The 263,356-nt window shown below is 63.9% G+C and overlaps 17 protein-coding genes across 38 annotated transcripts in view; 12 read left to right on the top strand and 5 right to left on the bottom strand.

The window, feature by feature from the left end:
* Positions 1-3,528, top strand: part of CUNH3orf18 (chromosome unknown C3orf18 homolog) — a 7,747-nt gene extending 4,219 nt beyond the window's left edge. For both annotated transcript variants that reach the window (XM_070390996.1, XM_070390997.1), the window contains exons 3-5: positions 113-138; positions 823-955; positions 2,300-3,528. In XM_070390996.1, coding sequence (XP_070247097.1) covers positions 113-138; positions 823-955; positions 2,300-2,380 — 240 coding nt within the window. In that variant the 3' untranslated portion in view covers positions 2,381-3,528. The remainder of the gene's footprint in view (positions 1-112; positions 139-822; positions 956-2,299) is intronic.
* A 36,778-nt stretch (positions 3,529-40,306) lies between these two features.
* On the top strand, positions 40,307-152,327 carry CACNA2D2 (calcium voltage-gated channel auxiliary subunit alpha2delta 2). 7 transcript variants are annotated; one of them, XM_070391336.1, is made up of 39 exons: positions 40,307-40,626; positions 60,175-60,256; positions 95,105-95,221; positions 124,994-125,053; positions 129,668-129,712; positions 132,849-132,990; positions 135,709-135,839; positions 135,981-136,039; positions 136,731-136,781; positions 136,906-137,005; positions 137,087-137,245; positions 137,464-137,571; positions 137,796-137,874; positions 138,439-138,488; positions 138,662-138,751; positions 138,931-139,002; positions 139,173-139,247; positions 140,348-140,422; positions 140,507-140,578; positions 140,660-140,731; positions 140,827-140,888; positions 141,662-141,738; positions 142,690-142,710; positions 145,132-145,192; positions 147,000-147,097; positions 147,278-147,368; positions 147,459-147,521; positions 147,667-147,770; positions 148,015-148,113; positions 148,215-148,303; positions 148,468-148,515; positions 148,715-148,786; positions 148,888-149,040; positions 149,174-149,226; positions 149,323-149,378; positions 149,626-149,752; positions 149,949-150,058; positions 150,164-150,246; positions 150,360-152,327. In XM_070391336.1, exons 1-39 carry the CDS (start codon positions 40,406-40,408, stop codon positions 150,501-150,503), a joined length of 3,471 nt encoding a protein of 1,156 aa, XP_070247437.1. In that variant the 5' UTR covers positions 40,307-40,405; the 3' UTR covers positions 150,504-152,327. The 7 variants fall into 7 exon arrangements, with proteins under 7 accessions (XP_070247437.1, XP_070247436.1, XP_070247435.1 ...); XM_070391335.1 differs by having other exon boundaries at positions 149,949-150,059; positions 150,159-150,246; XM_070391334.1 differs by having other exon boundaries at positions 148,465-148,515; positions 149,949-150,059; positions 150,159-150,246.
* Positions 152,328-155,407: 3,080 nt separating this feature from the next.
* On the top strand, positions 155,408-160,039 carry TMEM115 (transmembrane protein 115). The gene is made up of 2 exons (XM_070391333.1): positions 155,408-156,804; positions 159,290-160,039. The coding sequence occupies exons 1-2, from the start codon at positions 155,954-155,956 to the stop codon at positions 159,492-159,494; spliced, it is 1,056 nt and encodes a 351-aa protein (XP_070247434.1). The 5' UTR covers positions 155,408-155,953; the 3' UTR covers positions 159,495-160,039.
* A 464-nt stretch (positions 160,040-160,503) lies between these two features.
* CYB561D2 (cytochrome b561 family member D2) lies at positions 160,504-163,278 on the bottom strand. 3 transcript variants are annotated; one of them, XM_070391330.1, is made up of 4 exons: positions 163,173-163,278; positions 162,612-162,763; positions 162,137-162,174; positions 160,504-161,468 (listed from the first exon to the last, which is right to left on the bottom strand). In XM_070391330.1, exons 2-4 carry the CDS (start codon positions 162,736-162,738, stop codon positions 160,965-160,967), a joined length of 669 nt encoding a protein of 222 aa, XP_070247431.1. In that variant the 5' UTR covers positions 162,739-162,763; positions 163,173-163,278; the 3' UTR covers positions 160,504-160,964. The 3 variants fall into 3 exon arrangements, with proteins under 3 accessions (XP_070247431.1, XP_070247433.1, XP_070247432.1); XM_070391332.1 differs by having other exon boundaries at positions 163,096-163,183; XM_070391331.1 differs by lacking the exon at positions 163,173-163,278 and having other exon boundaries at positions 162,612-163,018.
* A 103-nt stretch (positions 163,279-163,381) lies between these two features.
* NPRL2 (NPR2 like, GATOR1 complex subunit) lies at positions 163,382-168,806 on the top strand. Of its 3 annotated transcripts, none has more exons than XM_070391327.1 (11): positions 163,382-163,531; positions 166,287-166,378; positions 166,468-166,636; positions 166,779-166,887; positions 167,252-167,388; positions 167,477-167,574; positions 167,677-167,713; positions 167,832-167,925; positions 168,005-168,122; positions 168,384-168,526; positions 168,605-168,806. In XM_070391327.1, the coding sequence occupies exons 1-11, from the start codon at positions 163,454-163,456 to the stop codon at positions 168,670-168,672; spliced, it is 1,143 nt and encodes a 380-aa protein (XP_070247428.1). In that variant the 5' UTR covers positions 163,382-163,453; the 3' UTR covers positions 168,673-168,806. The 3 variants fall into 3 exon arrangements, with proteins under 3 accessions (XP_070247428.1, XP_070247430.1, XP_070247429.1); XM_070391328.1 differs by lacking the exon at positions 163,382-163,531 and adding an exon at positions 163,560-164,978; XM_070391329.1 differs by lacking the exon at positions 163,382-163,531 and having other exon boundaries at positions 163,559-166,378; positions 166,473-166,636.
* Positions 168,807-169,821: 1,015 nt separating this feature from the next.
* ZMYND10 (zinc finger MYND-type containing 10) lies at positions 169,822-173,506 on the top strand. Of its 2 annotated transcripts, none has more exons than XM_070391324.1 (12): positions 169,822-170,082; positions 170,330-170,438; positions 171,212-171,328; positions 171,423-171,476; positions 171,591-171,725; positions 171,798-171,886; positions 171,972-172,072; positions 172,365-172,537; positions 172,772-172,897; positions 172,975-173,096; positions 173,212-173,337; positions 173,422-173,506. In XM_070391324.1, exons 1-12 carry the CDS (start codon positions 169,991-169,993, stop codon positions 173,495-173,497), a joined length of 1,320 nt encoding a protein of 439 aa, XP_070247425.1. In that variant the 5' UTR covers positions 169,822-169,990; the 3' UTR covers positions 173,498-173,506. The 2 variants fall into 2 exon arrangements, with proteins under 2 accessions (XP_070247425.1, XP_070247426.1); XM_070391325.1 differs by having other exon boundaries at positions 173,426-173,492.
* Positions 173,453-182,379, top strand: RASSF1 (Ras association domain family member 1). Of its 3 annotated transcripts, none has more exons than XM_070391323.1 (6): positions 173,453-173,542; positions 176,206-176,312; positions 180,023-180,127; positions 180,329-180,626; positions 180,731-180,846; positions 181,489-182,379. In XM_070391323.1, exons 1-6 carry the CDS (start codon positions 173,527-173,529, stop codon positions 181,633-181,635), a joined length of 789 nt encoding a protein of 262 aa, XP_070247424.1. In that variant the 5' UTR covers positions 173,453-173,526; the 3' UTR covers positions 181,636-182,379. The 3 variants fall into 3 exon arrangements, with proteins under 3 accessions (XP_070247424.1, XP_070247422.1, XP_070247423.1); XM_070391321.1 differs by lacking the exon at positions 173,453-173,542 and adding an exon at positions 173,697-174,313; XM_070391322.1 differs by lacking the exons at positions 173,453-173,542; positions 176,206-176,312 and adding an exon at positions 176,331-177,008.
* A 778-nt stretch (positions 182,380-183,157) lies between these two features.
* On the top strand, positions 183,158-186,191 carry TUSC2 (tumor suppressor 2, mitochondrial calcium regulator). Of its 2 annotated transcripts, none has more exons than XM_070390995.1 (3): positions 183,158-183,409; positions 184,494-184,614; positions 185,975-186,191. In XM_070390995.1, exons 1-3 carry the CDS (start codon positions 183,264-183,266, stop codon positions 186,008-186,010), a joined length of 303 nt encoding a protein of 100 aa, XP_070247096.1. In that variant the 5' UTR covers positions 183,158-183,263; the 3' UTR covers positions 186,011-186,191. The 2 variants fall into 2 exon arrangements, with proteins under 2 accessions (XP_070247096.1, XP_070247095.1); XM_070390994.1 differs by having other exon boundaries at positions 184,783-185,987.
* Positions 186,192-188,028: 1,837 nt separating this feature from the next.
* HYAL2 (hyaluronidase 2) lies at positions 188,029-192,821 on the top strand. Of its 2 annotated transcripts, none has more exons than XM_070390992.1 (4): positions 188,029-188,109; positions 190,138-191,125; positions 191,625-191,714; positions 192,114-192,821. In XM_070390992.1, exons 2-4 carry the CDS (start codon positions 190,187-190,189, stop codon positions 192,522-192,524), a joined length of 1,440 nt encoding a protein of 479 aa, XP_070247093.1. In that variant the 5' UTR covers positions 188,029-188,109; positions 190,138-190,186; the 3' UTR covers positions 192,525-192,821. The 2 variants fall into 2 exon arrangements, with proteins under 2 accessions (XP_070247093.1, XP_070247094.1); XM_070390993.1 differs by lacking the exon at positions 188,029-188,109 and adding an exon at positions 189,298-189,391.
* A 3,906-nt stretch (positions 192,822-196,727) lies between these two features.
* HYAL1 (hyaluronidase 1) lies at positions 196,728-199,626 on the top strand. The gene is made up of 4 exons (XM_070391316.1): positions 196,728-196,934; positions 197,351-198,274; positions 198,598-198,687; positions 198,852-199,626. The coding sequence occupies exons 1-4, from the start codon at positions 196,908-196,910 to the stop codon at positions 199,167-199,169; spliced, it is 1,359 nt and encodes a 452-aa protein (XP_070247417.1). The 5' UTR covers positions 196,728-196,907; the 3' UTR covers positions 199,170-199,626.
* Positions 199,577-203,974, top strand: NAA80 (N-alpha-acetyltransferase 80, NatH catalytic subunit). The gene is made up of 4 exons (XM_070391441.1): positions 199,577-199,658; positions 199,734-199,891; positions 200,213-200,311; positions 202,504-203,974. The coding sequence occupies exons 1-4, from the start codon at positions 199,577-199,579 to the stop codon at positions 203,389-203,391; spliced, it is 1,227 nt and encodes a 408-aa protein (XP_070247542.1). The 3' UTR covers positions 203,392-203,974.
* HYAL3 (hyaluronidase 3) lies at positions 200,234-206,426 on the top strand. 2 transcript variants are annotated; one of them, XM_070391319.1, is made up of 4 exons: positions 200,234-200,311; positions 204,234-205,142; positions 205,521-205,610; positions 205,727-206,426. In XM_070391319.1, exons 2-4 carry the CDS (start codon positions 204,255-204,257, stop codon positions 206,000-206,002), a joined length of 1,254 nt encoding a protein of 417 aa, XP_070247420.1. In that variant the 5' UTR covers positions 200,234-200,311; positions 204,234-204,254; the 3' UTR covers positions 206,003-206,426. The 2 variants fall into 2 exon arrangements, with proteins under 2 accessions (XP_070247420.1, XP_070247419.1); XM_070391318.1 differs by lacking the exon at positions 200,234-200,311 and having other exon boundaries at positions 204,044-205,142.
* Positions 206,427-206,812: 386 nt separating this feature from the next.
* On the top strand, positions 206,813-211,652 carry IFRD2 (interferon related developmental regulator 2). Its single transcript, XM_070391317.1, has 12 exons — positions 206,813-207,018; positions 208,802-208,921; positions 209,007-209,091; positions 209,199-209,323; positions 209,402-209,559; positions 209,711-209,761; positions 209,845-210,014; positions 210,101-210,206; positions 210,506-210,643; positions 210,730-210,858; positions 210,934-211,029; positions 211,167-211,652. Exons 1-12 carry the CDS (start codon positions 206,961-206,963, stop codon positions 211,245-211,247), a joined length of 1,317 nt encoding a protein of 438 aa, XP_070247418.1. The 5' UTR covers positions 206,813-206,960; the 3' UTR covers positions 211,248-211,652.
* Positions 211,171-214,826, bottom strand: LSMEM2 (leucine rich single-pass membrane protein 2). Its single transcript, XM_070391320.1, has 4 exons — positions 214,805-214,826; positions 212,720-212,836; positions 212,486-212,641; positions 211,171-212,274 (listed from the first exon to the last, which is right to left on the bottom strand). The coding sequence occupies exons 1-4, from the start codon at positions 214,824-214,826 to the stop codon at positions 212,141-212,143; spliced, it is 429 nt and encodes a 142-aa protein (XP_070247421.1). The 3' UTR covers positions 211,171-212,140.
* A 1,477-nt stretch (positions 214,827-216,303) lies between these two features.
* Positions 216,304-227,347, bottom strand: SEMA3B (semaphorin 3B). Of its 5 annotated transcripts, XM_070391311.1 has the most exons (19): positions 227,051-227,136; positions 226,841-226,910; positions 223,073-223,268; positions 222,329-222,486; positions 222,106-222,168; positions 221,578-221,697; positions 221,411-221,504; positions 221,134-221,253; positions 220,009-220,154; positions 219,809-219,920; positions 219,624-219,693; positions 219,404-219,548; positions 218,846-219,065; positions 218,600-218,691; positions 218,483-218,524; positions 218,112-218,269; positions 217,967-218,022; positions 217,741-217,880; positions 216,304-217,083 (listed from the first exon to the last, which is right to left on the bottom strand). In XM_070391311.1, exons 3-19 carry the CDS (start codon positions 223,155-223,157, stop codon positions 216,694-216,696), a joined length of 2,211 nt encoding a protein of 736 aa, XP_070247412.1. In that variant the 5' UTR covers positions 223,158-223,268; positions 226,841-226,910; positions 227,051-227,136; the 3' UTR covers positions 216,304-216,693. The 5 variants fall into 5 exon arrangements, with proteins under 5 accessions (XP_070247412.1, XP_070247415.1, XP_070247411.1 ...); XM_070391314.1 differs by lacking the exons at positions 226,841-226,910; positions 227,051-227,136 and adding an exon at positions 227,296-227,347; XM_070391310.1 differs by lacking the exon at positions 226,841-226,910 and having other exon boundaries at positions 227,051-227,157.
* A 3,660-nt stretch (positions 227,348-231,007) lies between these two features.
* On the bottom strand, positions 231,008-249,325 carry GNAI2 (G protein subunit alpha i2). The gene is made up of 9 exons (XM_070391309.1): positions 249,071-249,325; positions 236,705-236,747; positions 236,333-236,474; positions 236,008-236,168; positions 233,857-233,985; positions 233,362-233,491; positions 233,127-233,280; positions 232,617-232,830; positions 231,008-231,937 (listed from the first exon to the last, which is right to left on the bottom strand). Exons 1-8 carry the CDS (start codon positions 249,186-249,188, stop codon positions 232,640-232,642), a joined length of 1,068 nt encoding a protein of 355 aa, XP_070247410.1. The 5' UTR covers positions 249,189-249,325; the 3' UTR covers positions 231,008-231,937; positions 232,617-232,639.
* An 11,046-nt stretch (positions 249,326-260,371) lies between these two features.
* Positions 260,372-263,356, bottom strand: part of SLC38A3 (solute carrier family 38 member 3) — a 13,183-nt gene continuing 10,198 nt past the window's right edge. The window contains exons 11-16 of the mRNA XM_070391305.1: positions 263,321-263,356; positions 262,948-263,048; positions 262,659-262,783; positions 262,435-262,579; positions 261,317-261,420; positions 260,372-261,228 (exon numbers count right to left, since the gene is read on the bottom strand). The exon at positions 263,321-263,356 is cut by the window's right edge and continues 44 nt beyond it. Coding sequence (XP_070247406.1) covers positions 261,124-261,228; positions 261,317-261,420; positions 262,435-262,579; positions 262,659-262,783; positions 262,948-263,048; positions 263,321-263,356 — 616 coding nt within the window. The 3' untranslated portion in view covers positions 260,372-261,123. The remainder of the gene's footprint in view (positions 261,229-261,316; positions 261,421-262,434; positions 262,580-262,658; positions 262,784-262,947; positions 263,049-263,320) is intronic.

Below are 263,356 nucleotides of genomic sequence, written 5' to 3'. Positions count from 1 at the left end.
TGTGTCCTGGGGTGGGGTCCTGAGGACTTGGGGACCCACGGTCTCCCGTTCGCCAGCCTCAGCATGTCCCCTGCCCCGAGGCCACTGCTAATCAGGGCCCCTTCTCTTGCAGGTCCTGTACATCAGGAAGAAGAGGAGGTAACTCCTCCCCGCCTCCCAGCACTCCAGCCCATGGCGGTGCGGGCGGCTGCAGGGCATGTGGGTGGGAAAGGGGAGCCCTCACCAGGGGACCCCCCCCCCAACCCCCCCACCCCCCCCACCCCCCACCCCCCCCACCCCCCCCCCCACCCCCCCCACCCCCCCACCCCCCCCACCCCCCCCCACCCCCCCCCCCCCCGCCATCAGCGCCGGCGCTCCCTGGTCAGGGAGTCAGGGCAAGGGTAGAGAGGGGAGAGGGAGGCCACTTTCTCCGCAGGAAGGTGGAGCCCTCTCCCTGGGATCTCACACTGGCCAGGCAGGTGTGACCCTGGGATGGGGGCAGGGGGGGGGGGGGGAGAGAAACGGGGAGGTGGGGATTACCTCCAGCCAACTGCCCAGCCACCCGTGCCAGGCCCCGTGCCCGGCTGCTCTGAGCTAACTGCCACGGGCCCTCCCCCACCCGCCGCCCAGCAGCTGTGGGTGGCACAGGCCGGGCCTAGGCAGTCCCCCGGGACCCACAGGTGACGCTCTGACACGGTGCCTCCCAGGCTGGCGCAGGGGAAATGGCGGGCTCCTCGCGTGGCTGTGAGCTGTGGCTCAGCTGGCCAGCCGGCAGGGCCTGCGGTGGGAGGGGAGGGCCTGCCGTGTCCCAAGCAGCCTCTCCCCCTCCCCGCCTCCCCCCAGGCTGGAGAAGCTACGCCACCAGCTCATGCCCATGTACAACTTCGACCCCACGGAGGAGCAAGATGAGCTGGAGCAGGAGCTGCTGGAGCACGGCCGGGACGCCGCCGCCGCCGCGCAGGCCCCGCAGGGCAAGGTGGGCGCTGCCCGGCTCCCCAGCCCGCGCCCGTCCATGACCCCCCCTCCCCGCCCCCACCTCCCTCTTCCTTCCTCGTGCACCTTCCAGCACCTGCCAGGAGGCTGGAGGCAGCTGTTCGGGGAGGCGGGGGGGGGGGGGGGGGGGGACGTTGTCAGGTTTGTTGAGAAATCGGCAGAATTGCTCCGTGGCCCACACCCCTCCGTGCAAGGCCAGGCCGGGGCAGCCCGGGGACCCGCCAGGCCCTGCAAGGAGCCCCCTGGCCACTCAGAACCCAGTCTGCTCCTCTGGGAATGCGAATCTCCGCTCCTTCCCCTGTGCCAGGGGCAGCTGGCAGAGCAGGAGGGGCCCGGGGCAGATGCTGGGGACGGGCCTGGCCCCTCTGCTCCCGGAGAGCCGAGGTCCTAAGTGGGGGCGGTTGGGTCCCCGGGGGCAGCGCAGCTCTGAGTAGACTGATGGGTCCCTAGTAACGGACAGACCCCAGGCCGGTGGGTCTCGCCTCCTACGTCCACAGGGCGGGGCCTGTGTGGTCTTCCTGCCAAGTCATGGGCTGCCCGGCCGCTTGCCCTCAGGCCCCAAACCCCAAGGCCACAGCAGCAGGAGGAGGCCTGGTCCCCCCATGGAGGCCCTTTGCATCCCTCCTCCCTGACCCACAGGCTGCGGGGAGGGTCTGGCCCTACCAGAGGCAGAATTAGGGGACTGGACCCAGGCAAAGCCCGGCTGGGGGTCCAGAGGCGCCCGGGTTTGGCCACCAGTCCCGGTCACCGCGCTCAGGACACGTTGCCCTGGGGATCGTCAAGAAATGGGGCTGAGATCGCAGTCGCCGGCCCATGGGACTCCTGAGCTGTGACAGCTGTTTTCTTTTTTTCTTTTCTTTTTTTAAAATATTTTTACTGATTTCAGAGAGGAAGGGAGAGAGAGAGAGAGAGAGAGAGAGAGAAGCATCAAAGATCGGCTGCCTCCTGCATGCCCCCCACTGGGGATCGAGCCCACAGCCTGGGCATGTGCCCTGACCAGGAATGGAGCCGTGACCTCCTGGTTCCTAGGTTGACGCTCAGGCACTGCGCCAGCTGCTTTCTGTGCAGCCGCCACTGGGCCTGCGCTGGGCTGGGCTGTGAGGTGAGCCCTGCTCCCAGGAGCCGTGGCTCATGCATCATTAACCAGCCCCGGCCCGGGTGCTGCTGCCAGGCCACTGGGCATGGCCTGGGGAGGGGCCATCTGCGCCAGGCCTGGTTTCTAGGCTGAGCTGGCAGGGAGGCCTGGGCAGTGGCGGGGAGTGGGGCTGCCGGGCCAGAGAGCGCGTGGCCTTGGCCGAGGCCCCTGATGCCCTGACTCTCTCCGCAGACCACCCTCCCGGCCCAGGGCCCGGTGCAGAGGCCCAGCCGGCTGGTCTTCACCGACGTAGCCAACGCCATCCACGCGTGAGCGATCCGGGGACGGGCCTGGAACCTGCTGCCACCGGCCTCAGCACCCACAGAGCTGCCTGCGCTCAGACCTGCCCGCCAAAGGCCCAGCCGCGAGGCTCCACCTGCTGACTCCAGGCTGGGCACCTGGCCTCCGCCGTCCCCTGATGGGAGGCCCAGCGCCCTCTGTCAGGAAGGCCGAGAGCCACTGCCGGCTCCTGTGTTTTGCCCAGACCCCTCACACCTGGTCTGCTGCTCTCCGTGGAGGAAGTGGGGAGACGGGGAGAGGAGGGGAGAAGGGAGGGGAGAGGTGACCGCCCCGGTGTGGGGACAGTGTGGGTGGCACCCAGGGACGGAGCTGACACTGCCCCGCGGGCGAGGGAGCCAGGAGGGCCGCTCCCGCCCACAGTAGGTCCCTGTCGCAGAGCGTCCAGGAGCCGGCCAAACGGACGAAGCTGAAGGGGAGGGGAGGTGGGGGCATAGGCGGGGCCAGACCTGCTGGAAGGCCTCGTGCAGGTGCAGGAACGTGCCTATGCCAGGGGCCAGAGGCAGACCCGCTGTTTGGCTCCACCCTCAGGCTGCCCAGCCCCCCAGGGTGTGGGGAGCGCAGGGCACGCCACCTCTGCCCTCCACGCTCAGGGCTGAAGGAAGGGGGGGAGCAGGGCAAGGGGTTAGCGGCCCCCATCTCTTCACTGGGCGCTGAGGACGGCCCTGCCTGTGGTGTGCGGGGCCTGGGGCTGGGCATCTGTTGGTCCTAGAGCCGCGGTCACGGCTGCGGCCAGTGGGGGGTTCTGACCGCCTGAAGGGGGGTGGGGTCATGCCCCCCCCCACCCATGGTCCACCTCAGGGATTCTACCAGGCAAGCCAGACTCCAGGGGCCGGGCACGCACAGGCCTGGGCACACACAGCAGCCGCCCGTGCCCGCCTCGCCCACTGCCTGCCTCGCCTCCACGTCATTGTCCTCCGCTGGCTGGAGGGGCGCGGGGGCGGCGTACAGATCTGTCGGGCAAATTGCACGTGTCAGGATTGTGGGGGCCTGGGGGGCCTGTGGGGACGATTCGGGAAGGAGCCCCCCAGACGCTATAAATAGGGTGTCACTTGCGCTCGAGGCTGGAATTGGCCTCATCTTCCCGCGAGAGCATTAAAGACGCTGCAGGACGTTTCCTTGGAGAGTGAGCCTGTGACTCGGGGTGACCCCGGGAAGGGGGGCTGGGGGTGGGATAGACGCGTGGACCCGGGCTACGGGGCATCAGGGTGTTTTCCTCCATCTGCCTGAGGAGAGGCCCTGGCCCTGCGTCCGGGGCTGCCCTGGGCCTCACGCGTCCGCTGTGGACGGTGCCACGCCGCCAGCGCCAGAGGAGGGAGGGCTGCGTCCGGGGCCAGGGCGGGTGTGGGCCTCAGGACACCAAGGGAGCAAGAGCACGCACTTCCCTGAGCGAGGGCGGCGGGGAGCCAGGCGGGGGGGAGGGGGCTCGCCTGCAGGGCCAGAGGGTTTGGGGGAGAAGGACACAGGTGACCAGCCACGCCGGCGTCCTCAGGACGGTCCCACTTTTACCATTTAGGTCCCACCACCCGGAGCCCAGTGACCCGAGCCTCCCGGGGACACTGAGCCTTCAGGCTGCCGGGAATGGAACTCAGGGGGGAGCCCCGGTTCCAGGGCGGAGGCCTGGGCTGGAGGGGGGTCTCCAGGGGAGGGGGAGAGGGAGGGCCCCCAGCACCCCGGGGCCACCCCACTGGGCAGACAGCTGGCCTGTCCGTGACAGCCATGGTCTAGGGAGGGCTCTGCCTCAGCAGACCGCGGGGGGCGCCTCGGTCCCAGCATGTGAAGCTGCAGGGCCCCATGTGGGGGGGACCCTGAAAGGAGCCTGCTGAGCAAGATGGCACCAGGGCCGGGCTGGGGCTCCAGGACCCCCTCCCCTGCTCCCCTGCCCGCCTGACACCTCCTTCCCGGGGCGACGGACCTTCCTCGTCCTTGTCCCTCCCAGTCACCTCCTCTTTCCAGCTCTCCCAGCCCCGGAGGAAACCAAGTCCCCAGAATGCCATGGAGGGAGGGGAGCAGCAGGCACCACGGGTTCATAATAACCGGTATCCGCATTATTAACCGGTAAAGGGTCAACCGCATTATTAACTGGTACACCTAGTAACTGGCCGCCTTTGCAGGCAGCCCCTATGTGCTGGCAGGGCCTGGGGGAGGGCGGGCCTCACCCTCAGAGTGGACTCCCCACCTCCGGCCTCCAGGCGCTGCCCCTCCCAGAGCGAGCGAGAGCGAATGTCTCTATTCCAGGCCAGGCCAGGCCAGCAGCAGGGAAGTGTCCTGAGCAGGCGGATCAGGATTAATCACCAAATTAATCCTGGCAGCTGGGAGGGAGGCTCCGCCCGCCAGGGGCCGGGCCCCCCGGTGGGATGGGAGGAACCCTGGCCCAGGCGGGGCAGGAGGTTGGCCTGGGCCGGTGTGAAATGGTCCAGCCTGGGCCCAGGGCCGCAGCTCGTGTGGCACAGCCGGGCCTTGCCATGGAGTCTCTCAGGACCGCCACCTGCCCAGCCCCCACTTCCCGTCTCCGGCTCCCCTTAGCCTGGCAGGAGGCTGGGCATGTCCCTAGACCCTGTGCCAAGGCCCCCCTGGGGAAAGGGTGACGGATTCAGCCCGGCCCCCTAAAGCCAGGGAGGGCTGGCTCTCCTGTGGGCTCGGTGGCAGGGGTCTGTGCCCCCTGGGTCCTGGCCCCTACCCTCCAGGGGCATGTGTGGCGTTGAGGGCAGGACCCAGGGCCTCCTTGCCAGCCCTCTGCTCTGATGCTCGGTCTCGGCCAGCATCTCCCGCCCGGGCTGCCCGGGCCCCACAGGCCACTGCCAAGGGGCACCCAGCCACCCAGCCTCTCACCACTAGCCCAGCTCCTGCCTCCTGGTGTGGGTGGATGGGGGCACCGTGGACGGATGTGCCCACCTGCGGGGCTTCCCCAAGGTCCCCCAGTGCATCCGGCCCGAGGCCCAGCCAGGCCCGCAGCTTCTGTGCCCGGTGCTGTGGGTCTGGCCGCGAGAATGTAGCGGGAAGACAACCGCAGATGCCCGAGCCCCAGGCCGCCGGCTCCTGCCCTCGGGCCGCCGGTCAGACAGCAGAGGAGGCTGTGCTCCCTGCCCCGCCACCTGCCCAGCCCTTAGCACCCCTGAGCCTGTTTGTGTGTGTGTGTGTGTGTGCGCACAGGGGGTGTGTGTCTACTTCCTGGGGCGCAGCAAGAGATAAAGGGGCTCCGGGCAATAACAGAGCCAATCAAACCCGCGTCATAATGATGAGGTGTGAGCTACTGGGCTCATCCATGTGCCAGACACGATGGACCAGCTCATGGAGGGGGGCCAGGCCCGTGTGCCACTGCCCACCCAAGGGCTGCTCACTTCTCAGGTGCCCACGGCTCAACAGAGCCCCGAAGGGCCTTGGGCTCCCTCAAGGGCCAGGAGCTGGTCCTAGTAACACCCACCCTCGATTGGCTCCATCCTGGCCCAGTCTCCCCCTCCCCCCCGGTCTCCCCCTCCCCCAGTCTCTCCCTCCCCCACTCTCCCCCTCCCCAGGTCTCCCCCCCAGTCTCCCTCTCCCCTGGTCTCCCTCTCCCCCAGTCTCCCCCTCCCCCGGTCTCCCCTTCCCAGGTCTCCCTCTCCCCCAGTCTCCCCCTCCCCCGGTCTCCCCTTCCCAGGTCTCCCTCTCCCCCAGTCTCCCCCTCCCCCAGTCACACCCTCCCCCGGTCTCCCTCTCCCCCAGTCTCCCCCTCCCCCTCCCCCAGCCTCCCCTTCCCCCAGTCTCCCCCTTCCCCCAGTCTCCCCCTCCCCCAGGTCTTACCCTCCCCCAGTCTCACTCTATCTGCAGTGCCCTTCGCAAGGGCAAACTGTCACCCATGTTAAAGAGAGATTTAAAAAACCATAAATAAATAAAATAAAAAAGAAGGAAAAAAGAAAAAAGAAGACTCCAGCCCCCAGACACCTGGCCGTCAGGCCTAGAGCCAGGGACTCGGCTCTTCTGTCTGTTCCCGGGGGAGGGTCAGACAAGCCCTAGAAACAGGGCACCGGCCTGAGGGTGGGGGCACGGCTTCCCCACCTTCCCGCCTCCAATGCCATCCTGTGCTGCCACCTGCTGGATCCCACAGGCACTGCAGGGAGCCCTCCTGCCCCACCCCCACCCCTTAAGCCAGGTCACCGGTCTGGTGGCCCCATCCTTGAACCCCCCAGCACTCAGCCTCTCCCCCATGTGACCTGGCGAGCAGCCCTCACACCCGAGGCCCCGAGGGGAGTGGGGGGGCTCATCTGGTAGAACAGGACCCGGACTAGGGGGAGGTGCTGGGGTGCTGGGGTGTATGTGTGTTGGGGAGAGAGGGGGTCTTTAAGAATCCCCAGGCCAACGGTGCTGCTGGGTGACTCCCAGAGACCACGCCCATCTCCCCTCCCTCCAGAGGGACCCAGGAGGTCTGTTCCCACCCACAAGTGGTGACTCCCCAAACCTGTGGATGGATGGACCCCATTTGCCTTAGCAGTGGTTCTCAACCTTCCTAATGCCGCGACCCTTTCATACAGTTCCTCATGTTGTGGTGACCCCCAACCATAAAATTATTTTCGTTGCTACTTCATAACTGTGATTTTGCTACTGTTATGAATCGTCATGTAAATATCTGATATGCAGGACGTATTTTCGTTGTTACAAATTGAACATCATTAAAGCATAGTGATTAATCACAAAAACAATATGTCATTATATATGTGTTTTCCGATGATCTTAGGCGACCCCTGTGAAAGGGTCGTTCGACCCCCAAAGGGGTCGCGACCCACAGGTTGAGAACCGCAGCGGCTTAGAGGGAGGAAAGGCACTGTGTTTGGAGCCCTTCCCAATGTGCCCACCAGGTGGCAGTGCAGGCCGGGGCATGGGGCGGGGGTGGGGGCGTGAGGCCGGCCGTCCTGGGAGGGGCTGCGGGTCCGGCTGGGGCAGCTTGTCCAATGGAGGATTAGCGCGTGGGTCTCGCCTCGTGGGAATAAGTGAGTTCGTGTATGAAAAGCACATGGAGAGACTTCACTGAACGGCAGGTTCCTGTCCTGTAGCGAGTAGATGGTTCTTCCACGCAGCGTCCTGGGACCCAGACCCCCTCCCAGCTGGGAACACAGGCCTCCCAGCCCAGCCCCGCAGCCCTGGGGCGCTTGGGGGCGGGACAGGTCTGCGCTGAGCCCTGGGGGTGGCACAGGACCTGGCACCTCGGCCTTACCAGGGGCTCCCACAGGGCACGGAGAGCCACCCCTCTCCTGCCCCGACAGGCTGCCCCTGGCAGGCTCCGTGGGCAGAGGCTGGGGACATGTTCTTGGTGGCACGGCCCGAGCTCACAGCGTCTGCAGATCCCTCCTCCTGGAACCCTCTCGCTGCCACCGGTGCCGGCCCTGGGACTGTCCCCTCCACCTCAGCCCTCGCTCCTCCCAGGGTGCACCAGGGCACCGTGCAGCCATCAGCGCCTCTGTCCTCCCCCCACGGACACTTCTCTCCACCGAGCTCTCCTGAGGCCACTCAGCTGTGCCCCTGCCGGAGGTCAAGGTTGAGGGACTTGTCTTAGGTCACACGGGGCTGGGACCCGGCTCGGTGGGACTCCTGGCCAGGCTGAGCGGGTCTGGTCCTCCCGGCATCGCTCAGGGCGCGTCCAGCGCTGGGCCTGGGCTCGGGGTGGGCCCCTGGGTATGTCACGGGGCGTCCCCCTTCTCTAGCCCCTGCATCCCTGCAGGGAACAGGTGCGATAGGACAGTGGCTGCCCGCAGCAGCCAGGCCCCGGCCGGCCCGGGAGCTGCACCGCCTCCTCCCCATTCATCATCTCCAACCAGGCAGAGCAGGGAACACGCAGCTCCCGCCGGTGATCACTGGTGTTGGGCTGCAGCCTGGCTCCCGACGTGGGGGGGCAACTGCCTGCCCTTTCCCAGCGGCCAGGCGTCGGCCCCGCCTTCCACACAGCCCGGGACCTGGGCCCGCGGGACTCCCCTGAGAGCCCCTTGCTGCCCGACCCGGCGGGTCTGGGCCCAGGCGAGTCTGAAGCCCTCCTCCCACTTTCCCCGCGTGCACAGTGGGCAGGTTCTTCCTACTGAGAGGACCGAGCTCAGGGAGGGCCTGGAACGGTGCCTGACACGCGGGAACACCAGGTGAGTGTTCGCTAATCAGTAACACGCTCACCACCCAAAAGGGGGCCCCCGAGGGAGTGGGAGCTCGCGTCACAGGTGGGCTCAGTGTCCGGCAGCCCTGGCCACAGGTCACCGGCCCAGGCCAACCTCCTGCCCCGCCTGGGCCAGGGTTCCTCCCAGCCGCCAGGCAATTACCCAAGTGATTAATTTGGTGATTAATCCTGATCCGCCTGCTCAGGGCACTTCCGTGCTGCTGGCCTGGCCTGGAATAGAGACGTGCGCGCTCGCTCTGCTCCTCCTTCTCCGGGAGGGGCAGCGCCTGGAGGCCGGAGGTGGGGAGTCCACTCTGAGGGTGAGGCCCGCCCTCCCCCAGGCCCTGCCGGGCACATAGGGGCTGCTTGCAAAGGCGGCCAGTTACTAGGTGTACGGGTTAATAATGCAGATACCGGTTAATACTGCGGATTGACTATTAACCGGTTAATAATGTGGATTGGCCCTTTACCGGTTAATAATGCGGATTGACTATTAACCGGTTAATAATTCGGATTGACTCTTTACCGGTTAATAATGCGGATTGACTATTAACCGGTTAATAATTCGGATTGACCCTTTACCGGTTAATAATGCGGATTGACCATTAACCGGTTAATAATGCGGATTGACCATTTGCCGGTTAAAAATGCAGATTTTGTCATCAAAGAAAACACGATAATTTCAAGAGAAACATCAAAAGTGCTTTATTCAAAGTAATGTCCATCGCTAGCTAGACATTCCCCCATCTTTCAGGTGATTTGTGGATCCATCCCAAAAGAACTTTTCTTGTTTTGAGGCAAACCATTCTGAGACCCAGTTTCCCACTTCTTCGTACGTTGTGAAGTGCTGCTCAGAACGTGCGTGTGCCATCGATCGGAACAAGTGGTCATCTGAAGGAGCGAGGTCTGGTGAACACGGCGGGTGGGTTCATACTTCCCAGGCAAGATCTTTTAACGTGTCTTTAACTGGTTTGAAGTGTGTGATGGTGCGTCATCATGAAGCAAAATTACTTTGCCGTGTCTTCTGGCACATTCTGGTGGTTTTATGATCAAAGCGTGGTTCAAATTGATTATTTGTTGTCGGTAGCAATCAGTATTAACGGTTTCACCTGGTTTTAGAAGCTCATAATACACCACACCTTCCTGCTCCCACCAAACGCAGAGCATTGTCTTCTTTCTGAAGCGATTTGGCCTTGCAGTCGATGTTGATGGTTGACCTGGATCAACCCAAGATTCTGTGCGTTTGGGATTCTCAAAATAAATCCACTTTTCATCGCCAGTCACAATTCAATGCAAAAAAGTCTTTCTTTCTTGCCGTTGAAACAACATTTTACTGATGACTTTTCGGTTTTCCATTTGTCTTTCATTCAGTTGGTGTGGCACCCACTTTCCTTCCTTTAAAATCTTTCCCATTGCTGTAAACGATCGGAAATTGTTTGCTGAGCAACGTTTCATCTTTCTGCAAGTTGTTTTTGAGTTTGACACGCATCTTCATCCAATAATGCTTGTCATTGTTGGTCTTGAAACTTTTCTGGTTGACCTGGATGTTCTCTGACTTTTACATAGAAATCATCACTTTTATTTATTTTTGTTTTAAAATATATTTTATTGATTTTTTTACAGAGAGGAAGGGAGAGCAATAGAGAGTTAGAAACATGGATGAGAGAGAAACATCGATCAGCCGCCTCCTGCACACCCCCTACTGGGGATGTGCCTGCAACCAAGGTACATGCCCTTGACTGGAATCGAACCTGGGACCCTTCAGTCCGCAGGCCGATGCTTTATCCACTGAGCCAAACCAGTTAGGGCAGAAATCATCACTTTTAAAGCGTTTAAACCAGTGTTCACAAGGATCTTGAGATGGAGCATGTTCACCATAAGCTTCCTGAAGTATACAATCACTTTCAACAGCACTTTTCTTCAAAATAAAGTAATGAATTAAAACTTCCCGCAAATGCTCTTTTTTTTGGCATGAAATTCGACATTTTTAAGCATAAAAATATCTATGATGTTAACACCTTCAGAAAACTTGACATATGAAGTTTTGAAGCTTGTTGTCAATACAACAAAACAGCAGACATATCAAATCGCATATATATCAACATACGTGTAACTCCATCTATTGAAAAATCTGCATTATTAACCGGTACACCTAGTATTATCATTATTTAAATATATTTGTATTGATTTCGGAGAGGAAGGCAGAGGGAGGGAGAGATAAAAACATCAATGATGAGAGAGAATCATGGATCGGCTGCCTCTTGCACGCCCCCTACTGAGGATGGAGCCCACAACCCGGGTGTGTGCCCTGACTGGGAATCGAACTGTGACCTCCTGGTTCATGGGTCGACGTTCAACCACTGAACCATGCTGGCTGGGCCAGGTGGCCAATTATTTAGCAGAGAGAGAGAGAGAGAGGGAGAGCGAGAGCGCCAGCGCCAGCTTGGGCCTCTGGGGAGACCCCAGGGGCACCCTAGGATGCAGGCTCCCAGCCTGTCTCAGCCAGGACGGCGCTGCCCCAGCTCAGCATCAGGGAACTCACGCCGGTGGGGTTCGAGGCAGGGCCGACCCGGTGGCCGTGGCCTTCCCATGGGCTCCCGGGTGGCGCCACCAGGCGTGTGCCCTGCGGGTCAGCTCCCAGATGCTGCCCCCGGCCAGGGTCCCGCGGAGGCAGCCCCGTGGCATTGATGGAAATGCCCCCCATGCCAGCGAGGGCTTTGAAAAGAAATGTATAATGATCCCTAATTGGCACCCTCATTAGGTGCCAATTAAACACTTAAGTATTTCCTACAAGTTTCACACATTAATAAGGCAGCTCATTACATGGTAACGCGATTTATTTCTCATATTTATTACATTGTTTCACCGCCGCTGACAGCGAGCGGAGCTCTTCTTAAAACCTGGCTTCCTACAGATTGCACAGCCTTCCTGCAGCCGGTCCCACCCGGGCTCCCCCGCCTCCCGCCTTGGTGGCCAGCCCCCCGGGTCCCCCTCCCTTCCACAGCCTGGAGGGCCAGCACCCGGCCTGCTCCAGAGCAGACTCGGAGCCCTGAGGGGCCTCTCCCTGTGGCCACGGCCACGCTGCCTTCCAGGGCCTAGGTGGGGGCAGGGACGGCAGCGGGGCTGAGGCTGTGAGGGGGGAGCGCAGCAGCCAGGGCAGCAGGAGGTCCTGGGGGGCTGCCCCGGGCAGGAGGGGGCTGCAGGCAGAGGGAGCTGGCTGGGCGCAGAGGCGGGCGCAGCGTGTGTGTCTAACCCGCTGGGGGGTCCCCTGTAGGACCAATTCCTGGAAGCTCACAGCCAGGTCAGAGGGTCCGGGCGTCTTCCGTTTCGATAGCGAGTCCTAAATGGCTTTCGTGGAGGCCGCGCATTGTACATGCGAGCAGCATGGGGGTTTCTGCAAGTTCCTGCTTCCCCGGGCGGGGCGCACCGAGGGGCCCGGGCCCCGCATTCCCTTCCTGAGAGGGAAGGACTGAGGGTGGCTTCCGTGGCTGAGCCGCTGTTCACCTCCTCGTGGCTTCCGTGGCTGAGCCGCCCGGCCCCCTTCCCTGAGCCGCTGTTCACCTCCTCGCCGTCCTCAGGCGCTGCTGGCCTCTCCGTCAGGTTTATGGGAGCCCTTTCCACGTTATGAAATGTGCGATTTTTCTCTCGGCTTCGTGTTTGTCTTTAAACTTTTATTTTTCTTCATGTGGAAATGTTCTATGCGTATGTAGTCAGACATATCTACTCTTTTCTCCCTCGGCTTTTCCGTTTCTTTTTAAAAAATATATATTTTTATTGATTTCAGAGAGGAAGGGAGAGAGAGAGAGAGATAGAAATATCAATGATGAGATAGAATCATTGATCGGCTGCCTCCTGCATGCCCCACACTGGGGATTGAGCCTGCAACCAGGGCATGTGCCCTGACCAGGAATCAAACCTGGGACCCTTGAGTCTGCAGGCCAATGCTCTATCCACCCAGCCACACCAGCTAGGGCAGCTCCCCGCCCCCCCCCTTTTTTTTGTTTGTTTAAGGCAGTTTTTCTGGGGTTTTTTTGTTGTTTTTGTTGTTGTTTTTTTGTTATCCGTAGAAAAGTTAAACCTATGCAAACCCCCCGGTTCTCTTCTAGGAATTTGTTCTTCCTTCTTAGTCCCTCCGGCTTTGATCTGACTGGAATGGCTGGTCTGCTTCAAGGTGTGAGGTAGGGATCCAAGTGAGTTCCTCACCCCACCCTCCAGATGACCACCCAGTGACTCCAACACCTCGTTCCTCGGAGGTTATTCTTGACAGGACGATGGGGACTCCGGGGCATGTCCCCTGGGGAATAGCGTGTCCTGTGAGAAGACCAGCCCAGTGGGACGGGGGGCAGCATGGGGATGCCCCCTGGAGGTTGAGACAAGGGGGAGGAAGCCCACTCGAGGGGCCGCACTTGGTTTTGGTCTTGAGCTCCAGGAGTGGACACTCCTGGTGCCCAGTTTGAACTTTGCTGCCACATCACAATCCCTTCCTGCGACCGTGACCTGGCCCTGGATGCAGGCTGAGAGGTGGGGCGTCGGGGGGCAGCAGGAGAGAAACCCGTCCCTCCTGAGGCCCCTCTGCTGGGGCCAGGTGGCCAAAGCGTGGGGGTCCTGAGCGCCCCCGATTCTGGAGCAAGGAGGGGGGCTTATTACAACACAAGTGGGGGCTGTGGGGGGCTGTGGGGGGCTGCATATGTTAGACAAGGAGGGGACAGGCAGGCTTGGCAGGGCTGCACCCACCTCCTTGCCCCCCCCACTCCCCCTTCTTCCTCTTCCCTCCAGGCTCCGTCCCCCCCCCCCCCCCCGCTTCTCTGCCTCAGATGCACTAAGTGTGTCCCTGGTGTCCTCAGGTCTCAGTCCCTCCCTTAAGACAGTGAAGGCCAGACCGTCCGTCTCTGATGCCAGACCTCCTTTGACGGCATTCTGGAAGGTTCTGTGGGCACATGTCTCATGGCAGCTCGGAGTCCGGGCAAGTGAAGGAAAGCCCAGGTTTCTGTCCAGCACCCAAGGGGGGCCTATGGGGGTACATGTCCTACCTACCTGTGCCTTTGTCCCCAAACCTGAGGGGGGGGGGGGGGGCGGTGTCCTTCTGGGAGTTGGAATAGCAGGTGCTTTGCCTCTTATAGCCACCAGATGGCAGCAGTGAGACCATCTTTTCCCTAATTCCCTCCTGTTCTCATGGGAGCTGCGGACTTGACCTCCAGAGAGACCCTGAGGTCATCTGGTAGCCCTGGACCTCCAAAGAGCTGACAAAAGAGGGTCCACCTCCCACCCAGGGCACAGCACCCCCTTCCCTCTCAGAGGAATGAGGGAATGAGGAGCCTATGGCCCTGGCTGTTTTCCCAGCAAACCCCCCCCCCCCCCCCCATCTGTAGGGGCAGTCGCCGGGGGCGGGGGGGGGGGGGTGGATCTCAGGAGCTCGGCCCACAGCCACACTGCAATCAGGGCCACTGGCTCCCAGGCGGTAACCAGAAGGGACCCTTCCTGAAGCCCAAGGACGCTGGGAGGGGAGGGGAGAGAGCGGGGGGGGGGGGGGGGGGTGCGGGGAGCCAGGACTGTTGGGAGGATTCCACTGCCCCCTGGCTGCTCCCTGGCCCAGAATTCAGCACCAGGATGGCAGGACACGCTCTGGCACTGCCCTTCTGTGGGCTGAGGCTGAACTGAGCCTGGAGCCAGCTCCCCGCCCCCCACCTGTGAGCACAGCTCCCGCCTCCACGGAGGGCAGGGCCCTGCAGGTGTGTGGCTGCTCCCCATCTCCTCGCCCACCGCCTGGCCCTCCCCCAAACCCGTGTCGCTCAGGCTGCACCAGGCTCCTTGTCAACCGCTGGCCCCAGACACCTCCCATTTATCTCTGTCACATTGGGGGGGGGGGGGCAGATGTAGTGTCAGCCTCTCCATGCACCCCCTTGGGCTCCAGCACTTGGAAACCCTGGATGTGTGGGGTCCTGGGAGCCTGGCCATCCGGCGCCGCTCCGGCAGCCTGGATCCAAAGCCGTCAGCCTTCACATGGGCCCAGCCCTCAGGGACCGGCAGCCCATCGCCCTGGCAACCGCCCCTTGTTCCTGGTCCATGAACAGGTCCTGTCTCACACTGACCAGGGCCGGGGGCCTGGGCGCTCAGGGGCCAGGAGGGGAAGCAGCTGGGACCCCGGTGGCCAGGGGGCCTTGGGGAGGCACCTCCTCCTTGGGCTCCCGATGCCTGGGAGACAGGTGATGAGCAGCGAGCCAACCAACAAGCCATTTCAGGCTCTGAAAGAGCAAACTCGGACTGCATGGAGGGACGGATGGGGAGGGGACGGCTTCAGGGACCGGAGGGCTGCGGTCCTGGCTTTTCATTGATTGAGGGAGAGCCCTGAGCCCAGGGGACTGTCCCCGCCGCCCTGTCCCCTATCCCTCCTGGCCCTGCTCAGGGCCAGAAACCTGGGCCCGTGGACACGAGTCACTGGGCAGCTCAGGGAGGGTGGGGGTGGGGCCTTCCTCATCGCTCCCAAGGGCACAGGGGTCCCCTGAAGTGGGATCTCTCTTCTCTCGCCTCCTTCCTTCCCTAGTTTCCACCCACAGGCCCAGGACAGGCCCCGGAGCCCCTAATCCCTGCGCTGCCATCAGCCGCCCGCCTTTCTTCCCAACCTTATCTGCCTCCTGCAGCCACGGCTGGCTCCCCCGTGGCCACTCCCCTCCCTGCAGCCTCGCTGCTGGGCAAGTGGGCGTGTCCTCCCCCTCCCCTCCCTCCTCCTCTCCTCCCTTCACCTCGGCCCTCCTCCCCTCTCTCCCCCTCTGCCCCTCCTCCCCTCCCCTCCTCCCTCCCCCACCCCCAGATGAAGCAGAGACTCAATCACTGGGAGCCCGCCTCCCACCTCTGCTGTCCTGCGCAGGCCTGGGGACAGGAGCCAGGACCAGTCGGGAGGGAGGGAGGGACGGGAGGCTCCCAGGGGCGGGTCCACAGGCTCAGGGAGTGAGGGGGTGAGGGGGTGAGCGGGTGAGGGAGCTCAGGGGCGGTGCCAAACCCCCAGACTGGGCGGCAAAAGGTGTCTGAGGTGAAGGGGGCGTCCCAGCCCAACAAGAGAAGAGGCGAGTGGCCAGCCTGGGGCAGGACCCGAGACCCCAGGAGGCAAGGCGGGGCCCAGGCTTGGTCTCCTCTGTCCTGAGAGATGGGGCGCCCCTGGGGCTCCCGGGGAGGGGCAGGAGGCCCAAGCCCGACCCGAACCAAAGCTCCCCCCAGCTCACCCCACCCAGCGGCTAAAAATAAAAGCAAGGATAATTTCCCTAAATGAAACCTCCACTTAAACACTTAAAAAGCAATAAAAACTCAATTTTCTTTCTCTCAATTATTTTACTTATTTCATTTTCCAAAAGGTTCACCCTGTTATGAAGATGTATTTTTCCCCGTCAGCGGCAGCGTTCCCCGCCATTACTCAGTGACTCAGCCCCTCTCCGCCAGGAGGGCCCCGTCTCCCGGCAACCAGGTGCCCGCGGGCCTGGGGCTGCGCCACCTCTGCCTGTGGTGGGGACACCGAGGGGACCTATCTGCCGCCCTCTAGCTCGGGCCTCAGTCTCCCCGGCCCCCCGGCCCCCCGGCCCCCCGGCCCCCCGGCCCCCCAGGAGGTGCCCGGAGGAAGAGCAGCAGGGCCGCTGGCTCAGGGCAGCAGCCCATGCTCCATCACGCGGCCCTGACATTGTGAAAATGTGGTTCCGATGTCATTAGTGCTTCGTGATTGGCTCCATTTGTATCGAGCCTGCCCCGTGGCCTCCTCTCTGCTAATTGTTTCCACTCACTCTTTCCGTTTCTAAACTGCTGTCGCGTTGGCTTTTAATTTTTAATTATTGCTGCGTCCCCTTCCTTCCTAATTGGCCAGGCTCCCTGCGCCGGGGCTGCCGCGGGCTCCCTCTGGGCCGAGGTCTGCCCGCTCCCGCCTCCGTCAGCCCCGGGTCACATCCTGCCCCAGAGGCCGCACACCTGGCTCCGGGCCGTGCAGGCTCCGGTCCGTCCCCGGACACACTGGGCACCGCCTGTAGAGAGAGGGCTGTGGGCAGAGATCCTGGGGGTGTGAGGGACCCCCCTCCCCGGAACAGCCTTCGTCTTGTGGGAGGGCTGCCTGTGGTCAGCAGGGGTGTGGAAACACTTCCTCTCCCCCCCGCCCCCCCAACGTCACCACTGGCCCGGCTTCCTCATGACCCTGGGCCCCTGCGGTTTATAGCAAGAGGGTTCCACTGCCCAGTGGCCAGAGGTCAGAGGTCACTCTCCGCTCGCCTCGGGGTCTTTGCTCCCAGACCTCCTGCCGGGGAGGCCCCCCTCCTCTGGGCCCTGCTGGGGCCGCTCAGTGCGCCCTGAATCTGCTCCCGGTCTGTCCGTTTGTCTGCCCGTCTGCTCGGCGTCCGCCATCTCTCTGCAGGGTCCTCTCTCCCTCTGTCTGCCGAGCCGCCGTGGGCCTCCTGGTCTGAGGTGCTGCCTCCCTCTGCATCGGCCCTAGCGGGGTCCCCCCTGAGTCTGCCCCCCGCCCAGAGGCCCTGGCTGTCCCTTCTCCCCGGGGAACAACTCCCCGAGGCCCCTCCTGCATTTCACTTGGTCGCAAACCAGCCAGAGCCCAGTTCCTGGGAAGGTTCAACGTTGAACCTGCCCTCCCTTCCCCAGCCTGTGTTCCCGTGTTCCTGCCTCCGGCCTTCGCTCCGGCGGCCTCCTGCCAGGTGTGCCCGCTCCTCCCCAGCCCCTCCAGTGGCCACAGACCCGCCACCCCAGGGCCAGGACGGCTGGGCCCTGCTGGAGGTCGCCTCTCGCGCTGTGTGACTTGGCCGAGATCCTTCCCTTCTCTGAGCTCCCACTTTTCTCATCTGTAAAATGGAAACAAACTACAGTTTCTTTTTTTAAAATATATTTTTTATTGATTTCAGAGAAGAAGGGAGAGAGAAATAGACACATCAATGATGAGAAAGAATCATCCAGCCGCTGCCTCCTGCACGCCCCCTACTGGGGATCAGCCCACAACCTGGGCACGTGCCCTTGACTGGGAATCAAACCGTGACCTCCTGGTTCACAGGTGGAAGTTCAACCCCTGAGCCATGCGGGCGAGAGAGAACTAACTGAGCAGCTACACGGGGCGGCGATGCCAGGCGAGGCCACACCTGACCCCGGAGCCGCCAGTCCGGAGGAGCTGTCATCACCCCGTGGCCCAAGCGCAGCCTGGGGCTCCCGGGAGCGGGCGGTGACCTGCGGGGGGGGGGGGGGGGGCGGCTGCGGGCATCGCGCTCCTCCCACCTCCCCCAGCTGCTGCGGGAACGGGCGGGGCGTGGGGTGTGAGGAGGAGCCCGCGCAGCCCCTGCGAGGAGAAGGCCGTGGGCCTGTGGTCGGCGCCCTGGAGCGGCTGCGTCCCCTGTCCCGCGCCCCGCGCCCCGCCCAGCCCCCCGCCCAGCCCGCAGCACCGGCCCGCGCAGCCCTGAGCAGGGGCTCTGGCGCCGGGTCCCTCCACCCGGAGCGAAGGGGGGGCCCGCCCACCTGCCATGCTGAGTGCGAGGGCAGGAGCCCCTGGCCTGCGAGGAGGCGCTGGAGGCGCGGAGAGGTGAGGAGGCTCCGGGAGGCGGGAGGGGAGCGGGAGGGGGAGGAGGCGCGGAGAGGTGAGGGGGCTCCGGGAGGCGGGAGGGGAGCGGGAGGCGGGGCAGGGGGCCTCCCGGCGCCCCGCTCGCTGGCAGCCGTCTTAGCGGCCCAGACGCCCCGGGCTCCTGGCCCCCACCCGTCCCTGTCCCCGACGTCGGTAACCCGCGGGCACCGGGCACTGTGCCCGCCCCGACGACGGGCGCACATGCTCCGGACGGAGAAAAGCAAACAGACCGGCCGGTTTCTGCGCTGTTAGCGCGCGGGAGGGGGTCGACGTGTGTAAATGGGAAAAGGGAGCCGTTCAGGGACGCCGTCTGCTCCCGGCCCGGCGCCTGTAAACAGCACAGGCCATTGCCGAGCGCGCGGCGCGGCCCATAAACTCCGCCAGCGGCCGCGCTAATGGGCCCGGCGCCCCGACAGCCCGTGGCTCCGGCTCCGGCTCCGGCTCCGGCTGAGGGCGGGGGCGGCCCGCCTGGTCCTTTGAAGCCAGGGCCCGGCACCTTGCGTGGCCGCTGCTCCCCTCACCCCTCCAAGGTCCCCATGCCGCTGGCATCTGAGCTGCAGGGCCGGCGCGGCGAGGGGTGAGGGGCGAGGGGCGAGGGGCAGCCCCTCCTCATGGCTCGGCCACCCCGCCGCCCGGGACTGGCTGTTCCCCGGAGTGTGAGGGCCGCTTCCTGGAGGAAGGGCGGTGAACTGGGCCCCGACTCCTTAGGGATGGGGATAGGGTTAGGGATAGGGTTACGGATAGGGTTAGGGTTAGGGTTAAGGTTAGGGATGGGGATAGGGTTAGGGATAGGGATAGGGATAGGGATAGGGTTAGGGTTAGGGATAGGGATAGGGTTAGGGTTAGGGTTAGGGTTAGGGTTAGGGATGGGGATAGGGTTAGGGATAGGGATAGGGATAGGGATAGGGTTAGGGATAGGGATAGAGATAGGGATAGGGTTAGGGATAGGGATAGGGATAGAGATAGGGATAGGGTTAGGGATAGGGATAGAGATAGGGTTAGGGATAGGGATAGGGTTAGGGATAGGGATAGGATAGGGATAGGGTTAGGGATAGGGATAGGGATATGGTTAGGGTTAGGGATAGGGATAGAGATAGGGATAGGGTTAGGGATAGGGTTAGGGATAGGGTTAGGGATGGGGATAGGGATAGGGTTAGGGATAGGGATGGGGATACGGATAGGGTTAGGGTTAGGGATAGGGATAGGGATAGAGATAGGGATAGGGATAGGGTTAGGGATAGGGATAGAGATAGGGTTAGGGATAGGGATAGAGATAGGGTTAGGGTTAGGGTTAGGGATAGGGATAGGGATAGGGATAGGGATAGAGATAGGGTTAGGGATAGGGATAGAGATAGGGTTAGGGATAGGGATAGAGATAGGGTTAGGGATAGGGATAGGGTTAGGGATAGGGATAGGGATAGGGTTAGGGATAGGGATAGGGATAGGGATAGGGATAGAGATAGGGATAGGGATAGGGTTAGGGATAGGGATAGGGATAGGGATAGGGTTAGGGATAGGGTTAGGGATAGGGATAGGGATAGGGATAGGAATAGGGATAGGGTTAGGGATAGGGATAGGGATAGAGATAGGGATAGAGATAGGGATAGGGATAGGGATAGGGATATGGATAGGGATAGGGATAGGGTTAGGGATAGGGATAGGGTTAGGGATAGGGATAGGGTTAGGGATAGGGATAGAGATACAGATAGGGATAGGGATAGGGATAGGGATAGGGATAGGGATAGGGTTAGGGATAGGGATAGGTTTAGGGATAGGGATAGGGTTAGGGATAGGGATAGGGATAGGGTTAGGGATAGGGTTAGGGATAGGGATAGAGATACAGATAGGGATAGGGATAGGGATAGGGATAGGGATAGGGATAGGGATAGGGTTAGGGATAGGGATAGGGTTAGGGATAGGGTTAGGGTTAGGGATAGAATTAGAGTTGGGGTAAGGTAGCCTTAATGTTAGGGATTTGAACGGGGTTAGGGATAGGGTTAGGTGTGGAGGAGTTCTTCTGGTAATAAGGGGAGGAATGGCAACCTGAGGTGGGGAAGTTTATGCAAAGGTGGGGGTTCAGGCGCTAAGGGGATCGAGTGCCGGCAGGGCTGGGGGACTTGTTTCAGAGGGGTGGCTGAGGTAGGGGAGAGGCTGGGGTGGAGAGGTGGAATTGAAGAGTGGCTGGTGTTGGAGACACCTCAGCTCACCCCCCTCCCCGTCCCAAAAGGACCAGGAAATAAAATACAGCCTCAGAGAGGGCTGTTGAGGCCTGAGGGCTGCCGATGGGAGGCTGAAGTCAGTGTTCCCCGCTCTGGACCCCAAGGCGGCTGGACTGTTGGAACCCACTCGTGGGATGGCTGGGATGGTGCCCCCCTCTGCCCCCACTGCACCTGGTGCCTGGGCGGCCCTTTGTTACAGAGCATGGCCGAGGGACGGAGCCTTTGTCCTCTCCGTTAACCAGGGAAGCATTGAATTTTAGCTTAAGGTGGATGGCACAGCTCCAGCCAGTTTGGCTCAGTGGTTAGAGTGTCATCCTGCAGACGAAGGGGTCCCAGGTTCGATGCTGGTCAAGGGCAGGTACCTCAGTTGCAGGCTTGATCCCTGGCCCCGGTCGGGTGTGTGTGGGAGGCAATCAATCGATGTTTCTCTCTCTGTGTCTCCCTCTAGCTTCCACTCTCTCTAAACATCAGTGGAGAAATATCCTCGGGTGAGGATTAGCAACAACAAGGAAGATGGATGGCACCGCAGGAGTCTCCTTTACAAATGACTTCTATTCTGTTTACCGTGGGTGTGTGAGCCAGTCCCAGGGGTCAGTGTGACTTAGGGGCATGCTCCCTCGGGTACACACGCATGTGTAGGAGTTTGTGTGTAGAGAAGACGTGGTGCCTGGGGTGCAGGCCTCTCACAAGAAGTTTGATAGAGAAGAAAAGGTCTCCGAGGGTGGGCCAGGGAAGGGGTGCAGGGAAGGAGATCAGGGAAGGGGTGCAGGGGAGGGGTGCATGGGAGGAGTGTAGGGGAGGGGTGCAGGGGTGGGAGCAGGGAAAGGCAGCAGCTCTATTATGGCCGTTGCTGTTACTGTTGTGTGGGTCCAGCACCCTGTTCCCTGCACTGAGTTTTTTCCAGGTGAATCTTCGGCTTCTTGGGAGCAGGTGAGGCTGTGAGGTCAGCTCTGCCATCACCCCATCTGCCGAGGAAATGGAGACTCGGAGAGGGGAGGTGACCTGCCTGAGGCCACAGAGCAGGACCCGGAGCGGGGACCCCAGAACTGGGACTGAGAAGGGGGTGGAGGGCAGGGTGGAGGGACCTGGCGCTGGGATGGCCCAGGGCCGAGCACTGAGCTCTGGCTGCTGTGGGCGGGAAGTGAGCTGGAGGGAGTGTGCCCGCCGAATGGCCCAGCAGAGGGGCTGTCTTCCCATCCGCACAGCAGGGGTGTGGACTGGGCCGGGGAGTGGAGGACTTTGGGGCTTCTCTGGGCTCGGACCTTCTGGGGCTCTGTTGTAGATATGTGCACAAGTATGGGGTTCACTTTTTGGGGGGCAGCGGTGTATGCCCAGAGGGAAGCGCAAGTGCAACATGGGATCCAAAGGGACGCGGCGTGTGCGTGTGTGGGTTCCGTGTGTTCACAGAGAGGAGGGGCCTCCCCAGGGTCTGCTAGGTCAGCTCAGCCCAAGGTGGGGGGGGGGGGGCAGTGAGGGGGGGAGTGAGCAGCCAATTGGGGCAGGTGAGGCCTGCGCTGAGTGCAGGGGTGAGGGCCAGGGGTAGGGCCCGGGCCAGGAAGAGCGGGCCGAGGAGGCCCTGGGGTTTCAGGACTCACAATCCCACCCGCCACCATCCCTGCGCCCACTCCAGCCCGCTGCTCAGGGCAGCACAAAGAAAACAATTTTGCTCCGGCTGAGGCCGCGCAGGAGATGGAGACGGTGATAAGGGGTGATAAGGGAACTGCAAGGTGAAATCAGCCAGCCTGGCCGGGCCGGGCAGGGGAGGGGTCAGAGAGAGGAGGGGCCCCAGGAGCGCCAGGGCGAGGAGGGGGAGGGGAGGGCTGCCCTGGGGGCCAGGCTGCAGGAGGGGAGGACGGGCTCAAGGGCAGACACCGCGATGGATGGATGTGCAACGACCAGGTTGGCCCTGAGGAGGGGCTTTTAGGCCCGGTCCCTGCGGAGCCCTCGGGCGGGCGTCACCCGCCCCGGGCACTTCCCTCGTCCTGGGTTGCCAGCCAGCGGGGCGTCCAGGGCTGCAGGGCATCCAGGGCTGCGGGGCGTCCAGGGCTGCAGGGCATCCAGGGCAGCGGGGCGTCCAGGGCTGCGGGGCGTCCAGGGCAGCGGGGCGTCCAGGGCAGCGGGGCGTCCAGGGCTGCGGGGCGTCCAGGGCAGCGGGGCGTCCAGGGCTGCGGGGCGTCCAGGGCTGCAGGGCAGGGGAGCCCAGCGGCAAGAGGAGGCGGGCTCAGGCTGTGGCCCCGAGTGCCAATGGAACACCAGTGCCAGCCTCAAGGCCACGGAGCAGGAAAGTGGGGGTGGGGGGAGCTGGTGCCAAAGGCTGCTCCCCCCCCCCCCACTTCAGGAAGGCAGGCATCCCTCATCCCAGATGCCTGGCGTCTGGTGGGCGCCTTCACCAGAGATGACCCCAGGCCGAGGTCCGGCTACGGCACCCCTGGGCCCACTTGCCAGTGAGGGAGCAGGTGCTTGCGTGGAGGCCACACCAGGGCTCACCTGGCCAACCCGCCCCAGCGCCCCCACTGCCACACTTTGAGGTCCAACGGGGCTGGGCGGTTGGCCTGGGGAGTGGGAGCAGCCAGGGGGGTGGGCGGGGGCAGGTGAGGATGAGGGCAAAGGCTCCAGCAGGTGCTCCTGGTGATGCGGTGCCTCACCCCCAGGGTGGGCTGGGCGGGGATTCAGATGATCTTCCCACACTCCCCCGCCCCCCATCTCTGGAAGGAGCCAGCTCAGGCCTGTCCAGCTGCCCAGCCCTGGCTGTGGCCAGTTCCTCTGCCTCCCTTGGCCAGCACCCTGCACATGGCCCTTCGGAACAGGGAAGGGAGCCGCAGGCCTCCTCCCGCCATGGCCGTGGCAGGGAGTGAAGGACCCGGAGGTTGTTTCTGGGGGTGGGGTTCCTTTTAGTGCATTTCACTCGTCGCCGAAACAAATGGGCCCCCCAACCGGAAGCCCGGAATCCTCTAGAAAAATAACCGCAGCTTCAGAATTGCCCTGGTCCCCCCCGCCCGCCCCGAGGAGCCCCCGGAGGCCCCGGCACTCAGTGGGGAGGGTGACTTCTGCCACTCCAGCCCTGAGGAGCCAGTCCTTCCAGGCGGCCTGCCTGCGCCCTCAGGCCTGAACCCCGCTCCCACCCTCTGAGTGTTCTCCTGCCCCAACCCAACCCCGCAGGCCTGGGGTGCCGGGTGCTGAGTCCCTGGCCTCACGGCGCCGTGGGGCTGGGGTCTGTGTTCGACCCCAATGAGACATGCTTCTGTGGGAGTGTCGCTGTGGACACGGAACCAGGCGGTCAGGGCCTCGGCCGTCCCGCAGCCGATCTGTCTGTGGCTTCTGCCCTGGCTGCGCGGCCTCCGGGAATCTCCCCGCAGACAGAAGGGGATGAGGAGGGACCAGAAGAGTGCTTGTGGGAAAGGGGACTGGGAACCGAGGGGGTGGGCGAGCTGGGCTCTAAGCGGGCCTCCCTCCAGGGCCCAGACCCAGGACGAGAGGGAGGGGCCTGGGCTCTTCCCGGATGACAGGGCCGGTGGGCCGGCTGCAGCCTCTCTCCTGGCGGCTGGATTCAGCACCGCGGAGAGCTCCCGCAGGACCAGGGCCCGCCTGAGCCCCGCTGCCTCCCTGCCTGAGTCATGGCCTGGGGTTCTTCCCGGTGGGTGCCCTTGGCCAGCTCTGCCTCTGTGTGCCTCAGTTTCCCCATCTGTATACTGTCCTCCCACCCAACACAACTGCACAGAGGGAACCGGGGATCAAACACCGAGTGCAGTGGAGACTCCAGGGTAGGAAGCCCGCGTGTGAGCATCAGTGTAATTGGGGGTCTCTTGGGTCTGTTGTCCCTCAAATGAGTGTGCCCCCCCCCCCATGGTTTGTGCTCCTGGGATCTCGGGACCAGCACGTTCATTGACCAACCGAGTCTCTTCCGCCGGCTCCCTCCGCCAGGCCCCGCCTGCTCTCCGGTCCTGCGGACGATCTTCCCACACTCCCCTTCTCCTCAAAGTTTTAATTTAACCAGCCTGTCCTTTCTTATCCCCGAAGAATCAATATTTCCTCTGTCTTTTGACACTTATTTTATTTTATTTTTACATGCGGCCTCCCAAAGGCTGTAATTTACAGCTAATACCGTACAATCAGACACAATGGCTGGGTGCCTTGAGCAGGAGCAGGCAGGCTCCCTGCCAGGTGCCCCCGGCCCCTCCCCACCCCCTCCCAGGGTGTCCGTGCCTGTGAAGCCCTGGGCGCAAGAGCCACAGGGGGACTGGGGGAGACTCGGGCCATGCCCTCAGCCGTTAGTGGGGGGGCCACAGGAATGGTCCCCGGCTTGGGAGGGCCCAGGAGGAGCCCAGGGCTGTGGGGGCTTCCGCGGGGGGCTGGTCTGAATAGAGGGGCGGGCAGGGTGCTGAGGGGCTCCCTGCTGGGCCGGCCTCAGCGGCAGCCAGTCCCCCCAACTGAGGCGCCAGAGCAGTGCCCGCTGAGCCGCCTGCACCTCCTGTTCCCCCCCCCCGCCCCTCCTCTGCCTCCGCAGAGCTGTTCCCGCGTGGCTCCCGCACTGCAATCTCTGGCGCTGTTACTCTGTCAGTGATTTAAATCCTCTGATGGAGCCAATGACAGCTTAAATGGCTGCCATCGCCTCCCCGTCCCCCCAGGCCCTGGCGAGGCCCCATAAGGGGAAGAGGGTGGGCTGGGCGGGGATTCAGACAGTATTTTCCAAGCCCCAGGGTGGCCGGGCTGCTGGGTTTTGCTCCTCTGGGGGGAGGGAGCCAAGCGTGCCCTCTCCCTCCCCTCGCCGGTGATCAAGGAGGGAAGATAAAACCCTCCATCAGTTCCCCGGGAAATGGAGTGTCTGGAACGCGCACGATTCCACCTGCCCACAGGTGAGAGGCGCAGGGGGGAGGGGGCAGGATGCCCAGCGTCCAACGGTCCTTCTCAGAAGCCTCTGGCCTGTGACTGAGGGAAGCCAGACAGCCCCGTGCAGCAGGCCCAGCCCCCACCTCAGCGGCCACCCCCAATTATACTGATGCTCGCACGCAGGCCCTGTGTCCGGGCCCCGCTTCCCACCCTGGAGTCTCCACTCCACGCAGGTGTTGGATCCTCGGTTCCATCTCTGTGCAGTTGTGTTGGGTGGGAGGACATTATACAGATGGGGAAACTGAGGCATCAGAGGCAGAGCTGGCCAAGGGCACCCAGCAGTCAGTGGCAATGCAAGTCCTGGCCCCCAGCCCTGCCTGGCCCTGGGTTTCTGGGTGGGTAGGGGGGCATCCTGAGAGTGGGGCAGCAGAGCCAGAGCAGGGCACGGCGGGGGGCGGGGGAAGAGGTAGGGGACAGAGCTGAGAGGTCCTGCTGCTGGCTGTGGTCTCTCCACACTGACTCAGAGACTCTACGAGCCCTGGCCGGTTTGGCTCAGTGGATCGAGCATTATTCCTCGGACTGAAGGGTCCCGGGTTTGATTCCGGTCAAGGGCACGTACCTCGTTGCGGTCTTAATCCCTGGCCCCAGTCGGGGCACGTGTGGGAGGTAACCAATCCGTGTGCGACCCATCGATGTTTCTCTCTCTCTGTCTCTCCCCCTCCCTTTCACTCTCTCTAAACAGCAATGGAAGCGTGTCTCTACGTGAGGATTAACAACAACGAGAGAGTCTGATGGCCCGGCATCGGCTGGTCCTCTGGCTCCGGGCTCAGACCCTCCGTGCAGCCCCGGGAGGAATGGCCTGGCCAGTCCGCCAGCTCCAGGCCGGGCAGGGCGGGCCGCACGCGGAGGACGGGCAGGAGGCCTCAGCTCCGCTGGCGGGTGTCGGGGACAGGACCTGGCCTCCTGGAGCCCACGCCTTGTGGGGACAGAGGAGCCCCGGTCGGGCACGGGGTGTGAGAGGAAGCAGCCCCGGGCGACGGGACCACCCAGAGCCCCTTCCGGGCTTGGGGATGCGGTGAAGTCAGAGTCCTGACCGGCCATAGGAGGGCGGTGGGTTCACAGGGGAGGGGGAGGGGAGGGGGAGGGGGAGAGGGGGAGGGGGAGGAAGGGGAGGGGAGGCACTCCAGGCAGAGGGGGCAGCGTGGAAAGCAGCCCTTGAGGGAGGAGCCAGGACTTGCCCTGGGTGGCAGAGGGACAGACACAGACGGGAGGGGAAACTGAGGCGCAGCAGGGTCAGCGGGTTTGCTCAAGGTCACCCGTTGGCCTGTGGTTGAGCCGTGGCTGGAGCCCGGGCCCTGTTGCTGCCACTCGGCTCCCACCCGGGCCAGGACTCAGCTCGCGGGGCTTGTAGCTCGGCCGCAGGTAAGCCCTGCAAATCCCTCCCGGGAGTAGGAAGTGTCAGGGGAGCAATTAAACGCCCGAGTGAGCAGGGCAGCCACCGGAACGAGCGGCCACGCCAGGTGTCCTTCCCAGGGGGGCTCCAGGGCCTGAGCGGGCGGGAGGGGTGCTCCCCGCCGGGGTGGAGTCCGGGGGACTCGGCCCTGTGCGGACCACACAGGAAGTGGGCGCAGGGCTCCCAGAGGGACCCCCGCGGCCACCGCCCTGTCCTTTGGTGCTGAGCCGGGAGGGACAGAGGCTGGTGGCATGGGGGGGCGGCTGCAGGGCTGGGGCAGGGGCTGAGGCCTCGGGATCCCCGTTCCCCTTGGGCGGGCCCCTGGGACGGAGCTGGCCTCGGAGCGAGACAGACTGCAGAGCCCCCCTTGCCTGCCACCTCCCCCCAGACCCACACCCTGACTCAGCAGCTCTGCCCGCTCCCCGCACGTCCCACCCCAACCTCTTTAATGACTTTTTAATAAATTGAAAAATTGTTTCAATACCAAATGCGATCCCGGGACATTGTTCGTGACTGTATTGAGCTGAAGTCAAACGCTTTGCATTAAATCCGGCTGATTAATAATTACGAGGAGCAAGTCTGTCTTTACTGTAATGTGTTTAGGAAAACTGATGGATTTAATTTTTTTATCGGCCAAAGTAAGAAAATGTAATCTTTCTCAAAGTATCTAATACAACAATGCACCATAATTAGTTTCTCTGGAAACAGGCGTAATGGACTGGAATAATAAATCTCTCCTTCCGTCCTTCCCTCCGATGGAGGAGAGATTGCCCCTCCGCGGGGCTGGGAACAGGACAGGGACCAGAACTGGGGACCGGGGTGGCCATGGCTCCTCCCTGCGGAGTCAGTGGCCCTGGGGTCAGCCCCGCCCTCCACTCCGGGCCAGAGGCCAAGCCTCGGTCAGGAGCTGGGGCCCAGGTTCCAGAGTGGGGGTGTTCACGCTCCTCCCCCCTCTCGGTGCCCCCACCAGCCAGACCCATGGCCACGGCCTCAGACAGTCCTGGGCAGTGGTGACAGGTCACTTTGGCGGAGTGTTTAGGGCCCCAGGGATGTGGAGACAGAGGTGGAAAGGCGGGCACCGGAGGGCCCTTCCCCTGGGGCGGGGGCTACTCACCATGACCACCTTCCTGCTGAGTCCCCTTCCCCGAACGGGGCGCCCAGGGAGAGAGGCACCAGGCGGAGGACAGTGATAGGGACAGCGATGGGGACAGTGATGGGGATGGCGATGGGGACGGCGATGGGGACACAGTGATGGGGACAGTGATGGGGACAGTGATGGGGACAGTGATGGCGACTGCAACACTGGGCCCCTGAGCAGCGCTGACGCTGATGCTGGTGCTTGCGGTGGGAGGCGGACAGCTGGTGCGCTCCTGGCAGCCTGGCCCCGGCCCTCTCCCCCCGGGCACAGGCAGCAGCGGCCGCAGTGCGGACGGAGGCCTGGGATGCTGGTGAATGACCTCCGCGGGGTGGCTTATTGTTGGCCGATCTCTGCTCATCCAGCCCGGCCTGCCCGGCCCGGGGAGCCCTCCGGAGAGCACGCCGGGTCGGGCAGAGGGTCCCCAGATCCGCCAGCGCCAGGCCGCTCCCCTCCCATCACCTGAGCGAGGAGCAAGGCCTGCGGGCTGGGCGCCGGCCGGGCAGCTGTACCCGCGTCAGATGGTGTTTCCTGACTCCCGATGAACACAATATGGAGTCGCCATGTGTCAGGGCTGTGCCGGGGTGCAGGGCTGCGGACTCAGGGGGGTGGCTAACGAGTCTTCCTTCTCCCAGACGCCCCATCAGCAAACCGCGCCCCTTCCATGCAGGGCCCAGTGCTGGCCACTGGGGGCGCCACCGACCCAGCCATGGTTCCGCCGGCTGGCCCTGGGGAGGCCCAGTCTGGCTGCCGGACGGGCAGGTCTGGGTGCCGACACCCCCAGTGACGAGGTGACAGGGGGACCTGGGTGAGGGCCAGGGCACAGCGGCTCTGATCGGAAGAACCTAAACTCTAGCCGCCCTCCCTCCTGGTGCCGAAGGGCAAGCTGAGGGCAGGAATGGGTGAGGTGGGTCCAGGCACAGGGAGACCTGGGGGTGCACGGGCCATGTGCCTGCCTCGGGGCCGGGCCCCTCACACCCCCCCAGCGCCTCACGCTCAGCCGGTTGTGGCCGGAAGGCACAGATGAAGACTTTTAATTCCCCCGTTTTGTTTCCGCTGAGTCGGGCTTCTCCACCCCAGTGTGAGGGGCTCGGCTTGTGTGCGAGGGGGAAATGCCTTCATTTAAAAGCAGAACTAAGAGAAAGGCATCCAGGGCCGATTTCACTGCGCAGACGTGATGCGCCAACCGCGGTCGTTAACATGATAAAAGTCACTTTGTCTGGGTGTAAAATTCATTCTCCCCATTTGGCACATGGCGCGTTCGCACCCGCCGCAGCTCCCGGGCGGCGCCTCCTCCCGGCGGCCCTGAAAGTGTTCCCATTCCCCGGGCAGGGTCCCGGGACCTGGGCCTGGTGAGGGCGGGGCCGCAGCGCCGGGAGGGGCCATGGCTCAGGTGCCCCGAGGGGGATCTTGAGGCCCCATAATCCTTGGCCAAACCTGGAGGGGACTTGGCAGGGTGGGTGAGTGGGGCATCGGGGACCCCGAGGCGCCCCCATTGGCCCAGTCTTTGCCCTGGCTCTGCCACAGAAGGCCGCCTGCCCAGCAGCTTGCCCCTGTGCCTCCCTCCCTCCCCCCTTAGCCCCAGGAGTCCTGCTTCAGGGCTAGGGCCTCACGGGGTTCCTGGCTCCTGCGAGAGGAGGAACCGGAGCCACGGAGGCGGGGCTCACTCCATCCCACCATCCTCACCTGTGCCAGGCCCACCAGCGTCCAATGCCAGGGCTGAGGCCGCCAGCCTGGTCCGCCCACCGCCCTGTCTGAGAACACAGTCTCGGAGCTTCCCCTTCCCAGGACTCAGCTTCCTCAGCCATCGGGGCAGGTTCCATGGGCCAGGCGCTGCGGTCGCTGAAGGGTGTTCACATGTTGTCTGTTGTTTAACCTGAGCCTCGAGGCGGGCCTGGCACCATAGGGCCTCACCTGGCACCACAGGGGCCATTGGACAGAGAGGTAAGAAAGCAGAGCCCTCTGCCCCCACCCCCCACCCCCGCCCGCCCCAGCAGGCTAAAGGGGACCCACGGCCTCCCTGAACTCCCGTCCCCGGCTCCTCCCACAGAGCCTGGGGGGCTGCAGGAGGAGGTGGCATCAGGCCAGGCCCGGCGCGCTGGCCACCAGCAGGGGCTGCGGAGGAGACAGCGACAGTGGGAGCTCTGAGAGTGGGAGCTGAGAGCCCCTCCTCCAGGGCCCTGCGGGCTGGGCAGCCCCGAGGGAAGAGGGAGCAAGGACAGGAGCCCGGCCCCACCCCCAGCTTGGAGCTGCCCACTGTGGTGGGCAAAGAAATAGAGAGAGAGAGAGACCCCTCTGGCGGGAAGGGGCACAGTGGGCTGGGGGGGGGGGGGGGCGGGAGGAGGCTCCAAGGGGTTGGCAATTGGCCCCAAGAAAAAGGAGGAGGGCCCTCAGGTAAAATGCTCACCCGGCCCCCGGATGGGCCTGGGCAGAGCAGCTCAGAAAAAGCCAGGAGCCAGGGGGAGTCCGGGCGCCACCCTGCCCCCGTGACCAGGAAGCCGCGGAGAGGCTGGGGAGGCTTGGGGATGGCGGGCGGTCCCGTCACAGTGGGGGCCGCGTCCGGGCCAAGGGGCAGCAGGGCGGGCTGGCGGCCCTGAGAGGTGACCTTGGCCTCCCTGGGAAAGGCAGGGCCCCAGCGAGGCCTGGGTCCAGCGGCGGTGGGAGCCCAAGCTGCCCCTCCTCCAGGCCAGGGCAAGGGGTGCCATGCCCCACACCCTACCGCTCACCTCCTGCCTGCCAGCCAGAGCGGAATCCGGGGACTCGGGGTGCCTGCGGAGGGAGTGAGCCTCCCCCCGCCCCCCTGCAGAGGGTGCGGGAGGCGCAGTGCGCATGGCGGGCGGGGCCCAGCGACAGCTGTTCACTTACTGAAGCTATTTTATAATATTGCCAGAGCTTTTAAAATAATCCCATTTCTGCAGAATATTCCCAGCTAATTGGAGCTGTCTCTTTCTTATTAAACAGAAAGGTTATAAAAATGTGTGTTGAGGGTTTAAGAGCAATACCTCTCTGCTGCTCTGACTGTTATGACAGGGATAGCGTGCCGGAAGCCGTGCGTGGCGGGCTAGACAGGGCGGGCACCGGCGGCGGGGCGGGCCAGGGGCAGGGGCCGGGGCCGGGGTCTGGGCAGGGAGGCCAGGCTGGCTCTGCCCGCGGTGCCCGCACAGCCCAGGCTTGAGGAATGGCAGCCTTCCCCAGAACAATTGCTCTCCAAACACTTAGGCTGCTGTGACAGGGCTGTCCATCACCGGCCTCTGACTGGGGATTCGCATCACTTACTGAGGCAGAGGCGGGGGGGGGCGATTCCAATTAGCCGAGCCAGGAGGCAGCCGAGTTCGCCCAGACCTCAGCGGTCGCAGGCGGGGGAAGTGACTAAATACCCCCTGTCCGAGATGGGGGGCCCGGGAGAGAGTTCCAGCAGCGGAGGGAAGCAGCTAAAGGCCCCCACTCCTCCGGCGGAGGGAGCCCAGGCCCCCGGCTGCAGGAGGCCTTCCCAAGGTTGTCCAAGGAGGGTCGGAACTAGAGCAGACCTTGTTCAGAGCTGGGGCCTGTGCCCACCTCTGGCAGGGAGGGCGCCTGCTGAGTCTGTTCCGGGAGCCTCCGGACACCCCTGGACCCTCCATCAGAGCCCCCCTCTTCCATCTGTCAAGTGAGGGGGATCGGCATCAAATTGAGTGTAAAATGAATTCCCTGTCGCTTAGAGACAGTTGGGAACCCAGTGTTCTGGAAGAGGCGAGCGGGATCCCATGGGCCCTCCCCGCTGGGCGCTGCCCCCACCTGACCAATTTAACGGCAGATCTGTCTAGTCCCGGATCCTTCTGGAACCGCTCTCACGGAAGCTTCCAGACTGAGCTGGGCACGTGCCTCCTCTCGCTATTTGTCACCTTCCCCACAGGCCACCCTCCCCGCCGTGCACCTCAGCAGCTCCAGCGAGGCCTCTGCACCTGCCCAGCCTCTCTGACCGGCCCCTGGAATGGGTGCCGGCCCCGTCCTGCCCCCGGCTGGGGGCTCAGGGCCAAGCCCTCGGGGCAGCCTGGGCGTGTGCGGCAGCCGGGCCTGGCTCCCGGCACAGCTGAGAGGTGAGACAGTGGGTGCCAGGCACCCCGTGCACCCCTTCCACGCATGCTGATGACTCGGCAAAGGACAGAGCCCCCAGGCTTCCGGCAGCTGAGAGGAAGAGGAGGGGCTGATGGAACCCGTTTACCTGCAAGGAGACTGAGGTGCAGGGACCGAGGGTAAGGAGCTCAAAGTCACCCGGCCCAGTGGGTGTCGGCCGTGCATCAGGCCAAGGCGCCGGACGACTGTCCTTTCCACCCTGTGCTCCTGGGACATTTCTCCGGTGATTTGCGGCCACAGCTGCGTCAGCCGACAGCCGCCGGGTGCCCTGGCCGGCCTGCTCCAGCGCCCCGCGCGCTTTCATCACGGAACCGCCTCGCTGCTCGAGACAGAGCAGACCTTCCCCGCCTCGCTGGCTCTCCGGGAGCAGATCCCCCCTCGCACCTGTGCCCGGCCCCCCAGCGCTGCCCTCATCTGGGTCAGCCTCTCCTCTGCCTCCAGGAAGCCTTCCTATATTCCCACAGCAGAAAGCAGTCCCGTCCTCGGATCCCAAAGTGCCCACAGTCAACGCTCCTGGTCCGGGGGCCCCCGGAGGGGAGGGGGTGGAGGAGGAGTGAGGGGCCTGGCCTTACCTGGGGGACCGAGGCCTGCTCCCTGGGCCTGTGGGGACAAATCCCCAGCGGCTTCCTAAAGCCCAGCCTGGAAGTGGGGGCGGGGGGGCAGGCAGAGCAGAGGGGCTTCGTTCCAGCAGGAGAGAGGGGCCTCCTGCTAGATGTCGTCAGACCCAGAGGCTGCGGCACTGCCTGCCACCCTGGGAGCAGACAGGAAGTGCTCATTTGCATGTCATGTGCCTAGTTTTGCATATTGAAATAAGATGGGCTTATTCACAATTTTTTTTCTAAGATTACAACACGCTCCTCATGCCTTGACCCAGGAGGAGCTGCACTGGGAGCCAGGCCCCATTTGCTGCTTCCCAGCCGGACCCAGCAACTCGCTCGAACGCCTGGGCCTCGGTTTCCTCATCCGCTCAATGGGGCTGACGCTCTCCACCTGGAACCCCACTGAGAATTAGGCGTCTCCCGCCCAGGCCCGTGTGTGGCGGGGAGGGAGGGGAGGAGGAGTGGTGATGGTTGGGATCCTCATTCATGTTCAGGAGGAAACGTTAGGAGTTCTCGCTTGGAAATCTCGGGAGAGCCGGGAGGTGGGTAGCAGGGGGGGACCCGGCCGAGCCCTTCTCTGCTGCACAGTGAAGAGGGGGGTGGGGTGGGTCACTCCAGAGCGGGGCTGAGCCTCCAAAGCTCCCAGTTACCCAGCAGCTGCAGCGAGACCCCCGGGGAGGCCACAGTGTGGTCCCCAGGCTCCGCCAAGAGCAGGCCTGGAGGGCGAGGGGTCTGCAGGGCCTGCGGGAAGAGGCTGCAGACTGTGCGACTCTGCACAGGAGCCTCCCGCGCATGTGGGGGGACTGAGTGGCGGCCTGATGCGGAGCCCCAGTCCCATCAGACACGTGTAGCTGGCCAAGAGCAGCACGGGGACCAGGGAGGAGTTCCGAGGGCCGGGGCCCCCTCCCTCCCAGGGACTGACCTGCAGGACTGGCCGGGGTCAGCACAGGGTGGACCTGACCCCGGGCCCCGGCTGATGGTGGTGATGGAGTATTCTGTAGTCAGTCAGTCAATCATCAGCACTGGATACGCCCTGCCCTCCGGGGGTCCTGAGCCTGCCTGGCACACAGGCCTGCACCCTGGTCCGGGCTCCATCCCCCACGCTGGCGGCGCCTGACTCATCGCCAGCCTCCTGTCCACGGCCCGCTCCCGCCGCCCACCCTGGCAGCTGGCCGGGATCCTCGGCAGGACCTGCAAACTGCTGAGTCCACGTCCTGAGGCTCCCTGAGGTCTCTGTCTCTCCGCCTGTCTCTCCGCCCGCCTCTGCCTCTCCGAAGCTCCTCCTCGCTCATTTAGAAATTAAGACCTCAGCAAGATGGTGCTCGGAGCTGCCAGCCTGGGCTCCGGGAGGCCTGGCGGCAGGCGGGCGGGGAGCCCTTCCAGCCGATGGGCACAGACGCAGGCAGGAGCCTCCTCGCCCTCCTCCGACGCTCAGGGGCCGGCACAGGTGCAGCCCCCACGCACCCCGCCTGCCGGCCTGAGCCCAGCACGGCTCTGGCGGCCTCCTCTGCAGGGAAGGGCTCGGCTCTGCCTGGAGGCTCCCGGCTTCCAGGTCTGTCTCTGGGCCCCGAGGGGCCCTCTGCTGTTTGCATCTGTCCGGGCACCTGCCTGGCTCTGCCGGCCACAGCACTGGCCCGTAATCGGCAAGTGGAAAACAGACACCCACGATGGGGCCGTGGGCCAGATGTGTCCACGAGAGGGCTCCAGGGATGGCCCCACGCAAGGACCCAGGGTCCTGGGGTCTGGTTTCAGGTGCCACTTCACCGGGTGACTGTGAGCCCAGCCCAGAGCACCTCTGAGGCTGGGTTTGGCCGTTCACGGAACGGAGCAGGGGCCGCACAGGGCCTGCTGCCCTTGAGAGTCACCAGGGCGCCATCATCTCCGGACACAGGTGCTTCCTCCCTGCCCAGACCCCGATGGGGTCCAAAACCCTTGCAAGCCGTGGTCCGCTCTGGCTCTTGTGCCCTGGACCACCTCCCCGTCCCCACCCACCCCTTCTGGGCAGCGGTGCCCTCCCTCAGCTGGCCCGCCCGGGGACCACGCCCCGGCCAGCCTCTGTCCTGCCTGTTTCTGGCCACACTGCATCGCCGGTGCCTCCTGTCAGGACCACACGAGCCCTTCCTTTGCCTCACCTGGTGCTCCTTCAGGCAGAGGAGCGAGAGGAGCGCGTTCCCACCCGGCCCAGGGGGAGGGCAGCCCCTGTGATGCCCCTTTGTGGCCTGAGGAGCTGGAGCCCCCGGCCTCTGCCTGCCCAGCCTGGCCCACCTGTCTTGCGTGTTTCCGGGGCTTCCCCGCCAGCAGAGTAGCCTCCAGCCCGGCGGGACCGCTCTCAGCAGACCCTGATGCCCGCCCCCCCCCCCCTTCTCTCCCCTCCATCCCCCCCTTCCCCTGGGCCAGTGCCGCTGAAGACCTCGCAGGGAGGGGACTGGCTGGAAACCTCCTTGGAAGGAGCCGGGGTAGCTGCTGAATCATAAGTGCACGCGGTTCCGCCTTCAGCTAATGGCCTGGCTTCTTCGACCACAGACCAGGCTGAGAGGGGCCCCTCGGGATCTCTCTCCCCAGGCCTCTCCGACTGACCAACCAACCAACCGGGGTGAGTCCCTGCTCCTTCCTCCCCGCTCCCTGCCCCCCCCCCCCCCCCCCCCCCACCACCACAGGCCGGCCCGGGAGAGGAGCCAGGGCTGCAGATAGAGACCCGGACCCAGCACCAACGGGAAAACGGACAGGTTCTTGGCAGAAGGCCTCCCGCTCCTCCCTGCCTGGTGCCCCCAGAACCCTGGGGAGGCCCAGAGTGCCAGCACCAGCACTGGCACGGGCCGGGCAGCCTCTCTGGGGCCAGCCACTCCCGCCGCTTCTCCTCCTGGCTCCGCAGCCTCCCCTGGCAGCTGCCTCTCAGGAATCCAAGAGCACCTGGCCCATCCGTCTTCCAGGCTCCGCAAATGAAGTGCTAACTGCCCCTCGCAGGAGCCCAGCCATCGGTTAGATGAAGTGATGGCGAGTCCCGGCCTGCCCAACCCTAACCGCGCCGCCTGGGCTGAGCCACCAAAGGGGGACGGGCAAAAGCCAAAGAGGCTTTGAGCAGAGGACGCCTTTGCTCAGGGAGTTTCCCAGCCTCTTGCTCCGGGAGCTGAGACCAGTGGCTGGATCTCCGGGTTCGGCCTGGATCTCTGGGGCCACATCATGCCCATGGGTGAGGCAATGGCCTCCTCCAGGAGCCACGTCGCTGGCCTGCTGGGTTTAATCAAGTCGCCAAAGCCCCCTGTGCCTCAGTTTCCTCATTTGCAAAATGAGCAAGAGAGGGACAGCTTGTTTCCAGAATTACCGACAGCTGGATCCCCGAGACAGGCAGGGATGGGAACTGGTCCGAGCCCTTCCCAGGCATTGGGGGGGTGGGCGGGGGGGAGGAGGCCTGTGCCCGCTACTCCTCTCCTCTCTCTCCGGCCGGGAGCGGCGATCAGAGGAGGCAATTTGCCGTGGCCGTCTGGCTGACGGGGCGTTAGGCGTGATGGAAGGCGGCTTCGCGGCGCCCGACTTTGAGCCGCCCTGACACCGTTCCTTCCACCTGGAGGCAGGCAGCGTGTCTGCGGAGAGTGAGCGTGCTGTCAGCTCCCGCCCGGCTCCGGGAGACTTTTATTTATTCGGAAGCTGAGCAGACACCTAATGCTCCACCGAGGACATGGCTCTCTTTTATTTGTCCTCATCTTCTCTTGCCACCACGGGCCGAGGGCCTCCGGGCGGGGCGGACCCGGCATCTGGCCTGCGTGCCCCTCACACCACCACGTGTGGGACGTGGGGTGGCGCCAAGGGACCCCCAGCAGGTGTTCAGCTCAGGGTCCTCCCAAGAGGGGTGCTGAGGACTCTGAGGGCCGGTGGCTGGGAGGGGCCCAGAGGACAGAACCGAGCCCTGAGCCCTGAGCCCAGAGCCTGGTCTCTTTGTGGTTTGTTTGTTGTTGTCTTTAAATTATATTTTATTGATTTCAGAGAGGAAGGGAGAGGGAGAGAGAGATAGAAACATCCATGATGAGGGAGAATCATTGATTGGCTGCCTCCTGCACGCCCTACACTGGGGACCGAGTCCTCAACCCGGGCATGTGCCCTGATCGGCAATTGAACCTGGGAACTTCTGGTTCCTAGGTCAACCCTCAACCACTGAGGCACACCAGCCAGGCGAGCCTAGTCTCTGCTCACCACCCTCCACCCCTCTGTGGGCCTCCATTTCCTCATCTGTAGGAGCAGGTTGGACCAGACCTCTCCGAGGAAACTCTAGGCCATCCCAGAACAGCTCCTGGTGGGAAGGGCACCATCACAGGGAGGAGAAGGCCCTGTCTGGTTGCACCTGGCGGCCACGCTGCCTCTGTGCCATGCCCAGCCAGGGGAATCTGTGGGACCATCGCACCCCCAGGGGTCCCCAAGGAACGAGAGGGCGAGCTGAGGTGGCCGCTGGCAGGTGCAGCACTGGCTGCCAGCCCATCCATGGAGCGTGTCCCGCTGGGGGCCCTTGGGACCACGGAGTTCAGCCCAAGGGAGGCAGAGAATAGGCACATCAGAGGGGGCCAGCGAGGCGGGGCAGCCTCCTGTTGTACAAGAACAATTGCCAAAGCTGGGCCCCTCTACTGACCCCATGAGGGCAGAGCTGGGCCCATGGGACTCGGGAGGGGGGTTGTGGCTCAGGCCGTGCTCAGCCAGGAGAGGTCCCCCCCCCCCCCCCCCCCCCCGCTTCCTGATATGCCCACCGATCTTGCTCATCTCGGAGGCCAGCCTGGAATCCCTACTCCTTTTCCGGGAGGCCTTCCCTGCTGCCTGTGTGGAGGGCCTGCCCTCCGGCTGCCTGAGTCTCTGTGGTTCCCCTTCCCGAAGCCCTTGCGAGTGCTAAGGCCTGCCTTCGAGGCCTTGGTCTCCAGATCCCCCTGCCGGGTGAGTCCCACGCCTCCCATTATGTGGACAAGAGAACAGGCTCAGAGAGGCAGCGGGGCCTGCCTTCGCCACCTGTGATAGCTGGGGCCTAAGCTGTCACTTCTCACGTCCAGACCAGACCAGACCACACTTCCGGGCACACCCTCGGGCTCCAGAGATGGACTTGAAAGTCCTTATGCCAACACTTCTTGTGCCTCCCCGGCTCTGTGGGGGGGCCTGAGGGGAGGGCGGGGACAAGGGGACTCAGGCCCCAGCTTGACAAGAGTCCAGAGTGAAGGTGTTTCCTGAACCCAGGGCAGAGGCTGCCACACGTGGGTAGGTTAGGGCCGAGGCAGGGACGTGGGGACCAGAATGGGGAGGCCTCGTAGCTGAAGGGGGCTGTCCGGGAAAGCTTCCTGGAATAAGTGGTATCTATGGGTCCGTAGTATCCTGGGTTCAAGTGGTAGCAAAGCCCTAAGAGAATGGAGAGATCAGCCCACTGGCTCGTGTAGCAGCAAAGGGTGAAGGGAGGGAGGCTGGAGGTGAGCAGGCTGAAGTGGGAATCTTTATTTTTTTAATATATTTTTATTGATTTCAAGGAGGAAGGGAGAGAGAGAGAGAGAGAGAAATATCAATGATGTGAATCATGGATCGGCTGCCTCCTGCACGCCCCCTACTGGGGATTGAGCTCGCCACCTGGGCATGTGCCCTGACGGGGAATCAAACTGTGACCTCCTGCTTCATAGGTCGAAGCTCAACCACTGAGCCACACCGGCAGGGCTGAAGTGGGGACCTTGCTGCCCCAGGTGTCCCTATGGGCTTCCTCCTCCTGCACGAGGCATAACCACGCCCAGGACTTGCTGGACACATAGTAGGTTTACCATAAAGACCTCCCAGTCTCTTCTGGGGTGCTGAGCCCACATGCAGAACTGGCCCTGCCAGGCCCCCTGCCAGGACAGGCTTTCCTGCGCCTGCTGCCCTCCCTCCCAGGGGGCACCTCTGGCCAGGTGGGTAGCTCAGGCTTTTGCTGCCAAATACATCATTGTGCCTCTGCCAGGGAAGGCCCCGGCTCCTGGATTTACCCCCCCAAGACCCCCACCGGGGGCTGGAGCCGCCGCCAGGAGACTGAGGGTGCTGTGAGCCTTGGGGTTGCAGTGTGTAACTCTTACTCCCCGTTCCCTCTTAATCGCCTCCCGGCCTTATTCGTCTTCCTTTAACGGCCTGTCAACCCAAATCTCCCGCCGCTCCCTCGGCACCAGCGGCTCAATTAGGTGCACATCTGCGGAGACTGGAGCGACAGCGCCCAACTCCGCCCCTACTCGCCTCCCCCAGCCCAGACTCTCTGGGGGCAGCACCGCCATCCCGGGGTCAAAGGGCAGGGAGGCTGCCCCTGCCCCTTCTCACCCTGCCACGGCCGAGTTTGCCTTGGAAAGGTGCCTCCCTAACCCCCATTGGCAACAGGACGGGTGATGCCCTTTTGCTGGTTCCCTGGAGCCATGGACATGGGCATTTGCCCAGCAAACAGCCGTCGGAGGATGCCGCAGCCTGGACGAGAGAGCACCTGCGGGTGGGGCTGGGAAGCGGCTGGTTGGCCCAGCTTGTTGACTCTTCTATGCAGAACACTTCCCCCCAAATTCTGTCCAGCCTGGGGGACCCCTTGCCCAGAGGTGGGCGGGAGCATCTGGCACAGTCAGGCATCTGGCTCAGTGAGGCCCGCTTGTCCCCCGCAGAGCTGCCGGCTTGGCCTCCCAGGATCCAGCAGCCCCTCCTGTTCACTACACCCCAGGCCTGTCAGGAGTGTGGGGCCCCGGGCACTGCCTTCCTCTGACAATGTTTTGGGGGCCTCGTCCTTTGGGGCCTGAGGACAAACCTCAGTCTCGCCCCTGAGACTCATCAGGCCAGGAGAGGAGGAGGGAAAAGCCCAGGTAGGAGGGGAGCAAGTAGAGGCTGTCTTGAGACCTGGTCCTCCCCTTGCCCCCCCCTCAGTCCAGGGGCCACCCCGCTGGTCTCCTCAACTGCAAATCCTCTTGAGGCCGCTGGGAGTGGGTGAGGGGTCCCTCACCCAGAGAGCATGGGGGTGGTCACCGTCCCTCACTCCTCGTGTTCAGCAGAGTCTGTGGGTAGTTCCCGCTCAGAGGGTCTGGCCCCGTGCCCAGCTGGCATGGAGCATTCTCCCACCCTCTCTGCACCAGGGGCACCTTTGCGGGGACCTCGGGGGTGCTCCCTCTCCCCAGCCATGAGTGCTTGGTTCACTCCCGTTCTCACTTCAGCCTGGAAAAGGGGGTGGGAGCCCACACCGGCAGGCACCAGGAGCGAGCTGGGCTCTGCGGCCCGCGGGCCGGAAAGTAAGGATTGACAGCAGCTTCCCCGCCTTCGAAGGACCGGCGCCTCCAGGCCAGCGGGGCTCTGTGCAGGGGCCTCCGGCCAGCGCTGGACGAGGCGAGGCCGATGCAGAGGCCGAGCACACCGGCGGGGCTGGCGGCGGGCGCAGTGCCCGCTTAGCCCGGGAGCTGAGACGAGTGGCCGAAGAGGCTGCTCCCGCATTCGCAGCCCCTCGCCGGCGCGTGGGACCCGGGCCGGCCTCGGTCTCCCCTCGAGGACCCTGGAAGCGGCTGCAGCCGCGGGGGGTGAGGTGGAGCCGCTGCGCTCGCTGCGTCCGGGCTGCGGGCTGCCCTTCCCGCAGGAACGGCCTCCGGGCCTCCCGCCGGCGGAAGGTCGAGCCCGAAGGAGGCCGCGTAGGCGCCGCGCGGGCAGCGGGCAGCGGGCGGCGGGGACGGGGGCGCGGGCCCGGGCGGGCGCGTGGCCGCGGCGGGGGCGCGCGGGGGCGGGCCGGCGGGAGGAGGGCGGCGCCGGCGGGTTGGCGGCCGCAGCTATTTGAGCGCCGGTCCCGGGCGAGCGCTCAGAGCGCCGGGAGCCCGCGCGGCGGAGACATCGCGGCGCAGCCCGCAGCCCGCAGAGGCGCCGCGGCCCGTGCAGCCCGAGGTCCCGCTCCCGGAGGCGGAGGAGAGGCCGAGAGCGCCCGCCGCCCGCGCCCCCCTCCCCGCGGCGCCGCGTCTTGAATGGAAACATGGCGGTGCCGGCTCGGACCGGCGGCGCCTCCCGGCCCGGCCCCGCGCGGACCGCGCTGTCCCGGCCCCGCCGCGGCCCCCGGCCCGGCCCCGGCGCCCCGCGCCCCGCGTCCGGGCCCCCGCGCCGGCTGCTGCGGCTCCTGCCGCCGCTGCTGCTGCTGCTGCTGCCGCTGCTCGCCGCCCCCGGCGCCTCTGCCTACAGCTTCCCGCAGCAGCACACGTAAGTGGCCTCGGCCGCCCCGCGCCCCCGCCCGCGCCCGCTCCCGCTCCCCGCGCCCCGCAGCCGCGGCGGCACCGAGTCCGCTGCCCGCTGCGCCCGGGGTGGCAGCCCCAAGCCCCGAGGGCGGGCGGCCGCGTCCCGGCGCTGGTGGCTGCGTCGCGAAACTTCCCCGCGGTGCCCCTTCTCCCCCGCCCCACCCCCCGCACCCCGCCGAGCGGAGCGGAGCCAGGGCGCCCCGCCTGGCGTGGGGTGGGGGTCCGAGCTGGCCCGCCGGTTCCCTGGCCGCCGTCCCGGCGAGAGGGAGACCTGCGCTTGGGTGAGGGGCGGCGCGAGCCCTGCCTCCGGGGTGGGAACTGGCGCTCTCGGGCCAGAGGCGCGGGGCACCCACACCTGCCCCCCGTGGCCTTTTCCTTGGAGGGGGGCCGGATGCAGAGAATGTGGGCGCCGGTGGTGGCTCAGGGTCCCCTGTTCTTGGCCGCCCCGCTGCGCCTGGGGGAAGGGTGCCCTGTGAGCCCAATGGGGAGGCGCGGGTTCCCGGTGGGGGCAGAGGGTGTCTGGTGGGGAGGACCCCAGCTGCCCGGCTGCTGCCCCCGCAGGAAAACCGCATCTCCTGGGCCTGACCGCTCCTGGCCCTTTCCCTGGCCCTTCTGAGCCTCTCCCCCCTCCCCCCCCGCCCCCCCCCCCCCAGGAGCCTCAAACTCCGGCTTCCTCCCTCCGGGTGAGCCCATGCCAGATGTGCCTGGGCTAGGAGTGGGCATTCAGGGCATGTGCCCTTTAGGACGGCAGCTGTCTCTGTGGGCACCATGCCCCAGCCTGTGCCAGTGCCCAGACAGCCCTGCCCCTACTGGCTCCGGGTCACAGCAACCACCTTGCTGCCTGTTATCTGTCTCTGCTCCTCCCCCGGGAGCCACCTGTCCCGGCCTCCTTCACCAGGAGCCCGAGGACCTGGAAAATGAGCAGCCCGGCTGGGAGGGGAAGGGTCCGGCCTCAGGGAAGGGGAGAGGCTGGCTGTGCCTCTGAGACAGTCCCACGGAGGAGGGGTTCTGCTCAGAACCTGCGGCCGCCAGCTCCCCGTCTCCCAGACAAGGGCGCGGAGGAAGGCGAGCGAGGGGCGCGAGGGGAGGGCGCTGCTCCAGCCCCTCTTCCTCCCGCTGCTCTCCTCGCTCAGCCTGGCTGTGCTCAGGCGGGTGATCAGTCTGCAAATTACAGGTGCCGCACGGACGGACGTGTCCTCTGACAACTGTCTGGATTTTTCGTGTGTGTGTCGGGGCGGGGGGGGGGGGGGGGGGCGGGCGCAGGGAGAAGAGAATGGCACCAAGTTCAGGGCTGTGGGGTGCGTTTTTGCCTTTCCTTTGCTGGGAGGGAAATGGACTTAAGCCACGATGTTGGGAAAAAGAGCAAAAGCGTGATTTTTCTGTTGTTCTTTCCCCTCAAAGCCGAGCCCTAGCCGTTCCATAGATCCTCCTGTGAAGGCTCACACAGACGCCTTTCCACCTTTCCCCCCTCGCTCCCTCTCCCTCCAGCCTGTGGCGGGTCAGCTGGCTGTGGGGCCTGCAGGGGTCTCCCTGGGAAGGACAGTGTGAGCCCCTGGCAGGAGCGGACACCTGTCCCTCGGTCCCCAGCAAGGAGACGGGGAGGCGGGGGCGATGGCAGCTGGACGCTCTTCCCTTGGCGATGGCGTCGGAGCTAATTTGAGGGTTTGGGACACGTCTTGGGGACCGTCATTAGAGGACGAGGTGGGGGTAGGGTGAGGGCTGTGCGGCTCTGAGGGTCCGGGGGAGGTGACTAACCGTGTGACGACACTCAGGGTTTGACCGTGACAGCCAGCGCCCTTCAGCTGCCCTGGTCCTGCCGATGTGATGCCCATGGATCCTTGGAGGGAGGGAGGGGGGGAGGGGAAGAGGCCCTCCCACCCCCGCCCCCATTCATCGTGGCCACCGTGGCTGGGTGGAGTTGGGGCTCTCGCTGGACTGGCATAGGGCTGAGGCTGCTGGAGGTTGGGGTGTGGGGGTGGCCGCCCCGACCTCTCCAGGGTCAGCGTGGCCAGGCGGGGATGAGATGACACAGGTGGGTCTCTGAGGTGGGAGGTGGGACGCAGCCTCATGGCCCTGGGCGACGACCCTCAGTGGAGAGGCCCCAGATGGGAAGTCACGTCCTCATTAGTGTCTGGCGGTGCGACGGCCCAGCTTCTCAAGCTGCTGGGCTTTGAGCAAGTGCGGGCTCGGGTCTGGTGGCCGTTGTTTCCGTTCTCGCTCCAGCAGGCGGCGTGGCTCCGTGCCCACCGGGCGAAGCGGACCGAGGCTGCCGCCGATGGGGAGGGCAGAGGCGTCAGCGCTGGAGAGGGGACAGGGCTTTGGTTTTGAGGGGCTCTGTCACCCCACTTGGACCTGGATCAGGGTTTCCAACAAGGAGGCGACCACATGGGCACGAGTGCAGGCGTGTACACCCCTGCACGCGTGAGGCTGGGAGTGGGGTGGCCGAGGCGGAATCGGCACACACACGCCGTCACGGCTTCCTCCTGTTCCGTTATGCTCAGCCCAGCGTGGTGGCAGGTGGTGCGAGCGGCGTGAACGGCGCTGCTGGCTGCGGGCGGCCTGGCTGCTTCGCCTCTCCTCATCTCCTTCCTCCCCCGGGCCTGTCGGCCTCCTGCCCTCCCTGCCTCCTCCTCCGGGCCTCTCTCTTTTCTTACCACCCTGCACCTTTTTTGCTGGTCCCTTTCATCTCTCTGCCCACCCTGCCCTGCCCGCCTCTCTTGTTGCCTCTGCTGGACCTCTGTCCCTGTCGCCTGGGTCTCTCTGGCCCCTGCTCCCCGGGGTCCCAGCTGAGAGCTGGGGGAAGCACCCGGCTGAGCTGCCTGCTTGGCCCTGCTCCGCCCCAGGGATGGTGCCAGCCAGCGCCTGCCTTCCTCTGGGTGTGGGTGGGCATGGGTGGGGGGCAGAGAGGAGCCTGGGGGTCTGGACGCCCCAGCAGATGACTGACAGCTCCTCCTCCCGAGTGCCTCGACCGAGCATGCGTCAGTCTAGCTGCGGTTAATGGTGGGTGACGTGTGTCTGTCTGGGCCTCTGCACCTCCCTGTGACTCTCCCGTGGAGGGAGGCGGCGTCACACATCTGGGTCTCCGTCTCCCCAACAAGCTGCCGCAGCTTTTCCAGGAGGAGGGGGGGGCAAGGCGTGGTGGCCGGCCACCACCACGATGTGCAGAGCTGCCAGGGCTCGCATCCCTCCCGGGGTTGAGGGTTTGGGGGGACCCTTGGCTGCTGCCCCCCCTGTGCCCCACCTTTATGGGGGGCCTCTTTTGGCCAGCTGTCCAGGCTAAATAACCCCTGAGAAGGGAGGGAGCCCATTTTAAGATGAGTTCCCTCCTCGTCTGCGGCGAGTCTCACTCTGGGTTCTTAGTCACACTGGTGTGCCCAAGGGGAGACCGAGTCACGTGGAATGAGCGGGTCTGTGCACAGGTGGGCGCTGCCAGCTCCTGGCGCCTCGGAGGCGGGCGGGCGGCCCGGCCAGCGCCCGGGAGGAGGCGGGCGGGGGCATGCGGAGCGTCTGGTGGGCCCTGCGGGCTCATGCTTTGGTCTCCAGAGCTGACCCTCTCCATTGGGATGGCCTTGCCTCAGATTTCCCGACTGAGATAACAGAATTGCTGTAGATGCCGGTGGTGAGAGTTAATGGGAGAGGGTGTGGCCCCTGGTGGGCAGGGCGGGCGCCGAGTGACATTAGCATCAGGCCCTGATGCCACAGCCCGATGGGCCCCCACCCACCAGGATGCCTTGGGCCGTGCCGCTCGCTCAGGCTGTGCCCATCCACATGGGATGCCAGCTCCTCGGGGTGACGAGAGGCGGGCAGGCCACCTTCCTCCCTCTCTTGACTGTGGGGGACATCTCCAGGCCAATGGCGGCCTCCCCTCACTTAGCCCAGGCCAGGCCCCTTAACCTCAGAACCCAGGGTCATGCCCGTCCCCATACGGGGACCTGCCCAGTGCCCACAGCCGCTGGGTGGGGACTGCTCTGGCACTCAGCTGCCCTGCCAGGGGCTGGGCACCTCTGCGCAGTGGGCCCAGGAAGCTGGCAGTGGAAGCTCAAACCTCAGTCTGTGGAAGGGAATGAAGAGGCGTCCGACGCGAGAGGCACACGCAGGCCTCCCAGTGGTGACCTTGCTGCTCTGGCTCTGCCCTCTGAGGGGCCTTCCTCGGCCCAGGGTGGCCCCCAGCCGGGTCCTCATGCCCTGTGTCCGCCTCCGGCCCCTCCCAGGTGTGAGGCGATCGTGGGCCAGGCCTGCCTGGCATGGGCGTGGGAGGCAGAGACTCTGTCTCGAGTGGCCTCGGTGCCACCCCCCCCACCGCCCGGCTCTAGTGTGATGCACAGGGTAGGGGTGGAGCGGCTCATGGAAACCTGGGCCGGATCCTCTAGTCCTGGCGTTTCCATCGGGCCCGAGGGGGCTGCAGAGGTGGGTGGGGTCTCCTCCTTCCCTTCTAGCACCTTCCAGCTGCTCCCCCACCTCCCAGCTGCTCCCCCACCTCCCTGCTGCCCCCCCCTCCCCATCCTGCTGTTCTCTCAGGCCTCCAGGCTCGAGATCTGCCTCTAGAACTGGTGACCTGTGTCTTTAAGTGATGCGCCCGGGCCCTCAGGTCTGGGAGGGCGCCCTGGGGCCCAGGGTACCCTAAAGGCAAGGATGGGGGGCTTTCCCACGGCTGGTCATGGGCCTCCAGGACCTGAGGGCCTCCAGTCTCATGTCAGGTTGAGGTTTTTCGTCTGGAATCTGCAAGAAGCTGAAGAATCGATATTCCTATTCCCAGAGGGAGGTGCACGTGTGGTTTTTGCCGTTTCCCTTCCCTTCCTCTGTTGTCCTGTGTAACCTGAAGAGCCGCGCGCTGCCTGTGGCTGAGAGAGGGGAGTTGGCGGGACAGGTGCAGACCCAGGTGGCCCCGCGGGACTTGCCTGGTCCCCACGAGATCTCTTGGGGCTAAAGGAGTCCAGGATGCTGTCCTTCGAGCCCACAAAGCTGAGCCCGACGCCCTGACCTGCCACTGCGGGGCTCAGGCCATTGGTTTAGGTCCCCGGCCCTGGTCCTGCTCATGGACCACCTAGTCCCCCTCCTACCCCACCTGGGCCCCGCCCCCCTTCTGGGGTCTTGGCCACTGCTGGTGCTGGTGGCTGAGCCTGTGGGGTTGGGGCCTCACAGAGTAGGAGACCTGGTCTTGTTGGGATTGGCGTGGGGTGGGGGGGGTGGATGGGAGCGGAGATCTTCACATGGGGGACCTAAGGGTCCCCACCATGGGCTGGCCTGGTCCTGGGGGTCCTCTGTCAAAGGCAGTCTCAGCCCAGTCCCCTCCCCTGGCTGGGCAGCATGGTGGGGACCTTGACAAGGCCCTGCCCCCAGGCCTCAGCTTCCTCTCCTCTAGGGCCCTGAGAGGACAGGCCCCGGCTCTCCCCGCTCCTCTCCACATGGACCCCCAGCCCAGAGGGGCCTCATCTCCTCCATGTGAGGAGCCCGCACCCCCATCCTGGCCTCTGGCTGCTCTTTGGGTGTCTGGAAGCTGCTTCCTAGCCTGACCCACTTTGAGCTCCGATCGGCTAATTGTTTAGCAGGGAGGGGCACAGGCAGCCTTTCCTGCTGATCATTAAACCGTCTCCCCACCTTGGAAGAGGCTCCTGAAATAAAGGGGGAAGGAGTGGGGGAGCTGCCTGTCTTCCCTGCGTGCACCCTGGGCCCCGTGCTCCTGCCTCGAAGCCTTCCTTCCCTCCTGGCCAGACCTTTCTGAGTGAGCCCCCCTCTGGGCACACACTGAGGCTGGGCGGTGCCTCCCGACAGCTGTGCCATCTCGGGAACTTCCTCAGCCTCTCTGGTCTCGGAGTCTCATCTCTAGCCCAGAATTCCCTTGATGGTGTTGCCTCAGGGTGGGGGTGTGACAGGTCCTGAGGGATGGGCCTGGCCCCAGAGTGGGGTGATGAGGGCACACGGGCCCTGACTGGGTCCAGGAGGGCCCTCAGTCCAGCTGGGCCTGCACCCCGAGTGCCAGCCACCTGTCCCATGGCCCATAGCACCCACCACCCAGCCAGGCCCGAGAAGCACCTGAGACTCAGTTGTGGTTTTTGGGTCTTTTCTCCCGTGTGTGGCTCTTGCCTGGGCCTGTGCGCACATGTCAGCTTGTGTGTGGAAGTGTCTACATGTGTGTGCTCTCATGTTTTGTTCACATGTGTTAGATGTGTTCATGTCTGTACACACATGTACGAGTGGCCCTTTGTATATGAAGACATGCTTGTGTGCCCGTGTGCATGTGTATGAAAGTGCATGCCCGCATGTGCATGCTTGCGTGTTGTTTGTGTATGTGCAGACATGTGTGTTCGTGCATGCTCAGGTGTAGGTGTGTGCACGTGTGTGCATGCTTACGTGTTGTTTGTGTATGTGCAGACATGTGTGTTCGTGCATGCCCAGGTGTAGGTGTGTGCACACGTGTGCATGCTTGCGTGTTGTTTGTGTAGGTGCAGACATGTGTGTTCGTGCATGCCCAGGTGTAGGTGTGTGCACATGTGTGCATGCTTACGTGTTGTTTGTGTGTGTGCAGACATGTGTGTTCGTGCATGCCCAGGTGTAGGTATGTGCACATGTGTGCATATGGATGCGGGTGTGGGTGTGTGCTTATGCGTGTGTGCACATCTGCGTGTGTGGGCAGGTGCACAGTTTATCTCTGCCCCCAGAATGCGCTCCCAGTGCCCGCCTTCTGCACCTGCCTTTGAGGTTAGTGCCAGGGCCTGGCTGGGCAAGTGCTGACAGTGAGCAATGGACCCGCCTGGTTGTTAGGACCAGTGTTTTGCAAACTTTTATGTCAGAAACAGCCTGAGTTATGGCTGAGCTGGGAAGTTTGATCATCTACCAACTGGCTCGCTGACAGTCCGTAAGGAAACACACAGGCTGCGTCCTTGTAATTCAAATTTTTGCAAATTGAATAGTATTTAGATGCTCTAGGAGGCTTGGGACTCAGAAGCTGGGTGAGTTCTTCCTGGAGCAAAGCATCTTTGCAGCAGCCCTTCCCCGTGGGGAACCCGGAGGGTGGGTGCGGGGTCCGGGCTGGCAGTGGGGACCTAGCGGTGTGACCTTGGGCTGGTGTTTTCCCCTCCACGTGGGCGCTTGTCCTCTGCACACAAAGCGAAGGGAGACGGGCACCCCTGGGCATCTGCTGCAGGTGATTTGGGGTACAAAAGCTTCGCTTGATGATCCCCGCATGTCCCTCTATTTGGGGGGGGGGGTCTGGTGAAGACACTTCCTTTCGGGGTGAATTTTTGTCACTGGTTCTTCATGAGCAAGGCTGTGTGAGGGCCTGTGCTGGGCGCTGGCCTTTGAGGCTGCTGCCTGGGCCCAGGACTGAGGGCTTCTGATGTCAGAGGGACTGTTTGCTTTCCTGGCTTCTCATGTGTTGGCGGTGCCGGGAGAGCCCAGAACCTCAAGGCCTTGTGTTGGCGGTGCCGGGAGAGCCCAGAGTCCTCGGCATTTTGGGAGGGGTTTCCGCAAAGGACAGAAGTGGCCGAGAAGGGCTTGGGAGCCTGAGGGCCAGTGAGGGTTCCTGTGGGGGCAGGGAGCAGGGTGGGGCCACCTCCTCGGGCACTGTGGGCCTTGCATGGACCCTGACTTGGGAAGGAAATAGGGGACCCAGATACCTCCATTGTGAGGCAGGGAAACTGAGGCCTGTGGTGGCGGAAAAGAGCCTTCAGGGGTATTACTGCTGCCTGCACGTACTGGGGGTGGGGGGGCAGGACCCAGTCCCCGTGCTCAGTACAGGCTGCTCGAGACGCCATCCTGCTCCGCACCCCTGCACTGGGGCGCACATCTGATTCCCGTGAATAAACGCATCCTGACCCGCGGTGCAGGAGAATTGGGGCGCGGGAGAATCAGCTGCAGGAGAATCGGGGAGCAGGAGAATCGGGGTGCAGGAGAATCGGGGTGTGGGAGAATCGGGGTGCGGGAGCATCGAGACCGCTCTGCAAACCCCGAAGAGCCAGGAGCCGTGCAGTGCGGCCCAGCTCCGGCCGTGCCCTCGTGCGGGTTCCCAGTCACCAGGTTTCGGGCGGCCTGGCAAAGAACAGCTGTGTCGCCGGCTGGGCAGGAGCAGGCCAGCGCCCCCTGAGGTGGGTAGAGGCCTGCTCCTCGGCGTGTTTCCAGGCTGACGTGGCATTTAAGCCTTAATCACTTCGCCTGCAGCCGCGTGCTCCCGGCGCCGCCTGGAATGCTGCGTTTGAGGCCTTAAAGGCCAGGCCTGGTGCTGCCACCCGTTCCAGCCGGCACACAGCGCACAGCCCACCCCGGCCCTGCCCCGGCTTCATCTGTTAGAAAAGAGGAAGGAACTGCAGAACAGCCCAGTGCTGAGGGCGCTCACAGATGGTGTCCCCTTCTCCCCGAGCTCAGGCCTCCCCGGACCCCCACCCGTGCTGCAGTGTCTCCCACAGAGGGTGAGCTGGGACCTTGTCCTGGGCGGAGCCCTGCTTCTCAGCCCGGCACTCTGGCCTCCGGCCACTGGCCCTGGAAATAGCCAGGCCCTGGCTGGGCTGACCACCTGCAGGTCCTAGAGGTGCTCTGGCCTCTGCACCTCCGGCCCTGCTCGCCGGGTCCCTCGCCCAGCCGGCCTGCTCGGCCTGAGGACTGGGGCCGAGCCTCTCCGACAGGCCCTCCTCTGGCGCCCTCACCCCTGGGGGCCTCTCCCAGCCTGTGCTGTGCCTTCCCCACCCCTCCCCCAGTTCGCAGGGGCTTTCCAGGAGTTGGCACTGAGCTCACTGCTGCCCCCTGGAGAGCTGAGTCTGAAGAGTGCGTTTGGCTGCAAGGAAAAGCGCTGCTTCCCTGTGCACCTCGGTGACCGCGGGTGACGATTGTTCACCCTCCGAAGGGGTAGGCGCATGTGCGCTGCCGCGGAGGGACAAGCCCGCACCTGCACTGGCCTGGCTGCCGCACCTGTCGTGTGTCTGTCTGTCCTTGCTGACACCCTCCCGGCAACGAGGTGGCTGCCACAGCTCCAGGCATCACAGGTGCCAGACATTAGGATAAAAGAGGGGATGTTTCCTCTGGGTTCCTCTTAAGAGGAACCTCACCAAGAAGCCTCTAGCCAACTCCCCCTCACACCTCATTGGGTAGCACCGGGTCACATGTCCTCTCAAAACCAGCCACTGAAGGTGCACTGTGATTGGCTCAGGCTAATCAGGGTTTGCCCTTGAGCTAAGGATGGGTCACCTTGGGGCTGGCGTGGCGGTGGGAGATTCTTGCAGACTTGGGTTTCGTTAGCGAGCCTTGCAGGGAGTATGGAGAGGGGCAGGCAGTACCCGTATAGACAAGAGATCTGCGCGTGGGGGTGGGGCCCAGGAAGGAGGTGGGAGGGGAAGGGAGGAGAGGGTGTTCATGCTGGAGGGAAATTGGTACCGAAGTAGCTGTTTTAACCACATCATCAATCAGTGAGCTGGACCCTCACATATGCTGTCCAATGGGATTGGTCCGTTTTTATTCCCGTTTCATAGACAGGAAAATTGAGGCCGCAGGCTGAGTGGTACTGGGATCACACAGCTGGGGAGCGGGGGAGGCGGGATGTACACCCGGCACTGGGATCTGAGCAGCAGCCAGGGCCTCACACAGCCCTTCGCAGCTCGCCTCCTCCAAGCAGCCCCCACCTCCCCCCACCCCCGCCACAGGGCCTCGGGTGCCCCCACCCTCCCGCTTTCCCATCACCCCTGTCCCTCCGCAAGGCTGGGTGCATCAGGCCGAGGTCCGCAGAGTGCGGCTACAGGGGGCTGCTGGCTTTCTCACGGACCTGGGGCACCGGGGCTCCCCAGAGACGCTGACTGAGGGGCTTGTCAGCTGACTACCTTATTCCCACACCTCGCTTAGCTGCGTGCTGGCCGGCTCTGGGGAGCTCGCGGTCTGGGGGCTCCTCGGTGAAGAAGAAATGGAAGTGAGGCTGAGCGAGTCATCGCCATGCATGGCGGGTGCTCCCAGAGGCATCCAAGGGGTGGGGGTGGGGCGGACTCCTCTCCAGCCCCATTTCTGACAGGCACTCTCAGGGTCCCCACCATTTCTGGGGTCCTGGGCCTCCACGCTCGGGGCTGAGGAGGCTCTGGGGAGAGGGTAAGCCACTGAGGGGGGGCGAGGACAAGGGGCAGGGGTGGGGCGGGGGAGAAGCTCCCCGGCCTGATCCAGCCCAGGGTCCCCGAGCTCCAGGCAGGCCCCCTCCCTCTCTTGCTGACAGGCTCCCAAGGCCGCTGCACCCCGGGGCAGTGCCTCCTAGCACCCCGATGCCTTGGGCTGCCCACAGCTCATGACGGGGCCTCCCAGCCTGAGGCCCCCCAGTCCCGAGCTTCCTGGCACAGAGTGGATGGGGAGGGAAGTAGGGGCAATCCCAGGGGCCATTAAGCCGGGTGATTTGCAGGGAGCCAGCCTGGGGCAGTGTATTCCACAGGCGGGTCCAGGCCGGTGGCATTCGGAGGCCATTACTCCAAAACGGAGAAGGTGGGCGCTTCACAGGGCCGTGTAGTGGGACCCGGAGCCGTGGCTCCGTTGGCCGCCCTGTGTCCCCCTGCTGCCCCCAGAGAGCCTGGTCCAGGGGACAGTGATGGAGGAGGGCGGAGCGGGGGTCATACAGAGCGTCTCCTAGGTGACCTTGAGTCGTTTTGTGCCTCCTTTTCCTCATCTTTAAGATGGGACCCTATTTCCCATGCTGTGTAGTTGTGAGGCTGGAGCATCTGGTCATTCAGCCAACATGTTTTGAGCACCTACTGTGCGCCAGGCCCTGTACTCCAGAGATGATGTTTTGGTGACAATATCTATCAAAAATCACCAGGAAAACGGTGAGTGCTTTGCACTTGTGGGCACCTGTGGCTGAGTGGCGGCAGGAGGGTCTTATTGCTGGAGCCCCAGGAGCGGAGGGGGGGGGGGCGGGGGGGCGTAATAACATCACCCTCAGCCTCTAGAGCAGTGGTTCTCAACCTTCTGGCCCTTTAAATACAGTTCCTCATCTTGTGACCCAACCATAACATTATGTTCGTTGCTACTTCATAACTGTAATGCTGCTACTGTTATGAATCGTCATGTAAATATCTGAGATGCAGGATGGTCTTAGGCGACCCCTGTGAAAGGGTTGTTCGACCACCAAAGGGGTCGCGACCCACAGGTTGAGAACCGCTGCTCTAGTGTGTGCTGGGCTGAGGCTCAGAGCTCTCTGCTGCCCCAACCCCGCGTCGGAGCACAGGTACAAAGTCCAGGGGGAGAGTGGCTCTGCACAGGGCTGGTGTGATGGGCCCCGGCTGGCGGCTGTGGAGGGTGAGTGATGGAGACAGGGCACCTCCTCCCTGCCAGGCTGCTCCCCAGCTCGGCAGCGCCCCCTTCACCTGCCAGCCCTGAGGCTGTTCGGGCCCCTCATCTGCATCCCACCCCACAGAGCTCACCGGACTCCCTCTTCCCTCCACTCCTTGGGCCCGGATCAGATCAGACGTCTGCTCTGCTGGAATTCTAAGCTCCTGAGGGCAGGCCCACATCTGCCCTGCTCACCAGGGGCCAGCCTGGAGCCCGGCTCATACCCCAGTGAATGAATGAATGAATGAGTGAATGAATGATGAATGAGGTGGTAGGGAATTTGCAGGAGCTGGGATACACCTGTAGTGTTTTGGCAATGACAAGCCCTGCTGGGTGCGCCTGACTGCCTCTCCTCAAGCCGGCCCTGAGGACAACCCAGGCTCGCCAGGCAGTGGCTCCCATCGGCCTGGCACCTTCCTGGGGCTCGGGAGGAGGTATGGCTGCTGGGACGGCCCCGGCTCCCCTTCCTCCCTGCGGCTATGGGCCCCGCACAGCCACGGAGCACCAGGGGGAACCTGCAATCCCGAGCGATTGGCATGCAGCGGGGCTCCCTCTGGGACGCGGGGCACTGGCAAGATGCAAATCTCAGAGGAAGGGGGCATCCTTTCCCTCCCTGGTCCAGGGTCCCGCGGGGGGGCGGGGGGGTTGGGGGGCTCGTCCCGCACTGCCGAGACATGCCCGCAGCAGCATAGCTCTGAGCGTGTAAGGAAGGACTTCCCAACTGCACCCAGCTTGGCTTGCTTGGGGGGCAGAGGGGACCCTCATGTGGGGCTGGGCCCCGTCTCAAACCTGGGAAATCTCATAAATGAGGGGTGGCCCCTTGCACCCTGTTTCCTCATTTGAATCTTGGCAGTTGGAGTCCACCTTGGAATTGGGAGACTGAATGGTCTAGGCCAGTGGTCGGCAAACTCATCAGTCAACAGAGCCAAATATCAAAGTATGATGATTGAAATTTCTTTTGAGAGCCAATTTTTAAAAAATATATATATTTTATTGATTTTTTACAGAGAGGAAGGGAGAGGGATAGAGAGTTGAAAACATCGATGAGAGAGAAACATCGATCATCTGCCTCCTGCACACTCCCCACTGGGAATGTGCCCGCAACCAAGGTACATGCCCTTGACCGGAATCGAACCTGGGACCCTTCAGTACGCAGGCCGACGCTCTATCCACTGAGCCAAACCAGTCAGGGCAAGAGCCAAATTTTTTAAACTTAAACTATATAGGTAGGTACATTGTTATTAACTTAATTAGGGTACTCCTAAGGCTTAGGAAGAGCCACACTCAAGGGGCCAAAGAGCCGGATGTGGTTCGCAAGCCGCAGTTTGCCAACCACAGGCCTAGGGGACAGCTTTAGGGCTCTGGAGCCATACTTGGTTGGGTTCAAGTCCTGGCTCGGTACAGACCGGCTGTGTGGCCTTGGGTGTGTGGCTTCCTCGCCCCCTCCCCCCCCCCGCCCCCCCGCCCCCCCACCCCCGGACCTCAGAGTCCATCCAGGAAGTGGGCCTGATCGGCCTGCGCCTGGCCCAGGTGCGGTGTGACTTCGGGGGGAACCACATGCCGAGCACACAGTAGGGGCTCTGCCTCACCAGTTCCCTTCCTTGTGCTCTGCCACCTGCTGGATTGGACCCCCTTTCCCAGGCCTGCCCCCCAGTCTCTCTCCCACTGCAGAGGGAGGTGGCAGGGCAGGTACCAGTCGGGTGAGGGGAGGAAGTTTGAATAAATGGAATTCCAAGTGTTTCTGGAAAACTCTTTTCTTGCCAGGCAGCCAGCTAAGCTCTGCAGGGGCTTGGTGACAGAGTAGTCTGCAGCCCCGGGCTAAGGCAAGGGTCAGTTAGTGGGGTGAGGACTGTGGGCTTGAGAGGGGGTGGGAGAAACCCAGGAAGACGTCCTGGTGTAGGTGACTTGACAAGGTAGAGGAGCAAAGCTGACCCTGATGGGTTGAGTTCCGGCCTTTGCTCCACCTCTCCTCGAACCTGGCTGTCCTCAGGTGGCCACCAGCCTCCATGGGGATGGGGAGATGGGTCCCGGCTCTGAGGAGAACCAGAGGAGCCTGCATCCTGAAGGGGAGGGGGGTCTCTGTGCGCCTCGAGGCAGGAGGCTGTGTTGGGGACACACACAGAGGACGGCTATTTGTGGCTCAGCGAGGATTTGACTCACGCTGGGGGCTGGGGAGGATGCGCAGGAGGGGAGATGGGGACGTGTGAGTGACAGAATCTGACCGGAGTGGAGGGGGACATGTGCACAGGGCCTGTCTCGCCACCGCCAGGCAGGGTCCAGCTGCAGGAGCTCCTGGGTCCCCCCGACTCAACCTGGTGGCTGTCACAGGTGCCTCCACCCGACAGTGCCGCCCCAGAGACCAGGCTGGGGCGTGGCTCCATCACAGCACCTGGCGGGCACCCGGGGCCTGTGTCCAGTGGCCACGTCCCGACAGACAGCCTGGCGGAGCCTCTGTGCTGCATGGGCCTGGGCAGGGGTGATGTTTCCATTGTGGCCGACTCCCTGGAAAATGCGTGGGAGAGGAGGAGGCGCTGCGGGCCCCCCAGGTCCCCGATCTGTCTGGGTCAGAGCCTCGGGCAGGAGGCTCGGCCTGGGGAGCAGACGGCGGATCCTGCGCAGAGCGGCTGGCCGGGACCCCGCGTCCCTGGCCTGGATCCCGAGGTCACAAACTCCTCTTGCTCATCCATCGCTAAAGGTGCCAGCGCTGGGGGGACCGTGGGGTGGGCCACTCCTTCCCGCACTTCCTTCTGGCTTCTGGGAGGCAGTGGCTGCTCGGCCCGGCTCTTCTGGGAGCGCCATGAATTATGCACGGGCTCTGGGCAGGCCCATCATAAATGAGCTTTAATAATTCATCCGCGAGGAGCCAGGGAAGGCGAGGGCCTCCTGGACCTGCCCCAGGGCAGCCTCTGCGGCCGCCGGCTTCCACGGCACCGCCCCCCTGCCCTCCTGCTCCTGCTCCTGCTCCTGCCCTCACACAGCGGGGCAGGCTCGTCCAGGCCAGAGAACAGGAGCCTCCTCCTCCCCGGGCTCAGCCTCAGGGAGGAGGCCGCCCTGTGCACCGGGTAACCCATGGGCCCAGGAGGGCGTGCAGAGGTCGGCGCTGCTCGGGGAGAGGCGCAGTTTCATGTGGGGGGGCGAGGCGGACAGGCCAGGGACTGTCCTCACCCAGGAGACTCTCCGTGAAGAGAATACGGGGACACTCATGTGTCCCAGAGAGATGCAGGTGGCCCAGGCCGGGCTGGGGCCGGGAGCTGGTGGGCAGTGGGCGCAGTGTGAAGGCAGGTTCCTGGCCGCCTAAGGCTTTGGCCTGAACAGAGGGAGCTGCCATCAGCTGGGGGCGGGGGGGGGGGGGGGAAGGGGGCGAATGAGGATCCAGAGGGAGGTCAGGGTCTCAATTTGGGGCACATTCCCTTTGAGAGGCCCGTTAGCTATCCCGGTGGCCACCCCCACCTGCCCCACCCAGTGCTGTCCTGCCGTGCGCCCCGTCCCCTTCATACACCCCGTCCCCTTCACCTGCTGTTCCACCCTCGGGGCGGGTGGGGGGGGGGCGCATAGACTGCTCCTAAGCCCCAGTGGAAAGGGGTTTATCCAGGCAGCCTGCCTGGCAGAGGCAGCCTACAGCAGGGCTTCGATGGCAAAACACGCCTCCTTGAGAGAGGTGAGAAGGCCTGCAGTGGCCGAGGTTGGGGGTCCCAAGGCCCTCGCCCCGACCAGGCCCTGGGCCTCCCCTGCCCGCCCCCCCTTCCTCCCCCTCATCCCTTCTGCGGGTCCAGCCGCCCACGCCTCCCCGTGCCCTCTGAGGGTGAACCTGCCGTGTCACCTGTCTCCGGTTTTTTGATTTGTTTAATTATAGATGAGTTTTCTGCATAATTTATTCCAAAAGCCTGGATTATACTGTACAATTAAATCACATTCTGATCAACAACTTCACATATAAAATTAACAACTGGCAGCAGTTTAATCTGTGCTGCTGCATCTGCACGCAGGCTCCCCGTCCCTCTGCCCCTTCTCCCCCACCCCATCTCCTTCCCTCCCCCGTCCTCCTCCTCTCCTGTCTCACCCCCACCACCATGTCCCCCTCCCCTCTGGGTGGGGCCTGTGCAGCTGGCCTCAGAGCTGCAGGCCCCTCACTGGGTGCTCTGTCCCATGGCCAGGGGCCTCCCCAGCCTCCCAGTGGGTCCCCATGGTTCTGCCTGCTAAAGGGGGGCCTCCACCCACACCTGGCCTGAAGGCAACACCCCCTCTTCCCTCACACCTTGGTTCTGACCTTGCCCTGCAGACTAAGGCCTGGGCTCCCGCAATCCCTGGGTCAGCTTCTTCCTGCTGGGCTGCCCTCGCCTGCCCACATCCTGGGCCATGGGAACCTTCGCCCTGTGCCCACTCCTGGCCCCTCGCAGCGAGGGAGCAGGGGGTTGAGGGGAGCTGCTGGGGACTCCTTCCCACTGCACTCTCCCTCCCCAGCTCCTCCCCGAAAGTGCAGGCATTCCTGGAAGATTTCCTGAGTGCCAGGGGTGGGGTAGAGGGGGCTGCCCAGTAACAACACTGCCCCTCACGGTGGCCACTTGGACTTGCCGTCCTTCAGCCGGTCATCAGTCCCCCTGCTCACTGACAGCAAAGCCAGGGTCCGAGGGGCAGAACCCTCCAAGGTCACGCGGCTGGCAGAGGTGGCCCATAGTCCTGATGGCGCCCAGACCACAGGTCTGGCTTCTCTCAGTATCTGGCCCTGCACCCGTCCTTGTCACTGGCCCCAGTGCAGTGCCCGGACCCTCCTGGGTTCAGGCCCGTGGGTGGACATGGTGGTGCTGGGCTCTGCCCAGCCTCCCGTGCCCACAGCAGTCCCCGCGCCGTGCGGCTGCAGCCCGGGCTGCACGTGCCGCCTCCCCTGCGCTCCTCACGGTCATGCTAATTTGGCGCTTAGAGACACTTGCAGATAAGCAGTGTCATCTCAATGAGGAGCCTGGAAAATCACGGATGCGAGGAGCCAGCAGGTGGGGCTGCCACTGGGAGGGTGGCCCGTGGGCCACAGGCTGACCGGGGGGCCCTTGGCGGAGCCAGGCACCTGGGCCCAGGCTGGTGGAAGCCCCGGCAGGATTTGGTCCGTTTGCCTTTGGCCCAGTGGGGCTGTGGATCCTTCCAGAACTCTCCTGCCTTCTGCTGGGCTGAGGACCACGATGCCTGGCCAGGATTAGGCTGTTTGGTGGGTGGTGTCTCCAACTGTGGGGCTAGGACTGGGACGCCAGCCAAACCGGGGACCCACACAGTCACGTCTCTGTGAAGATGAAACGAATGGCCCAGCTGGTGTGGCTTAGCATTGAGCATTGACCCAGGGGCCAAGAGGTCACCGGTTCGATTCTCGATCGGGGTATACTGGGGCTCTATCCCTGGTAGGGGTGCATGCAGGAGGCAGCCAATCAATGATGTTCCTCTCTCATCGATGTTTTTCTCTCTCTTCCTCTCTCTCTAAAAATCAATATAAAACATTTTTTTTTTAAATGAAATGATCTATCATAGACACACAGTGCTTTCCTGGTTGGGTTTGGTGTAGGTGAATCATCAGATAACTTGCGTGCGGTGCATGGAGGTGCTGGGCAGTGCAGCCGGGGCCTAGGGTCTGCCCATCAGGCCCTGCCTGCCAGACCGTGGCTGGAGCTGCCCCGAGAGTCCAGGAGGGGGGTGTCCTGGGTGGGCCAGTTCCTGCAGCCCACAGCAGAGTGCAGAGCTGCTCAGCCTGAGGGAGGGAGTGGGGAGGCTGTGCACGTGTGTGCGGGCACTCGTGTGTGTATGTGTGTGTGCATATGCGTGTTGGGGGGCAGGAAGGGAGAGCGGAATGGAAGGAGGGTGAGTGAGTGTGTGTTTTGGGTAAGAAATGGACTTTATCCTGAGATTTGGCTCTTCTGAAAAACATTTTTAGGGTTGAAAGAGTCTGTCTTGATGAAATGATGGTGATTATAATAATAATACTAATGTGTTGTCTGAACAAAATAAAAACTTGACACCCATGCCCGGTCTTCCAGTTAATTTTCTTTTATCTGTGGGATCCTGGAACCGAAGACCTACAGATGCACTAGGAAGGAGTCAGCGGCCTGGGGATGGACGGACCAGGGCTGTGCTCTCCGGGGGAGGGGTTGGGGACCGTGATTGGCTGCCTTTGCCGATATATAAAATTCTCAAGCTCCCAAGGTGACCCCCCGAAGGCATAGTTGGGTGGAGGTGCACACCCTGGGTGGTGTTCTGTGTCCTCCACTTCCTGGGCGGGTGACCTTGGGCAGGTCACTCGCCGTCTCTGTGCCTCAGTTTCCCCGTCTGTACATTCGGGAAGATGGTGTTTGCTTCTTCCTGAGGATTAAAGCAAGGAAGCCGGCGACATGCTGGCGCCACAGCTTGTCCATCCGAAGGGCTGTCCTTGTACATAATGGTCCCAGGAGGGTTATGATGGGCATTCTGTCCCCTTGACCAGTGAATGGCTGAGGTCAGGGTCAGGGTCAGGGTCAGGGCCAGGGCAGAGCTGATGGTTCCCTTTGGCGATCAGCTCCTTGACCTCCCCGTTCCCGTGCACCTGCCTCGCTGGACACAGGTCATCTCAACACGAGGCCCGCCAGGCTCCGACTCGGGAACACCAAACAGCCACCTGCCACCCTGTCCGCCCACAGCCGGGGCCACGCCAACGCCATCAGTGCCTGGTGGGCAGGAGCCAGGGCCGAGCCGGCCCGCATTCTCCACCAGGCTTTGCCCTGTCGGCAGCCGATGCCTGATCACCCTTCATGCCTGGCCCGCAGCCTGGCCTCTGCCCGGGTGCGGGGTTCGCTTCCCCTGCGGCGGGGCGTGGAGGTGGGCAACACGCTGCCGCTCAGCCGGCAACAAACCGAAGCTAATACCTCTTTCTTTTGATGTTGATTTTTTTTCATCTCGGTCCTGACATTCAGCTTGGCAAATTGCAATTAGTGATCCGCCCGCCTCCTGCTCTGAGTTCCCATGCCAACGGACCCGGGCACACACAATGGCACAGCCCCAGCCCCCAGCCACAGGCCTGAGGAGGGGTGTGGGGCAGAGGCGAGCCCTTCTGACCCCCAGGGCGGGCAGGGTCCTGGCACCACCTGGCACTGGGGGAGGCAGGGAGGATGCAGGCCCCTGGCAGGCGCGGGGGCAGGTGCCGTCTCCCACGTCCTCTGGCTCCTGGGCTGGCCCTCCAGAAGCAGCGGTCTGGCACCCCCTCCCTTGCCCCCCGGGGTGTGCTTGGCCCACGGCGCATGTGCCTTTGGCAGTCCTGGGAGCCCCCGCTGGGAGCCTCGTTCTGCCTGTGGGACTGGGAAGTTGAGATGCCTTTTCAGATGCATCCGGACAAGGGGTCCTGGTCCCCGCGGAGGCGCCTGGGGCCGGGGGGACCATGGCTTGGCAGCCCCTTTGCTCACCGATCGGCACTGCCTGAGCGGGGTCCCAGGTTAGAACCCGAGCCAGGCCTCTCCCCAGATACCACCCTGTTCGTGGGTTTGGGCTGAGAATACAGGGCCACGGGACCGACCGTCTGTCCATCCTGACCCTTCCAAGGCTCCCTGGGCCGCATCCTCATGTGTCCTTCTCACCTCTGAGGTGGCACCTGCTCAGGCCGGTGGCTCAGGTGCGGGACTCAGGGGCTTGCCATGTCCCCAGAAAGGGGCAGATGGTCTGAACTGGCCCTGTGTGTGTGAGTGTGAGTGTGTGTGTGTGGGGGGGGCGGTGTCCTAGGGGACATGTGGCCAGGGGCCGCCGATCAGCAAGCTTACTGGGCGCTGGAAAGGAGAGGGCCGCCGGGCTGGGAGATCTGTGTCCACTGCTCCGAAGAGGCCCAATGACTTGGTGGTGGCCAGTCCCTCATGTCCCTCCCTCCCCCAGACCCCACCAGCCTTGGGGACACGAGGCTCCGAGTCCTGCAGGCACCCCCGGCTCCTCCCTCCCTCCTCCCCAGTGTCCAGTCCCCCTGTTCGGGCAGCAGCAGCAGCCGGGGCTGCTCTTCACCGTGCAGTCTCCCTGCAGGTTCCCAAGCCGCTGGGCTCCCTCAGGGCATCTAAGGGGCAGCCCGCCCTCCTGCCGGCTGCCCGACAGGGCCTGGGCCTCAGGGGCTGCGTTTCAAAGGAATCCGGGGCTCTCTGGTTTTTGAAGGGGTGGCTGCTGCTGGGCACCCCCGGGTGCCGGGCTGGGCGGTTCCAGGCACCAGACGGCCCCCCTGACCCTCTCTCCTCTCTGCACGCAGGGTGCAGCACTGGGCGCGGCGCCTGGAGCAGGAGATCGACGGCGTGATGCGCATCTTCGGGGGCGCCCAGCAGCTCCGGGAGGTAAGCCTGCCGCCGGCTCCCCCTTCTTGGACCTTCTTCCACCTGGGAATGGGGGGGGAGGGACTCCCGAGATGAGGAGCGGGGACGGTTTGGTGGGCCTTGTTGGGGACCCGGATGGTGAAACATGCATGGCTGACCCTCGAGGGCAGGTGGGGGCGTCACTAGAAAAACAGCGACTCCTCCCGGCCCCGGCCTGCCCTTCGCGCCGTCGCTGTGCACAGTGGCCCCCGTCGGCCCTGTGCCAGGCTTTGCAGGTGGTCCGGTGGGTGCGGCTGGTGTGTGAGGCAGCGTCTGGGGCGGGAGTCCCGGCCCTGGAGGGGCCGCGAAGGCAGTCGCGCACGTAAGCCAGAGGAACCGCCCGTGGTGAGTGGGGTGGCCGGTGCCGCCCGCCCAAGGCGCTGCTGGGCAGGCTGAGTTGAGAGCTCCGTGAGAGGAGGATCAGGGGGCGGGAGGGTGATTGATTGGACCGGGCGACCACATCCATCCTGGAGATTATGTTAATGTTTGCAGTGGGGATGTGAAGAGCCGGCCATCCGTCACCCCCAGAAGGCGGCAAATGTGTCGCTGTCAGTCTCCTGAGCCATCGCTTTTTATGGGAAAACGCAGAGGCCCCGGGAGCCGAGCTCCAGGCGGGGCCGGGGCGGGGCCGGGAGGTGCGAGCAGGGCATTGACCGGCATCTCCTGCCGGTGGTCCCCCCGTGGACAGCGGCGTCAAGGGAGCTACTCGGAGCCCAGGCCCGGCTCGGTGAGGAGGTTCTCCACTGTGTCCTGTCGTCCCTCTCGGTCAGGGCCAAGGTCAGGAGGTGGGACCTCCGTGGGGCAGCTGCCGGGGGGTTGTTCCTGGTCGTCCCCGCACTGAGCGCATAGCAGGGGCCGGGAAACGGGGGGCAGACGCGGGCCGTGGACGGAGGACCCCTGTACAGGATGGTGCTCATCGGGGTGTCTAACGAGATGCTCACCTGGGCGGGGAGGGGCTCCAGTCTGGAGGTCGGAGCCACCGTTTGCTGGCTGTCCTCCCCCCAGGGCCCAGCCTCCCTGAACCCCGTCCCCGGTTGCAGTAACCCCAGCCCACTCTCCCTGAACTCCCAGTGACTCAGCCGCGCGGAGGCCGCCGAGCTCTCCGAGGTGCAGAAGCTGCTCTAGGCGGAAGCAGCACGGCCCTCGCGGGGGGCTGACGGGCACGGCCACGTGCAGCACTGGGTTCGGGAAGAAACGGAGTCCCCTGGAGGTGGCCACGCGCCCGTCCAGGCTCCTGCCGGGACCTGGGACGTGTCCCACGTGAGGAGTTAGCCACGCGCCTCGGGTCACCAGTGTCCCGCGCCCCGAATCCCCTTCAGGACGTTGCTGGGAAAGTTGGCCCGGGATTCGGTTCTGTCTGGACCACTGAGCCGCCGGTTTCTGGTCCCTGGCGGGGCTGGGGGTCTCGCTGGGGGATGACGGGAGAGAACAGCAGGGGCAGGCAGACACCCCGTTGTCAGAAGTCAGACTCCCTCGTGGGTCATCTTCACTCCCGGGCGGGTTCTTTCCCACAGCGGTTGGGCCGTTCCAGGTACTTTCATCAATGAGCACGTCCCCCCCCCCCCCCCACTCCAAGTCCCGCAGCCCCGGAGGGGCAGGGCTGGCATGGGGCGGGGCTTCCATCTCCTGTTCCGGGGGCTCCTCTGGCAGTGCCTCCCTCTCGGAAGGGTGGGCCTGGGGCAGTGGGCGCTGGGCTGGAGCCGGGGCCATGCGGGTGTGGCCTTGGCCGTGGCCGTGGCCGTGGTCGTGGCCCGCCTGGCAGCAGGCAGGGAAGTGCTGACCTGGCGCTCCGGCTCTTCCTGGCAGCCTTCTCCTGCCGATGACGCTGCCAGCTCTCCAGCGGCTCTGTCCTGCTCCAGTTTTTCTCACCTGCTTCCTCAGCCTCTTACTTCCCGCTGACAGCTCCGGGGCTGCTGCTTGGCACGGGGCACCCGGCGGAGTGGGCGGCAGGGAGCAGGTGAAAAGTTCCAGAGGGAAAGGGCCGCCCTACACCTGCACCCGGACTGAGCCTCCAGGACTCTCCTCCCTGTGCCGGTGAGGGGCCGGGTGCCCAGCCGTGCCCGGCTCCGATGGGTCCGGAGGAGGCTTGCTGCAGAGCCCGCGGACCCTGGCACCAGCTCTCCCCCTGGGCCGCCCCGCCCAGGCCTCCCTGAGCTGATTCTGAGCTGCCTCGAGCACCCTGCGGCTGGGTGAGCCTGGAGTCTGGGCACCTTGGCCTTCTTCCCCTACAGGGCTGTCTTCCCCCCTGTCCCAGCCTTCGAGGGCCCCACCCCCAGCGGCCGGGCCCTCAGCGCTGGCAGCTGCAGGAGCTCCAAACTGCCGACGGTGGCATTTGGGAGCTTTCCCTTGCCTGGGCACTTTCCTCCTCCCAACCTCACCACAGCCCCGGGGCGGGTGTGACTGGTGCCGACTGTGGCCCATTTCCAAGTTGGAAAGCACAGCACATCGGGGCGGGGGGAGGGGGGGGTCTGTCTGTGAAGACCCCGGTCACACTTCCTCCTCTACCCCCAGGGCCAGAACATAGTAGGAGCTCCTGCTGTGGCCTGGAGCTCGGGTGGCATCCTTCCCCCATGCTTATAGCCAGGCACGATGAGCCATGCCCCCCAGGCACCCAGCCTCACCTCCCGGCCCTGTGGCACCCCTGCAGCCGGCCCTGCCCAGGCCCCTGGAGGCTGAGCGCGGTCTCCCAAGCCGCTTCTCTACCCGCCCCCGTCAGCACCATATTGTCCCCATCCTGGGGGGGAGAGCAGAGAGCATATGCTTGGGCTCTGAGCTCATTTACATAATGAGGCTGATCAGGATGAATAATTCATCAGGTGCCTGGGGGTGCAGGAGGGAGGAGGCGGAGCCGGCCAGTCTCCCCACTCAGAAGCCCACGTCCCTCCCTCCGATGGGTACAGCCAGGGAACCACCCCCTTCTGACCGGGTGTCCAGGGGAGAAGCGGGGCAACTCTGTAGAATAGAAGAGCCTCTATTGGGGGTGGGGGTCGGAGGGGAGGGAAGGCCGCTGGGCAGAGGGGGTGGGAGCAGAGAGCTGGGATGGCCACGTCGGGGACCACAGGCCACCCTCTGGAAGGCTCAAGCCAAGCCTGGGTCTACGAGGCTCTTTCTCAGGCGACATAACTCCCCCGTACCTGGTCTACTGGTCGGGGCAGAAATGGCGGAGAGCCCTGCCCATCTCTCTGACCACCTCAGCCCGCATGAGGCTGTAGCCCGTGGTCCTGACATACAGATGGGGAACCCAAGGTCCTGGCCAACTCTCTCCACCAGCCAGTGCCATCCTGGAGCCCCGCCAGGCCCATCCTGAGTAGTGTGGGGCTGGGCAGAGTCTCAGGGCAGAGGTGCAGGCCCGGGGCCTGCCTGGAGGAGGCCCCCTGGACTGCTGAGCTATGTCCACAGAGAGCAGGACCCCTCCCCGCTGTGTGCTCCTCTGGACAGTCCCGGCGGTTCAGACCGATGGGTGCCTGCACCCCCACTCCTTTGGGTACCAGGGATGGTTCTTCGGAGCCTGTGCTGGCGCCGCCGTCCCCGCCCATCTTGCCTGCCTCTGGCCATCCCGCGCAGTCTGCTCAGTGCTCCCTGGGAATGTGTAATTAATATTTGCAACGCGCCACATCTGGAGCTGGCTCTGGGCAAGGACCAGAGTCTGGCTGCGTCGAGGGCCCCCTTTCCTGCGGGGCTCAGAGAGACTGGATGGGCCCCGTGTGGGTTCCTTAGAGACCAGCCTCCCTCCCCCACCCGCACTGGTGCCACCAACTCTTGGAGCAGGTACGCACTCACGCACCCGCTCAGGGGTGCTGGCCCAGGCTGGCTCAGGGGCGCTGGCCCAGGCTGGCTCAGGGGTGCTGGCCCAGGCTGAGGTTAACACCCCCTCCCATTTGGGGAGGGTCCTGTCTCAGCCCCTGGGCTTCTCAGGCGGGGTTAGCAGGGTCTGAGAGTGCCGGCCAAGGAAGCTCCGAACCCCATCACGGCCCAGGGCTGGGGCAGAAGAAGAGGCAGGAAGCGGGTGGGGGAGGTGCAGGGGGCAGAAGTAGCCCTGGAGGGTCGGGAAAGGGAAGCCAGGTAGGGTGACCCCAGACCCCACAGCTGGTTCATCAGACGCTGTGGTTCCCCTGCGCCCCAGCAGACAGGCCCGCAGCTCCTGGGCCCGGCAGACCCTCACACAGGCCCAGCATGGTTCCAGCTGATGCGCAGAGGCAGGTGGGGGTGAGGGCGCCCCCCCATTCCCCCTCTCACCCCCACCCGTCACAATCCCTCCTCCCCAAAGCTCCCAGAAGCCTCCGCTGTCCTCGGGGGCCGCCTGCCCGCTCCTCCTGCAGCCCCTGCTGCCCGCCACCTCCCAGCGAGACCCAGCGGTGCCCTCGCTCTCCTGGCGAAGACCATCTCGCGATGTGCGCTGTCGGGTGGCAGCGGTGGGGGTGCGGCTGTGAAATATGCTGCTGGGTAGGGATTGCTGCTGCTCGCCTCCCTAAAAACCCACATATATTATTCTTTAATGGAAAGTTAATTGTCTTATTATTCCCTCCATATGGTCCTCCTGCTCAGCACCCAGCGGGGATGCACGGGCCGAGGGGGCTCCTGAGAGGGCGTCTGAGACGCTGTGAGGCCGCCACGTGAGCAGAATTGGATACAACAGGCAGATACACGGGAGCCGGCCGCAGCCCGGCCCAGACCCCCTCTGTGTCCCCCAGCCCAGCCTGCTCCCCTCCGCCTCCCTCCCCAGGCCCCTCTGCCTCAACCCCTCCATCACCGCGTGGGGAGATGGGGGGGGGCGGCGGCTGGTCGTTGCCTGCCCGCCTGCCGCCCCCACGCGCTCCTGTCGCCTGCAGGAGAAAACTCCATTTCTGAGAAGGTTTTTAAAAGCCGATTCAGCCGTGGCAGGAGCTCCTGCCTCAGGGCCAGCGCACTGGCTGGGTCTCCGCTCCCCACCCAGAGAGGGGGTGCGGGAAGTCATTGTGGGGGAGCGCTGCCTCCAGACGCCTGGCCCTGACACCCCGCTCATGTCAGCCACCTCCCATGGCACCGGCCACCTGGACCCCCCCTTGCGGGGCTGCTGAGGGTGAGCCGCATGGTGCCCCGGCCCCTCCCAGGCTGCTCCCCAGCGTCAGGGGTGTTGGTGAGAGAGCGCACAGCCGGCAGCAGAGGCAGCGACAGGAAGGTCCCCAGAGGTGCGAGTGGGTGGTTGCGTCCTGCCAGTTCTGAATCTGGCAGGGGAGGCGGCGCGGGCGTCCTGCGGGGAGGCCTCGGGCTCTGCGGCCCCTCACCAAGGAGCCGCTGCCCCGGTTCCTGGGAGGTGGTGGGTGTGGAGGGGGCAGGTCTGGGGTGGGGGACCGCTGGGTGGGATCAACAGACCCAGGTCTGGTGGTGACCGACACGGGGGAGGGGCCGTCGGCTTCCCACTTGTGCCAAGAGGCCACTGTGGCCACTTGGAGGTCAGTGCGCAGAGGGTGGGCACCGGGGCTCGGAGCGGGAGAGAGGGCTGTGCCTCTGACGGCGGGGCTGCCCGAGGCCCCCGGCTGGGAAGGGGCAGAACTGGGATTTGAACCCGGAGCCCGTGCCTGTGGCAGCCACTGAACGGTGGCCCGTATGGGTGGCCATGGCGGGGCTGGTTCCCGCGCTGGGGACCCGGGGCGTCTGGGGCGTGTGGCCCGCCTTTCTGAGCCTTGGCTCCTGTCTGTGAAATGGGGGTCCGAGCTCCCCGGTGCTCACAGGAGGCGTGAGGGTCTCAGAAGAGCGGGAGCCTGGAGAGGCGGCAGACAGCACCCTGCAACTGTGAGGGGGCCTCTGGGGAGCCCCCCTGGAGCTCGTCACAGCTTCGGGAAGTTCAGATGCCCGGGGTGTCCCCTTTGCTTGTCCGAGCCCGGGAGCAGCACGGCCCCGGTACCTCCTCCCTGCCGCCTCGGTCTGCTCAGGCTCGGGCTCGGGCTCGGGCTCGGCCTGGGTGGCTTATAAACCACAGGGACCATGTGCTCCGGGGACTGGGAGGTCCAAGGGCAAGGCGCCCACAGACCTGGTGTCTGATGGAGGCCACTTCCTGGTTCTTCTGCGGTGTCCTCACATGCAGGGGGGCAAGGATCCCTCTGGGTCGCCTTTGTTGGGGCGCTGCTTCCATTCATGAGGCCGTCCCGAGTGCCTCCCTCCCGGTGGGATCAGGTTTCTCCGTGTGAATCGGGGTAACACCTGCTGATCGGGACACCTTTTGGGGACGGGACCTTAGAGACCATCAGGGCTCGAAGCAACAGGGCCATGAGCCGGGGAAGGAACCCAGGCACCCCTGGGGCGGGCAGGCATGGGGGAGGGGGAGGAGCCCTACACCCCAGAAGTGGCCTGGGATCCGTTTCTCACATCAGTCAACTGGGGGGCTCAGAGGAGGGCTGGGCGCGGCTGGCAGGGGAGTGGGGTGGCAGGAAACCCCCAACTCTGGGCGGGCCCAGGTCCTGGCACTGGGTCAGCTAGTGGAGTGGCCGAGGCCAGGGCTGAGGACCATGGGCCCTGATGGCAGCACCGGGGTCTCTGACGAGGCCCCTCAGTCTAAGAAAGAGTTTCAGGTGCGAGCGGAACCCCAGCCGACGGGCCGCACTGCTCTCTGGAAGTTTCCGTCGACAGCCCGCGGCTTTGCTGCTGGCCCACTCCCTGAAGTGGCCCTCCCCCCCCAGTCCTTCCAGCTTGGGAATCTGGGAGGTTTGTCGGCTTTCCTAAGGCAAGACCTCCCCCAACACACAGCTAGTGGTCATCCTCGAAGGGGACCCCACACTTACAGGTGGTGGAGGAGGGCCCAGTCCGCTCCCCTCCCCCTCCCCCGGCCCCTGCATCCACCTCTGAGAGTGATGGGCTGCAGGTCCTGAGTGGGGGGCAGGTCTGGATGATCCAGGGTGGGAGATGGGGGCTGGGGGTGGCGGCCCCGGGGAGTCTGCATTCCTCCCTCCTCCTCCCATCCTCCCCGGATCGGTGGCCTCCACGGAGACACTTGCATGAGATTCGCGGAGCCCCGAGCGGTTCCGAGTCGGGAAGTAATTGGTTCTGACAGACCACAGCCGGCCCGGGGGCAGCACGAGCAGCATCCACCACGACCCACCGGGCGGGAGACGGAGGCGCAGCCTGGCTCCCTCCACCCACTCCCTGTGAGCAGAGAGCCCCAACCTCCTCTCCCCCACACCTCGCTCTCAGCCCCGAGCCTGCTGCCTCCGCAGGAGGCTGGCCAGCTTGTGCTGGGGAGACCGAGGCAGAGCCCGGACCCTGGACGGCCTCCTCAGGGCTCCTCTCCCATCCTTGGTTCTCATAACCCCGGGTCAGGATGCGGGGTTGGGGCTGGGCCCTCACCGGCGAGGCTGTGCAGCCCACAGGTGCCCGTGGTGTACACGCGTGCATCATGTGCCCGTAGTGTACACGCGTGCACCATGTGCCCGTGGTGTACACACGTGTGCATCATGTGCCCACGGTGTACACGTGTGTGCATCATGTGCCCACCAGGCTGGCGTGGAGGAGGCGCTCAGCTGGTCACCGGTCAGCGAGGGCTGAGGAGGGAGAGCAGGGCTCGGATGTCCATGGGACCATGGGAGCTGTCCAGCCCACGTGGGGGGCAGGCCCGGTGCACCAGGGTGGAGCCTGGGTGCCGCTGGCTGGCCCGGGAGAGATGAGCCTGCATGGGGTCTTCTGGGCTCTGCCCCAGATGGAGGCTCCGGCCGCTCTTTGTGAGGGATGGAGGGTGCAGGGGCCATGGAGAGGGGCTCAGGAGAAGAGGTGCCAGGTGGCTCCTGGGTCCAGGGAGGTTGGGCTGTTCCCAAAGTGCCTCCACGGCCTGGCCCAGGCGTGTGGCCTGGGCGGAGGGAGTGGGGAGCACTGGGCCTCCCAGCCAACCGTCCGTCCCCCCATTAGGTCTCTGAGCTTCCTCCTCACCATCCACTTGCCACCCTCCTCTCACCCCATCCCCTCCAGGCCTCTCCCCAGTTTGAAACCAGCCCACAGCTCCCTCCTCCAGGAAGCCCTCCCGGTCAGTGCTGAGGCCAGTGGTGTCCGAGGTTCCCACTTCCTTCGCTTCTGCATCCTGCGGGGACACATAGAAGGCAAGAGATGCCGGAGTCCTCAGTGGGCCCCGCCCAGTCTCCCAGTTGGACGGGGTCAGGGGACCATGACCAGCGGGGCAGGGCCACGCCCAGGCCTCCCAGGAGTCCCCTGCGCGCGGGCAGTCAGACCGGGAAGGGAGCTGGCAGGTTCTCGGTCCGTGACTCCGTGGGGGGCACAGTCTCTGGCCTGCGGAGGCCACGTGTGGGAGAGAGGAGAGAAGTGTGACGCTGCATGTGGGACTGTGTGTGTGTGTGTGCACATGTAGACGAGAACATGTGAGTGTGTGTGTGCAGGTGGGGGCGTGAGCAGGTGAGCGCTTGCTGGTCTGTGGAAGGGAGAGGTCGGGCCTGCATGAAGTGCTGCATATGTGACCAGACGTGTGTGTGTGTTTGTGTGTGTGTGTGTGTGAGCGTGTGATCCCACAGGCCTGTGCTTCGTGGGGGTGGCCAGGCCTGCATGTGCGTGCATGTGCATGCGGCTGAGTGCAGCTCTCCATGCTGAGAGCAGGTGCGTGCAGGCACCCTTGCGGGCCAGGGTGGGGCTGCGAGGAGGCTGGAGCCAGGAGCTCCGACGCCAGAGCAGGCGAGAGCTACTTAACTGATTAATGAGCGAGGCTGAGAAATCGCAGCTGCGGGTGAGGTGCTCCCGCTCCCGCACACGGCACAGTGCCTGTCCCCACGCGTGGGAAACATCGCCGGGCTCTCTGCCCGGTCTGTGACCCGGCGCCCTGCAGGGGGCGTGGATGTGTCCTCACACCTCTGAGCGTCTGCGCCCTGGGGTGGGGGCTGGACTGAGCGACCTCACTGTGGAGAGCGCAGGCCTTGTCCCCATTTCACAGATGACAGAGCTGTGGCTGGGAAGGGGCACCTGGGCCTCCTGGGGGGGGAGCCGCCCTTCAGGCCCTGGGCTGGGGGACAGCAGAGCTGGAGTCACAGGGAGCTTCCTCCAGCCCAGCACAGGCCACTCCCACTCACCACCCAGGCCTGTCCTCGGCCCAGGGCCCATCCCGCCGGCTGGACGCCTCCCATCCTGTCCCTAGAGAGTGAGGCGGCTGTGCTCCCCGCTCCTGTGGCCCCACGTTTCCTGCTCTGATTCCTCCGGGCGCACGCCGCTCCGGGGGCACCGTGGTCCCCGTGGGCTGCCCTGAGGCCCAGGGTCTCCCAGGGGGCGCGCCGCCCCTTGTCCGCGTGCAGGGAGACCTGCAGCTGGGTCAGGTGGCAGCTGCTTGTCTCTCCATCAGGTGTTGACGGAGGAGCCTGCATTATGCTCCATCTATAGGCGCGGAATAAATTGGTGCGTCGTGAATTTATTCTTTTTAAAGAGGGACTTGCACACTGGGGAAAGCTTTTAAAAAGAACATTTATATAAAAAGCAATTACCGTGCCAGTAATTTTTACGTATTCTCCCCTCCCCTCGCTGCCTTTGTGTTTGAACGTTACCACCTCCCGGGCAGCTGCAACCTGGCCCCTGGCCTCACAGCTACGGCTTCCCGCCCGCCAGACCGCACCTCCTCCTCCGGGAAGGCTCTGGGTGCAGGGCAGCCAGCAGGGGTGCGGGCTGCAGGAGCAGGTTGGGAGGGTTTATGTTAAAAACTTGAGAGCTTTGGCAGTTTCCTCCCGTGGGCCCCTGTCCGAGGCTGCGCCCTCTCCAGGGCTGAGTGGTGCGTCCGGCCCCTCTTGGCAGCAGCCAGGCACTTAAAGGCAGCTGCTTCCCGGCAGCCTCTGGCCGGGTCCGAGGGGGGAGGCGGCGGAGTGGGAGCAGGCGTTTTCCCTCCCCAGGAGCCAGTACGGGCACCCGCTTCCCCAGCCGCCATTGCTCTCACACTCCGCGCGTTATGTAAATTTTCTCTGTTGCTAGTGGTGCAGGAGCTGCTCAGGAGGCCGGGGGTGGGGTGCAGGAGGCTGGCCCAGGAAACCCACTGCTGTGTACCAGGGAGGGCCCCCCCACCAGGGAGGGCCCCCCCACCTCCCAGCTCAGACTAGGACCCCCGGGGCTTGCCCACTGTCTCCCCACCAGACCACAGCTTCGTGAGGGCGGTGGCTGCACCCCACAGCAGACTGGGGGCTCCCAGGAGGCCGGGTGCTCGCCCTCCTTAGGCAGGGCCATCAGGTCGAGCCTTTGCCTCCCGCCTCAGGCTGGCACCCAGGGTAGGACAGGAGCCCGTCCACTGCCCAGGGAGCATGCTCCTCCCGCCCGCCGCGCTGGCACACAGAGCCTCTGTAGAAACCTTGGGCAGAGCTGGCACAGGGCATGTCCGCCCATGGGGCTGGGTGACCCACCACCCGCCCCAGGGGGCCCTGGGGCTCCTTCGACAGCGAGTGCCCAGTGAACTCGGGGTGTAGCAGGGTGAAGTGGGGAGCAGCATCACACCCGGGGGCACCAGGAAGTTCTTGGGTCCCCAGGAGCCGGGGTGAGGCCCGTAGGAGCACGAGGGTTCCTCTGCCTGAGCAAGGCCTGGTGACAGAGGGCCCCCGCCTGGCTTTCCACCCTCCCTGCTGAGACTCAAGGCCTGCTGGGGGGCATAAGACCTGCCAGGGGAACCCAGCCCGCCAGCCCCCCACTTCTCAGGCGCCCCTCCCTCCGCGTCCTTGCCCGGGCCTGGCTGCCTGTGGGTGTGAGCCAGGTGGGCCACCTGACCCGGCACAGGCTGAGCCAGTGGTCGGTGCGAAGGCAGTGAGTGTGTCCATGGCTACATGACAAGACTTGGGGCCTCTCTTTCCCGCCTGGCACTGCCCCCCACTGCCCCCGGGCAGGTGTTCTGCTTTCTGATTGCCCCCAACATTTGGGAAATGTGGGTGTGGGAGCGAGGGGTCACCGGTGCCCAGTGGCTGTCTGGTCTGAGGAGCCCGGTCTGTGGGCTGCGCCCAGCTGATGGGGAAGTGAGAGCTCGGACTGTCTTCACTGCAGTGAGAACAGACAGCGGCGGTGGCCCTGGCACAGGGCACGATGCCAGCTGCTGCCCCGGGGGCCTGTCTCGGAGCCAGAGACCCAGTCGAAGCATCAGCCCCCTGTCCCCGGCGCCTCTGTCTGCGTCTTTCTCTTTCCTTTCTCTCCCCGTCCCCCTCCCCCCTGCCTTCCTCCTTTTCATATTTTTTTCTGACATGTCTAAATGGACTTTAATGCTCCGGTTTTTAAATCGGCGTCGCACACTCGCACGGCGTAGAGTCGTGGTTTCCCCGCGGGTTGTGTTGGGAGCCCAGCAGCCCCCCCTCCCCCGTCCCCAGAGGCTGTCACTTTCCAATCTCAGAGCCCACATCTCGAAATGACATACTTATGTCACCACTTCACGACTGTTCGGTTTTAGCGGGATCTACTGGAGGGGGAGGGGGGCAGGCTGAGCTCTCGGGCCCTCCCCCATGCACAGAGCCATCGCTCTCCCCGCTCCACCCCCCCCCACCCCCCACCCCCCGCCCCGGGGTCTTCACGCTGTGATACCTCCCGGCCGGGACTCAGTGTGGACCTTGTCCTGGCCAGGCCAGTGCTCAGCAGAAGCGTAACCCCTGGCACACACTTTGGGGGCAGTTTTTACATTTTTTTCCTGCAGGTAAACAACCGTCTGGTGTTCGCTGGCGGCGTTTCCTGTGACCTTGACTAATTCTGCCCCCAACTCCCCACCCTTTCCTCTGACCTCCTCTCCTACCTGGGGTTCTGGCAAGTTCGCCGTCCAGGGCAGTCTCACCTGGCGCCTCCGGACTGGCCCCTGTGCCTGTGCCGCCGAGACAGCCTGTCCGCCCCGCCTGCCCGGGGCTCGGCCTGTGCCTGGGACGCCCGCACCTCCCTCCTGGGCCGGAGTCCCCTCTCTCCTGAGAAGAGGGGCGTGGGGGGCAGGCTTCTGAGCTCTCGTGTCTCGAGAGCCTCCCTCTCCCCACGCCTGGCGGAGACTTCCCGTGGGCGTGGACGACCAGGTGGAGACACTCGCCTCGGGATGTGTAAGGCAGCGCCCGCTCCTCCAGCTTCCGGAGGCTCTGGGAGGAGGCCCAGACTCACTCGGATCCCCACCCAGGGCCCAGGGTTCAGGTCCCACGCTGCTAGGCCTCCCCTCCGTTCCTCTTCATGCCTTACCCACCGCGGGCACTTCAGCTCCGGGAAGCTGCCCTCAGTGATTTTCTTGGACTGTTTTCTCCCTTTTCTCTGCCCTCGTCTCTTCCTAGAGCCTTTCTTTTTTTTTCTTTTTTTAAAAATATATTTCTCTATTGATTTCAGAGAGGAAGGAAAGGGAGAGAGAGATAGAAACATCAATGATGAGAGAGAATCACTGATCGGCTGCCTCCTGCACGCCCCCCACTGGGGATCGAGCCCACAACCCAGGTACATGCCCTTGGCCAGAATCGAACCCGGGACCCTTCAGTCTGCAGGCCGACGCTCTATCCACTGAGCCAAACCGGCCAGGGCTTCCTAGAGCCTTTCATCAAGACCCTTTTCCTTGCTTCTCTCTGCTCTTCCCAAGTCCCCATCCCTGTGCCGTTTCATCGGGAGCATTCTCAACGCCGTTGCCATATTTTTCACTCGCGGGATCTCTCTTTTTGGTGCCTTTTCAAAATAACATCTTGCTCTTGTTTCCTTGTTGCTGTAGCCTGTAAGCTCTCTGAGGAGTGTATGATGGCACTTTTTTAAAACTTCATTTAGGAATAATTTTAGACGTGGAGAGGTTGCCAAAATAGTGCAGCGATTCCCTGCTCCCTCGCCCAGCTTCCTCCCAAGTGAGCATCGCATAGCGATCGTACAAACGTCAGAGCGAAGGCGTTGCCGCGGGTGCAGTGCTGCGAACCAGAGTGAAGGCCTGCCTGGGCCTCACCGGCTTTTACACGAATGTCCTTTGTCTACCCCTGGCTCCCCCGTAGCATTTAGTCATCGTGTCTCTTGGTCTCCTCCAACCTGCTGGGGGGAGAGAGAAAGAGAGAAACATCCATGCAAGAGAGACACATCGATGGGTTGCCTCCCGCACACACCACCACGGGGACCAGGGATCAAACCTGCAGCTCAGGTACGTGCCCTTGACCGGGAATCCAACCTGAGGCCCTTCAGTGTGAGGGCTGGCGCTCTAACCACAGGACCACACCGGCCAGGGCTGACCTCAACACTTTTTCTAAAGTACCGGTCAGTTTTTGTGTGTAATGCCCCTCGATTTGGGTTTGTCCGGTGTTTTCCTGTGGTTCGATTGAGGTTCTGCGTTTTTAGGAGGAACACCATAGAAAACGGGGTGTCCTTCGTCTCGGGGGGACATGATGTCAGCCCAGCTTGTTATTTGGTGATGTTACAACCACTTGGTTAAGGTGGTGTCTGCTTGGTGCCTCCACGGTACAGTTGCTGTGTTTTCCTTTGTCCTTCATTTCTTGGGGGCGATACCGTGAGGCTGTGCGACTGCCCTGCTTCTCCTCACTCTCCTCTGCCCGTTGGTTTTAACATCCACGCGGAGCTCGCCCGCAGCACCAGCTACCGTGGGTCTTTCTCATCCCTTATTGGTTGTAGAGGGAGAAGGGAGAGCGCTATTGCCCCACACACACACCCCCAACACCTTCCACACTCAGGTGGGTGACCCAGGTGGGTGACCCAGGTGGGAGGTACCAGCAAGTGGGGTCACTCGGGCTCCCACGACCAGGGCCTGACCCGAGGCCGGGCAGTGGCTGAGGGCTCGTCCCTGTGGGGCAGCTGTGCCAGGGAGTCGAGTCTCCCTTCCGCTCGGCCCTGGGGCTGAGCCTCCCCCGAAGGCTCCGGGAGATGGACAAGCTGACCACCCACCAGAGCCAGTGCAGTCTGTGTCCTAGTTTCGTTCTGCAAAGGACGAGGGAATGAGACGGAGGCAGGTGCCGCGGGACCCCGGGCCGCGTGTTCTAGGGCGGCCCCGAGGGGCACGGCGAAGGGCAGGGGCTGATGGGAGACCCGGTCCCGGTCTTGGCTGTGCCCCCTCCGCTCTCTGCAGGGTGGCCTTGGGCACGTGACCTTCCCCTCCCTGTTTCTGAGTTTTTTTCCTGTAGAGGCAGGTGGGGGGACAGGACACTGCCGTGCTCCTGGTTGGGGGCAGGTGGTATAGAGGAAGGGCAGGGGGCGGAAGGCCCAGAGGCAGGGCTGAGTGAGGAGGGGCAGAGCATGCGAGGCAGGTCTGGGCGGACAGCGGGGTCCTCAGTCCCTCAGGTCATCTTGGCCGATCTCTGGGGAAACTGAGGCCCGAGAGGTCAGGGCCAGGCCCTCGGCCCCACAGCAAGCTGGTGGCAGACCTGGGGCCGGAACGTCGGTGTCCAGACCCCATCCGAGGCCTGGGGGTGAAATGAAGTCACTGCCGTTCCAGCCGCAGCCGGCAAGGCACATCTGCGTGACAGACGCACTCAGCTGCGCTGAGAGCTGGCCTCCCCCCGAGCCTGTGTGGGAGCCCCCCCGCCCCCCACCCCACCATCTCTGTCCCTTCCTGCCGGGGGTATCTCTTGGTTTCTGGGGAGCCAGGCATGGAGCCTCAGACCCGGTGCTCCTTCGAAGCCAGCAGCCTCCTTTCTGCAGAGGCTGAGGAGGCGGCGGGGTCCAGCCGTGGGCAGATGACTCCCCCGCTCCGTGCCTCAGTTTCCCCATCTGTAAAGCGGGGCACACGCACCCTGTTCTGCCCCCCTCCTGGGTGTCACCAGGCTCAGAGGACACATGCCACAAACATCGTTGCTTTCGGGGCTGCAGACACAAGGAGTGGCCTTCCTCCGCTGGTGGCTGGGGCTGCAGGACGCTGCGGGGCCGGTCAGGAGCTGATGATGCTCGGTGCTGGGAACAGTCGGTGCTGGGAAGGAGCCGGGGACGGGGACGGGCGGCGGAGCTGCGGATCGCGGGGGGGAGCTGCGCCCCGGCCGAGTGACTGTTTTGCTGATCGCTCCTTTCGCTTTCAAGGAGATTAAACTATTTTTAGTCCCCGCGCCGCTGCCGCTGAGCCGCGAAGGAAGCCTTTCCGGGCCGAGATTTTCTGGAAGCTGCCAAGTGTGGTCTTCACCTCCATCCCGGAGCCTCCCCGAATGAGGGGGAGGTGGGGGGCCAGGACGGGCGGGGGTGCGTGGCTCCCGGGGCCCTGGCTGCGCTGGGCGGCCCTGGGCTGCGGAGAGCAGTCATCTTACGCGCCTGGTGTTTGTAACGCTGTTTTAAAAAGTAATTTATTTTCTAATCATTCCTTGTCTTGCATAACTGTGCATCGCCCAAGTGTCCTTTAAAGTCTTTCTCTCCGCCCGCCGCAGGGGCAGCTTTGGTGCGAGGAGGGAGGATAAGAGGCCGCGGCGCTCCCTGTAAATACGTTTATTTTTATTAGGATGTCTCTGAGCTGGTGGCCCCCAGAGCCAGCGTTGCGCCGGTCACTGGAGGGTTGCGATGGAGAGGTGCTCGGGGATGAGCCACCAAACTCCTCCGAGCCTGTCTGTGCCCGGGCGGGCAGGGGTCCGAGCGCGGGCCCGGGCTGTGGGGGCGCAGAGGTGTGCAGTGCCGGCTGCATGGTGCTGGGGGGCTGCGGGGGGGGATGGGGGGGATCGCGTGGCCAGGGACTTGAACCGTTTGGTGTGATGGGGAAACGGAGGTCCAGAGCGTCTGCTTTGGAATGGGGTCGGCCTCACTGGCCACGTGGGCAGCGTGCCTGTGGCCTGTCCTGTCCCAGGGCCGGAGCCTTTCTCGTGGCTCGGCCCATCCCAGAGCCTTGAGCAGGGGGCCCCTGGGGTCCTAGCACGCAGAACGGGGCCTTCCTCCCTCTCTGCCCCTCCCTAGGCTGTGGTTCGAGGCTGTTGTAGGGGCTGTGGGCACAGTGGGGGGGTGTACTGCACCCATCCGCCAACCCCCCCGGGGGAGCAGGGACCGGACCTGGCTCCTCCCTCACTAACGGGCTCTTTTGCAACGAAAGAAAAAATATTTTTTTAGCTCACTGAGTCTAAGAGAGAATTTTATGCTGAATTTTAAAATACCTTATATTTTCCAGCCTCTAAACTACTAATCTCCCGGGCTGAGGGATTCTGGGACAAAGGCAAGGCCTCCAAGTGGAAACCTGTGAAATTAGCTCCGCGGCATTCGTGTTTGCAGTTGGAGATTGGAAACTTGCTTCCTGGGTCTGAGCGGAGGCTCCGCTCTCCTGGGGACGAGGCCAGGCCTCGGCAGGGAGGCCAGGAGGCTGGCCTGGCGGCTGAGGACAGGGGCTGGGAGGCTGTCACCCTAAGGGAGCCCCTCCCGGGCCGTGAGCTGGGCCTGCGCTGGGTGTGTCCTCTGCCCCAGCTCTGGGCACACAGCAAGGGCCAGGCAAATGCTGGGGAGCCCAGCTGGGTCCCTTCGCTTCCTCTTTCTGAGCACCCCCCCCCCCCCCGCCCAGTGCTCCCACATAAGGGGGAGAGGGAGGAGGCTTCAGATCCTGACTGAGGGGCCAGTTCTGGTGCCTGAGGGTGCGCCCGCCCGCCCGCCCGCCGTGTGGCCCATCAGGCGGCTTGTGTGCTTGATTGCCTCTGATTGGCTGCAGCTGAATTCAGCAGAAGCTATTATTTGCCCTTGATGAGCCAATCACGCGGCCTCATTGGCCATTCAGAGCAGGCACGGAGCCTGGGGGAGACGGGACCCAGGGAGGCCGAGAAGATGGGATGCTCACCGTGTCCCCTGTGGACACATCCCCTCCGGGAACCAGGACTGGTGGAGTCAGAGAGACTCGAGTTGTGGGGTGGGAAGCTGAGTTCCCCAAGGGGCAGCGGGGAGTGGTGGGGGCGAGACCCCTCCTGCTTCTACCTCGTGGTCCTGAGTGTTCTTGCCTTTTAGGGACTCGGCTCTTGTCATGGTCGTGGATTTAAGGTGCATACTGTGTCCCGGAGGATGGCAAAGATGCCATTGTAATAACCTGATTGTGATTTTATTTACTTACTTATTTTGCTGCAAAGAGCTTTATTGTTTCATTTGGCCCAGTGCATGGGAGAGGGCTTCAGGGGGTGAAAAGAATGGCGAGTAGTTTGGGGGGGGAGACTCAGGTAAAAGCCAGACCCCAGGGGGGTGCAGGGGGCCCCTCATAGGCCTCTGGGCTCCCCAGGCCCCTGGTCGTGCTGGAGGGGGAGCTGGGGCCGCAGCCTGAGGAGGGGGGGCAGGTGTCACCCCTCTTCCTGATGCCTTTCACCTGCTCACCCTGGACGTGGCTCTCCAGGAGCCCAGAGCTCTGTGCGGGCAGAACCGGGGTGGCAGCGCCCACAGGCCTGGCTCAGGCTCCTCTCCGAGGCCTGGGCGGGTCCACAGCCCTGAGTGCTGCCCCCGCACCTGGGGAGGCTGTGGCGCGGCCTGGAGAGAACCGGCCACTCGCTGGTTCGCAGCTTTAAGACGCTCAGCGCCCTCGCTTCTCCTCCAACTCCGGGGAGGGGCACCCCGCCCTCGAGAGCCCCCTCGTCACTGTCCTGCGGGTGGAAATGGGAGCCCAGAGAGAGGTGGGTGCGGAGGCCGCAGAGGCAGGTGGCCAGGCGGTGGGCCGCGGCCTCTACCCGGTGGAATAATCCTGACGAATGTGGGAGCTCATGGTGATCGGCACAGGGAGTTAAGGGAGGGAACCCGGTGTGTTGTCTGGTCTCCGAGGTGGTTCTGAAGGTGGGGACTGGATAAGAGGCAGGAGGTGGCGGAGGCTGGGAGGAGGGCGCCCCTGGGTCTGTTCCGTCCAAACGGTTGAAGCAAAGAGACAGCTCCGGGCCCGCCGAGGGCACTGCCAACCTGACTGCTGTTTAACAGGAAAGGAGGAGAGGGCGGGCTGGACAGTGCAGACCTGGCGTGTGTACAACTTTGCCAAAAGCTGCCTCTAACACCCCAAGCCTGTTCCCTGCGGACGGAGGGGGAGGGACAGACAGAGCCGTTTAGACGCGTCTCGGGCCCAGGGAAGGTCTGAGCGAGGGGAAGGGGCTTGCCCGGCAGTCACACCTGGAAACAGGGGAGTGGCCAGCACAAGCTTGGCCACTGACTATTTAACTCCCCAGCAAAGGACGTTCTCCCTGCCCCTCTCCGGCTCTCCGGTGGCCGGGCTGCGCTCCCCCGAGTGGCTCATGGCCGGGTGGGACCCCACACACAGCCGGATGGACGTTTCTTAGCCTGGGTGCTGACCCACACGAGGTTCAACAGGGAGCAGGGGCGCCGGCCTCTGGCCTTGCTCCTGGCTTCGCTGCCCTCCCGGCTGCCCTCTTTCAGGACGGGCTCAGGGGAAATAGAACATTAAAAACTAAGGCATAAACTCCACGCCAGTACAGTATTCTACCACCTCTCATCCTCCCGTGCGGCTTCTGGAAAGTCCTATTTCAGCAGAGCCCCCAGAACCCCACTCCCCGGACAGTGGAGCACCCCACCGCGGGCCCCTCCGGCGGTGGCGGCGGCGGCAGCACAGGCTGCTGGGTGTTCCTCCAACCTGGGGCTTTGCTGTGCTTTAAAGGGCCTTCCCACCCAAGGGAATTGGAAACATATGTCCACACAGAAACACCTACAGTAATGTCCGTAGCCACGTTATTTGCAATATTTGTAAAAGCGGAAACAAGCCATGCCCGGCCGGTGTTGCTCAGGGGTTGATCGTTGGCCTGTGAACCAGGAGGTCTCGGCTCTATTCCCAGTCAGAGCACGTGCCCGGGTTGCAGACTCAATCCCCAGTGTTGGGGCGTGCGGGAGGCAGCCGATCAATGATTCTCTCTCATCATCGATGTTTCTATCTCTACCTCTTCCTTCCTCTCTGAAATCAATAAAAATATATCTTAAAAAAACAGTGGAACCCAAATGTGCATCAGCTGATGCATTGAACAAAATTTGTGGTATCCACACAACGGGATGTCATTCAGCAATAAGAAGGAAAGTTCTGATGTAGGCAAATGCGAACAAATCTTGAAAACACTGCCCTGGCTGGTGTGGCTCAGCTGGTTGGGTGTCAGTTGTGCACCAAAAAGTTGCCAGTTCTGTTCCTAGTCAGGGCACATGCCTGGGCTGTGGGCTCGATCCCCCGGGGATCCCGCAGGAGGCGGCCAATCAACGTTTCTCTCTCCCTCTCCCTCTCCCTCTCCCTCTCTCTCTCCTCTCTCGCTCTCAAAAAAAAAAAAAATTCAAGAAAAATGTCTTTTTTTTAAAAGGAATGAAACATTATGCCGAGTGAAAGAAGCCAGTTACAAAAGGGCACACGGCATATGATTAGATTTATATGAAACGTCTAGAACGGACAGATCCCGGGAACAGAGAGTAGATTAGTGATTGCAGGGACCGGAGGGAGGCAGGAATGGGGTACAAGTTTTCTCTTGGGGGTAAGAGAGATGTTCTAGTTGAGTGTTGTTGACGGTTGCTCAATGTTGTGAACACAAACGATCGTGGAACTGTGTGGTCGGAAAGGCGAACTTTGGGGCATGTGAGTTAGATCTCAGTACAGCCGAGGAAAAAGGCATCCCCCATTGTCAGGGTGGTGAGGTCCGTGAGGGGGCCAGTGGCTCCTGCGTTCATTTCTTTGTTGTTCATCCTCACCCGAGGATGTTTTTCCATTGATTTTTAAAGAGAGTAGAAGGGAGAGTGGAAGGGAGGGAGGGAGGGAGAAACATTGATGTGAGAGAGACACACCCACTGGTTGCCTCCCACACGCATCCCCACTGGGGCTGGGGATCGAAGCTACGACCCAGGTACATGCCCTTGACTGGGAAACGAACCTTGGTCTTGGGCCGGCTGGGCCCCTTCCGAGGGCTGGACTCCAGATGACTGTGGCGTCTGTTCAGCCGAGTGACCAGAGTTCAGGAGAGTGGCAGCCATCGGGCCTCTTGCCCCTCCTGTCCCTAGTGGAGGGGTGAAGGGATAATGTGGCCCAGCTGGTTTGGCTCGGTGGATAGAGCGTCGGCCTGCAGACTGAAGGGTCCCAGGTTCGATTTCGGTCAAGGGCACATGCCCGGGTTGTGGTCTCAGTCCGCAGTGTGGGGCGTGCAGGAAGCAGCCAGTCAATGATTCTCTCTCATCATTGATGTTTCCATCTCTCTCTCCCTTGCTCTCTGAAGTAAAAAATATATTTAAAAAATAAAAAATGAAGTGATGATGTGGCTGTCCACGCAGGGGACTGAGGGCCATCAGGAGGTGGACGGGGCCATGGTTGGTTGCTTGGGCGAGGCCCCTGCAGGCCAGGTGGTTCTGGGCACATCAGAAACGACTCCTCACTTGCAAGGTGAGGAGATGGCTCCGACGCAGGTCCCACGTCCAAGACCAGCACAGGGTCAGGGACTCTGGGTCCCATTGGCCGAGAACACCCACGACGCCAGCCTCCGTGGCTGGTGTGGCCGTGGCCGTGGCCAGCGAGCAGCCGGCACGCGAGGGGAAGGGAAGGCTCTGAGACGGGCATGCGCGGGGCGGGCGGGCCTCTTTAAACCATCATCAGCCTTAGTGTTCCAACAGCCTCGTTCCCTTTGTAAAAGCCTTTTCTTTCGAAAAATAAAGGAAGATTGGAGGCGAGTACAATATTTGGCTGTGGTGGCTGCTAATTTGGCACTGAATGTCACCTCCGCCTTCCTCTTCCCCGACGCCAGGCTCCTTCCCAGGCTCTGGTGAGGCGGCAGGGCGGGGGGCGGGGGGTGGGGGGGTGAGGATGATGGGTGTGCAGGGCGGGCTCCGGAGCCTCTTAAGATTCGAGATTCATTTCCTTAAACACACATTGTCTCACTCCAATTTCACGTCCCAGCAGTTCTGGAGAGGAATTAGCAGCCCCTGGGAGAGAGCACACAGGGTCTGTTTACACGGGGCCGGGCGGGCGGGGCGGCTGGGGAGGGCTGGGGGGGGGGGGGGGCTGGGGCGGGCTGGGGGTGTTTGGACAGGGAGCCCCGGGTCAGTGGTCCTCTGTCAAAAGAATGTGTAAATCCTGCCCCGTTTTCCATGGCCTGAGGTGGTGGGGGCTGGCCCCCTCCGGTGACAGCGGCTCTTGGAATCTGGAGGCCCTTGCGGTGCTTTGAAAAGTCAGGCTGCCTGGCCCCCCTCCACACGGGCCCTCACTCCACCTGCGTCTCCTCCACGGCCCTTTCATCGGGGGAGAAGCAGCCCCGCTCCGGGATGGCCCCGGGGCCCCAGGCTCAGCTTCCTCCTGGTCCTGGTCAGGCGTGTGTGTGGTGGTGATGGTTAAAGGGGGGCTGAGGAGGGTGACACTTTAACCCCCTCCCCCAGTGGCGCCCTTTCGACAGCGTGACAGCCCCAGGAGCTCAGGCCCCGGCCGGGCTTGTTTAGGGGTGTCCTCCGGGGCCAGGGCTGCCCTGCTCTTCCTCGCTGCCCTCCCCCTGCCCGTACCCATCCTTCAGTCAAGGCACGTGCCCGGGTTGCTGGGCGCCCCGTAGATGCCAAGTCAGGGCCGAGCGGAGGAGGACTTGCGGGGAGGCGCGTCCCCAGCTCTCCTAGGCGGCTGCTCATTCATCACCGCCCAGAGGGGAGACCTCATTTGTCAGCCCATTAGCTGGGCACACGCGGCATATGGACCCGGCCCTGCTGCCCTCTCCCCACCTGTCGGACGGCATCCTCTGGGCTCCCCACGCACAGAGGTCGGGGTTGGGGTCACGGGGCAGAGTCGCCGGAGGCTGAGCCCTTGGGGAGGCAGCCAGGGCTGGAGGGTTCATGCTCCCGGCGTCTGCAACATTCCTGCGTTTGGAGTCGTCACTCCTGCATTTGGAGTCAGCCACGAGGCCTCTCTACCCGTGGGCTGAGGAGGGCCCTGCTTTGAGGAAACTGGGCGTTATTTTTAGTGTTCAGAGAAAGGTAATTTTTTCTCACCCACTATCAGCAAGGAAACCAATTGTTTTCTAGCTCCTCTTGTCTGCGGGGTGGGGGTGGGAGGGAAGGATCGCCTGGTCCCATTGTTACCCCCCCCCACCCCGCCCCCCGCCCACACACACACTCAGCAGGGAGGGAATGTGCGCCCTGGGTTCTCTCTGTTGCAGCCTGGCGTGTAGAAGGCGCCTCCGAGTGTGCGGGGCCAGTGTCTGGAAGGGGCCACCAGCCCGTGTGGCTGCCTGGGTCTGGATGTGGGTCTGGAAGCGGCCTGGAGCCCAGCGCCGGTGACGGGCAGTAGGTAGGGGGCTGGGTCTGTTGGAGGGACCCCAGGCCCGTCACATGCTCATAGATGTTCCCTGAGGCCTACTGTGTGCTGTGCTTGAGCGGAGGGACACAGGGAATTGGGGGGAGCGGGGTACCTAGGGAAGGGGAGAGGCCTGGGGCGTGGAGTTCTGGGCAGATAGGCAGGAGTGGCTGTGCCCCCACGTGTACAGGCAGGAAACCTGTGGGCAGGGGTATGTTCAGAGACCCTCCCCCGGCCAGCGTGGCTCAGTGGTTGAGCCTCAACCTATGAACCAGGAGGTCACGGTTCGGCTCCCAGTGATGGCACATGCCCGGGTTGTGGGCTTGATCCCTGGCGTGGGGTGTGCAGGAGGCAGCCGATCAATGATTCTCTCTTATCATTGATGTTTCTATCTCCCTCTCGCCTCTTCTCTGAAGTCAATACAAATGTGCTTTTTAAAAAAAGAAGACCCTCGAGGAATGATGACTGAGCAGGACGGACCGGGCCCCTTGCCCTGACCCCATCCTCCAGCCCCAGGAAAGGGGCCACTGGGGTCCACCCCCAAGGTCTGCCCAGCACCGGGGACCCGGCCCAGAGACCTGCTCCGGGGACCACTGAGCGGGCTCCCTTCCAGGGTGTCCAGCGGGCCCGGCGAGAGGGGGGGCAGGGACAGATCTGTCCGGTCCTCTCCTTGCCGTGCCGAGGAGGAAGTAGGGCTGCCTTACGTAATTGGGGCAATTTGTTCCGCTCTTGTCCTCCTGGCGCCGTGTCCTCGCCGCCTCCTTGCTCAGGGAGCCCTTGACGGAGCTGGAGGCTCCACCGTCCCCCCTCCCTCTGGAGACCGCTGAGCAGAGGACTCGGGGACCCGCAATGTCATCTCTAAGACCTGTGGGTGCCCAGGCTTGGGGAAAGTGGGGGGCGGGTAGAGGGGGACAAGGTTACACCATGATCCAGGGACCCAGGCCTCCTGTGCCCAGCCTGGCAGGGGACCCCACAGGTCCTCAGAGCGTTCGCACCAGCAGCCCATTGCCAGGCCCAGTAAGTAGCAGGGGACACAGCTGCCTCTGCCCTGCCGCTGGGCACCCCCTGCCCCCCAGCATCTTGCCTCGCAGGCCCTCAGGCCGAGCCGCTCGCTCACCTCCACCTCGGCTGGCTCTTCCCCTGCCAGGGAGCGCTCCCTCTTGGCCCGTCCATTCACAGCCCTCGGCTGGGAGCCTCCCTGACCTCCCCCGCAGAGGAGGTGCCAGCAGCTGGATCCTGGGTCCACTCCTCCCTCTCGGACCTCAGTTTACCCATCTGTACCCCGAGGTCCTGGACTTGCAGCCTTGCAAGGCAGAAGCATGTCCTTGGGGCGTGCCCACCCTCTGGTTGTTCTCCCCACAATCCCACTGGGCACACAGGTTGGCGAGTGAGTCTTCAGGGCCCGGTGGGTTCTTTGGGGGCCGGTGGAGCCCCTGAGCAGAGCAGGGATCCGATTGGCACCACGAGTAGATCGGACAGGTGAGTGAGGGGCAGTTGTCCTGCAGAGGCTGTGCTTTCTGGGAGGAGACGCCCCCAGGTGCCTTTAAGAGATGAGCTCTCCAGGGAGATGCAAAACAGGATGAGGTTTGCAGACACCAACTCCCCGACCCCCCTGAACATCATCGCCCCGGGGTCAAGCAGCCCCCACATGGCTGAGGGGGCAGCCAGGGGGCTTCACAGAGGAGAGTGCCTGGGGCAGGTTGGGGCTAAGGCCGGTTGGTCACAGGATCCCACGGGATGGAGACCAGCTGCTGGAGGTGCGCGGGGCCTGGTCTGGACCGGGTCTGTGTGGAGGTGTGTGGCCAGTCTGTGTGGTCACTGAGTCCCAGCTCCACCGTTACGCTCTGTGCCTCAGTTGCCTCGTCTGTGAATGGGGACGAGGACGGGCTGGTGAGGGTTTGATTCAGTAGATGGCCAGCACGGGGCTCGCTCGGCCCACTGGCATTGGCAGCTCTTCCCGTGGCACTCGGCACCCCGTCCAGCTGGGCAGAGAGAGGGGGCCCAGCAGGGGGGGGAGTCCAGGCGTGCGTCGGCCTCCCCTGAGCACAGCGCACTTACTTCGGAGTTCATGGCTGTTCAGACCGGGCGCTCGCAGTGTTTGCGGTGCAGCCGGCGGTGGGTTCTGTTTGCACAGTTCATTTGCCTGGCAAACACCGTGCGGACGCAGCGAAGGCACACGTCGGGCCCGGTGGCTGCTGGGATTCGGCGTTAAGGAGAGAGGGCCTGGAGCTGGGGGCGCTAGGAATTGTCTCTCTCTCCCCACAGTGAACTGGGGGGGATGGAGATGCAGGGAGGAGCAAGGCCTGCATAGGAGCCCCAGCTCTGGGCGACCTCGTGGGGCGACCACCTGAAGTTGTTGGGTCCAGACTTGGGAGCTTTCCTCCGAGGGCCCAGGAGAGGGGGGTCCCCTCTGGGGGGTCCCTGCTGTGGGCCTGCCCTGAGCACGCCTTCTGCGGTGCAAGGCCCGGGCCTCAGTCCCGTCGGCTGATGTGTTTATGTTTCCGACTTGCTCTCCAGAAGATTTAAGGGCACTTACGAGGCTACATAAAATCCAGGACGAGCCTATAAACTGGGAGAAGGAGAAGGAGAAAAGGAAAACTAAGGGAAGGACCTAGATGGACCTGGGAGGCGCCGGCAGAGGAACGGACAAGCCGGCCCGGCACCGCGGGCTCCCTCTCGCACCCGCTCCCCCCCGGGGCGGCTCCAGCTTGGCTCTGGGGCCCTCGGCTTATCAGCGCCTGACACTCGGGCCTGCTGATCAGGGGAGGGAGCCCGGCCAGGCCTCCCGGGGACCCTGGTCTAGAGGCAGCGGTCGGGCAGGCGGGGCCCTTACCAGGCTGTTAGCCTCCCAGTGCGGGTCCAGCTGGAGGACTGAGGGCCGTGACCTTCAGGTGGCCCCAGCGCCCAGGTCCTCTCTTAAAGCTTTTCAGTGGCCGCAGCTGCCTCCCGAGGTGCACAGAGCCCCCCAGCCGGGGCTGCTGGCACCCAGAGCCAGTGGGCTGGCCGACTGGACGCTGAGCCTCATGTGCGGCCCGGGCAGGATGTGTAAGCGGCCTGCTGGGCACCGGGTGCGGATGTGATGAGGTCGGTGTGTGTGACGCTGTGTGAGGTCGTGCGGAGCGCCACTGAGTGCTCAGGTACCGAGGACCCTGGACGCCAGGGAGGCCCAGCCACCGCCCGCTCACCTCGTCTCTGTCTTCATCCCCCACGAGATGCCCTGGTCTCCTGTTTGCCCACGAGCAGCAGCCCCAGGGCCCCTCAGCCTGGGAAGTGGGGCCCTCGGGACAGCGTGGGGCACGGAGAGCTCTCTAGACCTTGGGAGCAGCTCTTGTGGAGCCAGCAGCACCTTGCCTTGGACCTTTCACCTCCAAGGAATGTCCCAGAAGGCCTGGCTGGGGGCTGCGTGGACGGGGACGGGGAAGGCTATGCGGCCGCATGGCGGGTAACGAGCAGGCCAGGGATCAGCCCCATGGCTTGTCAGCCCTCCCCGCTGAACGCATGTGGGGGGTCGGGGGCCGCGAAGTCTCCCCTTGGACAGGTTCCGACCCTCCTGGCACCCCGTTTTCTCGTGCGTAAGACAGGAAGCCAGCAGCTGCTGAGTCCGACCTGCCCCAGCCCTGAGCAGGTGGCCCACCCCGGCCGGCAGTGCTGGGGTGGGGGGTGCGATGGGGGTGATGCAGCAGAGGAAGCAGATCTTGTCCTTTGCTCTCTGGCCTTCGGAACCGGGCCTCAGCCCAGCCTCGGGTCTGTCTCAGGATGGTATTTCGGGGGGTGAAGTTCTGCCAGCTCTGGGCAGAGGGCCAGGCGTCCCAGGTGAGACCTCAGAATCACCAGTAGCTGCGCTAGGAGGAGGTTTCCACCCTGGCCCGCCAGCGCCGCCCACCCCGGCTCCCAGAGCTGCCCGTCCTGAGAGCCGGAGGCCGAGAGGGCCTCGCAGGCTGGGGAGGTCTCACAAGCTGAAGACAGGGGCTCAGAGGGGGAAGGGCTTGAGGAGGCCAGACAGCAAGACCGGGACCAGGCCCGGGGCATCTCCTTGGGCTGTCGTGTGGGGGACGGGGACTGTGCCGTGCTCCGAGGGCAGGGTCTGTGTCCACGCCACGGGCCAGGGCTGCTGGAGGTGGTGCCCAGGTAAAGGGCAGACCTGATTGGTCAGGGAGGTGGGGTGAGCGATGGGCACCGCGGCCTGGAACGGGCGTCTGAGTCCGTCCGAGAGGCCCAGCACCTCGGCCCCTCGCTCGCTGCATCGCCTCAGGCAGGTTCTCCACCTGCCGGGCCTCGGGCTCCTCGGCTCTGCAGTGCGGCCAGTTCCGTGCCTGCCTCTTGGGATCGTTGTGAGGAAAGTTGGTAGGTTACGGCCCAGCCCCATCTGGCCACACCGAGGGCCTGGTGTCGCTGTCACCGCCACGGCTGCGCTGAGAGCGTCCTGGCAGAAGGAAGGCGGGGCCGTGGGTGGGGAGGCGACGGGAGAGAGCTGAGCCAGGGCGGGTGGCAAGGGGGCCCAGACGCGGCAAAAAACAGTCTGTTTCCCATAAACATGAGCGCCCACACCAGCCGGCCGCCACCCGGCGACTTCTGCGAGTTGGGAAAGTGTGGCTATGTTTACTCGCACTCCCCCGTGCCAGCTGGTATGCTGGGCACAGCTTCCCTCCCAGCTGCCTCGACAGCCGGCGGCTCCCAGCTCAGGGAAGGGGGAGCAGGCAGGGGCCCCCAGATCTTGCCTGCAGTTGGGTTCACCTCGGGCTCAGATCTTCACTCCCGATGCTCTCCTGGACCAACCAAGCGGAGCGGGGCCTGTGGCTCGTGTCCACGCAGCCGGACCCGGTCCCGCTCCCTGCTCTCCAAGATCACCTGACCAGGCAAAGCCCAGGACCGTCTGGGGACCCGTACCTTCAGTTTAGGCAACAGGTACTCCTCTAGTGGGGACCAGTCCCCCTCGCCCCCCACAACCCAGCTGCCATCTCAGTAAGTGCTCCCCCCTGCGGTGTGGACAGCACCCCGGGACCTCAGCACCCCAGAACCAGGGGTGCACACTTCCGGGGCCGGGGTGCCCCACGCCTCGGGCTCTCCGCTCTGCGAACACCTTGTCTGAGCCTCGGCAGCTACAGGAGGCGCACAGTCGCCCTCGCGAGCTCGGGGCAGGGTCTTGGCTGACAAGGCGTCTCCGTGACCCTGCACCACCACCACCAGGCCGGGAGGGCATCGTGGGCTCCAGCGGGGTGAGAACTTGGAGGAAGAGGTTCGGGAAAGGGCTGCTAGCGGCCCGGCTAAAGCTGTAACCTGGGTGACAGAGATGTGGCCCCGGCGCATTTGTTTGAGGTGCACAAGCGTGTGCCCTCTCCCAGCCCCCACGGGCTTGGCCAGTTGGCGTTATCACCCCCGTGGCAGGGCGACCCCTCTGTCAGATTTCTTTCTCACTCCTGCTTGTCCCCAGAATATCCCCGGGGACACCCGGGGAGGATAGAGACCCTCGGCCTTGAGCTTCCCGGAGGCACACAGCCATGGGGATGCTGCTCTCGCCTGGTGGCAGCCTTGAGTCCAGGGACTGTGCAGGGTGACCGCGGCCGCCTCCCTTCTCAGCATCCCTGGCAGCTGGGCTTGCATGCTTCCCGTGATGGGGAGCTCACTCTCTCTCCAGGCAAAGCGCCCAGGATTTGGGAGCCCAAAGTGTGAGAGAGTTCCTCCAGTTTCCCCTGAGCTGGAGTGGGCCCCCTCCTCTCGGAGCCGGGCGGAGGCCATGGCCCCTTGGGGACCGTTCTCTCCGGAAAGGTAACAGGTCTCAGTGCTGGAGGCCTCACTCCACATGAGGGCTGGAACGGTGGATGGAGCGTCGGGGTCGGCATGGATTTGAACTCGGTTTAGTTCCCATCTGTGTCAGAGGAGCCAAGACAGGCCACCCCGGAGGGGCGGCGGGGCCTGAGCTCTTTGGCGGCGGCCGAGCCGTGCAGAGCGGGGTCTGCGGGGGGAAGTGCAGGGAGTTGGCACAGATTGGCCCTTGCTCAACTGGGAGGCTTTGGTTTATTGTTTTGTGTTGGGTGTTGTGTCTTTTGAAAAACAAGAGATTGAGCCTTTTTATGACATAGATTTTACAGCGTAACGAGCCAGCGTAATTTCCCATTCTCGGCAGCAAGTGCACTTTTTACACTAATTGCATAATTAGACATAATGTACTAATTGCGGTAATGGATGACAGTCAACTAAACTTTAACTTTAAAAATGGGGAGGCGTTGCTGGGGGTGGCGGCGGGGGCTTGTGCCCCCTGTGAGTTTTTCAGGGGAATCTGCTGGCGACAGCTCCTAGCAGCTGCCTCTTGGGGGCCAAGGGGCCACAGAGCCACCAGCCACCGGGGCCTTCTCGCCTGTGATCTAGGCCACACCCCCTCCTCCTCCGAGAACCCCCCACTCCTCACCACCTTGGTATCAACCTCCCCTCCCCTCAGCTTCCTTCCTGCCCCCACAAGCCCCTGTGCTCCTCCCCCGGGCAGCCCCCCGGCTTTCCCTGCTCCGGCCCTGCCCCTGCCAGTGCTCCTGCCTGGAGTCCCTTACCCCCCTGCACCCTGAGCCTGGCCGACCCCCACCCAGCCTTCTAGACTCTGCCCAGGTGGCCTCTGCCCTGGAAAGCCACCCCAGTCTTTCCCTGGCCCCTCCCTCCCAGCTATCCCAGCAGGCCCCCCTCCCGGTGCCGGCTGCACACCGCCCCGGTCCACATCTGTGCCCGCAGTCTGAATGGGCGCCTGTCCCCTCTGGATGGCGAGTCCCAGGAGGGCAGGGACAGGTCTGGTCCATCTCTGCTGCCCCAGGCCCCGGAGGGCCCCCACCTGGCTGTGGAGTGCCCGGTGACGATGTAAGGACACGGGGGTGGGACGGGGTGGGAGGAGATGGGGCCCTGCTCCCTCCCTGCCTTCGTGTCCTCCATCGCAGCCCGGGCAGGGCCGAGTGGTCATGGCCCGGGGAGGGGTCTATGAGCCCCTCTAAACAGGAAGTTTATCCCATGAAATCCCTACTCGATAGGAAGGCCAGTTTTTTTTTGTTTTTTTGTTTTTTGTTTTTTTTAATATATTTTATTGATTTTTTACAGAGAGGAAGGGAGAGAGATAGAGAGTTAGAAACATCGATGAGAGAGAAACATCGACCAGCTGCCTCCTGCACATCTCCTACTGGGGATGTGCCCGCAACCCAGGTACATGCCCTTGACCGGAATCGAACCTGGGACCTTTCAGTCCACAGGCCGATGCTCTATCCACTGAGCCAAACCGGTTCCGGCAGGAAGGCCAGTTTTTATAACATGACAACTAGCATCGCAGTGGACAAACCCTGCTTGTGACAGGACACTGCATATATGGCCGACTACGGAGCCGACCCGCCGTGGATGGTGGCAGCACCGCATGGCCACGGGGGACTCCAGCAGCTGGTGAAGCGTGGCCTCGAACCCCTGCCTGGGCACCGACATGAGATCTGAGGGCTCCGGGCCCTTGCCCTTGCCCTGGCCCTACTCTGAGTCCCGCACCAGGGGGGCAGGGAGGCCACGACCCTGCACCAGGGAGCGCTCAGCCAAGGAGTCCAGGGCCCCGAGTGTCCCTGGAGCAGCTGGGTTGGGGTTCTCATGCAGCTGCTGGGGGCAGCCCCTCAGTCCCGCCAGGAGCTGGGCTGTGGGGTCAGGGCTGGTCGGCTCTGCCCCGCGTGTTCTCAGAGGAAGGGGTCCCCAGGTCCCGGCTGCCCCATCCGTCAGTCCTATGGTCTCCAAGGGTGAATAACAACTACGTCAACACCCTGATGTTCCCCACAAAGGCACGAGGCGGGGCAGCAGCATGGCAGGGCCGAGGGCAGGGGCTTGGCCCTGACGGGCTGGGGTCCCTGATATGATCATGTCCAGTCCCCCATCACCCCACCTCCCTCCTGGCCCCACTCAGGGTCCCTGAACCACCACGAGCCCCCTATCTTCTACCCAAGCTGCCCCTAACCCCTGGCACAAGGGTACCCCATTCCAGCACCTGCCTCCATCTGCAGCCCCAGGCCCTGCGGCCTCTGGTGCTTGCCCACAGGCCGGGCTCGGGAGGCCCAGCCCCTGTCTCTGGTCCACTCGCTGCTGTCTCTCTAGACCTGTTGGCACAAGAGCTGGGCAGTTGGATGCCCAGCGCTGCTTTTTTGGGGACCAGGGACCCGACAGCGAGGTGTGGCTAGAGGGGGCTGGCGAACAGGAAATCGACAGGCGCCAGAGCGTGGGCCTCAGCTCCCCCCACCTTCCTGGACCCTCCTGGCACCCTGGGCAGGGGGAAGGGTCCGGGGTGCTGGAGCCCCCAGCTGAACCTGGGCCTCTGAGGAGACAGCCCGCAGCAGGGCCCAGCCTGCATCAAATCTTCCTCGTTCCATTTTCTCTCTGATTTAATTTTCCAGAGATTAGGGCCGTTCACCTTGGCTGCGGAGAGGAGCCGCGCCTGCGTGCCTGTTTCACTCGCAGGGCTGGGCGGTTGGTTAGTTCTCAGGCTGGTTCTGCCAGCCTCCCCTCGCCCCCTCCCAGAACGGCCGCCCGCCGGCCACAGGCCACTGGCCCTCAGCATCGCCCTGGCTCTTCCCCAGGCCCTGTTCGGACCCACCCAACCGCCAGCTTATCTAACTGCATGCCCGTTGCCAGCGGCCTCACCTCTGAGTCTGGGCTGAGTGCTAGGAACGGAGCTGTGGGGTGTGGCCTGAAGCAGGGGCTGTGGGCGGCGGCTCAGGCCTGAGCTCTGCTGTGGCCCTCAGTGTCCTGACTGCCAACGGGGCCTGATCTGAAGGGTCCTCCTCAGGGGTCGTCGGATCTGTGACGTCCAGTGTATGAAGCACCTGCCCAGGGTGGCCGGAGCCTCCACTCGGGGAACAGGCTGTTCCTGTGGCCCCCGCGGTCCCTCCGCCCCTTTCCCCTCCTCGCCCTCCTTTCCTGTCCTCCCCGCCCCCCTTCCTCTGCCTGGGCAGGTGGGTGCTGCTGGCTTTCGGGGCTTTGCCTCTCTGTGTGGTTGGGGCCCGTTCGGGTCACTGGGACCTTGTTTTGGGGTGGCTGTCGTGTCCCGGGCGCCCCTTTCCCGGCCAGGACTGTTGAAGGCCGTGGGGACCGCGCTGGCTCCGTGAGCGTCCAGGTTCCCATCCAAGGTCACGTGCCCCCAGGTGTCCCCTCCAGGCTCACCTCCCTGTATGCAAAGGCGCCGGAAGCAGGCGGCTGGGAGAGGGTCTGGTGCCCCTGAAGCCTGGGCCCCTGACCCGGCCACCCCCAGGCTGCCAGACAAGCTGCTTCACAATTACTGGAGCTGAGAGGAGGGTGGGGGCTGGGCCAGCATGAGTCGGGTTAGGAGATGAGGGGAGAGACGGAGGGACAGGGCTCAATGGCTGCTGCGGGGTGGTCTCAGGGGAGGAGGACGCCCAGGTGAGTGGTGGCCGCAGACTCACAGTCTGGGATGGGGGAGCAGGGACTCCTGGGAGTGGGAAGGTACCGCTGCCTCCTGAATTCTCCCTCCGGGCCTCAGCCCCTGTGCCACTGCCTCTGCCCTCCCGTGTGCCCACCTGGTTCCAGACCGCCTGTCCCCTGGTCTGCTGCCCTGTCCCTCCCTCCCCATCATGGCTGCGGAGCGACAGCCACCTGTAGGCCTGCACCGTCTCTCCGGGTCCAGCGGCCTGTGCAGGTGGGGGACGTGCAGACTGCGCTGCTGGGCCGTGGGGTTTTTCCAGCGAGCTCGCGGCCAAGGACATCCGCGGGCATGCGATCTCGCTGCGGCTGCTGAGCCCTGCACGGTGCGCCCTGGCCTATCTGTTCTGAGCTGGCTCTGGGGCCCGGGCATGAGGCTGGGGCGCAAGGGAGTCCACACTGAGCTTTCCCGTGCTTCCTGCTGGGCCTGCGGGGGGGGACAGCACCTCCCGGGCTGTGTCTCCAGGGTCTTCCGAGACACAGGGCTCAGCTCAGGGCCCACCCAGGGGACAGGGCGACGGGGCAGGGCCAGGAGAGTGTTAGCGAGAGGTGTGAGGCACCGGGGATAGAAGGAAGGGGGTCTGGTGCACCCCAGGGGCGCGTTTGGGATTGGGAGGCAGGCTTGGCTGGTGGCTGGACCAGGCCCTGCAGTTCTAGGATTGTGCCCTCACCTCCCCAGCAATTCCCGGCTCCGTCCCCACCCTTGCCCCTGGGAGGAGTTAGATGGGGGTGGGGGGGTGAGGTGACGGAGGAACCGCGGGGGCTGGGGACCCAGAGGCCGCAGGTGCACGTAGGAGGCGCCACGGAGAAGCAGGGGGGCCTTGGGTAGAGTGGACAGGAAGAAAGCCTGGCAGATTCAGCCCAACCTCCAAGGGTAGCTGAGCTGCAGGCCAGGTGGAGGCGTCAGGCCCGGGTCTGGCGGGCCCCAGAGCTCTGCTCTGGAACCTGGAACTGGGCATAGGCCTTGGCCAAGGGGCCACGCACACAGGCCCGGTGCTGGGGAGAGAGCAGGAGGGGGCTGTGGCGCCCCTGTGTCTGGGCTCCCCTGTTGTCACCTCCAGGACTCAGGCTGAGGTGTCGGAGACAAGGACAAGATGGCTCAGGAGGGACTGCCCGGCGAGGACAGGGAGGAGGGGGTTGGGGGGGGGGCAGACCCCAGGAGACCGAGGCTGTCAGCCCAGGAGTGGAGCCGATGGCTTCGGATCCTCCGAGTGCAGATCTAGCAGGAGAGGGTGGAGCGGGAAGGGGGCCGGTTCCTCCTGCAGGATCCTGGTGCCGTTGACAGTAGCAGCGGCGACCACGGTGCAGGCTCCTGCATCTGGCTGCCTGTGGAGCGGGCTGCTGGCCTCTCGCTCAGTAGATCGGACAGAGGCCCAGAGAGGGGGCGCCTCTCGGCAGGTCCCCGGCTTTCCAGCCTGCGTGCCTTCTGCTGGGCGGTGGGGTGTGACCCTGGCACCTGGAGACCCGCTCTCGCTCTCGTGGCGGCTCCCTAGCCCGGCCCAGCCGCCGTGCGGGCTGCTGGGACACCGGGGCCCGCGGGGAGGGTCCTGCACTCCCCCCACGGGTTGCTAGCAGGTCACGAGGCTCAGCCTCAGGTCTGGGCTGCACGGCTCTGGGCGCCCCGATAGAGGCACCTGGGAATGACCTTGACAGGGGCATCAGGTAGGAGAGCGGCATCCCATGCCCTGAGCAGCCGGGCGGCTGCGCCCCCTGCTGGCTGTGTGGCTGAGACGGGGGTCCAGCCCAGCCAGGCGCAGTGTCTGGGAAAGGTGTGTGTTTGGTTCCTGAGACCTGGGTGGGGGAAGGGGGTGGGAGCAGGGGGACCTGGCGCACCGCTCACAGGCGTGTGTCCTTGGTCCGCCCTTGCCTGTTTCTGAGCCTGTTCCCCCAGCCGTGGGCTCTGGGCCCCGGGCTCCCTGCATTTCCCAGGGGCTCCCAGGCCCTGACCCCTCTTTGACCTGTCTCCACGGGGGACCTCTGTCCCTGAGCAGCCGGGCCTGGGGTCCCCTGGAACTCCGCAGCTCCTGGCTTTATCCCGCCCCGCAAGTCGAAAGTCGCCACTGCTCTGTGGGAAGGAGCAACTTCACCACAAATTATTTTGTTCTAAGAGAAGGACAAAGAGAAAAGAGCAGCCTGGAGGGACAGGGTGGGGGAGGGGAGTGCGAGGCGCTTTGTGCGAGCGTTAACCCTTGGGCTGCCGGGCGCTGGGCGGGCAGGGGCTCTGGAGGCGCCCAGTCCCCCCCGCCCCCCACCGCCCCGTCAGATGCCCGAGCCTTATCTCCCCTCCCCTCTGTCACTCCACCGACCTTATCTCTCCTGCCTTCCTGTCTCTCATTGCCGCCTCTCCGCCTCCTGCCTCCTCCGCCTCACCCCTGGGTCTCTCACCCCCTCCTCTGCACAGCCTGTGGGGGAGCTCAGCTCGGTCACGGTGACTCGGACCTGCCAGGGGCACCGGGATGGACACCTGCACCCAGTCAGGCCCCGGCTTTTGCAGGGGTGTCCAGTGCACACACATGTGCACACACACACACACACACACACACCCCCAAGCCTCCAGCCATGAACCGAAATGCCCACAGATCTGCTTCTCTGACTCTGTGCGAGCCCCCAGGCTCTGTCCCTCCCCCATCTCCCCTCTGCACCCCAGCACCCAGCACCCAGCATGGCACAGGCGGATGTGTGCTGAGCCATAACACGCTCACTCACGCAGATGTGGACTGTCAGAGTTACACGCCCATGTGCACGCCCCCCCAAGGGGGAAGGAAGGGCAGACTCGCTCCCCCCTGTGCCTCTTCCCTGGTTCCTGCCCCCACTCTCTGTGCCCTGAATGACAGAGGATCCCCTGGGGGCACCCAGAGCTCCCGCTACAATTTCTGCAAATGCCCTGGGGCAGCACCAGCAAAAAGGGGTACAGCTGCCTGAGCCCGTGCAGAGGGGTGGCTGTGTGCGATGCCTGTGGGGGTGTGTAGGTGTGTGTACACGCGTGAGCGTGTGGACATCTTGTGTTGGTGTGTGGTGTGCTATGTGTGCTTATGGGCTCCTCCCCCGCATCCTTCCCCCTCGCAGCTCTCAGCCAGGCGGGGGGTGCTGCTCATGGCCCCTGGGGGTAACCCTGAGTTCCAGAGGGGGTGGCGACAGCCACAACCAGTGCCAGCTGCGGAGCCGGTGACTGTGTCCTTCCTCCAAGTCCAAGAGCGCCCTGGGCCCCCCTCCCAGACCCCTGCGCTCTGTCTCCGTGACCAGAGCTGGGGGGGGCGGGCAGGGGCGGGGCGGGCATGGGACTGTGGGACCACCTGGCCTCACCCGGCTCTGCTTCCTTCCAGATCTACAGGGACAACCGGAATCTGTTCGCGGTGCAGGAGAACGAGCCTCAGAAGCTGGTGGAGAAGGTGGCCGGCGACATCGAGGGCCTGCTGGCCAGGAAGGTGCAGGCCCTGAAGGTAGGCGTGAGCGTCGGGAGGGCGGGCGGACCTGTCCTCGCCTCCAAAAACCTGCGGCCCTCCTGGCGCCCTGAATGCAGGCTGGCCGCCACGGGCAGGGCTGTGGCCGTGGGGACGTGGCAGCTGCGGCAGGCGCGAGGCGGTGTGATCTGGGGAAGTCTGCAGCAGGGTGACCTGGGGCCTGGGCGGCCCTGTGTGGGTGTGATGGTGGGGCCCAGGCTGAGTCCGCCTCTCCCTCCTCCTGGTTCTCCCTCCCTCTGCTGTGTCGTAAGTGTCGCTGGGTGAGCACCTGCCAGGATCGTGACCTGCCTGTGACTGGGGCTGGGCTGCTGGCTCTGATGGGGAGGGAGCGTGAAAGCCCCAGGAGAAAGCTGTGGCCACGTGACGCCAGGCGTCAGGGCCTCTGCTTGCCCACGGCTTTGACGGGGCCTCGGTCTCCCCTCTAGACTCAGAGCGGTCGGGTCGGGCCTCTGGGCTCCAAGCACAGCGGTTCTATGAGGTGAGAGCCGGCTGGGCCCCCCTGCCCCTGACCCGCTGTCCAGAGCTGGCCGAGCCCAGGGCAGCAGCTGGGAGGGGCTTCTGGAGCTGCAGGTCACACAGTAAATGAGGAAGGGGTCCAAGTGGCCCCCAGATCAGAGGCACAGCTGCAGCCGCCCCGGCCTGTTCAGAGACCAGTCCAATAAGGAGGAGGGATGTACAGCTCTGGCTGGTGTGCTCAGTGGTTAGAGCATTGGGCCTGAGCACAGAAGGGTCATGGGTTCAATTCCTGGTCAAGGGCACCCACATACCTGGTCTGAGCCACATGTAGGAAGCAGCCAATCTATGTGTCTCTCTCACATTGATGTTTCTCTCACTCTCCCTCCCTTCCACTCTCTCTAAAAAATCAATGGGAAAAATATCCTCGGGTGAGGAGTAACAACAAAACAGGGGAGGGGAGTAGTACTGACACCGAGACACTGGGCACGAACTTGGAAGCATTAAACCAGCAGTTCTCAACCTGTGGGTCTCGACCCCTTTGGCGGACGAACGACCCTTTCACAGGGGTCGCCTAAGACCATCCTGCATCTCAGATATTTACATTATGATTCATAACAGTAGCAACATTACAGTTATGAAGTAGCAACGAAAATAATTTTATGGTTGGGTCACAACATGAGGAGCTGTATTTAAAGGGCCAGAGGGTTGAGAACCGCTGCGCGATTAAACTAAGTGAGAGAAGCCAGTCTCGAAAGACCACCTGGCGTGCGATCCCCTTTCTGTGAAACGCCTGGAACAGGGAATCCGTGGACTCAGAGAGCTCATCAGTGGTTGCCTGGGGCTGGAGGGGCGGGGACAGGGGTGTCTGCTAGTGGGCCCAGGTTTCTTGTTGGGGTGATGGAAATGTTCTAAACTCAGTGTAGTCGTGGTCACAGCTCTCTGAATATGCTAGAAAACCACTTGTGTTGTTTGTGGGTGAATTGTATGGTCTGTGAATTACATATCAATAAAGCTCTTTAAACAAACACACTCAGTGAGCCAGCCCACGCAAGCCGTGCCCAGGCTCGGGCCAGGGTCCTGGCGGGGCCAAGTTCAGGGCTGCCACCCAGCCTGAACCCCACCACATCCCGCCCCAGGAGAAAGCCAGGACCCCTCCTCCCCCAGGAGCTGGGTCCCCTGCCTGCCCCTGTGTGACCTGGATCATGGACCAGGGGGAGCCCCCCACCCACTGCAGACCCACAGGCCCGGCCCCGAGAGGCAGGCCAGGGCTCAGTACCCTTTCCTCTCCCTCCGCAGCCCAGGCCGCGGCCTGTGCAAGTGGCACTAAATGCAGGTGATTCTCAGTGGGGACGGCGATAGGAAAAGACACTCAGTGGTGGGCTGAGTGTCACTGGTCCTCCTCACAGCAACCCCGTGAGGGACGCCCACTTCCCAGAGCGGACCCTGAAACTCGGGGGTGCCGTGCACCGGGTCAGGGTGTGGCAGAGCCAGGACTTGAACCCAGGTCACTAGGACCCTGAGGCAGGCCCTCCACTGCCCACATTCTCCCCGAGATGAGCAGGGAGCCCCCAGCCCTCCCTTCCCAGCCCTCTCCCGGCAGGCGACGTCCCCTGCAGCGCCCCCTGGCGGCTGCCCGTGTCCCAGAGGAAGGGGAGGGCCTCCCTCCTCCCTCCTGGGTCTTCCTTGTTCAAGATGCGCTTCGGCCTTAATGATGTTTGAATTTGCTTTTCCCCAAGGCCTGGCCCTTTTCGCCTTTCCCACGTTTGTTTGTGGCCCGAGTGCACACGGAGGGAGGGGTGTTGGGGGTCTGGGCCCCCGCAGCTCCCCCTCATTGTTCCTCTCTCCCTGGGCCCCATCCAGTCGTCCGTCCGTTGTCAATCCTCTTGCCCTGGTCTGGAATGTTAATGTGGGTCCTGCAGGACAGGAGGTCGTTGTCTCAGCTAATCAGGGACAATCAGCGTTGGTAACGAGCGGCTCCAAGCTGCACAGGTGGTTTATGGGCCACGAGTCGGGCGGGAGGCGGCGGTCAGGGCTTTGCCGCACGGGCAGCCGGCAGCCCCGGGTCTGGGAGACCTGCTGGGGCCTCGGCTTCGGAGACACGAGGGGTCCTCGCTAGGAACCCCTGCCTCCGGGAGATGGGGCCTTTGAGCCCGGGCCCGACTGTTGAGTCCCAGGAGGGGAGAGAGATGTCTGCCTCTTATAGCAGATTGGGAACAGAGTTGGACCCCACTAGAACTCTCCTCTCCTCCCAGCTGGGGCCTTGGCACCCAGCCCCTCTTTCAGGAAGGTCATCGCTTCATGGTTGTAGTCCTCCTCCATTCACTGATGGCCTACTGTGTGCAGGCCGGCGCTGGGGCGCCCTGGTGGAGCTCTCATTCCAGGCCCAGCCCTGGCCTTAGTTTTCCCCTCTGTAAAATGGGGACATGAGACCATCCCTGCCCCGTGCTTCTGGTCCCACAGCTCCAGGAGCCATCATTTCTAAAGGCCACGGTGAGAACAGTGTCCTGAAGGTTGTGCCGCCTTTGGCACCATCCCTGGCACCTCTGCTGCGTGGATGGGATCAGAGGAGAGGCCGTGAGAGAGGCACTGACTTGGATAAGGTGAGGAGTGACCCCAGTGCGGGGCATTCCAGGCTCCTGTGGAGGCCGAGGCCAAGGTCGTGCGGCCCGGTGGGCTTGGTTCGTGGAGAAGGGGACGCCCAGGGCCAGAGCAGGTCTGGGGGACATCGGTGGCCGTGAGAAGTCTGCTCTCGAGGGGGGCTTTCACCTCCAGCCTCAGACAAGCCAGGGGCGGTGGAGAGGACTGGAGACCTCGGCCTTAAGCTCTGCCCTTCCTCCCACGCCCACGTCCCACCTCAGCTCTGCCCGTCGCCCCAGGCCAGGACCTTCCTGAGGCTGTGGCTTTGTACCTTGGCCTCCACGCAGCGTTTGGGACCCGGCTGGAACGCTGGAGCCTCTGAGGAGCTTTTAAACCCAGATGCCCAGGCCCCAGCCCAACCCGCTACATCAGACTCTGCGGGGTGGGGCTGGGCCTCGGTATGTTTCACGCTCCGCAGATGGTTCTGTGTAGATTCAGAGCCTGGGGCGTTCCCCCGAAATGGCAGAATTAATTCCTCCCCGTGATTGCCGGCCTCCGTCGGCGTGCCTGCCACGTGCCCGGCCTGAGCTGAGCTGGAACATGCCAGATCGCCCCTCACCCTCCCTACCAGCCAAGAGCTACTCCTCTTATTCCCATTTTACATCTGAGGAAACTGGGCCCCAGACTGTTCAGCCATTGGCCCAGGTCTCCCAGCACAGCAGGCGTTAGAGCCAGGCAGCTGGGCTCCTGCCCCCGCCCACTCCCCTCCCCCCTTCTCTGCCCTCCTCGGTGCTGCCACCAGTGGCCACATGGCATTTGCTGTCCCCAGGGAGGTGGGGTTCTGGTCTCTCCTGTGATGACCCAGTGACCTTGGGCCCGTCCCTGCCCCCGCAGTTCCTTCCTTGGTCTCACAGCTCCAGGAACCATCAATGGAGACAAGACACTGAGCTCCCCCTCCCTGCGCACCCCCACAAGGCCCCGGTGGACGGGACACGGGGTGCTGCTGCGGCCCTGGTACTGGGGGCGCCAGTGGGCAGTGTTCCCACCGTCAGCGGCCTCTCTGGGGAGCGAGCATCATTTAAAGAGTAAAATTAAAAACCCTTCCGCACGCAGCGCCCTGCTTTTGCCGCTAATGGCCACTTAACCCAATTAAACGGATGCTCTGTTGGCAGCGTGACCGGGTCTGTTCAGGAACTGGCTCTGGGCTGGGTGCTCAGAGGAGCGGGAGTGAGCCAGGGGCCAAGGCTCGGGGGGCGGGCAGTGCCTGTCAGGAGGGGGACGTCTGCCCGCCCCCCACCCCCTCGCTGCTCTCTCTCAGGCTTCGCCTCCCAGGTGTCTCAGTGTTGGTATCGCTGGCATTGGAGCAGGTACGTCCGTGTGCGGCTGCTCGGTGCCGTGTAGGACGTAGGCAGCACCCCACTGGGTGCCAGCAGTGTGCCACGCCCCCGGGTGTAACAGCCAAAAACGTCTCCAGATGTGGCCAGATGTCCCTGCGGGCGATGGCCCCTGGCTGAGAACCACTGGTCTAATGGACGGTGAGGGGCTGACGGGCTGGGGCGGCCCCAGCGGGAGGACGGTCCCTTCAGTCCCAGGGGCAATGGTGAGCTCAGGGCTGCCTGGAGGCGGCGGCAAAGATTTGGGGGGAAAGCTAGGCATTGAGGCAGCTGGCGGCCACCGATGCCTTCGTGATGGGGGTTGGACAAGCAGATCAGGAGGACAAGAGCCATGGTGTCACCCAGCAGGAGCCTCTTAAACGTTACGGTTACACGGTTACACCGAGGCTGCGGCCCTGCGTTCTCGCTCTGAGAGGTACAGCGACGGTGGACAGACGGGCGCCAGCTGCCTCTGCCCACCCGCCTCCGGGCAATTAAAAGGTGTCTCTGTGGGGCTGGCAGTGGCTGCTGCCGCCCTCCATTCTGAACATTGAGAGATCTTGACCTTCCACTTTCCCGCTCGAGACAGGAGGCGCGCACGTGGGGCCAATTAGGCGCTTGTGTGGGCTCGAGGGCCGGCAGCCTGCTCTCCCTGATTGCGGCGTTTCGGCTAATTGTCTCCCCTCACCCAAACAGTGCTGCTCCTGGCGAGGTGCCACTGCCAGGGACGGGGAGGGGGAGTGGGAATTAGTGAGGGGGCCCTGTGAGTGCCTGTGGTGGGGAGCCCTGGGGACCACCCCGCAAGGAGAGGCCAGCAAGTGAGCAAGGAGGGACTTGGGGGGGGGGGTGAGCGCTCAGGAGAGACCCCAGCATGAGGTGCTAGAGCGACCCCCCAGATCGGGGTCGGGGGAGCTAGCTCCTTGGAGGAGGTGGCCGCATGCGTGCAGAAGGGAGGGGAACTGCCGTCCACTCCCCACACACCCGAGGGTCCTGGGCGTCGTGTGAGCTGTAGGCAGACATGCTGCTCCCAGCCACTGGGGACTGAGTGTGGGACCGCCTCCCAGGAGACAAGAGCCCAGGGACCCCTGGAAGGCCTCTAGGCTGTGCTGGCAGGGCAGGGAGCTGGGTCCTGGGAAGGAAGAGGGAGGCAGGGCAGGTGGGTGTGTTGTGTTTAGGGGCGTGGTGTGTGGGGGCCCAGGTGTGGGGGCCCAGGTGTGTGGGCGTGGTTAGTGGGGGGCCCAGGTGTGTGGGCGTGGTTGGTGGGGGCCCAGGTGTGTGGGCGTGGTTGGGGGGGGCCCAGGTGTGTGGGCGTGGTTGGTGGGGGTCCAGGTGTGTGGGCGTGGCTAGGACGCGGGGTGTGGTGTGAAGTGTGGCTAGGGCAGGGGGTGGGCCGAAAGATCCTCAGAAGAAACACGTGATCCCCTCCTCCTCCCCCACCTGCCTGAGCTAGTGGTGCTCAGCGGGGCCTGGCTCTGTCTAGGGGCCTGGGGAAAGGGGGGCCTGGCTGTCTGGGGGCCTGGGGAAAGGCGGGGCTGTGAGTCGGGGCTGGGTCTCTCCTGGCTCCTCCTCGCAGGTGCGGGGCCGCAGGAGGGGTCAGAGGCGCTGTGGTGGCTCCTGAGCTCCCACCGGCCAAAGGAAGGTCTAGGGCAGTGATTCCCAAAGTGGGCGCTACCGCCCCCTGGTGGGCGCTGCAGCGATCCAGGGGGGCGGTGATGGCCACAGGTGCATTTGTTTTAACTTTTTTTGTATTACCTTTCTATTCTGAGTTCAATAAATAGTTTCATAATTTCAAACTTCAATGTTTCTAATTTACACCTTTCTTTACTATATTTTACGAAAAAGGTAGAAACATTAATACATATATCTTTCTGTTTAATTGCTATTAAAATTTAAAAAAAATTAATTTCCAGGGGGCACTGAGTAATATTTTTTCTGGAAAGGGGGCGGTAGGCCAAATAAGTTTGGGAACCCCTGGTCTAGGGGCCTAGGGGCCAATGTCCGTGAGGCCCACAAAGCCTGGGGGGGTTCAGCCCCCCCACCCCCCACCCTGCTGAGTTCTCCCCAGTGGCTGAAGGTCAGGGGAAGGGTCAGGGGGAAGCTCAGCACCCTGCTTGCCCTGACAGCATCGCCCGCCTCGTGGGGGACGGGCACCGGGCTGAAGTGCCCCAGGCCCAGGCCTCACCCCCAGAACGGCCTCTGAGCCTGCTGCCCGTGGTTCTGCTCAGGATGCCAGGTGCCTGCCCTGGCAGTGCCCTCAGTCCCAGCAAACCTCTCCACCGCCCGCCTGCCCTCGTGTGGAGCCAGTCTGCACGCGCTGGGAGGCACAGTCTCACTTGGACGAGGCCGCCCAGCCCCTCCCAGATCGCCCAGGAATCTGGAGGAAGCAGAGCCTGCCGGCTGGGACAGAAGCCAGGGTTGCGTCTGCCAGGAGAGGGCAGCGCACCCGTGAGGCCCCAGGGCAGGACCTCGGGAAGCCACTGGGGACCCTGAAGAGGGTGGCGGGTCAAAGGGGGCGACAGAGGCAGCTGGGAGCCATGGGCCTGCGCTGCCCGCCGCGGGAGGGGGAATCTAGGACATGGGCGAGGGGATCAGCCCAATGGAGACGTGAACGCTGAGCCCGGAGGAGGCGGAGGAGACGCTGGACTCCACTCCCCAGAGAAGCGGGCACCGAGGGAGGCTGTCTCCTTCCTGGGGGTCCTCCCAGCAGTGGGGGCAGGTGCTGGGAGGCCGAGGAAAAGGGCCTGCAGGTGCCACAGGGACAGACCAGCCTAATTTAGGATCAGAGAAGTGAGAAATTTAATTGAATCTTAATAGTGTCTGGCCCTTTGTTCTGAAATCCTCGCGCGTGAGGGCTGGGGGAGGGGGGTGTACCTAAGGTAGGGCCAGCAGGTGGCCTGGCTAGTCCTGTCCTCCAGGACCCCAGACGTCAAGGAGACAGGCTGGGCAGCCATGGGGTCCCACTGCGCAGAGCAGGTGACACGGGAGGGGCAAGTCCAAGGAGCCGGCCTGGAGGAGGTGGTAGAGCTAGCCTGGGAAGGTGGGGGGAATTTCCGAAGGTGGCGAAGGGAGAGAAGGAAGGCACCAAGCCTGAGCCTAGAGCGAGGGTGAGCGGAAGTGACTCGAATGCTGTGGGCTGTGGAGGGGCCCCCGGCAGGTGCCGCCTGTAGGTCCCTGTGTCCCCTGCGTGGGAGAGGGATGCAGAGGGGACAGAGGCCAGGGGCAGGGCTCACCACCTGCGTCCTGGGGAGGCAGCTGCACATCCCCGTGCAGGCAGCCCGGGGGCAGCCAGTCACCCTTCTCACCCCATTTCTGTGGCTTAGAATACACAGCAAGCAAGGCCTCCACTGTTGCTACGGCGCTCGGGGAGCAGCGAGCCCCCGGGGCCGGTGGGAGGGCACAGGGCATGCACCTAGCCTTGGGCAGGGCGCAGGGCGATGGGAAGAGCCCACAGCTGAGGGCCGGCCAGCCCCGGGCGCGGCGCTCACCCAGACGGCCCCGAGTTTCCTGGAGGAGTGGGCCTGGCTCATCGCGGGTACCAGGGGCCACAGGGGCCTGTCCTGCCCTCAGACCGTCTCCTGGCGCCGAGCACCTGGCATGTAAGCCCTGTACCAGGTGAGCAGGTGCAGGGAGCGGGCACAGATCGGGGGGGCCCTGCCGCTGGGGAGTGCAGTCCGCTCAAGGCGATGGGGATGGGACCCACGCCACATGTGGAGCCAGGGTGGGAGCCGGGGATAGTGACCAGGCCTGGGGGGGGAGGGGGTGCGGTGCTTGAGATCTATCCAGGGAGAGGAGAGTGAGCGAGGGAGAGGGCCCAAGGAGTGTCAGCCTGCGTGCCAGCCTGCGGGCCTGCGTGTCTGCCTGCACATGCATGTCAGCCTGTGTGTCAGCCTGTACATGTGTGTCAGCCTGCGTGTCAGCCTGTGTGCCTGCGTGTCTGCCTGTACATGTGTGTCATCCTGCGTGTCTGCCTGTGTGCCTGCGTGTCTGCCTGTACACATGTGTCAGCCTGCGTGTCAGCCTGTGTGCCTGTGTATCTGCCTGCACATGCATGTCAGCCTGTGTGCCTGTGTGTCAGCCTGCACATGCATGTGGTGATGGAGGGGCTTGCCTGCTGGCCTGGCTCTGCCGACGCTGTTCCTTGGAGTCTGAGATCTCGCCTCTGACCACAGTCCTCCCGGTCATGACCTTGTGCTGCCCCCAAAGAACCTCTGGCCATGCATGAGTCGCCTCCGAGAGGAGCACCGTGGCACAGGGTGCCCAGGACCAGGCTCAGAGGAAGAAGATGCCAAGAACTGGGGGCTCACCCACTGCTATGCCGCACCCTCGCTCTGCCCTGGGCCTCAGGTTCCCTTCCTGTGCAGTAGGGACAAGCGTAGCCTCACAGATCTGTCATCAGAGCTTAGCCCAGGCCTGGGAGACCCCCACTCAGGACGGGATGCTGGTGGGGTATCACCGGGGACGGGCCCCGTGGACGAGATGAGCCCCCAAGCCCCACCTGGCGAGTGGGCCAACCCGGGGCTCCTAGGACCTCACGCCAGCCCGCCCCCCTCTGGAGGCCTTGCCGGGGTCCGTGCCCAGCTCCCACCTCTGCGGGCCCCGCTGTCCGGGCCGGGGCGCTTCCTGCCTCTGGCACAGGCGGCGGGCGTGTTGGGAGGCTGGTCACGCCGCGGGCCCTTTGTGCAGCCTTCCTGTGTTTGCCCACTCTCCGCCCGGGCGAATGGGAACCGCAGCGTGTTTGCTGTGTCAACACCAGCTGGAGCCCAGTTATCGAGATAGCGGAGGTGTCAGGCCCCCGCCGCCAGCCGCCGGGTCGGGCAGCTCCAGCCTGTGACCCACCCGTCCACCCACAGGACTGCCAGGCCGGGCTGGGCAGCTGTCTGGAACCAGCCAGGGCAGCCCCCGGCAGGGAGCTGGGTCAGGAGGGTCCACAGTCTCCACTCGGCCCAGCTCGGGAACTTCCGGGCAGAAGCGGCCTTCAGGCCTTTGAAGGCTAAGCTTGGGGCTCCCCCCACCCCCTATGCAGAACCCCTTTGACTCCCGGTCCCAGCCCTGGCCGCCCCCCCCGCCCCCGGCTCCCAGTGTTCGCGGTCATCAAGTCCAGCAGTCCCAGGAGAGGAGCCCGAGTGGTCGGGCAGATGGCCAGGCGGGCAGCAGATGGGGTCAGGGCAGTGGACAGCACTCCAGGGGGACTCACGGGGCCTGAGCCGGCAAGCTGACATCGGGTGTGAGCTGTGCAGGCAGGGGCTGGGGGCGGGGGGCGGGCGGAGCCACAGCCCTCGGAGGGACACAGGTAGCTTTTGCTGGTGGCTGGTGGCTGGTGGCTGGTGGCTGGGTTGAGGGGTGGCTTCACAGACAGATGGGAACAGAGCCAAGCCTGGAGGGAACCCAGGGCCCCACCTTTAGCCAAGGCTGTCCCACCGCTTAGGGACCAGAGCAGTCGTCCGCGTGGCGGGGCCTCTAATCCTGTTTACTCTGGAATGAGACTCCCACCCACTTCATTGGTAGGTTTTCCAGAAATGAGCCTGTGGGGGTGGCTCACCCAGGAGGCAGAGGCCTGGGGCAGGGACCAGGCAACTGGGTCAAGGGACAGAAGGCCAGCTGTGGCTGGTGTTGCTTAGTGGTTAGAGTATTGGCCTGCACACCGAGAGGTCAGGGCACGTGCCTGGGTTGTAGGCTCAATCCCTGCCCTCCCATCTCCCCCTTCCCACCCCCCAGCGCCCACCCCCAGTCAGGCTTGCTCTCTCTCTCTTTCTCTTTCTACCCCCGCCTCCCTCCCGTCCACTCTAAAAATCAGCGGGGAAAAAATCCTCGGGGGAGGATTAACAAGAAAATTAAAATTAAAGCAGAGGCGAAGGCCAGGTGTGGTCTCAGCTCAGCACTGAGACATGAGCGCGGCCTCGCCTGGCGATGTCCTTTCTCCGAGTCTGTTTGTCTGTAAAGTGGGGCCGTGAGCATCCGCCTGGCGGGAGTGCCGGGTTGCCGAGAGGTCGTCCTCGCTGAGACTCGGCCGCTCGTAGACACGCATGTGCCGGGGTTATCGCTGTTGCGAGGCGGGGGCTTGGGAGGGTCCCTGGCACGGACCTCACTTTGGGGTTTCATGGAACGGACCCCAGGGACCGGGAAGCGCGGAGGCTGAGGCTGGAGGGAAGGAATGTGCCTCCCAGAAGGAGCGTGGCCTTTTCCCAGCACCATGTGCACGCCTCGGCTTCCTCCATCAAATATTCTCCTGCTAATCTCATCTCCCTGTGTGACTGCCATGCAATTAGCTCATTTTGCAAAATACTGCATCTGTCATATTCCCCCTCGATTTTTCCTTTTCCCAGGAAAGGGTAGGAGGGGTGGAGTGGAGGGAGATTTCTGGGCATGAGACCACCTCAGGGGTCTGCTCTGGCCCCACCCCGGGCACACGAGGCCTCCCCCATGACCGACACATGCACACATCCCAGCCCAGGGTCTCCTGAGCAGGGGGCGGTCGGGGGGCAGGGCCTGAGGGTGGCAGGAGGAGAGATGGTGCCGACCTGCCCCAGCCCTGCCCCGGGAGTACCTCTGCCCACCTGCACATACCCCGGGACTTAGGCCAAAGCTGGGCTCAGACTAGTGAGCCGGTCAGTGGCATTGCCCCTGGGGCGCATGCGCATGGTCGGCAGGCTGGGGTGAGCAGGCAGGGTGCGGGTGGCCTCTGCTCGGCCCAGGTGGCCGTGCATGATGGGCCGAGCCTATAGCCAGGTGTGCAGCGAACAGCTGGACAGTGGGAACCCCAACGGCCTTCACTGTATCTGCCAATGGATAGGTCTCATAGTGGGTGGGCTGCCCTCCCACCACCCACCTCACACAGGGCCTGGTCCAGCAGTAAAGGGGACAGTGGACTGTGGACAGGGCACATGTGGAGCCCCCCAATGGGTCACATGTGGCCCTGGCCTTGACCCTGACCAAGCACGACAGCTGTAGCCACAGGGCCCCAGGCCTCCTCCTCCTCCCTGGGAGCAGGAGGTGGGGCCGGGCAGAGGGAGCAGCTGAGGGAGCCACACTGCTGAGCACCCCGCTCCCCTCCCACCCATTGCCCGGTTGGGAAAGTAGAGGCTGCCAGGCCCCATCTGCACAGAGAGCCGTCAGAGGCTCAAACCTGCAGCCATGGCCCCTGGAGCTGGAGGGATGGGCTCAGAGCCTTCAGCAGTGCGCCCTTCTTTCCCGGCCCCCCTCACGGCCTCCCTGTCTCCCCGCCTTTTCTTGCTTCACCTCCCTTGAGACGTGAATTCTCTGACTTTGAATTAAAAACGCTCTCCTTCCTCCCTCTGAGGTCTGCTTCCCGGTGACTTTCCTCTTAGAAGGAGGGGGAGGAGGAGGGGCCAGCGGGCAGGAGTGGAGGTCAGGCCTTCCTGGTCTCCTTGGGGGCCCAGAGGAAGCGGGGCCTGGCTGCCCCCTGCACCGTCACCTCCTGGCTTCCTGGCTCTGCTGGGGGGGGGGGGGGGGGGGGGGACACCATCTCTGAGGGCCCCGCCCTGGCTGTCACCACCAGCTTTGAGGAACAGCGCCAGCTCTCTGCGCGCGGGGTCTCCCTGTCCCACAGAACCACTCACAGGGGCCACAGCACGTGCCCCTCGCCTGGTAGGAAGGCCCGGTGTTCCTGGGAGGGGGCTGTCAGCTGCCACAGCCTCGGGGTCACCTGCAGCCACCCGTCTCAGGGTGGGGAGGTGTCCCTCAGGGTCACTTATCAGGGGAGATGCAGCCCAGGCTGTGTCATGGGCCTCAAGGTCACCTCTGGGTCACAGTGCCTCTCACATGTAAAGGGTGTCCCAAAATTCACGCAAGATTTGAATTTTGCGTGAGCATTAACAACAGCAACAGCAAAAAATAAAAGCCTAATTTTACTTGGTTTATTGAATCCGATTCTAATATCTGTTGCCCTTTGATGTCAATCCCTTCAATTTGATAAGCATGACCAAGTACCAATGATGGCCCAGGAGCAGGGACAATGAAGACGAATGAAGACCACGGCTTTGCGTCTGTGCCAGCAAAGCCGTGGAGGCCATTTACCCGATGTGCTATTCCATACATAACCCTATACTGGATACTTTATGAATCAATAAAAAATTTACAATTTTTAATTATAAACCTGTGTTTTCTATCAAAATTACTTCTTGTGTGAATTTTGGGACACCCTTTAGCATTCCGAGCTCGGCTCAGGGACACCAGGTCAGGTGCTGGCTCCTGAGGTCCAGTCCCAGGGACACCCCGCCTCCTGCAGCCCAGAGTCGGAATTGCAGACCGAGGGGCGGCTTTAGGGGAAGAGCCAGCGTGGCAGGGTTCCCTCATTTCATTGAGCCTCAGTTTACCACCAAGAAGGGCACCGTGATTCCCAGGCTGCTGACCACACCAGTCGTCAGGAAGGTGGGAGCGCTGACTCCCCGATGGGAGCTCCTCCGAGGACCCTCTGCTGGGGGCATGAGGGCGCCCCATGGCACACACAGCAGCAGGGCGGACGGCTGCCTTCCCTCTTCCTCCGCCGCCACCCGTCACTTACCCAGTCTCTTCATTTCTAAGTAAAGTGATTTGTTAATTTGAGTGACTGATCGCCACTCGGCCGAGCCTCTCGCAGGGCCCGGAACAGCTTGTGGGCTCCGGGAGCCCCACGCCGCAGCCTGGCGCTGACTGGAAGGGGTTGTTTTCGATTTAAATGTGAATTGAATGAGGAGAAAAATGTTTCTCTTGGCAATTCCATAGGAGCTCGCTCTTCTGACAGATGTTGGCGTTTATTACCCCATCGGGCCGGCGTTGCGTGGAGCAGAATTGCTAATTATTTCCGAGGCCCGGCCGCAGCGAGGAGGGGAGGGTGGTGGCGGCGCGGCTTCGGGCAGCATCTGCCGACAGAAGGGCGCGGGGACCAGGGGCCAGCCCGCTGCACCCCCCTCCCCGGGTCGGGGGCATTTGGGTTTCGCTGGGTGGAGTGGCCTGGCGGGGGCAGGGGGCCTGCTCTTGCTTGCACAGCCTTGACCTTGAGTGAGGACTCTGGAAGGTCACCTGGGGTCTTGGGCGCTGGCCATGGCCTGTGAGTGGCGGCAGGATAAAGGCTCCACAGGGCGGTGTCCTGGCTGGGTGAGGACCAGCCCCAGGCGGGGGCGCGCTGGCTCGGGCCCGTGGCTGCGTGGCTTCCTAACCGTGGGCTTTGTGGGCGAGTGGGGGGTTGACGTGACCTTGTGCTGTGTTTGTGGGTCTACCTGGCGTGACTGGCCGTGTCTACAGTGAGAACTGCTCGGGCCTTCGGGGTACGGCTCTGATTCCAGTCTGTCCTGGGCCTCAGAAGGGGGGGCAAGGCTTTCCAGTGCGCACACCGCCTCGGTGTGGGTCCCCCAAGTTTTGAAGGGCACCGTGGAGAATGGACTGTGGAGTGGGTTCCCTGGTGGGCGTGTGGCCCTGGCAGCCAGACCCCTGTCCTTCGGCCCATCCGGCTCAGGGCCTTCGAGGTGCCTCCGAGCCCCGGCAGGGAGCCCAGCATCCCTTGAGGACGGGGCGAAGGCCTCCGACCCACACAGCCCAGGCCCGACTCCAGGTCACTGACGCTGAGGGACAATTCCTCCTGCAGGGTCCTCTGAGACCCAGCCCCACCGCTGTCCCCTCCTCACCCCGCCTCTCTTTCCTGAGCCAAGACAAGTGGCCAGATACCCCGACCGTCCCAGTCCCGGCCGGCTCAGGATGCAGCTCCTCACTCCCCCATTCTCGGTGTCCCCGCCCTTACGCTTCTCCACCCCCACCAGCTCCGAGCCAACCAAAGCTCAGCTCCCTCGTTTAACACAACGGCGGTGGCAGCATCTGGGCAGGATTTTATGACCCTCAGCAGCACCGATCCCCGGGGTCCGGCTCTAGGATCCAGGCTGAGACCAGCAGAGCGTGGGCAAGGCGGGTGCCCCAGGGCCTGCTCAGAGGGGGTGGCCTCTCAGGCCACAGCAGCTGAGCCCCGGAAGATGGCAGGGAGCCCTGTGGCCCCGGTCTCTCCTGGGCTCGAGCCCTGGGCCCTGGCAGCCATCCTAATGGGGAGGGGTTGGCCAGCGCCCCGGGCTGAGATCCTGCCGGTGCCTCTGACTGACCACGTACCCTCTCTCTCCTCCGGGTAGAGCTCCACCGTGACACCCTCCCATTACACAGGGCATGTTCAGAAGAGAAAATTGCTACTATTTTCCCCCTTTTACTTCACTGTCATCAAAATTGATCCCGGTTCGCATCCTTATTTCAAAGAGTGAGCTAAAAAAATAAAGTAAAACCCCACTCCTCAGAGCAGCAGCTGCATCAAGCTCCCCACTCCCCCACCCCCACCCCCAAAAAGGAAGAAAAAACGTGGCCATTGGAGGGAGGGTGCAACTGCCCACCCTTCCGGCCCCTCCGGCCCTTCCGGCCCTTCCGGGGCTGTTGGAGTGGCGGGCCCTGTGGGAGTGAGGAGGGCGGGGCACGTGTGCGGGCAGGAGGGGCTTTGGATCTGGTGAAATGTGGTAGAAAATGGGGTAATTGGGGGAGGTTAATTTGGATCTAAATGGAGCGATTCGTTATCTCAATAAGAAGCGTCTCGTTTTCCAGGGAGACGGCTGTGCCTGCCAGATGCTGGCCTGCCCATTGGCTGGTGATGGCTCAGAGTAGGGCCTGCCGCCTCCCTCAGACCGTCTAGCCTCACAGAGCAGCGGAGGGACGGGGAGGCGAAGACAGGGGTACAGGAAGGGGGAAACTGAGGCTGGGGAGAGCAACTGGCTTGACACCCCGCAGAGCACTGCGGCCTCCTGGCCTCTGTGCGGTGTTCCTAGACCCGCGGGAGAGGAGAGATGGGGTGGGGTGAGGAGTTCCGTTTCATTTGATTCATTTGATTTATTCCCCGGGTCATTCAGCAAAGTAGTGGGAAGCTCTTCATGTAGTAAAACATAGACTGTGAACAATAGGATGAGACAGAAGGGCCAGGGCACGCCACCTCAGGACCAGGTCCAGTTGAGTCTCCAGGTTGACCCTGGGCCTCCTGGTGGCCAAAGGGAAAAGGGAGAGCCAGTGCTCTGTGCTCTGATCAGAGGAGACGAGACGTGACGAGGAGCAGGGTCTGGGAGCTGGCACTTGGTTCCAGTTCTGAGAATGTCCCTACTCCCAGGCCTCCGATGCCCAGCTGGCCTTCGCCAGGGATGACAGGCAGGAGCTGCCGGCAGCACTGGGCTCGCTGGTCACACGGGTGCAGCCGATTCCAGTCGCGGGGCTGCAGGCCTGGGCTCAGCCGCTGGACAGACGGAGGCGTGGGCCCCGTGTCCTCCTCCCGCCAGGTCTGCGGCCTTGGGTGCTCAGCTGCGTGTTCTGAGCCTCTTCTGGAATGTGGCCAGCAGCACCAGCCTCGCCCCCAAGGTTGTGTTGGTCCCATGGGGACTGTGGGCCCCCAGGGGTGATCCCTGCCATCCTGAAGGCGCCTGTGGGCAGTTCGGGGGGGACCAGTGCACAGATGTCCTGGGTCCAAGTGCGTGTGTAGCTTGGCATTGGCTGTACTGCGACTGCGGGGTGGGTGGGGGGTGAGCATGGAGGAGAGTGGAAGCCCCTCCCTGCACTGTGAGGGGGGCCGGGTCTGACTCATCTTGCGTCCCTGCAGGCAGCACAGGCCGCGAACATGTTTCTTGAGAGAAGAGGGGCCCTGGCCGGCTTGGCTCAGGGGTTAGAGTGTGATCTCTCGCACCGAAGGGTCGCGGGTACAATTCCCGGTTGAGGGCATGGACTTCGGTTGCAGGTTCGATCCCTGGCCCTGGTTGGGGCACATGCAGGAAGCAACCCATCGATGTGTCTCTCTCATATTGATGTCCCTCTCTTTCTCTCTCCCCCTCCCACTCTCTCTAAAAAAAAATTTTTTTTAAATGGAAAAAGTATCCTCGGGTGAGGATTTAAAAAAAAGAAGAAGAAAGAAGAAGAGGGGCCCAGGTCACCGTTTCATTTACTCCGTCGTCTGGTGTAATTGGGTGAGATAACGCACAACAAAGGGGCGGCCTGCAGAGGGAGGGCTGGGAGGGGGCTGAACCGCGAACAAATTGAGGGCTCGTTTGAGGAGGGGACCACTAGGCGGAAATGAGGCAGGTGGTGCCACAGAGGCCACTGGGCCAGGCCTGCGAGGGCAGGTGGTCGGGGCTGCGGGTCCAGGACCCAAGGCCCAGCGAGCGCCCGCCCCAGCAGCTGTAGGGAGCAGCGTGCCCCGCCCGGGCCTGGGGAGCTGAGTTCAGGACACGTAGGTGAGGACCCACCCCCATTTGGAGTGCATCTGAGCACGTGTTAGCAAGCATGTCCATGCACACGTGATCTCATGTTCTCATGCATGTGATTTCTCACGCCTGCAACGTGTTCTCGTGCTCGTGTGTGTACATGAGTCACATTCAAATGCGAATGCACACACGACCTCCTTCTCTAACTCCAAGCCCTCCACCCCCAGGACTGCAGAGCTATGACCACAGAGTCAGATGGAGGAGGCCTCCTCGCCCCCCTCCTTCTACAGCTGAAGACCCCACCAGTTCTGCCTGGCTGCCCCCCTCACTAGTGGCTTAAGAGGCCTCCATCGCAGGGTCCCTGCTGCTCCCCTTTCCTATGGGGGTCTCTGAGGACACCGGGCTCCTGCGTGCTGGGGAGGGAGAGCCCCCATGGCCAGAGCCCGCCCTGGGATGGGCCGGCAGGCCTGGACCAAGCAGAGCAGTGGGCTGAGGCTCAGGGGCCTGGAGGGCCGTGGGGGCTGAGGCTGGGCCAGCACTCGGGCCCCAGAGAGACCTGGCTCTGTGGCTCAGGGAAGGGAAGCAGGCCCACTGCTCACACCCACCCTAGGGGAGTCCCACCTCCTGCCGAGCTGTGGTTTTGCCACCGCTGGCGTGAGAGGAGGACGGCTCATGGAGTTCTGCGTGCTGGGCGGGCGTGGAAGGACGGCCTTGGGGCCCACCCACCCACCCAGCCCAGGACGAGCGGTCTGCTCTTCTGGGGGATGGGCCTGCTCTGACCGTCCGCCCCTCCAGGCCCGCATCTCGGGCAGCAGTCTCGGATCCAGGCAAGCCAAGCGCAGCTGTCCCGCAAGGGCCAGTAGGCTCCACACCGATGAATGCACACCCACAGCAGCGCCCAGGCCCTGCTCTGACGCCATCGGGGTCCCAGGCAGAGCCCGGTGAGCACAGGTGGAGGGGGAGCTCGCTGGGTGACCTTGCTGGGCGGGCGGCTACCCACCCCTCTGGCCTCAGCCTCTGCTCTGGGAAAGGAGCAAGCAGTCCAAGGTCACTAGGACGACAAGTGCAAGGTCACGCGGTAAAGCTGAGGCTTGGCTCAGGCCCACCCAGGTCTCCTGCCCCCTGCGTCCTTCTCCCAGCTCCTTGGTGTTCCCCCTTCCCGTGCTCTCTGCTCCACAGCCAGCCAACGGCCCACTTCCTCCTCAGAAAGGGCTCATGATCACAGGGGGGCCCAGGGACAACCCCCCGCCCGCCCTCAGAGCTGTGAGCCTCAGTTTCCTCATCTGCAAAATGGGTTGGGGGATGGGGCCTGCTTCGGAGGGGCCGCTCAGGGATGAATGAACAGGCTGGGCAGGAGGGAGGCTCAGGGGTGGCCTGTGACAGCAGGTCTGAGTGACCTGGGCTGGGGCCAGTTCCACAGTGCACTTCCCGGGGCAGGACCACGTTGCCCAAAGCCCCCCCGGGCACCTGGCCGAGGGTGTTTCCCGGACAAGGCCTGGCCTCCCTTGCAGTGTGCTCTTCAGGCAGCCCCAGGGCCCACACCCCCACCCCTGGGTGGCCCCCGACTCTCTCAGTGACCCTCCCTGATGAGCCCACGTGGCCAGCACGCCAGGGTTCTGTTTTCTCACTGACGCAGCCGTCCCCCTGGGCACGGGAGGGCAGGGGGCATTTCCCATTTCACCGGGAGGAATGTCGAGGCCAGTAGAGATGAAAGCACCAGTCAGGACAGGTCTGAGTCCCCTGCACGTCCATCACTAGGTTCTCTCCCACCCAAAGCCGGCCCAGGGGGCTTAGCAGCGAGGATTCAGGGGTCCCTTCCCCGGGAAATGGCGCTTTAGAGAACAGACTCCCAGACCCTCGTCCCAGGGGAGAGGGTCAGAGATGGAGGGGGAGGTGGCAGAGATGCCCCCAAATAGTTGGCCATGTGTGACGTGGCTGCTGCCCCACCCTCCCCCGCCGGCACCAAGGCTCTGTGGCCGTTGCGAGGCCTCTGGGAGGCCCAGGTGGCCCTGCCTGTCATGGAGCAGCCGTGCAGCGTGGGGTGGGCACAGGGCCCGGGCAGGAGCCAGGCCGCCTCCTCTCACTTGGCAGCAGCCAGCAGAAGCCATTAGCGCCTGGCAGCCCGTGTCCCACTGACAAACGCCTTACCGCCACCACCAAGGCTCCCGCTGTCCCTCAGCCGCCTTACTCCTCATAACCACCCAGTGCCCGGGCTGATGGCGGCTGCCTCTACTCCTCATAACCACCCAGTGCCCGGGCTGATGGCGGCTGCCTCTACTCCTCATAATCACCCAGTGCCCGGGCTGATGGCGGCCGCCTTACTCCTCATAACCACCCAGTGCCCGGGCTGATGGCGGCCGCCTTACTCCTCATAACCACCCAGTGCCCGGGCTGATGGCGGCCGCCTTACTCCTCATAACCACCCAGTTCCCCAGGCTGATGGCGGCCGCGGGACACAGCCAGGACTCAGAGCGGCTTTCACCCTGGGCGTTCCCACCGCCCCCAGGCCTTTGTCTGCCTGTCGCCCGGCCCCGGGCCCCCAGCTTCGAGTCCGGGCCAGACAGTGCCCCACGTTGTGTCCGGGTTGGTGCCCGTGCTGCTGCCACCAAAGCCCGTGGGCAGCGATGGGTGGAGTCCCCGACATCCACGCCCAGCAGAGTGACACCGAGCGGAACCACCTGGCTCCGCCTCCCGCTCTGAGTGATGGGAAGGGGGGGGGGGGGGCGGGCCCCGCTTCCTCCTGGTTCAGCTCCCCATCTCAGCCTGGGCAGTGGAATGGGAATAGCAATCAGGGCCTCGTGGGGCTCAGAGGGACCGTGTGTGGAGCCAGGTGTGAACCGTGATGTCCCGTGGGAGAGGCTCGGCCACGCGGCCACGCATGGTCCCTCCCACTATGGGCCTTTACCCCCACGCAGCCTCGCGCGGTCAGGACTACCAGAAGCCTCATTTTGTTTATTTTTTTAATTTTTTAAAATATATTTTATTGATTTTTTACAGAGAGGAAGGGAGAGGGATAGAGAGTTAGAAACATCGATGAGAGAGAAACATTGATCAGCCGCCTCCTGCACACTCCCTACTGGGGATGTGCCCGCATCCAAGGTACATGCCCTTGACAGGAATCAAACCTGGGACCTTTCAGTCCAAAAGCTGATGCTCTATCCACTGAGCCAAACCGGTCAGGGCCAGAAGCCTCATTTTAGAGATGAAGTGATCAGGTTCAGAGAGGGGCAAGCACAGTCACCCATGTCACACACGCAGCTCCTGGCTGTGCCCCCTGGGGGCGCTGTGGCCGCTGATCGGGGGAGTAAGCTGAGCCCCACCCTCCCAGGGGCTCTGCCAGAGTGGGTGAGCACCCCTACCCTCTGCTGACCTTGAGGGCTTCCTTCCAGAGACACCCAGTTGCAAGCACAGTGTCCTGGCCAGATTGGGGTGTCGAATATGAGGTCTCCGTGTGTGGGCTCCCCACCTTCTGACGATGCTGGAGGAGGTGGGCAGAGAACGGTAAAGAGCGAGTGGTCTCCACCTGTTCTTCAGGCTTTCCTCGGAGAGGCAGGGGTTATGGGCCGCCAGTGATGGCAGTGACCGTGAGGAGACGCAAGGTGCCAGCACAGGTGTCACAGGGGGCGGGAGTGATGGGGATAGTGGTGAAGGGGGTGGGAGGGAGGGTGGAGGTGGAGCAGTGTTGGCAGTGGTGACGGTGGTGGAGATGGAGTGATGTTGGCAGTGGTGATGGTGGTGGAGGTGGAATGATGTTGGCAGTGGTGACGGTGGTGGAGGTGGAGTGATGTTGGCAGTGGTGATGGTGGTGGAGATGGAATGATGTTGGCAGTGGTGACGGTGGTGGAGGTGGAGTGATGTTGGCAGTGGTGACGGTGGTGGAGGTGGAGTGATGTTGGCAGTGGGGATGGTGGTGGAGGTGGAGTGATGTTGGCAGTGGTGATGGTGGTGGAGGTGGAATGATGTTGGCAGTGGTGACGGTGGTGGAGGTGGAGTGATGTTGGCAGTGGGGATGGTGGTGGAGGTGGAGTGATGTTGGCAGTGGTGATGGTGGTGGAGATGGAATGATGTTGGCAGTGGTGACGGTGGTGGAGGTGGAGTGATGTTGGCAGTGGGGATGGTGGTGGAGGTGGAGTGATGTTGGCAGTGGTGATGGTGGTGGAGGTGGAATGATGTTGGCAGTGGTGACGGTGGTGGAGGTGGAGTGATGTTGGCAGTGGGGATGGTGGTGGAGGTGGAGTGATGTTGGCAGTGGTGATGGTGGTGGAGATGGAATGATGTTGGCAGTGGTGACGGTGGTGGAGGTGGAGTGATGTTGGCAGTGGTGACGGTGGTGGAGGTGGAGTGATGTTGGCAGTGGGGATGGTGGTGGAGGTGGAGTGATGTTGGCAGTGGTGATGGTGGTGGAGGTGGAATGATGTTGGCAGTGGTGACGGTGGTGGAGGTGGAGTGATGTTGGCAGTGGGGATGGTGGTGGAGGTGGAGTGATGTTGGCAGTGGTGATGGTGGTGGAGGTGGAATGATGTTGGCAGTGGTGATGGTGGTGGAGATGGAGCAGTGTTGGCAGTGGTGATGGTGATGGAGATGGAGCAGCGTTGGCAGTGGTGATGGTGGTGGAGATGGAGCAGTGTTGGCAGTGGTGATGGTGATGGAGATGGAGCAGCGTTGGCAGTGGTGATGGTGGTGGAGATGGAGCAGTGTTGGCAGTGGTGATGGTGGTGGAGATGGAGTGATGTTGGCAGTGGTGATGGTGGTGGAGATGGAGCAGTGTTGGCAGTGGTGATGGTGGTGGAGATGGAGTGATGTTGGCAGTGGTGATGGTGGTGGAGATGGAGCAGTGTTGGCAGTGGTGATGGTGGTGGAGATGGAGTGATGTTGGCAGTGGTGATGGTGGTGGAGATGGAGTGATGTTGGCAGTGGTGATGGTGGTGGAGATGGAGTGATGTTGGCAGTGGGGATGGTGGTGGAGATGGAGCAGTGTTGGCAGTGGGGATGGTGGTGGAGATGGAGCAGTGTTGGCAGTGGGGATGGTGGTGGAGATGGAGCAGTGTTGGCAGTGGTGATGGTGGTGGAGATGGAGTGATGTTGGCAGTGGCGATGGTGGTGGAGATGGAGCAGTGTTGGCAGTGGGGATGGTGGTGGAGATGGAGCAGTGTTGGCAGTGGGGATGGTGGTGGAGATGGAGCAGTGTTGGCAGTGGTGATGGAGGTGGAGGTGGAGCAGTGTTGGCAGTGGGGATGGAGGTGGAGATGGAGCAGTGTTGGCAGTGGGGATGGTGGTGGAGATGGAGCAGTGTTGGCAGTGGGGATGGTGGTGGAGATGGAGTGATGTTGGCAGTGGTGATGGTGGTGGAGATGGAGCAGTGTTGGCAGTGGTGACGGTGGTGGAGATGGAGTGATGTTGGCAGTGGGGATGGTGGTGGAGATGGAGCAGTGTTGGCAGTGGGGATGGTGGTGGAGATGGAGCAGTGTTGGCAGTGGTGATGGTGGTAGAGATGGAGCAGTGTTGGCAGTGGGGATGGTGGTGAAGGTGGAGCAGTGTTGGCAGTGGTGATGGAGGTAGAGATGGAGTGATGTTGGCAGTGGGGATGGTGGTGGAGATGGAGTGATGTTGGCAGTGGGGATGGTGGTGGAGGTGGAGTGATGTTGGCAGTGGTGATGGTGGTGGAGATGGAGCAGTGTTGGCAGTGGGGATGGTGGTGGAGGTGGAGCAGTGTTGGCAGTGGGGATGGTGGTGGAGATGGAGCAGTGTTGGCAGTGGGGATGGTGGTGGAGATGGAGCAGTGTTGGCAGTGGGGATGGTGGTGGAGGTGGAGCAGTGTTGGCAGTGGGGATGGTGGTGGAGGTGGAGCAGTGTTGGCAGTGGGGATGGTGGTGGAGGTGGAGCAGTGTTGGCAGTGGTGATGGAGGTAGAGATGGAGTGATGTTGGCAGTGGGGATGGTGGTGGAGGTGGAGCAGTGTTGGCAGTGGTGATGGAGGTGGAGATGGAGTGATGTTGGCAGTGGGGATGGTGGTGGAGATGGAGTGATGTTGGCAGTGGTGATGGTGGTGGAGATGGAGTGATGTTGGCAGTGGTGATGGAGGTAGAGATGGAGCAGTGTTGGCAGTGGGGATGGTGGTGGAGGTGGAGCAGTGTTGGCAGTGGGGATGGTGGTGGAGATGGAGTGATGTTGGCAGTGGTGATGGTGGTGGAGATGGAGTGATGTTGGCAGTGGTGATGGTGGTGGAGATGGAGTGATGTTGGCAGTGGTGATGGAGGTAGAGATGGAGCAGTGTTGGCAGTGGGGATGGTGGTGGAGGTGGAGCAGTGTTGGCAGTGGGGATGGTGGTGGAGATGGAGTGATGTTGGCAGTGGTGATGGAGGTAGAGATGGAGCAGTGTTGGCAGTGGGGATGGTGGTGGAGGTGGAGCAGTGTTGGCAGTGGTGATGGAGGTAGAGATGGAGTGATGTTGGCAGTGGGGATGGTGGTGGAGGTGGAGTGATGTTGGCAGTGGTGATGGAGGTAGAGATGGAGTGATGTTGGCAGTGGGGATGGTGGTGGAGGTGGAGTGATGTTGGCAGTGGGGATGGAGGTAGAGATGGAGTGATGTTGGCAGTGGGGATGGTGGTGGAGGTGGAGTGATGTTGGCAGTGGGGATGGAGGTAGAGATGGAGTGATGTTGGCAGTGGGGATGGAGGTAGAGATGGAGTGATGTTGGCAGTGGGGATGGAGGTAGAGATGGAGTGATGTTGGCAGTGGTGATGGAGGTAGAGATGGAGTGATGTTGGCAGTGGGGATGGTGGTGGAGGTGGAGTGATGTTGGCAGTGGGGATGGAGGTAGAGATGGAGTGATGTTGGCAGTGGGGATGGAGGTAGAGATGGAGTGATGTTGGCAGTGGTGATGGAGGTAGAGATGGAGTGATGTTGGCAGTGGGGATGGTGGTGGAGGTGGAGCAGTGTTGGCAGTGGGGATGGTGGTGGAGGTGGAGCAGTGTTGGCAGTGGGGATGGTGGTGGAGGTGGAGTGATGTTGGCAGTGGTGATGGAGGTAGAGATGGAGTGATGTTGGCAGTGGGGATGGTGGTGGAGGTGGAGCAGTGTTGGCAGTGGTGATGGAGGTAGAGATGGAGTGATGTTGGCAGTGGGGATGGTGGTAGAGATGGAGTGATGTTGGCAGTGGGGATGGTGGTGGAGGTGGAGCAGTGTTGGCAGTGGTGATGGAGGTAGAGATGGAGTGATGTTGGCAGTGGTGATGGTGGTGGAGGTGGAGAAATGTTGGCAGTGGGGATGGGAATATTGGTGGCAGTCATGGGAATGTTGGTGGTTGGGGGATCAGTGATGGCGATGGAGGTGATGGTGGTGATGGGAGTAACATTCTGGTGCTGGTGGGGGCCATGGTGACAGTGGCCATAGGGGGGCAGGGCTCCCTGTGCAGGGAACCTCATGGGGCCGTCCACCAGGCAGCCCTGTCCCACACGTGGGCTCTGCCCTCACTGGAGGCAGGACTCAGTGGGGTTTGCTTTATTCCTTTTTTTGTTTTAACCTCCAGTGAGCACAGCCTTCTGGGTAATGAGATGCAAATTGACAGAAAAGACAATGAGGCAGCCTGCGGCCGGTGGGGCAGCTCTTAGAGTCAGGCTGATTGCCTCCGTGCGATTTGCATGGCATTAGCTGGGCACGTCTCCACCAGCAGCTTGTGCATCTCATCAGAGGTCACCTGGATGGTCGCTTTCAACCAGAGGTGGTGACCCGTGATCCAGACCGGGCCAGGGCAGGGCCACGCTGCCCCTGACCTGAACTGGGCTCCAGGGTGTGGCCCCAAGGAGTCTGCACCTGTGGGAAGGCCCATGGGTGGGCTGAGGGGTGGGGACTTGAGTCAGCCAGGGCTACGGACGGGCCCTGGCTCAGGGTCCCTGCTTGGCAGGCCCAGGATGTCTGCGGAGCCAGCACGAAGCTGCCACCTGAGCATGTGTTGCAAAGATGGCAAACTGGTCTCAGGCAGAAGGGAGGCCTGGCCCTGGCCTGGGAGGCCTCAGCACAGGCCCAGGCTCTGCCCCTAACTGGCACTGTTGCCCGAATGGTCCCTCCAGGTCTCGGCTCCCCCACTGTGCGGTGGGGCCCCAGCCTCATTGAGTCCACAGTTTTCAAGCCAGGCCCTGCCTGCGGTGCAGTCAGTAAGAGTGGCCGGGGCCAGTGCTCCATGTCAGGGTCACACGTTGCATGCCCTGAGCAGGCCAGCCCGGTCACTGTCACCATCACCCAAGGCTCCCCCTGGAGCCCTGCCTGCAGTGGGACCCCGAGGGGCCTGGGCAGTGCAGAACCCAGGTGGATGCCCAGACCGAGCCTCCCGCTCTGTCCATGGTGCTGAAAGTCTGGGCCTGACCTGCCCGGCGTCCCTGCTGCCAGTGCTCCCTGACCCCTGCACCCCATCACCCAGTGCAACCACAGAAAGACCCTGCTCCCCGCCCCCCCCCCCAGGACAGAAGACACTGGGGCCTGGGGCTCTTTCCTTCTGCCCTCCGCCCCAGCGAGCCAGTCCCCCATCGAGCACATCGCAGTGTCCCACTCCCTCTCCCCCCGAGGTTGGGCCTAATCAGAGCTAATCAGAAAATTATGAGCTGCCTGATTACTGATTAGGTTCCTAATGTTAATAGAGTTGAGAAGGACCCGCTCAGGCAGTGTTTTAGGGAAAAGTATAAAAATAACATCACGGGAAGGGGCATGGCGGCCGGAGGGGCTCCGCCGTCCTCGCAGATGGGGGCTCGGCTCTGCTTCCGTGGACATTCATCTCCTGGCGGAGGGGCTCCTCGCAGCACGTGTCCTCCCAGGCAGCTCTCACCACGGCGGCTCCAGCAGCCCCAGCTCAGGGCAGTGGGACCGAATTGCCGTAGGAGCCACCCGGGTATAAAGAAGAGCTCGCTGCCCGGCCGGCGTGGCTCAGGGGTTGAGTGTCGACCTATGAACCAGGAGGTCACGGTTCCATTCCCAGTCAGGGCACATGCCTGGGTTGTGGGCTGGATCCCCAGTGGGGTGCGTGTAGGAGGCAGCCGATCCATGATTCTCTCTCATCATTGATGTCTCTCTCTCTCCCTCTCCCTTCTTCTCTGAAATAACATATATAGAAGGGACCTCGGAGGGCAGGAGGGCAAGGCCGGGTACCGGTTGTGCCCAGGAGGCTCTGGTGTTGGCGGTGCACTTGACAGGAAGGCAAAGCCACTGGCATCTCCATCTCCTGCCACGTGCAAGTCATGGGTCCTGGCAGCACTCGGCCATGCCAATGCCCTTCTCCCCACCCTCGGGGCGCAGCACAATGGGAGATCTGGACAGGAGCTGCCCTCGGGCCGTGGGGAGTGAGGCTGTCCCCCCCAAACTCTGAGCACGTTGAATGCCACGGGTGGTAGCGGTCAAGGTCGCCACCACTCAGGTAGCAGGCCCTGTGCCGGGCACCACCCAGAGGCTACAGGCTGTGCAAGGACAGGGCCGAGTGGGGTTCCCTGGTCCCTGACTCTGGATGGACCTGCTTGGAGCAGGCGGGACAGAGGGACAGATGCCCACTCGGGCCAAGGCCGCAGGAAGGAGAGCCGGCTAGGCCGGGACCCCCACCCGCCTGCCCGCTTGCCCCTGTTGTCGGCCCTGGGGCTCAGGCTCCCTCCTTGCTAAGCTGCATCTTGCTTCATTATTATGCAGATATTTTAATTATGCAGATATGTTTTTAGACAGTTTTAAATATGTATATTATTTACTCATTAGACCATAACAGCTCTGGAAATTGGAAATCTGTATTTAGTATCTATCAGTGCACAGTACAGAGCCAACACAGGGCCCGCGGGCAGGAGGGAAGCAGGGTGGGGCGGCGGCACTTTGGAGCAGGGCAGAGACTGCGGGGCACCCTAGTGCCTACCCCCACCCAGGGTCTGGGCCCAGTGACACCAAGGTTGGGGGACAGCAAAGGAACCACCTAGGGGCAGGTGAGGGGTCCTGCAGCCAGGCCCCTCCCGCCAGGCCTGGTGCTGCCCTGGGCGTTCGCTGTCCAACACGCTGGTCCACCTGCGTGTGCTGCCTCCACTTCCTCCCCAGAGCCGGGCCTGTGGCACCTCACCTGGCAAAGGAGGGGCACAGAGGAACCCACCCCTTAGGGGTCTTGCTAGGGGTGGGGTGGGGAGGTCGAGGAAGAGGCACTGTCTTCCGCCATCATGGGGTTAACTGCGCACTCCCTGCGGGCAGCCCCTGGGGATTGGAACGGGGCTGCCAGGAATCGACCCGCTCTGAGTGGGTCCAGTTTACACACGGACACTGTGGGCAGGAAGCTGCTCACGCAAGTCAGGCAGGATTCGAACCCAGGCCAGTGCTCCAAGGCCCCCGGGTCCAGGCTCTGATCCCCACCCAGGGCTCCCCAGGCCTGCCCATGGGCGGTCCCAGCCCTCCACCCACATCTCATCCTCACGCCTGACCGGACACAGGCAGCCACACTGCCCACCCCAGCGCCATTCCGATGCCCAGCCCTTCCCCCGCACCACCAGGCCTGTGTGTTTAGCAGTTTCCCCGCGTGCGGCGCCCGGGGATGGACTGATTGATCTGTAACACCGAGAAAATAATAATGGCTTGATCGTTACCGAGGATTAAAAGTAATCCTTTCGCTGTGGCTATTGCAACTGTTATTCACGAGTCAGCGGCTGACCCCAGCCTTTGAGCCTGAGGGACTCCGAGAATCCAGGGAGGCTGGGTGCTGGGACCCCCTCCCTGGGGCTCCCCTCCCTGGGCCAGGGAGCCAGAGGGGCTGCAGCCTCATGTCCTGGGGCCTGTGAATCCCGCACAGAGCTGAGCCCTGGGAGGGTCAGGAAGGGGCGGGCAGCACTTGCTCAAGGCGCCCTCCCTCCTTACGCTTCACCCCTCCCCTCCAGGCCAGGTGCTGAGCTGTGTAATAGCTGCTCAGTTAACAGTCACGTGACAAGTGTTGTTAACATGCATGTCACACGCCACAGCAGTGTCCTCTGCAAAAGGGCACCGCGGGCTCGTTCATGAGGGGCCTCGCCTGTCCTGGGCGTACGGTTCGGGAGGAAAGGAGGCCCCGGGATGGAGAGGGAGGGGCAGGAGCTGGGGCCTCAAGGAAGCTTTGTCTCTTTTTGTTCTCATTGATTCTAGAGAGAGAGGAAGGGGGAGGAGAGAGGGAAAGGGAAACATCGCTGTGAGAGAGAAACATCCATCGGTTGCCTCCCATACATGCCCTGACCCGGGATCGAATCTGAGAGCTTTCGGTGCACAGAACGACATGCTAACCACTGAGCCACACCAGCCAGGGCGAAAGCCTTGCCTTTTATATGCAGAACCATTGGGGCTGCTGAGGATTTAGGGGCGGGGCGGCCACATGCTCAGATCCACGTTTTAAAGGCTCCAGGTGCCACGAGGAGATAAATGTCAAAGGGCAGGAGAGGACGCAGGGGCCGGAGGGAGCGCAGAGCCTGGGTGGGGGCACCCTCTGCATAGCTGGTTTGAGTGATCTCGACGGTAGGATGTAGGGGGCAGAGCTCCAAGGTGGCCTCATTCCAGGGGCCATGGTGTGAGCTCCCGTGGGCTGGGCATCACCCCAGGAGGGTGTCCAGGAACTCAGGGGGGACCAGAATTGGAGGCAAGACATGGAGGGACCTGGGAGTAGAGAGGCTGTATGGGGGGGGAGGGGGAGGAGTGGGGCCCACCCAGGCAGAGCCCATCCAGGCAGGGCCCACCCAGGCAGGCACTGCAGTAATAATAGGCGAGCAGAGGACGGAACCTACAAACAAGGCAGGTGAGGTAGCAGGAGAGGTGGATGGAGGCCAGGAGGGGCTCAGCATTGTGAAAGGAAGGGTTTAACTTCAAGAGGGACTTTTCTACTCTGCCCCCAGGACCCCCAGGCTCCCAGCCCTCCCAGCATGCAGTGCTCTTGGCCTGAGGAGGAGGGGAAGCCGGGGGGGGGGGGGGGGGGCGAGGGGGGGGGGGGACGGGTTGGCTCTGGACAGCCCCAGGGAGTGCAGGCTGCACCCCTAAGGAGCCCGCCATGCCTCCACACCCCGTCCATGCTGGGAGGGAGGCGCAGCCGGCTGCCACGTCCTGACCCAGTTCCCCCTCGTGCGCAGCTGCCAGGCGTTATAGCATCTCCCCTCCAGGGCCCGCGTGCCCGGACTGGCAGCTGGGCCGTGCGTCCTGAGCACCGAGAGGCCGTGTGGCCCCCTGAGTCGCTGGAGGCCAGGAGGCGGGACGTCGCTGCTCCCCCCATGGGATGGAACGGGGTCCTGGGGGGGCCAGCGCCCCTCTCCCCACAGAGCCGCCCCGTCCCTCACGGGCTCTGTGGGCCCTATGGAGTGCGCCTGCTGACCTTGGCCATGGGCAGGGCAAAGGCGGTGGTGAGGGTCGGGCTTGGGGCCCCAGCCCCACCCAGACCCACTCTGTGACCTGGGGCCGTCTGCCCACCGTCTTCATGCCTGGCTGGGCATCCTCTTCTGAGGAGGACGTGCCATCACGCTGTGAACAGTGACAGGTGCATGCATGTCGCTGGCCTAGGGGAGGGCTTGGCACGCAGTGGTGATGGGCTCGCGGTGACGGTCGTCAGCAGGACGTCACTTCGCTCCGTGGCGGCCCCGGAGAGCTACCTTCGGGAGCCCTGAGACTTCCTGGGGGCGGGATCCATGGGGGTGCAACAGCAGAACCTCAGGGCAGAGCACCTCCCCCGGGAAGCCTTCCCTGACGCCCCAAGTTCCCACAGCGCTGAGCACCTCAGCTACTCCTGCCCTGGTCGCCCTGCCCGGTGACGTGTCTGTCTGCCCCTCTGGACCGTGAGAGGCAGGGCTGGCGCTGCTGTCTCCCCCTCACGTCTGCACGGGGTGGTGCCAGGAATGCTGGGAAACAAGGGGTGGGACGGGCGGACATCCGGCTGTGCTCACAGGCACAGAGGCCTCGATGGAGGCGGCTGCAGGAGCCAGCCCCACACGACGGGCCAGGCTCCTCTGGACAGAGGCGTGGCGAGCCCGGCTGGCAGGGGCTCAGGAAGCCAGGACAGGGACAGCGGCGGTGGGCCTGGGCGGGCGGAGGTGGGCGATGGGCAGAGGTGCGTGAGTGAGGCGTCTGCCACTCGGGCATCTCACCGGGGCTGGAGAGGGCTTCCTCGGCCTCTGACCTCCCTGTGCTCTGTCCGCAGAGATTGGCCGATGCCGCAGAGACCTTCCAGAAAGCCCACCGCTGGCAGGACAACATCAAGGTGAGAACGGCGCCCTCCCAGCCCAGCACCTGCCCACCCCCGGGCGCCGCTGGAGCCCCGCTCCCTGCACTCCGGTCACAGTCCCTGTGCAGCCCCACAAGGCCGCGTGCTTCTCTGGGCTTCAGGGTCCCCGTGTGACAGGGACTGGCTGGTGCGGCTGCTGCCCGTCAGCTCGGATGTGGTGCATGAAAGGGGCGTCCACCTGTCAAGCCGTTAGGTGCCAAGTCAGTGTCGGGGTGGGTGCAGCTGTGGGCACGGCAGCCCCTGGGCCCTGGGTGCTCCTGTCCTGAGATGAGGCAGGCGTGGGCTCTGGCTGGTCCACTCCCCCAGTGCGGCCTGAGCTGCCCCTCCAGCGGTGGGTGCGGCCACAGGCCCAGCGGGGCCCAGCCTGGTTGCCCGGTGTTCACAGGGCCCCTCCCCGGTCCATCAGCTCTCCTGTCTGTGTGTCCCAGTCTCGGGTGGAGCTGGAGTCACCCCCCCTCCGCAGCAGGGTCAGGTCCTGGTCTCCCCGGCGACCAGGCTGCCAGGCGCCATCAGGCTGATGGCGACCCATTAGCCACCACGCCGCCACCCTCCCGGGGCTGCCAGGGGGACTGGCCGCAGCTGCAGGTGGGGACTGGCCAGGCCGAGGGAGAGGTGGATGCTTGAGGCTGGGGAAGGCACCCCACCCGCTCCTGGCACCATGTCCTTCCCAATGACCTTCAGGAGGCGACAGATAGGAGCCAGGTTCCTCCCCACACTCAGGAGGGGCACTGGCCTGTGCCACAACCCGTGTCAAACTCGGGCCCTTTAGGAAAGCCTGTCCGTGTGCCTGGCTGGGTGCCCCGTGGACAGGTGACCAGGAGCCACTGGGACTCGGTCTTCTCATCTCTGAAATGGGGAGGATGGCACCCTGCAGTTCTGGGCACAGATGCTTGGCCCACGGGGGCCAAACTGGAACCCACTGCATGATCAGCAGCACACAGTAGGTCTGCACGTAGACTTCTGGGACACGGACAGTGGTGACCCCTTACCCACACACACATACACCCTACCAAGCCCAGCCTGGGGACACGGGTCCTGGAGTCTCCAGGGTCAGAGCTGGGACAGGAGAGGGAGGGGGAGATGTCTGGCCAGGAAGCCCCTGCCTAGTCCCAGGTCATGACCGCACACCCCTGGCCATGGCGGGCAGGGAGCCTGTAGTCCCAGCCCGTGGACACCTGAGAAACCGTGGCCTGAGAGCAGGCGGCACCTCCATGGCCCGCAGATGCCAGGCAGCAGGTGCTCTGGTGCCCATAACACTCAGGGTAGAGGACGGCGGCCCGCCTGGCGGACACTGCGCCTGGCGCCAGCACCTGACTGCACCATCATTACCCGCCGTCTACACCGCCAGCAGGAAGGAGCTGGGCCAGGGCAGGGGTGGGGGAGGCAGGGGAGGCCGCCCCCAGGGCCTCAGTGCCGACACCAGGACCCGTGGGAGACCAGCCCTGCCCTGGGAGTGCCATGGAGGAGGCAGGCCTGCCCCAGGGAGTCCGACAGGGGAGGCAGCCGACCTCGGAGAGTCTGATGAGCGAGGCGGTTCCGCAGCCAGGCCCGGCTCGGGGCGCCGGCTGGACGGACAGGTGGCCTCCTGGCCTGAGGTCCGCCCCGCCATCAGGCTGGCTGCCCGCCTTGCCGAGCGGCGACAGACGGCTCTCCCAGAAAACAGTCCCCGTGGCCGTGCTGAGCTGGCGGTGAGCCAGGCAGGGAGACCGGGCGCCCTGGCGGTGAGGCCAGTCGCTGGCCTGGGCCCTGCACGGAGGCCTGGCGGACGGGCGGCAGTCAGGTCTGGCCAGGCCATGGCATCGCCCTCCAGGGCACCACCCTGCATTCCCCAGGCCCTCCATGCTCACATCCTCACCCTACTCCCCCCTACCAACCCCCCGCGGGCCCTCTCTTGGGCTAAGCTCCAGCTCAGGAGTGTGTGTCAGCCGCCCGCACCAGGGCATGTGGGCCCACAGCCCCCCTCAGGTGTCACTGTGTGCAGAATCCACATGGGGGAGTGAGTTCAGAGGAGGGATTCCCTCACCCCTTCCCAGTTTGAGCAAAATGGCCCATTGAACGCCAGGTAACAGAGGGGGCAGGGGGAGCAGTGTGGGCCCCAGACTTTAAAGATGCCCCTTTCACCCCAACCAGAGGGTTTCTAGCACATTCAGGCCCCTCCCAGGGCTGTGAGGTTGCAAACATAAGGGAGGGCCCCTGTGGGTAGGGTTGGCCCTTCCCCCTGGGGAGGCCCAGCTCCCTGACCCCTAAACAGCCTCAGAGGAGGGGGCATCACCCTGATTATAAGTGGGAACCCTGACCCCCAGGTTAGGCCTCACTGAGGCTACAGGATTTAACAGTGAATTGGGGTGACACCGGGGAGTCCTCCTGGGGTCCCTGGGGTCTGCACTCACCGCCCAGGATCCCAGAGCTCACATGTGCAGGTCAAGTTCAAGGCCAGGACCCTGTGTGCCATCACTGGGGGGGCTGCCCCCGTCTCACCCAGAGGTGGGCATTAATGGTGGACACGGCCTTTCCAGGGACCCGACAGCCCCACCCTGCCACACCCCCAGCGCCACGTCCCAGCAGCCACAGCTGTGTTGCCCGTGTATTTGCACACGTGTGGCCTTGCCCGCCACCACCCTCCACCAGGGAAGGGCATGGGCTGGCCTCCACGGGGGGGAGAGCTGGGGAGGGGTCCCGCACACGCACCAGGCCCTGCGCACAGAGCCTGCCGGGGCTGGGGTCCTCCTCTGACACGTTCCCCGGGTCCCTGATCCACCAACATGTGAGCCTCTGCTGCAACCAGGAGTCGAGACAAAGAGAAAAGGGAGCCATTGGAGCAGCTGGAGGGGTGGCCACGTAAATGCCGGGGGCTCCCGGGGCAGAGGGGCCGGCAGGACCCGCCCGGCCTGTGAGGGATCCTGGGATCCTGGGGGCCTGAGAGCGATGGCCCAGCGGCCCTTTCCCATCCCTGCGGACGGTTCCCCCAAAGCCGGTGGGTGAAGCCCCCGCTCACCCGAAGTCCTCCCGCCACACGGCCTGTGCTCACTCTGAAGGAAAGCGCCAGCGCCGTGTGTACGACCCCCTTTAGATAACAAATCACATTTCTTCTCGCCGGCAAGTGTGTTGAATTGATATTTTTCCCCTCGGTTTAATGGGTTTGTGTGTTCAGGAATGATCTTCATCAACCGAAACTCCTTATTGTGTTTGATGTAATGTCAGCTTTCATTACGCGCTCAGGGTCGGAGCGGCGGGGCAGGCGGCATCCTGGAGCTGGTGGGTGGGCGCGGGGGAGGGGTGTTTGGGTGGGGGATGGAGATGTTCGGGAAGGTGGGTTGAACCGGGTTCGGATCCTCTCTGTGTATGGCCGGGTCCCAGGGCCGTTGGGAGGACCCGTGATTCAACATGTGCCAAGCGCTAGGCAGAGCAGACGCCTCAGACTGCAGCCGTCGGGTGCCCGGTCCTCCATGCATCAGAGGCTGTGGTCCTGCCCGAGATGCCAGGCGGGTAGTCAGTGTCCCAGGCACCCGCACTGTGCCTGCGGGTCCAGCCAGTCCCCTGCACCCCCAGACCAGTGGGAAACACCTCACGACTCTTCCCTCCATCCGTGGCCTCAGACCAGCACCTGGGCAGTCACCAAGGCCAAGCCCCTCTGGGAGCATGAGGAGCCTGAGCTCAGAGAGGGAGCAGCGCAGCCCGAGGTCACACAGCACCTGGGCCCAGCCAGGCCGGGCCAGGGGCGGCCACCGCGAAGCAAGTGCTGGCGCTGTGCTTGCTGTGTTACAGCCACACCCTCGGGGTACACTGGGTCATCACCCCACTTTCAGATCACACAGAAACAGGCTCCGGCGACCGAGGGACCGCAGGGCTGAGGAGCAATGGGGAGGTGGCTCGGACACTGGCCTCTCCCAGGTGCTGGCCCTGCTGTCCATCGGGGGGGGGTGGCCGTCCTGCAGGGGTGGCACTTGATGGCACCAGATTCACCTCCTGGCGGCCTCTCCCAGCCACACTCGGTTCTGATTAAAGATCATTAGACATGAAATTAGCCCGTTTGTGTCACGGGCCTCCTGGGTGGCCGGTGATTATGACGTGCAGATGGCCAAGAAGCCGGGCGCCGGGCGGGCGGGCGGGGCGCGCTGGCAGCGGGGCGGGCGCTGGGCCGGGCTGTGTTTCCTCCCTCGCCTGTTGTGTAAACCTCCCTGCGTTTCACAACAAATCACAGATAATTAATAAGTACAGGCCCGTAATGAGCAGGCTTTTTAATAGAAGAATTGGGAGATGCGGGTGGAGCCGTTCTTTTCCTTCAGCCCAGGCTCAGCTGGGTTTCCGTCTTCCTCGCTCCTCCGGGTGGAGCTTCGGCTCCGTCCCCCGGGGGGACAGGGGGGCAGTGGGGCAGCGACCTGGCCCTGGCGTCAGATCTGAGGACCATCCCGTCTCCTGGGGGAAGGGCATTGCCAGCCTGAATCCTCCCCACCCCCCACCTCCCTGGCTGGCAGTTCTGGGTGCAGGAATCTGGGGGGTCGTTCCAGCCTTGGGGTGGGGGCTCCCGGCTGCACCTCGGGAGGCCTCGAGCCGTGTTGTTGAGGCCTCCCCCCCCCCACCCCCAACCAGGAGGAAGACATCGTGTACTACGACGCCAAGGCTGACGCTGAGCTGGTAAGTGCACCCTCTGCTGGGGAGGGGCGGAGCCACACGCCTCTCTGGGCCAGTGGCCTCTGCCGGGAAATGAGGGTGGGACTCAGCACCCTGGGATTCTGAGCTCGAGCCTGAGGGGTGTGGAGGCTCAGCCCCCACCCTGCACCCCAACAAACCCCTGGAGGCCAGGCCCCCCCGGGGCTGTGTCTCTGTGGCCCTTCAGGCACAGCTTCCTGCAGTGTGTGGTGGTCTGGGACCCCGCACGTGGGGTCCTCCCCTGGGTCAGCTCAGGTGCCAGAACTGAGGGGCCTGGAGTGCATTCAGGGAGGGCTTCCCGGAGGAGGCAGACGGGGCTGAGAAGCAGGAGGCAGGGCCTCCCAGGTGCATTCGGGTCAGTGCACCCCTTCCCTGCAGTGAGGGGAACAGCAGCTCGGCGGGCGGGGCACCCCCCAGCCTGGCCCCCTGAGCAGCATTTGGCCCGGAGCTCAGTTCACACCCCAGCTGCAGAGGCAGCCCAGGTCCTGTGCCTGCCCTTCAGATGACGGGCACCTTTGGGTGGGAGGGGCCTACAAAGGAGACAGGAGTGTTAAGGGGGGCCCTCACCGGTTTGGCTCAGTGGATAGAGCGTCAGCCTGCGGACTGATGGGTCCCGGGTTCGATTCCAGTCAAAGGCACGTACCTTGTACCTCAGTTGCAGGCTCGATCCCTGGTCCCAGTCGGGGCGTGTGGGGGAGGCAGCCACGCAGTGGGTCTCTCTCACATCAATGTTTCTCTCTCTCTCTGACTCCCCCTCCCTCCCACTCTCTCTAAAATCAATGGGGAAATAGCCTCAGGTGAGGATTAAAAAAAGAGAGAGAGAGAGTGCTGAGGGCAGAGCACGTGGATTAGACAGTGTTTGGTCGACTGTCAAGGCCGGGCCCATCGCGTGCCCCTGAGAGAACCGTCCCCTCTGGAAATAGGTTCACAGCAGCTCAGTCCCTGGGTCCCCCCTGTGCGGGCTAGGGCAGGAGACCCCAAATCCTGGCTTCCTCTCCCAGGCCTGTTGGCCTGAGGGGTGTCCTTCCGGGAGCAGGAGGTATCCAGTGACACCCAGAGGTGAGAGGCAGGAAGGGGGCCCTGCAGGGGGTCCCTGGTGCCAGGCTGCCCTGGGGGAGCCTTCAGGACAGGCAGGCGGCGGGGGTGGGGGGGCGGAAGAGGGGGGTCGGGCTAAAGCAGGTGTGCTTCCCCCTTGGCTGAGCCTCCGTGGCGCCCAGAGAAGCTGCTAAAATTAAAGCTGGAATCTGAAATTCAAATGAAGAGCGAACCTTTAATTAGACCCTGAATCTAGCTGCGTACCCCCCTTGGCAGCGGGCTGTGATTTTAGCAATCAGTGCATTAGACGGAGACCGGGAGACCGCCGTCGCCCGCCGCACAAGCCGCACAAGCCGCGGGCTGTGGGGGGCACCGTGGGGGGCACCGAGGCGCCCCTCGGCCAGGGCGGAGCCCGCTCCCTGCCAGGACCCCCTGCTCGCCCTGCTTCCAGCCCCAGTGTCTCCAGGACCCCCAGCCCCCGCTCCCCCCCCCCCCCCCGGCGGGGCGGGGCGGGGCTGAGGGCGGGAGCCCGGGAGCTGCCCAGCCGGCCCTGCTATGATATGAATTCCGCACACACACATTTGCCGCTCCCCGGCTCGTGTTGTTTTGTGTGTGTGTTTTTTTCATCTTTGCCAGAGGTACAGTTAGAGATCTTTCTAGACCATTTACTTTTAAATTACCAGCCAGAAGGTGGGGGAGGGGGAGAGAAGGAAGGAAAAAGTTCGCCAGCTGATAGCTTATCAGCACGGAATCCAAATGTCACATTAGTTGGGAAGTTGGGAGATTACATTTCCCGGCGCCCTTCATCTGCGCTGACATTTCGGGGGCTTTCTTCTCCTGAGCCGCCCCCTCCTCCTTGCAGAACGTGAGTGGCTCGCGCCTCCAAGGCGGCTGCTCCCCGCTTTCCCGGCTCCTGGGGCCTGCGGAGGGTCCTGGGGTGTGCAGAGCTGCGGGGGGGGGGGGGGGGGGGGGAGGGCAGCACAGAGTTTGGGTCGTGCATTACAAAACCCGACCCCTAAAGAGATGAAAAGGGGGGTTGCTGCAGGCCCTCCAGGAGGGCACGGCCCCCTTCCCCCAGACAAGGCAGCCTGTGCGACCCCCAGAGGCAGGAGCCGAGGTGCCGTGAGCCCCGGGCCGCTGCCCTGACCACCCGCAGGTGGAGGAGACGACCCGGCCCCTGCCCAGCTGGTCCCGGGCCTGGCGGGGCCGTGGGGAGCATGTGGGGAGCATGTGGCCGGTTCAGCCACTTACACAGCTTCTTCCCGGGGCACAAAGCCCCCCAGCTCTCCCTGCCGCCTTTTTCCTGTCTCCCCTTCTCTCTCCCCACCATCCTCCCTTCCCCCTCACACACCTGCGCCCGTGCCTGCCCGCCCCCTCGGCTGCAGTCAACACTGTCGCTCAGACCCGCTCCTGCCAGCCTGCGGCGGTGGGCGGGGGCGCAGGCGCATGCCCAGCCTGCCCGGGCCGGAGACGTAGTAATTGGCACCTGTCAGAGCTGCAGCTCATTTTAGAAAGTCAACGGGGCCCTGCCGGCCCGCTGCCAGCAGGCTGGGTCTCCGTGCTAGCCTCTGCCCCAGCCCTTCCCCAGGGCTCCCCCAGCTCAGACCTAGTCACCCCGCTGCAGGGTTGCCCCCCCAGATGGCGCCAGGGGTGGGCAGGGCCCGTGTGGGGGTCACAGAGCTCTGGGAAGGGCACCAAGGCCTCCCCAGGGGCTGCACGAGGCGCGTCCCGAGGGCAGAGATCTACAGCGCACATGCGCGCTCCTCACTGATGTCTAGGTTTGCTTCCTTTGCTGGTGACTTGATGATTGGTCTCCAAGGATGTGGAGAAGGGTCGGTTTGGTTTTGGTTTTGGAATTTGGGGGGAGATATGAGTGGGGTGAGCAGGGGCAGGTGAGAGTCACAGGCCGCCCAAGTGAGGGGACCACACCCCGTGTCTCTGCATCGCTCTCTGGCTCTGTCTGCAATCGTCTGATTCTGGGACGTCCCCGCCCCCTGGCCCCTGGTCCTCCCCTGCCTGCAGCCTCTCCGACCCCCCTCCCCATTGCCAGCCCTGACACCGCCGGGGCGGGGGTCCCTTCCTGCAGGACGACCCCGAGATGGAGGATGTGGAAGGGGGGGCCAAGGTCAGCGCCCTGAAGCTGGACTTCGTTGAGGACGCCAACTTCAAGAACAAGGTCAACTACTCGTACACGGCGGTGCAGATCCCCACCGACATCTACAAAGGCTGTGAGTGCAGCGAGGTCGGGGCCGGGCCAAGACCCACTGCCCGCCAGGTCCCAGGGGCCTGGCCAGGGCCAGCCACCGTCAGCCCTCCACCCCAGGTGCTCGCCTCTCAGACTCACCCACACGCAGGCAGCGAGCGAGCCAGGCACAGCCTCGCCGAGGCTGCCGAGCGTGGAGCCTCGGTCCTGTGCGGGGTCCCTCGTGTGCACACTCGCCCAGGATGGCCCCCACACTGGGCCGCCCACCCTCCCTCGTTCCCTGGTCCCATGTAGGAACGATGGAGGGGCTTCCTCATCAGATGGACTCAGGGACCCGGGGGGTCAGGGAGCAACTCCCCACAGGCAGGAGCTCTGTGACAGACACTTCCCTCCTCCTCTGCTGGGGGAGAGGGGCGGGGGGAGGCTGGGCAGAGGGAGGCTGGGGTTCCAGGCTCCAGGGAGGGCAGCTTTGCACAAGGAGGAAACCAGGTCATTACAGCTAGAAGGACTTCAGTCAGACATCAGGAGGAACTTCCTGAAAGTCTTGGGAGCTGGAGGGGGAGGGGGCCAAGAGGGGAACACTAGATGGGGAGCTCTAGCAGCAGGACTCAAGGCTCCGGGGTCTCTTGGTTCTGACTTAAATCGGGGGTCACCTACAGGGCACCTCAGAGTCCAGGGTGCCCACTGGGCAGAGGGTCTGGGGATAGAGGCTGTCTCCAGAACGCAGGGAGCCCTCAGGGTCCGGGCAGCCAGAGGCGGGGTGAAGGGGGGCCATCCCCGCCCCCCGCAAGCCCCCTGCCCGAGCCAGTGGAGGGGCGCTATCGCAGGCAGGCACCCTAATTAAAACAGGAGCCACGCCGCCCTCCCCAGTCACCCCTCGCTACCCACACAAATTACATTTTATATGTTTTTTATTTACTGTGTCACTTTTAATTAAATCTGTAATCGCCCGCCTGAGGGGGCATGGGCCCCGTTTTCCAGCTCAGCATGATCTGAGGGCGTGCAGGGGGAGGTTGTGTGTGGGTGCGGGTGGGGCCCGGGAGCAGGCTCTGTTGGGGGGGGGGGCGGGAGTGTTTGCACACGTGTGTCTGGTGGTGAATGTGTGCACGCGCGTAGTCAGGCAGCTGCGGGGACAGCCCCGCCGGGCCAGGGGTCACCCTCGGCCGGCAGCTAGGCGAGCTCCCAGGACCATCTGCTCTAAGCCTCTCACTGTGCAGATGGGGAAACTGAGGCCCCAGCACGGGGGGGGGGGGGGGGGGGATGCCTGCCAGGGGAACCCTCCCAGACAGACAGGGCTGGGTGAAGCGCCTGACTTTATCTTTTTCCTTAAAGAGAAAAATAGAAACTGTTCAACTCACTAAGTTTCTAAATTAGGAACAAGACCATAACACAGCGTTCAATAGGCACAGCCGACGCTAGAAATGTGTTTTGTTTTCCCATTACGGTCAGTTACGGGAAGCTGCGGCCAGTGGGGGGGGAGGGAGGCGCAGACCAGGCACCGCAGAGGCGCCTCGGGGTGAGCAGGCGCAGGGAGGAGGCCGAGGGGGGTGTGGTGCCGGCTGTGGGCAGAGCCGGGAGCCTGTGTCTCTAACCCCCAGCGCTGCATCTGCTCTCCAGGTGTCTGTCCGTGTTTGGGCTGTGCTCTGAGCAGGGCCTTCCTGGCTTTCCCTGGCGGTGGGTCTCTGACCAGGACCATGGGGGGGGGGCTCCCCTAGGGGAGGGCTGAGTGCCTGACTCCACTGGGTGTTGTAGTCCCACAGGCAGAGACGGGTACCCTGCCCCGTGAGACCATAGGCCACGCACACTGGCACATTGAGGGCTGTCTGAGGGGGGCAGGGGCACTGCTCCGGCGCCTGAGTCCCTGCCCTGGTGGAGGGGTCACAGGCTCTGTGAGTGCACACGGGGTGGGGAGGGGTCTGGCCACAGGGTTGGGGGAAGGAAGGGGGGTAAATATCGTGCGGGCTGTGAGGACAGGACCCACTGGTGTCACCTGTAGGGGCAGAGCGAGTGCAGGGATGAGCATGGGAGCAGGTGGATTGGGGGGTGAGGGGATCCCACCCGTGGCTGGAGTGACAGAGCTTAGGTGCAGGTCTGCCTGGTGGGAGTGCAGGCCCTGTGCGCTTGCACGTGTGTGTGTATGCATGTGTGTGCATGTGTGTGTGTGCGTGTGTATATGTGTGTGTGCATGCGTGTGTGTGCGTGTGTGTGTGCGTGTGAGCATGCGTGCCTGGGCGGGAGCGGGAGCCTGGCGCAGACCCTGCCCCTCCGAGAACCCCGCCCGCCTGCTCCTGGCCCCGCTGATTAATCATGGAGCTGAGTGGCTTCCAGCTTATCAGGCACCTTAATAGCTGAATAATTCCAGCCCCATCATCGCGCCCTTAATTGCTTTCTTGTGGCTGCGGCCCGGAGTGCATGCTGATGGGCGAGCTCCCGGGGGACCGGCCGCCAGCGCGGGCAGCACGCTGGGTCGGGGTCCAGCCCACAGCTCCCCGGGGCCACAGGCCACAGCTCCCCGGCCGGGCTGTGGGGCCGGCCGAAGGGTGGGCTGAGCCGTGGCTCAGGAGGGCGAGGACCAGGAGCTCCTCTTGAGGAGCTGGCGCAGCCCCGTGGTGAGGGAGGGGGAGCCTGGGAGGCAGAGAGGGGGTGAGGCGTCCACGTGGGGGCACGGGCATGGGTGTCGTCGGGTGAGGCTCCGCGGGGGCAGCCCAGGCGCGCCCCACCCCACCCCCCGCTCCCCCCGCAGCCACCGTCATCCTCAACGAGCTCAACTGGACGGAGGCCCTGGAGACCGTGTTCACCGAGAACCGCCGGCGGGACCCCACGCTGCTGTGGCAGGTCTTCGGCAGCGCCACCGGGGTCACCCGCTACTACCCCCGGTGGGTGCCAGCCCACCCCCACCCCGTCCACTCGGCACCGCCCACTCCTGGGCCTGTGGGGTGGGATGGTCCCCCACAACTGCTGCCTGCATGGGCCCAGGCCCTTCCCTGCCAGACCCACTCACCCCTTTCCCCTACAGCCACCCCATGGCGAGCCCCCAAGAAAATCGACCTGTACGACGTCCGAAGGAGACCCTGGTGAGCGAGCAAGGGGGGGCTGGGCAGGGACACCCCCTGGCTCCCCGCCTCCCGCCGCCCCCTCCCGCCCGATATCCAGGCTGCGAGCAGGGCGCAGCCAGCTCTATCCAATTTTCATTTCACACATCGTTGCCACTGGAAAATGGATCCCATCACCCAGGCAGGCCTCCCAGCTGCCTCTGCCCCGTCCACTGCCTGGCATCCCACCCGCTCGGGACTGAGGGATGGGACAGTGCAGGTTCCCGGGGGGCGGGGGGGACGTATCCTCTGTGGGGTCGGCCAGCCCCCCCCCATAGCTGAGCCCTCCCCTCCGCTCTGCCTCTCCCGTCAGTAGGTCAGTAGCCACGACCTTCCCCCTCCTGCCACCTGTTCAGTCCTGCGCACAGCCAGGTCTCTGCCCTTGGGACCCCGTCCTGGGCTGGGAACCGAGAGGCCCCCGAGACCAGGAACCTGCCTCCAGCCCCCTCTCTGGGTCACCTGCTCCCCCTCCTCGAGGTCGCTCACGTGCTGGGGGGCCAGGTCACGCGTGTCATGCGCAAGGGCGGTTTTATGAAACGCAGTATCCTCAGTGCCCAGAGCCCCGTGGAGCCCACGCAGGGCCGCCCAGTGGGGTCGGTGGAGCCGGGTGGGGGTGGGGGGAGGGAGCCGCCTGGTCCCAGCGAGGCTGGCCTCACCGGAGCCTCTCTGGCAGGTACATCCAGGGGGCCTCCTCCCCCAAGGACATGGTCATCATCGTGGACGTGTGAGTGAGCCATGTGGCAGGTGGGGTGGGGGCGGAGCGAGGGCTGGAATCTGCTGCCCGGGGCATCGTGGGGGGGTGGCAGGAGGACCCCTGAGGCCCACCCCGCCCCCCGCGACCTCCCCAGGAGCGGCAGCGTCAGCGGCCTGACCCTGAAGCTCATGAAGACGTCCGTGTGCGAGATGCTGGACACGCTCTCGGACGACGACTATGTGAACGTGGCCTCGGTGGGTGCCGGGGCGGCAGGGGGGCCGGCCGCGGGTCCCCCCCCGCCAGCCGGGCCGTCACCCCCCTCGCTGTCCCTGCAGTTCAACGAGAAGGCGCAGCCCGTGTCCTGCTTCACGCACCTGGTGCAGGCCAACGTGCGCAACAAGAAGGTGTTCAAGGAGGCCGTGCAGGGCATGGTGGCCAAGGGCACCACGGGCTACAAGGCCGGCTTCGAGTACGCCTTCGACCAGCTGCAGAACGTGAGCCCGCGGCCGGGGGCGGGAGGGCCGGGCTCGGTGACACCGGGGAAATCAAGACGAATGGCCTTGTTAGCACCCAACAGGCAGCTCCGGCAGCCGGCACCATCTGCTGTGGGAGCAGGGCCAGCGGGTCAGGCCTGCGGGGGAGGGAGGCCCATCCCCCCCCTCCGCACCAGGAGGGGCCAAGAGCCACCTGACCCCACCCCCCTCCCGCCCAGTCCAACATCACCCGCGCCAACTGCAACAAGATGATCATGATGTTCACGGACGGGGGCGAGGACCGCGTGCAGGACGTCTTTGAGAAGTACAACTGGCCCAACCGCACGGTGAGGCCCGGCCCGGGCGGGGGCGGGGGATCGGGGGCGGGGGCGGGGGCGGGGGCGGGGGCGGGGGTGGGGGCGGGGGCGGGGCCGCGGGATCGGGGCAGGGGCGGGGGTGGGGGCGGGGGCGGGGCAGGGGCGGGGGCGGGGGCGGGGCCGCGGGATCGGGGCAGGGGGCAGGGGCGGGCTGCGCTCTGGCGGCTGCGGCCGTGACCTCGGGTCCCAAACAGGTGCGCGTGTTCACCTTCTCCGTGGGGCAGCACAACTACGACGTCACGCCGCTGCAGTGGATGGCCTGCGCCAACAAAGGTACCTCTGCCGGGCAGCCCTGGTGCCACTGATTTTCCCGGGTGTCGGGCCGGTTGTCCGCCTGTCTGTCCGTAGGTCCAGCGGCTTGTTCATCCGCTGTCTGAGCATCTTCCCACACATGTGACCGTCCACCCGTCTCTCTGTGTGGCCAACCTGTCCATCTGACCGAGCGTCTTTTTGTCCCTCTGTCTGAATGCCCCTCTGTCTGAATGCCCGCCGCCCCTCTGTCTCGCAGCCTGTCTGCTCCTGTGTCTGTTTGCTGGTCCGTCTTTCTCTCCATGCACTGGGGCCTGTCCCCTGGGGGGGCCCTGAGTGTCACTGCCAGCCTAGAACGAGGGACTGCAGGCCTCAGCTCCTCTGTCCCCCCAGCTCCGCTCCCTCGCACCCCTGCACTCACAGCCCCTCCCCGGGCCCGTTGGCAGGGCGCTGGCAGGGAGCACTGACGGGACATGATTCAGGGGAAGTGACACCAGAAAGAGGGAGCCTGAGGGACAAGTCGGGGCTGCAGGCACAGCCCCGTGTGTGGGTCCTGAGCAGCCCCCTCTGCCTCGCCCTCCCTCACAGGTTACTATTTTGAGATCCCTTCCATCGGCGCCATCCGCATCAACACACAGGTGAGCCGCTAGGGCCCCTCCTCCCAGCCCCCTGCTGCCAGGGGGACAGCGCCTGGGATGAGCTGCTGTGGGGTGAGCGCGCCCCCTGGTGGCCTGAGGGTGCACGGGGAGGCGGAACGGGGAAGGGACCGTGGGAGGGACCCAGTGACCCCTGGCCGCCATCCCTTCCGCAGGAATATCTGGACGTGCTGGGCAGGCCCATGGTGCTGGCGGGCAAGGAGGCCAAGCAGGTGCAGTGGACCAACGTGTACGAGGACGCGCTGGTAAGGCTCCAGGTGGGGCGGGTGCCCTTCCCCCGCCAAGGTGCCCGCAGGGTCCTGCCCCTGAGGGCCCCGTGGTGGGGTAAATCCAGCAGAGGAGCGAGAAAGGCCGCTCATTCCTCTGCTCTGAACACGGGGCGGGGCCTGGCTGGCCACAGACCACCCTCCTGCTCTCCCTGCAGGGGCTGGGGCTGGTGGTGACAGGGACCCTCCCCGTGTTCAACCTGACGCAGGATGGCCCTGGGGAGAAGAAGGTGAGGGGCCCCGCGGGGAGGACGAGGCGTGGCGGGAAGGGCTGGCGCGGAGGAGGGGTAGGTAGGCCTATGGGACCGCTGGTGAGAGCTGCTTGGAGCCTTGGGCGTGGGGTGGGCAGGGGGCTCCCCGTGGGGTGGAGCCCGTGACAGACCCCCGCCTCTGCTCCCAGAACCAGCTGATCCTGGGCGTCATGGGTATTGATGTGGCGCTGAATGACATCAAGAGGCTGACTCCCAACTACACGGTGAGTGTCGCCCGCTCTGCCTCCCGTGGGGACACGGCCCGGGCCCGCACGGGAGGCTGGTGGCGATCAGACACCCTGTGGATACCTCTGAGTTCAGGCAGTCAGGGAAGGCTTCCGGAGGAGGTGACCTTGGGCCTAGAGCTGGGGCGGCCAAACTGCCTGTGAAGGGCCAGACTGTGACTGCCTGAGGCCCCGCCAGCCTCAGTGCGCACATTCCCGCTCCATCTGCGGCTCCCTTGGGAACAGGCCCCAGACCAAACAAACGGGCATGGCGTGTTCCAGCGCGATTGGCTGGGAGACACTGACATGTGAGCTCCCGGTAATTTCCGCTTGTCATGAAACAGGAGTGTGCTTTTGATCTTTTCAAGCATTTAAAAATGTCAAAGCCGTTCGCAGCTGACAGCTAGATATGAGCAGGCGGCAGGCGGGTGTGGCCATCGCGTGGCAGGAGTGGCCGCGTGGCCTGGGTAGAAAGGCGGGGAAGGCAGAGGGGATTCTCTGGACAAAGGCCTGGACGTGAAAAACAGAATCCTAAGCCAGGGCAGGGGCAGGAGCAGTGTGGCTGCCCAGGGCCCGTGGGCTGTGAAAGGGGTGGCGGGTGGGGGGGTGTGACCGCATCCTTACACCTGAGCCACACGCAGGCCCCGTGTCATTGGGCTCCAGGTGCACTGAGAAAACTGCCGGGAGGAGAGGGTGGGTCCAGGAGGGAGCCCCAGACCTGTGGGACCCGGGTCCGCTCCTCCCCTGTGCTCTCCTGAGATGGGTACCAGGAGGAGGCAGGAGGGGGTGGGGCCAGTGGAGGTGGAGCCGCTGCTGACTGACAGCTCCATTAGAACCAGGGATGGGGAGAAGCCCAGGCTGCCAGGTGAGTGGTGGTCGCATGGAGCTGGTCAGCCAGGCCAGGGCTGCTTCCAGAGGGGCACCAGCCTGCTGGGCTGGGCTTGAGAAGCAGGCTTGGGGCCCCCTGGCGTGTGGGGGCCCGGCCCAGGCAGGCAGATGGCACCCCTCGGCGGCATGGAAGGCAGATAAGGAAAAGCTCCAGAGCCCAGGGAACCCCTCCCCAGCCTCCAGGCCCTGAGCCCCCCAACTTACACCCCCAGCTTGGAGCCAACGGCTATGTGTTTGCCATTGACTTGAACGGCTACGTGTTGCTGCACCCCAACCTCAAGCCCCAGGTGAGCCATGCGAGTGGCCTAGAGGGGGGGTGGACCCTGTGAGATGGGGCCTCTGACTTCCTGCCCGGCCCCCTCCCCCCCCAGACCACCAACTTCCGGGAGCCCGTGACTCTGGACTTCCTGGATGCAGAGCTGGAAGATGAGAATAAGGAGGAGGTGAGGAAGGAGGGGAGCAGGGGTGCGGCACCCAGAGCGGAGGAAGGCAGGGCCCCGCCCTCACGTCTCCGGCTCTTGCAGATCCGTCGGAGCATGATCGACGGCAACAAGGGCCACAAGCAGATCAGAACATTGGTCAAGTCCCTGGACGAGGTGAGACAGTGGCAGGGCCAGCGGCGGGCGGACATGGTCCTCCCCGACCCCACCCTCCTGCTGGCCCAGGTGCCTGACCCCGCCTCTCCTCCCAGCGGTACATCGATGAGGTGATGCGGAACTACACCTGGGTGCCCATAAGGAGCACCAACTACAGGTGAGTGGGGCCGCGGTGGGGCCGGCAGGGAAGGGCGGGGGGTCCAAGCCCAGCCGGCCCCACACCAGTGTTCAGTGGGCCACCCGCAGCCGGGCGCTCACGTCTCCCCAGCGACGCTCAGTCCCCAAGGGCCTCTCCTGGGAGCACAGGACACACCAGCCGGTGATCCGCCACTTCCCTGCACCCCCTCCCGCCCCTCCCGCCCGGATGGTACCCTGGGTGTCTGCACCCCATGTCTCCCTCAGCACATTCATGGGCCTGCGGGCCCGACCAGGTCCCTGTGGCTCAGGCCCAGGCAGTGTCCTTGCCTCATTCACACCCCATCTCGGCCTGAGCTGCCCCCCATGGTAGTGCCAGCCCTGCTTTCAGCGGCTCTCGGTGGCCTGAGTCTCTGGGGGCTGCAGACCCTCCTCCCCCTGCAGCGCCCCAGCCTAGCTCACTGACAGTGTTCTGCCCCTGGTGAGCTTGCTGCTGGCCAGATGGAGGAGGCTGGCGGGGCAGTTGGTATGTTGGGGGAGGCCGCTGGGCGTGAAGGGTGGGGTGGAGATTTGCTTTGGGGCTGGAAGTTCTGAGGCCTCGAGGAGAAGATGGGGAGTGGAGGGTCCAGGCCCCAAGGCCGTGGCTCTCCCACCACTAAACAGGGGAAGACATCTCTGGGGTCAGGGGAGGGGAGGCCACAGCCTGGGTCTCCACCCAGCTCCAAGGCCATGGGGAGGGGGTGCCCAGGTGCCCGCCTCTCCCCAGCAGTGACCTGCGCCCCTCCCTCCCCCCAGCCTAGGGCTCGTGCTCCCTCCCTACAGCACCTTCTACCTCCAAGCCAATCTCAGCGACCAGATCCTGCAGGTCAAGTGTAAGTGGCCAGCCCCTGCCTGTGCCCTGCGCCCCCGTCTCCGCCCCGCACCCTGGCACCCTGGCACCTGGCCGGCCTCGGGCAGCATAGCCAGCTGCCTGCAGCCAGGAGGCCCCTCCCGCCCCGTCTGCCTGTCCCCAGGCGCCCGCAGGCTGGGCACCAGCCCGGAAAGTCTGTGGACTCTGCATGCTTGCCTTTGCTCAGATTCGGTTCCAGAGCATTCTCTCATGGCTTCCGTTGAGGTTCTGTTTTTGGTTTCTCCTACTCCGTGTCTTCCCTCCTTGGCCTGCCCCCTCCCCCACGCACCCCTGGGGTGCATTCCTGGAGAACACGTTCCTCTCACCCACTTCTTCTCCCTGCAGCTCTCACCCCCCGGGCGCCAACCCCGGGTCTCCCCCCTCGCCCCTCTGCTGTTCCCCCATCATCCTCACTCACCTTGCTCCTCATCTTCTTTCTCCCTCCCTCTCCCCCTCTTTCCTTCCTTCTCCCCTTCCTTCTCTTTCCCCTCCCTCACCCCCACCTTCTCTATCTCCTTCTCTTCCCTCCCTCTCTGCTCACTCCCTCCCTCCCTCCCTCCCTCTCCCACTCTCTGCCTGTGGCTCACCCCTGCATGTCCCACCCACCCTGGGCCTCCCGGAGCCTGTGGCCCCGCCTGCCCACCACCGAGGTCACGGGGAGGGAGGCTGGGGCTCCGGCCCCCTCGGGCGATCCCCACCTGCCTGGCCCACTGGGGCGCATCTCCTTTGAGTTCTCTCGCTCTCTCTTTCTCTCTCATGTCGTTTTTTGCAAGAAGTTTCCTTTCGGTATGATGATAAGACACAATATTTTCATTCAAACAGCCATTGAATAAAATATTGTTTGTGCCCCTCCCCTTCCCCTCCCCCTTTTCGTTTGTTTTTGTGTTTGTGTTGTTTTGTTTTCCTCGCTTTCTCTCTTGGTGGACTGTCCCAGTGCCAATCAGCAAACTGAAGGGCAAGTATATTCAGAACCAGTGCACCCCCCTCTCCCCACCCCACCCGCCCTCACGCCCCTGCTTGCCCCCCTCCCTGCCCAGGACCGGCCACACCCCTGCTCTCCAGGGCCCCCTCCCAGCATCCCCCTGGCTCCCCCAGTTCTTGCCTTTCCTCCGATCCCTACTAGAGCCAGCGGCCCCTCCCCGGCCCTACCTGCAGGGCGGTTCTCCAAGGTGTTCTGAGAGCTCAGGCCCCCTCTCACCCGCCTGGCTCCCTCTGGGCCGGTCCCGCCCCCCTTCTCTGTCCCTCGAAGACAACTCAACAGTGGGGACAGGGCTGGATGCCTCTGCACCACCCCCACCCGGCAGTGCAGGGCCGGAGACGCAGGGGGCAGATCCGTCCTCACAGGGACTGTGTGATGCCCACGGGAAAGGGCCGGCCACACCGGCTTTCTGGGGAAGCTCTTCCCCTGACCGCCAGTGCTGACTGCAGGGGAGACGGAGGCTCTGAGGCCGGTGGGCAGGACAGGGCAGCAGCCAGGCCACCTGGCCAGCAAGGCAGACCAGACCATCCTGGGCGCTGGCCATGGTGCTGAAACCCAGAGCCGTGGCTCAGGCCACCAGCCCAGCCCTGCGCTGGGTGCTCTCTGCCCCTGGGGAGGTGGGCAGGTTGGAGAAGGAGTCCAGTGAAGGCAGATGCAGGGCAGTGTGCCTGACCGGGAAAGGAAGGGGATCTGTCTGGACCCCAAGGGCCAGCAGAAGAGCTGGGAGGGATCCGGCTGGATGTGAAGAGCAGGGTCTGGCGCTCAGAGGTGCCCAGGCCAGACTCCCGGGAAAGGAAGGCAGTGAACGTGCGGGCCTGGTGAGAATGAGAGGGGAGAGCATCAGGCCAGGGACTGCCACTGTGCAGACACGCTCCCCCCGCCCCGCCCCCCCCCCCGCAGGGAACCCCTGGGCAGAGAGGAGGTCCTGTCCTCCGTCCCCAGAGCTGGGAAGCCCTAGTCCAGCAAAGGGAATACAGCTGCCCCCGCGAGCCCGGGTGGGGGTGAGGGACAGGCCCCACTTCCACTGGCTTGAGTTGTCTTTTCTCCCCTCTGCACCCCTCCCAGGGACCCCAGAACTGCAGGGCCCTGGTAACAGTGACAACCATAGCACAGCCTCCCTTCCTGCTCCCCACCTCCTTTTTCTTTCTCCTCCTCCTCTCCTCCCCACCCCTGCCCTGTCGGCTTGTGTCCAAACCCTGCCTCCCAGTCCTATCAGAAAGCAACAGTCCAACCAGTGACTGCCCAGCCCCCTAGGCACCCCAAGTCCCCCTTCCCTGGAATCTTGCAGTGCATTGTGGGAGTATTGGGAAACAGGGAAGACTGCTCCTCTGCAAAAGCCAAGCCCTGGGGTGACTGAGAGGTTGGAATCTGGGTGTGAGGATGGCAAGGGGGACCCTCTGCCCAGAGCAAGGTGGCCAGTCCCACTAGGCCGGTCCCAGACGCCCACAAACCCGCGCAGGGACAGCGGCATGCACACACACAGGCTCATGTCACTCACGCCTGCACGGGCCCCATTGGTGGATCCCTCACCAGCACCCCATGCCTGCTCTGAGCCCACACAGGTCCTAGGAAGGGGGAGACACCCCCCTCCCTCCCCCCCGCCCTCATGCTCCCAGCCCAAGAGGGCAGGTGTGCAGATTCAAGCAACCCTCCTGTCCCCTCCCAGCCCCCAGACTCTCCCCCGGCAGTGTGGGAACTTTCCCGGGCACCTCAAGGTCTCCCCTCCCCCAGCTCTTACCCTAGGGAGGACCGCCAGCCCCCACAATGCACTGCAGCCCACCCCGGCTGCCCACACTGTCTCTGGTTGGACTGTCTGTGCCCGTGAGAAACCCCCTCGGTTTGGCCATGTTGATGCCTGACACAGAACAAAAGCAAGACCTACCAAAACGCAAAGAGCTGCAGCAAAGAGAGATACGGATCTGCAGCCAAAGCCACTCCCGCCCTCAGAGTCTCTGTGGAGGCGAAGGGAGTCAGCATGTGGTTTTTCCATTATGGACGCGATACGCGCGAGACTGGCGCCCCCAGACCATGCATATATATAGCAGTGTGTGTATATATATGTGCGTGTGTGTGTCCGTGTATATGTGCTATACAGCTGTATGGAAGCATATACAGCCGCGCCAAGGGACTCACTGCCCACAGAGGACCGGGCCCGGGCAACATATTGGCTATAACTGCCCTCCTGCGATGCTGTGGTCTCCACAGGCTCCACCCTCCCCACCCCACCCTTTCTCTCTGGCTCGAACTTGAACATGGAAGTGGCGGGTTCCCTCTTTGCTAGTGTCTCCCCCTCCCTGAAGCCACCCCCCCGCCCTGTCCCTCCAGCCCCTTGAGCTCTGAGCCCCCTGGCCTCCCACCTCCCCAGCCCCCGCCGGATAACCCCCGTTTCTGTTGCAGATTTTGAGTTCCTGCTCCCCAGCAGCTTTGAGTCTGAAGGACATGTTTTCATTGCTCCCAGGTAGCTTGCGTGTGGCCTTGCTGCGGCGTTCTCCCCACCCCGGCCCGCCCCTGCACTGCTGCCTGGAGCTCTGTGTGTCTGTGTCCTGTGCACTGTCGCCCCCTCCCCATGCATAGCCCCGTATGTGCGCCACATGCATACCCGGGCCATGCAGCTGAACCAGGCAGCGGTGCCAGCTGCCCCGGCTCCCCTCCCAGCAGGCCTGGCGCGGAGGGCTCTGCACACTCTGCCCACTTCCCTACCCTCCCAGGCAACCAGGAGTCCTCTGTGCCCCGGGCTGGCTGGGCAGCTGCTGCTCTGGTTTGCGGTGCCTCCCCCGCCCCGCCCTGCACCCCGTCCTTGTCCTGTGTCAGTCAGTGTTTGTGTGGGTCTGAGGACGAGCCAGCCAGAGCCCCGTCGGCAGAGCCGAGGCTAGGTGTGGTGGCTCTCGGAGGACAGGGTGAAGAGGGGCCGGGGGCTTGGAGGACAAGTGAGGGGCCAGGCCTGGATCACCCCTCGAGTGCGCTCAGCGTGCACACACATCCTGGGGGCGCACCCTGCCTGCGGCCCACACCTGCAGGAGCCAGGGGGCCCGGGTGGTCATGCCCTCCCCTGCGACCCGGGCTCTGGAGGGGGCAGGTGGGTGCAGCTAAGAGACCCGGGGCACCCCGGGCACCACGCCGGGCTCTGGACACTCCCAACCTCGTGTGTGCACATGCGCGCATGCACCCACACGGTTCTCCGACGCAGTAGCTGCGTGTGTGTGTGTGTGTGTGTGTGTGTGAGTCCCTGTGGGTGTCTGTAAGCGCCTGGTAGCTGTGGGTGGCTGTGCGCAGCAGCCACTGGAAATGTGTGGAAAGGCCCGCGTGACCCTCAGGGAGCTCTTTGAGGGCAGGGACTGTGTCTGTTTTTGTCACCTGTGTCTTTGGCTCGGGAGAGCTCGATAAATACGTGTTGGGTGAGTGAAGAATGTAACCCACAAACAGAAAGGCACACACAGGGGCCGCAGGGGCACGCACCTCAGGCCTCGCTGATGGGCTGTCACTCTGGGAATGTCAGGTGTGGCCTCTACACCCGGTGGGGAAGCTGTGCACGGCCCAGGGGCCCTGGACCAGGGAGCAGGGGGCTGAGACCCGGCCCGGTGCCCTCACCAAGCTGTGGGCCCCAGCAGGGCCTGAGAAGCAGCACCTTGTAAAGCTCCCAGCTCGCTGCTGCCTGCGGGCCAGCGGGGAGGGAGGTCTCTGAGGCCGGGGTGGGAGTAGGACCTGGGCAGGAGGAACGGACTTCCTGGGAGCGGAGCCTAAACAGGCTGCACGCCCTGCAGCCCCCACCCTGGGCCCCTACGAGGGGCCTGTTCACCTGCTGCGATTAGGAAACCAGCTCCGGGAGCTGGGTGAGGGGCCCGAGGCGAGGCGCACAGCCAGGAAGCGCAGGGTCAGGTCTCAGAGTCGGCAGCAGCGGTGCTGGGACCACCCACCTGGTGCTCACGGACCAGGACAGCACGCAAGTGGGGAGCCACCAGAGGGCCTCCCCGTGCTCCATCCGGGTCCAGATACACAGGAGAGGTGGGAGGCTCTGCAGGGCCACGTCCAGGGGCGAGAACCTTCCAGGATGGAGGAAGTAGACCCCCATTCTGTCAGCTCTGCGCCCCCTCAGACCCGGGAGCCCGCCAGGCCCGGAGCGGCTGCAGCCTGTAAGAACACACCTGCCCGCCCGGAGGCCTGGCTGACCGGCAAATGACCTGGAAGACCTGCTGGGAAGCCTCGACCCCCCTGCCCTGTCCAGCCCCCCAAGCCCACTCCTCTTGCCCCCCCCCCTCTGCCCCCAGAGAGTATTGCAAGGACCTGAATGCCTCCGACAACAACACCGAGTTCCTGAAAAACTTCATCGAGCTCATGGAGAAAGTGACTCCGGACTCCAAGCAGTGTGAGTGCGGAGCGGGCGGCCCCGGGAGCCGGAACCGGCAGGTGTGAGAGATGCAGGCCTAAGCCAAGGGCCAGGCCGGGCCAGGGCATGGGGAAGGCTCCCATTAGAGCCTTGAGGGGAGGGGGTCCGTGGGGAGGGAGCCATGAAAAGCTTCCCCTCACCCCTGCCCTCCCCTTTCAGGCAACAACTTCCTTCTGCACAACCTGATCTTGGACACGGGCATCACCCAGCAGCTGGTGGAGCGTGTGTGGCGGGACCAGGATCTCAACACGTAGGCACCGCCCGGGCTGTGGGGGCAGGAGGCCGGGATGGGCCGCGTGAAGGCAGCCTGTGACCTCACCTCTCTGCTGCCGGCCCCCAGGTACAGCCTTCTGGCCGTGTTTGCTGCCACTGACGGCGGCATCACCCGAGTGTTCCCCAACAAGTAAGTGACCTGCCCCACTCCCCGACACCCTGCCCTCGCCTGGGGCCCCGCCTCCGTCCTGCCGCCCAGAGGCCTGGGCACCTGCTGAGACCGCTGTCCCCCATAAGCCACCCTTCCACCCACCTCTGCCTTCCTGGGTGACCAGGGCAGCTGAAGACTGGACGGAGAACCCGGAGCCCTTCAATGCCAGTTTCTACCGCCGCAGCCTGGACAACCGCGGATACGTCTTCAGGCCCCCACACCAGGAGGGTGCGTGTCCCCCGGGTGCACAGCAGCAGGGAGCTGAGGCCACGCTGTGTGCTCCTCCAGGCAGGGCTCTCCTCTCCGAGGCCCCTCCCAAACACGAGGCAGGCTGAGATGGGCACGGAGGTGGGCGGATGAGGAGAGAGGGCGGGGCTGTGCTGACCACTGCCCTGGGTGCTGGGTGCTTAGGGCTGGGGTAAGCGTTGGCTGGGCTCCTGGACCAGCCCCCACCCCTGACTGCCTCGCCCAGCCCTGCTCAGGCCTCTGGAGCTGGAGAATGACACGGTGGGCATCCTGGTCAGCACCGCTGTGGAGTTCAGTCTGGGCGGACGCACCCTGAGACCAGCAGGTCAGTGCCCGAGGCGGGAGCAGGGAGGGGCCCACGGTGGGCAGGGTGCTGCCGAGGCCGGCAGACAGGCAGGCACTGATGGCCCTTGCTCTCCCCGCCAGTGGTGGGTGTTAAGCTGGATCTAGAGGCCTGGGCTGAGAAGTTCAAGGTGCTAGCCAGCAACCGTACCCACCAGGACCAGCCTCAGAAGGTACTTGGGCAGGGGTGGGGGCCGTAGCCCAGCAGCACCCGTTCTGGAGCCCCAGTCCTCCCTCTCAGTGTCTCCAGTGCAGATGCCCGGGCACCCCAGGGGTGGAGGGTGCTGGGAGGGGGAGGCTGGTGGACACCGTACAGTCCTTGCTCTCCGCCCAGCAGTGCGGCCCCAGCACCCACTGTGAGATGGACTGCGAGGTCAACAATGAGGTGGGTGCGCCCTGGGCTTCTCATTCCCCCCACCCCACCGCCCCCTCCACAACTCCTAGGCCCTCCCCGCCCTGACCTCACAGCTTTACGGGAACTGGGGGAAGCGGTGCCCCTCCAGTCAACCAGCGGGCGGCCAGGGTCTGGGGAGGAAGGTCTGGGCCCAGGCGCCTCTCCGTCTTCCTCCCCTCCCCCTGCTCAGGACCTGCTCTGTGTCCTCATTGATGACGGGGGATTCCTGGTGCTGTCGAACCAGAACCACCAGTGGGACCAGGTGAGAGTCAGGAAGAGGGTAGGAGGAGGGGGCCGGGTGTGAGCCTGGGGGGGTGGGGGGCGCTGCCACCCCTGTGACTGGTCCCCTCCCCGCGACCCCAGGTGGGCAGGTTCTTCAGTGAGGTGGATGCCAACCTGATGCTGGCGCTCTACAACAACTCCTTCTACACCCGCAAGGAGTCCTACGACTACCAGGCCGCCTGCGCCCCACAGCCCCCGGGCAACCTGGGTGCTGCTCCCCGGGGCGTCTTTGTGGTGAGCCCCAGCAATGCGTGGCCTGCAGCTGGAGGGTTGGGGGGCTGGGAGGCCTGCCGAAAGATGACCCCCTCCCTCTGAGAGAGGGGGTGACAGGGTCCGGGCAGCAGTGGCAGCGCGCCTCTCTCTGCAGCCCACCATCGCAGACTTCCTGAACCTGGCCTGGTGGACCTCGGCGGCGGCCTGGTGAGCCCTCCAGGGCAGAGGGTCAGGGAGGGCTGCAGGGGAGTGGGCGGGGCCCTGGCGCCGCTGACCACTCCCACTCGGTGACCGGCCCTGCAGGTCCTTGTTCCAGCAGCTTCTCTATGGCCTCATCTACCACAGCTGGTTCCAAGCAGGTAGGACGGGCGCTGGAGTCCCCTCCTCCCAGCCCCTCTCCCCGAGGGAGGGCGGGGTCATGGCCGGGCGCGGAGAGGAGCTGGGGCCCCAAGGGACGCGGGGGTGGAGGGCTGTGGCTGTGGCGGTGGCGGTGGCTGGGCGGTGGCTGTGGCTGTGGCGGTGGCTGGGCGGTGGCTGTGGCCGTGGCTCTGGCTCTGGCTGTTGCTGGGCTGTGGCTAAGGCTGAGGCTGAGGCTCCGCCGCGCAGGTCCCGCCGAGGCCGAGGGCAGCCCCGAGGCGCGCGAGAGCAGCTGCGTCATGAAGCAGACGCAGTACTACTTCGGGCCGGTGAACGCCTCCTACAACGCCATCATCGACTGTGGCAACTGCTCCAGGTGCTGGGGCGGCGGGAGGGGAGGGGCGGGGCCTGAGTTTGGGGGCGTGGCCATTTGGGGTGTGGGCGGAGGGTGGGGCCTGATTGGGGGCGCGACCGGGTTGGTGGGCGGGGCCGGGGAGGGGCGTGGTCTGATTGGGGCGTGGGCGGAGGGGCGGGGCCGGCCTCTACGCCCCGCCTTTCTGTGCTGCCTCCAGGCTGTTCCACGCGCAGAGACTGATCAACACCAACCTGCTCTTCGTGGTGGCGGAGAAGCCGCTGTGCAGCCAGTGTGAGGCCGGCCGGCTGCTGCAGAAGGAGACCCACTGTATCCTGCCCCCGCCGCGCCCCCCGCCCCCGTCCCCGCTCCCCGCGCGCCCCGCACCCCCCCACGCCGCCTTCGCCGCCTCCTTGACTCCCCACCCATGCCCAGCGGACGGCCCGGAGCAGTGCGAACTGGTGCAGAGACCGAGATACCGGAGAGGCCCGCACATCTGCTTCGACTACAACGCGACAGTGAGTAGGGGATGGTGGACTGGACACTCGCTCTCCTCCCCGGGGCTGCGCGGCCCTGCGCCCTCCGCCCTCCGCTGCCCCGGCTGCTGACCGGCTCCTTGTCCCTTCTGCAGGAAGATACCTCAGACTGCGGCCGCGGAGCCTCCTTCCCGCCGTCGCTGGGCGTCCTGGTCTCCCTGCAGCTGCTGCTCCTCCTGGGCCTGCCTCCCGGGCCGCAGGCTCATCAAGTCCACGCCCACACCTCGCGCCGCCTCTGAGCAGCCCTCCTGGCTCCCCCCAGGCCTCCCGCATTCCCCGCTCCCCCTTAGATCCTCACCCCCTATCTCACTGAAGGACTGAACGCACCAGGCCCCCGGAGGCTTAGCCTTGGAGGGGGTGCGGGGTGCCCACAGGAGGGCGCTGCAGGTCTTTGGCGCCCAGGCACATCTGCTGCTGAACTGTCCGTGTCTCCAGACCCCCATTCCCGCTGGACTTACCCATCCCTGGGACAGGGAAGCCACAGTACTGGTGCCAAACCAGGCCCCACTGCCCACCCTGCCCCACGGAACTGCTCCAACCTGGCCCTGCTACCCGCCTTGGGACCAAATGTGGGTTCCCTGGGGACAGCGGAGCCCCGTGTGTCCCAGCTTCAGTCCTGGCAGGAGAGGTCCTGGGCCAGCAGCCCCTGGGTCCTGCTCCTCTCGGGCCTCCATCCCCTTCCCCCTCCACCCAAGCCCGGCAGGTGTCAAGCAGTGACATCAAACTGGCTCAGACACACCCACACACACCTGGAGCCTGAGGGCAGGAACTGAACTCAGAGTAGACACATCCCGGAGGACACACACACACAGACACGCACACGGGGTGGGGTGGGTGGGGCTCACGAAGCCTTACAGAGGGGCAGGCTGGCGGGAGGGCTGGCATGCACACACTCCTGCTCCTGCTCACTGCCCGCCTCTAACCTGACCTGCAGCCCAGCTGGTCCTCCATCTAAAGCTGAATGTCGAACAGTGCCAAATGCTGGGGTGGGGGGCAAAGGCCCTCTGCCCCCCCCAGCCGCCAGTGTCCCCTAAATGCCCTCACCCCCTCCCAGGTGCTCATTGTAACCATTTATCACTAGTGTCAGGCCCCCGTGGGACCACATGCCACTGCCCGCACCCCCGGCAGAGGAACCCTCACCAGACAGCGCCCTTTGCCTTAGCAGGGTGACGTGATTGCTCCTGGCTGGGCCCCCCCACCCCCCAATCTGGCCCTCACACACTCAGGCCTGCGCCCACTTCCTGTCTCCTTCCCATTCACACACACTCCCTACCCCCAGGAGGCCGAACTGCTCCTCCCTGCTGAACACACACTGTACACGCATACACACATAGACACACACTCTGTGCACACAAAGAGGCTGGGCCTGGGCACACTTCTTCACACCATTCATTCTGGTCATTTCCTCCAGAGGCATCCCAGCCTGGGGGCTGGGGGGGGACTGAGGGCAGGGGATGTGGCCATGGGGCTCAGATGGACTGGGAGGAGGGGGGAGGGGGATGCATTAATTAATGGCTCCGTTAATTAATGTCATGTTGCTTGTCGCTTTCTCGGTGTGTGTGTCTGGTCCATGCCCGCTGCTGGTGCCAGGGTGGGTGTCCGTGCCGGACACGCAGCCTCGATGCCAGCCGTGTCTTGCGGGGGCGTGTGTGTAACTGTAGTGTAGTCAGGTGCTCAATGGGGAACATAAAAATAAAAAAGGATCAAACATATACAGAAAAATAAATATATATTTTAAGTTTAAAAAACAGAAAAACAGACAAAACAATTCCCATCAGGTAGTTGTCCAACCCCAGCTGGGTCTGATCCTTCTCATTGTCCATCTGACCTGGCTGCCCCCTCACCTCGGGCTCGGGGGATCTGGGGGGGCTGGGGGGCCATCTCCTCTTCTCTGCCCTTTTTTTTGGTTGTTCTATTTTGTACAGACAAGTCAGAAAAACAACAGCGACAAAAAAGTCAAGAAACTTTGTAAAATATTGTGTGTGTGATTCCTTGTAAAATATTTTCAAATGGTTTATTACAGAAGATCAGTTATTAAATAATGTTCATATTTTCACTTCAAATGGTTCCCATCCGCTGTGTCTGCTCCGGGGTGAGAATTCGTAGCTTGAAGAACCAAGTCGCCTTGACCTCAGAGCCCCACTGAGCACTCAGCTAGGAGCGAAGGCCATGGCAATCCAGTCTCTGGGGGGTGTAGAACCCCAGGCATCCTGGGTACCAGATACTTGAACCCTTTGCCTTGAATAATCCCAAAAGCATCTGAGAAAAGCTGTTTAAAAAAAACAAAACAAGCCCTGGCTGGTTTGGCTCAGTGGATGGAGCGTCGGCCTGCGGACTGAAGGGTCCCGGGTTCGATTCTGGTCGAGGGCATGTACCTTGGTTGCGGGTACATCCCCGGTGGGGGGTGTCCAGGAGGCAGCTGATTGATGTTTCTCTCTCATCGATGTTTCTGACTCTCTATCCCTCTCCCTTCCTCTCTGTAAAAAATCAATGGAATATATTTTTTTAAAAAAAGAACATTAAAAAAAAAAACAAACAAGCTCAAGGAGATGAGATGTGGGTTTAGGGAGCATCCAGCCATCAGGTCAGACCGCCCGGCCCAGTGGGCAGGTCCTCATCCGAAGTGAAGTGTGAGGACCCGGCCTGAGCCCACTACCCGGTGCTGGAGGGCCCAGTGCTGCTGCTCCGAGGAGGGTCTAGTCCACCAAAGGCATGGCCGCGGCTCTTCCCAGCCCAGGGAAGCTCAAGGACTGGGGTCTCCATGGCCACTGCTGCTCACACTGGAACCCAACCCTCTAGTTCATTTTAATCCCAACTCCTAATGGTCCACCCTAGTCCGTGTGACCTTTGAGTTCTTTCAAGGGGAAAGACACAACCACCAGAGCAGAGGTTTCCTGGTGCTGCTGACTGACAATACACGGCGCTCACCGGTGGCTTCTGGCTGACTCCTCACCACAACCTTAGAGTTGGGTACTAGTTTGTCCCCATACTGCAGATGAGCAAACTGAGGCTTAGGAGAGATTCTTTGCTCCCAGATGAGGAGGACAAGAAATCAGCAGAGGTTCAGAGAGGAGCTGGTCTGTGTCTGGGGGTCCTTAGATGCTAAATAAATGGAGGAGGGCATTCCAAGCCTTAGCGAAGACACCTTTCCTCACTCCTCTGCAGGAGCTGGCCACCGAGCAACACCTACCTAGCGCCCTCTGAGACAGCCCCCATCCCGTGCCGTGCAACAGCCCAGAGGTCCTAGGGTAGGGCTGCCGGATAAAATGTAGAACATTTTTTATATTTGGCTGAGGGGACAGAGCGTCGGCCTGCAGACCGAAGGGACCCGGGTTCAATTCTAGTCAAGGGCACATACCCAGGTTGCAGGCTTGATCCCCAGTAGGGGGCGTGCCGGAGGCAGCTGATCGATCGATCGATCGATGGTTCTCTTTCATCATCGATGTTTCTATCTCTCCTTCTCCCTTCCTCTCTGAAATCAATAAAAAATATATATTAAAAATATAGAGAGAACATTCAATCAAATTAGAATTTCAGATAAGTATTTTTAGTACATCAATATTGCATAGGACATAACTACACTATAAAAATGGAGACATGCTACCCTGGCTGGTTTGGCTCAGTCGATGGAGCATCGGCCTTCGAACTGACGGGTCCCAGGTTCAATTCCAGTTGGGGGCGCATGCCCGGGTTGTGGGCCTGATCCCCAATGGGGGGTGTATAGGAGGCAGCCGATTAATCGATGGTTCTCTCTCATCACTGATGTTTCTATCTCTCTCTCCCTCTCCTTCCTCTCTGAAATCAATAAAAACATTTTTTTTAAATGGAGACATGCTTATACTAAAAAAAAAAATTATTCATTATATATTTGAGATTCAAATTTGATTGGGCACCTTGTATTTTGATTTGTTAAATCTGGCAGCCTTACCCTGGGGTGACATCGGGTGAGAACCCAGACCTCAGACAAAGATAAAGGTGTCAACACCCTTTGTAACCTGGAAGGCTATGCACATGTTGGCAGTAGTACTGAGATCAGCAGCTGAAAGGAAGGGGTCCTGCACTTTATAAATATACTTTGTCAAATAATTATTTAATTACATGCACATTTTTTAAAGAAATCTCATTTCATTTTTTTTCTTGATTTCAGAGAGGAAGGGAGAGGAAGAGAGAGAGATAGAAACATCAATGATGAGAGGGAATCATTGATTGGCTGCCTCCTGCACGTTGGACTAAGCCCACAATCCAGGCATGTGCCCTTGACCAGAATTGAACCTGGGACCCTTCGGTCCACAGGCCGATGCTCTATCCACTGAGCCAAACTGGCGAGGGCTATATGCATATTTTTTAAAAGTAACTCAAGATACAAAAAAATCAGCCTGCACAGGACACAACCTGCCAGAAGCCACCGTTGCAATGAAGTGGGGACCCAGGGCCAGCCTTGTCCAAGTTTGTGGGGAGACTTCCCTTCCTCTGGGCCAGCAATCAGAAGGCTGTAGGGGGCAGGAAACCTGAGTTTGAGTCGTGGCCCCACCTTACTTGTAACAGGGGCAGCCTGGGCAGCGCACTCACTGTGCTCCCGGGTGAACTGGCATTTTACACTCCAGGCCCCTTGGACCCTCAGGGTGTGTCCTGTCATCTCCGTTTACATCTCCATGAAACTGGGTTTCAACCAAGTCCAGGAACTGAGCCAGTGTACACAGCTGCCAAATGGCAAGGCAAGAATTCCAACCTGGGTCGGGCCCCATGCATCCCAAACAACCTGAGTCAGGCTTATTCCAGACCATGGGCGTCCCAGTTCCCGCACACCAGGGCCACCCAACATTCTCACCCACACACCTACCCACGAAGACACACCCATTCAGATGTACATGCCAAGGAGCCACGCTTCCCGGGGGACAGCAAGTGTGTGGCATGCAGTTGTGGTGCCGCCGATACTCGCCGCTTTCCCAGGGTTAGCGATGCCTCTTCACCCACTCCCGCCTCCCGAGGACTGGTGGAAAACGATCCTGAAAACTACAATTCCCAAGCAACACCTCTTCTCACCACCGACTTGCCCGGCCCGCGCGCACAGCCTCCTGGGACTTGTAGTTCTGCCCAGAACCCTGACTTCCGCTCGTCCCCAGCTTCGGCCGCGGACTCGGTGTCCCAGCAATGGCGCGGACCCGGAAGACCTACGCGGAAAGGGCATCCCGCCGCCTCCCGGGGCGCGCAGGCGCAGCACCCCTGTTTGTCGGCGCCTGAGAAGGGAGGAGGTACGGTCGAAGGCAAGATCCAGGCCGAGCCGGACCTGACCTGACTTGACTCGGGCCCAGAACTAGGCTCCAGTCCCGCGCGGGCCGGACCGTAGGACCTCGGAGTGGATGGAGCAGGCCCAGCCCTGAGACCAACGGCAGCCACTGGGCCTGGCTCAGGGCCCACCGGGCGGGCAGGCAGGCGGGCCGAAGCCGCCCAGGGCTTCCCCTCGGGTCCCGGGCGAGGGGCCTAGGCCCCGCCCCGCAACCAGGCCCGGCCCGGCCCGGCCCTTTGGAACCGGAGTCCACCCGACCAGAAGTGGAGTCCTCACCGGGGCGGGGCCATCGGCCAGTGACTAGGCCGGGCCCGGGCCTCCCGTCGGGGCCGGAGTGGGACGAGGCCCGGGGAGGCCCCTAGCCCACTAGACGCTCCCCTCCGGCCGACGCCCGCCGAGAAGATGCAGCGCGCCCTGCCCGGCGCCCGCCAGCACCTGGGGGCCGTCCTGGCCAGCGCCAGCGTGGTGGTGAAGGCCCTGTGCGCCGCGGTGCTGTCCCTCTACCTGCTGTCCTTCGCCGTGGACACGGGCTGCCTGGCGGTCACCCCGGGCTACCTCTTCCCGCCCAACTTCTGGATCTGGACCCTGGCCACCCACGGGCTGATGGAACAGCACGTGTGGGATGTGGCCATCAGCCTGGCCACGGTGGTGGTGGCTGGGCGCTTGCTCGAGCCCCTCTGGGGGGCCTTGGAGCTGCTCATCTTCTTCTCCGTGGTGAACGTGTCCGTGGGGCTGCTGGGGGCCTTCGCCTACCTCCTCACCTACATGGCTTCCTTCAACCTGGTGTACCTTTTCACCATCCGCATCCACGGCGCCCTGGGCTTCCTGGGCGGCGTCCTGGTGGCACTGAAGCAAACCATGGGGGACTGTGTGGTCCTGCGGGTGCCCCAGGTGCGCATCAGCGTGGTGCCCATGCTGCTGCTGGCGCTGCTGCTGCTCCTGCGGCTGGCCACGCTGCTCCAGAGCCCCGCGCTGGCCTCCTATGGCTTCGGGCTGCTCTCCAGCTGGGTGTACCTTCGCTTCTACCAGCGCCATAGCCGAGGCCGAGGGGACATGGCTGACCACTTCGCTTTCGCCACCTTCTTCCCGGAGATCCTGCAGCCCGTGGTGGGGCTGTTGGCGAACTTGGTGCACAGCCTCCTGGTGAAGGTGAAGATTTGCCAGAAGACAGTGAAGCGCTACGATGTGGGGGCCCCGTCCTCCATCACCATCAGCCTCCCGGGCACAGACCCTCAGGATGCGGAGCGGAGAAGGTACTGTGGGAACTTGTGAAACCTGGTTGAGCTGGGGGAGTACTTATCAAGTCGCATCCCATCTGTCGGGGTGCCAGGGGTCAGGTGTCGGGGCGGATTCAGAAAGAGGTCGAAGCCGGTTCTCGGCCTAGAGGACCTCAGCACGTAGGTGTCTGGGCTCCGGTAGGCGCTTTGCAGTATTGCCCTTCTCCCCACCCAGGCTGCCTAAAGGTCTCGAGAAACACCCGGTCTCCTTGGTGCTGGGTGAGGGCCAATGGAGGGCCAGGTACGCATCACTCTGGCCTCGTCTCAGAATCTTGGAATCCGAGACACGGGTTCCGTGGAAGCCAGAAACGGCCTCTGGTTGGTCTATGAGAGGGACACAAGAGACCTGGGGTCCTGCAGAGGCACCCTGGGCCACCCCAGTTTCCAGTTGCTGACCCATGGCCTCTTCCTGGGCCTTAATTCAGATCCTGCGCTTCTCTGCCACCTGTTGAGAGGGGAGCTGGAGGTGTCACCAGGCTCCCCCGCCTCCTGCAGGGAGGCCTGTTACCAAACCCAGGGCCTGGCCACGTGACCCGAGCCTGGAGCCTGCCTTTTCATTATCTGTAAACCAAGCCATCGGCACCGTCAGGCCCAGGCGGGTTACTCAGTGCACCTGGGCCAGGGCCGGACCGATCTTCTAAGTCCAGCCCTTTCTCTCCCCGGTCTGCGGCCTCGCCAGAGTGGTCACAGCTCTGTTGCCAACATGATTCTTGGGTATTTTTGAGGCAGTTACTGGAGAAGTGAAATCTGCGCAGGCTCTGTTCCCTCTTTCCGCATTTGTCAAAGCCTGCTGCTGCTGCTCACCTGTGGCGGGCTGCTCGGCAGCTCTGCATTCAGCTGAGGAGCTCGCCCCGTGCTGACCTCCGCTGGGCTGTGGGTTGAGGACGGGATACGTCCCTTTCTTGAAAGTTTCCAGCCGGGCAGTGCCACCGATGACTGTGGTCCACGGTGGCGGGTGCTGCCGGCAGAAGTGTGGGCCCTGCAGTCGTGTCTCTATGGCTGAGGAGCTCCAAAGACCGAGGTCTATCTTAATCCTCCCCCGTGGAGGAGCAGGAGCCAGCAGGCTGGGCCGGTAGAAGCTGGGCTGTCCTCGGAGCTCTCAGGTGGGGCCAGGTCACGGGGCGGTCCCTCGGCCAGTGACAGGTCTTGCTGGGACTGTTAGGGTTGGCTGGACATTGAAAACACCTCTGCTCAGGCCCAAGAAAATGGACGGTGGAGGCAGGTTGGGGCAGGGGTATCAGGAGGCAGATTGTGGCACAGCCTGTGGTGGGCTGACTTGGGGGTGGGAGTTACTCCTCCAGCCACTCTAACATCTGGCTGCATGCTACTCCCAGATGCAAAGGCTCCTCCTCGTGGCCGCAGGGTTTCCTGTCTCTCACCCTCCTGAGGAAGTGACTAGCAAGTCTCCACCTCGGTCCCTCGGCAGGCCTTGCACAGCACTGACAAGTCAGCCTCCAGAAGGGGAGCCGAGGAGGAGGACTGTCCTGTCTGTGCCAGCTTGCCATGTGCCAGTCTGGAGGGCAGAGTGAAGTGTGCAGGCTTTTTGTGCCCGTGCCCTTGCTGCCTCTGTCACGCTCCCTGCCTGGTGGAGATTTTGCTGGAACTCGGAAGGCTACACAGACTGTCCCCACGCTGGCGGCAGAGAGGCTGAGCATCAGGCCCTCGGTGGCCACTGTCGGAAGTGTTGCCTGGCAGCATCCCACCTCCTGTGGGCAGGGGACCAGTGCACGTATATACCTTCTAGTGACTTTCCTCCTGAGCGGGGTCTCTCAGAACCTGCCAATAGAACCAGTAGGCTCTGGCCTGTGCCCTGCCCGCGTGGGCTGTTCCTCCTTCCTCTCGCCCTGCCAAGGACTCGGTGTGTTCCCACTGCCACAGGGCCTGGCGGCTTTGGGGGTTCTTCTGGGAGGAACATTGGAACCCCTTAGGAGGGTGGGCTGACCCGCGTTAGCCCGCTTTCCAGAGCAGGTGCTTGAGTCCCAGCCTTCCCCAGACCCTTCCAAGAGGCTCAAAGCACCCCTAAGAAGGAGTGGGGGGAGGCGTTCTTACCCTCTCCAGTGACACCAGTGCCCAGGCAGAAACTGGTAGGTCCAGGGACTTGCCCTTCTCTCTGTCTGCCTTGGGGGCAGGGGAGGGGGGCACCAGCTCTGCCACCCTTAGACACCACCTCGGAACCACGCCTGGGGCTGCCGGGTGGGCAGTGTGGCAGCCGCCCCATTGGCCTTCTCAGGCTGGAGGTGCCTCTGCTGGGGGAGGATGGCTCTCCAGTCTTTAGAGCCTCGTTCTGATGGTAGAGGGCCCAATCCAGTCCCTGGGGAGCGTGGGCCCTGCACGGGGAAGGGAACACCTAAGATGCTTCTGAGAGGAGTCCGAGTGGTGCGGGCAGTCAGCTTCCTGGGCAAGAGCAGGGCACGAGCCAAGTCCAAACCGAGAGTGACCGTCATCTTCCCTCTGACCCCAGGCAACTGGCCCTGAAGGCCCTCAACGAACGACTGAAGAGAGTGGAGGACCAGTCCGTCTGGCCGAGCATGGACGACGATGAAGAGGAGGCTGGGGCCAAGGTGGACAGCCCTTTGCCCTCAGACAAGGTCCCCACCCTCCCAGGGAAGGGGGCTGCCCCAGAATCCAGCCTGATCACCTTTGAGGCAGCTCCCCCGAAGCTGTAACTCCAGACCACCTTGAGTGTAGCACCTCCTCTCCCAACCCCTGACCCCTTCTCAGCTGCTCTGAGGAGAGGGAAGATGGTCTACGGGGGTCTCCACAGCCTTCTGCTATTTCTCGCCAACACTACCCAGGACTCTTGCTACCTGGTTACAACTCCAGACAACCACTAAGTCAGGCATCCGCCAGCCGAGGCTGTCTGAGGTAAGACTGCACCTCGGCAGGTCGCCCCAAGCAAGTGGCAGTAGGGACACTGGTGCCGCAGCTTCCGGGCCAACCCTCACACCTGATACTGGTGGCCGAGAGCCCTGAGCCAAGGCAAGGATTTGCCAAAAACGTCCTGGGGGTCCAGCCAGCATAGGAGCCAGCACAGGACTGTGCCTCCCTGCCCACCCCCGGAAGGACTGTATTCACCTCGAGATTTCCGGTTCCCTCTGCTGTGGCCACGGCTGCTGCTAGGCCAGAGCGGCCACAGCTCCCAGGCGTTTTCTACGGGACCACTGGGCGGGCGGCTGGCCCAGCGCGCAGTGTCAATAAAGCAGTTCTTTGAGGTATGACTCCTGGGCTGTTGGACCACCTCGTGCAGTCCCTCCTCGTGCTCAGCTGCAAAGGCAGGGACTTTACTCCAGGTCCAAGGGCTCAGTCCCCATGGCAACTCCAGCTGGAGAGGCCCATTGCCCCCCTCTCCCTTTCCCAACCACATGCCCACTGTCACCTCACACCCTTACTCATTTTCTCTCTCTCTCCTATCCCCATGCAGAGAGGCCCTGCCCAGGGGATCTGAGGACTGAGGGCTTCTCTGTCCTCAGGAATTCTTATCCAGGGCTCACCTCCAGGACCAGTGCTCAGTGCTTGACACCTAGGAGCCAGCCATCCCGCTCCCATCTTGTCATTGCCCAGCACAGTGGGCAGCTGGGGAGCTGAAAGGACACGGCGGTACATTCACAGCCACAGCCCAAGGGCTTTCTAGGGCCTTGGGTAACATGGGCCGCTGGGCAGCCAGATCCTGGGGCTTGTGCGCTGGGAGAGCGTCGGTTCCGCAATGAGCAGCCAGGAGCAGGGTCCCGTGGCACCCAGCACCCCCTTTTTCATCCTGATGGTCTTAGAACTATCCCCAACTCTGGGCTATTCTCCCCATCCAGTCTTTCCCGTCTTTTTTAATTTTTATTTTAATTTTTTTGTCCTGTGATTTCTGGACATACCAATACAAGTATGAGCTGAGTTGCTGGGGAGGCAATCTTGCAACCCCTGTTTCATCCAGACCCACAATCCATGAGCTCCTCTGGGATGGTAGAGAGAGGGGAGGAGGAGCCCTCCAGTGTGAGGAGCAAGCACAAATGCCACACACAGGACTCCGACGCTGAGTGCCCAGGGCCTGAGGTGTCCCTGTGACCTAGACAGTGGAGAGAGTCCACAATGTCCCAGCGCCAGCTCCGACATGAGGGGCAAGTCCAGGCTTCGAGGCTGCGAAGAGCTCACGGCTGAATCCTTTTGCGGTACAGGTAGGCATTGCTCACCTGGTTCATGATGACCAAGCTGGTGACGACAGGGCAGAGCACAGCCAGGTACCAGACTCCACCAGTGACTGTGGCAGTGAACCAGAGTGAACGCATGCCCAGCAAGAGGCTGGCACTGCCCAGGAGGTAGCCCACTAGCCCAGAAGTGGCATGGTACAGCTTGAGCTTGGACAGGGGCCATCGGGGCAGCAGTTTGGGGTAGAGGAGCCCCACCCCACCTGAGCACTGCAGCCCTGCCCACAGCACAGCGAGCAGCCCTGCCCGCCCATGCCAGGTGGTCAGGTGGGCTTTGCCAAGCTGTTCCTTCTGGAGGATGATGAGGCCCAAGCCCAGCAGCGCACACAGCAGGGCCAGCAGCTGTAGCACCCAGTGGCAGCGGGCTCGGCCTTTCCGCGAGAGGGAGCGCAGCAGCGAGCTCTCAGGAGAGAACACCAGCAGGGCCTCCGTCATCAGGAAAGAGAACTGGGGAGACCGCATGGGAAACGAAGTGAGGGTGCTGCCCAGCAGATGGGAAGAAAGATTTAGGTAACCCAAGCTGCCAGTCAGCCAGATTCCCCTCCATTCTCTCCCCGCGGACAATAGTGTCCATGGGTGGGGCAGGAACAGAGAACTCCCTCTGGGACAGAACATCTGCCCGAGTAACCCGCGAGAGGTGCCCCCGTAGTCCTCGGGTGCTGTTCTGAAATGACATCTCTTTCCCAGCAAACACAAGGTTTGAGACGTGGCACTTATAAATGATTCACAAGCTTGTTTCCCTGACACAGGGCGGGATACAGTTTCTTGGCAGAGCTGGCCAAGCAGGTGCAGTGTGTCAGGGAAAACGGGGTGCGTCACTGGAAGTTAAGGGGTCACTGGAAGTTAAGGGAAAATGGGGCAGAAGTAACCCCAAGTGCGTTTTCTAAGCTTCCTGTCTGGAGGTGGGTGCACCTCATTTTGTGCTCAGACAAGCCCTACCCATTTGCCCTGGGTCTTGAGTACTCTGGTTCCAGTCTGGGATCTGTGTGCCACGGGCAGACTCCAACATTCCGCGTTATCCCCCCAGATGTAAGTGACCATAGATGGCCACTAGGGCCACCACCCCTCCCTGTGCTCCCTCCCACCCCTACGAGCTGGCCCGGCCCACTACTTACAGCCAGAGACATGAGCACGGGGTGCCAGGAGAACAGACCTGGAAGAGAAGAGAAGGCCTATGAGGCGGGGGAAGAGCCCGGCCGCAACAATAACTGCAGGCTGAGGCCCAAGGGAGCGCTGCCAAATGCGAGCCCCCTCTGCACCAAGCTGACCCCATACCTATCCTCTTCCTGGTCCCCCGGACCAGAGGCCATGCTTTGCCACTCCTCTGGCAGTCCTCCCTCTTGCCCACTGCACTTTGCAAGAGACAGCCAAGTGGAGCACCAAGGCAAGGAAAGAGTCGGGTACTCGGGCGGCCAAGCTGGCAGAGCCCCCACACTCATCTACTCCGCCCTCTTATCCCTCCAGCATTGCACGCACGGCCCTCAGCCACCCATGCCTCTCCCAGGAGTCAGGCCCGAGGTTTCCCATTGCCCCTGCTCCCCAGGACAAGTGGCCCTTTCCCCCCAGAAGTTAATTATAAATTACACTTACTGGAGCCAGGCCTGGCAAGCACTGCCACAAAGATGGTAAAGCCCAGGGCCACAAGATGGGCAGCAGCCCCAGAGGCAGTGCGTAGAGCTCGGTAGATGTGCGACTCGGTCTCCACAGAAAGAGCCATGGTCAACCAGGCCGGCGGCTGTAGCCTGAAAGCATAGGAGCGTAAGCAAGGGTCTCGGATGCCGCGGTTCACTCCTCTCGCTGGAGCAAGTGTTGCAGGGCAGGGATGCCACTCTCCTCCAAGAACCGAAGGTAGAAAGACAGGCACCAGTAATAGTCAAGGACCGGCGGCCTGTCAGCATGTACCTACATCTGAACTGGCACTGATCACTGGCCCACCTTCCAGGTAGGAAGCGCAAAGCCGTGTAACAGACTACAAATCCCAGAGTGCACCACGCCGTCACCGGGCGGGAGCGCCAGCTAATAGGGCAAGAAGCACTAAGGGGATTGTAGTTCCAAGCTGCGACCAAATGGTAACCTGAATCCCTTCCCGCGCAGCTTCCTCACGTGCCGCAGGCATGCAGCCTCTCCGCGCTAGGAATTTGCCTGCCTCACCCGCAGCGCCGATCGGACGCGGTGGTTTTCTCCTGAGAAAGCGGGGTACTCTGGACCCTGCTGCGCGAGCCGCCACCCTGCAGCGGAGCGCTTCACTTCCGGGTGTGACGACTACCCACCGGGACTTCCTGGACCAACCTTCTCCCTAGCCACGCCTCTAAGCTGCTCTGCGCGTGCGCTGTTGAGCAGCCGTCTTCATGGGTGCGAGCGCGCAGGCGTGCTGGACCCAGCGGCCAAGGCCTGGGAGCTGGTGTTCCCGAGGACTCGGTCCCGTTAGCGCCATGGGCAGCGGCTGCCGCATCGAATGCATATTTTTCAGCGAGTTCCATCCCACGCTGGGACCCAAGATCACCTATCAGGTGCCATCGGGCTCGCGGGCTTGGTGGGGAAATAGGGGCGCTCTACAGAGCTCAGTCCGCTGTCTGGAGGCGGCGGATGCCCGTCCCCGCGCTGCACGCAGGCCCGCTCCTCCTTCATTCGCCGAGAATCGTGAACCGAGAGGGTGCTCAGACCCAGATCCCAGCCTCCCGGCGAGAGGGCGCAGACAAACCACATAGGCAGTGATGGTGGGAAGCAGGCGGGGACCCAGCAGAGATGCCAGGTCCCACGGGAGGTGGAGGTGGGTGGTTCATTAGTTTCCCTGGCTGCATGGGGAGGTAGGTGAGCGAGGAGAGTGGGCCAGACAGCGGGGCCAGCATGTGCAAAAGCCAGGAGGCAAGTGAGAACATAGCGTGTGCCTGTAAACAAGGGAGTAGTAGGTCTGACCTGAGTGGATGGGAGAGGCAGTGCGTAGCGCTCGGGATGTACGACTCGGTCTCCACAGAAAGTGTCAGGGTCCAACGCCAACAGGTCCAGGGGTTCCCAAAGGTGTGGACGGAGTCGGGGAAGAAGGAATGACACGGAGGCGGCGTTCAGTTGATCAGCATGGTTAGGCTCTCTAGCCAGGTTCTCTCTTTATTGTCCTATTACATCTGTATTTATACCATTTGATCCTGTAAGCATGCCTCTGTAATCATATAATCACATCATGGTATGTTTTGGGTCACATTCTACAGTTCCTTGTTTCTTTTCTTTTTTTTTTTTTTGCTAAAAGTATTACAAAGGGTATTACATAAGTGCCCTTTTTATCCCCCCCCCCACCCTTGACAAACCCCTGCCCTCCCTTACCCCCCAGTGTCTTATGTCCATTAGTTATGCTTATATAGATGCATACAAGTCCTTCGGTTGATCTCTTACTCCCCTCCCTCCTGTCCCCCAACCCTCCCTAGCCTTCCCACTGCAGTTTGACAATCAGTTTGAGGCAGCTCTGCCTCTGTATCTATTATTGTTCAAAAGTTTGTAATGGTCTTTATTATCCATGAATGAGTGAGATCATGTGGTGTTTTTCCTTCATTGACTGGCTTGTTTCACTTAGCATAATGCTCTCCAGTTCCATCCATGCTGTTGCAAATGGTATGAGTTCCTTCTTTTTTACAGCAGCATAGTATTCCATCGTGTAGATGTACCACAGTTTTCTAATCCATTCATCTACTGATGGGCACTTAGGCTGTTTCCAGATCTTAGCTATGGTGAATTGTGCTGCTAGTTCCTTGTTTCTTATCTGACCTTTGCCAAAAATCCTGTCTCTATCTAGTTCTGTTGGTTTTAATCCTGTCTAGGTTAATCTCTGTGTTTCATTACGAGGGCTATTCCAAGGTCACTGCTCTACTGATAAGCTACAAGGAAGTGACTGAAGATTATCCTACCCAGTAAAGGTTATGTCCTCCCAGCCTCGCTGCTTGCCTTCCCTGGGACTGCCCTGTGTCGGTGGGTCTCCAGGGGTATAGGCTTTGGTGCTTTCCCTGGTGGGCAGACCCCTGAGGATGTGGGCCCAACAAGTCCCAAATTTATTGCCAACAGTTTTAGTCCTAGTTCTTCATAAGTAGTACATGGTATTTCTGTAACACTAGGGGGCTTTACTGATTTATTCTCTTCCTTAGTGCTGTTAATCCCTAACCTGGGAAAACAACCTTTCTCGGGGAGGTGGTCCTGTTTAAAACACAGCGCTTAAGAGGGGGAGCAGCCGAAACCGGTTTGGCTCAGTGGATAGAGCATCGGCCTGCGGACTGAAGGGCCCCGGGTTCAATTCCGGTCAAGGGCATGTACCTGGGTTGCGGGCACATCCCCAGTGAGAGATGTGCAGGAGGCAGCTGATCTATGTTTCTCTCCCATCCATGTTTCTAACTATCTATCTCTCTCCCTTCCTCTCTGTAAAAAATCAATAAAATATATTTTTTTTAAAAAGAGGGGGAGCAAACCATATGCCATATACGCCAGGTCCCTTGAAACATAAGCTATGCAGATGTTTCTTCCCTGCATCGACTGTGTCAAGCAGCAAGGGTGCACCGGCTTCCGGCAAATTCTCCCATTTTTATTTTTTAAATGACAGCGCGTGTAAATCAGTGTCCACCTCTCTGATTGGGTTGTTTAAGACTCAGAAGACCGCCCTGACCAGTTTGGCTCAGTGGCTAGAGCGTCGACCTGTGGACTGAAGAGTCCCAGGTTCGATTCCAATCAAGGGCACATGCCCGGTTTCGGACTTGATTCCCAGTAAGGGGTCCTGCAGGAGGCAGCCAATTTGGTGATTCTCTCTGATCATTAATGTTTCTATCTCTCTCTCCCTTATCTCTGAAATCAATAAAAATATACTTTAAAAAAAAAAAGACTCGCGCCGAAACCGGTTTGGCTTAGTGGATAGAGCGTCGGCCTGCGGACTGAAGGGTCCCAGGTTCGATTCCAGTCAAGGGCATGTATCTGGGTTGCGGGCACATCCCCAGTAGGAGATGTGCAGGAGGCAGCTGATCGATGTTTCTCTCTCATCGATGTTTCTAACTCTATCCCTCTACCTTCCTCTCTGTAAAAAACCAATAAAATATATTAAATTAAAAAAAAGACTCGGAAGACCTGTTTGTGACTTTGCCAACAGGTCATTCCGAGGTTTAACCGTATATTGGCTCCTCACAAGAAAGAGCCCTGGCCAACCAGCTGAAGAGGGCTTAGGTATTGGGGGATTTCCCATCTTCTCGGCCTCGTACCGAGATCCACTGTTGAGTCCTTTGCCACTTCCCTTCCCAGGTTCCTGAGGACTTCATCTCCCGGGAGCTGTTTGACACCGTCCAGGTGTACATCATCACCAAGCCAGAGCTGCAGAACAAGCTCATCACTGTGTGAGGCCCTATCTGGGGGTCCGGGGAGGAGCGGGCAGGCTTGGGAAGGGGAGGAGCCTGACTCTGGCCCCACCTCCCCCCTTATCTAGCACAGCCATGGAGAAGAAACTGATTGGCTGCCCTGTGTGCATCGAGCACAAGAAATACAGCCGCAATGCCCTGCTCTTCAACCTGGGCTTTGTGTGTGACGCCCAGGCCAAGACCTGTGCCCTTGAGCCCATCGTCAAAAAGCTGGCTGGCTACCTGACCACACTGGAGGTCTGCAACACCCTGGGCTTGGGTGGACGGGCAGGCAGAGTTGGGGAAGGTATTCACATGACTCCAAAGCCCTCCAGACCTAGGACCCTGCCAGGGCAGGATGCCTGGGGGGTGCCCACCATGCTGTCCGTGCTCCATCCAGCTGGAGAGCAGCTTCGTGTCATCGGAGGAGAGCAAGCAGAAGTTGGTGCCCATCATGACCATTTTGCTGGAGGAGCTCAATGCCTCAGGCCGGTGTACTCTGCCCATCGGTATGGCCCAGCCTCTGCAGGGACAGCGGAGCGGGGAGGAGGGATGGGAAAGTGACAGGGGAAGGTGAGCCCAGCCAAGGACAAGACTCATGAACAAATTCGTGGCCAGGCAATAGCCATGAGCTGAGTTGATGATGTGCAGGGTCCCGTGCATGACCGGGCTGGGGCTGGGGCTGGGGCGGCCGGCAGAGCTCCAGCTGTCCGATGGGCATGCTCCTTCCCCTCTCTGGACCTCCGTCTCTCGCTTTATAAAAGGGGAAGATTGGCCCCACCCAGAGCCACCTGCCTGCCTCAGGGTTGCTGGAGGGTGATGGAGGGCCTCTTGGAAGAGGGGGCGCTGAGAATATGGGTGGGACCCCTGCAGATGAGTCCAACACCATCCACTTGAAGGTGATTGAGCAGCGGCCGGACCCCCCTGTGGTTCAGGAGTATGATGTGCCTGTCTTCACCAAGGACAAGGAGGATTTCTTCAGCTCCCAGTGGGACCTCACCACACAGCAGGTGTGCCAGCCCTCCCTGGGGGGTCACCAGCCGAGGCTGGCCTCCTCCTTGGCCTCACCCCACCCCTACTGCTTCCTGCCCTGCCCAGATCCTGCCCTACATTGATGGCTTCCGCCACGTGCAGAAGATCTCGGCCGAGGCAGATGTGGAGCTCAACCTGGTGCGCATCGCCATCCAGAACCTGCTGTGAGTGGGGCAGTCACACCAGGAGAGCGCTGTCCGCGGGGCCTGGGGCTGGGGCTGGGGCTGGGCGTGACCCCCCGAAGCTGAGCTCAGCTCTTCTCCCAGGTACTACGGCGTGGTGACCCTGGCGTCCATCCTCCAGGTAGGGGAGTCTGGGTCTGGTTATGCGGGGCGTGGATCATTGGCTGAGCCACACTGGGGCCGTCAGACTTCCAGGCCCCTCGCTCAGGCTCCTGTGCCTCCTGCCACCCCCCCTCCAGTACTCCAACGTGTACTGCCCCACGCCCAAGGTCCAGGACCTGGTGGATGACAAGTCCCTGCAAGAGGAGTGTCTATCCTACGTGACCAAACAAGGTAATGGTGGGCTCTGGGGAGGCCACCTCGGGGAGGGCAGGGCAGGGCCACCTGGAGAGCTGACCGCGGGCCCCCACAGGGCACAAGAGGGCCAGTCTCCGGGATGTGTTCCAGCTGTACTGCAGCCTGAGCCCCGGCACTACCGTGAGGGACCTCATTGGCCGCCACCCCCAGCAGCTGCAGCGTGTTGATGAACGGTCAGAGGGGATCCCCTGGGGCGTGAGGGGTTTTGCCTGAAGGCAGACACACCCTCTCTCTCTTGGGAGCCCTGGGTTAGAGAGGAAGCAAGAGATTCCCAGTGAGAGAATCATGAGGCACTGCTAGTCCAGGCAGGCTTCCTGGAGGTGGTGGGTTTGGAAGCCAGTCTGCTCACTAAGACAGCACTGAGGGGAGACTGCAGGAAAAGGTGGAAGAAGGCCTGGCCAGGCATCACCCCTCTCCCTCGACCCGCACCCCAGGAAGCTGATCCAGTTCGGGCTTATGAAGAACCTCATCCGGAGACTACAGAAGTACCCGGTGCGGGTGTCTCGGGAGGAGCGGAGCCACCCTGCCCGCCTTTACACAGGCTGCCATAGCTACGACGAGATCTGCTGCAAGACAGGTGGAGGCAGGCAGGGTGCTGGGGTGGGGTCAGGCGGGGTAGCCAAGCCAAGGGTGCTGACCTCCCCTCCGCACCCAGGCATGAGCTACCAGGAGCTGGATGAACGGCTGGAGAATGACCCCAACATCATCATCTGCTGGAAGTGAGGCTGGAGGGGGCTGGACTACTCTCTCCTGCCAAGCCCTGCCTGGTGCCCGAGGGCTAGACCCGCAGCCTCGTCTCTCCTGTCTCGATGTTGAGCCCCCCATTTCTGTAAATAAAGTCATCCCTTTCACCCTCCCTTTACTGGATACCACCTCTGAGCCGGCCCCAGGGAACCCACAGTGAGAGAAAGAGCCATGGTCCTGGCGCCCTGGAGCGCCACCTGGCGGGCAGAGCCGACAGTGGACAAGCAAATGTGTCCCCTATTTAAAAACAAGCAGGAAGTTGTGATAAAGAGAGTGAGTTGGGCCGGGCTGGCGTGGCCCAGTGGATAGAGCGTCAGCCTGTGGACTGAAGGGTCCCGGGTTCCATTCGGGTCAAGGGCACATGGCCGTTTTGGGCTCGATCCCCCGTGCAGGAGGCAGCGATCCATGCTTCTCTCTCATTGATGTTTCTGTCTCTCCCTCTCCCTCCCTGAAATCAATGTAAAAGAAAAGAGAGAGAGTTGGGATGAGCGAGGGCTGCTCTGGATTATTTGGGCCAGGAAGGCCCTGATGGGTGACCTACCAGCCCTTAAGGAGGAAGAGGATTCCAGGCAGAGGGAAGAGCTGCGGAAACCCCGAGACCAGAACCACCCAGGGAGGGATGGGGAGGCCCGTGGAGCCGGAACCTGGAGGCAGGGGGAACGGGACGGGAAACAAAGTCCCGGAAAAGGAGAGGGAGCAGCGCCTGATGCCGCGAGCGCTGGCGAGCCGCTTTGGACGTGGTGTTCTGAGCGCCAGAGGCAGCCATGGAGGCGCCCTCCCGCAACGTCTCCTGTGCACCTTGCAAAGCCCAGTGAAAAGGCTCAGCGGTGGCCACATGAGGCGGTGCAGCCTGGAGTCAGACGAAGGAAAGTGGGGGGCCCTGCACAGAATTGAGGAGTCCAGCCGAGAGGGCGAGCTGGGTGTGAGCTGCGGGAGGCGGGGACCGGGGCGGGCCGACTGGGCATCGGTACGCGGAGAGGCCTAGGCCCCGGGGTCTGGCACTCCGGAGGCCGGTGCTCCGCAGCCCGTGGTCGGGGAGAAAGCTCGGGAAGTCCGAATAGGGCTGCTGCCCGCCTCGCAGCAGGGGCGGCGGGCGGAGGCGGAGGCGGGGCCCAGGCCACACTGCGCAGACTCGAGCTAGCCGTTTCCATGGCGACGAGGCCCAAGCTTCTCAACTGCTTCACAACTGTCGAGTCCCAGACTTGGGCCCCACCAGACCCCCGATCCTGTGGGTAACCGCACCTCAGCGCCGGCTGCCGCCCGAGGTCAGCTGAACCCCACCTTTTCCGGCCCCGACATGAGCGACCTGGAGCTGCTGCTGCCGGGGGAGGCTGATATGTTGGTGCGGGGACTTCGCAGCTTCCCGCTGCTCGAGATGGGCTCCGGAAGGTGAGGCAGCTGAGCCCGGGTCAGGCGGAGGCATGGGGTCAGAGCCCTGGAGTGGAGGGAGTTCCGACATTGGAGAGAGGGGTTGCCCAGTGTGGAGGGACCCTCAGGGGTACAGGGTCTTGAGCCCTCTCTGACCCCTCAGGATCAGGTTAGCTTCAGTGGGCTCGGCCCCCACCCCACTCCTACTGCACACATGTGCACCCAAACACACACACATACACACGCACACACACACGCTCCGGGGCAGGTGGAACCAGCAGCATGAACACCTGGAGAAGCTGAACATGCAGGCCATCCTCGATGCCACGGCCAGCCAGGGCGAGCCCATCCAGGAGCTACTGGTCACCCATGGGAAGGTATGCTGGGGACAGGGCAGGGTTTCTGCCTTCCCCCACCCGCCCCGCCACTCTGCCCCTCAGGAGCACGCTGGTGTCCGTCTTCCCTCCAGCTGGCACCCCTGTCCTCCCCAAAGGAGGAGGAGGAGTGCATCACTCACTTGACTTGCAACCCTGTCCTGCTGGGCACGGCCCTGCCATGCCAGGCGGGTGCAGTGTGGCTTGACTAGAGAGGTAGTCATGGATCCTAGAACAGCCTCGCCTGCAGAGGAAGGGCCAAAGTTCTAGGGACACGAACCAGGAGCATGGCCCCAGTAGATGACCTGAGATGTCACCTGACAAAAGGGTTCCTCTGCAGGAAAAGGTGCAGCCCCTGGTGTGAGGTGGGGTGGGAAGGGGGCGCTCTGAAGGGCCCTGGCTAAGGGTGAGGCCCAGGCACACAAGAGCCTTGGAGGGCCAGAGGACAGGGACAAGGGGAGGGCATGAGCAGGAGGGCGGGCCTAGGAGACACCCGAATGGGGGAGGGGGGACGAAGGCACATACATGTACAGGGAACAAGGCAAGGACCAGTCACAGGAAGCATGGGGGATGTCCCCACAGAGATGTCAAGGGCTGCTGGAAATGAAGGTCAAGGTGCAGGAGAGAGGTCAGAAGGGAACTCGTGGGGCATAGGAGGGTCTGGGGGCCCAGGGGAGTCTGAGGAGAGCTGGGCTAGGCCAAGCCAGGGATGGGAGGGTTGCTAGGCCAAGGTTGGCGCCTCGTCCCTGTCCCTGTCCTTGCCCCTCCCCTCAAAGATCCCGACACTGGTGGGGGAGCTGATTGCCGTGGAGATGTGGAAGCAGAAGGTGTTCCCTGTGCTGTGCAAACTGGAGGACTTCAAGCCCCAGAACACCTTCCCCATCTACATGGTGGTGAGCTGGCCGGTCCGCGCTCCCCCGCCCCCTCCCGTCAGCTGGTAGCCCCTCCCCTTGGTCAGCAGCCTGCACCTGTCCTGTGTGTCTGCAGCTGCACCACGAGGCTTCCATCATCAATCTCCTGGAGACCGTGTTCTTCCACAAGGTGAGGCGCCGCCCCACCCACTGGCTCCTGCCCTGGGCCAGGGCCTCGATCTTGGCTAGAGAGGCTGTGTCTGGGAGGAGCCATCAGAGAGAATGCCCTCACGCCCGCCCCCAGGAGGTGTGTGAGTCAGCAGAGGACACCGTCTTGGACCTGGTGGACTACTGCCACCGCAAACTGACTCTGTTGGTGGCCCGGAGCGGCCGCGGTGAGCTCCCGGAGGAGGAGGCCGAGGACGTGTCTCCCATGAAGGTGGGCTGAGGTTCCCGGGGTTGGAGGAGCTAGACCCCGGCTCCCCGGGCCTAAGCGCCGCATGCCCCCCAGGAGCTGCAGACGCAGGCCGAGCTGATGGAATTTGAGATCGCACTGAAGGCGCTCTCCGTGCTCCGCTACGTCACTGACTGCGTGGACAGGTGGGCTGCCTGCGGCCTCGGGCCTCGGTGAAGGGCAGGAGCCTGGACCTGTCACCTCTACTCACCTCTCCCCTCCCCCGCCCAGCCTGTCCCTGAGCACCCTGAGCCGCATGCTGAGCACCCACAATCTGCCCTGCCTCCTGGTGGAACTGCTGGAGCACAGTCCCTGGAGCCGGAGGGAGGGAGGTACGGTCCTCCTCCACCTGCCAAAGCCCCAGCTTGGAGCTTCCAGGGTGTCCTCCAGGATTGTGGGTGGGCAGCATGCACACAGGTAGGCGGACTGTGCCCCCTGGCCCACAGAGGGCGTCAGGATGGCTGACCCAGAAGTGGGCCTAGACCCAGGCTCTGCAGCAGGCAGGGCCCACGTGTCCACTACCAAGGACTCATTCCACTCGGGAGCGCTCAGTCCCCTGCCCACGAGGCTGCTCATTCACAGAGCATGCGCTGCCTGCACCCAGAATGCTGCTTCCTCTCCCAGGCAAGCTGCAGCAATTTGAGGGGGGTCGTTGGCAGACAGTGGCCCCCTCAGAGCAGCAAAAGATGAGCAAGTTGGACGGGCAGGTGTGGATCGCCCTGTACAACCTGCTGCTGAGCCCTGAGGCCCGGGCCCGCTACTGCCTCACAAGCTTCGCCAAAGGACAGCTGCTGAAGGTGGGGAACCCCTCCCACGCACCCCACAGCCCCAGAACTGAGCCTACCCCATCCCCGCTGTTCGGTCTTTGCCCACCCACCTCAGCCCCAGTCCTGTTCCCAGAACTTGGGCCTCAGGTAATAGCAACTAGTGGGACATGGGCCCGAAGGCACCCTTAGCCCAGCCCAGGCCGTCCCTGTTCCTGGACCCGCTGGTCAGCACCATGTCACACTGGCCTCCCCTGGCCCCTGCAGCTTCGGGCCTTCCTCACAGACACTCTGATCGACCAGCTGCCCCACCTGGCGGACCTGCAGGGCTTCCTGGCCCACCTGGCCCTGGCCGAGCCCCAGCCCCCCAAGAAGGACCTGGTGTTCGAGCAGGTAGGCACTGGGAGCGAGAGCTCAGGACCCCCGACCGCTGCCTGCCCCTCCCTGCCACTCCCCACTTCTCCCCCCAGATCCCGGAAATCTGGGAGCGGCTGGAGCGAGAGAACAAAGGCAAGTGGAAGGCTATGGCCAAGCACCAGCTGCAGCACGTGTTCAGCCCCTCGGAACAGGACCTCCGGCTGCAGGCGCAGAGGTGGGGCTGCAGGGCGGCAGCGTGGGAGGGACGCAGAGGCATGGAGGGGGTCGGGGTGCTCCTGTGCCCCCCCCACCACCACCAGGCCAGCCAGGCCTCCTGACGCTCCTCCCAGGTGGGCTGAGACCTACAGGCTGGATGTGCTGGAGGCGGTGGCTCCGGAGCGGCCCCGCTGTGCCTACTGCAGCGCAGAGGCCTCCAAACGCTGCTCGCGCTGCCAAAATGAGTGGTATTGTTGCAGGTGAGGGCACCCTAGGACGTGGGCCCCTATGCCCCTCTCCACACCCACCCCACTCTGCCTCCTCATGGGCCCACTTGCCTGCAGGGAGTGCCAAGTCAAGCACTGGGAGAAGCACCGGAAGGCTTGCGTCCCGGTCGCCCAGGGTGGCAGAGTGAAGTGAAGCGCAGCTGCTGAGCGCCCCCCAGGGCCATGCAACCAGCCAGAGGTGCGCCTGGGCCTCGGGATCGCAGCCTGGGCTCTGCCAGCACCCCGCCTCCGGGGTGAGGAGAGCAGGCAGCCTGCGGGCTCGTCCTCCCAGCCAAGTGCTCCCCGCTTCCTGCCCCACCCAGCGGGCGGGCTCGGGGCGCGGGCGAGGGCGAGGACCGGATGTGGGGACCCTCTTCCTCTCGCTCTGTAAAGCTGGTCTCCAGAAACACGCGTCTCCGTGTGGCCTTTTGCACTCCTCGTCGCGGGGAGGGGAGTTGCTCTGGGGTGCAGGGAGGGCGGGAAGTTGGAGAGAGTGCCCTGCGGTGCCCCCCCACCCCCGCCCCACTCCGCCTGCGGGTCCACGCCGCCCCGAGCCCATGTTCCCCTGGCGCCGCTCTCCTCGCGCGCTCCCGCCGCTCCGCCTGGGTCTCCGCTCCGCCTGGATCTCCGGGGCGGCGCTGCGTCGGGGCCCGCCCCGGGGCCCGCCCGCCCCGCGAACGCTCGCTGGCTCCCAGAGCTGGCCCGAGCCCGGCCGACCGGGCCATGTCTGAGCCGGAGCTCATTGAGCTGCGGGACCTGGCACCCGCACGACGCGCCGGCCCCGGGCGCACCCGCCTGGAGCGCGCCAACGCGGTGCGCATCTCGCCCGGCACCGCGCGCAACCCAGCAAGGCAGCCGGTCCTGGGCCGCGGCCACCGCTTCCAGCCGGCGGGGCCCACCACGCACACGTGGTGCGACCTCTGCGGCGACTTCATCTGGGGCGTCGTGCGCAAGGGCCTGCAGTGCGCGCGTGAGTAGCGGCCCCAAGTGCTGGCGAGAGCGAAAGGGGTGGTCCAAGGGCAGCACAGTTGCTGCGGGTCAAGCTGCGACGGAGCGGGTGGGGGAGGCGGGCGCCCCTGCGGACAGGGCCAATCCTGCACCCATCACATCACGGAAGAGAGTGTGGGCTCGTGTTTTATATCTGCCACATGCACTGCACCTGCGTCTGGGGCACAGCTGGGCAAGGTAGTTGCCTGTGAATATCAAGGTGCTGATTTCAAGTTGCTTATCTTAAGGGTACCTTGGCCCTTTTTATTTTTTTTATTTTTATTGATTTCAGAGAGGAAGGGCGAGGGAGAGAAACATCAATGATGAGAGAGAATCATTGATCAGCTGCCTCCTGCGCACCCCACATTGGGAATCCGAGCTTGCAACTCCGGCTTGTGCCCTGACCGGAATCGAACCATGACCTCCTGGTTCATCAGTGGATGCTCAACCACGGAGCCACACCAGCCGGCCCCTTGGCCCTTTTTGAGAAAGGCTTTGTGCCTACCAGTCTCTTAAGTCCATGTTCCCAGGCCTGCCCCTTCCCAGAGAGTCATTCACCATGTTTCCTCCCAGGATCACTGGGGCGATGGGCATTTGCCCATCTATGGAAAGGGGGCCTGGGAAAAGGTGCAACCTGGGGTGGGCCCCCTGAAGCAGGGATTTTGTTGTCTTCATATAGCAAGTTCGTATCACAGGCCGAGTCAAACAGGCACTAAAACATGAAACACACCTGCGGTCCTCCGCCCTGCCTGGTCCCAGCGGCAAGCAGAGGTGGCTCTCCCACTGGCTGCACACCAGCCAGAATCACGGGGATGCTGTCACAGCCCTCCAAACCCGTGCCTGGACCCCACCTCACACCCGTTGAACCCATCACTGGGAGTGTATCAGCGATTTTTAAAACATCTTTCTAATGGGCAGCCTGGGTGGCAAAGCACTGCTCTGGCCCATGTAAGAACTTAAGGAAGATGCCCAGGCCTGTCTGTGCATGGAGACCCTCCCATCCAGCAAAGGAGTCTGTCCTGAAGTTAGCTGGGAGCAGACAGGGAGGCGTGACAGAATGCAAAGCGTGAACAAGGGCTGGGGCGCTGCAGTGTTCCCCAGAAAAAAGTGCCCCTGGAAATTAAACACAGGACAACTTGGGCACATGTCAGAGGCAGAAACAAGGCTGGAGTTGATGACGAGTTGGGGGGTTTTGCCTCCAACAGCTGGGAGAATAGTAGCCATTTCTGCTGAGACGAGGGACTCTGGTGAGGGTTGGGTGAGTTGGAAGAAAAGTTAGGGTTTGGCCATGTTGGTTGAAATGTGACATCCAAGTGAAGGTGCTGACACGTAGGACTTGACCTGAGCGGGGAGCGGGCGAGGGAAGCCTTGGATCTGGGTGGGTTGAGAGTACAAAGAGCAGGGCAGTGACATTCTACCCTCACATCTGGGTGTTGACCAAAGGAGCTGCCGGGAAGTAGAACACGGGGTCGTGGGGGCCCCTGGGAACCGAGGGGAGCAGCATCCCCTGCTGAGGAGGGGAGGGTGGAGAGGGGACCGCGGGGTTGGGCAGCCCCAGGGCTGCTGAGGACCCGCCAGGGCGGTTCCTGGAGGGGGGTGAAGGCAGGAAGGCGTGCAAGTGGGTCAGAGCGGATGTTCTGGTCTGGGGAGTAGACAGGTGACAACTAGAGGGGACTTGGGTTAGGACATTGCTGCGTCTCCCTTCAAGGGCGGAGGAAGGGCGGACGTTCTGCGCTAGAGCTCCCACTGCAGAGCAGGCCCGTCCCTAACCGCCGCGGCCTCCGCCCTCCGGCCGCCGGGACCAGCCCTGGAGTCCGGGTAGCCGCGGGCGGTAACGGCCTCCACCCTGCGGCTTCTCTCCCGTCCTCTCCGCAGACTGCAAGTTCACCTGCCACTACCGCTGCCGCGCGCTCGTCTGCCTGGACTGCTGCGGGCCGCGGGACCTGGGCTGGGAGCCGGCGCTCGAGCGGGACACCAACGTGGTGAGTTGGGGGCCGGGCGCGCGGGGGAGGCCGGGACCCGCGGGCGAGCGGGCCCCACCGCAGGCGGCCGAGGGCTGGCCCCGCTGCGCGATTTCCCCGCGGCAGAGTGGAGAACAGGCGCGGGCTCGAAGGGGCGCGGGAGGGCTGCCTCCGCGCGGACCACCCCGCCACCCAGCTGGGTGCCTGCGCCATTTCCGCGCCTTCCCGCCACCGCATCCGGTCCCGCGGCCACGCTGGAGCACATGCGCACTCGCGCCCACGCGCCGCCTGGTCCCCCCGGGAAGTGAGCCCCGCGGCGGAGTCGAGCGGAGCTGCCTGGGCCATGAGATCATTCCCGGGGGCGGGGCGCACGTAGCCCCGCCCCCTGCGAGTTCCTCCTCCAATGAGAGGAGAGCGAGGCCGACGCCGCTGGCCATTCGCACCGGTAACGGTTGCCGCGCGGACACGGGGCGGCGCACGCGCACAGGCACGCACGCGCGCTCGGGGCGGCGGTTGGAGGCTCCGGGAGAGCGGCTCGGTGAGCTGCCGGCGGCGGGCGCGGCGATGGGCGAGGCGGACGCGGGGACGCCCTCCTTCGAGATGACCTGGAGCAGCACGACGAGCAGCGGCTACTGCAGCCAGGAGGACTCGGACTCGGAGCTGGAGCAGTACTTCACGGCGCGCACCTCGCTGGGGCGCCGGCCGCGCCGGGACCAGGTGGGGGCCGAGGCGGCGGGCGGCGGGCCGGGGCGATCGCGGGACCCCGCCCCTGCCCGGTAAGTTTCCGTGGGCAGGGTTCCTGGGCAGCCCCGCGCTCCCGTCAGCGTAGATCCCGGCCCGCCCGGGGCAGCCGGTGGAACCGTGTGCCGGGCTCTCAGCGCGTGGGTCCCGGCAGCCGAGGCCTTGCCCCGTCACAGACCGGTCCAACCAGGGGGAGCAGCTACGTGGCGTGGGGCAGACCAGGGACGGGCACGGCCCGCCTGTGACTAAGGCCGCGGCACAGCCCGTACTAGACCTCGGTTTCCGCGTTTGGACTCACCCACCCGCCCTGGGAAGGAACCAGGAGGAAGTGGCGAGGGAGGAGTCTTCGCCGGGAATTGAGAAGTGTTCTTAGGGGAGAGACCAGGCGTGGTGTGCGCCCTCCGTTGCACTCCCGGATGGCGCCGAGTCTCCACCTCTGGCGGGTCCTGGCCTGTCGCAGCTGCTGGACTGTGGAGGGTTCTGAGCCCCACTCGCGGGTGCACGCGCAGTGCGCCCTGGGGGGCGCATACACTGAAGGTGGAGTGGATCTGCAGATCGGGATTAGGGATGCGGGGAGGAAGCCTTGTTTGGGACGATAAGCATCCGGGCACTTTATCCACAGAGGGGGGAAGGCCAGATTGTAAACTCGCTGAGAGGGCGCCCAGGGAGGGGGCCCTAACCCAGGATATAAGGGAGTCTCCCGGTGTCCCCCTCCTTGGAGACCTCTGTGCTGTGAGTGTGACCGCCAGGCTCAGATAACTAGCTGCTGGGGAGCTGGTCACCCCTGGCCAGAGCATGGGGAAGAGAGATGGGACTATGAAGCGCAGGACCTGCAGCCACGGAGGCGAAGTCCTCACATGAGCCAAGAGAAGGGGTGTGGATAGTGCTTTAGATGAAGACGACCTCAGGAGCTCAGCCCGGAGCTCGGTGCAAGCTCCGAGTGTGGATCCCTGAAACTCTCCGTGTCACTCGGGCCTGAGCTCTTTTCCATTGTGGAAAGGCGAGAAAACCACAAGACGCTACCCACTGACCCGGAGCGGGGGCGTCCCCGGTTGTATGTAGAATCAGACCGTCGGTCACCGTGGACAGTGGCAGATGGCGATCGGGTTCTGTGCTTGGGGACGGAGATGCTCTGATCCTGCTGGGCATCCCTCTGGGATGGCCCTTGGAATCCCCTTCACCAGGCAGCTTGGAAACACAAAAAGAAACCCTTCCTCCTCTCCAACCTGTGGGAGGCACGGTGCCTCCTGCCCAAGGGCCTTGTTTTAGGAGTAACTCTACCGAGGGAGGGTCACCCGGAGAAGGAAAGGGGCTGGAACGGAGCCACTGCATCCCAGTCCAGGGCCCTGACTTACCCGGGAAAGGAACAGGAAGGAGCGAGTTCTCTCATTCCCAGGCTGGAGCTCAGAGCCAGCCCAAGGCAGGGGAATAAGATAGTGCCGTCCCTGTGCCCACCCTGTTCTGTGCCCAGAATTCTCTTCCTTCCTGCCCTGGCACTAGAGTCCGCCCAGCTTTTTCCTCCTGCCCCTAGCAGCCCGCTCATCCTGGCGCTCCTCGATGAGGCTTCCTCTCGGTCCCAGGCCTCTCCTTGGGCCTGAATAACATACCCACCCTTTATCCCCAGCCTCCAGCCCTCCTTTACCCCACCCAGAATCCCCATTTCCAGGGCCCACACATTTGTTCTTACCAGCCTTAGGGGCCTCCCGCTGTCCCCAAGGCTCATGCTGAAGTTGTCACTTCTCGATGCTCTCCTCTCTCCACAAGACCTTGGGAGCTCGGGGAAGCAAACAGGCTTCAGTTCCCTCCTCTCCCAGGACCTTTCTCCTGGAGAGCCCACCCTACCCTCCGCACCGCCCTTGCTCTGCTGGACAGCAGTGAGTCCGGGTGCAGAGCACACAGTGACAGGCTGACTCCACCTGCGTCCTCGCCTGTCTTCCCGATCTGTCCCCATCAGCTGGCTTCAGCTTAGGGGCTCCGAAGCACAGCCCGGGCACAGGGTTATTCTGTAAGAGACCTTCTGGTGGGAACTCCCTGGGGACTTGGGACAAGGCATTAGTCAGCCATGATCTCAGCTGGTCTGTGACACTCCCACTCCCATTAGGGCCTGTCTGACATCACCCGGAAAGGAAGTGAGGCTGATGCAATGGGACCAAGGCAGTTGGTAGGAGAAAGTTTATTCAGTGCCCGACTGCCCTGGTCCATACTCCACCTTTCCGATAAGGACCCAAGTCCTGGAGGAGTGGGGGAGGGGCTGAATGGTGGCGCTGCCTCTGCACTAAACATCCAACAGCAGGAAGGAGGTGCAGAAACCGACCTGCTTGGCGCTTGTGGGCAGGCTCCAGCAGGAGGCAGACTTGGAACCTGGCCTGCAGCTACCTTTTGTGCAGCCTGGGTCAAGCTCAAACGGCATGTCACCGTGGTTTCCTCACTAGATCTCAGACGTGCGGCTGGCCCCAAGCCCTCTGCCAAGGGGTGCTAATGTTTTAGAGGTTCCCCTTCCTCTGCCCACTGGTGGCTGGGCTCCTGCTGTGCACCAGCCCTCAACTTCTCACCATGCAATGGGCCAGGGCCCTTTGCCAGGGTGAGGGGCAAAGTGGGCTTCCTTCTCCAGGACACACACAGGCCCACCTAAAGTGCCGGGACCGGGCTGTGCCGCTGCGGTAGTTTTACTGTGAGCGAGAGTCCTTTCCAATGTGCCTTTCTCTTCCTGGCCCCGGGCTTTGTGCTTCAGTGCCTTGGTTTTAAGGTGCCCTTAGGGTCTCACCTGGACTGTCACAGTCGGGGCAGAGCAGCCTTTGCTGTCTCCATCCCTGGCATGCAGAGCCCGGAGCAGTGATGGGTTCTCTCATCAGGCTCACGCTTTGTCGGTTTCCAAAGGCTACGCCAGAGGCTGCTTCTCAGAGCGGCCCACCCAGGGCTCACCTCTGTGCCTGGGCATGCCTTGCCGCATGGGATGGCTCCTTAAGGGTCCATGCTGCCCCATCTTTCAGGACGAGCCCGTGCAGTGGGAGACACCTGACCTTTCTCAGGCTGAGATTGAGCAGAAGATCAAGGAGTACAATGGCCAGATCAACAGCAACCTCTTCATGAGCCTGGTGAGTTGACGGTCTGGGAAGGGGTGCGGGGAGGGGCAGGCGCCCAGCTGTGGGCCCGATGTCTGAAGGGTCGCAGCCGAGGTACGGTTGGGTGGGCCCCGCAGAGATTGATGCACATCCAGCCTGGCCCCGTGTGGACTGGCAGTGCCCAGATCTGTCCCTTCTCACCTGGAAGCCAGTCATGGTTCGGTTTCTCTTCAGAACAAGGACGGCTCCTACACAGGCTTCATCAAGGTGCAGCTGAAGCTGGTGCGCCCTGTCTCCGTGCCTGCCAGCAAGAAGCCTCCCACCTTGCAGGACGCCCGGCGGGGCCCAGGGCGGAGCACAGCCGTGAGGCGCCGCACCTCCTTCTACCTGCCCAAGGATGCTGTCAAGCACCTGCACGTGTTGTCACGCACGCGGGCACGCGAGGTCATCGAGGCCCTGCTGCGCAAGTTCTTGGTGGTGGATGACCCCCGCAAGTTCGCACTCTTTGAGCGGGCCGAGCGCCACGGCCAAGGTGGGCTCCCGCCTCACCCACCTGGGAGGTGCATGTGCATGCAGCTGTGCGTGCAGGGCTGAGGGGGCCGGGCCTGACTAATCACTCCCCCCTGCTGACCTCAGTGTACCTCCGGAAGCTGTCGGATGACGAGCAGCCCCTGCGGCTACGACTCCTTGCGGGGCCCAATGAGAAGGCCCTGAGCTTTGTGCTGAAGGAGAATGACTCTGGGGAGGTGAACGTGAGTACACAGCCTCCTTCATTCTGGGTTGTCACTAGGCAGGGCTGAGGGTTGCAGCTACAGTAAGGCTCGGAGGAGGAGGAGGGTGAAGGACAAGCCCTGCCACGCTTCCCCAGGAGTGTGTGAGCCTTGTGGCTGAGTGAAGGCTTCCTGGCCATTCGTGCCAAGTCTGGGCCTGTCTCAGACGCCAGGGAGAACGGCCTTGGTGCTCTGCTCTCTCCCGTCCTGGGAGTCCCTGGGAGATGCAGGAGTCCATCTCACGCTGTGGTGATCCCAGGCCATATCGCAGCCACACAGGTGGCCCCAGGACGTCCAGGGCTCCCCTCCAGACGTGAGGACTTTTCACCTGGGAGCTTTCTGGTTCCAATGTGTTGGGCCCATGAAGTGGGATTAGACTCAGAGTGTGAGCATGACCTGTCTGTGGTGACTGGGAACATCTGGTTTGGTTACCTGCCTCGAGGTGACTGCCTACTTTGTGGGACCCGTCTTCTAGACAGAATGGTGGGAACCCTAGCACAGACCATTCAGGCAAGAACCTGATCAGAAAGCCCCAGGTGTGACCATGATGCTCTGGTCTTCTCTGGAGAGGCCTGCTGGTGTGGCCATGCCTGCTGCAGCCTTTGCCACCCCTCCTCCCTGCAGTGGGATGCCTTCAGCATGCCTGAGCTCCGCAACTTCCTGCGCATCCTACAGCGGGAGGAAGAGGAACACCTCCGCCAGATCCTGCAGAAGTACTCCTGTTGCCGCCAGAAGATCCAGGAGGCCCTGCATGCCTGCCCCCTGGGGTGACCTCTTATACCCCTGGGTGGAAGGAGGAGCATAGGCAGCACAGAGGGTGTGCCGTGTGAGTGTGACAGGGCCTGTCTGGCCTGAGGAATGAGTGTGCATGGAGGCCCTCATCTGGCTGGCGGAATGAACCCAGAGAGCAGCAAAGGAGCGGCCCCCTGTGTCCACCCGTGGGTGTAGCAGAACATCGCTCTGCACCCTCTGCCCTTCGTGTACTGAGTCATGGTGGACAGGGTTGCGGCAAGGGTAGAACAGACAGAAGTCTCCTTAATTTGTGTCTGAGATACGAGAATCTAGGAGACCCAACCAACAGAATAGGGTCATGTTTGCAGGGATGAGGACCCTCAGCTATGGGGAAGGGTTGTATGTCTGGGATGGGGTCTCAGGACCAATAGTGGGTGTTGAAGACCAGGCAGGCAGCGAGGAAGAATGCAGGTTTCCCTCTGCAGTGCCCTGGGCTCTGGCACACCCTGGAGTCCGTGCTGCTGCCACTGCAGCAACAGTGCCTCAGTGCGCCTCCAAAGAGGAGGACCTGGGCTGGGGTCTGTGGGCACTGGCTCAGGTCCATGCCTTGTTTGCCAATCAAAGCCAGGGTCTTACTTGGGGTATTTTTCATGATGTGTGTGAATGCATATTTTGTGGCCTCAGCTGAATGCCTCCTGTGGGGAAAGGGGTGGGAATGACAGTCATCATCAGGGCCTGGGGCTTGGGAAAACTTGGCTGAATAAAGATTCAAGACTCTCCCGCTTTTGGACTCTATATGGGCCACAGCCCCAGTTGCTCTTCATGCCAGTGGCTGCCCAAGGTGATGGACAGGCTCACAGAACACCTTTTCAAGGTCACTGTGGGACCAATTTGAAGGATTTGGGTACAGATATGTAAGTCCTCTCAGCACCCTGGGGCTCAGGTCTTGTTTTGGGCAAGATCATCAGCTGCAGCCAGCGCTCAGGGGAACCCCACACCCCAGAGCAGAGCTGTGGGAGCTGCTCTGGACGGACACTCGCTGCTCATGGCCCCTGAAGCACGGCCGTTAAGCCCTGCCTTCCCGAAGCACACCTGCTGGTTCAGGGAAGACACTGGGTTTGGCTGTATGACGAGTGGCCAATTCCTCACTTCCCATAGTTTCCGTTTCTTCTCCACCTGCCAGTGGTGATGGCAAAAGGGGAACAGAATGAGGCCAGGCTGCGGCCTGGCCCGGGGGTCAAGTCCCACGGAGCCGGTTGAGGGGACACTGGTGGTCGGGCAGGCCCGCCGTACCTGACCGACGGGCACGTCCGAGGCGCCATACGCGCCAAACAAGCGCGCAGGACAAGCCACCGCCTTCCTGAGTGGGAGCTGCCCCGGCTGGAGACCGTGGCCTGCTGGGACCTGACGTCTCGCGATGCATGCTGGGATGCCTGATGTCTGGGGGCGGCTATTGGTCACGCTCTGCCGATCGACGGGAGGAACAGCCAATCAGGGGGCAGCATGAGGAACGGGCGGAAGCGGAAATGAGGTTTCCGTGGAGACAGCCGACCCTGCGGAAGGCGGCGGCGGCACCTGCGAGCGGTGGCCGGGGCAGGAATGGTGGTGTGGACTGCCCTGTGAGAGCAAAGCGGCCGCGGGGTCCGCCATGCGCCGGCGGCCCTGACATGGGCACCAGCGGCTCCAAAGCTCGGGGGCTGTGGCCCTTCGCCTCGGCGGCGGGGGGCGGCGGCCCGGAGGCGGCGGCCGCGGAGCAGGCTTTGGTGCGTCCGCGAGGCCGAGTCGTGCCCCCCTTCGTATTCACGCGCCGAGGGTAAGGGCGCGGGGTTCCGACCCGGGGGGGGGGGACAGGCTGGCGGCCGGGGCCGTGCGTCATAAGTAGCTGCCCCCGCCGTATCCCCTGCGCGGAGCTGGGACGACTCCCATGTTCAGGCCCCTTTTGGAGCGAGGGAAGGCGGCCGTCGGCTCCTGGAGGCCTGCTGCTCCTAAGATCTCCTTCGGAGAAAAGTGGCCTGAGTTTGTCCCGGGCAGGCAGCCTCGCGCAGGGAGAACTAAGATCGGGCCTCGTCCTTTCACCCCTTTAAGCCCAGCCAGCAAGTTGAAGGCTCCTAGCCTCCCTCCCTGATTCTTCTGAGGGGAATGACCCCTCGTTTGCTGTGACGGTTTCCCACAGTGGGGAGGCTGGACCTCGGAGGGGAGGGGCGGGGTGGGGGAGAAGGCAGGACTGGGCCCTAGTGTTGGGGATGGGGCCTAGGAGAAAGACCCTCACCCCGACATGTTCTCCAGGTCTGGAGCACTGACCTCCCGCTCTCCCCAGGGGTTCAGTTCAGCGGGAGCATTAGATTGAACTGGCCCGGGTGTCCCCGGGGACTGACACTCCGGTGATGCTGGAGATGTCGCTGTAGGCACTGGGGAGACCCAACAGTGGCAGTTGGGCTGCACCGGCCACCTGGGGCTGGCGGGCAGGACGCAGCCTTTTTGCTCTTAGGCTCCCTCCCAGCTCGGGCATCTGCTGTCTCAGGCTTTGGCCCTGGGCCAGCGGTGTCTTCTGGACCAACATGCTCAGCCACCACCCTGCCCACTGTTAGTCCTGGTGACGGCCAGGGCCTGATGCTGGAATGGCTGTTCTTGCTGAACAAACCAGCGATGAGAACTAGCCTTGGCTGCCTGGACAGCGTGCTCTGGTATAGCCTTTCTTCTTGGGGCCTGACAGTAGCACTTCCTGCTCGTAGCCCCAGACCCTAAGCAAGAGGTTCTCCAGGCGTGTTACCTTCCTTCCCTTCCCCTAAGGTTGCTCCTCCCTTTGTGGAGGTGGCACACTTCCCCGGGGGTCTGTGGCCGGTGCCATGACCAGGTGTGAGGCTGCAGCCCAGCCTGTTCCCCTCTCCTCTGCACAGCTCCATGTTCTATGACGAGGATGGAGATCTCGCTCACGAATTCTATGAGGAGACGATCGTCACCAAGAACGGGCAGAAGCGGGCCAAGCTGAGGCGGGTGCATAAGAACCTGATTCCTCAGGTGAGGGGCTGGGCAGTGGTCATGGAGCCGATGCTGAGTGTGTGAGGTAGACTCAGACGGGGTCTGCGGTCATGGTGGGGGCTCTGGGGGAGGAGCTGGGAGGAACAGGAAGGCTTCCTGGAGTAGGGGCCCCGAGAGGACCCTCACCAGCCCCTGTTTCCATGGCAGGGCACCGTGAAGCTGGACACCCCCCGCATCCACGTGGATTTCCCTGTGATCCTCTATGAGGTGTGAGCCGGGGGGTTTCAGGCCTCAGCAAGGAACCCTCAGGCTCAAGGTGTGGCTTCCACTGAGGACCTAGGCGGAAGCCACTGTCCTGATTAAACTCCATGGGCCTGGACGCTGCCGCTGGGAGCCGGGCAGCCCTGCAGTGTTGGTTGGGTGCTGGTTTGTCTTCGGATGAGAGGTGGCTGGTAAGGGCTGACAGCGGAGTTACCAGCCTGCCTTCCCTGGCAGTGCCGATAAGGAGCCTGGCAGGGCATGTGCTGATCGGGGCTGCCTGGTTCCTGTGCCCTGGCCTGGCCTGCTTGCTTCCAAGCTTGCCTGGGGCCCAGCCCTACTGGGGCTACAGCACTTTACAAGTAAGGTCTTTCTTCCAGCCCCTGGGCTGTGGGAGCTGTACACAAGTGGGGACTCCCCTTCCCTCACTTCCTCTACCCGTTCGTTGGAGCATTTCAGCCATTTGCTACCTCGATTCCTCCTCTGTTGGACAGAGGCTGGGGCAACACAAGCCTGATTCCTCCTACCTACCTGCCCTGTGTTCCCACCCCAGACGGAGGGACAGTTTGCTGGCTGTTAACAGGGGGAGGGGCTGGTGTGGAGGCTTCTCCCTCTGCCCAGGGCTGGGCTGACCCCTCCCCACTGCAACTAGTTGCCCCTGGAGTCGCCCTCCCCCCCCCCCCCCCCCCCGCAGTTGAGAAGGCATAGGATGGGATCAGGAAGGGCTCTGGATGCCGGTGCTCCTACCCACCTACTCCATGTGATCTCCCTTGCCTTTTGCACCAGTCCCCACACACATTGGGAAGACACCACCCTGTGGTGCCAATAGCTCCGAGCCCACCACCCCTCCCCCTATAGTGTGCCCATCCCTTCAGGATCAATCAGGGGAAGGTATTGGAGCCCCTGGGTAGGGACAGAGAGAACAACCATAAAAGGTGTAAAATGTGAAAGTTTGTAAATAGTTTAGTCCATGACATTGTTGGGGCAGAGTCTGATTTCTACATAGAAATGACTTTTTTTTTTAATTCCTTACTGTGCAAGCTCTGTGCTTCCAGAGTATGGGAAGTGGTGTGGGGAGGGTGGCCCCCAATCTAGGAAGGCTGTTGTGTTACTGGTTCAGTTTCAATAAAATTATTTGTAGACCCTGAAGACAAGAGTGGCATCCTTGGGGCTGTGACACCCAGCATCTAGACCGCCGCCTGGGCTCAACGGGTAGGCCTGGGCCCAGGACGCTGGGCCCCCATCTATAGCAAGGCCAGAGGCAAGCCTGAACCCGGTCTGCAGCCATCCCAGCCATGACCAGGAGGTGGCAGTGTACTCACACAGACCTTACCGCAGGATCCCTCAGGATGGAGGGCCTCTCCTACATGCTTTCCGCAGATGGTATCCCTGGAATTGAAAGGTCTTGGGAGACTTCCTTAGGGATTGGCCTAACCTGAGGTGAGGATGTGACCTCATATAGGTCAGCAGTGCCAGCTGACCCTACATGGAGCCACAGCCTAAACCCTATGGACCTCCAAGGCCAGCCTTAAGTGGACAGCAGCCAGATGGGTGGCACACACCCTTGGTCTCCTTCCAGGCTCTGCCTTCCAAGTCCACCTGCCTCCTCCTGGGCTGCCTGTGGGTCCCACCAGGAGAGTGGCCTTGGGGCCTCTGTTCCAGCAAAGCTCAGCGCCCAGTCCTGTTCCCTGCCACCCGCCGTCTGACCTGCCGCCTGCCCCTGCCCCCTGTGGACATTCCGCCTGTCTCTCAGGGCCTGCTGTGAGGCCCGTTCACTGCTCTGCCCAACCCTTAGCCATCAGCCCAGCGCCTGGTGAGGGAGGAGGGCGTTCAAGCACACAGGCTCTGGGTCTGAGGAGTTGGCCCGCTCACCTTCTGGAGGTCACACTTGGCAGGATCCCACGGCAACCTGGACTTACAGTTCTTTGGGCATCTGCCCATTTTCCCAGTAAGATACCAGACAAGGTCCGGTCATCTGCTGTCCCGCCTGCTGACTGCCCCAGGCACAGGGTTCTGCCTGGCCAGATGGCACCCCATCTCCTAGCATCACCGCCCCAGTGTGGGAGAACTCACTGTGCTGGGCCCCAGCTGACCCCAGAGCCATAAACAATGGGGGTCAGGTCACTGCTTCCCCACACCCTCCCGCTGGGCTGTGTTGTGCTCACTTCCTTCCTGCTGCCGCCTGAGGAAGTGTCCCTACCCTGGGACAGCCTGGCCTGGTCTTTGTTTCCCCTGGGCCTCCACCCTTGAAGCTTTCCAAACCAGTGTCCCTTGTGGAGCCAGCGTGGTGGTATAGGGACGCCACCCTCCCATGCCATGTCTTGGGCTCCTTGGTCCTCAGGGGCAGACTCCAGGGTATGTGCCCACTTCCCCCAGACGTCCAATTTCACAGCCTCTGTTAGGAAAGAGGCCTGGGCATCAGGGAAGTGGGCCAGCAGGGTCAAGGCTGGGGGAGGGGGTACGTTCAAAGTGATCTGAGGGGGTGTACATTTGTCCACACCTCGCTGGGGCCCTCCTGGGGCCAGCCACACATGGGCACCTACTTCCCACAGGTTGCAAGGAGGAGTCAGGATATCACCCAGGAATGTCCTCCAACAGGAGAACACCCTGCAGGCCGCTCCCAGCCCTGCCCCCACCACCCGCCACAGTCACATCAGCATATTGTCTATTCGTCAAACTGAGGATACTTCCGCTCTCAATGGAAAAGATTGACTCAGCTCCTGGAATTTCTCCCAATCCCTTCCCAGACACCCCCCTTCCCTTCATCACCTGCTTAGGGGAACCATCAGCCAAGCATCCCCCGAGTAGTCTGACTCCCCAAACCCCCAACACCAGGGCCCTTGCACTCTACTGGACCTTAGGATGGTCTCAAACTCAGGGGAAAGTTGGGGAAAAGAGCGTTCAGTGTTAAGGAAGCTTCCGGCCTGGGGGAGGCTGGCACCTGATGGGATCCCACAGCCTTCCTGTCACTTGGCCCAGTCGGCCTGGGCAGGACCCCGGGGGCGGGGGGGAGGTGGGTGGGTAGGAAGGGTGGGGAGGACAGTCAGCCAGCAGGGCCGAGGGAAACAGGGTCAAAGCGGCCCCTCCCCCGCCATTCCTGGCCCTTTCCTCTAAGGGGCAGCAGGAAGTGAGGAGAGAGGGCTGGGGTGGGAGGCGGGAGGAGTAGGAGGGGATGGGGTTTATCAAGTCGCCGGCGAGCTGCCCACTGGGCAGCAGCTGGCGCGAGTCGCTGGACTGGAGAGGCTCTAACCTACGGAGCCGAGGACTCCCATACAGGTGAGCCCCGCGCAGACGGCTGGTCTGCACCCCGCATCGGTGCGCTCTCAGCTGTGTTCCCTCCCTCTCCCCGGCGTGCGAGCCGGGAATGGGCTGGTGGTGCGACCCCGGCCCTTGCGGGAGCTGAGCACGGCACGGGGAGCGGATCTAGCAAGAGGCCAGGGGGTCTTGCTCCAGTCCAGCTGCAAGCCCGCTGCCCAGCGGAAGGGGTTTGCGGGGAGATGGGCTCAGGATACCGGGTGGAGGCCTGGGGCGCCCTTCTGGCCTGGCCAGGGTTCTCTGCGATCCCACCAGGACCTCCTGCAAGGGTGGCCGCCGCCTCCTCAGGGTTGAAAGGAAGCCTTGGGGGCTCCCACAGCCCCCCACCCTCATCCTCCGAGACTGGGCAGAAGGGGACCGGAGTCCAGGGGCTGGCCCGTCCCTGATGCATGTCGCTGGAAGGGGGGTGCCCTATCCCGAGGGCCCGCTGGCCTTACAGGCCCTCAACCCGCCGGCCAAGCTGAGACCCACTGCTCATGTTGCCAAGACAACCACTGCCTCAGCCCAGCCCAGAAAGGACTAAGAGGCGGGCACTCGGCCCCCTTCCCCAGGCAAGCAGGGGGCGGGGCTCCCCTTCAGACCCTGGACGGGGGAGGGGAGCCCCGATCCACAGGGGTCTACTGTCCCGGGAGTCTGGAGATCGGCTCTGGTCACCGTCCCCCTTTCCACACAAAGGGGCCCCCGGGCCGGGGCGACACGGGTGCAGAGCCAGATCCGCCGCTGCCCCCAAAGCCAGGCCGCGGGGCCCCACAGCACCTCCTCGCGGCTGAGTGGGGGAATACCACCTCCTTTATTGCCTCCCCGATCCCCGTCCTTTATGCTGCTGTCCCTTTAAGGGGCTGGCCGCGCCACGGGCCGGGGAGGACTGTACCACCCGCACAGGCTGCGGGGGGGTGTGTCTCGGCCTGACTGGCGTTGGGTGCTGAGACTCCAGGAGAAACCCCCGTTCGGAGGGGCCTCACGGCCCCATATGGGTCGCCCCGTTCCTTGGAGGAGGATCCGGGAGCGCTAGAGTCCAAAACCCCGCACTGGCGGCGCGGACATGGGGCGCGCCTTCCCGCCCCGGCCGCCAGGCCTGCCCCGGGCCCGCCTGCGCGCAGGATTCTTAAAGGGCCCTCGAGCCGGGGGCGGAGCCAGCGGAGGCGCCGAGCCGGGCCGGGTCTGGGCGAGCGGCCGGAGTGGGCTGGGCCGGGCCCAGGATGGCGGTGGCTGTGGCGCGGGTCCTGGCGGCAGCCCGCGCGAGGTGAGGGCGGGCGATGCCAGCCTGGCGGCTCTCTCCCCGCGGGCTGGGCTCCGAACCCCCAGGGAGGCGGCCCAGGGACCCCAGCCCCACCGGGCCGGGCTCGGGCCCCACGTGCGGGGCGGGGGCGGGGTCCCGCACAAAGGCCCGGCGGAGGGGGCTCTACCCGACCCGCCTGGCGGGGGGCGCGCGTTCCCGGGGGCTGCGGAGGGAAGGGCCGGCCGCGGGCGCCGCCATGGGAGGTCCGCTGCCCCTTTGTCCCCGCGGGGCCTCGTGGGGCCGGGGAGAGGGACCGCCTCGAGACAAAGTCCTGACAGCCTCGCTGGCCCGGGCGGTGCGCTCCAGCCTGCGGGCCGCTGCCGGGGCCCTGGGGCCTCCCCCAAATGCTAGCGCTTCTCTGGACCGAGAGCTCTTCACCGGGTACCGTGGGCCTCGGGTCCGGGCGCTGCGAAGCGATGGGGGGGGGGGGGGGGCGGGCGGGCATCTGAGTGTCTCCGCAGCGAGTCAGTAGCTGGACTCGCCCAGTTCCCAGGGGTCACAGACCCAACAGGTCCTTTCCCAGCCGAGGCCACTGCTTAGCACCTGCCGTGAGCTCCCCGGGGTCTTGCTTGCCCCTCGGTGGCCTGTAGTCTCCGACCTGTGACAGCAGGTCCCAGGGTCTGACAGCGTGGGCTTCGGCAGGTGGACGGGTTAGCGGCCGCACCTCCAGGCTCTCTGGGCTGACTTGCTCTCTCTCACCCTTTCCCCAGCTCCTGAGCCGGTGCCAGGCAGGTGACCCCTCCTCCTGCAGCCCCCAGCATGTGGGCAGGCCTGAGCCCCGCCATCATCCTGGCCCTGGCCCTGGCGTTGGCGGTAGCACGGGCCAAGGAGCTCAAGCCCACAGCGACGCCCATCTTCACCGGCCGGCCCTTCGTGGTGGCATGGGACGTGCCCACGCAGGACTGTGGCCCGCGCCTCAAGGTGCCGCTGGACCTGGAGGAGAAGGCCTTCGACGTGCAGGCCTCCCCTAACGAGGGCTTCGTGGACCAGAACATCACCATCTTCTACCGGGAGCGGCTGGGCCTGTACCCTTACTTCGATTCGGAGGCGAAGAAGCCGGTGCACGGTGGGGTGCCCCAGAATGACAGCGTCCTGCGGGCGCACCTGGACATGCTGCAGGAGCGCGTGGAGCACTACATCCGCAGGCAGGAGCCCGCGGGCCTGGCGGTCATCGACTGGGAGGACTGGCGGCCCGTGTGGGTGCGCAACTGGCAGGACAAGGACGTGTACCGCCAGCTGTCGCGCCAGTTGGTGGCCAGCCGCCACCCCGACTGGCCGCCAGACCGCGTCAGCAAGCAGGCGCAGTACGAGTTCGAGTTCGGCGCTCGGGAGTTCATGCTGAGGACGCTGCGCTCCGCCAAGAGATTTCGGCCCCAGCACCTCTGGGGCTTCTACCTCTTCCCCGACTGTTACAACCACGACTACGTGCAGAACTGGGCGACCTACACCGGCCGCTGCCCCGACGTGGAGGTCTCCCGAAACGACCAGCTGGCCTGGCTGTGGGCCGAGAGCACGGCCCTCTTCCCCTCTGTCTACCTGGAGGAGGCTCTCGCTTCCACCGCCCATGGCCGCAACTTCGTCAGCTTTCGCGTCCAGGAGGCCCTCCGTGTCGCTCGCACCCACCACGCCAGCCACGCGCTCCCGGTCTACGTCTTCGCGCGGCCCACCTACAGCCGCAGCCTCAAGGGCCTTAGCCAGGTACACACCTCCCGGGCCCTGCCTTCCTCCTCGGGAGCCGCTGCAGTCTGAGTTCCCGAGGGCCTCCTGCCCCCCCTGCGCTGGCTACCTCCCCTCCCCTCAGTCTCTCTGGAACCTGGTGAAAGGGTAGCATCATTATCTCCATGTTGATATAAGAAAATCAAGGCCCAGACGTGCTGAGAATCGACCCCAAAGTGTGCCAGGAAGCCCAGGACAGAGCAGGGGCGTGGGCGTGGGCAGCTGATTTGGGGTCTCTCTAGGTAGATACGGGCGTGGGCAGCTGATTTGGGGTCTCTCTTGGTAGATACATCCTAGGCTCCAGAAAGGAGGCCCGAAGAGGGGGTGGAAATGGCTTAAACACTTACGAGAGAGTGAAATGGGGCCTGGGTCTGAGAGTGAGAGGGGAGGACTGGGCTGGGGGAAGGTCACCAAGTGAGAACAGGAGGGGCCTGTGGGCTCCTCCCTGCGGCCTCAGCCCCAGTGACCACTGTCCCCACAGATGGATCTCATCTCCACCATTGGCGAGAGCGCCGCCCTGGGCGCAGCCGGGGTCATCCTCTGGGGCGACGCAGGCTTCACCACCAGCATGGTAAGTGACCCCCCAGCCTCCCCGCCTGCAGGCTCTGCAGGAGCAGGGTGAGTGTTCGGGCTTTTGGCTGCCAGCCTCAAGGTGGGCATATCTAGTCTGGCCCCCTTGTCTGTCTCCTACCCAAGACATCCCTGGTGCCAACAGAGAAGACGAGGCCTCCTCCCCTCCTCCCCTGCTCCCAGGAATGAGGACGTGCTGTCCTGAACCCTTCCCTGCTGCCCTGCAGTCTCCAGCCTCTGCCCCTACCCCTTCTCAGTAGGCGCAGGGACAGGGAGGGCTCGGGCACAACTGCGTGTATATGTGTGTCACCGGTTCAAGGTGCGGGCACGACATCGAGGGCACAGTGTCCGATGGGTCTGGGCGGAGGCAGCTGACCTGATTCCTGGCCTCTGCCCCCAGGAGACGTGCCAGTACCTCAAGGACTACCTGATGCGGCTGCTGATCCCCTACGTCGTCAACGTGTCCTGGGCCGCCCACTATTGCAGCTGGGCCCAGTGCCACGGCCACGGGCGCTGCGTGCGCCGAGACCCCAGCACCAACACCTTTCTGCACCTCAGCGCCAGCAGCTTCCGCCTAGTGCCCAGCCACACGCCGGGCGAGCCCCCGCTGCGGCCAGAGGGGGAGCTCAGCTGGGCCGACCTCGACCACCTGCAGAAGCACTTTCAATGCCAATGCTACTTAGGCTGGGGCGGCGAGCAATGCCAATGGGACCGTGGGCGGGCAGCCGGGGGCACCAGGGGGGCCTGGGCTGGGTCCCGCCTCACTGGCCTGCTGGCGGCGGCAGCCCTAGCTCTCACCTGGACTTTGTAGGGATCTCCCACCTGGCTTCGGGCAAGCTGGCCTCTGCCACAAGGGCTCTGCCAGGCATGTAGGAGCCTGCACAGGGTGGACGCATGAGTCCAGAGGGGGCAGAGCCCCTGGGATGCCTGGAGGGATCCACATCCGCTCTCACCCCCTGTTCTAAGGGGGAGGGGCAGTCCCTTGGGGGACCCCTTCTGTCCCTGCCAGAGGAAGAGGGACATGGCCCACTCCCCTGCTCCTGGGTAGTTTATTATTATTATTTCGGGGTCTCTTTTGTAAATTAAATATAAAACAACTGCTTCTGTGCTTGGATGGCCTGTCCCTGGGCCAGGGCCTGTGAGTGCGTGCTCTCTTCCGTGAGGTTGGCGCCCAGCTCTGTCCCTGTGACGCCTGTTAGGGACTTCTTGTCGGTAAATATGTCACTGGGACCAGGGCCTGCAGCCCACTCTGCAGCTGTCCTGCTGGGACGGGGCCCTGGGAGCGGAGGGCTCGTGCCCCCTCCCTCCCCGCCCATGCCCAGGGCCTTGCTTTCTCTGGATTGACTGGAATGCAGTGGAGCCCAACCTCCCATGAGGGAGGACTCGCTGCTTCTGGCCCTGCAGCCCAGCTGGGCTGGTGCCGGCTGCCTCGCCTGCCCACCCAGGGAGAGACGGGGAGTGGATGTTTGATGTTCCCCAGCTGGGCAAGTAACCAGACCACCTCTCCCTCCGTTCCCACAGCTCCCGGGCAGTGGACTCCAGCCACACCCCTCACCCCTCACCCCTCTGGGCCACAGTCCTCCACCGGGTATGGTCGGAGGAGGCAAGAAGGGATTGGGGTCTGGATTCTGAAGTCCCGTCCCTGTCGCACTGCAGTCGCCTGATGGGGCAAGCGGGGTACCCAGGGCCTGGGAGCAGAGACATCCTCCAGGTCAGCCCTGTTCTGCCCCCGGGAGAGCAGGAGCCGTCGAAGCAGTCAGACCTGCTCTGCCCTGCGCCACTCCCTGCCCCCGAAGGGAGTTCCCTGGGTGGGTCTCCCTGGCCTCAGCCACCCCACCCGCACCCGGTGCCCCTGTCCTAGTCACGATGACTCAGCGCCAGGAACCAAGCAGGGGCAAAGGTGGCGGAAGCTGAACACCGCGGGGATGCCAGCACGGGGCTGGATGTGGCCAGGCCTCTATCAGGCAGAGGCAGGAGGGGCACCCGGAGCCGCACAGCCTGGCTGCTGAGGGTGGTGCCCATTTCCCTGCTCTGTAAACAGCACACGCACCTGCCAGCGCCGGGCCAGCCGCAAGGGATGCGGCCGGGAATCACCATGGAGACCGCTCCCTGTCCCTGTCCCTCTGTGAATGGCAGCGTAGAGGGAGGTGCACACTGGACATGAAGACCTAGGAGAGCGCTCCCCAGAGAAGCAGGGGGCGAGGGGGTCGTGGTTAGGGGAGCAGAGCCTGCGAAAGCAAGTGCCATTGAATCAGTGTCCACTCAGGCTGTCAAGCCATCCTTGTCCCTCCTCCTGGTGATGGCAGAGATCAGAGAGAAGGGGCTGTGGTCACCCTGGGAGGGCAGTATCAGGCCCCTGGTGGAGGAGGGTCCCGAGGTGAAAGGGTTCCCGGAGCTCCTGGCTCAGTGGGAACAGACCTGCTAGAGAGAAGATTTGGGCGTTGGTCAATGAGACCATGAGATGATGGAGCCAGCGGAGAGAGGGCAGCTCTGACCGCCCCACACAGATGTAATCCAACTCACATCACCTCCCAACCCCGGTGATGGAGGCACACCTATGACCCCTCCCACGCGGCTGGGACTGTCCCACCTATGTAGCTATGACGTCCGCATACACACAGCCCCCTACATGCGAAGCTCTGGTCCCCCACCCGTGTGACCTCCTTTACACACTGACCCCTCCATACAGACCTGTGAGCACCTCCCATCACCCCCTGGGGGACCGGGAAGACACCTGGAGAAAGTGCAGCCAGGAGACGGCCAGGCGGGGGGTGGGGAGTGAGGTGACCAGGCCTGAGGTGTGCCCAGGGAGAGAGCAGGCAGGTCTGGACCTGGAAGCTGGCTCACCTGTGAGCAGCTTAAGAAGTACATTTCTTAAGAAGAATCAGTTCTGCATCCTGAGCCTCTGGATTGGCCTGAGATGGTTATCAGATGTGTGGCCTGGACAGTGGACAGAAGGTCAGTTCACGTCTGGTACTCTGGGGATGGGAGTCCTTCAGGGGGTAAGCAGAGGGTCGTCTGAGGGTCTGAGGTAGATCTAGGCCTTGGTGCAGGGCAGGAAAGTTCAAAACCTTAAGGTCGCAGGCCAGGTAAGACAGAAAGCAGTCCTCCCTCACGGCTCAACCTACTTGATTGTGGTACTTTAACAGCTTGACTATAGGGACTCCATTTTACTTCCTCACTCTATTCCTTGGACCCAGACACACATCAATTGGACCAGACCCACCCTGCAGAAGCTAGCTGTGGGTGGGGCCCTGGGGTGGGGCAGGGCCGCAGGCATCCCGCTGCTTCCTGCTGTTCCATTGGAGCTTCGCCCTTGCCCCGAGCCGAGCCAGCGAGAATGCTCGCCTGCTGGTTGGCTGGATTGTGCCAGCACGAGGTCTGCCGGGGCAGCAGGAGGCAGCACGGAGCCTCAGGGCGAGGGGTCCAGGCTGCCCTGGGCCTGATGCTCATCGCTCTGGGACCCAGCTTTCCGAACAGGCTCAGCAGCCACCACCTCTGGCCAGATCCTGTGCTCGGCTTGCAGCTGACGTGCCCACAGCACCCTGGACCTTCCTCTCCAGCCGTGCCAGCCTGGAGGCTGGAGGCAGCCAGCTGTGCCACTGCTCTGGTGGCCACCACGCCACTGGCTCAGGCTCAGACCAGGCTGCAGACCCAGGCAGCACTTGAACCTGAGCCAGGGACCTGCTGGTTCCTCCACCGCCCTGGCAGGCAAGCCTGGGCCTGCGCACCCAGTAGGTGTCAATCACTAGTTTCTGAATCAGCCAACAAGTGGAATCATAAGGAATGAACAGGCGTGTGGTCACCCGACAAGCCTCACAGTCACAAGACAACAGCGTCCCACACTCACACACACACACACTCTGTTGGTTTGTGCAGAGGCCCCGACGGCCACTAGCTGGGGCTTCACAGACACAGCCGCTGACCCAGCAAGTGGACAAAGGGTGACAGCACAGCCCTGACTTCATGAACACAGTGCCTTTCAGACACAGGTCCCTAAAGCTAGGCAGGGCCTAGACCACAGGACTTTAGAGGCCCATAAATGTTTAATTTTTTAATAGAAGCCGGAACCGGTTTGGCTCAGTGGATAGAGCGTCGGCCTGCGGACTGAAAGGTCCTGGGTTTGATTCCGGTCAAGGGCATGTACCTGGGTTGCGGGCACATCCCCAGTGGGAGGTGTGCAGGAGGCAGCTGATCGATGTTTCTAACTCTCTCCCTTCCTCTCTGTAAAAAATCAATAAAATATATTTTTAAAAAAATCTTAATTTTTTAATAGAAAAAAAATATATAAATAATGAATATGGAATGGATGCAGTCTGGAGTGTGTTTGTCTTTATACCAACATACTTGTAAAATATATTTTAAAAAAATTTTTTATTCAATCCCCGGCCAGGGCACATAAAAGAATCAACCAATGAATGCATAAATAAGTAGAACAACACGTCAATGTCTCTCTCCTTTCCTCTCTCTCTCTAAAATCAATAAATGAAATATTTAAAAAAATTTTTTTTTGCCCAGCCAGCATGGCTCAGTGGTTGAATATAGACCTGTGAACCAGGAGGTCACGGTTGGATTCCCAGTCAGGGAACATGACCAGGTAGTGGGCTCGATCCCCAGTAGGGGGCGTGCAGGAGGCAGCTGATCAATGATTGTCTCTCATCACTGATGTTTCTATCGCTCCCCCTTCTTCTCTAAAATCAATAAAAATATTTTTTTAAAAAAAAAGAACAAAAATGTTTTTTAGGAAGGGCCCACCCACAAAGGCAAAAGTGCCCAGGGCCCCAAATGTCCTCGTGCAGCCATGTGGGGGGCAAGTACCTCCCTGGGTATCAGCCCCAAGATGCCCAGATTCCAGTACCACACAGGCCTGCCCCCTGCACTGCCTCCACCCCCACCCCCACCCCAGCCCAAATAAAGCCACAAAGCCCTGCCCTAGTGCTGACTGGTGGGGTGGGGGGGCACTTCCGGCCCAGGCCCCACCCCCTGCCGAGGGCACTTTGCTGGGGGTGGAGAGGTGGCTCTGCGGGAGGGCCTGGCCCAGCCCTCCAACCCAGGGCCCACCCCTCAGCCCGCCCCCAGACTGGGTGGGGTGACCCCTACAGAAGCTCAGAGTTGCCAGCAGCAGCTGCTTCCTCCTAGACTCAGAGTGCCACACCCCAGAGTCGGGAAGTCGGGAAGTCGGGAAGTTTGGAGGATGAGGATGAGGCCCATCAGCCCTGAGGTCAGCAGGGACGAGCGGGCAGACTGGGGGGTGTGCAGGAGGCTGTTCTTGGTCCCTGAGCATCATCCCCCCCACCCCCACCCCGTGGCTGGCGGGGATTCCTGAGGGAAGAGACAGGAAGGGCCCAGCCCCACCAGTCCCGTCAGCATGGGGCAGGCCTGGCTCTCTGCTCGCTCCTCAAACAGCTGTCCTGGCTCCTGTGGCCCTTGGGGAAGTGGGGGGTGGGGGGGAGGCCTGTCCCGAGAGGCAACTCAGATGTGGCTCCAGCCCTCTCCCTGGCCCCTCACTTCCCTGGCCCTGCCAGGCAGTGCCACCTGAAGTCAGAGCAGGGCTGGACTGAGCGAGGGACTTGGCCCGCTTCCCCAGCTGGGTGAGCGAGTTCAAGGCCCGCTCTCAGCTCTGCCTCCCCTGGCCAGGTTTCCCGAGGCCGGCCCTGTGCCCTGGCAGCCCACCTGCGTCCCAGCTGCGCCCTCTTCCTGACCCTGCTCGGCATGGCCGCGGGCTCCCGGGGCCCCGTGGTGCCCAGCCAGCCCTTCACCACCGTCTGGAACGCCAACACGCAGTGGTGCCTGGAGAGGCACCGCGTGGACGTGGACGTCAGTGTCTTCGACGTGGTGGCCAACCCGGGGCAGACCTTCCTGGGCCCGGACATGACCATCTTCTACAGCTCGCAGCTGGGCACCTACCCCTACTACACGGCTGCCGGGGAGCCCGTGTTCGGTGGCCTGCCCCAGAACGCCAGCCTGGACGCCCACCTGGCCCGCGCGTACCACGACGTCCTGGCGGCCATGCCTGCCTCCGATTTCTCGGGGCTGGCGGTCATCGACTGGGAGGCCTGGCGCCCACGCTGGGCCTTCAACTGGGACACCAAGGACATTTATCGGCAGCGCTCGCGGGCGCTGGTTCAGGGGCGGCACCCGGACTGGCCGGCTCCTTGGGTGGAGGCAGCAGCCCAGGCCCAGTTCCAGAGCGCCGCGCAGGCCTGGATGGGGGGCACGCTCCGGCTGGCCCGGGCCCTGCGGCCCCGCGGCCTCTGGGGCTTCTACGGCTTCCCTGGCTGCTACAACTACGACTTCCTAAACCCCAACTACACAGGCGAGTGCCCGCCGGGCGTCCGTGCCCAGAACGACCAGCTGGGCTGGCTGTGGGCCCAGAGCCGTGCCCTCTACCCCAGCATCTACCTTCCCGCGGCGCTGGCGGGCACAGGGAAGGCACAGATGTACGTGCGGCACCGAGTGGGTGAGGCGTTCCGTGTGGCTGGGGGTGCTGGGGACCCCAGTCTGCCGGTGCTGCCCTACGTCCAGATCTTCTATGACATGACCGACCGCTTTCTGTCCCTGGTGAGTCTCCTCCTGTGACCCTGCCCACCTTTCAGCCCCTCCTCAGGCGTTAGGTCCAGCAACTGATGCCACACAGCCTGGTGGCACCTTCCTCCCTTCATTCTCACATCCTTTGAACACGTGTTGTGTGCCAAGGTCTGTGCCGGGACGCAGTCCCCGCCTGCTTGGCACACAGGCTAGAGCGGGACAGGCTGGCCTCCGGCCCCAGGGCCAGGGCTGCCCCAGGAGGGGAATGTGAACTGTTGGGCTCATCCCCAGGTGTTCCAGCGCTGCCTGGGGAGGGAGGGGGGAGGACCACAGAGCCACCCTGTCCTTTTCCCCAGGACGAGCTGGAGCACAGCCTGGGGGAGAGCGCGGCCCAGGGAGCAGCAGGAGTGGTGCTCTGGGTGAGCTGGGAGAACACAAAAACCAAGGTGAGCTCAGGCGGGGGGCGGGGGGTGGGGGGCCGAGGTCGGCTGGGGAGACCCGGGCCCATCCTTTCTACCCCTGCAGTCCTGCTGGCTGGCCAGTGAGGGCCTCGGTGCCCTAGGTGGGCCCAGCGTGGCCCGGTGTCCCTGACGTGCCTCCTCCCGCCCAGGAATCATGCCAGGCCATCAAGGAGTACGTGGACACCACGCTGGGGCCCTTCGTCCTGAACGTGACCAGTGCGGCCCGTCTGTGCAGTGAGGCCCTGTGCTCCGGCCATGGCCGCTGTGCCCGGAGCCCCAGCCACCCCGAGGCCCTCCTCTTCCTCAACCCCACCAGTTTCGCCATTGAACTCCCGCCTGGCGGTGGGCCCCTGACCCTACGAGGTGCCCTCTCCCCTGAGGATCGGGAACGGATGGCGGTGGAGTTCAAATGTCACTGCTACCCGGGCTGGAGGGGAGACTGGTGTGAGCAGCGGGGCATGTGGTGACGGGCCACACCCCAGGTGCACCACCCAGTCGTGTAACAGTGCGCTCTGGGCCTGGCCCAGGCTTCCCCAAGGGAAGGCCCAGCTACACAAGTCACGGCCACACTCGAGGGTACCGGCAGGAGCATCTGCCTGCCATGCTCACATACTGCCCGGGAGTCTGCGGACCCACCTCGGGGTCTCAAACATCACCTCCAGAGACGGGGCTGCCCGTCCTTAAATGCAGCGACCACCCAGCCCTGTGCTGAGCATGTGGAGGGGCCTAACTCCTTCAGCCTCAGGCACCGCTAAGAGGGCGCTGAGCAAGCCCGGAGGGAGCGCACTGCGCCAGGTGCACCGCCATAACGGAGCAGCTGGGGTTCCCACCAGGCCTCTGCTGTAGGGTGGCGCCCCTGGCTGCGCCCGTGGGGATGGCCAGCAGCCCGAACCCTGTAAATAAAGCCGACAGACGTGCTTCTCACTCCGAAGAGCTGCTTATTGAGCGCCTGAAACGTGCCGCTCCGGACCCAGAGGGCACGGGAAGGCCCCTCTCCGACTGACGTCAGTCCCAGGGCGGCTACTTCCCAGGGTGGGACCCAACTTCCAGGAGGAAGCGCCACTGGCCCTTTCCACTCCTGACGGAGGCAGGAGGCCGGCGGGAGCCGAGACAGAGCGGCGCGGGGGCGAGGCCAGGGCGAGGCGGAAACGGAGGCAGCCGGAGGAAGGGCCCGCGCCCGGCCCAGCTGGTAGCACGCGGGGCACCGGCGGGGGCTCGGGGGAGCCGAGCTGAGGCGGGTCCTTAGCAAAGATGCATGGAACCAGACCCTGGTCTGTGCGGGGGCGGGGCCTTGCGGGGGCGGGGCCAACGGGAGGCGGAGCAGGCGTTGAGCTGTGACGCGAGGAGCGGGCGGGGCCCAACGCAAGTGGGCGGGGCGGGGGCGGAGCCTGCGTCGGGTCAGCGGTAGGACGCACGGGCCGGGGGGCGGAGCCTGGCCGCCCAGGGAGACGCAGGACCAGGTGGGGCGCCGCTGGCCGCGACGGCTACAGTGCCTCCGCCGCGCCGCTAGGGGGCAGCGCGGACGGATGAAGGAGTCCGAGCCAGAGACAAGGAGATCTGGAGCTGCGCGGAGCAGGACGCCGAGCATCCTGGAGTCCAGCTTCAACATGTCAGTACCGCCCCCTCCCCACGCGCGGCGTGTCCGTCACCCTTGTCCCCCGCGCTTCTGTCCGCTCCCTGCGTAAGGTCACGTGGCTCTGTCGCTCCTCTCGCTCTCCCCGCGTCTGGGGTTCCCTCCCGGAGCATGCCGAGCCACACCCAACCGCTGTCAAGTTTCCCCGAAGCCCCCACCCCCAAAACGCCATGGTTCATGGCCCACTGGGAGGGAGGGGGAAACCGAGGCACAGGAGGGACAGGGCCGCCTATCTCTGAGAATCCAGGAACCCCGCCCACGGTGGGTTGGGTTGGTACGAAGGGGTTAAACCCGCGGGGAAGCCTGGGGTTCCTGGTCTAGATGCAGATCTTGGGGCTCCCTCCCTCCTGGTCAAGGGCTGCGGCTGCTGCGGAGGTGGCTGGTTGCAGGTGAGGGGCTCGGAGGTGGCTGGTTGCAGGTGAGGGGTTCGTAGCCTTCGGAGTGGGCTGTGGCGTGAGGGGAGGGTCGAGCTGTTACTGACATGGGTCAAGCTCAGGGGGCTCCTGGGGGGCTGGGGAAGGGAGCCGGGACGTCTCCCCTGGTGAGAAGGTGAGTAGAAGAGTGGGGAGCAGCACGCCTCGCTCAGCCCCCACCATATGCCAGAAATCCCCCCAGCATAGACCCCCTGCCTGCAGGGCTTGGGGCAGAATGGGCCAACAGTGGGGTTTGGGTGCAAGAGGTCGGGCCCCAACCTGGTGGCCGTTGGACCCCATGGATGTAGGAAGGAAGCTGTGGTCCTTATCTAGAGCGGCTACGGAAGACACCCCGGCCCGTGGGGAGCCAGGCTCGCAAGAGCCCAGTGTGTGTGGCCGTGAGCAGGGCCCTGCTGGTGCTGCTGGGGCCCCGTCTGAGGGGACAGTTGGCTCTGTGATCCTCCGAAGTGTCCTGAGAGAGGAGGTGTGATTGTGGACGCACAGGTTGGACTGAAGCCGTTCTGGCTTTAACGATGGAGAAGGGGCCATGAGCCAAGGAAAACAGGTGCTTCTCGAAGCTGAAAAAGGGCAAGGAATGGGTTTTTTCCTGGAGCCCCCGAAGGGCCCAGCCCTGCAGAACCTTCACTTCAGCCCAGGGAAACCCATTTCAGGTGTCTGCCCTCCCAAACTACCTTTGTATTGCACGCACGTGTGCGTGCACGCCCGGAGCTGGGCTGGGCAGTGTTGGGGAGGGGCTGTGGCTGTGTGTCCCAGGCCAGGAAGCCCGTCCAGGGAGGGGAAAGAGCCGGATGGGTGAGTGAGTGGCACAGCAGCCCCCCCGCCCCCCGCCCGTCAGTTATGTGGCGGGCATGGCCCACGGGGTTTAAAAGTGTGGCCTGGAATTCGGGATGGGAGGAGCTCCTGAGGACAGCCGGGTGGCCTCCGGAAGGAGCCCTGGGTGGCTTTAAGCAAGGGGGTCATTGCGTCTGCTTTGCATGTTCTGCCTGATGGCCAGCCAGTCGCGATGCTGTGGGGCTAGATCAGACAGCCGGGCCAGGCCTCGGTCTCCATCCAGCACGGGGCAGGGCACCTGAACCCATCCCACTGAGTCCACCTCCCCCCACGCCCCCCGGTATAGGTCCCTCCTGCACTATCAGGTGAACTTGGGAACAAGGTGCAGCCTTCCACTCCTTTGCTCTAGGGCAGTGGTTGGCAAACTGCGGCTTGCGAGCCACATGTGGCTCTTTGGCCCCTTGAGTGCGGCTCTTCCACAAAATAACACGTGCAGGCGCGCATGTACAGTGCAATTGAAACTTCGTGGCCCATGCGCAGAAGTCGGGATTTTGTGGAAGAGCCACACTCAAGGGGCCAGAGCCGCATGTGGCTTGCGAGCCACAGTTTGCTGACCACTGCTCTAGGGCACATGGCTCCCCGGGCACTCTGTCCACTCGTCCCTGCCCCAGCCCATCCTCCCTCCTGGCACAGCCCAGCCTGGCTGGTGTCCACAGCAGGAGCACCTTGTGGTCTGAGGAGATGCCACTTCCTGGAGACCTTGGCCTGAACCCCCAGCCTGGCACTGAGCCACCTGCAACCTGAGATATGAGCCCGGCTCCCAGCCTGACCCTGACTCAGCTGAGCCGGAGCTGACTGAGCCTGGCCTCGCTGCGCCGACCCCTCCCCTAGACCCTCCCCGCTGGGTGGAGCTGATCCTGAGTACCAGCCGGCGGCGGGCTGACTCTGGATCCTGCCTGCCAGCTGGCGCTGACCCTGCGATCCAGGCTGGCCAAGCTGCCCCAGGATCCTGCACACCAACCAGAGCGGACCCGGAGCCCCAGGCCGGCTGCGCTGACCTCGGGTGCTGCATGCCATCCAAAGATGACCCCCCTTCCTGGCTTGACTGAGCTGACCGTGGACCCCCCACGCCAGCCAGAGGAGACCCGAGCCCCCGGCCTGGCTGCGCTGACCCTGGAGCCCGTGCACTGCCGACCTGAGCTCCTGGACGCCTGCGCCGACCTCATCAACGAGCAGTGGCCGCGCAGCCGCGCCTCCCGCCTGCACTCCCTGGGCCAGTCCTCCGACAACTTCCCCCTCTGCCTGATGCTGCTGAGCCCCCACCCCACGCCCGGGCACCCCCCCATTGTGGTGGGACATGCCCGCCTGTCGCGGGTGCTAGACCGGCCCCAGAGCCTCCTGGTGGAGACAGTGGTGGTGGCCCGGGCCCTGAGGGGCCGTGGCTTTGGCCGCCGCCTCATGGAGGGCCTTGAGGCCTTTGCTCAGGCCCGGGGCTTCCGCCGGCTGCACCTTACCACCCATGACCAGCTGCACTTCTATGCCCACCTGGGCTACCAGCTGGGGGAGCCGGTGCAGGGCCTGGTCTTCGCCAGCCGACGGCTGCCCGCCGCTCTGCTCAGTGCCTTCTCCAGGGCCCCATGCCCCCGGCCACCCTGCAAGGCCCCTAGCCTGGCTGCCCACACTGCCCCCAAAGCCTCCAAAGGGCCATCATTGCCGCCACCCCCTCCCCTGCCTGAGCCCTTGGCCATCTCACCGCCCCCTCCACCCGGGCTCTCCCCACCAAGCCTGCTGGAGACGGGGTACCATGACCTGAGAGGAGACCCCATATTTTGGATGGAGAAGGACATCTGAGGGGCACCTGGGACAGGGCACCATCTTTCTGGTTCAGTGGGCTCCCCAGGACAGTCCCGGCCTCAGCCCCTGGCCCTGGAGGCAGCTGAGTGCCGGTGGGGCCAGAACATGGCTCCCTGGCTGGGGGCTCCAGGCTGTCAGTGTGGCTGAATAAAGGCTTCTGTTGGGTGTGGCTATGACAGTTGATTTGTTGACCCCCACCCTCGCCTCCCAGGCTCATCTTAGGTCCCGGCCCCTGCCGGAGCCCACATCCACCTCTGCCGTGGATGGAGGGACTCCTGCCTTTGCCCCTCCCACTCCGCCAGGTGTCTGTTCTCTTCCACATCCACTCGCTCGTCACCACTCCCTGAGCACCCACTGTATGTCAGGCCCTGGGCTGGGCACAGGCAATGGGGAACTAGACCGACAGATAGGATCTTGACCCAAGGGGACAGAGAGATAGGGAGACAGACAGCCTACAGTGGCAGGATGCAGGCTGGGACCGGGGGAGCCCGTGCCCTCACCCCACCTGGAGACCCAGGAGGCCTCCCGGGGGAGGTGGGAGAGACCTGAGTGCTGAGTAGGCAGGCGGGGCTGAGGGCTCTGGGGCAGGAAAGAAGGTGGGCGGGCAGAGGGAAGGAAAGGACTGTGAGAGCTCCGGGTGGGGGTGGGGGGCCAGGGAAGGAGAGTAGTAGGGAACAGCCCAGGCCAGCGCAGGGTGTGGCTGCTCTGAGAGGCCTCCAGGACCCCTTGGGGGCCATGCTTTCCCCTCTGTGGGGAGGGGCTAGGGACGCTCTCCCCGCTTCCCCTGCTGTGTGGAAGGCATGGCCTTGGACTCTAAGCTCACACCCTCTCTCCTGCAGGTCCGTTCCTGGGGCAAGACCATGCAGCTGGGCACGGCCCTGGTGCTCGGGGCGGCCCTGTGCCTGGGGTGTGGCCAGCCCCTGGCTGGGGCCCCCGAACACCCCTTCTCCGTGCTGTGGAACGTGCCCTCGGCGCGCTGTAGGGTCCGCTTTGGTGTGCACCTGCCACTAGCGGCCCTGGGCATCACTGCCAACCGTGGGCAGCGTTTCCACGGGCAGAACATCACCATCTTCTACAAGAACCAGCTCGGCCTCTATCCCTACGTGGGGCCCAGGGGCACAGCTCACAATGGGGGCATCCCGCAGGCTGTGCTCCTTGACCGCCACCTGGCACGCGCCGCTTACCAGATCCGCCGCAGCCTGAGGCCCGGCTTTGCCGGCCTGGCAGTGCTGGACTGGGAAGAATGGTGTCCACTCTGGGCTGGGAACTGGGGCCGCCGCCGAGCCTACCAGGCAGCCTCGTGGGCGTGGGCACAGCAGGTATTCCCGCACCTGGGCCCCCAGGAGCAGCTCCGCAAGGCCCGGGTAGCCTTTGAACAAGCAGCGCGAGCCCTGATGGAGGGCACCCTGCGGCTGGGCCGGGCACTGCAGCCTCGGGGGCTCTGGGGCTTCTATCACTTCCCGGCCTGTGGCAATGGCTGGCACGGTATGGCTTCCAATTACACAGGCCACTGCCACCCGGCCGCCCGTGCCCGAAACACCCAACTGCATTGGCTCTGGGCCGCCTCCAGCGCCCTCTTCCCCAGCATCTACCTCCCGCCCAGGCTGCCGCCCGCTCACCACCAGGCATTTGTGCGACACCGCCTGGAGGAGGCCTTCCGTGTGGCCCGCTCTGGGCACCCCCACCCACTGCCGGTCCTGGCTTACGCCCGCCTCACGCGCCAGGGTTCTGGAAGGTTCCTGTCCCAGGTGAGTGAAAGCTGGTGTGCAGTGGGGAGGCCTGGCCCTGTCCTAGGAAGGTCTGGGCAGAAGACCTTGCCCAGGGGAGTGGGAAGGGGAGGGTCTGGTTCTGAGGGGGGCGGTCCTATCCTGGGCATCTGACAGGTGTGCCTCTGCCCTGGAAGTCAAGGTCGTGGGGAAGGCATGGCCAGCCTTTGGTGCCCTGATCTGAGGGGAGACATTCTGAGTGGAGGGCCGAGAAGCCACTCAGGGGCTCAGTGCCAAGGGGCCCCACTCTAGAGGTGGAATCAGATTGTGCCACGGAGTCAGGAAAGTTTCTGGAAGGTGGAGGTAGGCCCAGGTGGGCTTGGCCAGCTCAGCCCGGGCTCAGCAGCTCTCTGCCTCCAGGATGACCTCGTGCGGACCATCGGTGTGAGCGCAGCGCTGGGGGCAGCCGGCGTGGTGCTCTGGGGGGACCTGAGCCTCTCCAGCTCTGAGGTGATCCTTGCCCCCTCCAGCTGCCACGCAGCCCATGCTGGGGCTCCCAGGCTGGGGGAGAGGCCATGCCAGGGCCACGGAGCAGGCACACTGATGCGTCCCTCCCCTTTCCTCAGGAGAAGTGCTGGCACCTTCATGACTACCTGGTGGACACCCTGGGCCCCTATGTGATTAACGTGACCAGGGCGGCCACAGCCTGCAGTCACCAGCGGTGCCATGGCCATGGGCGCTGTGCCCGGCGAGACCCAGGACAGCTGGAAGCCTTCCTGCACCTGCAGCCAGATGGCAGCCCTGGAGCCTGGGAGCCCTTTAGTTGCCACTGTTACCGGGGCTGGGCGGGCCCCACCTGCCAGGAGCCCAGGCCAACGCCAGGGCCTCAAGAAACAGCATAAAGCCAGCGGTCACCTGCTGTGACCCTCTTGTCCCTGCTGCCATTTCGCAGCCCTTGAGGATTCTGTCTATTTAGCTTAACAGTCCTCTTGTTCTATTTAGCTTAACAGTCCTCTCATCCACACACCCTACCCCCCATGGGATCCCTGGGGAGTGGAAGGGGCCAGAAAAAAATTTCCACTGTCTTAAAACCAGAGGCCCTCTGAGGTCACCTGACCCCTGCTACAAAGGCAGCTGTCCTAGGGAGAGAGTCAGGGTTCCAGACGGTTAGGGTGCCAGCCCAGGGCCCTGTCCCTACACATCACTGGGTCCATGGAGACGCCGAAGGAAGGGGACCTGTCCAAGGGCAGGTGGGTCTCAAGATCTTGACTAAGGCCTTACGTGCTAAACTGCTGTCTGTACTTTGCTTTCATCATAAAGTCACTCTTTCCTTCGCTGCCTGAGGTTTGGCTGTTCTCTATGTTGTCCCACGCCCCATGCTCATCGAAGCGCGAGTGTCCGGCTGCAAGTGTCCTGCGTGGTGGGCGGCTTAGTTTCAAAGTTAAGGATTGTGCGCGTTTGCAGGTGGCGTGGGTGGGGAGGACACAGAGCATTGTGGGTGCGTAGTTTAGCTGAAGTCGTGGGCTTAAGGGTCACGGGAGTAGACTACAGTTCCCGAGATGCTCTGTGGCCAGCCGTAATACGCGCGCACAGCCCTCTGGGAGTAGTAGTTTCGGCCTCGTGGCTGTGGGTCTGGACCGGATGGCCAGGAACTCGCCTTCCCGGCAACCTGTGTAGCAGGGCGGGGCGCCTCGGCCGGTTTGGCAGGGCGGGGCGCCTAGCGAAGATGGTGGTGCGCGCGGCGTGTGGCTCCCGTCGCCTGCCTGAGCCTCAGCTCCGTGCAACGGCCGGCGTCTCGCTGGTCTGGAGTCCCAGTCCGCCGGGTCCCTGACCCCGCGCCCCTCGCGCCCGATTCCCGGGATGCCCCGCGCCCGTAAGGGCAGCGCGCCCCGCAAGGGCGGCCAGCGCCGCAGAGGCGGTAAGTGTGGGCTCGGGCAGCTGATGAACGGCGAGCGGGGGACCCTCTGTGGTCCCCGTCGGTGTCCCTGAGGGTCCTGGGCGGGAACTCCTGCCTGGACCCGCTGGGCGCCGCTTCCCGCAGCTCCCCCGCGGCCCGCACGTGCCCCGGGACACGGCGGCCACGTGTGCGCCCCACCTGAGCGCGCTGCTAGGTCTGGAGCCTGCGCTCCGGACGCTAACGCGGTGGGCACCTCCTGACTCGGTTTCCCCATTGCTCCCTCGCCCTAGCTGCCTGCTTTGTCAGCCACACCCGCAGGACAGAGAAGGAAGCTCGCCCCTCCCCAGTCCCTGGCCCTTTCTTGGACTGGACTAGAAAGTTGGTGGGAGGCCTGGGGGAGAACCGAGGGAGGGAGGGAGGGAGGGAAGGAGGGGGCGATGGGGAGTTGGGGGACTGCGGCCTCGGTGGACCTGGCCCTAGAAGGCGGATGGGAGCCCTGGGGCCCGAGGCAGCCCTGGGAGCTTATCAGCGGGGACCAGGAGAATGTCCTGGTGCAGTAAACACATGTTAGCTTGCACGGGTGGGGTGGGGTGGGGTGCCCGCTAGGCACAGCAGAGACCCCGGCTTGGGTGGGAGAGCATCTAAGAGGGCATATTCCAGAATGGCTGGTTGTGGGGGAAGCTCACGGAGTGTGTCAGCCCCAGAGGTAGGCAACCAAGGAAGCCGCAAGGCGGGGGCTTCTGGGGGAGCCCTGAGAAGGGGAAGGAGAGAGAGCCATGGGGAGGGGGCAGTTGTGCAGAGGCCTGGCTTCTGCGGGGGCCGGGGCACAGTGGAGCACCTGAGGGGAGGCTGGGCTGCCTGGCTGGTGGGAGTGAGAGGAGATGAGCAGAGGCCTGCGTGGGGGTTGGACTTTGTCCCCAGGCACATGGAGAACGTGGTTCCTGAGAGGTAGGACCAGCCTGATGACCAGACCCGCTTGGGGCTCGGCTGTGATCACCGCCCTGGCCAGCGCAGAACCCATACACACGAGTGTTCAGTTCTGCTGAGTGGGACGCTCCCGAGCTAGTGTTTTCAGGGGCTCCTGCCGTCAGGGGCCACTCATTTTCTGCACCCCCCAGGGCAGGAGGAACCTCTGTGTTCACCCGCCCAGGGCTGAAGGCCTGGGATGGACCCAGGGGAGCTCAGAAGGCAGTGCGCTGGAAGCCTGGGCGCCCACCCACACCCCTGGGACCTGGGCTCTGCCCCCAGGGCCGGTGGGTGAGGGGTGAGCTTGTTGGCTCACAGAAGCGCCTTTTCTAGTCACTTTCTTAGTCGTTGTCTTCACTTGCCCTGACCTGGTTGCACCCCTGTTCAGAGGTGCAGCTGGGATTTGAACCCTGGGTCTGTCTCATTCTGTAATTCAAGTCCCTGACTCTTGCTCTGGCCATTTGGGGGGCATAATCTGGGCGGGTGCCAGCTCCCCCAGGGGAGCCTAGGGATGGTCCCACCTCAGGCTGGGCCCCAGGCTCCCTGGGGCCTGTACGGGGGCGGGGGGGGGGGGGCCTTCTGCCTCCACCTGGCTTTCGGTCTCTGTAAGGCTCTGATCTTGGGTCGGCTCTTCAGGGGCTCCTAGGCTGGGCCTGGTAGACCTCGCTCCCTTTCTCCTGCTTCCTGGCTCAGCCCCTGTGCCTCCCACCTCAGCCTTGATTTTCTCATCTTTGAGAGGGGCAGCATCCTGTCTCGGGGGGCCATGAGGCTGGATGAGGCACCCCAGCCATCACTCACCCATGGAGGCAGGCCAAATGGCCCATTCCACCCTCCCCAGGTGCTCAGAGCAGCGCCCAGGCTGACTCGGGTTCCAGTGAGGATGAGGCGGCCAGTGAGGCCCGCAGCACCACCAGTGACTGCCCCAGCCTTCTCAGCACCGCGGCGGAGGACAGCCTGGGTGAGAGCGCGTGGGGGTTTGGCAGGGACTCGGTGGGGCCTCTGGGGCCAGGGCAAGACGCAGGGCTGACCAGCTGGCCTTGCAGGGGGGGATGCCGTGGACGAGCAGAGCCAGCAGGAGGACCTTGAGGAGAAGCTGAAGGAGTATGTGGACTGCCTCACAGATAAGAGGTACCCTGGCTGCCCGCCAGCCCGGCTCCCATGTCCCTGCTCAGCCCCTGGCAGATGTGGCCCAGGTCGGGCTGGCCCAAGGACAGACACCCTTCTTCATCCCCCAGTGCCAAGACCCGGCAAGGTGCTCTTGAGAACTTGCGCCTGGCCCTGGCGTCCCGCCTGCTCCCCGACTTCCTGCTGGAGCGCAGCCTCACACTGGCCGATGCCTTGGAAAAGTGCCTCAAGAAAGGTTGGATGTGGGGCACGTGGGACCTGAAGTGGCCGGGTGCTGACCCAGGTGCGTGGCTGACTGGACACGTCCCCGCAGGGAAGGGTGAGGAGCAGGCGCTGGCCGCCGCCCTGCTGGGCCTGCTCTGCGTGCAGCTGGGTCCCGGGCCCAAGAGCGAGGAGCTGTTCCACGGCCTGCAGCCCCTGCTGGTGTCGGTGCTCACGGATGCCGCGGCCAGCCCTTCCGCCCGGCTCCACGTGAGTGCTGTGCCCCGCGACACCCTCCCCTCCCCACCCCGACGCAGAGAGGTGGCTCCTCCTGCCTCCAGGCCCCCTGCTCCGAGGCTGAGCCCCGGGCTGGGAACCAGGGCTCACTCCTGACCATGGCCTGGCTTTGTTCTCCCAACAGTGTGCGTCCGCTCTGGGCTTGGGCTGCTACGTGGCTGCCGCTGACGTCCAGGTACGTGGCCTTGGGGCACGGAGGGTAGAGCACCCAGGCCCTCGCTCCGCCCTGAGCCACTCCCCACCTCCCTGTGCCCCTAGGACCTGCTCTCTTGCCTCACCTGCTTGGAAGGGGTTTTTAGCCGGTCTTGCGGTGCGGGTGGCTCCACAGCCTCTGCCAGCCTGCATGGCCTGTTCCGTGCCACCCTGCAAGCCTGGGCATTGCTACTCACCATCTGCCCCAGCAGCCACATCGGCCACATCCTTGACAGGTAGAGGCGACTGCCCAGGGGGTGCGGGAGGGGAGAGTGAAGGAGCCCCCAGCCCACACACGCAGCTCAGCTCGCCCCCTCCCCAGGCAGCTGCCCCGGCTGCTCCAGCTCTTGTCCAGTGACACTGTGAACCTGCGGATTGCCGCCGGCGAGACCATCGCACTGCTTTTTGAGCTCGCCCGGGACCTCGAGGTGTGAGGGGAGGGCGCCTGCTGATACCACGTGCCACCCCAGGCCCATGCAGGGGATGCCACCAAAGACAGGGCAGCCTTAGGTCAGGGCGGAAGTAGCCCCAACACAGACTCAGGTGCCAGGGCCTGTGCTGGGAGCTCTGAGCAGGGTTGTCTGGCCGAGGCAGGGGTCCAGGCGGGGCTAAGGGGCCCAGGCAGAGAAGAAAGCGACTTCCTCAGTGAAAGGCAGGGTTTGGGCTGCCCGTGTGGAGCCAGCAGAGCTCAGGCTCCTGTGCACCCCCGCCCGATCCGCCCCTGCAGGAGGACCTGACCTACGGGGACATGGACGCCCTCTGCGGCGCTCTGCGCACTCTGGCCACCGACAGCAACAAGTACCGCGCCAAGGCCGACCGCCGGCGCCAGCGCGCCACTTTCCGCGCGGTGCTGCACTTCGTCGAGGTGCGTGTGCGAACTGTGGCCCAGCGAGCGTGTCCCCAGGCCCGCCCGCCCACCAAGCCCGGCCTCACGGCCCCTCTGCCCCGCAGGGCGGCGAGTGTGAGGAAGAGACCATCCGCTTCGGCCTCGAGGTGCTCTACGTGGACAGCTGGGCCCGGCGCCGAGTCTACGCCGCCTTCAAGGATGTGCTGGGGTCGGGCCTGCACCACCACCTGCAGGTGGGAAGGCGGGCAGGGAGGGGGCACCCGCGAGTCCGCTGCCCACGGGCCACGCTCACTGTCCTCTCTGCCCAGAACAACGAGCTGCTCCGCGACATCTTTGGCCTGGGCCCCGTGCTGGTGCTGGACGCCGCCGCCCTGAAGGCCTGCAAGGTCTCCCGGTTTGAGAAGGTTTGTACCCTCGGCTCCTGTGTTTTCCCTGTATTCCCACTGCCCGGAGCTCTGCAGGGGCCGCAGGAGAAGCCCTGCCCCCCACCCCCATTCCCACCCGGACCCCCGGCTCACAGATCCCCACTCTGCCCCGCCAGCACCTGTACAACGCAGCCGCCTGCAAAGCGAGGACCAAGGCGCGCAGCCGGGTGCGGGATAAGCGGGCAGACGTCCTGTGAGGCAGGAACAGGACCGGCCGAAGAGGTCACACCCTGCCCAGGTTTCTCACAGAAGACAGTGCAACAGCTGGTCCCTGCCAGAAAGTGTGGCTTTATTTTTTTAATGGCTAAACCAAAAACACGCGGGGTGGGTGGCTGGAGCCAGGCCACTTGGGACCCTGGCTCTCTGCCCCTGCACCCAGCCTGCGGCCCCTGCCTGCCCTGTCTCGGCCAGGCCCGATGCTCCCGTCCTGAGCTGTGCTCGCCTGGCTCCCCTGGGGTGAACCACTTCCCTGAGGAGGGTGGGGGTGGCATCTGGAGAAAGGTCACCACAACAGGTGGGGAGGGGAGGCCTCTGGCGTGGCTTTATGTGCGGGTTTTTAAAGACTATTAGAGGTAATTAAACTGAGTGCGCAGCCTGCTGTGGCCCTGGCTCCTGGGTGTTTGCCTGCCCCCGCCCCCCCCCCCACCTTGGGCCCAGCTCCGCCTCGCCTGTGCCCTCGGAGCCTCCCCAGATGGCCCTCCTGCTCAGCCTGGCCTGTCTTGAGCTGAGGCTGGAACCCCTCTGGGAAGCTTGGCAAAGTTGGGGTGAGTGGAATGGGGGCAGCTGTTTCTAGACTCAGGAACCTGCTCTCTGGGGAGGCCAAGGAGTGCTGGCAGGCCGCAGGGAGAGCCCGGAGGCTGGCTCTGACCTTGGGCCACCCAGAGCCGGGCCTTGACCCCAGGAGACCCGGCTAGGCCTGGCCCGAAAAAGCCAGGAGAGGCGGTCAGCTGTGGGGCAGATGAGCTTCTTGCACAGAAACCTCACCAGGAAGTAGGTGGAGCAGCAGTGGGAGGGGAGAGGACAAACCTGCCAAGGGCCGCTTTATTCCCCCAACACACACACACCCCCGGGTCCAGGCCCAGGGCTCATCTCAGCTGGGCGCTCGGGCCTCGCTGGAGTTGAGCCTCCGCAGCTGGCTGAGGCTGGCCAGCCGCAGCTTGAGTAAGGTCTCCTCCTGCGCGTGCAATGTGTGCGCCATGGTGCGGAGGGATTCGCTCTGCAGCACTGCGGGTGGCGGGGATGCGGATATGAGATCATGTGCCCCCCCCACACACACACAACTCCCCACCCCCACCCATCCAGCCCGGCTCCACAGTGCGTGTGAACCCCACCCACCCGGCACTGCCACCGCCTCTCCAGTGGCTCCCGCCAACCGCACGGGTTCCAGTCCCACTCCCTGGCCCTGGGTTCCCACTGGCCTTGCGCGCCCCCATACCGCTCAGGTAGACCCCCAGGATGGCCAGCGCCAGGCAGGTGAGCACCAGCAGAGCGAGCAGCAGCAGGAAGCCCCCGCGGCTGCAGCCAGGAGGCAAGAGGCCCAGCAGCTCATCCCATGGCTGTGCCTCCTCGGCCAGGTAGGGGCACAGCAAGCCTGCGGGGCAATGGGGGCATCAGGAGAGTAGTGGGGCGCTGGCTCTCCTCTCCCACGCCCTCCGCCCCGCCCCCTCACCTCCGCTGTGCAGGTCACTGATGGACTCCACCCGGAGCAGGCGCACCTCCTGCACGTGGTTGGCCAGTGATGCCCGGTTCCCCGGGCTCAGCGTCGGTGCCGCCGCCGCGGTGTCTGCTGGGGCAGCGCAGGGTTGATTCAGCCAGCGGGCCACCCCCTCCTTCTGGGTGGCTTTCAGAGGCAGCATGGGCTCCGAGAAGACGGGGACAGGACAAAGGGACACGGACTCTCAATCCCCTAAATGCAGCTCCGGAATTTGGGAGCCAGGATAGCCCCGAACCCCATGGGCCTGATTCGCCCCCAGGAGCAGGAGATGCTTGACTCCCTCGGTGTGTTTCCCCGCAAGCACCTCGGGGACGCACAGGTGCTCTGCTCGCTCGCTGCCGGAGAAGAGGTGACCAGCCTCGGGGGCTGACCCCACGGCGCATATTCACTCCGGCCTCTCCTGCTGTTTCCGCGGCCGACCCTGGGAGTCAGCCATCAGGCCGGAGCCTGGAGACCTGGTCCCGGGGAGCGCAGCCGCGCCAGCCCGCCAGCCTCTCCTGGCCGGGGCTGTGCTCTGTAACACACCCCGCTGCTTCGCTCAGCGTCACGGCGGGAGGCCTGCCTGGCCCCCGGGCGCCCGCCGGGCCGCCTGGGCATTTGGGTTTCTCCCGGTTCCTTGTGGAATTAGTAACCCCAGCAAAGGACGTGCGTCGCTGAGGGTGGCAGCTTCTCTGCGGTTCCCAGGAGTTAATAAGGACAGATTCTGAGAAGCAGAATTAATGGGTCCAACGCAGGGACTTTTTTTAAAAAAAAAACTATCTTCAAATTGCCCTCCAGCATGACTGCCCACAGCCCCCAAAAGGGCACACCATTGCCACCATTAGGCATCTCCACTGAAAAAATGTACATACCACATGTGTACACATACATGTGCTAAGTTGGGGGATGGAAAAAGGCCTTTTTTGACCCATTTGATTGGGTCGCTGCCTGGGGGTGCCTGATATGTGTGTGGCTCCCTAATTATCCATTCACAGCCTCTACCCAACACTGGAATCTGTGTACTTTTCCTGGACTTTAATTACTTATTTTTGGATCCATCAAAGTATTTATTTTGTGATTTCTAAAGGTTATATTTTTCTTAAAAAAACAGTTATTTTTTCTTTGTTGCTAATCCTCACCCAAGGATATTTTTTCATTGATTTTTAGGGAGAGTAGAAGGGAGGTGAGGAGACAGAAATATCGATGTGAGAGAGACACATCGGTTCATTACCTTCCACACAGGTCCTGACCAGGGCCAGGGATCGAGTCTGCAATCTAGGTATGTGCCCTTGACTGGTTCGAACCTGGGACCCTTCAGACCACAGGTTGGCGCTCTATCCACAGAGCCAAACCTGCTAGGGCAAACTATATTTTCTTTCAGTTATTTGTCTTGATTTTTTTAAAGAAGTTTCAAGTGTTCATTTCTATGATACATGATCTGCAAATTGCATTGTGTACCCACCACCAAAGGCAAATCATCTTCTGACCCCCCTACAATATTGAAAGTGTGATGGGGGCGTGACTAGCCGAGGCAGGCTGGCCCTGCAGCCTGTGGGCCCTGCACGGGAGGGGCAGTGGCAAGTGGCCATCAAAGTCTTAACTAGAGTCACTCTGACCAGCCAAGGGACCCCAACCTTGAGCCAGGTGGGGCCACTCAGGCCCAAGTTGGAGGAAGCCAGAAGGCTAGCTCCCCCCAGGCCCTGGGCCATGGGCCCAAATGCTTCCTGCAACCACTGCCCACCCCCAAGCCCAGCTTCTTCCCTGAAGGAAGAGCTGAACTGGCCAGGCAGCTGCCCCACCCACACCCACTTGGCTGCAGCCTGTGGTTAACCCTCTCACTACGGGTGGCTCCCCCAATCCCTCCCTGCCGTCCCCGGGGAAACAGGCAGGGCCTGGGGTGAGAGGGTCCAGGCCGGGGGTCTTCCTCCATGGACAGGTGCAGGCCCCATGGGACATGGTGACTGATGAGTGACTGAGGGAGTGAGGTCAGTGGACGGGGCAGATTTCTCCCGGGCCCACAGGGTCATCATTCTGGGGCCTTGCCCTCCCTCAGTCACCTACCTTGCTGGGTCTCCTCTGGCATGATGGGGTGGGCAGTCAGGGCCTGGTGTCAGCCCCAGAAGCAGGACAGGATGGAGGCAGCAGTGGCTCCTCAGAACCCGGGGAAGGCCTGGCTGCCTCCCAGCCCGGCCCAAAATAACCCTGAGCTCAGCCCTCGGGCTATATTTAGAGGGAGGGAGCAGAGTGGCCGGCAGGGGCCAGTGCGGCTCTTGGCTCTTGGCTGGCGATGGAGCCCCGACCAGGGCAGGCTTCCACCAGTGCACGTGCCCGGGGGCTTCCCTGGGACCCTGCCACTCCCATACATCCGCCAACCGGGAGCCTCAGGTCTCAGGTGCACCTCCAGCAACACCCCAGCGGCAGCCTAGATGTGGGGGGGCCCTGTGCCTCGCCACCGCAAGACCCCTGCCCACAACTGGGTGGTCTCTCCAAGCAAATGTGGGGTAAGCACCCACCACCGTGTGACCTGCTGGCACCAGGGGCTGAGGGTGATGGGCAAGGGGGCAGATCGCCCCATCCAGGCGGGCAGCCATGCTGCGCAGCCGGAGGACCTAACTTGAAGGCTGGTTTGTCTGTTACTAAGCCTGCAGCCCTGTGTGAAGGAGTGCCCCGTCTGACCCGTTTTCTCACCTGTAAATAGGACGGACCATGGCTCTTCCTGCACAGAGCACAGGAGGCTGGGAAGAACCACCCCCCTGACGCTCAGTGTTTTGATCCCCTTTTCACAGGAGGCTGCCCAAGGATGAGGGGCACTGCCTACCCTGAACGGAGAGAGGCCCAGCCCAGGGCCACCCTCTGCTGTTAGGTCGTCACTCCTTCCCAAAGGGGACAAAGGGCTGGGGCTCTGCCTCCCCAACACCCAGCCCGTTACTCCACTGTCTCACACTGGCCTCCTTGACTCTTCTTTCCCATTTACTTTTATTGATTTCAGAGAGGAAGGGAGAGGGAGAGAAACATCAATGATGAGAAAGAATCATTGATCGGCTGCCTCCTGCACACACACCCCCCACTGGGGATTGAGCCTGCAACCCAGGCACGTGCCCTGACTGGGAATCGAACCTGGGACCCTTCAGTCCACAGGCCGACCGACACTCTATCCACTGAGCCACACGGCTAGGGTGCCTCCGTGACTTTTCTAACGCAGCAAGCTTGTGCCCACTTCAGGGCCTTCGCACTGCCTCTTCCCTGCCCGGACGTTCTGCCCCAGATGCCCCATGGCTGGCTCCGTCACTTAGCTCAAGTGTCACCCCCTTCGGAGGCCCTTCTGCCCACATCTTTCCACATCACCCACTTTTATTTTCTCCATAGCACTGCGCCCAGAAAATTATACCATTGAGGATCTACTGTGCATGTCAGCATCTCCACAGGCCCCATAAGACCCGCTCGGGCACATGGTGCCACCTTTAACCCCTTAGGAAAAACGTCCCGCAGCTGCCAGGAAGATGCCCAAGGCCACACAGTGAGGCCTGGGGCCGGGGGTGTCTGCTGGGGCCACTCCAGCGTCAGCGGATAAAGTGTTTATTGCATTAGTACAGTGGCCCGCCCCCCAGCGCCTGGTCACAGCGTTCTGCTTCTGGCCCGACGAGAGGCCCCTCTCCCAGGGCGGCGCTCCGGGCAGCTCCCCGGTCCGGGTCGCGGTTCTGGCGCCCTGCTTCTCTGCCACCTCCGACCAGCCGGACCCTGCGCCCGGTGGCCGCTCGCCCGGGGCTACAGTCAAGGTTATCCTGTTAATAAATACGCCGGCGCGGCCCCTCGGCCAGAGCCTGTCGGTCCGTGTCTCGGTGGGCCGGGGCCGCGCGTGCCCGCGCCCCAGCCGTCTGTCTCCCGGGGTCTGTCCGCCCCTTCTCCAGCCCGTCGTCTCGTCTCCCCGGTTCCCGGCGTGGAGCCGGGAGTCACCAGTGCGCGGCGCTGCGGGGCCCCCGCTCGGCGCGCGGCTCGGGGACGTGCGTCCGCCGGTTGCGACCCTTCCTCCGGGGCTCGGGCGGCGCGGGCTGCGGCCGGCACATGCGCAGGGAGCTCGCGCCGCCGCCGCCCGGCTCCACCAGCTGCAGGAAGTCCCGGTACCAGAGCTTGGGGCCCGGCGGCGCGGCGGGCGCCGCCTCCTCGCTCCGGACCAGCCTCGCGGCCTGCGCGGCGCTCAGCACGTGCAGCACCAGGCGGCGCAGCGGCCGCGAGAAGCCCTGCTCCACCGCGGCGCACAGGTAGGCGCCCGCGTCCGCGCGCCGCAGCCCGCGCAGCAGCAGCCCCCGCGCCGTGCGCTCCGCGCGCTCCTCCGCCGGCACCTGCGGGCGGGCCTGCGTGAGGCCGGGGACGCGCTCCCGGCCCCGGCGTGGGGTGGGAAGGGCGTGGGGTGGGATGGGAGGGGTGTGGGTGGGGTGGGGTGGGGTGGGAGGGGCGTGGTGGGGTGGGAGGGGCGTGGGGCAGGGGGTGGGAAGGGCGTGGTGGGGTGGGAGGGGCGTGGTGGGGTGGGAGGGGCGTGGGGCAGGGGGTGGGAAGGGCGTGGTGGGGTGGGAGGGGCGTGGGCCAGGGGGGCCAGGTCGGCGGTGGCCGAGTGGGAGCGGCAGAGGGGCGCGCACAGGCGCACATCTGAAGGCCGAGGGCTGGCGGGCCAAGGTGTTCAGGTGGGAACCCGAACCCGGAGGGGTTCTTCTGACTGCGGGGGGCGGGTCAGGGCTCTCAATAGATGGGGCTTTTCTCGTGTGTGTGCGTGTGTGTGTGTGTGTGTGTGTGAGAGAGAGAGAGAGAGAGAGAGAGAGAGAGAGGAGCGGCCAGGAGCCTAGGCTGCAGGAATGGGCCTCACCTGGAGAGGGACCAAGCTGGACGGGCGGGGCCAGGTGGGCGGAGCCCCAGGGGAGGGGCGGGGCCTCATTAGATATGGGGGCGGGACAAGGGCTCGGTGGGCGGATCCCCACCCCGCGCCTCACTCCCCCAGGGCTCACCGGGGCGCTGGTCCCCTCCCCTGCGCGCTGGAAGGTCCACTCCACGTGCGCCTGCAGCGAGCGGGGCTCACACTCCAGGAAGGTGCTGCCGCCCTCCACGCCGAGCACCTTCCGCTCCTGCAGCGCGGGGTGGGCCGAGTCTAGGCAAGGGGCGGTCCATTCAGGCCGGGCAGGGCGAGCGGGGGGCAGCCTCAAGGGGTGAGAGGCGGGGCCGCTGGGCACTCACCCCCGGAGCACAGCGTCCTGGGGTCGCCGTTCTTCACATCTTGCCGCCGGAACCGCCTGGAGAGGCGGTGAAATGGAAGCCTCCCTGAGCCCTTCTTCTCACCGGGGCTCCCTCCCCGCGCGCCCCCCGGCCAGCCCCTGCCCACCTCTTGGCACTGGGCTGGAAGCGTGTGCACGCGGCCCCGTCCCAGGCGCAGTAGGGGTCGCGCGCCAGGCAGCATTCGGCACAGGCGCGGCCATGGGCAGCACAGCGGTACAGCGGGATCTGGGCCACTGCGCTCCGAGAGGCCACGTACAGCTGGTGCTAGGGGGCACGAGGGGCTCCAGGCTGACCGAGGGGGCCTGTGCCCGCCCCCCATCGGTCAGGGGTCCCTTCCCCACTTGAGGGATGAGAACACTGAGTCTCAGGTCAGAGCCTACACTCAAACCCGGGGCTTCAAACTACCAAGGGAGGCGTGTGGTGGGGGCTCCCGGGCACCCCCTTGTCCATTCCACTCCTGAGCCTCTGGTCACTTACCCTCTTGGAGGAGATTTGCATGCTGGTGACAGCGGCAGAGTCCTGAGAGAGAGAAGGGGTGCTGGGGGCTGGGGCTGAGGGGAGTGGGGTCCCCCGATGACGGGCGCTAGGCCTCACCTCAAACACGTGCAGCTCCTCCAGGAGCAGCCCCTCGTCGCTGGGCCCGCTGCCCTTGGGGACCGAGATCACCTTCAGCACCGTGCCAGCGTCTGTGGGGGCGAGAGGGCCTGACTCTGTACCCCCCGACAGCCAGGCCGGGCTCTCTTCCCTCCCCCTCGGCGAGGTGGGTTGGTCAGAGAGTGGGGTGGAACCATCAGAGCAGCGCGGGGAGACAGGGAGGGGGCTGAACAAGAGGAGCCTGACCCGTGCCAATGAAGAGGACGGCGTAGTGGCCATCGGCAGCTGCTACTCGGTCTGCAGCAATCTGGGTGAAGGTGTACCCGGCACCCACTTGTAGGAAGAGAGGGCGCCCCCCCAGGGGCAGGATGGAGCTGTACATGAGCGGGTGGTTCCGGGCAAACTGGATGACGTCATCAGGAAAGTCCTTGGTGGAACTGAAGGTACCAAAAGTCTTGCTGGGGCACTGGGGGTGGGAGGAGGCAGGACAGGGCCGTGGTATGAGGGCCTGGAGGGCAGCCCTCCACAAGGGGCCTCCCAGCCCTGGAGTGTGTGTGTGTGTGGGGGGATTGGGGCTTGGGAAGGACTGGACAGAGCCGCGTCTGGGAATCTGAGAAGAGGCCCAGCCTTGCCTTTGGGAATCGGAGGAGGAGACCTAGCCTTTCCCCAGAAGCCCTGTCTGATGAAGGAGACCCCCCCCCCCATAACAAAAGGTAGAAACCACATTTAACCAGGAAACCCAGGCCAAGTTCTCCACGCTGAGGCTTGTGGGTTGTGGGGGGGGGGGACCCCTGGACTACGCACCATGCCCGGCCGGGGGTAGGGGACACGGCCCTGGTAGGACACCCACTGATGCGTCGGCCCCTCCTTGTGTGCGAAGGGCCCCAGGAAGGCCCGGCGCACGTCGCTCATGCTGTACACGCACACGGCCGAGCCCTGGAAGACGCCGCTGCAGGGGAGGGGAGGACGAGGAGTGACGGGCCCGCGGAGCCAGGCTGCCCCGCGGCCACCTCCCGGCCCTCACCTGGAAGTGGAGAAGACGGCATAGAGCAGCGGGGCCCAGCGGTCCCTGGAGGGCAGCAGGAACACGTCCTCTGTGGGGACGGGGCCTCGTTGGAGGAGGGCACACAGCCCGGCAGGCCAGCCAGGCTGCCGAGTCTGTGCCCCGGTACCCCGCCCCCCACTCCGGCCTCCACGCCTGGCACTCACGGAGCTGGTCAAAGTGTGTGTCACCCTCGATGCCCGGCACTGAGCACACCAGCCGCGCCTTCAGGAACGTGGTCCACTTGTTGACCAGGCTGCGCTGGCCGCCCACGTCATTCTGTGGGGTCAGTTGGAGGGGATGAGGGCCAGGCCCCAAAGGCAACGGGGTGGAGCGGGGCCCGTGGATGGGTTCAGGGACTCCTCACCCGGCAGATCTGGCCAATGCGGGACACGGACCGGCGTCCCAGTGCCTGCGAGGCCTCCACCGCTGACTCGAGGAAGAAGAAGTAGATCTTGTCATCGTCGGGGTTCTCGCTCTCCGGAATCCAGAAGACCTTAATGAACTTGGGTTCTGGCCGCAGGAAGAGTGTGGGGTCAGCGCGATCCTAGCCCCGGACGCCCCGCTGTTCACCCAGGTGCTGCCTCCCCCTCCTCTCCCACAGCAGGTGGGGCAGCATCTGAGAGTACCAGCCTCTAGAACCAAGTTCAGATGGCGCGCTGCAGGCAGGGCCCTGAAGAGCAGGGCCTGTGAGTCAAGAAGCAGCCACAAGAGGGCAGCAGAGGCCGGGCCACCTGGGCAAGCAGGAAGTGGGATCCCGGCCAGTGGCAGGCCTCTGGGGGAGGGGGGGTCCCCAGGCCAGTGGTTGAAGAAAGGATGGAGATGGGGTCTCAGGTTTCACCTCCACTCACGAATCTTATTCTCTAGCAGGAAGCAGATGCCCCACTCCTGTTGCAAACCCTCTGCTGGGCCCCATCACGCGGTAAACTACCCGGGCCCCTTGTCATTGCTCCCTTCAGAAATCTGTTCCTCGGCTTGTCCCTGCCCCAGGACCTTTGCACTACTTGTGCCCTCTTCTTGGAATGCTCTTCCCTCAGTCCTGCTCTGCGTTGGGGATTGGCTCACACCCATCCTCAGCAGAGTGGCTTCCTTTACCCAACCTAGTCACCTCTTCCCTCTTCTCTACGCTCTCATTGGTCTCATGACCGGGAATTGATTTTATCGTGTTAGGAGGTCTCTGAGCTCAAGGAGCGGATGATACCCGTCTAGCCTTCCCTGCAGGGCCTGCCACATGGTAGTCCTTGGTGAGACCTGGCTGCCTCCATTGCACACTTATTCTTTTTTTTTTTTTTTTTTTTAGCATTCAGTTGATCAGCATAGTTGGGTTCTCTATCCAGGTTCTATCCAGGTTCTCCAGCCAGGTTCTTTTGCCATGTTCTGTCCCTAGGTTCTGTCTCTAGGTTCTGTCCTGCTCACTTATTCTGTGGGCCTTACTCAGCACCTGCCCTGTTGGGGATGAGGGTCCCCTCCTGCCACCCCACCAGCCCCTCACCATTGAGCCAGCGGGAGTCGTGGGGCTCAGTTCGGAGACTCGGACGCTGGCCCAGGCTGCGGAAGATGGTGAAGTCCCGGCCCATGAGGTCTGCGGCCACCCCGGAATACAGCTCTTCCCCTGCAGGCAGGGCCAGGGCTCAGCCAAGCTGAAGGCTCTTGGCTGGGGGACCTGTGGAGCTCTGGGGGCTCTTGGGGGACCTCTGGGGCTCTAGGGAGGGTCTTGGGACTTGGTGAGGTTCCAGGAGTTCTGTTGGGAACCCAGCCTTTGGACTCACCCACCAGCACGGAGGCGGCGCGGTGCCTGGGGTCATATGGACTCTTGCCCTTGCCGTCCTCCAGCCTCCGAGGGTCCAGGCGGAGCAGGGGCTCCTGGGGGCGGGCAGGTTGTCACTGCCAGGCCCTCCCCCCGACACACACACCCCTCTGCTGGCTCTGGCCTTACCTCGGGCCGGTGGCCCACCTCCAGGAACGCACAGGTGGGGTGGAAGGCCCCGGTGCCGCAGGCCAGCACGTGGGAGCGGTTGTAGGCGTGCAGCAGCTTCACGAAGTTCATGCACTCGGTCTAGCGGGCAGCCGGGGCGGGGATGGTGAGGCCTCCCCCCGGGGGGGTGGTCTTCAGGGGTTCCCGCTCACCAGTGCACCCCACCTCTTCCTTTCTGTCGCATCAGCTCAGGCAAGTACCAGCATGGGCTCCAGGGACCTGGGGGCCGTCGGTGACCAGCCCAGCCCAGCCCAGCCCACCTCCCAGCAGAATGGGTACCCGGGGAAGCAAAGGTCTGCGTTGGCCCCTGTGACTCACAGGCCCCCAAGAAGAATCACATGAGCCCCCACCCTGACTCACTACCTCCCGACTCCGCCACCTCCAGCCCCTGCCCCCATCCCGGCTGGAACAGACAGGCCTCTGTTTCAGCGCTGCCCGCCTATGGAGTGGGGGCTGACCCTCCCGCCCCCACGCGGAGCCCACACTCACACCAATGTCCTTCCCGGCCCAGTTGCACTCCTCGCGCCATTCCACAGGCGCTGGCCAGGCCAGCTGGGGGGGGGGTGGGGGAGAGGGACACAGGTCAGGGGCGTCCGATGCTCTGGGCTGGGTGTCACTCAGGGGCCCCGGCCCCGCTCTCCCGGCATCGGGTGGGCTCCCGGGGCCGCTCCCTGGGCAGCGCCGCGGGGCATCGCCGCGGGGCTGGACACACCTTCTTGGCGCGCTTGCTGATGTTGTCCAGGCTCAGGGAGGCCACGTGGTTCTCCGCGCCCACAAACAGGCGCCCGCGCTCCTCGTCCACCAGCAGGGCCTCGTAGCAGCAGGTCCTCGCCAGCCGGAAGGTCCGGAGACCGTGCTGGGCCTGGAGCTCTGCGGGTGGGGACCCGAGAACGCTGGGCGCTTCCTCCCCCCCGGGCCCTGTCCGTCTCTCTCTCAGGCTCACACGCGTGTGAGTTCACACACATGTGCATTTACACCCGCAAAGGCCCACCCCAGTGCACAGCCACCCCCTGCACCCCTGAGGGGAAGGCAGGCCGAGCTGCTGGGGCGTGCTCGGACAAGCAGTGTCTCCAGGCAGCGCACTGGGGGGCCGGGGCTCTGGGGAGGCCAGGATGGAGGGGAAGCCGGAACCCGACGCCCCAATCCAGGGAGGGCTCTGCCGTCCTGCCAGGAGCCTGGCTCAGTGCCTAGCAACCGCTCCCGGGTAGGGGTGGGAAGGGGCTCTCAGGGCCGCCACATCTCAGCTTCCCTGGGAGTAGGGGATGGTACAGAGGCAGGATCTGTTGCCATGGAGACCGAGGGGTCTTCCTGGGAAAGCAGAGGGGAGTGGGCAGAGGGGCCTGGACAGGGTTAACGAGATGGCCCGAGAGCGCTCCCAGTCCCGGAACAGGTGGCACAGCACAGGCAGCGCCCTGCCCGCCCTGGGCCCCTGCCCCTGCCCGTCAGGTGCACCTACCTTGGAAGGAGAAGCGGAGGCGGGGAGGGCTCGGGGAGGCAGCCCCCAGCACTGCCGCCCAGAGCAGGACCAGGGCTGCGATCATGGCGGCCTCCGCCCGCCCCGGCCCGGCCCAGGGCGCTCAGGGTTCAGCAGGCTTCGGCAGGCGAGTGCCGGTGCGAGGAGCCTTGAGCCGCCCTGGACTCTGCCCCGGGATCTGGAAGAGAAGCAGTAGTAGCGAGGGCCAGGGTGAGGGCGAGGGCGAGGGCGGGCGGCTGGGGGGAGCCCCGGGGATCAGGTTACAGCCCCAGGGGAAGGCGGCTGGGGGCGCATTCCACTTCCGAGTCCTCCCTCCCTGGAGGGTGCCCTGCCTGGCCACAATCACGGGCACACCACGCTGGGCACACCCTCGGGGTCACCCCACACTGGCAGGCACCCGCCCCACCACGTCACCCTCCCCAGTAGCCGGCCCTCCCATAGGCTCACTCACGGGCATTAACTCACACACCGAGGGCCTCCTCGCCAGCCTGGGACTTGGCTGGGACAGTGGGGGACACAGACAAGGTCCCCGCACAGGAGGGACTCAGGTCGGCGGGTTTCAGAGGTGCCAGGAGCAAAACGAGCGAGTTGTGGGAGTGAGAGCAACGGCGGGGGCGGCCTCAGGTGGCTGCGCCCACAGCCCAGGGACGGGCACCTCTGGGGCCGCAGCCGGTGGTGGGGAGCCTGCGAGTGTGGATGTTCCCGAGGGTCCCGTGTGTCTGTGCTGCACGTGTGAGTGGTGTGTGTGCATGCACGCGGCCATGAGGCCATGTGGCATGGGTGTTGATCACACATGCAGATATGTGGCGTGCATGTGCGCGCGCACACGGCATTGTGTTTATGCGGTGTGTGTCTGCGTGGTGCGTGCACTTTGTGGATGTGTCTGTAGTATGTGTGTCACAAGTATGTGTACCTGTGTGCACATGCATGTGTGTGTGACTATCTGGACATGCAGGTGAGCAAAAACACACGCAGTTCACCACTGCCTTCAACTGGGGACACTCCTGGAACCCACTTCTCAGAGGAGCCCCAGGGGTTGGCAGAAGCCTGGTCGCAGCCAGACTGCTGGGATGGGGGGCTGCTGGGATGGGGGGCCGCTGGGAAGGGGGGCTGCTGGGGTCGGGATTGCTGGGATGGAGGGAGCAGCCCCGGCTGAGCTGGCCTCTCTCCCCGCCCCAGAGGTGGACTGGGCTGGTCACACAGAAATTCTGAGCTCAGACTTCAGACCCAAGAGGGATCAAGGGGGAGAGCCAAAGGCCTGAGGCAGCCTCTCCCCAGCTAGGGGAGCCCGTCCCCTCCTGAGCCTCCCTCCCCGCCTCAGCCCCAGGTCTCCCCATCTGGGAGCCCCGCCACTGCTCTGAGCCAGAGCCCCTCCCTGGACCCTCAGATGGGGCCAGGTCTGAGGCAGGCTGTGCAGGTGCCGGCGCCAGAGCCCTGGGGTGGGGCAGGGGGCATAGCTGCTGAGGCCCGTTCCAGACCCCTCCCCGTAGCCCTGCCCAGCTCCATAGCTCGCCGACCTCTCCATGCCACCCCTCCCATGCGGCCCCTTCCCTCCCTCCCTCCCCTGACACTTGCCGCTGCCTCTTCTGGGCTGGGGGGGGGGGTGTCTGCGCCGCCACAAACCCCCAGCTGTCTCCCCAGTGGCCACCGAGAACTCCAGCACCCCCGCCCCTTCTCGCTCTGGAGAAGGGGAGAATCCAGAGGCCCAAGGGCACCCTCCGACGGCCCCTTTAAGGAGCAGCCCCCGCCCCCACCAAGCCAGCCACCGCCCCACGCGCGCCGTCAAGTTTACGGGGCGGGCAGATCGGGTGACTGGGCAGGCAGCCTGGACGGCTGAGGCGGTGGCCCGGCCAAAGTGGAGCGGGCACCAAGGGGGAGGGAGTAGGGACGACACCCCCTGTCGGGGCTCACGGCAATAGGGCGCCCCAAGCAGCGAAAGTGGGGCTCCCAGTCAAAGCCAAGGAGGAAGAAGCAATAAAGACCCGCCCCCAGCCCCAGGCGACTGCAGGGCGGGCAGAGGGGGCAGCTGGTAGGGTCCCCCTGGGGGCTCTTCACCTGTCCTTCCACAGCTGGGGCGCAGGGGGCCGGGAGCCAGCTGGGTGGGAGGGTCGGAGGAGAGGGGAGGGCGATCTCAACTGGGCCCTCAGGACCCAGTCCCTGTCCTTCCTCACCACGTGGGCCAGGACCCTGCCACCTGCTGGCAGTGGTTGCCATGGGAGCCAGTCTGGGCGGGAGGAGGGGCAGGGAGGACAGTGAGCAGGTCTCACTGCCCCGCAGGGTGTGGGTCCTGCAGGCGCCACCCGGGCCTGAACCCTGAACGCGGTGCGGCCCGGCGGTGCGGCGGCCCGGCATCCCTGCTGGGAGCTGAGGGCGCCCATGTGAGCTCTGGGACTGTCTTTCTTCCCGGTTGAAGGTGGGAGGACTGCCCCTCACCAATCCCCCAGCAAGGTGCCCCTGGGGCCTCGTTTGGGAAGGGTCAGGCGGCTTGGCTTGAAGCTGGGTCTGGTGGACACCCTGTCCGGGGGCTGAATGTTGACAACAGCTGAGAGGGGACCTCAGGCCCACCTGGGGGGACATGCCAGGGCTTCCACCGCTCCCCCCGGCCAGGCATCCTCCTGGAATGGCCTCAAGCTGGTCAGCAGCTCCCAGGGGTCAGCGAGGGAGGCTGTGGCTGCCAAGTCCCCTGGAGTAGACGTGTCTGTGCCCAGCCAGAGTGGGGTCGCCCTTTCCTGCGCCTCGGGCCTAATGTGCCCGGCCTGGCCAGCTGGCAGGGAAGGGTAGGGGTCAGCGGGAGAACCAGGGCGTCGGGAAGGCCTGGGGAGGGACACACCCCTGCAGGAACTTCTGGGCTTCCGGGATGCATCTCGCCCTCCTCCAGGCTCTGTGCCTTGGACCTGGCTGCCCCCCTGCCCCCCCCAGTGCAAGCAAACAAAATTCTTTGGCTGTTTACAGTGTTCCACCCAAGCAGCCAAGCTCAGCAAGTGCCTTTGAGGTCCCCACCCGCACCCGCGGTGCCCCCCACCTGCCCCCCTGCTTCTGGTTCTTCAGGCCCAAGGGCCCAGCCCCTGTCCCATTCGCCCCCAGCCCTGTGACCAGGACCCCCCACTCCCATCTTTCCAAAGCCCTGGACTCAAGGCCCCGCCAACGGGACTGGGCTCCTTCCTCCAGATGCGTCCCCTCCCTGAGCGGAAGGGCGATGCCCAGGAGGGGAGCTCAGCTTGTCCTCGTCCCCACAGGTGTCCTTCCTGCTCCTCAGGTCCAGGTGTAGGCCAGGCCCTGGGCAGGGCCTCATGGGGACAACCCGGGAGCCGGGTCATGGCTGTGGGTCACCTTGGGCTCTGGGAGTCCCCCAGGATTCTGGAGTCGGGCGGCCCGGGCCTGGGTCTCGACTGCATGGGGCAGACCAGCAGGGAGGCAGCTAAAGTCCCTGCCCCCGCCTGCACCCCTCCCTGGGGCCACCCCGGGCTCCTCGGCCTCCACCCCTTGCCAGGGCCTCCATGGGCAAAGGCCTGCCTGGGTTCTCACTTGGTGCCGCCAAGGCCTCCGGTTTTCCTTCTGGAAATAACTGGTTGGTGGAGCCAAGTCCCAGCACCTGCCTCCCCACCCGCATCACCAGCTGGGCCTGCCCCCCCCTCCCCCTGCACCTGCCTGGACGCTGGTCCTGTGCTGGGGTAGGACTCCCCTCTGAGGAGGCTGCACCGGCCCTCCCTGGGGCCTGGCCGGGCTGGGCCACCTGGGCCCCACTCACACCTGCTTTAGCCATCAGGGCTGGCGGCTCCAGCGGGCCTCCTCTGGCCACGTGGGTACTGGGATGTGCTCCCTGGGGACGCAGGCATGGGGGGGGGGGGGGGGCTGGAGAGAGCCTAACTGAGGCCTAAAGCCCCTGACACGCTGCCACCCAGGGGGTCTCCCCACCCACCCCAGCCTGGTCTCCACGCTCCCAGGGGGCCCCTGGCCCACCTTTTTGGAAAGATCAGCTCCTCCCTTCCTTGCCCGATCCCCGGTCCTTCTGAGGGCCATGTCAGAGCTGAGGTGGAGGGGCCGAGGGCGGGGCCACCACGAACCCTGGGCCTCCGGCTGTGGCCCTGCCCCCACCGCTCCGCCCCTACCCTCCGCCTCCTGCACATTCCTCCCTGGCTGAGGTCAGCCCCTCCGGGATGGGGCAGCCCCCCGCCCCCCCAGCCACATCACAGCTCTTCACTCACTCCTGTTTTCCTCATTGCCCGGCGAGGGGGGCCGGGGGTGCGGCCTCCCTCTCCCCTCCTTCTCCATCGCCTGGCTGGGGTGGGGGGGTGGGGGGGAGAAGGGCGGGCAGGGGGCGGGGCGGGCCCGCCAGGAATGCGGCAATAGTGGACCGGGTTGCCCCTACACCCATCAGCTCACATTAACACTTTGCTACACTCCCAGGAGGGCTGTTGGGGGGCTCCAGAGGCTCTGGCGGGTTAGGGGGGCAGGGATCGACCCCCTAGTAGCCGGGGAGGGGCGGAATGAATCCTGACACCTCCGCTCCCCAGCTGTGCGTCCCCCGAGGAAATGGAACCTCTCAGATGCTCCCCTCATTAGTCCTGCGGCTGTAGGGGGTGGGGGGCGGGGGGGCGGGGGCTGGCACACTGGGCATCCTGCAGCATCCAGGCCCGGGCCTCGAGGAGGCCCTTCCCTTCACCTCCTCCTCCCGCTTCTCCTGTCCCCTCTCTTCCCTGCCTTGCCCTACGGCCACCAAGCCCCCCACTCCTCTACCCCCCCCCCCCAGCACAATGATATCCCTGACCCTCCACCCCAACCTCCTTCCCACCTCAGCCCCTGGGGACTCCTCAGTCTTCCTGCTCCACCATGCCACCCCAGCAGTGCCCAAGCCCACCCCCACCCCCCAGCCCCACCTCACCCCCACCCCCCCACCCCCAGCCCTGGAAGGTCTTCAGTCTCATTGGGGACAGGCCCCGCCTCCTCCCCCTGCAGCCTGACCCCTTCACCCTGCCCCAGGCTGTGTCCCGGGTCTTTCTGCCACTCCCCCTCCTCCTCCGTGGCCTCCCTTCCTCATGCCCACCCAGCCCCTGACTCAGACTTCATGGAGCTTCGGGGGCCCAGGCTGTAGCCTGGCATTCGCACCACCCGCCTGACCCGGCCCTGGCCAGCCTGCCAGCCTCCCCACTGCCAGGGCAGCAGCTCCTTCCCGGCCAGGACTTCGCCGGGCGGTGCCTCCTGCCCCGAGGCCCGCCCCTCTGCCACCTGCTGTTCTCCCGTCCACGACCCTCGCCGCTCGACCCTCGCCGCTCGCTCGCTCGGCCCTTTCTCTGTGCAGCCCCTGCCGCCTGTAACGGCCGAAGCTCTGCCGAGCGCTGGGTCCCCCGCAGCTGTCAGCTGTCACTGGGGCCCGGGCGCAGCAGAGCCAGGCCCGGGAGGCAGGAGCGGAGGGAGCCCTCCACCCCCAGGGCCGGCTGAGCCCACGGAGGGATGGGGCTAATGGAGAAGGGCCCCGCTCCAGCCCCTCACCCACAACAAGGTCAGGAAGCAGTCAGCAGCTTCCCGTCCAAGATCACCTGTGGGCTGCAGCGCCTGCAAGGGGCAAACCAGGCAGGGAGAGGAAGGGGTCCTCGGCCCTGCCTCTGCCCCTGCCCCCTGCACCCATCACCACGGGATGGACTGAGGAGCTGAGTGGCTGGCAGGCATGGACACACGTACCCCAACTGGCCTGAGGCCCACCTGGGTGTGTGTGGGAGCTGGCATTCCCAAGAGGGGCTGGGTGGAGGCAGAGCCTCCTGGCAGGGATGAGGCCCCTGGGATCTCGTTTGGGGCAAGAGACAGGATTGGGGGCAGCTGTCTGGGAGGGGCCTGGACCCGGAACTCAGGCGGCAGACACTGCAGCCCTGCCCCCACCCTCTCCCTGACTGAGGGCAGCTTGGGCCTGGCCGGCGATCCATAGGTTGGGCAGCTGCAGTCATGTTGCTGGCGTGACGCTTCCAGTCTAGGTGGCTGGCTTGGCACCCTGGGTGGGGGAGAGGGGTTGACTCGGAGGTTTTCCTGGCTTCAGGATGAGCCACCACCATGGGGCTGCCTGGGACGTGGTCAGGGCCTCCTCCAGGCCTCGCAGTCCCTACAGCCTCAGAGGCCACCTCCCTGAGGCCCTCCCGTTCTGCAGCTGGTCTCTGGGCCTCAAGCACCTGCTGGAGCCGGGGCGGGGGGGGGGACGGGGGGGGGACGGGGGGGGTGGGGAGGATGGGCCTCCTCGGGCTGGGACAGCTCCGGGGCCGGAATCTCTGCCTCCCCTCACCCAGCGGCTCCCAGGACGGGACAGCCACAGGCAGCGGGGGATCCCCAGGAGGCAACCTCACAGGGGGAGTCCCTCCTATTGGGGGACAGGGCACCTGGGATGCCCCAGCCTGCCACCTCCATGGCTGGGAGTTTCCCAACTGCCAGCGACGGGGAGGCGTTGAGGGGCCGCCCCGCCAGTGCTGGGACAATGGAGCCTTGTGCCCCGGGAGTGGGAGCAGGGGCAGGAAGGCCACGGGCAGGTGGGGGTATGGGCTGCACCCAGGAGGCCCTGCTTGCCAGGCCCCCACCCAGGACCACTGCCAAGCGGGACAAGGGGATCTTGGCCAGACCCTGCGTGGCCCACCCAGGGGGAGGCGCTGGGTGCGCCAGGCAGACAATGCCAGCCCTCAATGGCCCCTCTGTGCACGGTGCCCCCAGGACGGAAGAAAGGAACCGACTCCTGCGGCTGCTTCCTGCTGGCCGGAGGCCGCTTCCTGCCGGGCAGGCCCCGCTGCTGGGGGCCCCGGCGCCCCGCCCTCCTAGGGCTCCGGGGTCCGGGCCTGACCGCGAGGGGAGGCAGGGATGCAAGTTTGGGGGCGGGACCTGTTCCTGTCTGTCAGCCTCAGCCCTCGGGGCAGGGGTAGCAGGAAAGGCCCGGGGAACCGGCGGGGCGCGTTCATCTCCTTCCGACGGGGCAGGCGGCTGCAGTCTCTCTTCTCCTGCCAGTGTCGGGGGACCCCCAACCCCCCGGCTTAGGGGGCACTGGCAGGTGTGCGGAGGCGGGTCCCGGCCCCACCTTCTCCCCTCTCCGCCCTCCCCGCCTCCACGGCGCCGACCCCGGCCCCGGGCGCTTTGTCCCGTGGCGAGCCCGGGGCCCCCGCGGCCCCACAAAGCCGCCTTTGTGCCCGTGGCCTCGGCGGGACCCCGTGACGTCAGCCTCCGGGACAGCGCTGTGGGGCGAGCACGGGCGGCGGCGCCCTCTGGTGGCCAAGGGCGGAGGCGCGCCTCCCAGCCCCGCCCCGTGGGGCCGGCTTCCCGGAGCTGGGGGAGCTGGGCGAGGCTGCTGGCCTGGCCCCCCACAGCACCCCGCGGTCATCAGCCAGTTTCTTCTGCAGCCACCAATGTGCGGGCCTCCCCAGAGCCCCCCGGAAGCGCCCCTTTCCTTGAGCCCTAGTCCCCGTGTAGGTGAAGGGTAGCCACCTGCCCACATCAGGGTTGGAGGGCACCTCTGGGCAGAGGCCCCCACTGTCCCCAACTTTGTCCAGTCCAGCCCCAGGCGCCTCAGTTCTGGGCAGGGCTCTGGGCAACGCGTCAGATTGGGAGGCGGGAGGGGGGCGCCAACCTGGCCTGTGACCACACGGCCCCTGGGCCTCGGGCCTGGGCGCTGAGTCAGTTTCCTTCCACTCCACTCACCGGGCACCTCCTGCTCCGTGTCCTTGGAAGTGTGCCCCTGACCCTCCAGCGAGGCTGGATGCTGCCCCCGCCAGGTCGCAGAGGTGCTGGGGGGAGAGGGGACACATACCAAGTGCTGAGTCCTGGGCCTGAGCGGGCAGCCCAGCACCCAGGGCCGCCACCCTGAGGGGGTGGGTGAGGGAGGGGGTGGGTCCACACCGTCAGCGTGGCACTGCAGCCTGGTCTTTGCTCCCCAGAAAAAAGGAAGCTGAGCAGTTCTTGGTGTTTTTCTTTCTACATTTTATTATTTCAAACCAGGTGAACAATTCCATAAAACGTGAAAAAAGCAAGGAAGTGTTCAACGCTGAAGGACCCGACCTGGGGGAGGGCACGAGGGGCGTGACCCCTCGGCAGGCAGCGGCGGTTCCTAGGTTAGCGCTAAGGGCTACATGGAGGTTAATGGAGCCGGTGGCCCTGGGACAGGCCTCTGTGAAGCTGGCAGCCCTTGGGCCCGACGGTGTGGGGGGAGGGGGGCCGCACAGGGGCAGCCAGCAGGGCGGGTGTAAACACACAGACACACTCAAGGCACGGCATCGCTCGAATGGGGCTGGGGGAGCTGGTCAGGATCGGACAGTTTTAAATAGTTTTTCCTCTAAAAAGTTTCTAAGTTTGCGTGTTTTTTTTTTTCCTTTCGTTTTTTTAAAAAGCTACGAGAACGAGCAGTGGACTGTGGTCTCCAGGAATGGTGGCGTCTCACGCGTCTTGTGCTTTTCCTTGGGCCTCCGAGCGGCTGGGGGTGTGTGTGTGGGGGGGGCAGGAGGCTCCCTGTAAACATCTGGCCTTGGGCTGGGCCAGGGGCTGGGGCTGGGTGAAGCCGGGGTCCCAGGCTGGAGAAGTGAGTGCCCCTCCAGGCACTGGTCTGGATGTGCTCCCCTCCCCCATCCCAGAACAAGACAAGGGCCAAATCCAGAACAGACAGATGCCCAGGAAGGGGGTACCCCAGCTGTGCCCAGCACCTGGGACAAGGACAGGCTTCAGACAGGGAAGCCTGTGGCACCCCCTTCCCCAAGTCTCGGGAGCTGAGGGAGGCAACAGGGGGAGCCAAGAACAGAGAGAGGGGGGAAGCGGTGGGGAGGGCAGGTGGGGGGCGTGGTCCTCTTGCCCCCATCTTCCTCAGGAACTGGGGGAGCAGATTCGGCGGCAGCCCTAAGGTGGGGGCAGGCAGGGCATGGGTCAGGAGGTAGACACTGTGTGACTCCCCCCACCCCCCCCCACAATGACCTGCTCCTTTCCCACCCGCTTGTTACCAGGGACACAGTGGCCACCCAGAAGCCAGTGCCCGTTGCTGGGCTCCTTGGGGGAGGGGGTCTGAGGCTGGCAGAGTCTTCCCGCCTCCCCAGGCCCAGGGGAGCCAGCCCGGCTCAGAACCCTCAAGGTCGGAGGCTAAGAGGGAGGAGCACAGAGCCGGTCACACTGAGCGGCAGGTGGGGGCCCCAGCGTCCTCCAGGCTGGGCCCAGGGCCTGGTGGAGAGGAAGTGAGTTTTCTCCAAGGAAGGCCAAACAGCCCTTTAGTTCTGTCCCAGCGCACAGCCAGGCACTGCGGCTGTGTGGGCCACCGGGCAGCACAGAGCCCAGCCCTGCCTGTGTCCAGGCACTGGGTGACCCTCCTGACTCACCAGCCTGCATGCCCCTTGTCCTCTGCTCTCCTACTGGGCGCTCACCTGGACTCCTGCGTCCCTGCTCTGGGTCAGTGGCCCTGCTCTGTCCCTCCCCAGCTCCCTGCCTGGTCCCACCCCAGCCCCCCAGCTCCCTGCCTGACCCCCCCCCAGCTCCCTGCCTGGTCCCGCCCTGGCCCCCCAGCTCCCTGCCTGGCCCCCGGGCTCACCGTCCTGCCAGGTCGGCTGCCCCTCAGAAGAGGCCGCAGTCCTTCAGGTTGTTCTTGATGATGACGTCAGTGACGGCGTCGAACACGAACTGCACGTTCTTGGTGTCGGTGGCGCAGGTGAAGTGGGTGTAGATCTCCTTGGTGTCCTTGCGCTTGTTCAGGTCCTCGAACTTGCTCTGGATGTAGCCGGCTGCCTCCTCGTACTTGTTGGCCCCTGTGGAGGCAGCACGGTGAGACCGGCCCGTCCCGCGTGTCCCCACACACACACAGGGTGCTTACGTGCACAGGATGAGGGTGTGAGCGCAGACACACCTGAGTGGGAGGAGGATGCCCACGTGCACACGGAAGGGCCCACCCCCAGGGTGGGAAGAAGGGCCCCCACCTGCAGGCACAAGTACTTAAGTCCCAAAAGCACCAGCCGGACCAAGGGCCCCACAGTTACCCCTCTGTCCAGCAGGGGGCGCTGCGAGCCAGCGGGTCCCCCCAGCGCCCCGAGGCCCAGCCCCTCACCTGTGTATTCGGGGAAGCAGATGGTCAGGGGGCTGTGAGTGATCTTCTCCTCGAACAGGTCCTTCTTGTTGAGGAAGAGGATGATGGACGTGTCTGTGAACCACTTGTTGTTGCAGATGCTGTCGAACAGCTTCATGCTCTCGTGCATGCGGTTCTGGGGGCAGGACAGCAGTCAGCCTGGCCGCACACCCTCCCCGCCCCCCCGCCCCGCCCCTCGTGGTCTCTCTGCGCTCACCATCTCCTCATCCTCCGCGAGCACCAGGTCGTAGGCGCTCAGGGCCACGCAGAAGATGATGGCTGTCACGCCCTCGAAGCAGTGGATCCACTTCTTCCGCTCAGACCGCTGGCCACCCACGTCGAACATCCTGCGGACACAGGGGCACCTTAGCTCCAGAGACGGGAGGAGCCTCTGGAAGGATCCCGGCTCCATCCCTAGGCCGGCCACTGAGGACAGAGCTGCTCAGGGTGGCCGGCTACCCTCACGGCTCCACACTTGTCCAGGGTCCCCGACTCTGGGCCAGGGAGTGTGGCCCGGCAGGCTCGGGGCTGTCGGCAGGGCCGGCTGTGGCCACAGGGGCAGGTCGCAGAGCATGTGAGCTGCTGGCAAGAGCAGGGCTGCCCTCGCTCCCTGCACAGCCAGGAGCAGGTCCTGGAGGGAGGCCCCTCCCTCGTCACCTCTGCCTCTCCACACACACACACACACACACACACACACACACACTGTGCTCACTTGAAGTGCAGGTCCTTGAAGGTGAAGTGTGTCTCCACGATACCCGTGGTCTTCACCCGGGTCCGCAGCACGTCCTGCTGGGTGGGGATGTAGTCGCTCTGTGCGATGCGCTCCAGGTCGTTCAGGTAGCTGGAGTGGGGGGGTGGAGGGGGGGCTCAGTGGGGCCAGCAGGGGCCTCCTGACCTGCATGACACTTGTTGCTCAGATGAGGAAACCTGGACCAGAATCCCTCGGCTCCCACCTGTAGATCAGGCCCTTGAGGGGCAGCTCGGTGCCTGTGGCCGGCCCAGCCCCGCACCCAGGTCTGAGACAGGCCGGCCTCAGCTGGGGGCCCGGATGCTAGAGCTGCAGGTGCAGGGGTGGGAGCGGACAGATCAGTTCTCCAGCGAGGGATTCGGGATGCTCATCAGTGCAATTATGGCGTCAGCCATAGAGCAACCTGGCGTGTCCTTGGACTTGGACGCGGGGCTGGGCAGGCTGGGCTCCTCAGGGGGGGCATCAACACCTACTTGGGGCCCCAGGGGCTTCATGTTACCAGCTCCCTTATTAGCGCCCATGTCAGCACCAACCCGCCCAGCCAGGCCCTGGTTCCGCCTACGGCCGGCCTCAGTATCCTGCTGAGTCCGGGGCTGGGTCCAGGCCGCCCAGCACCGAAGTCCTGCTCCTGGGGCAGGACTGCTGGGCCAGCCCTTGGTTCCCACCAGCAGCCTGGCCAGAGGGAAATGACCTCAGAGACACAGAGACAGAACAGAAAAACAGGAAGAACCGGGGGGACCATGACGCCTGTGCTGTAACCTCCACACCAAGCCCCGCCCCCCACCGAGCGCCTCTAGTCTGGAGGCCCCTGGGTGGTTCCACCCCCGTCTCTCCTTCCCCAATAGGTGGGCTCTCCCCAGGGCCTCGCGGCCCCAGGGCAGCCCTGGAGGACGGCTGCGGAGAGAGGGGGTGTCCCAACCCACTCCCCACCCTCCGTGGAGGCAAAAACCTGCCAGGAGAGCAGGGCCTGCGTTCACTCACTGCTGAATCCCCCCCCAGAACAGCGCTGTGCACGCAGCAGGCGCTGGACAGGAAGGAGAAGGGAACGGGGAGGAGTGGGAAGTGGCCTGGCAGGCGGCTCTCGCCCGCCTCCCTGGAGGCCTGGGCACAGAGGTGGTAATGACTGACAGGGCCCACAGCGCTGCTGAGCCTGTGACGGTGGAAGGGCAGTGCGGAGGCCCCGAGGCCCGTGTTTGGCTGAGACTGTATCTTGGGGGGTGGGGGGGCGCTCACCGGGGGTTCAGACCTCTGCGAGGGTGGGGACTGTCCACATAACTGGCAGGGAACGCCTCCCACCCCCTCCTGAGGTCCTGCCCGCGGACGGGCTCTGGGCGGCATGGTGTGTGCAGGCCAGGAGGAGGCGGGCACAGGGTCGGCAGCCTATCTGGGTGGCACCGTCCAGAGCCTATGGGTGTCGCCCACAGCCCTGCAGCCTCAGCCCTGGCTGCCAGCCTGTCTGTCCTACTCCCCACGGGGCACTCAGCGCCCTGCGCCAGGCGTGGCACGTGCAGGTACTTCAGGAAAGGCGGTCAGTGCGTCCTGCGGGCTGGGCTTCCCTCCGGGACTCCTGGGATCCCGTGATTCCCCAGCTGGTCCTGAGCTCAAGCCCTGGGCTGCACCTCACCCGTGTCATCTCCCAGACCCTGCCTCCCTCCTGGCACCCTGCCCAGCCAGCCTGAACTTCCCCTGTGACCAAGGCACAGTCAGCACTTCACCACCCGGGAGCTGGCACAGGCTGTGCCCATTCCCCCAAGTCCAGGGCAGACTCCCTGAGGCACCCCTCACTGGCCTGCCCCCGCGGCTGCCACCACACTGACACCGAGGTTGTCACTGCTTGGGAGCTTGTCTGCTCCACTCACCCGTGTCCCTGAAGCCTTGCCCAGGACCTGGCAGAGCAGGTGGCAGCAAACGGGTCTTTAGAACGACTGTGTGTGAGGACAGATGAGCCGCCGGCGGCCCGCAGGGGACGGGCTCTGTAAGCCCCTGCCTGGCCCTCCTCCTGGCCTGGACATACCACACCTCCCACCCCAAGCCAAACCGTGCAAGGCCTCAGCTGACAGTCCCAGCCTCTGAGGGCAACCCCACCCCCCCGCCCGCCCCGCCAGGCGCACTCACTAGGCAGCGGAGTCGTTGAGCTGGTACTCCCGGGAGCGGCTGAAGCAGGCCTGCACGCCGTGGTCGGCCCAGAGCCTCCGGATAACACCGGACAGGTCCTCGGGGAGCACGCCCTGCTCCTCGGCCGTGCAGGACAGCGCAAACAGCTGCCTGGCGTCGTCCTGGGGACCGCAGGGGGGTCAGCAGTCGCAGGGAGCACCCTGCCCCACCTGACAAGGGCGGGAGGCCCCGGGGATAGGGCCGAGGCTGGGCCCCCTCAGGTTCCCTAGGACATGACGGGCCCTGAGGCCTCTGGGAGGCGGGAGGGGTGGGGGAGCCCACGTACCGCGCGGGAGGGGTCGGCGAAGTCAATCTGCAGGTTGCCCATGGCTTTGACGATGGCCATGATGGACTGGATGGTGTTGCTGTAGACGACCGCCCGGTACTGCCGGCATTCCTCCTCGGAGTAGCCGTCCTCATGGATGATCCTGGCAGCCAGGGGGCGGGTTAATGGCCACAGGCCACAGAGAGCGCACAACCACCTGGGGGGCTGGGGCCTGCAGGGACCCACTTCAGAGAGGACGGAACTGCCCCTGCCACCCCCCCCCCCCCCCGCCCCGCGGGTTCTGAGGACGGATGGCTGCCTCTGGGAGCGCCCTGAGCTGGGCCCAGGAGAGGGGAGACCGAGGCGGGGAGGCCGTCCGCACACAGCACTCACTTCATCTGCTTGACGATGGTGCTCTTCCCCGACTCCCCAGCACCTGGAACGGAGGGCGCAGGTCAGGGAGCCGCCGGCCGTGGGCTCCACGGGACGCCGAGGGCCCAGCCACCTGAAGCCCTGGAGGCCGCGCTCACCCTCCCACCAACTGCACAGGTGAGATGGAGGCAGGCGGGCAGCAGAGCCGGCGGGGCTGCGGCTGGCAGGGCCATGTGGTCGAGGTGACTGAGACACTTGCGCCCTATAGTGGACTCTCCCCAGACTCGGCCTCCCACAGCCCCACAGCCCCCGTGGCTCCCCACTGCCCTGCAGGAGTCGCCCTGCCATCCCACAGGCAGGCTGGCTCCCCCACACTGAGTCCGGGCAGTGCTGGCAGGGAGTGGCCTCCTCCCACACCCGGCGTAGCTGCCAAGGCCCTGGATGGGCACGGCGTCATGCTCTTGTCTCCAGACATGGCCCAGGGCCAAGCCCTCTGCCTGCGGAGCCCAGGTCGGCCCTGAGCAGATGGAGACCGGGACCTGGGGGCCGGGCAGTGTAACACACAGTGACTCACTGTGCTCCCTGGCCCAGCACACCCACCCCGTGTCTCCCCTGGGCCAGAGGTGAGGGGCCTGTGGCAGCTCTCCTGTAACTGCCACAGCGGCCCAGAAAAGTAAAGTCTGGTCGCAAGAGCGTGGGCCAGGGTTCAGAAGCCCAGTCCTTCTACAATTAAGCTCAGACCCTGTGGGACGATGCCCTGGGAGATAAAAACAGCCAATTCCCAGGTTTCCTCCCAGACACAGAGCCAGGTCTAGAGGGCGCAGCCCAGGAGCCTGCATTCCCCAGGGAAGGGTGATGACCAGGGGCCGGAGGGGCGGGGACAGGGCCTCACCTCCCTCCCCTTCTCCCCCTGAGCTCCAGGCGCAGGCACCTCGGCTGGACACGGCTCAGCCTCCCGGCCGTTGCCCACTGTTCCCGCTGCTCCGGCCCCATCACAACTGCACCTGCCAGGCACTGCCTCTGCCACCTCCTGGCCTTTGCCCACGGAGTTCTCCTTGCTGGGTGCCCCTGCCCCGTGCCCCACCGACATGTGTCCCAACCCTCCTGACCACTGGCAGGTCCATCCCTCTGAGCAGCTCCGCAGGTGAGTGGGCAGGTCACACGCGGGGACTCTGGCCCTCGGGGTCAGTAAAGACGCCTCAGAGGATGGCGTGGCTGACACACACACTAACACGAGCAATAGCCCGGCCATGTGGCTCAGTGGTTGAGCGTCGGCCTACGAGCCAGGAGGTCATGGTTGGATTCCTGGTCAGGGCACATGCCCCGGTTGCGGGCTTGATCCCCAGTAGGGGGCGTGCAGGAGGCAGCCAATCAATGATTGTCTCTCATCATTGATGTTTCTATCTCTCTCTCCCCCTTCCTCTCCGAAGTCAATAAAATATATTAAAAAGAGTAACAGCAATAATGACAACAGCAAAGCACGAACAGCGCCCTCTCCGGGAAATGCCACTCCAGGCCCATCACGTCTAAGTAACCGCACCTGTTCTGTCCTCAGCCCCTGACCAGTAAGGAAGCGGAGAGGCTGCTGTCCCGGGGCTGGAGGCCCCGGTGGCCCGTCTGTCCGAGTGCAGTGCCCCCCAAGCGGCCCCAAGTGCCCTGCGGCAGGCGGACCACGGGTTCACGCACCCGCCGTCTCCGCAGGGCCCTCCAGGCAGCAGCAGAGCCACGTACGGCCAGAAGCCGAGGCGCAGCTGTGGCCCTGGGTGTGTTCCCAACCCAGCGGCCCTCCGAGAGGGGTCTGGGCTCCCCTCACAGGCGCCACCAGCTGCCTGGCATCATGGGCAGAGGAGCACGGGGGGTGGCAGGTGTGTGTGGGGGGCAGTGAGGCTCCAGTCCCGGTGTCCAGGGGCGTGGGCTGTGGTCAGATGGCAGCACCCCTTCACCGCACCGCAGAGCGGCCAGGACCGCCGCCCGCACACCCACCTGCTGACTGACCAGCCCAGTGACTGCGTGAGCGTCCCTCCTGCCCAGGCACTCTCCCGCAGAGCAGGCGGGAGGGGGCACATCCCGGGCGGAGGGACCAGGAGCCACAGAGTCGGAGTCCCGGCCAGGACTGGGGCCTCGCGGGGCCGCGGAGGCCAAGGATGTGCAGTGATGGGTCAGAGCAACACGCCATGCCCACCCCGGCGAACTGACACTCAGAGCGACAGCTCTCCGCACAGGGGACCGAGGTCCGGGTGAGGGTTGTCGCTTCTTGTGTAACTTTGCGACCCCCGTTGCCTGAGTCACCAGTGTCCCTGGCTGGCCCGGGGAACAACCTCTTGGTAAATGGTGTGAGCAAGGCATCGACCTTGCCCGGCGACAGGGATGACAGCACAAACTCGCTTTGCATCTGATTTTCCTGGCGGGGCAGACTGGCAGGCACCACGGGGTGGGCAGCACCCAGGCAAGCGGGCCGGAGCCAGGGTGCTTGCTCCCTGCCCCGGCAGGCGAGGGCCCACTTCCTGTCCCCGGGGAGCCTGTCTCCCTTGCCCTCACATCCTAAGAGCCCAGGGCAGGGCTCGCTGCAGAAAGACTGCCGCTTCACAGGGGGGCACCCAAGGTCCCAGAGCCCCACCCCTGGACTTAGGTGGGAAGGAGAGAGTGGTAGGACAAAGCGGGGTGCTGGCGGCCGGGCAGGAAGCAGGGGGCCCCGGGGACAGAATCAGGGGCAGGAGCGGCTAGGGCAGGTCAGGGGGCCGGGGCAGAGGGGTGGGACCACAGCACGACGCTGGTGGGATGGGTGGGATGAGGACCCCGGCTCTCGGGGACCTGCCGGCCTCATCTTCACCCCTCCAGCGGCCCCCTTCCCATCGCGGCCTGCAGTGCTGCCACCATATAAGCCGGCACTTGGCTCAGAGTCTGCTTGCACCTCGCTGATCCCGGGCACCCAGCCCCCCAGCTGTGCACCTTCCCCTCAGAGGGGAGGGCTTCCCTCCCGGGCTCCAGCTTGTTGCCCAGGTGCCAGGAGGGCCCTCCATGCAGGCTCCTGCTCAGAAGGCCCCGTGCAGAGGCCCCGCAGAGCTGGGGCGGCCAGAAGTGTTCCCACGGCCACGCCTCCTCTCAGCCCTTGCCCAGGGCGGGCGCAGCTGCTGGGCCCCGGGAGGCGGCAGTAATTGCCCTGATGTGCCGGCCCCAGCGGCTGCTCTGCTGGAACATCTGCTTCCACTCCGAGCGCGGCCCCCACGGAGGAGGAGCAGATGGGGGAGGAGGCAGCACCAGGCCACCTGCCCGGACCAGGCCACAGGCCTCTGCAGCAGGCGCTCAGCCACCAGTCCAGCTGCATGACCCCCAGCCCAGCATCAGGTCACTGCTGCCTGTCCATCTCGGACCCTCTACCTCCTGGACCAGGCTCTGCCCTGCTGGGAGGCCCTGACATGCCACTGTCCTCTCTGGCCTCAGTTTCCCCTCTGCAGACACTGCCCAGCCTTGAATGGCCAGCCCGCTCATCTCTCACTTTCAGATCTTCGCCCAGAGGGGGACCCAGACCTGTGCCTGCCCTGGTGCTCATCCTGGTCCTCCCTGAGGCCTCAGAGCTGAGCCCCTCCAGCCCGGTCCTGGCACCCTTCCCTCCTCCCAGGAGAGGCTGAGGGTTAACACAAAGCTCTCAGCGCCCGGCGCCCGGGGAGAACCGAGATAAAAGTTATTAGCGGCGTTTTCTACCCTTGGGAAGACCGCAGGTTTCCCCAACGCTCTCACAAGAGCACTGCAGCCCAGTGACCCCGCGGTGAGGCCACTCCAGCCACAACCTGCGGCGTGGCGGCTGGGCCGGCTGGAGGGAGCCTCGGAGGCTTTCAGAGCGGCCGTGGCCGGCGAGGCGCTGACTCAGCAGCGGGTCCTGCCGGGACTTGTGTTAGTCGGAGCCACGCACTCTGCTGGCCCTTTGCTCGAGTCCCCACTTCCTCCACACAGCAGCTCCTTCCCTCCCTGGGCGCTCACAGCGGACGTCCCGGCCTCCCGGGCTCAGAAGGCCTGGCCCTGGCCTCCCCGGCTCAGAAGGCCCGGCGGCTCCTGGGCTGGTGGGCTCCCTGTGCACGTGGCCTGGGAGAGTGGCCGCCGACGTGGCAGGCCCAGGGCAGAGCAGTGGCTGTGACCACAGGGTAGTCGGGCAAGCAGCCCAGCTCTAACCCACAGCAGCAGGCCCGCCCCCATGGCCGCCACCCGCCAACCCCGGTGGGGCTCGGGGGAAGGTGGGGTGAGCCCTGGGACGCCCACCCCAAAGGCAGCCCGAGCACCACCGCCCACTCCCGTCCCAGGAAGGTGCCACGTCTCCGGGCCAAGCCCGCGGTTCGGCGCCCCCCCCCCCCCACCTCGGCTCCTGCCCCTCCCCTGCAGCCGCAGGGTCCTGGCCTCCACCACCAGGGGGAGCCAGCAGCCGGAGACCCGGGGAGGAGGTGGGGGCGGGGTGGTGCTGGGGAGCATCTGTTTCTGAAAAGCAGCCTCAGCCAGGGCCGTTGGGGGAGGGGCCTGGACCCTCACCCATCACCCGCCCGAGCCTGGGAAGCCCTGGGTCTGCGGAGACACAGCGCCAGGAACAATGGGAACGGGAGGGGGAGGGGGGAGGGGGGAGGGGAGGGGGGCCGCCAGACAAAGGCCCTGGGAGCCCCGCCCCCGGCAGCTCTTCCTTCCTCCAGGTGCCGCTTGGGCCCTCACTCCCTGGAAGCGGCTCCGCTGGGTCTGCGCTGCGGGTCTTGGATGGGCCTTGCCTTCCCCCAGGTGCCAACAAACCCGGAACCTCCCAGGGAAGTGCCTCTGCCAAGTCAGCGCTCTCCGTGCAAGAGGAACTGGCCGGCCGGCCAGACAGACAGAGAGACAGAGGGCTTGCAGGGCAGGACGGTCTCCCCCGGGCCTGCCCACTGTGCAGGGGAAACTGAGGCACCGGGTGGGAAAGGCCGCCTGGAGGAGAGGAGGCCCTGAGCCTGTGCTGTTGGGCCTTAAGGCGACAGGTCTCACCCGACAGCAGCCCGAGACGCCAGGTCACACGGGGGGGGCAGGACGTTGCACCCCTCTTCCTGCTGCTTCTTCATTTAAGGGGCCCCTTTGCTGTTTTCAAAGAACCTAACCCCCCACTTCTGTCACTATGGTGGCCCCAGGTGAGGTGCCCAGTGCCCTGAGGGAGTGTGCCAAGCCCCAGGCCTGCCCGGAGGCCCCCCTGGTCCTCACACTCACCCCAAACTAGCCCAGGGTCTCGCCCAAGCCGGCAGCTTGCTGAGTCCCCACAAGCCCTGGGGCCATGCTGACACCCCAGGTCCCAGCCCCGCCCGCCCGAGAGGAAGGGGCCTGAGTGGTCGCGAGGATGCGCTCTGCTCTGCGCAGCTCATAGCCCAGGAGCCTACAGATCTGCTCCCAGTTGCCTGTCTCTCTGGCTCCTCAGCCCTGGGGCCCGGCCTGACAACACAGAGCAGAACCCCTGGGACCCCGAGCAGAGGGGAGGCCACAAACCCTGAGGCCAAGGAGCAGGAGGACCTGCCTCAGCACCGAGTGTGGCTGCCAGCCCGCACCCGGACTCAGTGGCACACAGTCCGCACGCGCACGAGCCCGCCCCAGCCTGCGGGAACTCTGTCCTCACAGGACAGCTCCCAGTCTTCTCCAAGCTCAGGGCCCCACCTCCGAGCGGGCGCAGTCGCCTAAGCCTGGCGGTGGTGGACGGAGCAAGCGTAAAGCCAGCGGGAGTGAGGCACTCAGGTGCCTGCCTCTGCCTGGGGGGCTGCGAGGAAAGGCAGGAAGCAAAAATGGGGGAGCTGCACAGTCACTGTGCCCAGGGCAGGTTCTGGCTCGGAGCAGCGACAGGATTCATGCACAGTCCTGGGTCCGGCCCTGGGCACGGTCCCCTTGCGATCTCCTCCAAGACGGGCCACCCAGACGTGCAGCGCACGTGCGCACCCACAGCACCTGCCTGCCTCCCGGCTCATCATTCTTGCCAGCTGGGCGCAGGCTCCTGTGAGGCCACAGCCGTGCTCAGAACCACTGCCCGGGTCCCATCTTGGTGTCTCCACTTATTGGGTAAGTCACGTACTGTCCCGGGCCTCAGTTTCCCCATCAGTGAGATGAGTGTGAGTCAGACCCGCGCCTGAAGCGTCCGGCCCCATAGCAGCCCTGGCTCAATCAGGCAGCTGCTCTCGTCCCCAGGGGCCGAGCGAAGGCACCCAGGCCAGTGGCCAGCAGCAGGGGGAATCCTTAGCCTGGACCAGGGCCCCTCTGTCCAGCCCGGGGCAGGGGAAACCCAGAGTGAGCTAATGCCAGGCTGCGGCTCCGTTTCCGGGCATTCATCGGGGCCTGCAGCCGGCCTTCCGGCCCTGGAGGCCATGGCTGCTCGGGACGCAGCAGCAGCTCCGCTTTCCTGCCAGCTCCCGCCCGCCGGCCGGCGTCCCTCTCCCAGCCTCCACTTCCTGTGGTCAGAGGAGGGGCCTGGAACCCTCAGAATCGCCACGGCGCTGCTGGCGCTGGGATCCGAGGCCAGGGGCTGCTGGGGCAGGACAAGGGCCGGGGCTGGCTCCAACCCAGAGGCGCCCAGCAGGGCGGCGCAGGACGTGCGATGAGCCCGAGCAGGTGGCCTCACCGTCCAGGCTCCCAGTGGACGGCTCACCTGCCCACCCCCAGCAGAGCGGGGCCCTCTGGCCTCTTCCTCTTTGGGGCTCCTCCTCCTCCAGCTGCTTCCTCCTTTTCCTCTGGCGCGGACACCACTTCCCCGAGCCGCCCAGCCCTGCCGCCGCCTCCACCGCCCTCCGCCTGCAGGGACACAGTGGGCGCTGCCACTGCCACCCCCTCTGCATATTTTGAAGCCGTAGCAGCTGTGACACCAGGGACGCACCAGGCCATAAGGACACCTTCTCAACAAGCCCTGTCCCGCCCACCTGTAGGTTCTGGCTCCCGCTGGCCCGGGTCTCACTGCCACGCCCGGATGTACCCGCAGGGCGCCCAGCAGACATTTGGCTATTCCAGGGAGTACCCTTCCCAAACCGCCAAGATGGCCACAGCCCCAAGAAGCAGCATTGGGGAGAGGGTGAGGGTGAGGGTTGGCTGTTTTTTTGTTTTTTTTTAAATATATTTTTATTGATTTCAGAGAGGAAGGGAGAGGGAGAGAGAGAGAAACATCAATGATGAGAGAGAATCATTGACCGGCTGCCTCCTGCACGCCTCCTCCTGGGCATCGAGCCTGCAACCCGGGCATGTGCCCTTCACCGGAATCGAACCCAGGACCCTTCAGTCTGCAGGCTGACACTCTATCCACTGAGCCACACCAGCCAGGGCTGGGCTGAGGTTTAGTAAGAACAAGAGCTCCAGGCCAGAGGTGCTGGGCAGAAGCCCCACCCTGGACTATGGCTGAGGGAGGGGCTGCCTCAGAGCACCAGGTCCCAGGGCCCCCATCTAAGGGCCTCGCTCCAGGGCACCTTGCAGGGCACCTTAGGTGGGCCCATGAGCTATGGCCCGGCCAGAACCCGCTGGCCCCTTCCCCTCACTCAACTCCTAGGTTGGGACTCTTGCCCTGAGCTGTTGGGAAGATGGACAGAGACTGGCCTGGGCCCTGCTCTCCCCGCCCCACCCCCGCATCTGTCCAGTCCTGTCTCCCCACAACACCAAGGGGTGTTGGGGGGCAGCACTCGGGCTCTGGTCAGACCTCTCATCACCTGCTGGGGGGTGTGGTGCGACAGGGGCTTGGTCCCTCGGTGGCTAAGAGCTTCTGTGAACAAAGCTTCCTCCATCCTGTTCCTGCCAAAAGGATGGGTGGTGCCCGGCTGGCGTGGCTCAGGGGTTGAGCCAGCGTGGCTCAGTGGCTGAGCGTTGACCTATGATCCAGGAGGTCACGGTTTGATTCCCGGTCAGGGCCCAGGCCCAGGTTGCAGGCTAGATCCCCAGTGTGGGGCGTACAGGAGGCAGCTGATCCATGATTTTCTCTCATCATTGATGTTTCTCTCTCTCTCCCTCTCCCTTCCTCTCTGAAATCAATACGAATATATTAAAAATAAAATAATGGGGCTTTTAAAGACAAAGACCAAGAGATTCACAGCCAGGGGCTCGTGTCCAGGGCAGGGATTCAGGACCAGCCCTGCTGGAGGCCTGGGGACCTCGCTGGGATCCCTCCTGACAGGCTGCCCAGGCCCCCATCTGGCAGCCGAGGCTCCAGCTCCAGCACAATGGAGTCCCGAGGCTGCCGGGCCTGGCATGGAGGCCTGCGCTCCAGCTGCCTTGCCGTCCACCCCAGCCACAAGGGGCTCATTCTCTTCTCACCACGGCTGCCCTCTGCCTGGGGTTCTCCGCCCACCCTCCCGGGACACCCTCCGCTGAGCTCAGTGTGGCTTCCTTTGCAAGGCCACCCAGTCTCTCCAGGCCGCCCAGCTCGAGGGCATCCCCTGAAGGACCCACTCCTGCCCGCCCTACAGGAGCCTCAGGCCGCCGGCCCCAGCACCGGGCAGGGGCTGCGCTCGCGGGACTGGGCAGGACGCAGGCAGAAGGTGTCAGAAATGGCTCAGACCCCCTCACTCCTAGTGCGGGAGCCCCGCACCTCCAGCCCGCCCGGGAGACAAAGCCTTGCCCAGCCTGGGGGAGGGGTGGGAAGAAGAGCCTGGGAGGCCGAGCTGCCCCGCCCCCATTCAAATGCTAATGAGCTCCAGCCGGGAAGGCGAGGGCTGTGGGGGGAAAAGCGGGACTGGAGGTAGGCTGGGTCCCTAGACCCCCAGGAAGGCGCTCAGCCCCCCAGGGCTGGGCCTAAGGCCCCCAGGACAGTCTGTCACTCCAGGTGGCACCAACTGTCTACACTACAGGCCATGGTCTCCCCACTTGCTGTGAGCAACTGCCTGAGGTCAAGGAAGGGGGTTCCCCAAAACTCCATCCTGGGGCCAAGCAGCCTGGAGGCCGGGGAGACCCCTCCCTACCAAACTCTCCGCTCTGCAGGGGTGAGTGAGGGTCCCTCGCCTGTCCCCACCCTCCAGGCTCTGGTGTACTCCCCACCTGTGGCTGCAGCAGGCACCGGTGCTCAGGTTACAGGTGGAGAGCGGACCAGGATTTACCAGCTGGGCTGCTCATCCAGTGCACTAGGTAGGCTCGGGATTTGAACCCAGATCTGGTGACCCCAAGAGCTGGTCCAGGGAGGGTGAGCCAGGAAACAGCCACCCAAGGGCTGGGGAACCTCAGTACCTGGCGGAGTTGGCCCCTTTGCCCCCCTTGTCTAGCCCTAGCAAATGTCATTCTTCAAGACTACCCAGAGGGCCCCTTCCTAGGAGGCACCCCCACTTTCACCCATCCCCCAGCCAGCCACCTACCGTGGGCCAGGCCCTTTGTTAGAGACACAGACAGGACAAAGGCCATCGACCGCCCTTCGTAAACCGAATGGAGCCCTCGCATGTACAGTCTGCGCTGGCCAGGCCAGGACTCCTGAGCCCTGCTCTGGTCTGAGCCCCAAGAGCCAGACAGGCCTGCGACAGTCCCCCAATAGCCTGAGCAAGCTGGGGGTCCCTCTGAGGTCACACCGAGAGGAAGGAGCAGACCACAAGGCCATTCTCCTGTGGGAAGAGTTGGAGTCCCTACTGTGTGCCAAGCCCTGAGACGGGCTGCAGACTGGTCAGCAAGAGATCCGCCTGGAGTGAGGGGAGGGCTGTCTGAGGTGCTGGCACAGCCTGGAATGAGACCAGCAGGGAAAAAGCCTCAGAAACTTCCGTCTCAGGATCCCCCAATCCTGGTCATCGGCCCGACACCAAGCCCTTGCCACCCACCTGCCCACCATACGCCAGCTGTGGCTCATCTCACTCCATCCACCATCCCCAAGACCAAGTTCAGTAGCACTTCCTTCATTCAACAAACAGACAAGGAGCACCCAGTGGGTGCCAGGCTCCATGCCTAGCCCAGGAGGAGCCCTGCCCTGCCATCTCAGGGTGGGCGGGCAGCTCTGCCCAGACACGGGCTCTGAGGGGGGGAGCCGCAGCACCAGAGCCAGGGTGCACCCAGCCTTGGTGAAGGGGCTGCCAGGAAGGTGCCGGGCGGTGGTGCCTGGGCAGAGTTGTGAAGAGGCGGCGTGAGTTAGGTGGAACCGGGACAGCACCCCAAGTGAGGGGCCACAAAGTGCAGGGGCTGGAGGAGCCGCTGTGCTTGCTTACACGTGAGGCCTTCCAGGCCGGTGACCGACACTGTCTCCTTTGCCCACAGGCCCATCTGAAATCAGAGAAACCCCCAAGCCCAGACTCTGGCTTCCCTTCCCCTGACGCCCGGATTCCGCCTGGGACAACAGGTGGCGGTGTCCCTGGAGCGGGGCTGATATCAGCACCTCTGCCCCCCCACCAAGCTGCCAGGAAAACCTCTCCCCAGTGCGCACATCTGCCTCCGCCGGTGACAGCCCGCCGGCCGCAGGCGCTCTACCCAGGCCGGGAAGGAGCCGGGTGCGGGTGGGGCAGCGGGCGTGGTTCTGGCTGGGAAGGGAGGCTGGCGGATACCCAGCGAGTCCCGTTGCCTGGACGGAGTCCTTCCCGCTATGTGGGCCGGGCGCCCGCACTCGGGCTGCTCCACGGGCTCCCATCACCTCCCTGCACCTGGGCGGGAAAGGGCCGCCGCCAGGGCACTTCCCACCTGGGCCCGGGGAGCCCATCCCACAGAGAGAGCAAAGGGGGGGGCAGGAAGCTGAGGGGGGCCCGCGGCCCAGAAGACGTGGAGCCGGACCCTGCACCCAGCTCTGCCAGCCCGGGTGGGAGGGGCTGCTAGGCCCAGGCCCGAGCGGGGCTCCTGGGCCCGCATCTCAGCTGCCACAACAGACCGGCCGGGAAGAGGCTGCCGGAGGCCCGGGAAGAGGCTGCCGGAGGCCGGCAGAGCCGGGAGCAGCAGGATGGGGTCCCCTCCCAGCCCGGCGGGCGTTCCCCCGAGAGACACCCACTCGCCGTTCCCGCAGCGGAGACAGGAAGAGGCGAGCGCCCGACGCAAAACAGCCCAGGAGGCCGGGCCGCCGCCCCTCCCGCCCCTTCGCTTCCTCCCGCAGAGAGCGGATGCCATTTTGAAACCTCCGGGCTGTGCCCCTGAGGCCAGGCCCCCAGGGACAGTCAACAGATGGGCGGCCGATGGAGACACGCTGTCCTGGGCCCTACGCCCGCACGGAAGGCCCCGTCTCTCAGCCAGGGACCCAAAGCGACTCGGGGTGAGGGGCCACACCCCCCCCACACCGTCCAGCCTCCACGCTGCAGCGGGGGCCTCCCCCGTCCTGAAACCCCCAGACCAGGCGGCCACGGCACCACACCTGCTCCAGCGGGAGGCTGGCCTGGGGCAAGCACAGGCCCACAGTCTCTGCAAAAGTCCAGCTCAGTGCCCCCCCCGCCCCCCACACTCACCGGCTGGCCCGCTGGCCCCCTCGCAGGGCTCAGCATCCCCCTCCCAGCCTTGCGGCCCAGAAGGGGTGCGGGAAGCCCGGCAGGCCCGCAGCTCTCGCCCGCCCGCCGGGGCAGCAACATGTCGGCTGTCTCACCACTTCCACTTCCCCCCACCCCTCAAGCAGCCACCATCTTCCCTGGGATTGAAGGCACCACGACCCGCACTCCCGCCTGTGCCCCCACCTCCCTCGCAGCCCCTACGGGGCTTAGGCACTGGGGGGCCGACAGCCAGCGGCTCCCCCGGGAAGCCCAGGCCTGGCGCCCTTCCCCAGCGGGACCAGCGGCGCCTCCGTCGGGGCTGGGCCCTCTCCTCCCGCCGGCCCGTGGGCACAGGACGGATGGGGCCTCTGGGGAAGGCCAGAGTGCGGGAGAGGACGTGCGGGAGGGGGAGCAGCGGGTGTGAGAAGGGATGCGTGAAGCGAGGAACCTGGTGGGCCAGATGCATGGAGCAGGGGTCTCTAAAGGTTTGGGGCTTCCAGCTGGAGAGAGGGCTCATGAGCAGTCAGGGTTTCCCAATCAAAAGGCCCCCTGGGGTCAGGATGCACAGGTGGGTATGGGGTCCAGAGTAGAGATGGGCACGGGGGGTGGGGGGGGGTGGGGGGGGGGGACCTGGCAGGGGCCTCAGGGATGCTCATGCCCAGTGGGAACAGGGGAGCAAGTAGGGGGAGATGTGGTACTGGCGGGGGAGGGGGGCGCTGATTGGGGTCTGAGGGTCTGTGAGTTTGGTCGGCCAAAGGCGGATGGTCGCGCAGAGTTCAGGGCAGCTTCCGTTGGGGCAGAAGTGGGTGGGTTTGGGGGTTTGGGATGAGTTGAGGGTCTGACCTATGGGCCAGAGGTCTAGGCCAAGCTAGAGTTTTGAATCATTATTTGGGGGTCCTGGACAGGCCGGGTCGGGGCCCAGGCCCAGTCTGGGGGTTCAAAGCCCTAGCCTGGATGCCAAAGTCCTGGGGGGGGCGGGGGCGTGAAGCGGGAACAGCGGTCCCAGCGCAGGACGCGGCCTCACCCAACAGCAGCAACTTCACCTCCCGCGCCGCCTTCTCGCCGTCCTCCCGCAGGTTCTTGTCGATCATCTTGGAGCGCTCGGCCGCCGCCTTGTCCTCGGCGCTCACGGTGCAGCCCATCCCGCCGCCCGCCGGCCCGGCCGCCGCCCGGCCCCCACACGGCCCCCGGCCCGGCTCGGCCCCGCGCGACCCACTCCGCTCCCGCCGCCGGCGCTCTCGGGGTAGCTCTCGGGTCCGTAGTTCCGAGCGTCTGCGGGCGGCGCCTTCCAGGGCTCGGCGCACCGACGGCGGGGCGGGCCGGGGGCGGGGCCCGGGCGAGCCCGGCCTGGGACTGGGCCGGGGCGGGCCCGGGGGCGGGGCCGTGGGGATCCTGGGCCGCTGATTGGCTCGCGGACGGAGGGGGAAGACGTGAGGCGCCGCCCAGGCTCGGGCCAGGCTGGAGGCGGGGCTTCGCCGCGGGAGAGTCGCAGCGGCGCAGCCGAGCCGGGGGGATTGGGCCCGGGCGGACAGCCGGCGAGGCCGGGCTCCGATTGGGTCGGAACGCCCGGCCCGGCGGCCGGACGGCGGGGGCGGGAGGGCCTCGGAGCCCGAGGGTGGGGATCCGGTGCCGCGCGCGCGCCGAGCAGGAACCAGCCCTCGGAGCCGCTGCGAGCTGCGTGCACTGGGCGGGGAAGGCGTGTCCTCGTCGCCCGTTCGAGTCCATGAACCCCGTCACCTTGTTCCGGGACCGCAGAGCCGGGCCTCGGGGCTGAGGCTGCCTCCTCCTGAGGATGGCTTGGCCCGTTTAAAAAGCAAAACAAAACACGTCTCCCCGACAGGCGCTCAGCATCGTCTCCGGACACCCTCGCCGCCACAAGCAATGCCTGAACACGTGGGACACATGGTAGTTCTCTCCCCGTTCCTCTTTCTCTCAAATTAATTTTTAAAAAAGTCTATTGCCACCTCTACACCTCCTCTGGCAGCCAGCATTTACCTAACCATCCTTCTATGGTCGCCTAGGAGGCATCCTCCTACAGTTAGCCATCCTGGGCTTCAGCCTGGGACCCCAAACTGGGACCCAAAGGAGGGAGAGAGATGCCAGCTGACTTCCGGAACCATAGTGACCATGATCTTATGGCCTTTCCACTAGACAGGCTGCAACCCTATGCATTTCTAGTGGGACAGCTGGGGAGGCCTCAACCCACGGACAAGGACAAGGAAGGTCCACAAAGCCAGGAGGAGGGCTGGCCACCGATGCTGGACCCCCACAGCCCCCCCCAGCCCCCCTGCATCACCAGCTCCCCCCCTTCCACCCTGGCACACATCTTGTTGCAGCTCACGGGTCTCGGGCTGTCCGCCCCCCTTGGAGGGCTTGTGTGTCCCTATCTGAGCGGCTCCCTTGCTGAGGAGCCACTGGCCTGTAAGTCCTCCAATGGCTCCCCCTGGGCCCCCCTCCTTCCTGGAGCCAAAGCTCAGGCAGGCACTGCCGCAAGCATGCAGCCAAGATGAAGACACAGGATGCCCACTTGGGACACAGACACCCAGAGATATGCTCCGTAGGTGCCTCTGATCCACGGAACCCTGTAAAGACGGCGCACAGAGCCCGGAACACAGCCTGTCCGTGGCTCGCCTCTCCCCCACCAGCTCCGCCCCAAGCTTGAGAGCTGATCCTCCCTCCTCGGGCCTCCTCAGTCTGCTCCTAGCAACAGCCAACAGCTCTTGCAGTTGCCTGGCAACAGGGAGAACCTGTCAGCTCCATGGAGGCCAGGCTCACCAGAGGTGGGCCCACACAGACCCCCATGGACAGAGGCGGGGCAGGATGGGGCCCAGGGAGGCATGGCCTCCTCCAGCCCCAGGTCAGGTTTTGTGGTCCTTGCACCCGTCCTACCAGTTAGCGGCTCCTTTCCAGGTAAGTGTTTTCCTAGAGAGTCCAGCTACCCCTGCCTCCACCCCTCCAGGCTGCTCCCTCTCCGTCTGCAGGGGGGTCCCCAGGGCTATGGCTAGGCCTCTGTTTGCTACTCCGGTCACATACCTCCCACTCAGGGGCTCAGAACCCCCCCTCCCCCCATCTCCAGCCCAGCTTCTCCCCTGATCACCAGCCCGTTTCCCAGGCTGCTCTGAAGCTTCCCCAAGATACTTCACCACCCCCGACCCACCCCCACAACTGGCCCTGTTCTTGGGATCCTGACTTTATGAACTCTCACCATCCAGAGCCATGACCACGGTCCCATCCCTGCATCCTGTCAATTTCTTCCCCTCCTCAGCTCCCCTTCAAATGTGTCCCTGTTCTCTGTCCCTAGAGTCTCTTACTCCAGGCCTCCGGCCTCTCCTGTCTCCCCTACAGCTCATCCTCTACACGCAGCAACGGGGATCCTGATGAAAAAAATCACATCACTCTCCTGCTCACAAACCTTCCTTATGTGTAGATTGATTTCAGAGAGGAAAGGAGAGGGAGAGAGAAACATCAATGATGAGGACCACTGATCCGCTGCCTCCTGCATGCCCCCAACTGGGGATGGAGCCTGCAACCCAGGTATGTGCCCTTGACCAGAATATTTTTTTAAAATATATTTTATTGATTTTTTACAGAGAAGAAGGGAGAAAAAGAGGAATAGAGAGATAGAAACATCTTTGAGAGAGAAACATCGATTCAGCTGCCTCCTGCACACCCCCCACTGGGGATGTGCCCGCAACCAAGGTACATGCCCTTGACGGGAATCGAACCTGGGACCCTTCAGTCTGCAGGCCAACACTCTATCCACTGAGCCAAACCGGTCAGGGCTTGACCAGAATATTTTAAAAAGTATTCAGAATGTGCGGGGCACATGGAAAGCCCTCGATAGGGGTGAGTTGTCACAATAGTAATTCCCGCAAGGCCTGTATGTGTCCCCCCTGAGGGTGTCCCCATCCCTCTGCTGGCGCTAGGCCAGCACGCCAGCACTCTGCCTCGCCTGCTCCCCCCCACCCCCTTCCCCACTCATCCCTACTCCTCTGTCCTTCCCTGTTGTGTCCTGGGCCCCCTCCTCCCCAACAGACCTCAGCGTCCCTGTGGGCCCTCTCCCCCAGGCCTCTGGTTCCAGATGCCTGGCAGCACCATCCCTGAGGTGGCTCAACACTTGTCAAACCGAAAGAATGAATCCCACCCTTCCATCTGGAGCTGGGAGAGGTGTAAGACTAAACCTGTGGACACCGAAACTGTCTGCCATAGTTGTGTGTGCAAAGGAGGGAGGAACCAGGGTCAGGGAGCCTTCCTGGTGGAGGTGCCGTGGGAGAGCTACAGGGAGAAGAGCGATGGGAAGAGCAATCCAGGAAGAGGGGACAGGGAGGTGGGAGTGGGACTGGGAGGGTGGCTTTGGGGAGGCCGAGGAGAAAATCCAGAGCCACAGCTGGAGGAACCCCTTGCTTTGCAGCTGAGGCAACTGAGGCCAGAAGAGGCCAGGACCCACCCAGGCCATCTAGTGAGGGGTGTCACCAGCACCGGCTGCCTTCACTCGGGGACCCAGGATCCTTTAGAGAGATGTTGTTTGGGGGGCTGGGGGTGGCTTCCTAGACAGAGGTATGACCTGACCCAGGGCACGCAGCCCAGCACCACCGACTAGGACATGAGACAATAAAGTGGCATCCAGCAGACCTGGCGGCACTTCAGCTGGGAGGGAGGTGGCCGCTGCCGCTCACGGGGCAGCCAGGACTGCCTTGGGGAGACCCCAGGCCACAGAGCAGGCCCAGCGTGTCCTGAGGTCCTGGCCCCGGCTGAGCGGGGGCTGAGCAGCGGGCGGAACGGAGCCCCTCAGTGGGCTGAGCTCCAGGAAGGGAAGCTGCCCACTTCCCCAAAGGCAGTTTCGGGCGGGTGTGTCTGCCTCACCCTCGCCCAGAAACAAGCAGAACCCCACAGGGGTCCCCGGAGCCCAGGGTGCTGACCACCCCGCGTCGATGGCTCCCAGGTGCAGGGAGTCCCTGTGAGGCCCTGTGACCAAATCACAGCCTGGCAGCCAGCGCCCCACAGCTGCTGCTGAGACCTCAGTGGCTGGAGCCGGCCCCTCCCTGCAACCCCGCGCCAGGCTCCACCTCCTGGGGCAGCCCTGCACCTCCCCTTCCTGCTCCTCAGCCCAGCGGCCTCTGAGATTGGAGTTAGCTGCCTGCCCTCCCCGGCCCTTCCTTCCAGCCCCTCTCCAGGCTCCTCTCCCTCCCAGAGAAGCAGGCCCAAGCCTGGGGGCCTTGGGGCCCAGGGTACCCCTTCCTGCTCATCCACCTCCTGCACAGACAATTGTCTGTTGTCCTGGAGAACTCAGGCCGCAGTGCTCCTTGCCAGAAGTTTCTGGATGGGCTGGGGGGCCTCCCTTGGAGGGGAGGGGGGCTCGAGAGGAGAGTTCATCTGTTCAGAGGGGGTTCGCTGAGAGCCCTGGGGTGAGGGAGGAGCTGGGAGCCCACCCTCCTGGAGCAAACCCAGGAAACAGGAAAGAACTGCACAGCTTCGGAGAAAACCACCCGGTGACCCAAGCGCCACTGGGGGACATGCAGCAGGGAGCAGTCTGAGGGGACTCTAATGATGAGAAGGGACCACCTGTGTGATAAGCCAAGCGAAGGGGTGAAGGGCAGAGGCAACAAAGACCCCGAGGCAGGAAGGGGCTGCGTGTCCCTGAGGCCAGAGCAGTGAGAGCCAGAGGGACAGAGGTGTGAGGGAGGACTGACTGCCAGAGGCATCCCTGAGGAGTGGGCTGGGAGGGAACCCCTAAGGCCCCAGGGGATGCTGGGGTAGGGAGGGGTCGGTCCCTAGAGTCTCATGTCTGGCCCTGCAAATCCAACAGGGCCTGGCACTCAGGGTGCTGCTGACATGACTAGGGGAGAACTGCCCAGTGCCTTGGGAGGGGACCCGGGTGCCCTTGGGGCTTTGGGGCCCAGGTCTGAGCCCAGGCCCGCTCCTGGTCCTTGAAGAGTTCATGGCCCAACTTCCACGGTGTCTGCCACATACTAGCCCAGGGCCCTAGGGGGCCTGGGAAACGGCCATCAGCCTGTCCCAGGAGCCACTCCTCAGCTCACCTGGTTGCGTTGCCCTCCCTGCCATGCTGGCCAAAGGCTGGGGCTGGTGGCCTCTCCGGACTCCTCGGGGCCTCCATTAGCACTGCTGCCTGGGATTTAATTTAATGAAAGAGCGAAAAGAGCCCTAATGAAGGTGAGGCAACAGCCACAGCCTGTGCTGCGGAGGCTCAGCCACCTGGGCCCTCGGGCTTCCTGTGGATGATGCTGGGAGGATGCGGCTGGCGCCCTGGGAGCCCGGCTTCGCTCTGCTGTGCTACCAGGAGCAAATGCTGCCACGAAAGCCACTAGAGCAGGGGTGGGCAAACTTTTTGACTCGAGGGCCACAATGGGTTCTTAAACTGGACCGGAGGCCGGAACAAAAGCATGGATGGAGTGTTTGTGTGAACTAATATAAATTCAAAGTAAACATCATTACATAAAAGGGTACTTTTTTTTTTTTTTTAGTTTTATTCATTTCAAACGGGCCGAATCCGGCGGGCGGTAGTTTGCCCGGCTGCACTAGAGAGAGTTAGCGCCATGAGCCTGGCTGGGGATGGCTTCAGGCTCAGAGAGAAGGGCTTTTGAGATGCAAAGGCCCCGAGGTGCGAGGTGCGGACCAGCAGGGTTTGTTACAACACAGGCCAGGCTGCGGGCGAATAGGGAATAGCGCCAGAGGGGAGTCAGCAGAGGCGGGAGATTCAGCGCCGTGGGGCAGGGAAACCTTTACATTTTGTTCCAAGTGTGACGGCAACCACTGGAGGGTGTTAAGGCCGAGTGACCGATCTGCTATCTTAAGGTTCCCCCGGGCTCGATGAGGGTTAAAGGAGGCGGGAAGGGAGGTGGGGGTGCCCACCAAGCAGTGCAGGAGGTGAGAGTGATGGAGTGAAGCCTGCGGAGACAGACGCAGCTCCGGGGAAGACGGGGGGCGAGTAAAACTGGCTGAGCCTGTTTCCTCCAGCAGGTTGGGCTGCTGGGCCCTTCAGGCTCAGCCTCTCCTCCAAACGGACATCGCTCAAGCATTTAAGAAAACCAGTGTAAAGGGCTTCCCTTCGCCCCATTCCTGCGCCCCCACCTTGGCGGACCTCTCCCCCGCCCCTGCTGGCGTCCCCCCCATTTCTCCATCGCTAGGGATCCTTCTATCCCTGCTCCCGGAACCCCAGGGAATACAGGGTGGCCGCTGTATTCCACCAGGGACCAGGCCAGGAGGCGCAGGCAGAGCTGCGGGGGTGCAGCCTCGCAGGCCCGGCCGGCCCCTCCGCCTTCGGCCTCCCGCCACTGACCCCACCCCTGCCCCCACCCCTGCCTGGGACCCCGAAACCACGCCTGCCCCAAGCTCCGGCGGCCTCTGCAGCCCCGCCCTGCCCGACTGAAGCCGGAAGCGGTCCCTGCGCGCCGCCCCGCCCCTTCCGGGGCCTCTCTAAGCCGAGGGCGGGATTTCGGTGGCCGCCAGCGACCCGGCTGTTCTGCGGGGCAGCGGCGCCCCCTGGCGGGCCTGGGGCGCAGCGCGAGAGCAGAAGCCCGCCCTGCCCCGCACCTCTCCACGCGCCGTCCCCCCGCAACGGGCCTGCCCTCCCGCCTCCGCCTCGTTCGCCCGTCTTCGCAGGCCTGCCGCTGAGGGGCCAGCGAGGCCCCCTGCACAGGGCAGCCGCCTTTCGGAGCCTCCGGGACGCCCCGACGCCCTCTCCCTGTTCCGCCCCCCGGCCCCCGGGCCCTCTCCAGCCTCAGCCCATCCCCAGACCGTCCCGGGCACTGCCTTTCCGCTTCTCTGGTCCCAGCCTCTTCACACTCCGTCCCAGGACGCCCTCTCGCCTGCCCCTGCCCCCACCCACCGTCGATGAGACGCTGATTTGGGCGATCACCTCGCTGGTCACTTCCCCTCCTTCCCGGGGTCAGGCGGTTCCGTGCCCATCGCCTGCGCCCAGCCCACGGCCCGGTGATCAGTGGGGGCTCCGCGTGCCCGGCTGAGATTGACCTCAGAGACGTGGGCAGGATGAGAGGAGGGGCTGCGTAATCCTTGGAGGGGCTCTCGGGACCCTTGGCCAAGGTTGGGCCCCTTCTCCGGGATCAGGCAGCCCTTGCGGGGCCGGGCCCGGCTGTAGGACCGGCAGCTCCTCACTCACCTGCCCATGATGCCGCGTGGAGGGCCCCGCCCCGCCCCGCAGTCTCCCGCCTGCCTTCTGCCCGCGCCTGGACCTCGGGACCCGCTGCGCGGCCCGCAGCCCACCAGCCCGGCTAGAGGCTGGGGCGGCGCAGGCCGCGAGGGGGCAGCAGAGGCCGCCTTCCCTGCCTGGGAACTAGGTCGCCCGGGTCCTGGGGGCGGCGGCGCAGGCAGGTTTGCAGCTCGCGTGGCTTTGAAAGCCGCTTTCTCCTGGCAGACCCCCAGGGCTGCTCTTTCTAAGTAACTTTCCGTCCACGATTACTGCTCCCAGTTGTTTGAATGTTAGTCGGTGGCTGCCTGACTGGAGATGGAGGTCAAGACGGGCGCCTGAGGCTTCCCCTGGGCCCCTCCATATGCTCCTCCAGGTCCCTGGCTGCACGGTGGACCCAGATGCCCTCGCTGCCAGCCCGTGGCCACCTGCACACGCCCTGATGCCAGCTGTCCAAGCGCCACCTCCTGTCTCCCAGCTCGGCTCCTCCAGGCCCTGGCCCGGGGTCCTTCACTTACCTCCGTCCGAGCCGCCATCCTAGCAGCTCCCCCCAAGCTCTTCCTCCCCATAGCTGGTTTTAACAAATATATTTTTATTGATTTCAGAGAGGAAGGGAGAGAGAGAAACATCAATGATGAGAGAGAATCATTGACCGGCTGCCTCCTGCAGGCCCCACGCTGGGGATCGAGCCCGCAACCGGGCCTGTGCCCTTGACGGGAATCAAACCCGGGACCCTTCAGTCACCAGGCTGACGCTCTATCCACTGAGCCACACCGGCTACTGCAACTTCCAGTCTTCCTGGAAAGCCTCCGTGGGCCCTGCTTCTCTCGCTTCACACACATTTCTACCCTCGGCCTCTCTAGTTCCGGCCTCTTTCCCCTCCACCAGTCAGTCCAGTCGCACGTGCCCTCCCTCCAGGACCCAGCCCTGGTCCCGGCCCTCAGCAGCCCGCTTGTTGGTCCGCTCTCCACCCTCATGTTCGCGAGCAGCTGATGCTGGCCGGGCTCCCAGTGCCCACACTCCCCTGGGTTCCTCCCACCGCCCCGCTGCTCCTGCTCAGGGCCTTGGTGGTTCCGCCTCACCTCCCAGCACCTGACAGGAATGTCCCGCGCTCAGACCTGCCTGCTGCCCTCCTCTGTCCACACTCACCTCCCCCATCTCACCAGGCCCCTGGCTTTCCCTGCTGTCCACTCCCTCTGCCTCCCAGCCCCAAGGCTCCAGTGCTGGCTGCTCTGTGAACCTGGGTCCTATACCCGCCGTCAACTGGGCATCTCTATGCAGACGTCCAGCCCGTGTTTCATTGGCAAAACTGACCTCCCTCCCAAGCCTGCCCCACCCCCAGCGGGTGCAGTGGCAGCTCAGTCCCTAGATGGGCTGGGAGTCACCTTGACTTGTTTCAGTCCCTCCCCTCCTACCTAAACCCTCAGGGAACCCTGCCGCCTCTGCCCGCAGGGTGAGCCCGGCGTCTGTCCCCGGCCATGGTGCCCCCTGGGCTGAGCCACGCAACATCTCTGTCCGAACCACCGTGTAGCCCTGTGTCAGGGTCACCCTGGGCTCCCCAGCCCCCACTCAGAGCCCAGCCTCGGGGCAGCGGCCAGAATGATCCCTTTAAGCTTGGAGTTGCTACTGAGTCCGTGCCTGTTCCTGCCCCTCCTGTGCTCAGGACCCCAGGGCTCTGCCTTTCCGGAGAGATCTGCCCTCCCAGGCCCCACTCGCCCCTCCAGCCTCTCCTGCCTCCGCCTCTCCTGCCATCGGCCACATGAGGGCCTGGCCGCCGCCGCCCCCACGGGCCAGGCACATTCTGCCCCAGGGCTTTGCACTGGCTGACCCCTCAGGCTGGGACGGCCCCTGCAGGCATCCACATGGCTCCCTCCCTCTCCAAACCTCTGATCACATGTCCCTTTCTCAGCAAGCCCCCCCACCCCCTCCACACCTGTTTCCATTGCCTCACCTTGCTAGTTTGCTGCCCACAGTAGCACTAAGCACCTTCTAACCAATGACGGAACCTACTGATGATTTCACGTTTCTGGTCTGAATCCCCCACCCAGAATGTAAGTCCCAGGAAGGCAGGCCTCCCCCTCGCTCGCTGCCGTGGCCACAGGTGCGGGGAGGTGCCTGGCTCAGAGGGCTCAGCGATCACTCGGCGGATGAATGATGATCCCTCTTCGGTTGGTAGGCGGATGTGCACCTGTGCACACGGGTGGGCGGGGAGGGGCAGGGGACCCAGGCTTAGGTGCCTCTTCCTCGTCTCTCTCAAAAAAAACAAAAAACAAAAACAAAAAAAGCTTATTGATTTCAGAGAGGAAGAGAGAGGGAGTTAGAAACATCAATGATGAGAGAGAATCATTGATTGGCTGCCTCCTGCACGACCCCTACTGGGGATCAAGCCCGCAACCTGGGCATGTGCCCTGATGGGGAATTGAACCGTGAACTCCTGGTTCCTAGGTGGATGCTCAACCACGGAGCCACCCCGGCCAGGTCCTGGTCTATACTCACTTGCTCCCTGTTACAAGTACTCACAATAAAAGCAGTGATGAGAAATCTAGAAGACTTTTGTGCTGGACTTTCTGCTGTCCTATCTTGTCCATATTCCAAGTGAACAAGTATTTTTGTGCGTGTTGTTTTTGTGTTTTTTATTTTTTATTTTTTTCAGAGAAATGTTGTTGTTGTTGTTAATCCGCACCCGAGGATATGTTCCCATTGCTGTTTAGAGAGTAGAAGGAGGGGGAGAGAGAAACGTCGATGTGAGAGAGACACATCGATTGGTTGCCTCCTGCAAGTGTCCTGACTGGGGCTGGGGCTCGAGCCTGCCACCGAGGTACATGCCCTTGATCAGAATCAAACCTGGGCCCCTCAGCCCGCAGGCCGACACTCTATCCACTGAGCCAAGCTGGCCAGGGCTAGAGAAAGGTTTTAAAAGCGAAAAAGAAAAGACCTGGGATCCTCTTCAAAACACAAAAATGCTTAAAGCTGACCCAGGGCCTCCGGGGGCCCGAGTCTGGGACTGGACAGCTAGGAGGGAGGTCACTCACTTTCAGCCTGTGGGCCCTTGAGCTTGGACATAGCGTAGTGGCCACATCCCTGCTGCCCAGTGTCTGGCTGGGGCGGCCTTGCTGGGGAGCAGAGACGGAGGCCTCCCGGGCAGGGTCCTCCTGCCCCACTGTGCGCGGCGGGGGAGCTACTGCCGGCATGTCCCCTGTGGCCTCTGGACGGAGGGCGCCAGGACAGGCCCAGGTCTGCGCAGGGGGGCTCCTGCCTGTGCTGCTTCCCGCTCCCAGGAGTCCAGGGTCCAAGGCCGGGCTGCAGCCTCCTCTGATGGGGAAGGAGCCAGAGCCCCCAAGGGCGGCCCTCTCGCCGGGACGCTGGGCTGCAGCCCCCAGGCCAGGGTCCAGCTCTTTCTGGGGTCCCGGGGCTCCCCAGGAGCCAGGCGCGGGGCTGATGGGAATCAGGCGCTGGCACGCCGTGGCCCCGGCAGCCACCAGCCTGAGGAAGTCCTTTCTTCAGGGGCCCATGCTGGCAGCCCTGCCAGTTCTAACTGGATTTTTCCTGCTGCCCTTTCCTCGGAGGCCTCGCTGGGCACAGGGTCTCTGCTAATGAGGGTTTGATGCCAAGACCTGGGCAGCTCCATCCCGCTGGGCCCCGCTGGCTCAGGCCCGCCCCAGGCCATGGGCAGCCTCCCAGCCCCCCCCCCAACCCTCCCCCCTATCCCAGTGTCCTGCACCCCCTGCCTGGCCTGGGTGCCCTCGCTCACTCAGGCCACACGGCTCCCTCCCCACCTTCACCCATGGGCGCTGCTAGGGGAGAGCAGTCTGATGGGCACAGGGCACGGGCCATGGGGGGGGAGGCGGGGCTCCTGCAGGCTGGGGGGGGGGGGGGGCGCAGATCTCGGCGCTGGATGCGCCTCACGTTGCCTCCTTCCGGAGCCTCTCTGTCCCACTTCCTGGGCCTCATTCATCCCCTACCTCGCCCGGGAGAAAGCAGGTCTGTGCGCAGCTGGCCCGGGCCCAGAGCAGGGTCTGAGCAGCTGCGGCGGACAGGAGGGGGACCGCCCGTGCCCACCCCAGGGGCAGAGGCAGGGGGGCCCCCATCACACCCACGTCCCAGCTCCCACACCGCTTTCCAGGAACCCAGGCCCCAGGAGTCAAGAACAGGGACGCAGCGTGTGTGTCATATTTATAAAAGGGCTGCAGCCACCCTCCCCCTGCCCCGGGGGCCTGGGGGCTCGGCGCCGGGGCAGAGGCCTCCGCCTGGCCTCACTCTGGCCTCTCTCCTCTTGGACGCGAGCTTCAGCCCAGGCTCGGGTGGGGGAGTCCCAGCCTCCCCAGGGCTGGTGCAGGTGCAGGAGGGGTCCCTGGGGGTCCCCACACCAGCTTCCCCCTCCAGAGAACCTGCTGGCTCCAGGGGCAGAGTGGGGGTCTGCTCCGGGTGGAGGGGTGGGAGAGGGGACAAGAGCATCAGGGGCCTGAGCTCAAGTGCCTGCGAGGGGCCTGGGGAGGGGGGGCATGGGGGCAAGGGAGCTGGGGCCTCAGGGCAGACCGTGGCCCAGCAGCCAGGTGGGGGTGGCTGCTGGCCTGGTCCCCGCTCTGTGCCCCACAGGCGGTGTGACTCAGTGTCCGCCTCTGTGCAAGGGGGGAGCGGGGTTTGGGGGGGATCTGAGGCAACACGAGGGGAGCAGGGGTGGAGCCCCCCGTGCCCAGCTCAGGAAGGCGCTGCAGCCCCAGGACCCAGCAGGGTCGGGCCAAGGGCCTTGGTCCTGGTTCTTTTTAAAAATAAAAGCCTTTCACAGAGAGGACGAGGGGCAGGGCCACACTGCTGTAACGTTAGCCATGCCTTTCTCCTGGCCCTGCCTGGCGCCGGGTGCGAGCAGGGACTGAGGAGGCGCAGGATGAGTCGGCAGAACAAGACGGGCTGTCCTAGTGGCTTCCTCCACTCCGGCTGGTCCCCGACACCCAGTCAATGATGATGAAACTCAAGCTCATGGTCATCATCAAGAAGCCAAGCACAGCGAAGCAAAGGGCCTGTGGGGTCAGGGGTCAGGGTCAGGACCGCGATCAGAGCAGTGCCCTCAGCTTCATACCAGCCCACCGGCCTCCAGGCCCCTCGCACCAGGATCTTGGGGGTGGACTTGGCAGGTTCCCTCTCGGTGGGCACGATGCGGAAGTAGAAGATGGCAGGGAAGATGAAGATGAGGCATGGGGCCGACGTGGCACCTGCAAAAAACCAGGCATGGCCACCCAGGGCTCGTGGCCACCGACTGGCTACGTTTCAGGGGTTGGGCCCAATGAAATCAAACAGTCCTTGTTGGAGGAGATTCTAGGGGGCCCACCAGCCCCTGCTCTTGTTCTCTGCCCTTTGGGGTGGAAAGCTAGCTCGCTGGCGTCAGAAGAATCTCAGTGAGTGAAGCTGGCAAAGAGGAAAGACAAGTGACGAGCTACAGACCAAGACAAGGACATCAGGCACCTGGATACAGCTATTCCTGAAGGCGTTTCTACTATTTGAGCCAATACATTCCTTTGTGCTTCATTCACTTTGAGTTGGATTTTGGATATTTACAACCAAGAGTCCTATCCTTGAGACCCATAATACTCAGCCCAGGCCCGTGTGGCCGTCCCTGCAGAGTTGGGTGAGGGAGTCAGGCTCCTGAGTTGGGTCCCTCACAAGATGTCTCAGAATTGCTGATCTTCCAGCGCAGAGACCCCAACGGTTTGGGGTGGTGGGCAGAGCACCTAGGCTGTCGTTCATGGTCCTGGGCCTGAATCCAGGCTCCTCACTTACCAGCTGAATGGCCCTGCGACTCCCTCAGTGGCTCTAAACTTCAGGCTCCTCACATGCAAGGTGGGGACAAGACCTCCTTTGTGGAGGCACTGCCTCAGGGGTTCTGAGTCCTCAAAAGGTGTTAGAACAGCCTTTGTACAGAACCTCAGCTGGAGGCCATGCCGTGCACGTGGCCAGCAGCCCCGGCCGGGTGGCTCAGTTGGTTGGAGCATCGTTCTGATACACCGGGGATGCAGGTTCCATCCCCGGTCGGGGCACGTACAAGGGTCGATCAATGAATGCATTAAGAGGAACAACAAACGGATATATCTCTCTCCCTCCCTCTCTCTCTCTAAAATCTATTAATTAAAGAATTTAAATAAATAAGTCAGTGTGGGGTGTGAGCTCAGGAACCCGCCAGGATTTGTGGAGGAGAGATGCGCGGGCCGCCCCGCCCGGCAGGCGCTCACCGATGATCCCGAAGATGCCCAGGATGTTGGGGGCGAAGATGACCAGCAGGTTGATGCAGGTGAGCAGGCCCACGGCGATGACCACGTGCCGCAGCCAGCTGAACTCCCGGTCCGGGAACAGCATCTGCTGGATGGCACGGCGCACCTGCGGGGAGTCGTCCGCCGTCAGCCCCGTCGTCCCACCCCCGCCGCCTCGCCACCCAGCCGGGCGGCCCCGGGCTCACCGGGAACAGCACGATGGGCACCGTGAGTGTGACCGCCGTCAGCACGGCCACGCGCACGCACAGGATCAGCACGTCGAACGGGTCCACCTGGCTGTAGGTGTGCAGCAGCTCCGACTCCACGCGGTCTGTGGCGGCGGGAGGGGGTCAGCAGGCAGGGTGGGGGGTCAACAGGCGGGGGGGGGTCAGCAGGTGGGTGGCCAGGCAGGGGGTGGGCTTGGGCCTGGGTCCACCCTCATGCTGTGCCCGTGGCAAGCGCCTGCCCCGCCCCGCCCTGCAGCCTAGCACCTACCATAGAAGGTGAGGTAGCCGAAGAGGGCGGCCAGGAAGTACATGACGTACATGACGGCGATGGACAGGTTGGAGATGTGCTGCATCTTCCTCTTGGAGGGACTGCGGGGGGGGGGGGGGGGGGGGGCGGGGGCAGGAGAGGGGCTTGGCGCCGGCAGGGCCACACTGGGAGACAGACCCCATGTGCCCGGGTCTCTCTGGTATCGCCCCCTCACCATGTGCGACAAGGAAGCCTCCTTCCTGCCCACCCCCCCGTTCCCCTCCTCCCGTCACCTATAGCACATGGAGGTCCCATCACCCCCCCCTTGCAGGACACACCCGCCCTCGCCCTGCCCCCACCAGCTCAGGCAGCCCGCCCCTCCGCCCGGACCTACTCCTTGAGCTCCGTATAGATGGGCAGCACCTCGGGG

This window comes from Myotis yumanensis, unplaced genomic scaffold (genome assembly GCF_028538775.1).
Source record: "Myotis yumanensis isolate MYYU_CA2020_CCGP unplaced genomic scaffold, mMyoYum1.0.hap1 SCAF_14, whole genome shotgun sequence".
Classification (NCBI taxonomy): Eukaryota; Metazoa; Chordata; class Mammalia; order Chiroptera; family Vespertilionidae; genus Myotis; species Myotis yumanensis.
This window is presented reverse-complemented; position numbering and strand designations above follow the sequence as displayed.

Excerpts from the sequence above, each read along its gene's own strand:
- CYB561D2 (XM_070391330.1), bottom strand. The coding sequence starts at position 162,738 with ATGGCTCTTTCTGTGGAGACCGAGTCGCACATCTACCGAGCTCTACGC. Across the intron at positions 162,175-162,611 it reads GCTTGCCAGGCCTGGCTCCA|GTCTGTTCTCCTGGCACCCC; the intron begins GTAAGTGTAATT and ends CTTCTCTTCCAG. Across the intron at positions 161,469-162,136 it reads CCGTGCTCATGTCTCTGGCT|TTCTCTTTCCTGATGACGGA; the intron begins GTAAGTAGTGGG and ends CGGTCTCCCCAG.
- NPRL2 (XM_070391327.1), top strand. The coding sequence starts at position 163,454 with ATGGGCAGCGGCTGCCGCATCGAATGCATATTTTTCAGCGAGTTCCAT. Across the intron at positions 166,637-166,778 it reads GCTACCTGACCACACTGGAG|CTGGAGAGCAGCTTCGTGTC; the intron begins GTCTGCAACACC and ends TGCTCCATCCAG. Across the intron at positions 167,926-168,004 it reads ATCCTACGTGACCAAACAAG|GGCACAAGAGGGCCAGTCTC; the intron begins GTAATGGTGGGC and ends GGGCCCCCACAG.
- HYAL1 (XM_070391316.1), top strand. The coding sequence starts at position 196,908 with ATGAGGATGAGGCCCATCAGCCCTGAG. Across the intron at positions 196,935-197,350 it reads TGAGGCCCATCAGCCCTGAG|GTTTCCCGAGGCCGGCCCTG; the intron begins GTCAGCAGGGAC and ends TCCCCTGGCCAG. Across the intron at positions 198,275-198,597 it reads CCGACCGCTTTCTGTCCCTG|GACGAGCTGGAGCACAGCCT; the intron begins GTGAGTCTCCTC and ends CCTTTTCCCCAG.
- IFRD2 (XM_070391317.1), top strand. The coding sequence starts at position 206,961 with ATGCCCCGCGCCCGTAAGGGCAGCGCGCCCCGCAAGGGCGGCCAGCGC. Across the intron at positions 208,922-209,006 it reads CGCGGCGGAGGACAGCCTGG|GGGGGGATGCCGTGGACGAG; the intron begins GTGAGAGCGCGT and ends CTGGCCTTGCAG. Across the intron at positions 210,859-210,933 it reads GCCTGCACCACCACCTGCAG|AACAACGAGCTGCTCCGCGA; the intron begins GTGGGAAGGCGG and ends CTCTCTGCCCAG.
- RASSF1 (XM_070391321.1), top strand. The coding sequence starts at position 173,704 with ATGTGGGGACCCTCTTCCTCTCGCTCTGTAAAGCTGGTCTCCAGAAAC. Across the intron at positions 176,313-180,022 it reads TCGAGCGGGACACCAACGTG|GACGAGCCCGTGCAGTGGGA; the intron begins GTGAGTTGGGGG and ends CCCATCTTTCAG. Across the intron at positions 180,847-181,488 it reads ATGACTCTGGGGAGGTGAAC|TGGGATGCCTTCAGCATGCC; the intron begins GTGAGTACACAG and ends TCCTCCCTGCAG.
- HYAL3 (XM_070391318.1), top strand. The coding sequence starts at position 204,195 with ATGGCCTTGGACTCTAAGCTCACACCCTCTCTCCTGCAGGTCCGTTCC. Across the intron at positions 205,143-205,520 it reads CTGGAAGGTTCCTGTCCCAG|GATGACCTCGTGCGGACCAT; the intron begins GTGAGTGAAAGC and ends CTCTGCCTCCAG. Across the intron at positions 205,611-205,726 it reads TGAGCCTCTCCAGCTCTGAG|GAGAAGTGCTGGCACCTTCA; the intron begins GTGATCCTTGCC and ends CCCTTTCCTCAG.
- ZMYND10 (XM_070391324.1), top strand. The coding sequence starts at position 169,991 with ATGAGCGACCTGGAGCTGCTGCTGCCGGGGGAGGCTGATATGTTGGTG. Across the intron at positions 171,887-171,971 it reads GTCACTGACTGCGTGGACAG|CCTGTCCCTGAGCACCCTGA; the intron begins GTGGGCTGCCTG and ends TCCCCCGCCCAG. Across the intron at positions 173,338-173,421 it reads AATGAGTGGTATTGTTGCAG|GGAGTGCCAAGTCAAGCACT; the intron begins GTGAGGGCACCC and ends ACTTGCCTGCAG.
- GNAI2 (XM_070391309.1), bottom strand. The coding sequence starts at position 249,188 with ATGGGCTGCACCGTGAGCGCCGAGGACAAGGCGGCGGCCGAGCGCTCC. Across the intron at positions 233,281-233,361 it reads TCGCGGAGGATGAGGAGATG|AACCGCATGCACGAGAGCAT; the intron begins GTGAGCGCAGAG and ends TCCTGCCCCCAG. Across the intron at positions 232,831-233,126 it reads CTGCTTCCCCGAATACACAG|GGGCCAACAAGTACGAGGAG; the intron begins GTGAGGGGCTGG and ends CTGCCTCCACAG.
- LSMEM2 (XM_070391320.1), bottom strand. The coding sequence starts at position 214,826 with ATGCCAGAGGAGACCCAGCAAG. Across the intron at positions 212,837-214,804 it reads GCCAGAGGAGACCCAGCAAG|CAGACACCGCGGCGGCGGCA; the intron begins GTAGGTGACTGA and ends GCGCTGCCCCAG. Across the intron at positions 212,642-212,719 it reads CAGTGACCTGCACAGCGGAG|GCTTGCTGTGCCCCTACCTG; the intron begins GTGAGGGGGCGG and ends ATTGCCCCGCAG.
- HYAL2 (XM_070390992.1), top strand. The coding sequence starts at position 190,187 with ATGTGGGCAGGCCTGAGCCCCGCCATCATCCTGGCCCTGGCCCTGGCG. Across the intron at positions 191,126-191,624 it reads GCCTCAAGGGCCTTAGCCAG|ATGGATCTCATCTCCACCAT; the intron begins GTACACACCTCC and ends CTGTCCCCACAG. Across the intron at positions 191,715-192,113 it reads CAGGCTTCACCACCAGCATG|GAGACGTGCCAGTACCTCAA; the intron begins GTAAGTGACCCC and ends CTCTGCCCCCAG.
- SEMA3B (XM_070391314.1), bottom strand. The coding sequence starts at position 223,157 with ATGATCGCAGCCCTGGTCCTGCTCTGGGCGGCAGTGCTGGGGGCTGCC. Across the intron at positions 220,155-221,133 it reads CGACTCCCGCTGGCTCAATG|AACCCAAGTTCATTAAGGTC; the intron begins GTGAGGGGCTGG and ends TCCTGCGGCCAG. Across the intron at positions 219,921-220,008 it reads GCATTGGCCAGATCTGCCGG|AATGACGTGGGCGGCCAGCG; the intron begins GTGAGGAGTCCC and ends CTGACCCCACAG.
- NAA80 (XM_070391441.1), top strand. The coding sequence starts at position 199,577 with ATGGCCAGCAGCCCGAACCCTGTAAATAAAGCCGACAGACGTGCTTCT. Across the intron at positions 199,659-199,733 it reads GCTTATTGAGCGCCTGAAAC|GGTGGGACCCAACTTCCAGG; the intron begins GTGCCGCTCCGG and ends GCTACTTCCCAG. Across the intron at positions 200,312-202,503 it reads CTGGAGTCCAGCTTCAACAT|CTGGCGCTGACCCTGCGATC; the intron begins GTCAGTACCGCC and ends CCTGCCTGCCAG.
- TUSC2 (XM_070390994.1), top strand. The coding sequence starts at position 183,264 with ATGGGCACCAGCGGCTCCAAAGCTCGGGGGCTGTGGCCCTTCGCCTCG. Across the intron at positions 183,410-184,493 it reads TTCGTATTCACGCGCCGAGG|CTCCATGTTCTATGACGAGG; the intron begins GTAAGGGCGCGG and ends TCCTCTGCACAG. Across the intron at positions 184,615-184,782 it reads ATAAGAACCTGATTCCTCAG|GGCACCGTGAAGCTGGACAC; the intron begins GTGAGGGGCTGG and ends TTTCCATGGCAG.
- CACNA2D2 (XM_070391334.1), top strand. The coding sequence starts at position 40,406 with ATGGCGGTGCCGGCTCGGACCGGCGGCGCCTCCCGGCCCGGCCCCGCG. Across the intron at positions 136,782-136,905 it reads ATGGTCATCATCGTGGACGT|GAGCGGCAGCGTCAGCGGCC; the intron begins GTGAGTGAGCCA and ends CGACCTCCCCAG. Across the intron at positions 148,114-148,214 it reads ACGCACCCTGAGACCAGCAG|TGGTGGGTGTTAAGCTGGAT; the intron begins GTCAGTGCCCGA and ends TCTCCCCGCCAG.
- TMEM115 (XM_070391333.1), top strand. The coding sequence starts at position 155,954 with ATGCAGCGCGCCCTGCCCGGCGCCCGCCAGCACCTGGGGGCCGTCCTG. Across the intron at positions 156,805-159,289 it reads CAGGATGCGGAGCGGAGAAG|GCAACTGGCCCTGAAGGCCC; the intron begins GTACTGTGGGAA and ends CTCTGACCCCAG.